Raw genomic sequence first — 288358 nt, 5'->3', positions numbered from 1 at the left:
GTTAGTGTAGAGATGGTCTTAAAGTGGTGGAGTCTTAATGCAGTGATAGTCTTAAAGTAGCAGCAGACCATTCGTAGTATGGGACCCTCAATCCTGCTTCAGGAGGGAGCAGAAGAGACCGTACTCTCAGATTATTATGTGCATCTGTTCTAACCTGTCTGGGGCTACCTGAAGGACTGACACAAGATGCTTATCTCTGTCTTAGCTAACCTGGAACACAGTCTGGAAAAGCAGCGGTCATTGCTGAAAATAAAGTGCAAGGTGAGCTAACAAAGCACAGATGGCTGGGGCAGAAGACTGTGCATTGAAATACAATAGACCACATAAGATGCAGGAGCAAAAGTTGGGGGAGATTCTTTGGGAACTTAGAACATACCAAAAGTACACATGTGTCCAGAGAAATTAAGAAAGCCGCATGCATACTCAAGATAAGATGCATGTTCTGAAAACACCAGAGGAGTCTCTAAGCTTTTACCATGGGCTGAGCCCTGAACTCAGTGCAGGTCAGTTAAATGTTGAAGGAGTGATCCAGCAATCTGCACAATGGGGAGAGGTGTGTGGTTTTGAGTGTGCATGTGGATGTGCTTGTGTATATTTGTTTCTGTTTGTCTTAGGTGCAGGAATTCAAGGACATCTCTGTCAAAACATTAGCTAAACATGAACTAAAGGAACAGAGACTTCAGTGCCTACATACGATAAGGAGTCATTGCAAAGCTATTTTGGAAAGTCAAAGTCGTTACAGTCATTGCAAAGCTAGTTTGGAAAGGTCCCTAAACAAACAGACTACTACAGCCTTCAACAATCAAAAGCCCAGAAAACCCTGGGAAAGTGGGAGAATCTGATTTCCATAGACACCACATGATAATATTTGAAAGCCAAATGTTCAACCAAAAAACTCACAAGGTATACAAAGACATGGAAAAGTATGGTCCATTTAAGAAAACAAATTAATTGATGAAACCATCCCTAAGGAAGCCCAGACTTTTCTCCATTGCATATTCTTGCCTCCTTTGTCATAGATTCATTGACCATAAGTGCATGGGTTTCTTTCTGGGCTCTCTATTCTGTTCCAGTGATGGATGTTTTTGTGCCGGTACCATACTGTTTTGATTACTGTAGGTTTGTAGCACAGTCTGAAGCCAGGGAGCATGATTCCTCCAGTTGTGTTCTTCTTTCTCAAGACTGTTTTAGCTATTCAGCATCTTTTGTGTTTCCATACAAACTTTAAAATTATTTGTTCTAGGTCTGTGGAAAATGCCCTTGATATGTTGATACAGACTGCATTGAATCCGTAGATTTCCTTGGGTATGATGGTCATTTTAACAATATTAATTCTTCCAATCCGTGACCATGGTATATCTTTCCAGCTGTTTGTGTCATCTTTCATTTCTTTTATGAGTGTCATATAGTTTCCTGGGTACAGGTCTTTTACCTCCTTAGGCAGGTTTATTCTTATGTATTTTATTCATTTTTGTGTGATTGTAAATGGGATTGTTTCCTTAATTTCTCTTTCTGATAGTTCACTGTGAGTGTATAGAAATACAAAATTTATATATAGAAATCTGTTGTATCCTGCAAATTTACCAAGTTCATGTTTGAGCTCGAATAGGTTTTTGATGGTGTCTTTCAGATTTTCTATGTATCATGCCATCTGCAAACAGTGACAGTTTTACTTTTTCCTTTCCATTTTGGAGCCCTTTTATTTATTTTTTCTTGTCTGATTGCTGTGGCTAGGACTTCCAAAACTCTGTTCAATAAAAGTGGTGAGAGTGGGCATCCTTGTCTTGTTCCTGGTCTTAGGGGAAATGCTTTCAGCTTTTCACCATTGAGTATGTTAGCTATGGGCTTGTCATATATGGCCTTTATTATGTTGAGGTATGTTCCCTCTATGCCCACTTTCTGGAGAGTTTTTACCATGAATGGATATTGAATTTTTTCAAAAGCTTTTTCTGCATCTGTTGAGGTGATCGTACGGTTTTTAGTCTTCAACTTGTTACTGTGATGATAAGAGACCTAAGACAGCTACAGAGGCTAAGTGACCTTTCCTTCCCTGAATGGGTAGGTATCCTTGTTCTGCCTTCTAATTGAGTTAGCATCTGAGTAAAGAACTGCCAGGTGTCATTTAGTTCACAATACACTGCTGTGGCAATATAGAAATGAATTTGCCTAAGTCATTTGGCTTTTCTCAATTATAGTAAATGAATATACTGAATGAATACTTCAACTTAAGGAAATGTTCTTAAAAATATGTTAATGTAGGCAACTTCAGTGGAGAACTGAAAACAAAACAAAACATTCAGGTAAAGGGTTGAAATAAAAGTACACTCAGTTGTATCCAGTTTCCTCTTGTAAATCTCTCTTTTTAATTTGAGTGGACAGTCACTTGAGAATATCTGACTTGGGGCTAAGGAAATCTAAGCCTTCTTGGCCACACTGTATTCTCTTATGTCATTTAATAAAGACACCAGTTGGGTTGCTGAAAAAAGCGTGGGAAAAATCAATCCCTCACATCCAAAGGGCGGCTCTTGAAAATATGTGGGTTGTTGTAGTTATTTTGCTCTTCTGGCCTCAGAAGTTCTAATCTTAACCTTAACCCCTCATGGAGAGAGACTTTGTAAACCAATTGCCACATTACTCATTATGTGACTGTTGAAAAAGAGAAACCCAGCTCTTTTCCTGTGCTTTCAACCAGTTATCTTCTTCAAAAATCTGTTTGGATTGTTATACCTTAATCTTGCCTGGCAAGGGACTTACGGGAAGGTGCTTATTGTTTGAAAGTTTGGTGCCAGTATCTGCAAAGAAAGAAGAAAGGTGTGTTTATCAAACATCCCAATAGTGAAGGTGTGTGAAAGCAACTTTTGAAAAAGTTAATCTGTCAGAGTTTAGCCGTATTATTACATTTTATTTTATTCATTGAAAATGAATAGTTATCAATGAATCCTTTCTAGATTTTCTAGTTTCCCAAAGTTCCCTGTATTCACATTCTAAGAGGAAAAAATGGTATTTTAAGTCACTGCTCTCCACCTTATATTATTTATAATCACTCCTCGTGACCTCTTCCTTCCAAGAAACGTGATCCTGAGAAGTGTCCTTTGTTTGTCTTTGTGGAATAAGTGATGAGGATGCATCCTGGAGACCTGTGAGATGTTCAACTTGTGGCATAATGAAAGTAGGATGGGGAGTTCTGGAAAGATCTGGAAAGGTGGCTGGTAGAGTGTGGCCAGATGTGGGAGAAGAGAGACGTACAGAGAGAGGGAGAGGAAATTTTCAGAGGGAGAAAATGAAACAAATAATTAAATAAGTTTTGTTGTGTGGTGTGGGATGCAAGCCTCTCTCTCCCCCTTTCCTTCACAATGCCTTTGTTAAAGACTGTGTTTTTCATTAGTTTTACTAAGATAGGATTTGCCGTTTTGTTTGGATACTGAGAATGGACCCATGGAAACAGTTACATTTGGGTTATCTCTGACTGTCTTTAATGAAGAACATAAATATTGGCCACACTATCTATGCACATGCTATCACCATGCCTTTTTTGTTCTCTGTTCATATATCTAAGTCCTCTTCTTTCTTTAAGGTCAATCTCAAATCTCATCTGAAATGTACATTTATTGATAGATTCAACCCATAATGAACTGTCCCTTCTTTGTCCTCCTTAGGCTCTGATTATTTATAAAAACTCATTTTTGAACTTAGAAACTGTCCAATGTGATATATTAGTTATTTCACCAGCATGTGTTATATCCTCAACACAATTATACGCTTTTGTGGGGCTGGGATCATACATTCTGTAATTTTTCTCAGTACTTACACTTACTTTGATAAAAAGCACATTCATTCATCTAAACATCATTTATTGGGTGTTAATTAAATATCTCAACTCAGTAAATATTGTTTGAATGAATGCATGCATGAATGAGGGAGTGTGCAATAGGTAGCCTAATGTACCGCCCAATGTGAGAAAACCAAAACCATAAACACAAAAGCAAGCCAAAAAGTGGACCAGGACTTTCTGTAAAATATCCTGCTTTTTGTTGGATGATGCCATGAAAATCAAGATGCTCCTGAAAGGTCTTAATAGCTGACCAAGAATAGTAAACAATTGAAATTCTCTCAGGCTTCTTCAACCCTATCACTGGACACATTTATACCTCTCAGGAATGATATTAAAAGAAGAGATTAATAAAGCTTTTATAGATGAGTTGATAAATCTCTAAAGATTTAAGTCTTCATTGCCTCCTAGGTTTTCTCTATTTTGGGTTTCCAAAAGATTTCAATAAACCACAGGATAATTAAAAATTAGACATTCTCTTTCTTACCTTGATGTTTTTTGATGGTAAACACCTTTTTATTGTCTCCATAGTGCTGCCCAATTTCCACCAGTACAGTACTTAAGTGAATTTTGCTCTGGATGGTGGGATATATAAGATGTAAACGAATTGTTTGTATATGTTTTAGAATTCTTCAAAAGGGCCTGGCCATGGAAATGCATTGAATATTACTTAAATAACTAAAGTAACTTCCTCAGAATTATTATTCTGTTCTGGTTAGGATACTATCTGCTCTGGTTTGTTAAAATTTCCCTTTAGAGTGGTTTTAATTTTGTTTCTGATAGGGTCCTAGGATTTATTGCCACACCCATCCTGCATCTGTTTTTCTTTGAATTACTCTCCTTGCAGTTTCTGATTCATACAGGGCCTTACAGGTTAGTGACAACCTGGCCATCACAACGCTGGGAAGGACAGGCCTACTTTTCAGAGGTGTTGATGTTTTCTGTACCTGAAGGTTTTCAGGAGATATCAATCTTCCTCACCACCGCCCTTGGCCCTCTTAATGGACTAAGCAGTTCCTCATGAAATTTCTGTAGGATATCTGTACCAACTTCTCAGTATTGTTCCATCCTGAGTCTAAATTCCTGGCCTCAAGGTAATGTTAGATTTCTAGCTCCAGCCCCTATTTACATAAGGCCTATACTAAGGAACGGAACCCACAGACATCAGTCCACTCTTCTTTCTCTGGATTTAATTTCTCTGTTACTTTCTGAAACATGCAGGTGTTCCTTTCTTTCTTTTAATCTCAGCTAGGTGCTTTTAACTTTTTCAAAATTGACCCAGAATTTACATGTGTCTCCAGTAAGAGTACATTAAATTGAGCTTAGTCTGCTATTCTACTGGCATGTTTGAGATCCAGATAATTTGCTACTTAACTGGATTCAATGACCTGTATATTTCAGGCATCTAAAACTCACCACGTTCCAAATTTCCCTCCTTATAGTTAGTAATTTTCTTGGGAATCTGGATGACATTAAATGGAATAAAGTTAGTGAGTGGCCCAGGAATGCCTGAAAGTTTGTTTGTCAGAGTGGCCAGGGAAAGTGAAGCAAGGAAGAAAAGCAAATGAAAAACAGAATCACATTATTATGGCTGAGTTTACTCCCAGGATTCCATGCAGAGCTCTCTGTAGACCTGGGTTGGGTTATAACTTATGCCAGAGCTCTACGTGGGGCTGACACCATCTCATGCCAAGCTCTCAGTTCTGGGCTCACGTCATCTCTGGTCCACTCTGTGGAGTGGAAACTTTGGAGGAATGGCCAGTGTGTTCCGCGGCATAGGAAGAGGGAAATTGTGAATGTGACTTTCTAAATTGTGGAGGAGCTAACCACTGTAAATGTGCCTTGAACTATGTTGTTTAATTTGACCAGTCAGATCAATGACTTTCCCCTTGAATGAAATGCTGCTACGTATATGAGCAGAAAAACAAAACTGGTATAAGGAAGAGATAGCTAGTGGGAAGCAGCCGCATAGCACAGGGAGATGCGCTCGGTGCTTTGTGACCACCCAGAGGGGTGGGATAGGGAGGGTGGGAGGGAGGGAGATGCAAGAGGGAGGAGATACGGGGACATATGTATAACTGATTTACTTTGTTATAAAGCAGAAACTAACACACCATTGTAAAGCAATTATACTCCAATAAAGATGTTAAAAAAAAAACTGGTATAAGGAGATGGAGAGACTGGGAGTCTTATTTTCCCACCAATTAACTCTGCCTCTGACCATGACCTTCCCTTTGAGTCTCCTAGACCTTGGGGATGATCGCAGCCCCTTGGGTTGGGTGATGGCAACCCCATCTTCACTAGAACCTCTATAGTTAACTTTGATTTTTCCCACTCCGTCTATCCATCCCATGTATGCAGTCAGACATTTGATCTTGGACTTTTCCTGACAAAATATGCTTGAATATAACCATTTCTTTTCACTCCCACTGCTACTGCTATTGTCACTGCCTTAACTAGGGCTTTATCTTTAAGTTCTTTATATAAATATATAAATATCTATATATAAATATAACATACAAATAAATAAAATATTAATTCTGATGATTTTGAAGTCTTTTCTTGATAAAGACTTTTCCTGATAAAGATACACAATATCTTATATAAATATTTTTGTATTATCTGTTCTTTTCTTAGAATTTTAGCCATATGATTCTATCTCTTGGTTTGTCTAGAACTTTTTGATTGAATGCTGGCTATTTTATTTGGCTTTTTTTGTTTTTCTCAGTGGAAACGTTGTTTTGCTTCAAAATATTTTATTCTACCTGGGAGTAGCAAGTCTTCAAATTACAATTTTTTAAATGCTTTCAAATATCAATACTATAGGTGTCACAAAATCTAGAAAAATGACATTTAAAAATTAACTACTGCCAGATGTGTCTCTATAAAACTTTTCCCCCACTCTTTTAGCTATATATTCTTTAACTGCCTCCTCATACGACAGTTTATGTGTTTTCGAAATAAAATTTTAAGAAATAAACTTTGTAGTTTTTAGACATAGATTTCTTGTAACATGGTTGATTAGAATTTGCTTCTAGTTATTAATAGTTTAGAAAAGTTTATTTCAGCTTCACAATTTATTATTGATAATGTCACATTAATTTTCATTGTTAACTTTGAGAAAACCTCTATGGATTACTTCCTCATAAGTATTTACTATTATAAATGCATTACTGATTTCAGTACTGCTATAGGTTTGTGCATTACAGGGATTCTGATAAAATGCTCACTCACACCATTCCATTACACACATTGTTGATGGCGTATATTCATTTATTTATTTATTTATTTATTTATTTATTTTTGGCTGTGTTGGGTCTTCGTTGCTGTGCGCAGGCTTTCTCTACTTGCAGGGACTGGGGGCCACTCTTCGTTGCGGTGCACAGGCTTCTCATTGCTGTGGCTTCTCTTGTTGCAGAGCACGGGCGCTAGGCACGGAGGCTTCAGTAGTTGTGGCTCGCAGGCTCAATAGTCGTGGCTCACGGGCTCTAGAGCACAGGTTCCGTAGTTGTGGCACACCGGCTTAGTTGCTCCGTGGCATGTGGGATCTTCCCGGACCAGGGCTCGAACCCTTGTCCCCTGCATTGGCAGGTGGCTTCTTAACCACTGCGCCATCAGGGAAGCCCCTGGAGTATATTCTTGACAGAAGAAAATTTCCGTTTTGACTAAGCATTGATGAGAACTGAATCTTTGACTTATCTTTCACATGCCTGATGATTGAAATAATTTTCCACAGAATAGCTTCTGGTTTTGTACTTTTCAGTTGTTTTTTTCTTCTTCAAACGCACATGCTTTGAGAGCTGTGAAGTGCAAGACATGGCTATATTGTAAGGTGGTTTTTGTCCTTATGCTTCTGTGTCTTGTGCTAGGTTAAGTCAGTAGAGTAGTCAGTATGAGTACTGGAAGTTATTCCTGTAATGGGATAGTATATAGTCAATTACATACAGCGGTGTCTGAAAATCACATAATAGCCTCACTTAAAACATCTCCTTAGGGCTTCCCTGGTGGCGCAGTGGTTGAGAGTCCACCTGCCGACGCAGGGGACACGGGTTCGTGTCCCGGTCCGGGAAGATCCCACATGCCGCGGAGCGGCTAGGCCCGTGAGCCATGGCCGCTGAGCCTGTGCGTCCAGAGCCTGTGCTCCACAACGGGAGAGGCCACAACAGTGAGAGGCCCGCGTACCACAGAAAAAAGAAAATCTCCTTAGCCAGATTTCAAAAAAGCCTGTGGCCATTCCAATATGATCCAACATAGCGGAATATGATAGAAGGAAAATTGGCAAAGAAAGAGACGCTGGTCTTACCTGATGGAAGTTAAAACATCTCGCTTTTGACAATTTTGCAAAAACTTATAATTCCATGAACTAATTTCTAGGGTTCTTCATAGGACCTAAAAAGGAACCATAGAGTTGTGGAACAACAATAGAAGCTGCTGTGATGAGAAGCCCGGGCACCGCAACAAGGAGTAGCCCCCGCTCGCCGCAACTAGAGAAAGTCTGCACGCAGCATTGAAGACCCAACGCAGCCAAAATAAAAATAAATAAAGATAAATAGATTTATTTTTTAAAAAGTAATACTCAGGTTTGAGGCATGAGAAATATGATGAGGAGAAATTAGCTAATCCTTTCAGAACTTTTAAAATATCAAACTCAGTCTCTAAGATTTTAGCATTATATACAACGTTGGTTACTTATTAGTGGTTTGGGAAGGCCAATTTAAAATTTTCTGATCTTACTGTATTGAAATACACGGCCCTAATGTTTTCCACATTGACTATATGAATGATGAAGTAAAGTCAATCATGTATTTCCTTTCCAACTGGACAGAAAACAAAAATTTTAAAAGTGTTTGGACTACTGACTTTTGATTTCTTCTAAGGCAAGTGTATAGGTAATTTTTATTCCCTGATTAGGAGAAAAATGGTGGAAGAGGGCAGGGTTAAGAATTAAGATTTCAAGAGCGTGAGAGGTAGATGGCCAACCAGAGTTCCTAAGGTTCGGTGCCTGTAACTGTTGCCGCCGCTTAAGCCTGCCAAAGCAGTGGTACGGCTGCTGCCCTCGTATTTGCTACCTCTAGAAACATTCTTGCCAGTAGTGGCGGCAGCGGGACTCAATTACCCCCTTTTCTCACTCTCTCCAGAAGCTCCAGATGGCGTCTTCTTTGGGCAACGTGGCCGACAGCACAGAACCAACGAAACGTATGCTTTCCTTCCAAGGGTTAGCTGAGTTGGCACATCGAGAATATCAGGCAGGAGATTTTGAGGCAGCTGAGAGACACTGCATGCAGCTGTGGAGACAAGAGCCAGACAATACTGGAGTACTTTTATTACTTTCATCTCTACACTTCCAGTGTCGAAGGCTGGACAGATCTGCCCACTTTAGTACTCTGGCAATTAAACAGAACCCTCTTCTGGCAGAAGCCTATTCGAATTTGGGGAATGTGTACAGGGAAAGAGGGCAGTTGCAGGAAGCAATGGAGCATTACCGGCATGCATTGCATCTCAAACCAGATTTCATCGATGGCTCTATTAACCTGGCAGCCGCTTTGGTAGCAGCAGGCGACATGCAAGGGGCAGTACAAGCTTACGTCTCTGCTCTTCAGTGCAATCCTGATTTGTACTGTGTTCGCAGTGACCTGGGGAACCTGCTCAAAGCCCTGGGTCGCTTGGAAGGAGCCAAGGCATGTTATTTGAAAGCAGTGGAGACGCAACCGAACTTTGCAGTAGCTTGGAGTAATCTTGGCTGTGTTTTCAATGCACAAGGGGAGATTTGGCTTGCAATTCATCACTTTGAAAAGGCTGTCACCCTTGACCCCAATTTTCTGGATGCTTATATCAATTTAGGAAATGTCTTGAAAGAGGCACGGATTTTTGACAGAGCTGTGGCAGCTTACCTTTGTGCCCTAAGCTTGAGCCCAAATCATGCAGTGGTACGTGCCAACCTGGCTTGTGTATACTATGAGCAAGGCCTGATGGATCTGGCAATAGACACCTACAGGCGAGCTATTGAATTGCAACCACATTTCCCTGATGCCTACTGCAACCTAGCCAACGCTCTGGAAGAGAAGGGCCGTGTTGCCGAAGCAGAAGATTGTTATAATACAGCTCTGCGGCTGTGCCCCACCCATGCAGACTCTCTGAATAACCTAGCCAATATCAAAGGAGACCAGGGAAACATTGAAGAGGCAGTTCGCTTGTATCGTAAAGCATTAGAAGTCTTCCCAGAGTTTGCTGTTGCCCATTCAAATTTAGCAAGTGTATTGGAGCAGCAGGGAAAACTGCAGGAAGCTCTGATGCATTATAAGGAGGCTGTTCGAATCAGTCCTACCTTTGCTGATGCCTACTGTAACATGGGAAACACTCTAAAGAAGATGCAGGATGTTCAGGGAGCCTTGCAGTGTTATACTCGTGCCATTCAGATTAACCCTGCACTTGCGGATGCCCACAGCAATCTGGCTTCCATTCACAAGTATTCAGGGAATATTCCAGAAGCAATTGCTTCTTATCGCACTGCTCTGAAGCTTGAACCTGACTTTCCTGACGCTTATTGTGATTTGGCTCATTGCCTGCAGATTGTGTGTGATTGGACAGACTATGATGAGCGAATGAAGAAGTTGGTCAGCATTGTGGCTGACCAGCTGGAGAAGAATAGGTTGCCTTCTGTGCAGCCTCATCATAGTATGCTCTATCCTCTTTCTCATGGCTTCAGGAAGGCTATTGCTGAGAGCCATGGGAACCTCTGCTTGGATGAGATCAGTGTCCTTCATAAACCACCGTACGAACATCCAAAAGACTTGAAGCTCAGTGATGGTCGACTGCGTGTAGGATACGTGAGTTCTGACTTTGGGAATCATCCTACTTCTCATCTTATGCAGTCTATTCCAGGCACGCACAATCCTGATAAATTTGAGGTATTCTGTTATGCCCTGAGCCCAGATGATGGCACAAACTTCCGAGCGAAGGTGATGGCAGAAGCCCATCATTTCGTTGATCTTTCTCAGATTCCATGCAACGGGAAAGCAGCTGATCGCATCCATCAAGATGGTATACACATCCTTGTAAATATGAATGGTTATACCAGGGGTGCTCGAAATGAACTCTTTGCTCTCAGGCCAGCTCCTATTCAGGCAATGTGGCTGGGCTACCCTGGGACCAGTGGCGTGCTTTTCATGGATTATATCATCACTGATCAGGAAACTTCACCTGCTGAAGTTGCTGAGCAGTATTCTGAGAAACTGGCTTATATGCCCCATACTTTCTTTATTGGTGATCATGCTAATATGTTCCCTCACCTGAAGAAGAAAGCGGTCATCGATTTTAAGTCCAATGGGCACATTTATGACAATCGGATTGTGCTGAATGGCATCGACCTCAAAGCATTTCTTGATAGTCTCCCAGATGTGCAAATTGTCAAGATGAAATGTCCTGAGGGAGGAGACACCACAGACAGCAGTAATACAGCTCTTAATATGCCTGTCATTCCTATGAATACTATTGCAGAGGCAGTTATTGACATGATTAACAGAGGACAAATTCAGATAACAATTAATGGATTCAGTCTTAGCAATGGACTGGCAACTACCCAGATCAACATTAAGGCTGCCACTGGAGAGGAGGTTCCCCGTACCATTATTGTAACCACACGTTCTCAGTACGGGTTACCGGAAGATGCCATTGTGTACTGTAACTTCAATCAGTTATATAAAATTGACCCATCTACTTTGCAGATGTGGGCAAACATTCTGAAGCGTGTTCCCAATAGTGTACTGTGGCTGTTGCGTTTTCCAGCAGTAGGAGAGCCTAATATTCAACAGTACGCACAAAATATGGGCCTTCCCCAGAACCGTATCATTTTTTCACCTGTTGCTCCTAAAGAGGAACATGTTCGGAGAGGCCAGCTGGCTGATGTCTGCTTGGACACTCCACTCTGTAATGGACACACCACAGGGATGGATGTCCTTTGGTCAGGGACACCCATGGTGACTATGCCAGGAGAGACTCTTGCTTCCCGAGTTGCAGCTTCCCAGCTCACTTGTTTAGGCTGTCTTGAGCTTATTGCTAAAAATAGTCAAGAATATGAAGACATAGCTGTGAAACTGGGAACTGATCTAGAATACCTGAAGAAAATTCGTGGCAAAGTCTGGAAGCAGAGAACATCTAGCCCTCTGTTCAATACCAAACAATACACAGTGGACCTAGAGCGGCTCTATCTACAGATGTGGGAGCATTACGCAGCTGGCAACAAACCTGATCACATGATTAAGCCTGTTGAAGTCACTGAGTCGGCCTAAATAATGACTGTGTGCACAGGAGAATTACCCTGTACCTGAGCCTCAACCTTCTGGGGGAAAGGGAACTACTTTCTCCTTATCCGTACAATACCATGTTGCAGATGGGTGACAGACAATGATAAGAAATAGCACAGCTAGACTTGCTTCCTGCATGATCATGATCGTGATAGGGAGAGACACAAGAGATGGGAAACTGCTGTTCCACAAGGAGTCTCCATAGAATTTTGCAGCATCCAGGTGTCTGGAAGGTCTGGAAGGTAAGTCTGGAAGGTCTGATCTCCCTTGGTCTTCCATGGGATGGATGGTTAGTGTGGAAGGGAGATAGAGATTGCCCAGCCATTTTGTGATTATCGTGGATTGATTGAGTCTTCTGGATTAATATTTTTCTTTATATTTTGGGTATTGGAGCTTTTAAAAATGTTTGGTTTCGTGTATTTTTATTCATGTGAAGTGTATGATTCTCTTGAGATAAGGTTTTAAGCTAAAGTATTCCTTGTTTTAGTTTCTGAACTCTACAGATAAATGGGGACTTTGCTGGTGTAGTCTTTTTATAGGTTTTATAAACCACTGGAGCCTATATCAGTCATTTTAGTTTGTGACATAATGTTTGGAACTATCAGTGCTTTGTTGGTTTATAGATGATGGCTTAAATTCTTTTCCTGGTCCGTTTCCTTCTTCCCTTCCCCCCACTTTAAAAATTCTCCTGTAACTTGGCGAACAAAAAACCAAGACTGATTCAAAACCTCCCAGAGTGTTTCTCTTAAACACATCATCTGATGCCAAATAAAGTTTCTTAGGAGCGATTATTAATTCTGAAGGGCACAGTTGTGGTACTGTCACTGATGATAATAATAATGGGTTTTTGGCCTAGAGTTTTGACCTATTTCACCAGTGTTTTACCGTTGACTGCCCCTCTATGCTGCTTCCAAAAGTGATAGTGTGTGTTAAGATTTTTACTTTCACTTCTAAAGTTTGGTTTTTTTTTTTAGTGAGTCCTGTTCTTCCTTTTTCTTTCAGCAGAAATGAAATCCCAGGTAAGTATAAGTATTCAAATATTTGATCAGTAAGTCACAGTTATCTCCAGTACATTAAATAAGTTTCATCAAAAAACATGTTATAGGTAAAAAGCTCTGAAGGACCAGCTATGTATATGATAATTATGTTTCAGACCTTCTAGGGTATTATATATAATAACTTGTCTTCTGGACGTGGTCTTGAAGTCTTTATGGATTCAGCCTCAGTAGTAGCGAACTGCACTGCTACTTGGTTTGGAGTACAAATTAGACTTTAGCCCTCCTGGAGGTTGAGTTGTTGGTATTGAAAACCATAGGAATGAAATTATTGTATTTCAACAAAGGATCGAGGGCTTGAGGCTTAAACAAGGCAACATATGTGTGGGAAGCAGTCAGCCTTGAGAGCAGGTAAGGACATGCCAGGCATGCGGCCGCTGCTCGAAGGAACTGTCCCTACTTGTTCCCCTCCTTGTTCCATTCCATGGGAGATAAATCACCAGGGCCCAGAGATCAGAAAGAATGTAAAATGAGACAAGCAAAGCTGTCTGCCCCCGGCACATGCAGGTTATTTTTGATGCTTCTGGGTTTATGGGTTTTCTCCCAGGGAAGTTAACCTTGAGCCGAGACAGTCTGTAGATAATGGAAACCACCATCTGGCAACCTTCCGATTTCTAGTCTATATAATCTGCAACTGTAGCATAATAAAATTTGCCTTGCAACCATCAGTTGTCTTGGTCCTTCTGACCCCATCCGTCGGTGCTACTTCAGTTCCTTACCCCTTCCCTTCTGACCCTGGACGGTGAGATCCTCTTTCTCCGGCTGGTCCGCGGCAAGTGGCACTCGAACAGGGACCTGAAGCGTGAAGGCAATTAAAAGAAAAAGAAAGTGCAGGTAAGAGAACCCTTATGCAAAATATGTGTGGCCACCAGTAAAAGTGCAACTAATAGAGGCATAAGGCAATAGTCAGAAGTAAAATAAGATGGGGCAAAAGGGCTCAAAGGAGTGTGAATTATTTGCTCAGGTTTTACTTTCGATGCTTAAAGCTCGGGGTGATAAAGTTTCTACCTCACAGTTGACTGAATTTTTACAGCATATCCATGGTGTATCTCCCTGGTTTCCTGATGGCGGCTCTGTTGACATAGAAATCTGGCAGAAATTTGGAGAAGATTTAAAAAATTATTATGAGTCTCGAGGGCCTACTCATACTCCTGTTGTTACATATAGTTTGTGGACTCTGATAAAAATATGTTTAGATTCTTCTCATGATAGTGTTGATTTGAATGTAAAGTCAGAAAAACATAAGCCTCTGACAGAAGGAGAGGCTGTATTATCAGCTACTGTGTCGCCACTTCCTAAACCGAAAGAGCTAATTAATTTAAATATTTTAGATGAAGAGGAACATTTTGACTTAACAGATGAGGCTTGTAAACATAAAAGAGAGAAATATCCTGAGGATGATTTTCTAATGGCTATGATAGATAAGTCAGTGAAAAAGCTGCAGGTTAATAAGGACTGTCTTCCTCAAAAATCTACATCTGTAAAAATGCTCAGTCCCTTGCAGCGCGCTGTACAAGGAGCAATAAAACGAGGAGAAGATCCTATTTTCTGTTGTCCCGTCATAGAAAGACCTGATCCTAGTAATCCTCAACAAGCTACTAGGGAGCATCAGGCTCTCCCTTTTAAAGTTTTGAAAGATTGAAAATCTGCCTGTGCTCAGTATGGGCCCACTGCTCCTTTTACTACTGTATGGTTGACAGGAGAAGCTATTGCAGGAGAAGCTCTTCCCCCCGCCGATTGGAAGTCTATTGCACGAGCTTGTTTAAATGGTGGAGATTATTTAATATGGAAGTTTGATTTTTATGAACGGGCTGCTGAACAAGCAGAAAAGAATGCTGCCCATAATGTTCCAGTTGATTATCATATGCTGATTGGGGAAGGACAATATCTTTCTTTACAAGATCAATTAACTTATCCCTTTGTTGCTTATCCTCAAATAAATCATTTGGCATTACAAGCCTGGAGGAAATGACCTTCTACACACAAAACTGAGGATCTTTCAACAATTAGACAGGGACCTGATGAACCATATGCTGATTTGGTAGATAGATTGTCACAGGCGGTGGGGAGACTCATTGTGGACGGACTCACTGGTACAATTGTAGTAGAGCAGCTTGCTTTTGAGAATGCTAATAATGCATGTCAGGCTGCGATTCGACCTTGGAGAAAACGGGGAACACTGGAGGATTATATTCGCCTTTGTGCAGACATTGGGCCTACTTACATACAGGGTGCTGCTGTGGCTGCAGCATTAACTAAAGTGGGGTTTAAAAACAATCAAAAGAAAACAAAGACTTGTTTTAAATGCGGAAAGGCAGGTCATTTTGCTAGAGAATGTAGATCTTTTAATTCTAACCCTAGTCCTTCCTTCCTTACTCAGAAACCTCCAGATGGTCAGAAAATCCCTGGTTTATGCCCTAAATGCAATAGGGGAAAACATTGGGCACAAGATGGTTGCTCAGTGGCCCACAAGGATGGGCCACCATTGTCGGGGAACTCCTCCCGGGGCCTTCCCCGGCCCCAACAAATAATAAGGGCAATGTCTGTGTATCCTCCTCAAATTATCAATCAGACATTAACCAAAAACAAAAATATACAATATCCTCGCTCTCCAGAGCAACACCGGGAAGCGCAGGACTGGAGCTCAGTACCTCCGCCCGATATGTATTAACTCCTGAAATGGGTCCTCAGGCCCTCTCTACGGGCATCTGTGGACCTTTACCCAAGGGTTTGATGGGACTATTATTGGGAAGAAGTAGTGTCACCATGAAAGGTTTAACTGTTATGCCAGGAGTCACAGATTCTGACTACGAAGGAGAAATAAAAGTCATGGCACAAACTATTAAAAATATAATAACTATTTCTCCTGGTGATAAAATTGCACAATTGCTACTTTTGCCCTTTGTACCTCATGGACAAATTTGACAACATCAAAAGAGAGAAACAAAGGCTTTTGGATCGTCTAATGCTGCCTACTGGATTCAGAATATAGGGAAAGAACGTCCAGAAATGAAATGAACCATTAATGGAAAGGTTTTTTCAGGTTTGTTAGACACTGGAGCTGATGTCTCTGTTATGACGCAGATACACTGGCCTAAACATTGGCCCATTAGTCCTACTATTACAGAACTTCACGTAATAGGACAAAGTTCTTCTCCTATGCAAAGTAGTCAGTTTTTATTATGGCAAGATAGTGAGGGCCATTCAGGATACTTCCAGCCTTATGTTTTGCCTGGGCTACCTTTAAACCTCTGGGGCCAAGATATATTAAAAGAAATGGGAGTATTACTTTATAGTCCAAACTCTCAAGTCTCTAATATGATGTTGGATCAAGGATTTCTTCCCACAAAAGGGCTGGGAACAAATCAACAAGGAACTGTCTATCCTATTGATGTGAAAATAAAAAAATGATAGACTAGGTTTGGGTTTTTCTTAGGGGCCTTGGATTCTCCTCCACTCACTGCTGATCCAATTACTTGGCTGACTGATGACCCTGTATGGGTGGACCAATGGCCCCTCACAAAGGAGAAGTTAGAAGCTGCAGAACAATTAGTACTGAAACAATTAGGGCATTTAGAAATTTCCAGTAGTCCTTGGAATACTCCTATTTTTATTATCAAGAAAAAATCTGGAAAATATAGGTTATTACAGGATCTAAGAGCTGTTAATAAAACTATGCTAATAATGGGAACTCTTCAACCAGGCCTACCCTCTCCAACAGCCATACCACACAATTATCATCTTTTAGTTATAGATTTAAAAGATTGTTTTTTCACTATTCCTTTGTTTCCTGAAGATAGAAAACATTTTGCTTTTAGCTTGCCTTCCTTAAATGTTAAGGAAGCCACGAGGAGATTTCAATGGAAAGTATTGCCTCAGGGCATGGCAAATAGTCCTACATTATGCCAAAAGTATGTGGCTCAGGCCTTGACTCCTGTGAGAAAAAGGTTTCCATCGTTATATCTCATACATTATATGGATGATATACTTTTAGCCACTGATAATATTTCTTTATTAGAGACTGCTTTTCAATTTTTACAACAGTCCTTACAATCATTTGGCTTGGTCGTTGCCTCAAAAAAAATTCAAAGACAATCTCCATTTTTATATTTGGGAAAATACATTGATAACACTACTATTAGGCCTCAAAGACTGCAAATTCGAGTTGATAATTTAAAAACATTAAATGGTTTTCAAAAATTAGTTGGAGATATTAATTGGCTAAGGCCTTCCTTAAAACTTACTACTGCTCAATTACAGCCTTTGTTTGATATTCTTAAAGGTGACTCAGATCCTTCTTCTTCACGCTCTATGACTCCAGAAGGATTTCAAGCTTTACAAATAGTCAATCAGTTCTGCACAATTAACTAGAATTCATACTCACCTTCCAATTTTCTTAATAATTTGTCCCACTCCTCATGTGCCTACTGCCGTCTTATGGCAAACTGTTGGAATTATTGAATAGATTCATATGAAAACTACACCCTCTAAAGTTATTAACCCTTATTATGAACTTATTAGTAATTTAATAATGCAAGGTAGAACTAGATGCTTACAACCTATAAGTATAGAACCTTCTCAAATTATTATCCCTTATTCAGTTAGTCAACAAAATTGGCTTTTTCAACATAGTAATGAATGGGGTCTTGCTCTTGCAGGATTTTCAGGTACCTTGGAATGCCATTACCCTGCTGATAAATTGATCCAATTCAGCAAACTTAACTCATATCTTTCCTTCTATAATTAGGCAACAGCCTGTTCCTCATGTACCTTTGGTTTTTACGGACGGTTCTTCTTCAGGAGTGGCTACTGTAATCATTGACGACGGAACAAACCTCATTAAAGAAACTTCCTTGACTTCAGCTCAACGTGTTGAACTGTATGCTGTCATTATGGCTTTTAAACATTTGCCTTCTATATCTTTTAATTTGTTTTCTGATAGTAAATATCTTATTAGCTTATGCTTTCTTCTGGAGACTGCGACCATAGGACATACTAATAACCCTGAATTATCATCCTCTTTTCGTTTGCTTCAACAGCTTATTCGTTCCCACGATGGTCCTGTTGCAGGTCTGTATATCCGTGCTCATTCTAACTTGCCTGGTCCATTGACTAAACTTAATGCGACTGCAGATGTTTTAACTCGATCTAAACGTGATCTTTATCCTGTACATTTTCCTCCCAAGAATAGAGTTGAAGTTACTCCTCCTCCTCAATCTCTTTTCCCTAAAGCAGGACATGTCCCAATTTACTGTACTCCTCCTTTCCGTTCGTCATGCTGTCAAGAATGGCTAATGTACTGCATTCATTATCTTCATGCTGTTGATACTCATGGTCCATGTCCTGGACACCCTCATATTACGGTAAGTTATGATCAAACTGCTTCACAAGCAGCACAGCCGTTGCACGCTCTACACCGTCAGTCGACGGCTACATTACACACACAATTCTCCCTTACTCGTGAAGCCGCCCGACAAATTGTTAAGCAATGCCCACAATGCTTACCTCACCTTCCTGTTCCACATTATGTTGTTAATCCTCGTGGATTATTACCTAGACATTTATGGCAAATGGATGTTACTCATATCCCGTCTTTTGGGAAATTACAGTTTGTTCATGTCACTATCAATACTTATTCTGATTTCCTCTGTGCTACAGCACAGACCGGAGGAGCTACTAAACATGTTATCACTCATTTATTACACTGTTTTGCTTTCATGAACCTTCCCAAAATTATTAAAACAGATAATGGGCCCGCTGCTTTTGCAACATTTTGTAATTCATTACAAAATTACCCATATTACAGGCATTCCATATAACCCTCAAGGACAAGGTATTATAGAACGTGCAAATAGATCTTTAAAGCTAACTATTGAAAAAATAAAAAGGGGGGAATTGTCTAGAACAACACCACATAACCTTATAAATCATGCTCTGTTTATTTTAAATGTTCTCACTGTTGACAAATTTGGCTGCTCTGCAGGGGGAAGGTTTGTGGCTGAGCCAAGATTGGCCTCTTAATCTCCGGAGGTCCTCTGGAAAGATCCGTTAACCAGCACTTGGCGTGGTCCTGATCCTGTGTTGATTTGGGGACGTGGTCACGTGTGTGTCTTATCCCAGATCAGCGCCTGGACCTTGCTGGCTTCCTGAGCGCTTAGTCAAGCAAATAGATGGCTCGCCGCAGCTCACCTAGTTCAGAAGATGAAGAAGCTCTGCACCTCTCCGGAAAATTTGACAGTCTTGATTCAGAAAAAGAAGAAGAAGAGGAGACCACTTGCCAGGACGACTCAAAGGAGTGATGTTCCAACTTGGGGACAAATTAAACAACTGGTTTCATGAGCTCAAGAGTCAGTGAAACAACAGAATAATCCTGTTACACCTGTAACTTTATTTTTGGTTATGTTGGCAACCATTTCATGTGTTCCCTCTGTTAATGCAGCAACTTACTAGGCCTATGTACCTGATCCTCCACTATTACAACCCATATCTTGGTCTGAAGCACAGTTTCCTGTATTTTACAATGATAACTGTTTATGGGCCTCTTATTGGGAATATAAAACAAATCAATATGTAAATTATACTAACTGGTTTAGTACCTATCCTGTCTGTCTTAGCCCATTGCATCTGGAAACTGGATGTGTAAAGGCTATTAGTTATGAGCATACAGATGTTTATGAGGGAACGGATCAATCAATGAGTTTGTCAGGCTCTCCAGGCATCCTTCGTTTTACAGGAACCAACATTACTCTTACATGCCCGGCTACCAGCCGACGAGAGGATCTTAAGGATACCATCATTTGGTATAAAATGGGCAAGCTATTAATATTAGAGGTCAAATCTCATACGCCTCACCACTTAGGGATTCCGCTATTACTATAGCCAAGGTTACAGGTGAAGATTCAGGAAATTATTTCTGTATGAAGCGTTTACTTGGAGGACAAGGGATACTTATAGCTGGACATAAGGTTACTATGCTTAACAGAAAATCAAAAAATCAATTGCCTCCTTTTATGACTGTTAACTTTCCTGGATCCAGTTTTGAACGTTGCAATGCATCTTGGAATAATAACCAAATATGGTGTACTATAGATTATACCAAGGTGTCAATTCTTATCTCTTCTTTTCCCATCATAGATAGGTTTATCACATTTCAAAAGAACAGGGATATATGGAAACTAGCTCTAACTTATTCCAGTACACCTGTTATAACTTGTGTTGCTCCTCCATATACACGTTTGTGTGGTTCTATTAACATTGGTAATTCTTCCAAAGGAGAATATAATATTAGCTGTGTTAATTGTATTTTTAGCAGTTGTATGTTCCCTTCTGCAGGAACGCAATCTGTGCTTATACTAAAGCAACCCATGTATGTTATGGTGCCTGTACATCTGAGAGAACCTTGGTGTGAAGATACTGGAGTACAGGCATGGGTGGAACTCTCTAAAGCCTTGCAGAGAAGGAGACGCTTTCTTGGGTGGCTAATAGTAAGTTTACTTGCCTCGGCTGCTCTGTCTGCTACCGTGGCTACTGCCAGTCTTGCTCTTTCACAGAGTATTCATCATGCTCACTTTGCTAATCAGTTATCTCAACATACCAGTCTTGCTTTATCTTTACAAAGTCACATAGATTTACAGATTAATAACAAGTTAGATGAATTTAAAAACGCAGTTTGGGGGATTGGAGATCAGATGGCAGCATTAAAATTGAGGATGCGTTTAGCTTGTCATGCAAAGTATACATGGATGTGTGTTACTCCTTAAAAGTTCAGTGACTGTATTTGGGAATGGGAAAAAGTAAAAATGCATCTGCTGAGTGTTTGGTCAGATAATAATATTAGTCTTAAGAAATTAAATGCTGAAATTCAGGATATACAAAGTACACATCTTGATGACGTTTCGCCAGAAGATGTAATTCAAACTTTACTGGATCATTTAAAGTGGTTAAACCCTCAGTCTTGGATTACTGGAAGGTTGTCAGGATTTATTACCCTGGCCATAATCTGCCTATTATTGATAGTAATCTTCTCATGTCTGTTTCGTATCCTCATGCAACAGTATACTACTCTCGGCACTAAACTTCATGGCATTATTTTGCAGCAAAAGTTAAAAAATAAAAAAGGGGGACCTGCGGGAAGCAGTCAGCCTTGAGAGCAGGTAAGGACATGCCAGGCATGCCGCCGCTGCTCGAAGGGACTGTCCCACTTGTTCCCCTCCTTCTTCCATTCCATGGGAGATAAATCACCAGGGCCCAGAGATCAGAAAGAATGTAAAATGAGACAAGCAAAGCTGTCTCCCCCCTGCACATGCAGGTTATTTTTGATGCTTCTGGGTTTATGGATTTTCTCCCAGGGAAGTTAACCTTGAGCCGAGACAGTCTGTAGATAATGTAAACCACCATCTGGCAGCCTTCCTTTTTCTAGTCTAGATAATCTGCAACTGTAGCATAATAAAATTTGCCTTGCAACCATCAGTTGTCTCGGTCCTTCTGACCCCATTCGTCGGTGCTACTTCAGTTCCTTACGCCTTCCCTTCTGAACCTGGGCGGTGAAATCCTCTCTCTCTGGCTGGTCCGCGGCACACATGAATATATGTTTTTGTCTTGCTGTACTGCACCTGTGCTGTCTAGTAACAGATATTTTGTCTGCTAGTAGTGTTCTGGATTATGTCTCTCCACAGCGCTGAGGCAGTGCACCTATTCTGTAGTTGCAGCTGATGCCGAATGTATCCTAGCTGACAAATTATTGATTAATAAGAACTTGAATTTCTGAAAGATTGGTACTGTTAACCAAAATCTGAGCAAGGAGTCTCAAATGTAATTCTTAGCCAGAATTACATGTTAATGAACCATTTAACAGTGTAAATCAAGGAACATCAGTGTAAGGATTTCTTTTAATTTATTTCTTACCTGCTTGAAATATCAGTTAAAGTTTGCCAGCTTGGTTGCAGATGAACGGACGTTTGAAGTTCACCAAACTACTTAATGTGGGATAGGATAATAGACTTCCAGCGCCCTCAAGGCTGTGACCTTGCAGCCATTTTACATAGCACATCCTCCTCCTATAGGGATGAACCTTTCCCTGGCCCGAAAAGTAGCAGCTCTGTTGAAGCTTTGCTTATTGTAACAGGCTTTTGTTTCCAGGTTACATGTCTGTGGAAGACTTAATTCTGAATAGAGATATAGATATTACTGGAAACTAAATGTATTTTCTATTATACTCTGCTTTATCAAAAAAGTAAAATATTTAAATTGTGCTACAGAAATTCAGAAGTTGTCTTGCAATCTTTAAACAATAAATGAATGAGTTGCCCTTAAAAAAAAAAAGAATTAAGCAGTTAGGCTTTGTGGACCATATACAGTTTCTGTAACTTCTCCTACCCTTTTTTCTTCGACAACCTTTCTAAACGTGAGACATTATTAGCTCACAGTCCCACAGATCCAGGCTGAGAGCCTGATTTGATTTGTGGCCATTATTTGCCGATTCCTGCTCTGCGTCCTTACTGAGGAGGGGGACCATGTTTGAGGAATCACTTCTTTGAATCAACTATTGGTCTTCTGGGGCTTGTCCTTACTCTCCTACAGTCTCTAATCAACATGGCGTCCAGAGAAATCTTGTTAAAACGTAAGTGAGATCATGTCACTTAAGTCTCTTCAGTGGCTCCTTCACAGGAAAAGCAAAGTCCTCAAAGTGCGTCCACAGCCCTAGAAATGTGGGCCCCTGTTTCCTGTCTGACTGTTTCCTCCTCCTCTCCACTTTGCTCCCTCTGTTTTCCACACACTGACATCCTTTCTGCTCCTTGGATACTCCAAGCCCACTCTTGCCTCATTGCCTTTCCATCTGACTGTTCCCTCTGCTTGTACTATTCACTTCCCAGATATGCACCTTGCTCCCTCTCACAACCTTAAGTTCCCTCTTATATTTTATCTTCCCCAGAAAGCCCTCATCGATCACTTAGTTTCAGATCGCAGCCTCCTCCTACCAGCTAACAATCTCCATCTCCCTTCCCTGCTTACTGTTTTTCTCCAACACTTACCTGATATACTATTCTATCCATTTATTTAGTTTTTATTTACATATTTATACTTTTTTTTTTTGCTGTATGCAGGCCTCTCACGGTTGTGACCTCTCCCATTGTGGAGCACACCCGGACGCAGAGGCTCAGCGGCCATGGCTCACGGGGCTAGCCGCTCCGCGGCATGTGGGATCTACCCGGACCGGGGCACGAACCCGTGTCCCCTGCATTGGCAGGGGGACTTTCAACCACTGCACTACCAGGGAAGCCCTATACTTATGATTTTATATTTGCTTATTTACTTTTGTCTCCCCCCTCAGCTCAAGAGAGACTATATTCATCTGTGTTAATCACTGCTGTGTTTCCTGAACATGTCTATAAATCATACTGAAGAATGGTGCCTGAACTTTGGTAAGGGATCAATCAATTTCCTTGGCTGGATGAAGAAATGTGTTCATAAATTAATGAACAGATCTTCGGGGCTTCTGACTTGAGGACTAATGGGAAGAGGATGGCAAATGGTTGGGACAGGGTACAGCAAGAAGTAGTATGTGGAGTACTCTGATAGCTATCCTAACAGATAAGATTGTGTTCATTTAAGTAGTTTTAATGAGAGAGCTGGGAACTAGGGACGCACAGCATTAAGGTTTTTATAATGCATTCTGTAGAGTTCTTTTTAAGTCTGTACAAATATCATTGAAAATATATGCATACATATACACCGCTGTTACTTTATTTAGTGCTTTACAAGAGTCCCTCAAGGAAGGGGTAGTAGCAACTCTCAGTATCCTTCCTTTATGATGAGCTTAATTTATTCAAAGTTACATCATAATTTATTTGTAACTGTGAAACTAGACTTAGTTATTGAATAGACCCTCCCTAGAAACGTATGACATTAATAAAGCCAACAAAACTTTGTTCAGTTTCCAATGATAGACACACTACAGACTCAATTATGGGCCATCCAGTTTAATGAAGAGAAGAAGTGATTGAACAAATATAGAGCAAACAGAATATGAAGTTTTATCCTCCATTAATATTAGTAACGGATAGTGTGGGCTCCAATGCCTTCAAGATAGCTTGAGACCATCATCTCTGTGTCATGGGCAGGGGGATGTTCAGCCAGGATGTCTTTCACTGTCACTGAGAAAAATTTCCATAATATATAATGATACCTACTGAAACTGATATGGGGTATTTGGGTAATAAGGAATCAATTAGCATATTTTTCCGGAAGCCCTGACTACAAAATGAAGACAGTAGATTTGGACACTTTCAGCCATGAAGAAGTTGTTTGGATATTCATCTTTATGCCTAATGAAATAAGCTTATTTCATCTCTGCAGCTTCCCATATACCATTTTCCCACCTCTGTTTTATGTTTGGAAAGACTTTTAGAAATTGAAAGTCAAGTTAAAAAGTGAGTGACAACTTAAATGATATATGGAATATTTTGCTGACTTACAAGAGCATGCAGAATTAAATATGACCCAGTTCCAATGTTTATTTTAACGTGTATGTTGAGGTGGAGTTTTCAAGGTGCCAGAAAACGAGAATTCACCTTCCAGTGTGTGCTACCAGTTCTGTTCATTGCACAGAATCATCCTCATAAAACATACTGTTTTCTATGTACCTGGTATATATCTCAATTAGTTTGAAGAATTTCTCAGATACCTCTTAATATGTAGTGCTCCAATTCCAATCTCGCCATGTCCTGTACCAGTGACACAGCACACAGGAGTTTTATTTCTCTTTATTTCTCTGGGTTGTTCAGAACCCAATGAAAGAACGATGGAATGGGATCAAAGAGATCAGGGTTCTTGTCCCAGATTTACCATAAAATAATTGTGTCCTCTTGGGAAAATTATAGTCATTCTAGGTCCCTTTTCTTTACTTTGACAGAGCTGCACTAGATGACCCCAAATAATATAGCACTCTTTCAGTAGTAGCTTAGATGTCATTGGTATTCTGAAACAAATGAAGACAATGACACATGGAGCTGTGCAACATCTCTGTAACTCTGTTGTCTTAGAGTTGCCTCCATTTTACAGATGATAAGATGACTCTGCATAGAAGTAGATGTTTGGAACCAGCGGTTCCAAAGTAAGTGGAGGTCAACCACAAATTTCCTTCCTTCCTGAAGCTCACTTAGCCAAAACATAGGCTTCTGAATAGTAAGCTGTAAAGCATATTATCAGTACATTTTAAAAGAAGCTATTCTTCTAGGATTTCCAATTAATAGCAGGAGGTTTTGAAATTCTTAAAAGATCATCTAATTTTGTGAGATTTACAGCTCTATTTTCCTGTCAAGCAAGTTGTATTAGTGCCAGACAGTCATCTGAGCTTCTGGATGCTTCTCTGAACCTCTTGAAGTTTTCTTCTTGCTATCTGAAATTCATGCCAGAGAAGCCTTTTTCTAGAGCGTATGTACAGACTTGTGTATTTTTATATAGGAAAGCGATGCAGTGAGTCAAGTCGGGGGTTAAGCCCTCATTCTCAGAGTGGTATTGAGCTCCTGGTGAAATATAATTATCATTTCCTCAGAATCGAAAAGCAGTTATCTCAGGTGTATAATCCCATTAACTATTTATACATTTACGTATGATACATGTATTCATCGTACCTATGAGGTGTGTTCTCTTTGGGAAGTACAAAGCTCTTAGAAACATAGGTTGTTCATTTTTTTGTTTTCCCACAAATACTGTGACCCTTTGAGCAGGAAGGTCTATATTTTACTAACATCTAGAACCAGCAGTTAACACGGTGTCTAAGATGTAGTCAATAAATATGAATTAGATAAATGAACACATTTTTATGTAAGGGCCAGGACATGGACAAATAGAAATTTTTCATTTTCAGTCACAAAGCAACAACAGACATAATAATGATACAGACAACAAGTGCTACGGTCATTCAAAGAAGGCATAGAATAGATAGAAGGATCTCCTCTGTGGCACAGGGAACTATACTCAATATTTTGTAATAACATCTGTATGGGGCACCTGCTCCACACCAGGCCCTATGACAGGCGCTTACATACTTTCCCTCTCCCCCATCCTATGGGGAAAGTACCTCTGCTATAGATTTAATATTTGCCTCCCCCATTAATAACTTTTTTAAACCTTATTCACATTGCATCAAAGGGATGCTTTGATGCAATGCTGAGGTCTTCTCAGCAAAGCTCATGGGAATTTGGTATATGAGGATCCATAATAGCGATACATTTCATCGGTGTCAATCTTTCTGGATAGTTTGGGTGGAAAGGACAATTCCTGAAGGTGCGATACCTTCACCGCATGTACTAGCATTGGGTCTTGCTTGTGTGTGTGTCACCGACTTCAGCCTTGCTGTAGCAATAATAGCTAAGATACTGTACAGCTGAGAGGCTATTTAAGTATTTATAGATATATACATAAGATAAAAGCACCTAACTTTTTTCTACCTATTGCTTACTTTCCACAGCAGTGTACACACCACACTTTAGGAAACAGTGATGTAGTCCAATTTGTCTTCTCATTTGAAGATGAGAAATGAAGGTCTGGAGACCTTTCATTGCTCAAGGTCATTCGAGTGTTTAAGGGCGGGGTGCTGGGGTTCCTGACTTCCAGGGAACCTAACTTTTCTCTGAAATTATACTGCCCCTTAATCTCTTAGCAGTACATAAAACAAATATTGGTGACCTCGTGACATGCCAGCCCTTGGGTGAAATGGATATCTGTGACTGGTTCTCAAACTTTGAAGAAATGGGAGTCTAGAAAAATAAACCCAAAACAGTCATGCAAAGACTCATTGGGCTGGAAGGGGAGCCCGTGGTCATCTAGCTCAGTGCTGGGCTGAACCCTGGATCGTCCAAGGAGGGTCTTGGAGGCCTCTCTGCAGGCCAAGTAGTCAAGGCATAAGGGGGAATCAGGCAGGTTTGCTTCTGTTTCTTCATGTTATTTTCATGTAAGATAGCACTGAAAACTTCAGAAGTAACACTGGAAATGTGCTGTGCTTGTCCATTTTCATCTTATAGGTAATGACATGAAGGCTCAAAGGGGGATCATGTTTTTCTAGTTGATAACAGACAACATTCCTCATCCAGCATTCCTATAGCTTAAAAAAGCAATAGAGGCAAGTGGGTCCATGAACGTGGGTTTTGTGGTCACGCAGATTTGAACTTGCATCCCAGCAGGGCTTGAATGGAGTTTTTCTCTCCAAATTAGGCAAATTGCTTCTCCAAGGCTCATGGGGTGGTCAGTGTTGTTATAGGGGAGTGAGGTAAAAGCATTTTCTTCACCATATCCTGCCCCAGACATGTTATCTGAAAGGAAGGAAGGAAAAATGGGAGGGATATATGGAGAAAGAGGGAGGAAACTAAGGTGGCAGAGAACATTCCTAAAAGTCCTCCATGTTACTTCTGCTGTGCTTCCACATGCTCCTTGGGACCTCGCTTGCCAACAGAAATGTTGATTAAGCACTCTGGTTCTTATGTACTTTCTGCATTGGGAACACTTATAGTTAGGTTTCAGGGCTCTGAACTCCCCAAACTGGGGAACTTGTCATTAAAAGGTCCTTTTAAAAAGCACAAGTGCCCCAAAGTTTAATGGCATTAGATTCTGGCAATGATTTCTTGAATATGACACTGAAGGCACAGGCAACAAAAGGAAAATAGAGAAATTGGACTTCATGAAAATTTTTAAAACTCTGCGCATCAAGACCCTATCAACAGAGGAAAAGGGCAATCACAGAATGAGAGGAGATGTTTGGAAATCATATATCTGATAAGGGATTAATATCTAGAGTGTACAGAGAACTCCTAAAACTCAGCCACAAAGCAAACAACCTGGCTAAAAAATGGGCAAAGGACTTGATTAGACATTTCTGCTAAGAAGATACATAAATGGCCCATAAACACCTCAAAAGATGCTCAGCATCACTGATCATTAGGAAAATGCAAGTCAAGACTACAGTGAGACACCACCTTACACACTTTAGGGTGGCTACTATGAAAACAAAAAATAAGGGTTGATGAGGATGTAGGAAATTGGAACCCTGTGCACTACTGGTGAGAATGTAAAATGGTACAGCCATTGTGCAAAATATCATGGTGGTTCCTCAAAATTAAAAGTAGGATTACCATATGGTCCAATTCCACTTCTGGGTATATACCCAACATAACTGAAAGCAGGTTTTCCAAGATACTTTGTATACCTCTGTTCATAGCAGCATTGTTCACAATAACTAAACTGTGGAAGCAACCCAACTGCCCACTGACAGATGAATAGATAAGCAAAACGGGGTGTATACACAACAGAATATTATTCAGCCTTAAAGAGGAAGTTCTGACACAGGCTACAACATGGATGAATCTTGAGGACATGATGCTAACCTACCAGTCACAGAAAGACAAATGCTCTCGATTCCACTTGTATGAGGCACCTAGAGTGGTCAAGTTCATACAGACAGAAAGTCGAATGGTGGGTGCCAGGGGCTGGGGGTAGCGGTTGCTGGAGGGCAGAGAGTTCCAGTTTTTCCAGAAGAAAAGAGTTCTGGAGTTTGGCTGCCGCACAACGTGAATCTCCTGAACGTGTCTAAACTCTACACTCATAAGTGATACGATGATACAATTTTATGTGCATTTCACTACAATTGAAAACCAAAAATGGACTTTCCTGGTGGCGCAATGGTTAAGAATCCACCTGCCAATGCAGGAGACACGGGTTTGAGCTCTGGTCCGGGAAGATCCCACATGCCGCGGAACAACTAAGCCCGTGCACCACAACTACTGAGCCTGCACTCTAGAGCCTGCGAGCCACAGCTACTGAAGCCCATGTGCCACAACTACTGAACTGCATGCACCTAGAGCCCGTGCTCCGCAACAAGAGAAGCCACCACTGTGAGAAGCCCACACACCGCAACAAGGAGTAGCCCCCGCTCGTCGCAACTAGAGAAAGCCCGCGCACAGCAACGAAGACCCAACGCAGCCAAAAATAATTAATTTTAAAATTAATTTAAAAAACTATTAAAAAAATAAAACACCAAACACAAGTGGCCCTCGGTGACACAGTAAATATTTTTGTCATTCACAGTTTAGAGCTGCCTCATTGTGAGGGTGTTAGTCTTCAGTCAACTAGCTGAGAACTGGTATGGAGGGGATGGGAACTTCCATGAAAGAGCTTCTGAAGCTAAGTAGCCTGGTCCATTTCCTAACTTCTTCAACGAATATCTGAGTGCTTGCTGGAGCCAGTCACTGTACTTGGCCCTCGAGATAGACAGCTGTGAAAACATTATACAGAGAGCCTTGCAATCTGGGAGTGAGAGGTGGGGTAGGGAAGGATCCGCAAATGAAAGCATGGACGTTTTTAGCATGTTACCAGATGATGCAGGTTACGGGAACAATAAAGCATCAAAGGGAAAGAGGGCTACCCTAATTAGAAGGGGACATGTGGACAGACCAGAGAGAGCAGCCCCTGTAGATACGGAGAGAAAGAACCTTCTAGGCAGAGAGAATAGTAAGTGCAGGAGGCTATGGGGAGGGAGCTGCTAGGAACAGCCAGGGACAGCATGCCAGTGTGTCTGGAAGGGCTTGAGGGAAGGGGAGGGATGGTGTGTGTGTGTGTGTGTGCGCGCGCGCGTGCGTGCATGTGTGTGTGTGTGAGAGACAGAGACAGAGAGCGGGGATGGGGAGGGGGAGAGAGGGAGAAGACTGCTTTTATTCGAACCCAGATGGGAGCCTCTGAAGGGTTTTGAGCTCCGAGCAACACGATCTGACTTGGGACTTACCAGGATCACCGTGACCACTGTACCTAGAACGGATTGAATGGGAGGGGGCAAAGCAGAAAAACGCATTTGAAAGGGGTGCACAGAAGGGGGGAGCAGGGCTGGTGGGACCTGAGGGGAGAGGTTTTCTGTCTCTTGCAGGGTGCCGGCTAGGGTTTAGTCTGGGAGTGGCCGCCCCGCTCCCCATCTGCAGCACTCTGCCCTCCTCACCTCCTGTAAACGGAGGCCAAGTGCATCCTTGAGGCTCTCCCAGAGAGTTGATGGCCTGCCTGGGACAGTCCTGAGTCACAGCCCCTTGGCTGTCACCAGCTCCGGGGATGCTCCTGTCCTGAGCATTAACCTCCCTCAGGGGGAGTCCTCATTCTCCAGGGAGGAAATGGATATCTCACTGCTGCGGGCTCTTAACTCCTGTAAAGCTGCAGGACAAATGACTTCGCTGAACATGCTTCATGCAGGGAAGAATGGGTAATCTCAGAGAAGGGAATAAAACTTCTCAAAACTCCGAACCAGGGGATTGTAGAGAAGCTCGCTGTCTTCCCTCTTGGGTGCGTGTGTGTGAATTGGGTCTCGATTCGCCCCCGCGGACCATTCTTCCAGGGCAAGTTTTTCTTAGCGTCACTCGATTTCCTGAAGTGGGAGAATGAATACCCAGTGTAGAAAAGGGGGAAGAAAAGCGTGTTAGTTAGCATGAAATATGGTCATCTGATGACTTGTCCATTATGTATTTGAGGAAGCGAAGATTCTGAAGACCTTCACCTACTCAAAGAGAGGAAATTGCCTCTCTCTACACCAGGACCTCTTACTTTTGCCACTGGTGACATTTTGTGTCCGATAATTCTTTGCTGTGGGCTGTCCTGGGCATTGCGGGATACTCCTACAGTATCCCTGGCCTCTGCCCAGCGGACTCCAGCAGTCCTTCCCCAGCTGTGACAGCAGAAATGCCTCCTGAACTTGTCAATTGTCCGGGGGGCGGGGAGCTGGGGGGAGGGGGGCAGAATTGCTCTGGGTTGAGAGCCCCTGACCCAGGCTCAGCAGGCACATGGGTGAAGTCAGGACTGTGTATGTCATGTCCTCTCTGGCTAACAATAATCGATGGAGTTAAAACTAATAGCGGCTTCTGCTCGGTCACTGGGACAGCAGAGCATTCACTGTTCTGCCTTGAGAGAACAATTTTCCTGTGTTTTAACTAATAAGGCCCTTGTGATGGCTGGATTCTGGGCACTCCAAATAATAAGCGTGCCTATAAGGCAAAGAAACCAAAACCAACGTCCTCTCTGATTGCCAGGGAGGGGGCATGTTTTCTTTCCCCTCCCTCTCCTGGATCCATGCAGTAATTAGCCAAAGTAAAATGAATATTAGCTCATGCTTAATTGCCTTTACAGTGTACTCGCCAGCACTGATGCAGTAGTGCTAAAGCAATGTTTTTTAATAAATTGTTTTAAATTTATTTTTATTTTTGGCTACCTTAGGTCTTTGTTGCTGCGCGTGGGCTTTCTCTAGTTGTGGTGAGCAGGGGTTACTCTTCGTTGCGGTTCACGGGCTTCTCACTGGGTGACTTCTCTTGTTGCAGAGCACGGGCTTTAGGCGCGTGGGCTTCAGTAGTTGTGGCACGCAGTCTCCGTAGTTGTGGCACATGGGCTTAGTTGCTCCACGGCATGTGGGATCTTCCCGGACCAGGGCTCGAACTCGTGTTCCCTGCACTGGCAGGAGGATTCTTAACCACTGCACCACCAGGGAAGTCCCTAAAGCAATTATTTTTTTAACTTTATGGCTTTAAATAATCCTTGGCTCTGAAATTCCCTGTACCCCTCAGCTACGTAACCACAGGCCCCTCTGCCCTAAATCCTTTTCTTACACTTTGTAGCTTTTTAAGCAACGCCCCTCTTTAGGAAGACATAATCCCTTCTCTGTAGAAAACATGAAAGACCTGAACAAATCAAGATTTCTCCATGGAGAATTCAGCTAGTCCTGTGCTTAGCTCCGAACAAGGAAATCCATCTCTACACCAAGCACGCCATTACCCGGACTAATGCCTGACTTGAATAACAAGCAAATTATTGTGCTTTTAATTGTACCTTCCTCGGTCACAAAGTACGTGTGAGAGAGGAATGTGCCCACTTCTCCAGGAGAAACAGGTCAGGCCTCTAATCCTCCTTTTCTGTCACCTTCCCCTCCCCCTTTCCAATCCTTTCTCTTCTCAGCAGAGCAGAGGGACAAAAAAGAGACAACTAAATTATGTTTAAAATGGAAGAGTCTAAAAGAAGAAAAATGGCGGTCAGTACTGACTTGGGAGAGGATGCATTATCTATCCACAGCCTCTGCAGTGTGGGCCGAGGACTATCAGTGTTCTAACCGGCTTGCTGGAGGGCGATATCTGCGAGCCTAAACCAGGCTTTCTCAGCCTCAGCACGACTGCTGGGTGGGGTTGGATGCTTCTTTGCTGTGGGCCTGTCCTGTGATGGAAGAACTTTTAGCCTCCCCTAAGCTGTGACCATCCAAAGTGTCCCAAGACACTTACAAATGTCTCCTGGGTGCAAAATTGCCCCTGGTTGAGAACCACGGCCCCAAGCCCTTCCATATTGGGATGTACTTGCTCTCTCTCCCGTTCTCTCCACCCCCCCATACACAAAACCCAAGAAAATCATGGTTCCTGTGTTAAAACTGGGGACATCAATGTGCTCTTCATGTAGGTAGAATGAGCGGAAAGGAAAAAGACACTGACTTGTGTGTAGTCAGGGGACAGAGTGGGAACCCCCTCAACGCCAAGACTGAAAAGAGTCTTAGGATGTGGGTGTGTTTCTGGCTCCCTCTGGGAAGTGGCAATGCCCCTGGTTGAACAAGCCAACTTTCGAACGCCTCTACCCTGTGCACTTTGGAATCGGGCTTGCTGTGGGCGAGATGAGGAGTGATGGCGAGGCTGCAGAGATGAAGGCGTCTGTGAAGGTGCTGACTGTCTCCTCCCACACTACTTGGGACAGGGGAGAACTACCCAGCTTCGGAGAGATACCCATTGCTCAGACAATGACGATCCTGTCTTGGACCTAAACATCGGGATGAAAGAGGGCTACTGACAAGACAGACGTTGTGCAAGCATGGGGTTGCACTTTCATTCCAGACATTGAGGCAAACATTTCACTCCTGGTGATATAAGACCTCCCCTATTTTTAGGAACTTACAAGAAGCATTATTGCTTGTTCTTACCGGCCAGAAGGAAAGGCTGGAGAACGAGCACACTGCAGTGAGCCCCCATCTCCACTAGATGGCGGTGTACACCTTCCTCAGAAGCCAGGCGGGCAGCGCTCCGGGCAGCTCGTTGGCCTAAGCAAGACAAGGGCCACTCTTCTTTCGGGAGACAGGCGTCTCCTGTCATTGTCGGCACAAACAGCCCCAAACAATTGCACTGACCACACAGCTGGGCACTGCCGTCTGTTCAGGAGTGAATGCTGGGAAAATGAACCACGCTGCTAATTTGCTTGATTGGGCGGAAAATAAGATCTCAAGTGACAGTGGGTGTAATTTATTTTTCCAACAAGAATAGGGGCAAAGCCATTTCACCCCCCCCCCAAGTGCTACCATAAATGAAAGCAATCACCTAATTAGTCCTGAATTACTAACTGGCAGGGTAAAGATCTGCTGGAAGTCAAGCTGAAGTGGGGAGTCTGGAGAAAGGGATGTGATTTCTGCAGGGGAGGAGGGGAGGGGTAGGGCGGGGTGGGAGGGGCGGGAGGGGAGGGGAAGGCCTGAAGCCCATTGTGAGGTCCTGCGCCCCTGTGGTCTGGGGGCCGTGCTGGCCCTGACCCTGGGAGAAAAAGAGGCTCAGTGATGTCTTCAGGCCGTTTATTTTGTGCAGGAGAATGACTTTATAAAGTGAAGGAAAAAGAACCTGTTGGAGAAAACCTATCCGAGAGTTTCTCTGAAAATGCTACAGATGGAGATGAACTGGCTTGGGAAGGAGAGCACAGCCCTGTGACGCCTGGCCACCCCGCTGCTGGTGGACCCCCCAGGAAGGTTCTGTCACGGAAACGACAGGCAGATCTGAAACCAAGTTGGGCTTTACGTCATTAAGAAATCCCCCAAAGGAATGGAATAAAGGCCTCCTTTCACACTTTGGGTTTTGCATGTGTCCTGAGGAAGCGCCTCTTCCCCAGCTGAGACAGCGCGCTGTCCCCGCGACCCAGTGAGCGGCCCTCGTCCTGCGGGGAAAGCAAAACAGCAGCGGGGTGGGTGCGCGCCCAGAGCTGCCCCTCTCCCAATTGATCTGTTCAGGGATGACTTCTTGCGTTCTAGTTAGATGTGACTTTAATCGAAGTGCTTTCCTAAGGAGATTTATCACAACTGTGAACCGTCAGTTTGCACAGCTGCTGCTCTTTTAGGGAAACGCACAGGCTCGGGAGACGGAGGGGCCGGCGCGGGCTCCCCTCTTTCCCACGGACCGGCCCGCGTGCCCCTCGCCCACCAGAAATATGTGCGCCGCGTCCTCAGAGGCCGCCGCTTCTGTGCTCGGGCTCCTCTGCTGTTTCTGGCTGCTGAACAGCCATCTCCTCTCTCCTGGGAGGGACAGCTGGTTTCCTTTTGGGGCGCTCCCCTTCTCCCCGTCTCAGCTCCTGCAGCGGAGACGAGGCTGCCTCTCTCTCCCTGCACGCTGTGGGCTGGGTGTGCAACCCGGCTCGGGCCACAGTCCCCCACCGTCCCCTCCGACCCCGCTCGGCACCCACCACAGCCGGCAAAGCCCACACGGGGCGCCCAGTTAAAGGTGAACCGCAGATGAAAACCACGACTTTTTAGGGTGTCTTCAACATTGCATGCAACATACTTCTACTAAAAAAATTACTGTTTATCTGAAGTTCAGCTTTAACGAGGCGGGCATCCTGTATTTTGTCTGGCAGCCTTCTTGGTTCTAAAGAAAATGTTTGTCCAGAGCAGGTCAAATTGCAATCAGCCTAGGACTTTTAACTGGAGCTTTGGGGAAAAAATACTTAAAAGGTATCTGTTGGGACTGCTAGGCTGGTAGGATTCATGCTTGCAACTGCTGGGAGCCAGCTTTGCTATCATGTGGGGAGAGCTGCTTGAACTAGAAGCCAACACCACAGAGAGCAGACCTGTTTCATTTGAACAGGTGGATCCAGCTGTTCTTGAAGCTGGCCCGGTGGGTGGTAGAGGTCAGGGTGCTGATGGCCAGGAGGGATAATAATTTCCTACCCCTCAAATCTGGGAAGTGAAAACAGCAGGGCTGAATGTGCCCACGGGGCATGGCTTCTGTTCAACTGGAAGAGTGGTGAATGGCTATTGGGTGACAAAAACAGTCGGTCTACTATATTCTTACTTTGTTTGCTAATTGTTTTGCTGCATGTAAACTCTTTGTTGCATTAGCTCTTGTTCATGACATCATGTCTGGAGACAGGGTCTGATAGACTTACATGTGGAATTGGAGACTTAAATTTCAAATCTGCCTCTGCCTGGTTGAGTGGTTTTAGGGTCCTCGTAACCTCTACAAAGTTGAGTTTCTGGGTCTGAAACCTAAGGACAGAGGTTATCGTAATCCATTTGGGCTGCTATAACAAAATACCAGAGCCTGGGTAGCTTATGAACAACAGAAATTTATTTCTCATAGTTCTGGAGGTTGGAAGTCTAAGGTCAGGGTGTGAGCAAATTCACAGTCCGGTGAGTATGCTCTACCTGGGTCACAGCTGGCGTGTTTTCTCTGTAACCCCCCATGGCAGAAAAGTCGAGGGACCTCTGTGGGGTCTCTTTTATGAGGGCACTAATTTTGTTCATGAGGGCTCTACCCTCATGACCTTATCACCTCCCAAATGCCACACCTCCTGATACCATCACTTTGGGGGTTAGGATTTCAACATATGAATTTTGGGGAAGGCAAATGTTAAATCTATAGCAGAGTACTTTCCCCATAGGATGGGGGAGAGGGAAAGTATGTAAGCACCTGTCATAGGGCCTGGTGTGGAGCAGGTGCCCCATACAGATGTTATTACAAAATATTGAGTATAGTTCCCTGTGCCACAGAGGAGATCCTTCTATCTATTCTATGCCTTCTTTGAATGACCATAGCACTTGTTGTCTGTATCATTATTATGTCTGTTGTTGCTTTGTGACTGAAAATGAAAAATTTCTATTTGTCCATGTCCTGGCCCTTACATAAAAATGTGTTCATCTATCTAATTCATATTTATTGACTACATCTTAGACACCGTGTTAGCTGCTTGTTCTAGATGTTAGTAAAACATAGACCTTCCTGCTCAAAGGGTCACAGTATTTGTGGGAAAACAAAAAAATGAACAACTTACGTCTCAAATAGCTTTGTACTTCCCAAAGAGAGCACACCTCGTAGGTACAATAAATATATGTATTATACATAAATGTATAAAGAGTTAATGGCATTAAAAACGTGAGATAACTGCTTTTCTATTCTGAGGAAATGAGGATTACATTTCACCAGGAGCTCAATACCACTCTGAGAATGAGGGCTTAACCCCCGACTTGACTCACTGCATCGCTTTCCTATATAAAAATACACAAGTCTGTACATACGCTCTAGAAAAAGGCTTCTCTGGCATGAATTTCAGATAGCAAGAAGAAAACTTCAAGAGGTTCAGAGAAGCATCCAGAAGCTCAGATGACTGTCTGGCACTAATACAACTTGCTTGACAGGAAAATAGAGCTGTAAATCTCACAAAATTAGATGATCTTTTAAGAATTTCAAAACCTCCTGCTATTAATTGGAAATCCTAGAAGAATAGCTTCTTTTAAAATGTACTGATAATATGCTTTACAGCTTACTATTCAGAAGCCTATGTTTTGGCTAAGTGAGCTTCAGGAAGGAAGGAAATTTGTGGTTGACCTCCACTTACTTTGGAACCGCTGGTTCCAAACATCTACTTCTATGCAGAGTCATCTTATCATCTGTAAAATGGAGGCAACTCTAAGACAACAGAGTTACAGAGATGTTGCACAGCTCCATGTGTCATTGTCTTCATTTGTTTCAGAATACCAATGACATCTAAGCTACTACTGAAAGAGTGCTATATTATTTGGGGTCATCTAGTGCAGCTCTGTCAAAGTAAAGAAAAGGGACCTAGAATGACTATAATTTTCCCAAGAGGACACAATTATTTTATGGTAAATCTGGGACAAGAACCCTGATCTCTTTGATCCCATTCCATCGTTCTTTCATTGGGTTCTGAACAACCCAGAGAAATAAAGAGAAATAAAACTCCTGTGTGCTGTGTCACTGGTACAGGACATGGCAAGATTGAAATTGGAGCACTACATATTAAGAGGTATCTGAGAAATTCTTCAAACTAATTGAGATATATACCAGGTACATAGCAAACCGTATGTTTTATGAAGATGATTCTGTGCAATGAACAGAACTGGTAACACACACTGGAAGGTGAATTCTCATTTTCTGGCACCTTGAAAACTCCACCTCAACAGACACGTTAAAATAAACATTGGAACTGGGTCATATTTAATTCTGCATGCTCTTGTAAGTCAGCAAAATATTCCATATATCATTTAAGTTGTCACTCACTTTTTAACTTGACTTTCAATTTCTAAAAGTCTTTCCAAACATAAAACAGAGGTAGGAAAATGGTATATGGGAAGCTGCAGAGATGAAATAAGCTTATTTCATTAGGCATAAAGATGAATATCCAAACAACTTCTTCATGGCCGAAAGTGTCCAAATCCACTATCTTCGTTTTGTAGTCAAGGCTTCCGGAAAAATATGCTAATGGATTCCTAATTACCCAAATGCCCCATATCAGTTTCAGTAGGTATCATTATATATTATGGAAATTTTTCTCAGTGACAGTGAAAGACATCCTGGCTGAACATCCCCCTGCCCATGACACAGAGATGATGGTCTCAAGCTATCTTGAAGGCGTTGCAGCCCACACTATCCGTTACTAATATTAGTGGAGGATAAAACTTCATATTCTGTTTGCTCTGTATTTGTTCAATCACTTCTTCCCTTCATTAAACTGGATGGCCCATAATTGAGTCTGTAGTGTGTCTATCATTGGAAACTGAACAAAGTTTTGTTGGTTTTATTAATGTCATACGTTTCTAGGGAGGGTCTATTCAATAACTAAGTCTAGTTTCACAGTTACAAATAAATTATGATGTAACTTTGAATAAATTAAGCTCATCATAAAGGAAGGATACTGAGAGTTGCTACTATCCCTTCCTTGAGGGGCTCTTGTAAAGCACTAAGTAAAGTAACAGAGGTGTATATGTATGCATATATTTTCAATGATATTTGTACAGACTTAAAAAGAACTCTACAGAATGCATTATAAAAACCTTAATGCTGTGTGTCCCTAGTTCCCAGCTCTCTCATTAAAACTACTTAAATGAACACAATCTTATCTGTTAGGATAGCTATCAGAGTACTCCACATACTACTTCTTGCAGTACCCTGTCCCAACCATTTGCCATCCTCTTCCCATTAGTCCTCAAGTCAGAAGCCCCGAAGATCTGTTCATTAATTTATGAACACATTTCTTCATCCAGCCAAGAAAATTGATGGATCCCTTACCAAATTTCAGGCACCATTCTTCAGTATGATTTATAGGCATGTTCAGGAAACACAGCAGTGATTAACACAGATGAATATAGTCTCTCTTGAGCTGAGGGGGGAGACAAAAGTAAATAAGCAAATATAAAATCATAAGTATAGTGCTTCCGTGGTGGCGCAGTGGTTGAAAGTCCCCCTGCCAATGCAGGGGACACGGGTTTGTGCCCCAGTCCGGGAAGATGCCACATGCCGCGGAGCGGCTGGGCCCGTGAGCCATGGCCGCTGAGCCTGCGCGTCCGGAGCCTGTGCTCCGCGTCGGGAGAGGCCACAACAGTGAGAGGCCCGCGTACCGCCAAAAAAAAAAAAAAGCTATGAAAACAAAACCTATGGATGGAGACCTACATGAAAGATGGAAGCGTATAATAATGGCCAGAGTACATTACTGTGGCAGAAGCAGCAGCCCTTAAGGAGGACAACTTTATAAATTATAAATTGGATTTAAATAGACAGGGAATTGAAAGTGGAGACATTATTTTCTGCAGAAGATGATGGACAGGGGAGAACAAAGAAAATAAAACTGAGATTGTTAACAAAATACAATGCTAAGCATATAAGTTAGGACTGAGTCCTTAACTTTCAGTTTTATTAATGAGTGGCTGAGTACAGATTACTGACTACACAGAACCAAGCCTGGGAACACATTTTATATTTATGATCTTTGTGCCTAAAACTAGATTCTCCTGCAATTTAATATGACACTAGGACAATGACTGGCCAAGTTTTAGATTAATCACTCTTACACAAAGATTTTTCATTCATATAATCTCAAACAAATACTGCGTCACCGATTAAGTTCCAGATCCTATGCACTCTGGCTGAAGATATAAATATCTTGCAAGCCCAGCGTCACTTTCCTCTTTCTCTGGTAATAAATCACACTTTCTATTATGACAATGGCCCCAGTTATCGGCCCAGGAATAAACACTTGACTCAGGAAGAGCCAATTAAAGCCTTCCTTTAGAGTTGATCGAGAGCTTTAAGGTTAGAGTATTTCAATCTTATGAAATTTTTGTAAAACAAAATTATTTCAAAATCTACTAATTATTCTTTAAGTTCTAGAAACTGCATTCTGTGACTAAGAGGACAATTTATTTGCCGTCGTTTCTGCTCTGCCCACTTTATGTTTCTGTTATTGTGAGATAAAGGCAGTGGGGAATGGCAAACCATTTCTGATTCATTCAACACATGAGTGCTTCTTAGGTACAAAACACCATTCTGAACATTGTCCGAGGTAAAAAGATAAATAATACCTAGCCGCTTACCCTCAAGGATCTTCCAGCTTAGCAAGGGAAATAAAATATGCACACAGATGACTGCAACAAAAAGAAGATAACGATTGCTGCCAGATGTTTGGGGAGAATGAGTAGAGCAAAGAGAGAACACAGAATAAGGCAACATTCAACAGTCAGCCAAGAACTATTTGTTGAGCAATTGCAAGCTGTGACCTGGAAATGGAAGAGGAGAACATAGATCTTCACGTGGGCAGGTGAAAAATCAAGTGTTATTACTTGTAACACAGCTCTTCAAATATATTTTTTGGCACCAAGTGCCTACTAAACAGCCTTAAATTAAAAACTAAATAAGGATACAGTCTCTATCAAATATAGCCTGAGGTACTGATGCCTAAATACTAGGATCACAGTATTTGTGTTCCCAAGGATGCCTTTCTATTGCTTTGCTTCTTTCCCCCTTTCCAAATTAGCTAATGCTGCCTTAACAGGATATCTATTTCACTTGTTCCAGCCTTTTTGATCCAATGTATTGAATAGCAGAATAGGTGAGTTACAAGAGGATATTTTGACTTCAAACAACAGAAATAAAATACTATATAATTGAAAAAAAAGAGGCAATCTTTCAGGCACATGTGGATCCAGGAGTTCACATGTTTTAACCAGGTCCCTTTCTCTCTTCCCCACCCCTTCTTCTCTCTGCCTTTTCTCCTCTCTGGTATCTCTCATTATGGGATTCAAATATTTCCCTGTTTATGTGGGAGCTTCTGGCACAGCTGCGGGCTTATACGCTCGCAGCTCCAGGGCTGGCTGGAAGGGGCGGGCGCATCACAGCATAAGGTTGCACGAGGTGTGCACTTATATAGCAGGGCATCACATCTATGAGTGATGGATGATCACATTGTATACAGGGGTAGCTTCGCATAGCTTTTACATCACTTTTCTTGAAGATGGCAGTAAAATGGTATGTGTTTACAAAATCAAATAGTGTAACATTGTCCAAAGATATACATAAAGCATTTAGAGGAAGGAGGCTCCTTTTTCTTTTAACTCCGGCACGGATTGTCTATTGGACAGTGGTAAGCCTATGTCATCAACCTCGTTACTCCAGCAGAAGTCCAGGGATTAGCCCTGCCTAGCTCTTGTTAGCCTCTATTCCCTTCCTTGAACACTGTAGCCAGAAGGTTTTTTTCCTCCTCAAACCTTAAGTATTGAAACCTGGAGGAGGGGCATGTCTGAAAAGAAAATGATGGACTGGACTCTCCCTAGAAGGAAGATAAATGGGTGGTCAACAAGAAAAAAAAAAAATCCTCTGTACCAGGAAATGTTTGAAGTGTTGTTTGGGTATCAAAAAACGGGTGCCCTACACATAAAGCAACAAAGGATATTGGTCTAAAAAGAACACCATGGCCAAAGGTGCATGGCCTATTTCAACAGAGGATTTGAAAGTTAAAAGTTAACCTGTAAAACATTCAATTCAATTTCATCATTTTACAGATGGGCAAAGTAAAACTCAGGCACAGGAACTGAAGTGCCAAGGTCATACAGGTGGTTGGTGGAAGAGACAACCAACTTCCCAACTTCTGACGTTTTAGGTGTGTGTGTGTGTGTTGTTTTGTTTACGTGCAAGGACATTTTTCTTTAGTACACTAACATTACAACAGAAAGTATAGTCTTGTTTTGGTTTTCTCTGCGCCCTCAATTCTGTATAAGACAGTTTCGCTGCACTCCAACAGAAAGGCTCAGCAAGAGTAGAGACCACCATAAGCAGTACACGTGGGCACCAAGGGCAGATACATTGCCCTTCCTTGTGTAGGAACTAGGGCCACTTGTTGCTTTAATGGGCCAAGTTTGGGCTGGACCTGCAGGAGGGGACACCTTTGAAAAACAGCTTCCTAACTGCACTACAACCTGCTCTGGCATCCTGATTCCACTCCCCAACCCCCCCCAAATCTTCAGCCAGAAAAAAAAAAAAAGAATGGATCACTGGATCGATGGGGAGATTTCTGTCTGCTCCTCCTACTGTCACCTCTTTCTTGCTATTTCCTGCCCGAGGAAACCTGACATCAGCCCAAAAGCACCTCTGGAAATGGGTAGGAGGGAGCCTTACACCTGTCAGCGCCAGAGAAGAAAGTGCGCTCTGCAGAGTTCTCAGTTGTTCCATCTCTTGCGATGAAAGGAAGAAAAGGAGCGAATCCGCCACAGATTTACTGGAGACCAGGGTTACTTCATACGGCTCCGGCCACAGTAACCCCTGAAGACCAAAGATGCATTTCCATTCCCAGCATTTCTTGTTGGCGTCTTTCCCTACAGGCTAGCCCTGTGCCTGGCCCCGGAGAAGTCTCTGCGTAAAGGTTCTTTAGGTCATAGATCAGGCTCCTGTGTGTATGTGTGTTTTTCTTAGGAAAAACTGGCACAGACGAATTAGCAGTAGAGACTGGGGTCTCCCTACTACCCTTCATGCTTGGCGGCATCACCTTCGACTACCTCGCATTCTCCCGGCGCTGACAGCCCCGGCTCCGGACCTCAGGGTTGGAAGCAGTCAGCCCCAGCTAGAACCGCCCTGTCCGGGGCTGATGCCACCCTGTGCCTAGAATGTGCGTGTGGGTGCAGGCGGGCGAGCGAGCGGCTTCTACAGTGAGACCGAAGCAGGAGCTCAGCCTTCGACTGCGACCTGCAATCCCCAGATTCCCTGGGGACCTCGAAACTCCCAATCGGAGTTACTACCCCCCCACACAGCCGCCCACCCTTTCCCTCCCCCTTTACCTCAGCACGCAGCCCCTCCCTGCGTGATGATGCAAAACCGTGGGAAGGGTGGGCGCTGGGAAGGGTGGGGAGAGCCTGAGAGCGAGCGAGGGTGGGAGGGAGTGGGCCGAGGAGGAGAGGGAGCCGAACGCGCGTTTAAAGCGATAGCCATCCTCGCTCTCTCCCCAGTGCTGGGCTGTTGGAGAGCTCGAGCTGCAAGCCACCGAGCGCGAGCTTGAGCGCGGCGCGCTGGCCGGGGAACCCAAGAGCGCACGGCGCCCCAAGCTGGCAGGCGCCGCGGGGCCCCCCACCCTCGCCGGCTGCCCTTCCCCGGGTGCCCCTACCCTCCTCGCCCGCAGGAGACCCTGGGCTTCCCCGGAGGAGCTCACCCCAAGGGGCCAGGACTCCGGCGAGCCCGCCACCGTCCCCTCGAGTGCCGCCGCCACCACCGCAGCCGCGGGAGCAGCATGGTCCAGCTGGGGAAGCTGCTCCGCGCCCTGACTTTGATGAACTTTCCCTGCTGCGCGCTGGAGGTGCTTCTGTGCGCGCTGGCGGCGGCGGCGCGCGGCCAGGAGATGTACGCCCCGCACTCCATTCGGATCGAGGGGGACGTCACCCTCGGGGGGGCTGTTCACGGTGCACGCGAAGGGTCCCAGCGGAGTGCCCTGTGGCGACATCAAGAGGGAGAACGGGATCCACAGGCTGGAAGCGATGCTCTACGCCCTGGACCAGATCAACAGCGATCCCAACCTGCTGCCCAACGTGACGCTGGGAGCGCGGATCCTGGACACTTGTTCCAGGGACACTTATGCGCTCGAACAGTCGCTCACTTTCGTCCAGGCGCTCATCCAGAAGGACACCTCCGAAGTGCGCTGCACCAACGGCGAGCCTCCGGTTTTCGTCAAGCCCGAGAAAGTAGTTGGAGTGATTGGGGCTTCGGGGAGTTCGGTCTCCATCATGGTAGCCAACATCCTGAGGCTTTTCCAGGTAGGGGGGCGCTCCCTCCGGGGCAGAGCGCGCCGTAGCTCCCCGCGCTCTTTTTCCTGAAGGCTGGCTTGGACTCCAGGGGTGCGGGGTCTGGTCAGCCTTCGCTCATTTCCACCCTGGAGATCCTGCCGAATCCCTCCCACCTCACCCGAGGAGGTACTTTCCCTGTTTGATTCATTTCCCTTCCACCTCTCCCCTGTCCGCGCTCCACTCCATCCGGCTTGACTTTCTGGATTTATGGCCCCATTGACAAGAAACAGTCTCCGAAAAACAAGGGGATGATTTAAATGGGTTTGCATTAGAGTGAAATATGGTTCCAAAACAGGCTGGTAAAAGTGCCGGACTCCTATGAGAGCCACTTAGGCGCAAGGAATATGAAAGATGAGAAGACGCCTAGAAACTAGGCATTTCTCAACTCCCCAGCTTCCCTGCCCCAAGCCGCCCGACAAGCTGCAGCTCCCTTGGAAAATTTCGAGAAGAGCTTAGGGAGGCAGTTCTTAAACCGAAGGCTAGTTCTTCACCTACATTTGGACGTGAATTGCCCATTTCGCTCGGGTTGGATTTCCCGACCTGTAACCTGTCTCTGCGAGGGCATGGGGCGGAAGGCGTGGGGACTGTCCTCAAGCGGGGAGAAGCCACCCGCAGACGTGCCCCCAGGTGATTTGCTCTGGGCAGTTGTTTGCACCGTCTAAACTGCCTTTGCGATCCGGCCACTGGCAGGAGCCGGGCGATCAGCTTTCTACTCCTGCCAGCTCAGAGCCCGGAGGTGAGCTCATGCTAACTGCGAAACACAGTCGCTTTTTCTGCACCCACCCTGTGCCCATCCTTTCCCACGACCTCCCTAACGCAGCCCCCAACCCCAGTCCTGGGTTTTGAGGGCGATTCTCAGAGCCAGACAAGAAGGCGCCTGGAAGGAGGCAGTAGGGTGCGCTGAGCAAGGCCGGGCGGTCCTCTAGCTCCGGGTGCAGGCGGGCAACGGCGGCGGAAGATGCGAGGTCGGCGGATCGAGCCAGCTGAGCCGTGGGCGGTGCTGCAGTGCTCTCTCACCGCCTGCTCCCGCAGCCTCGGCCCCACGGCTCCTGTGCCGCCCTGGGCATAGATGGATGGCTTCTGTATGAAGAAATTGAGTTTCAGGGTATGCGTGACTATGGGTTCTCTTGTTTCTCTGTCTTTCTTCCTGTGTGTCTCTCTCCTTGTGTCTCTTTCTCCCTGCTTTTTTTTTTTTTTTTCTCTCTGTTTTTATGTTCTCCCTTTCAATTTCTGCCTCTCTTTTCCTTCTCTACCCCTATCTCCAAGTTTTTTGTTCATCTCTGTCTTGAAGTGATCCTTTCCTAATGCACAGCTCTCTCCCTGCCTGGTAGGACCCAAGCTCAGTTAGTCCCTTCTCCAGATGTTCTGGCTGACCCTTATGCTCCCCGTAGCTAAAAAGTTGGCTCCCTCTCAAGTGCCTTTCCTGAAGCATGTTGGGTTTCTGGAGGGGACTCCTTGTGAGATTCAAGCTGTCACTACATCAGCACCCAGGGGTATGAAGTTTGTGTTTGTGCCAGAAGGAGGGGTGTCTGTCTAAAGCTGCAGCCTGGTATGGCCCCTCTGAGCCTCTGAGCATCCCTAGCACCTGTTGAGTATGTCACCTCTAGATGTTTGCAAGGCCAAAAGTGCTTCTGGGCAGCCTTCACTTTGAGGTAATGCTTTCAGGAAGAGCCTGGGTTGTTGTAAGCAAAACCCAGAAGCACTTCCTTTACCTCTGAGCTTAACCTAGAGAACCTGAGGAGGCAGCGCTGCAGGGAGGATGAGGCCAGAAGTCACCTGAGAACCACAGGCGCAACTCACCGTGTTTTTACTGGAGCTCTGGGGGTTGAAGGCACATTTGCTGTTTGACATTTTAAAAATTATTTTGGTGCCTTCACTTGGAGCTTGGGAGCTTGCAGATGGGCCTGCCTGTCGAAAAAAGAGTGAAATCTTAAAGTCAAGAGAGAGCTTGCAGACTAGGCTGAAGGATTGTGTTTGCTGAAAAAGATTCCAGGGGGAGCTGATTCCTTCTCTGGTGTGTGGATCTGAGGCACTTGCAAGAAAAGAGAACGCTTGCCTTATGCTTAGTTCCCCCGTTCCCTGGGCTGGGAAGGAAAGGAACTGAATGCCAGCATTAGCAGTGTGGGTTGGGACCAAAACCATTCAGAGAAAACTCTGTCATTTTCCTCTAATTTGCAAATTGCAGCTATTCATGTTGGATTGAACAGCTGAGGGAAAAGAGCCCCCAGTTTTCACCTGCATTTATTGAGAAGAGGCTGGTAGTAGGAGGGATGCACCAACTTGTAGCTTGTGCTGCAAGCTGGATATAAGCTTGGTGTGAGCATCCTGGTTAACCACTGCCCATGTTCAAATATACAGAGATAGATTCCAACAATCTCTTCCCGCAGCCTTATTTTTGCGTGTGATCTTAGAAGCTCCTGGCATGTAAGTCCAGTCCCCAGTTTCCCAGCCTCTGTAAACCTGCAAAATGAATAGAGAGAATAGTGGAACACAGACCCATTGTTCAAAGAAACAGTCACTTTAGGGAAAGAGGAAAAGAACGGGTAGGTGAATCTTCTCTGGGATTGCAGGGTTCAGCTCAATGAAGACGGTCCTGTATAAAAGAAACTTCTCTAAATGGTTGAATTCTTAGCTCTCCAGAGATCTGAGTTTTCTTTTCCCCAGTCCCTGTGGGTTGCTGTGGGGAATGTGCCAAACCTATCATTTGAGATAAAAATTTATGGTGAGGTAAGCTTCTAGGCTGGGGGAAGGAAGACTTAGTGACTGAAATGGGGGATGCTAAGCACTGGGGGGCAGGAAGGAAGAAGGAGCTAGTAATGGATGTAACAAATGCTGCAGCTGCCGGCAAAGCCTGGATTGAAGTTCCTTCCTGAAAATGAGGACCCGGGCAAGAACAACCACTCAGATGTAAACAGTGTCTCTGACTGGGAATTCTCATCTGCCTGCCGGTGGGCCAGAGCTGAGCAAGTCCTTTCTCTCCTCTGTATGCACACTGAATTGGTTAGTAAGTGACGTGTCAGAGGACAGGAATCATATTCAGTGGATCTTTCAAATCCAGGAGTTTGAGGCTAATGAAATTAGTGTGTGGCCAGGGCTCTGCCAACTAGAATTAAGTCACTGCAGCCACACTGCAATGCATTTTCAGCCTGAAGGGAGCATCAGGGAGGAATTTCGGGAGATTTGTTTCTGAGCCTGTACAAAATAATACTCATAATGCTAAGAAAGATTAAATGTAAATTAATATTGACTACGAGTAACATATTTAAAAAATAATCGCCGAGTGGGGGATGGCTTAAAGTGGAGAGATTATATAATATGGTGTCCAAAGAATAAATCTCCCCTGACCACTGTTTCATGGGCTATAAGTAAGATATATTACAATGGAAAGTAATGGGAACGTTTTTAGTCAAGGCTTCTCTGCTATTGACTTGAGAGCAAATACTCTGAGAGTATAAATTACTCTTGCTATGTGCTGACTCTGAATGAACAATATTTCGTGTGCAGTGACATGGTCTAAGCTATAGACTTGGAATTGAATGGCATCTGTTTCAATTGTTTTGTTCTCTCAAGAGCAACTAGATAGAAAAAAGTGGTCAATTTGACCCTTGTGGGAGCGTGTTGCAAATCTAAACCTGTGTCCCTCATACCATAAATGAAATACATTTGTAAATTTGTAAGTGTTTTCTTTCTGTTCATTGATGCTTGAGTATAATCTCAAACTTTGGGAGCAACATTTTATACATAAGTAGTTGGTTTTCTTCCTTTCTTCTTTCTCTTTCTCCTCTCTCTCCCTCTCTCTGTTTCTATCTCTCTCTCTTTCTCCATCTTATGTAATTGGATAGAACTGGGCACCTAGGATGATGTGGTGTTACTATAGTGGGATTTTTTTTTTTTAAAAAAACAACTCTAACTTACCCTTTTAAAAATTTCATAAATACAGGTGTCAGTGCCATTTGGAATAGTCTCTATAACAATTTCTGTCTCCACATTTACTGTGTTTCAGCAAATTTACCTAATAGATGGTGAGTGAGCAATTTTTAAAGGGGCATTTTTTAGAAGAGCGGAGAGGGAAGGAATAGAGACAGGCACATACTGTATTTGAAGTTACCTCCACGTGTATTTTATGTATGTATACCCATACAATTAAGAAGTCTTTGGATGTTTTATCTTCAAGAATAATTCAGATAATGGATTACTTGAATATCATAAACATTTAGGGTTTAACAGATTTGTTACATATAGACATTGTATCATGGATTTAAAAGACCATAGCCAGCGGGCAGCGGCGGGCGGAGCGACCGAGGGGCGGCGCGGGCTGGGCGGCGGGTGCGGGGGTCCGTGCTTCCTCGCGGTGGAGGGCTGGGGTTCGCCGAAGACGCCGGGTTGCGCCGCGTTGCCAGGTTACCGAGCGCGTGCCCCGCGCCCGCTCTTCCGCCCGGGCCGCCCTCGGCGCCGCCTTAGCCGCGGTGCGGGCTGCGCGGGGCGCCGGTTCCGCGGAAGCCTGGGTCGGGCGCTGCGTGCGGGACTCTCGTCGCTCGTGGACGGGGCGCGAGCGCGCGGGGGACGTAGGGCGCCGACCTGGGCCTCCCCGGCGCTCCGGCTCCGCTCAGGGCGCCCGCTCAGGGGCCTCCGCCGCGAGGCCCCCTTTGTGGTCAAGATGGCGGCGCCCAGGTGGGCGGCGCCGAGGTGAGCTGGAGCCGGGCCCGGAGAGGGGCGAGTCTGCCACGCCCAGGACTTGGACCCCGGGCAGGTCTCCCGTCTCCCGCGGAGCGGCAGGTGAGTGGGCGCGGCCGCGCGTAGGTCCCTCTCGTGGGGTGGTCAGCTCTCCGTGCGTCCGCAGACTTCTGTCGTCTGATAGTCAGATCTGGGGTGGCCCAGGTTGGAGGCGAGGGTGCTTGATTGGGGAAACCTGAGGGGTTTAAGGACTCTATTGGGATCGTTTCAGACCCCAGCAAGAAGCTGAGCAAGTTTTCTCCTGACTCTCTTCCCGGCTAAGTTTTCTCCCTTCTCTGAAGGCGCCAGCTTTTCTGAATCACCTTGTTACCCGGGGGGATACAGTTGGTGGTTCTGACCGTGGAACGGAGGACCTGGCGCGGGGAAGCCTGAGCTGGCTCTAGTTACTTTGTTTGCAAAGCAGTTGTTTTGTCTTTGGAATCTTTGTGTATGTAACCAACGTTGGGAAGAGCCAGCGTTTTCTCCTCCAAAACACTGTGAGGGGTAACTTTATACGTAAGAAACAAGATAGCGTTCACATCCGTCTCTTTTCCAACCACTGAGTTTTGGTTGTGTTTCCTTTCTTTAAGTTTGTCTCGTTCTGAAGTGATAACAAACAAACAAACAAAAAGACCATAGCCAATTACACAAAGTATACTCTAGTCTCAGTCCTGCCATTAATTAGCTTAAGTCATTTAATTTTTCTAGGCCTCATTTTTCTCGTGTGATGTTTTTTCTTTGAAAAAGTATAGTTTCTAGAAGTCTCTAATCTCTGTGTCATAGTTCAGCTTGGAGAAAACCTGTTCTTATCCAAACTCCATGACATTGTATTTCCAGCTCCAACTTTGGACTTTGAGTGAGTTGGGGGCAACTTTTTCAGGATATTTTCACACAGCTTTTTTAGTTAATACCAGTCTAGCTGACTTGTCATACTCAGACTTTCTTCCATATTCTTTTACCAGTGTGTTCCTTAGTCATATATATAAAGACTGTTGTGGGCAGAATGACCTCCTGGGTCAGCTTACTGCATGGTCATCGACACAGGGCAGGGAGTAAGATTCTGTGGATTTTACAGAAGCAGATACAGGTTTCATTATCCATGTCCTCTCCCCTTTCATCTTACAAAAACAGCAGGCTTTTCTTGGAGAACTGCCAGATAATGCCATCCTGCCTCCTCACGGGCCCCGGGGATGAACTCCAGTAAAGCAGGTGATTGGCTCATGGGTAGGCATCTGACCTCGGCTGAGTCTATCAGACTCCTCCCCAGGACTTTTCTCTCAGAGAAAAATGGAAGAATTGTCTTTTCTCTCTGGAATTTCTAAGCTGGGGAGATATGACTCTGGGACTCCCAGTGACCATCCAGCACAAGAAGAGACTTTCTGTAAAATAAAGTCTTGCAGAGGTAAGCAGGGCTGAGCGATGGAGAGAGAGCTGGAACCCTGCTGATACTCTGGAACTTGCAGATCCAACTGTATCTGAATATGGCTGCATCCCTGAATTTCTAGTACTTGTTTGTTGAGGTGGTTGTTGTTGTTTGGTTTTTGTTTTTAAATTTCCTTTGACTATTTTGAATTTGTTTTCAGTAATGTGCATTTGAAAGCATCATAGCTAAAAGAGCTAATTTCCTACATTAATGTCAGGTTTGCTGAGTGGCATTCCTTAAGTGAAAAATAATATCCGCTATTTTCTTTAAATAAAATCCTTCTAGCTCAGGTTTGAGATATTCAAAACTCTGCCTCCTACCCCCCTCTTTTCCAACATTTACTATATCACCTTGAAGCATTTGTGACCACATCTTTCCCATCTAGACGCAGTTGAGAGAGAGAGCAAAGACTTGTGATATAAACTGCAACCTATATGCCTCCTACCTGGAAGCTTTAGAACATACTTGATTCTTGTCATTAAAGCAAATCTTTTGTTGTTGTCTCCAGGGCACAGAAGCATTTTCATGGCATAATGGAGTACAAAGTACATTAAGCCTAACTCTACTTCTCACCCTCTTTTACTTTAAATAGGCAGAAAAGAACAATCTCAAACACATTTTCCCAACAAATAAAATACATATACGATTATGTTTAGAAGACGTTTATGCAACACATAGTTAGACTGATTAATTAATGGACCTTTCGCCAATTGGCACAGTAAATATATATGTTCAATGTGCTTAATTAAAAAGAAGACAATAACATATTTTTACAGGTTAATTATCTGAGAAGAGTATTGTGCCAGCACACTTGATGCTACAGTATTTCATGTTTGACAGGTAATCTTCTTTCAATTATATTTACTGCTAAATGTTTCTTGGATCAAGCTATTAAATTATAAGGTCAAAAGTAAAATGATACGAAATTACAATGATAAAGGGACACATATCCCACTTTATGAGAATAGAAGTTCTAATTTCTTTTCAATACTACTAGTAGTGACCACAGTACTAATTTGAGCCCTTACTATGAGCCACTGTGCCCATATGCATTTAGTTCTTACAGTAGTTCTGCAAAGGGCATATAATAATCCACACTGCAAAGCTGAAGAAAGTGATTCTCATAGCTGAAAGTCACATAGCTGGTGAGTGGCAAAGTCTAGATTCAAACTTAGAGTCGTCTGACAATGCCCAGGTTGTTGACCACTATGTACACTGCTCAATTGTTGCACCAATAAAGAAGTGCTTGAAATAATTATAGATTTGCCTACCCTGAAACTGCAGTGATTTAAAGACATCAAAGTTGCCAGTTGCTTAACCACATCTACTTACAGTAAGAAATTACATTTTATTTCATTTCTAAAACAAGATTAATTCTGCAGGCCCATAGAAACTTGAGCACACAAATCCTACCTCCAAATGAAAGATGCTTGTTTTCCACTATTCAACAGATGGCCCTGTACAGAGGCAATAAATATATAGTAGAATTTTCATTCAAATAAATGAGAAGAGAGGTTTCTTCTTGTCCTGATTCAGTGCCCATCATTATGGATTATGATGGCTCTTCCCAAACTTTACTTCATTCACTCCACTCTTTCTACAAAACTCCAGTAATGGAATCCATCATTCAGATATATGTGCAAAGCGAAAGGACTGTATTAATACAGTTGCTGAAAGTCAAGTTGATAGAGCACAGGAAATACATCCTAATAAATGCAACATTAATGTTTGTGTGGGCCTTGGAGTTAGCGGTAGAAAAATTTTCAGTTTAATGGAATATTTTGCCTCTTGCTATGGAAGTGTGGCTTAATAGTCTTGTAATTGGTCATTTACAGAATCCTCCATCTCTGGGTTTCATGCTTTCTTTACTCTGCAGCTGTTGATTCCTTCTCTTGTTCTGGATGGAAGATAGCAACGAAGCCACTTCAAAGGTCTCAGCCTGCCTTTTTGTGTTATTGTTTAGATGAAGATATTTCCATTTATTAAAGCACACTATTTAAACATTTTTATCATGTTTCAAAGTTGACTGTGTTCTGAAGGTATGAGCACAGGCAGACATAATGGGGGATGTTTTCCAGGAGAGAACATACCCTTATCAAAGGAATTATCAGAATTTTCATGTATGGATTGAGAATCAAATTCTGGAGTTAGACCTGAATTTAAATTCATACTCACAACTTATTACCAGTCTCATCTTGATCAAACGGTTACCACACTTCTCATCAATTTCCTTATCTTTGAAAGCGGAATAAGAGAAGTATGCCTGGTGGAGTTACACATAAAGCTCATCTGATAGAATATTCATAAGGATTTTGCACAAAATATACATGGATATATTTTAGCACCGAGTTTAGCATGCGATTCGTCTTCAATACATTTAAGAGCTATTATTTTATTATTATTATGCTATCGTTAAATATCACTATTACTTAAATGTCATTATTGCTAAAATTGCTGTAAAACTACCGCAATAACCCATGATGAATTCCCCTCTTCTGTTTCCTTTGTTTAAATGGAAAATATATATATAAATCTAGACAGAGAACACTTTAGTGATCCTGTTCAGTGGAGTGAGAATTTCCATGGCACTGATTAAAACAAATCCTGAATTGCATGGACTTAAGATAGCAGAGAGGGGCTTCCCTGGTGGCGCAGTGGTTGAGAGTTTGTGACCCGATCCGGGAAGATCCCACATGCTGCGGAGCGGCTGGGCCTGTGAGCCATGGCTGCTGAGCCTGCGCGTCCGGAGCCTGTGCTCCGCAACGGGAGAGGCTGCAACAGTGAGAGGCCCGCGTACCGCAAAGAAGAAAAAAAAAAAGATAGCAGAGAGGCTAAGAGATTTGAAGTTAGACATCCCCAGGTGTGAATTCTACTGTGACCCTCTTCTAGCTCTAGAACCTTGAGGAAGTTACTTAAACTTTCTGAGCTTCACTACTAGTTTCCTCATCTGTATCTTTTTCAGGACTATTTATCAAGCATCTTCCTGTTCTCTATGCTTGGACGTATCAATGAATAAATCAGACAAGAGCCTTTGCCTGCGTGCTCCTTCTTGCATGCTTTCTCCCTCCTTACACTCTCGTGTGGAAACGGATGTTATAAATAAATTCTGTGCTTTGTCACAAGTTGACGGGCGCTACGGGGTAAGGAAAAGGATGTGAAGCTCACTGAAGAGGCTTGGGTTGGGAGTGCTGGAGGAGTGTACAGGTAGGTTCCGATTTTAAATAGGGTAGTCAGGGTGGATTTTATAAGTTGACATTTGAGCAAAGACTTGAAGTGAGGGAGTTGTCAGAATGTATGATGGGGAGACCACTCCCTGGGAGCAAGAATAACCAGTCCCCAAACTCTAAGGCAGAAATATGCCGGGCAGCTTGGAGGAATATCAAGGAGGCCACCCTGGCTGACTTAGTCAGTGGGGAGGAAGAGACAGCAGGAGGGCTGGAGGTCGGATATGTGATGGGTTGGATTGGGTAAGTCCTGGGAGGCCATCACATGCATTGTGTCTTTTACTCTAAATGTAGGCAGCCAGGGGCAGGATTTTAGCCGAGGTGTGGCATGAACTGTCTCTTGTTTGAAAAGCATAACTCTATCTGTGGCCTTGAGGATGTGGGGAGAGAGTGGAGTCAGGGAGAATCTCGGGAGGCAACTACAGGATCCTCGAGGTCTATGCTGGTGGCCTGCACCAGGCTGCTAGCGGCTGGTAATTCTCAGAAGTGGCACATTGGGAAGGTTGTGACAGCATTTCGTGGTAGATTGAATGCAAGAATGGAAAGGAAGAGGGAGTCAAGGGTGAATTCGAGATTTAGGGCCTGGGAAACTGGAAAGGTGTGGTTACTGTCACCCAAGATGGAAAAAGTTTGGGGTAGAGCATGTTTGGGGGATTAAAGACCAGTTTTGGAGGTATAAGATTTGAGATGTTTTCGTGACGTCCAAGCAGAGATGCTGAGTACACAGTTGGATACACAAGTCTGCAGTTCTGAAGAAAGGTCTGAACTAGAGATACACTTTAATACAATGGAGATATTAAGAATAATGACATGGAAGCGCTATTTTAAAGATAAAATGAAGTCATGCAATTAGCACTCTGTCTTCTCAAAACATTGAATAACTGTTAGCTAAAATAATTACCTGAAATGAAAAAATACCTATAGCTTGTTTTGTTGTTTGCAGTAAAAGTGAATAAAATGTCACAATTATTTTAATAGTATTTGTGACACAGTAGTTTTAGTTAAGACACCATGACTACAAACATTTACAATAAACCTTTCCGTCTCCTACTTTTCACTCTGATAGGGTACTTGGAACCATATTTTGTAAGGTTTAAGTTAGTTGCCATAGGGTACCTCTTTAATTAGAAGTAATTCTGAACTGTCTAGTTCCATGCAGTTTTATATACATATATGTATAATTATTATTTTATGATTTATCAAACTCAGTTGAAAATTTGCATCACTGATATACATTAGAATTTAAGCATTTACCCAGGTATTCAAGGGAAAAAATGTACTTGTCTTGTAATTTCCATAGGGGAAATTACACATCTTCCCTTCACTTTGCAATTGAATTTGCAATTGAATGCAGGGGAAATACTATCTTACTGGTCTTTGAGTTCCCCTTAGCTATCTGCAAGTCCTTAAACAGCCTTTGTGGCTTAACCAAAATTCTCTTCCATCTTCATTCCGCTAACAGATATTGGTCTAAGCATGTACTTATACTAAAAAATGCATGACCACGTTGTCTCTACACATCTATAATTTTATGTTAACACTATCATTATGTAAGCTATACTTGAATTGTAATTATAACAGATTTTATGTCAACACACATCCATTTCTAGTGTTCATCTGGTGTTCAAGGGGAGAGCAGCATGTCGTAAATTTTATCAAAATATAACATCTGAAGAATAGAACAGAGGGTAATTGTGTAATTCTGTATTCACTCTAATTAAGTTCAGTGGAGTTGGCATAATAGAATTAAGATGAAAAAAAAAAAGACATTGAGGTACCATGGCTCCCTCTCCTAACACACCCTTTTTATATCCGAGAGCAGAGACTCAGCACCTTTCTGTACAGAAATGGAGACAGGAAGAGGCCAGAGGATGAATGACAGGCACGAATGAGGTGGAACTTTGAAGAGCAACATGGAAATGAAATAATTCTTTTGTATTTGGTAGGTGGGGAAAATGTACCAGCGTGTATGCCTACTGGGACCACGTTTTTCCAGAACAGTTAAGCCCAGTGTCAACTATGCTGTCCCACCTTCCTCGTAAGTAGGAACATACTGTTACTTGAATCTTTGCTTCCTGTTTCTTGATACCTGGTTGAGAAGATTATCACAAGAACTGCATCTTGTTAGCAAATACACTGTTTTGAAATGATTGACACTCACTGAAGAGTGGCAGCTCCAAGCTTGCTCTCTCTTGATCTTGGAGTATTTAAGTCTGGAGTGCAGGAGTGGGTTATGGGGAAAGACCATTGGAATTCTTATGTCTTCAGCATAATGGTTATAGCATAATGGTTAGGAGTGTAGGTGCTGGTTCCAATCTCTGCTTTCCACTTGCTAACCATATGAGCTTGGGCAATTTACCTGATTACCTGAACCTCAATACTCCTGCCTATAAAATGATGTTAATAATATTTCATCCCCATAGACTTGTTTTCAATGTTAAAATGAAGTCACTTACACCAAGCACTTAATACAATGCCTAGAGCATAGTAAAGTCTATTATTATTACTATTACTACTACTACTATTATTATTATTACTATCACGATGCCAGGTGCTATTTTTCCTATGCCTTATTCCATTATCTTCTGCCCTGTTCCCCCATTTCTGTCTTGTTTCTGTACAAGGGTAGGTTTGTCACAGAGCATTTTCTTTCCCTAGTGTCTGACTCTTAGTCATCAAGGTGACTGGTCCATGACCCCGGCATTCATTGCTGCTCGTTGAAGCAACCCATTTTGAGAAGGGGAGTTGGATATTGATGCCAAGTTGGGTCAAGGAGAGAGAATTTTCTCTCTTCTGCACTCAGAGAGCTAAGTGAAATATTCAGGCCTCAGAAGGAGAATCAGGCAAAGGGCAACATGCTTAATTTCATACCTTAGTGATTAAGAACAAGTCAGACAGGCTGGATTTGAACTCATTTCCGTCATGTACTGACAACGGGATCTTAGGTGCTTTTGTAACCCGTCTGAGGCTCATTCAACACCTGAAAGAGACGAATAACATTATCAGAACCTAGTGTATAGCCTCGTTGTAATAAGTGAGTAAATCCTTTTAAAACGTTCAGCACGTTGTTTGGCATATAAACACTTAATAAAATTTAGCTTCTTTGACTACTACCGCTGCTAATATTATTAAGTAGCTGAGCAGATCCGAGGCCCATTTTTTTCTTAGATTGCACATAATCATTTGGACAACCAGCTCACATTGATCAACCGTTGCTTATATATAAACCCCCATGAACCCAAAGGTGCTTTAACTCTCTCCCAGTCAGAGCCTGTTCTGGGGGCAGAAGCAACACCGGCACTACCCCCGTCATCTTTGCCTTTATTGTCACTACACTCGCCTGCCGTACTGAGCACTTTCTGTTTGCCAGGCACCAAATTTAGCCCTGCGTATGCACTATATCATGTAGTTCTCACACTCCACTCAGGTGGGAGACATTATCATCATCCCCAGTTTTCAGGTAAAGACGCTGAGGTGTTGGAAAGGTAAGAAACTTGACCCACAGCAAGAGATGGAGCCGGAGTATTCAAACCCTTCTCTCTGACCTCAAGAACCCTTAAATATTAGCATACTACTACATCCTGGTAAGAAAATCTGCTTCCAGCCACTCTGGTGAGAGTAGAAATGATTCTCAGTCCCCACATTCCTCTATTGCCCATGCCACCCTAGCCTCAGGACTAGGGGGGAAAGGAAGTGATCTCTTCAAAGAGCAGCCAAAGGGAACCTACTCCCTTCTGCCTTTTCGTAATCAACTAACCAATATTTTATTTCCTTCTTAAGAGTCCCCACATGTTCCTTTTGGTACTTAGCTTGGCCTTTTAGAATTCTGACATTCTGTACGTGACTCATCCACTGTATTTCATGTTAATTTATTGAGGTCAAGTATAGGGTCTTACTCATCCTGAAGTCCAGTTATCCCCTGTCACATCTAACTCTGTTCTCTTCTTCTTGTAGGACATCTGCAGGTATTTATTTGAATTTTGTTGAATTGTTCTCATCAATAGTACATTAAAAGTTATACAGAAAGTGCTTTCTTATAAGGAAAACCATCTAAATAGATTTCTAGCTCTTTACTTTTTATAGCACTATTGTAGAGATTTTAGATCTCCAGGTAATACTTTTTAGATTGAGTTCTTCATATCATCTTATTTTTACATATAATGATAAATCTGAATTTTCTCTATCAAACCTCCGAGACTTCACTGGCTTGTAACTTAGCTTGTTGATTATGTGTTGTTGACTTTTCCATTTACAATGATATTTGATCCTGGTAAGGATGGGGCTGGGTGGGAAGGTACATCTTAGGGCCATAAATTGGTTTTGTAGAGAACTAACATAAAGATCTAAAGCCTCATCATATTTCTGCAGAACTCATGAATCATTTTATTATAATTCCATTCATTCAGGGAGTATAAAACCATTTTCCAATTGTTATTCCTAATTTGTTCATCTTCTCTTCCTTAGTCTTAGTGAGAAGAGAGCAGGCTGAATGGAAGAAAGTCATTATGACCACTGGGGCCCCTAGGGTAGGCATCAGTCCCAGAGTTTTGTTTTCATCTCTCCGCTATTAATATTGGCTAATGTCTTGAGTGCTTACTTGGTGCAAATTACTTAGCCGACCATGGCAAATGGATTGTGTCATTTCATCCCCTGATAGTCATACAATTAATGTATGTATTATTATGATATCCCATAATGCATACATGGAACAGAGCCTCAGAAGTAGTTATTTGCTCACCAAAATATGGTAGATGTGGAATTTGGACTCAGGTCTGATAGACTCCTAAATCACTCCTAGTGATTTTTACCACTAAATTAAAGTTGTATACCTCTGGAGAGTAGATAGTTTCTAAAATTTCCTCAGCTCTAACGTTTTATAATTAAATTTTTGTCTGATGGCAAGCTTAACAGTTAAGATGGGTAGGAAGGAATGCCAGCCTGTTGAATGGAATTTCCCTGAAATAAGCCTGTTTTATGACACCAGTTCACTCATTCATTCACTCAGCATGTATTGAATGTTTGCTCTGTGCAAAGGCATTTTAGGCATCACAGTGGAGTGAGCGCCCCTTCCATAGACTCTCCTGCAGCACTCAGAGAAGTCTTGGACTGGTTTGCCTGTTATGGAATGGGGCTTGGTGATAGAAGCCTGGTTTGTCCTCCACTGATATAACTAAGACATACTCATATGAGTTTATAGGCATCTTGAAGCCGTGGGATAGTAACACACATGAATCTTACCATTTTTGCCTGGGATTAATGATATAAAGGCTTTGGATTTGGGTATGGAAAATGGGTGCAATTATGGGCGTGTTGGTTCTACATATATATGGACATCACGTGTCATCAGCCTGCAGCTACCTGCCATTCCTCACTACTTCTTTTCACAAACCAAACAAGTACCTTCTTATCTCTCCTGTGGATAAGCTCTTGACAGTGGCACTAGGGCCTCCCTCAATAAGTACATCATTGGCTAAACCAGTGCTTTCTCAGATATGCTCATTGAACAGCCCTTAAGGTGGATTGACATTCCACTGCCTAGAATAGAATATGGTGTTCTTTAGAAATCGGGGGGAAAAAATAGGCCACCAGATGTACTTTCTTTACTTTAAATTGTTTTTATATATATATATATATATATATATATATATATATATATACGAACAATTGTTATATATGTGTATGTATACTTGTTCATATATATGAATGATTTAAAATTGAAGAGAGATATATATATACACACATATATATATGTATATTTAAATTTTGGCTTCTGTTAGCAAGTAGTAAATTAAATGATTAGCAGATCCATACTGCAGGGAAATAACCAATCAGATTTCATTCAATAGCTTGCTTTTTTGTAGATTTATGGTTGTGATTTTATATCTGCAGGTATGTTTGCTGAAGAAAATATTTCTACCACTTTACGCAAAATTAAATTCATTTAATACCAATGCGGCATGTCTCAAATGTCTTAATACAGTTTTAATCTTTAATCGCATCAGAAGTATGGAATTAGAAACATACCCCAAAATCATTTGAAGATATAATTACTTTCATTTCCCTTATACTTTTGAGACTTTTGAAAAATAAGTATTTAGTTGTACTTATCTGTTTCTGTCTCTCTAAGGATAGCAAACACTGAAACACAATTATTTTTAAAAGTCAATATTAAAAGTATATTTTCCAAGATGATCAAAACTAAGGAAGTGGCAAAGAAATTCAAAAATTTAAACTTTCAAAGGGTGCTTTTTTTGTGAATGTGTAGTACTTGTTCTTCTGAAGGAATTAATCTTTTTAAAAATTTAATTAACTTATTTTTTATTGAAGTATACTTGGTTTACAGCATTGTGTTAATTACTGCTGTCCAGCAAAGTGACTCTGTTATACATATGTATATACATTCTTTTTCATATTCTTTTCCATTATGGTTTATCACAGGATATTGAATATAGTTCCCTGTGCTATATAGTAGGACCTTGTTGTTTAGCCAATCTATATATACCAGTTTGTATCTGCTAATCCCAAACTCCCAGTTCATCCCTCTCCCACCTGCTTCCCCCTTGGCAGCCACCAGTCTATTCTCTATGTCTCTGATTCTGTTTCTGTTTCATAGATAGGTTCATTTGTGTCATATTTTAGATTCCACATATAAGTGGTATCATGGCATTTGTCTTTCTCTTTCTGACTTACTTTGCTTAGTATGATAATCTCTAGTTGCATCCATGTTGCTGCTGCAAATGGCGTTATTTCATTCTTTTTTTTATGGCTGAGTAGTATTTCATTGTATATATGTACCACATCGTCTTTATCCATTCATCTGTTGATGGACATTTAGGTTGTTTCCATGTCTTGGCTATTGTGAATATTGCTGCTGTGAAGATCAGGGTGAATGTGTCTTTTTGAATTATAGTTTGGTCTGGATATACGCCCAGGAGTGGGATTGCTGGATCATGTGGTAGGTCTATTTTTAGTTTTCTGAGGAACCTCCATACTGTTTTCCACAGTGGCTGCACCAACTTACATTCCCACCAACAGTGTTGTAGGAGGGTTCCCTTTTCTCCACACCCTCTCCAGCATATGTTATTTGTAGACTTTTTAATGATGGCCATTCTGAGTGGTGTGAGGTGGTACCTCATGGTAGTTTTGATTTGCATTTCTTTAATAATTGGCAGTGTTGAGCATCTTTTCATGTGCCTATTGGCCATCTGTATTTCTTCTTTGGAGAAATGTCTCTTTAAGTCTTCTGCCTATTTTTTTGATTAGGTTGTTTGCTTCTGTTGTCATCAAGTTGTATGAGCTGTTTGTGTATTTTGGAAATTAAGCCCTTGCTGGTCGCATCATTTGCAAATATTTTCTCCCATTCTGTAGGTAGTCTTTTCATTTTGTTTATGGTTTCCTTTGCTGTGCAAAAGCTTGTAAGTTTGATTCTGTCCCCTTTGTTTATTTTCATTTTTATTTCTATTGTCTTGGGAGACTGACCTAAGAAAACATCGGTATGATTTATGTCAGAGAATATTTTGCCTGTGTTCTCTTCTAGAAGTTTTATGGTGTCATGTCTTATGTTTAAGTCTTTAAGACATTTTGAGTTTATTTTCGTGTGTAGATAGGTTCATTTGTGAAAGGATGTGTTCTAACTTCACTGGTTTATATAAGGCTGTCCAACTTTACCAACACCACTTGCGGAAGAGACTGTCTCTTTCCCATTATATATTCTTGCCTCCTTTGTCAAAGATTAAGTGAGGTGTGTGGGTTTATTTCTGGGCTCTGTATTCTGTTCCATTGATCCATATGTCTGTTTTTGTGCCAATACCACGCTGTTTTGATTACTGTGACTTTGGAGTACTGTCTGAGTCTGGGGTGGCTATGCCTCCAACGTTGTTCTTTTTCTTCAGGATTGCTTTGGCAATTCTGGGTCTTTTATGGTTCTGTATGAATTTTAGGATTATTTGTTCTAATTGTGTGAAAAATGTCATGGGTAATTTGATAGGGATCGCGTTAAATCTGTAGATTGCTTTGGGTAGTATGAGCATTTTAACAATATTAGTTCCTCCAACCCAAGAACATGAGATGTCTTTCCATTTCTTTGAATCATCTTCACTTTCCTTTATTAATGTCTTACAGTTCTCAGCGTATAAGTCTTTTGCCTTCTTGGTGAGGTTTATTCCTAAGTATTTATTTTGGGGGTTGTGATTTTAAAAGGCATTGTTTTTTTACGTTCCCTTTCCGATATTTCATTGTTGCCATAAAGAAATGCCACCAGTTTCTGTATGTTAATCTTGTATTCTGCTACCTTGCTGAATTCGTTTATCAGTTGTAGTAGTTTTCATGTAGAGTCTTTAGGGTTCTCTATATATAGAATCATATCATCTGCATCTAATGACAATTTTACCTCTTCCTGAAGGAATTAATCTTGAAGTTCTACTAAGACTTTTGGGATACCTGTTTTAATGAGCCATTACTTCCTGCCTGAGATTGCACTATGCACCAGAGATTCTAGAATTAGCATAATAAAACTAATAATGCAAACAACAGCAACAAATCTTCACGAACCTTCCTTGCAAGGAGGTAAAGTCCACTGGAAAAACAGACAAGTGAAACACACATTCAAAATGGCAGTGATTCTCAAACATTTATGTGCTGAAAAATCATGACAAGCATGATAACCAGGGCAATTACTAGACCCCTTCTCCAGCTGGTCAGGTGTAAGGTCCTGTAACTCAATTTTTGGTGAATGCCTCCAGGAGAGTCTGAGACAGATGTTCTCAGTTGTCGTCAACCTTTAGTGTGCATCAGTGTGCATATCTAACTTTTCTTGGTTGACACTGGGGTCACCCTTCTCCCTGCCAGCCTGTAGCTCTCACTTCAAGGAGCTCAGCTGGTGGTCCACTCTATTGCAGGCTATTCTACAAGTTCCGGACGCCAAGGGAGATTGTCCTCTTGCTGACCCTTCTTCATGGCCCTCCAACCCAGACTTACTTATCCAAGAGCCATATTTAACTCCTTTCAGCAGCCACTCTTCCAAGAAAAGGAGCAGCAAAAGTCCACAGTTCCCAGGCAGAGACCTGTGAGGAGAAGACTTGAAGGTAGGGGAGGGGCAGAGGGGTGAAGATAGAGGATATTCCCCTTGAACTCCTGCAAGTCATGACTAAAGTAGCTCTTTGTGGCATTGGATTTGCTTTAAACAATTAAAAATCAGACTATTGACTAGCACACAAATATTTATAAAATATACAAATAAAACTATTGATATCTTTGAAGCCCATTTTTAAACAAAAGGAACATTTTTAAATGTGCCAGGATATAAATTATGGGTACCTCAGGATTATTATAACTTTTCTATAACATTTTATTAGATCTTTATGGTGTTTTTAAAAATGTTGGCCACTGATATTTGAAATTTGATAGGTATTTATAAAGTTTCCTCAAAGGATTCTTATGACAGCTAAATTTTTTGACTATTTAGACAGACACTTTTGGCTGGCTACTCGGTAAAGTACCACGTGCTGTGATTATTACTTTTTGTGCTTTCCAAGTCAACACCCAGATGCCTGTGAACCTGACCTGCACAGAGTAGTTATTTTGGTTCTTTAAACTGCCTGCCAGACGGTTGCAGTAGCTTTTTCATATGGGCAGATGGCCACTCCAGAACAAATCAAAATATAATATTTGGTCTCTGAACTTACTTCTGAATTCAAATCTTTGAATATGAATGCTAACTCAGATTGAATTTTGGGTTTGACTAATTGTTTTGATGTTCTTAGGCAGTTTTCATGAAACATATTTGATCAAATAACTTAATATGGACTTCACTTCTTATTAGTTGTATAATGTCCCTTCTGGTGTGTTAAATGCAATAAAAATTTGAGCATATATACTAATATGTAGCTCCTACCCAGCATATGATGAACAAAATATGTATTAACAAGAGACATCAATCCATTTCTGAGGTTATGCACGTAGTTTACTGCTGAAATGCGGTAAAACTTTAAAATTTGTAATTTCTGGTCAGAGTTTATGAGAAACATGAATATGAGCAAAATAGGTAAATTTAGTGTTTTTTTAACAAGGTAGGTATGGCACAGACTTCAAACTATAACACAGATTTCAAGCAAACAAGGGTAATTACATTGATTTAAGCAGTTCTTTCCCATTTATTCATATATTTTTTTGTCTTAATTCAGACCTAGCTTAATTCACCCCTCCCTCCCTCCCTCCCTCCCTCCTTTCCTCCCTCTCTCCCTTCCTTCCTTCCTTCCTTCCTTCCTTCCTTCCATCTTTCCTTCCCTTTCTTCTGTTCTGCCTTTCTTTCTCCTATCTCTTTAAACTGCAGTCCTGAGTAAAATGGATGGTTTCAGATTAACCTAATTAATTACAACTAAATAGCCACTTATGTCATTAACCCAGGATACTTCCCTGGGCTACTCAGATCGAAATGTAGGTTTCATATTTTCAATGGAACAATGTTTGTTAGAAAATATATTTCATATTATAATCTTTATAATGAGAAAAATGCTAATTAAAACCAAAACCATTAGTCACCTGTAAGATTTGAAATATATGAAAAGTTTGATAACACTCTGTTGGTGAGGCTAAGGAGGAAAAAGCAGTCTAATATTTTGTTTTTCAAAATGTAAAATGGGACAACATCCATGGAGAAGATTTTATCAATATCTAACAAAATCATAGCTGTATTTGGCCTTTGATCTATCAATCCCTCTTCCAGGAATCTGTTCCAAAGATCCAAAAGTACACTGACATTAGTTTGAAATGACATGTATCAAATGTTCTTCAATGTAACATTATTGGTACTAGTAACAAAATTGAAATCACCCTCAAAATCCAAAATTCTAACACTAAAATCCAACAGTTATATAAACTGCAATATATCTACACAGTGGATTACTATGTGCTTGCGCAAAGCAGTTGGGAAGATCTCTACAAAATGGATTAAATGGATTATATATTGTATATTTTGGAGTATAAATTGTTAAGTGATAAAAGGAAGTTGCAGAAAACTGTGTATGTAGTATGTCACCTTTTGTGTAAGATACCCTCCCTTCCTTCCTTCCTTCTTTCCATCCTTCCTTCCACCCCTTTCTCCCTCTTTCATCTCTGTTTCTTTTCTTTATTATTTCACAGTTTGTGCTTTTTTTTTATATTTGCAAAAATAAATAAGGAAAGGAGAGAAGAAAAACTCATAAAAATTGTTCCCTATAAGGTAACTGTCTCTCCATTCTTAAAAGTGAGACGTTGAAATCGTCTACTATTATTGCACTTCTGTCTATTTTTCTAGTCAATTCTGTCAGTGTTTGTTTTATATATTTAGGTGCTCTGATGTTGCATGAATATATATTTGTAATTGTTATATCTTCCTGGTGATTTGACCTTTTATCATTATATAATGTCCTACTTTGTTTTTGTGATAGTTTTTTGTTCAAATTGACAATAAATTTTAAGCATAATTAACTGTCATTAGCACAAATTCATGAACTGTACCTTCGCTTTTCTCATTTTTTGAAACCTTATATTTATAATCATAGTTATTTATATTTGATAAATAAAATTATTTATAAAGAATTCAAGTTATAAGTAAATGGAAATGTATCATTCAATTTTTGTTTTCTTGCTAGTGGAGGACATTAAGCAAAACTAAGATTTTTAATTCATAAATATGGTAATAAAATTGAACATGTATTTAAAGTATTGAAATAGTATAACTGAAGAATAAAAGAAACATTATAATAAATGCTTTATTATCATTAATGTTAAATTCTTTTGATTACTGATTTTAATTGAAGATTTTAAAAATACACTATAAAAAATAAAAATACATTATAAATATATTTGCATTATAAATCTATATTTAAAACTTGTAAATGTTGATAGAACTAATTGTCCTGTTGAATAATGGAACAGAGTTCCTCATCTAATTATTTAATTTTTATGATCCTTGTGAAATAACAGTTAACTATTTGAAACGTGCTATTCATTTTTGTATGTGTTTTACAGAAAGAAATTGTATTCTGTCATAGCTTACATTTCTAAATTCAAAAAGGCAAATATTTCAAGACCTTTATTATCTTGATCATTTTGACACATTTAAAAATCATCCAATTTTAACAAAGATGTCCTTACCAGGAAATGGTAAGTTCTACTGACAAGTTAAAACAAATGATCAATTATTATTTTTAATTATATTTGTTGCTGGGAAAAAGAAATTGTAGAAAACTAGTCAGAGAAGAAGGATTATATCCTTTAATTTGTAATAAATTGATTTGTAAAGACGGGTGATGTGATGCCTAGCTGTGAAAATAAGTAACATGACAAGTAAATATTAAAGCCATGGAAGTGATCTAAAAATACCTGGATAATTATTGCAGATTATATAAATGTGGGTTTCTGGGGTAGGATTGGAGGTACCAGCCACTTTCCACTGGAAACAAAGCTTCAGTGACTTATATTCTATTGCCAGAAGAACTGGGGAATTTAAACATAGAAATAGAGTAATTGGATGATTTATTTCATAAGCATACATTTTTAAATGTTGCTGATGACTTTTCTTGAAAGTAAAGCCAGAAGGATTTTAAGATTCTTAACTGTAAATATTAGAAATGATTATTATAATACTTTCCATGATAAAATTATTTGAAACTTACTCTTGTATATTCCCAATGAAAGGTGATTCTTATTTTTTATTGTGGCTAATTTAATGAAATAATATTTTATACAAAACACAATTTTCCTAACTTGGAAATTATAATTAAGAACACATTTGAGTTTTGAGTGTTGTCATTTAGACTGTGGGCATTATCAGGGCACAATAATCCACTTGGTGAAAATTTAGTCTAGTTGAAGGCCAATTATTTTACTTCCTTGTAATTCACATGATATGTCCTTGCAAATAGAAGCAGCCGCTAGCCAAGTAACTAGGGAGAAACGAAGAGCCTTGGGTGGGTGATATTTCAAATTCAACAGTATAAAGCAAAGAAAAATAACACATTTTAACACATAAAAAATGCTAGAAAAAATGTTTACATGCATGATTCTAGTTTGGTAATTGCTTCTATTCTAAATTTTTTCATATCAATTCAACAATAAGCACCTTCGTATCATATAAATCACTATCACTTATAAGTAAGTAGGGTTGTAGTTTTAAAGTATTTGGTTTTATCAAGTAATATATGCTCATTAAAAAAATCACATGTTAAAGAATGTTTTATATTAAATATCAACAGAGTCAGATCACTTCTTCACTTCTAAGTCTACTCTCCAGACAAGTTCTTCACAATTGTTTATATTTTGGTTATTTCCCTTCTCAAACAATATATATTTTCTGAATTTATTAATATCAGATAACATTTATTATTCCCCCAATATCAAATATAAATATTTAACTCACTCAGGTCCTCTTCTCCAACTGTTTTAGTCAATTATGTTATTCTTTTGGTTTTTCTGTCAATTATCTTTAGTATAAACAATGTAATTAAACTCATTTTTCTATAGTCCTTTAATTCAGTTTTCATACTTTATATGACAATTTTAATGCCCTTGTTTCTCTACCCAATATTCTTCACAATCTGCTTTGTGTAAGTTACATTTTTATCATAGCTCTTGGATTTTCATTCCATCCTTAAACATAGCATCTTCTTTCCGTGGCCTGAAGATTGACTCAAAATTGAAAGTAAATAAACAATATTTTCATCATTATGGTTGCAATTGAGCAATAAAATACCAATTATCTTCCCATCTTTAGGAGTTCAAATCCAAATGCCCCTTGAGGGAGAATGTTAGGCTGAAAGGATTTCCTCAGTTGGTAAAAAATCATTTAAAATTATATTTGGAAAATAATTTCCATCCTCAGTTTCTGTCATTTTTGGAGGTTATATTGGCCATTTAAAAATTGCATGTACTGCTTTTATTCTCAACATTTTTCAGTTCTAAATCATGCTTATCATTATGTTCTACTACCTTTATTTCTAAAAAGTACCTGTAATGATCTCCACTGGAATTTTATTACCTTCTCTGTTGGGTTTTCTCTTTGTTCTTCTTTTATCATAACTTTCTTTTGCTTAATTTACATATTAGTTTCTTTTCTTCCCTTAAGCTCATAATGAAAGATCTTCATAAACTCTGAAGTTAGCAAATAACATTCTGAGTCCTAAGCACTATAGTTTTGATTTTATAGCTTAGGAATTTCTTTAATCTCCTAAAAATGAAATATTTACATATATATAGACAGTATGTGTTCCCCCAGCTGATTGGTAAATAGGACTCTCTTCTATTTAGGTCTGAACTCAAGTGGGGTATTATAGGATGAGAGGCTACACACAGTAATCTCTTTTTTTCACCTGATCATAGCAGTCTGCCTTGCTGTTGATAGCACAAGCACCAAACTGACAAAGGCTTTACTATGAATCAACATTCAGACTATTGATCTTATTTAGGATTTAAATGTTTTATTTAAATTTTTAAAAAAGTTTCATTTTGAAGTAATTGTAGATTCATTAGCAGTAATAAGAAATAATGCAGAGGGGTCTCATGTACTCATTTCCCAGTTTCTCTCAATGGCGACATCTTAGATTATAGTACAATATCACAACCAGAATACTAATTTTTATGTAAGATGTGTGACAAGTCAAGGCCCAGTTTTTTTTAACCTATCAGATTACTCTAGTACCATTGGTTTAAAAGGCTATCTTTTCTCCATTGAATTGTTCCTTTCACTTTTGTCAAAACTCATTTGGGCATATTTGTGAGTTTATTTCTGAATTTTCTGTTCTCTTCTATTGGCCTATGTGTCTATTCCTCCACTCACACCACACAGTCTTGATTACTAAATATAGTATAAGGATGAATTGGGAGATTGGGATTGACATATATACACTATTGATACTACATATAAAATGGATAACTAATGAGAACCTACTGTATAGCACAGGGAACTCTACTCAGTGCTCTGTGGTGACCTAAATGGGAAGGAAATCCAAAAAAGAGAGGATATATGTATACGTATAGCTGATTCACTTTGCTGTACAGTAGAAACTAACAAAATATTGTAAAGTGACTATACTCCAAAATAAATAAATAAAGCAGTAATTTAAAAAAGATAAAGATAAAAAATAAGGCTTAAAATTGGGTAGACTGGCTTCTTCTACTATATTCTTCATTTTCCAAATTCTTTTTGTTCTTTTCCATATATATATATATATATATTTTTTTTTTTTTTTTTTTTTTTTTTTTTTTTGCGGTATGCGGGCCTCTCACTGTTGTGGCCTCTCCCGTTGGCGGAGCACAGGCTCCAGACGCGCAGGCTCAGCGGCCATGGTGCACAAGCCCAGCCGCTCCGCGGCATGTGGGACCTTCCCAGACCGGGGCACGAACCCGTGTCCCCTGCATCGGCAGGCGGACTCCCAACCACTGCGCCACCAGGGAAACCCCATATATATTTTTAAATAATCTGGTCTATACAAAAATTCTTGCTGATGTTTTGATGAGAATAGTTTTAAAGTTATATATCAATTTTGGCATAATTGAAATCCTTACTGTTATGAGCTAAATTGACTCTCCCCAAAATTTATGTGTAGAAGTCTTAACCCCCCAGACTTAACAATATGATAATGTGACTATATTTGGGATATGGTCTTTAAAGAGGTATTTAAATTAAAATGAGGTAATTAAGATGGGCTCTAATCCAACCTGATTTGCAATTAGGACAGACACACATAGAGGAAGACTCTGAAGGTACAGAGAAGAGATGGCCATTTAGGAGAAAAGAAGAGAAGCCTTAGGCAAAATAAAACCCTGCTGACATCTTGATCATGGACTTTAATAAGCCTCCAGGATTGTGAGAAAATATATTTATTTTATTTATGCTACCCAGCCTTTGATATTTTGTTATGATGGCCCTTGCAAAACTAACAGTTACCAAGCTGAAGCTTCCAATCTATAAACACTGAATGTCTTCCATTTATTTAGAACCTCTTTGATTTTTTTCATGAGCATTTTATAGTTTTTGATGACAAGTCTTGTAAATATTTGATTATTTGGATATATTTCTATATTTCATTTTTGAGTGATTATAAAAATCTCACTGCCCATAGTTAATTCCTAGCAAATAGGTTTACAATTAATATTTTATGTTTGTTCTATATCCTGTATCCTTGCTTAACTTATTAATTCTAAAAGGGTATTTTTTGAGTATATGTGTATTCCTAGACTTCAGTTTGTATATAATCATATCATCTGCGAATAGAGACAATTTTATTTCTTTCTTACCTACATATCTGTCTTTTAATTGTTTTTCTTGCCTTACTGAACTTGCTAGAACACCTCATACTATGTGAAATGAGTGCGGTGAGAGTGAATATCCTTGCCTTGTTCCTGATCTTGAGGAGGGAAATAATTCAGTCTTTCATCATTAAGTATAAGTTAACTTTGGGATTTTTGGTTTTGGTTTTCTTTTTGTTTTTGATTTCCATAGGTGCTGTTTATCAAGTGGAAGAAGTTATTCTCTATTCCTATTTTTCTGAGAGCTTTTTGTTCGTTTGTTGTTTTTACAACATGAATGGTTGTGAAATTTGTCAAACCCTTTTTCTGCATTGAATTATATGACCATGCAATTTTTTTTTCTTTAGGATTGGGTAAATTACATTGATAATTCTTGAATATTGAACAGGCTTTACATGCTGAGAATGAATATCAATTGGTAATGGTGTATAATTATTTTTATATATTGCTAATTCTATTATTAATATTTTGCTAAGGATTTCTACATTTATTTTATGATGGAAATTGGTGTGTAGTTTTCTTTTTGTGTATTGTGTTTTTCTTGTTTTGGTATTACTATAATAATACCGTCATAGCAATAGAAATAAAAATCCAGTATTTTACTTCAAAAACTGTGATCCTCATGAACAAGATCTGTGATTTCTGTCATTAAAGATGGGGGGATAGGGAACTAACAAGCCATTATTTTTAAGTTTAACACTTGTAATTTATTCTCTGGAATCATATGATCATTTATCATATGTGATTGCCAATAGGTGAATTTTACAACTACAGTAAGGGGTGGTGGGGAAGTACAAAGAGATTCTTCTAATACCAGACACAAAACTGAATTTCTGTGTAATTTAGAACAAATTGATTTAACCTAATGGAATTGAAATCTCTATGCTGTAAAATGGGAATTATGATGCCAACTATTAACAGTATTGGGGAAATCAAATGAAATAATATAAGTAACATCTTGTAAGAACATAGATTTTTTAATAAGCTCGGTGAGAAATTAACTGTATCTCTATTCTCTATCTATCATCTATAGAAATAGAAAAAAATAGAAAGATCGGTGTGGGCTGGGGATAAACAGGATTTCCACTTCCAACATCCATCATGTCCTTAAAAGAGAATGTAGACTAGGCTTTGGTGGGTTTGACAGGAAAGTCAGAATCCAAGTTGCTCATAAATATTTCACAGGAAGGACATAGATGCTGCTTAAAGTTCTTTCTGAATGGTGTTAGGTGACTTGATTCTGAAAAAGCTTTGAGCTTAGAAAAAATGAGCTTTGCGTATTGACAAGAGTCCTCACATGGGAACAGAGTCAAAATTAACAGACTCTGCAACCCAAAGGAGGCTGGCTGAATATTCCCGCTACCTTTGCTCTGATCATGTGACCATCTCACGCTTCTGTCACTTTCATTAAATAAAAATTAATCTTAACATATTTGGGCAGGAGTGGGGGTGGGTTGGCATGGGTGTCTACTCTGTCAATTTAAAAAATATCCTTTAGTTCTCATCACCTAATCAGTTGATTTCAGCTCCATTTTCTCCCTTTTCTTTCTTTATCACTGCCTAACCTTGTCCCCTAGGAGTTTCAGACCTTGTTATTCATAAATGGCATAACTTCGTGCACCCTTTTCCTTTTTACTCAAAAGTTTTCTTTAAAATCAAAGGATTACCTGGCTGATTATAAAATTCTTGCATCACATATTCTTCCTCTTAGTATATTTTAGATACTGATCAAACTGTCTCCTTGCATGAATATTACTGTGAAGATGTCGAATCCATCTTGATATTTCACACTAGTAGGGGGCGTGATTTTTTCCCCTCCTACTCCTAGGATTCTTTCTTTGTACCTGAATTTTAACATCCTTACCAGAATATGCTTTGATTTGGAATGGTAGGTATGAATGTTAGGTTTCATTATTTCTTGGAAATCTATGAGCCCCTTCAGTCTACACATTCAACTTGTTTTTATTTCAGAAAAATGTTGAAAAAATTATACTTTAGACTCTTTCTATATTTTCATTTGCTTAGTTCTTCTTAAAAATATCAATAATGCATGTTAGATATACCTTTTTAAAGTCTAGCGTTCCATCTGTGATCATGTTTACATTCCCCTTTCTCTCTCCCTGCTCCACCTCCCTCCCTCCCGCTCTTTCTTTCTCTCGGAGTCACCCTCATAACTACTTATAAACATCTAACTTTTTCCACCTATAACGGGCATTATTCTCTACACTGGCTTTTCATTTTTTGTCATATTGTGACATTTTGCAACTCAATTCTATATTCTTTGGGCATCCTATAAAGTCTCTTTGGAATACTTTTTTCTCATTGTTCAAATTTCACTTATTACTTATAAAGATGGTATTATCTATACATTCTGTGAGAATAATGAGAAGCATTTCTTTCATTCCTTTGTTTTACTGTAACCATCTTTTTATCAGAAATGACCGTTTACTGATTTAAAGAAAAATGTTTTGTGCATAGAGCACATATCATTTCCTTTCTAAGTATGATCCATCTTTGAATTATTTTTGCTGCTTGCCAGAGATGTTGACAACTGTGGTAACTGGGACTATCTGGGGCGTGGATTCAGAGGTGTTGACTCCAAACTTTTCTTCAACAAATTGCTTGGGTGACAGAAAAATCTTCTTTGGTATTCAGCGTACATTTGGCAGATGTGAAAACCATTCAGTATTTAAGGATGGGGAAATTTATAGCTGATCACGGGTGACTAGAGTGATGGAATGGCTAAAGGTGTTAAGGGAAGAGGAGGGTTGTTCTTCATAGATCAAGAAACTGTCACTGCCTTAGGCTACAGCTCTTGTGACCATTTTCGCCCCAGAGCTGCTGACAGTATGAGGGGTAAGCTCTCTGCCTGTGTCTGCTACTGTTAGAAATGTATTTTGCTATTAAGCAAAAACTCTACCATTGCTGCTAAATTACTCTCAAAGTTGCTGACATTCACTGCTGCCTAAAATCACCTTTAAAAAAACGGCTTTATAAAATATAGGTTAAATATTATAAAATTCACCCATTTCGCGAGCATTTAATTCAATAAATTTTTGTATATTGTAGAGCTGGTCTGCCTTTCTTTGCCTCCACCCCTGCATGCTCTTCTCCTAGAATGGAGGTTCCATGCCAAGAAGACCATGAGCAAGATGCCTTCTTTTGTCATTATGGTCCTGCTACTGTCACAGCCCCTAGGTGCTGAAAGAAACTGAAATAGCAAAGTAATATTCTGTTTCTTCTTTCTTCCTTCTAAATTCCATCTAGTGCCTCCAATTGGCAGAAACCAGAAAGCTAGGTTGTCTGAAATATGTGGCTTGCATGTTTATCCCTCAAAAGTACAGAAGAAAGTGCAGAAAGGAAAGTGTAATATTGAGAGCCCATCATGTTGAAAGCTAGAGTATCCAGAGCACCCCTCAACTTATAAAATCATGGATTGCCTCCTCTATTCCTGTCTTAGCCCATTCAGGCTGCTATAACAAATTACCGTAGACTGGGTGACTTATAAACAACAGAAACTTATTTCTCACACTTCTGGAGGCTGGGAAATTCAAGATCAGGTGCCAGCAGGTTTGGTGTCATTCATTCATGAGGGATCTGCCCTTATGACCTGATCACCAACCAAAGGCCCCACCTTCAAATGACATCCCACTGTAAATTAAGTTTTAACATATGAATGGGGGCACTAACATTTAGTCTATGGCAATGCTTTTCCTTCTCTCCTCTATTCAGCTCTCAGTGAAGTAACTTTCAGGCTAGGAAAGAAAGTGTACAGATGGTTTTATTTATTTTTATTATTTATTTGTTTTTTATTTGCCAGGTATCTGCTTTTCTGTCGCAAATATCTGGGTCCCAACAGGATATATTCCACAGTACCCAGAGCCTTCCTATAACTCTTGATGTCTTAACTGTCATTTTGTAGAGATTATGCAGAATAAGATACTTAATTTCTTTTTTGGAAATGTACAAATATCTTGGAGACTGAGGAAGTTTGTGAAAATAAATATCATGCACTCTTGTTTAGGTTAATATTTCACATTTTTTAGCTAGTATAATTCTATTTGTATATTGAAGGTTTTTTTTCTATTATATTAAATCTTGAATTTTCTACTATTCTTTTGTTCTTTTAGGCATTTGACAGGGGTCGAAAAGATGAGATTGAAATAAAATGCTTTTATTCCACTGATTTTTAACAGAAAATTTGCATTCTCTACTTCCAGCCTGTCTGAAACCAGTTTCTAATTGTCTCTCAGGAGAAACAATACTGTTCTTTCACCCAGTACTTTTTGTTTGTTGTTGTTGTTCCAAAGTTAATATCATGGGTCTGTCACATAAACAAAATTATAAATTGCAAGTCATTAAGGTATGGTGAATGCCCATCTGTGTAAGAACATGTCAAAGAAATGTTTACCCAGTTGGAATATCACTGGCCAATCTACTATCTACTACTGTATATAGTATGTGTATTAATATCCTAGCGCTGCTATAGCAAAATACTACAAGTATATGACTTAAAGCAACAGAAATTTATTTTCTCACAGTTCTGGTGGCTAGAAGTCTGGAATTGATGTGTCAGCAGTGCCAGGCTCCCTCTGGAGACTCTTGGGAAGAATCCTTCATTGCATCTCCCTAACTTCTGATGATCATTGGCAAATACTTGGCATGCCTTGACTCGAAGTTTCATCCCTCCAACCTCTGTCTCCACCATCATATGGCCCTTTACCCTGCGTGTCTACCTCTCTGTGTCTCTTTCTCCTTATAAGGACACTAGTCATTGGACTTAGGGCCCACCTCAGTCCAATATGACCTTACCTTAAGTTGGTTAAATCGCAGAGACCCCGTTTCCAAATAAGGTCACATTCACAGGTGCCTGGGTTCAGGACTTCAATATATCTTTTGGGGGGACACAATTCAGCTCACAACAGTACTAGATATTATTAGTAGCATGGAGCTGGAAGATCTGGTAGATTTTTAGACCAATGGCAGCCAACATATAGTATATTGATATTTATATCAAACTGACTAAAATTACCTTAAAATTTCCAAAAATGAATAAATCTTCAACTTTGAAACTACTCACCTGCTTATTCCATTTTCTATTCAAAATAAATATACAAAGTATGATGTGTGTGTGTGTGTGTGCACATGCTATATGTATCTACATGGATTTATGTGTAGGACTTTTCAGAATCCTCATTTCTAATTTACAATTGTAAAACTGAATTCTGAAGCTTAGACTAGACAGAAATCAGGGCTTCACGTTGAGGTGGTAAAGTTACACATACATCAATTCTGATAACTAAATTATTCAACCAATTACTTTTTTTTCTTTTTTAAATTGAGATACTATTGACATATAACACTGTGTAATTTTAAGGTGTACAATGTGTTGATTTGATGCATTTATATATTGCAATATGATTACCACCATAGTGTTACCTAATACTTTTAATGTGTCATATAATTATCACTTCTTTCTTTGTGATGAGAAGAATGAAGATCTAGTCTCTTGGTAAATTTGAAGTTCATAATACAGTATTGGTGACTATAATTACTATGCTCTACATTAGAACTTCAGGATTTATTTATCTACTAGTTTTAAGTTTGTATCCTTAAATAACATCTCTCCAATCCCCCAACCTTCAGCCCCTGGTAATCACTATTCTACTCTCTGTTTTTACAAGTTTATCTTTGTTAGAATCCACAAATAAGTAATATCATACAGCATTTAATCTTCCTCTGTCTGACTTAGCTCATTTAGCATAATAAATCAGGGTCCATCCATGTTGTTGTAAATGGCAGAATTTCATTTTTTTTATGGCTGAATTATATATATATATTATAATATTAATTATAATATAATATAAATATATATATACATACATATATATTTTACATCTTATTTATTCATCCATTGATGGACACTTCAGTTTTTTCATATCTTGGTTATTCTGAGTAAAGTTGCAATAATGACAGAAGTGCTGATACCTCTTTGATACCTTATTTTGCTGGGAAAAGAATACTCTCTTCGACAAATGGTGTCTGGAAAACTGGATAACCACATGGAGAAAAATGAAATTGTACCTCTATCTTATACTCCTCATAAAAATTAACTCAAAATGGATTAAACACTTCAACATATGACCTGACTATAAAACGTCTGGAAGAAAACATGTAGGGAAAGCTCCTTAACATTGATCTTGGCAATGATTTTTTGGATTTGACACCAAAAACACAAGCAACAAAAGCAGAAATCAACAAGTGGGACTATATCAAACTAAAAAGCTTCTTCACAGCTAAAGAAACAATCAACAAAATGAAAAGGCTACCTACAGAATGGGAGAAAATTTTTGCAAACCATATACAGAGTAAAGGGTTAATGTCCAAAATATATAAGGAACTCATACAACTCAATACAAAATAATCCAACTAAAAAATGGGTAGAAGAACTAAGTAGACATTTTCCTAAGAAGACACCCAAGTGGCCAACAGGTACATGAAAAGATGCTCAACATTCAATCTGGAACAATTCTTGAGTGTACAAATCCTTCACCTCCTTGAACAAACTTATTACCAAGTATTTTATTCTTTTTAATGCAATTGTAAATGAGATCGTTTTCTTAATTTCTCTTTCTGATAGGTATTATTAGTGTATAGAAACACAACTGACCTTTGTATATTGATTTTGTTATCTTGCAACTTTACTGAAACTGTTTATTAGTTATAACAGTCTTTTGGTGAAGTCTATTATAAATATTATATCATATCATCTGCAAGCAGAGACAATTTAAATTATTATTTTCTGATTTGAATGCTTTTTATTTCTTTTTCTTGACTAATTGCTCTGACTAGGACTGCCAGTACTGTGTTAAATAATAGTGAGAACAGGCATTCTTGTCATGTTCCTGATCTTAGAGCAATAGCTTTCGGCTTTTCATCACTGATTGTGATGTTAGCTGTGGGCTTGTTATATAGGGCCTTTATTATGTTGAGATAAATTTCTTCTATATCCACTTTGTTAAGAGTTTTTTATTAGGAAAAGATGTTGAATTTGTCAAATGCTTTTTCTGCATCTATTAAGATAATCACAGGATTTTATCCTTTATTTTGTAATGTGGTGAATCACATTGATTAATTTGCAAGTGTTGACCCATCCTTGCATCCCAGAAGCAAAGCCCACTTCATCATGGTGTATGATCCTTTTAATGTACTGTTGAATTTGATTTACTAATATTTTATTGGGTAATTTTGCATTTATGTTCATCACATATATTGACCTGTAATTTAATTTTTTTGTATATCCTTGTCTGGCTTTGGTATCAGGTAATGATGGCCTTGTAAGATGAATTTCAAAGTGTTCTTTCCTCATCTATGTTTTGGAGAAGTTTGAGAGGGAATGGTATGACTTCTTATAATATCTGGTAGAATTCACCAGTGAAACCATCTGGTCCTATAACCAAAGATAGGAAATCTGAGAGGAATGAAATATTATGATAAAACATCATAGCCTAATTGAAGTTGGGGGACAAAGTCTTGGTTGCTGTGACAGTAAATTACTCTTAGTTTGAGTAAGAGCTTCTCACATACCACTATGTTCTATTTAAACATGACTAGGATTTCGGGTGATCCTATGACCAGAGCTACTCATCATCAACTGGGCATAATCATATCATTAAGCCATAAAGTCACAGCAGAAGTTGACTATATAATGAAAATGATACCTTCAGGATTAGGCCAAACAGTTTGAATTTGACTTCCTATCTTCTAACTGTATTTTTTTTTTCTTTTCTGTCATTATCCAAGATAATTTTCTTTCTCATGAGTAGTCCTAAATGGTTTCTTTACAAATCTATCATGGTAGTTTTGATATTAATTTGGGGGATGGAAATAGCAATAATAATAAATGTATGTAGGGCATTCCAGTGACTTCTGGAGAGACATGTTCTCCTGATCTGAAAGGCAACAGGAAAAGGAGAGAGAGGGCACAGCCTCTGAATGTTTTTATGCTTTTGCAGAAATGCGGTTACCACAGAAATTCAATGCAGAGTCATGTTAAGGGGTTAAAATATACAAGCAACCCATCTTAAACATACTACATAAGGAAAAATCTGAATTTTGTTATATCTAGTGTAACACATTTAAATTAACATTACTATCAAACACTCAGTAATTTGGCATTGTAAATCTCTTAAAAACAAAATTATCATCAACTTCAAACAAATAAGTCTCTCACAGCTTAAAAACAAACAAACAAACAAAAATGGGGCCTCACATTAAGATTCAATGTGACTTTTTTCAATTTTGAAAAACTTATGAGTTTAATAGGAGTTAAGAAGAGGAAGGACAGGGGAGAGATTGCTAAAGGATTTCTTCCTGGGGTGATGCAAATATTCCAAAATGAGATAGTGGCGATGCTTGCAGAACTCTGTGAATATACCAAACAATGAACACTTAAGCACTAATGCTAAACATTGCACACTTTAAAGTGGTAAAATGTATGGTAAGTAAACTATATTTCCATAAAGCTGTTACTTTGAGAAAAAACAACTTATAATAGGCAGTCTCTTCCTGGGTGCTGGCATTGTATATAAAGATCGTATATTACCTAGTTCCTGAAATGTGACCACTTTTCTCTCTAATCAAACTCAGGAGTATATTTTTTCTCTTTGAGTAAAATTAAAACAAAATTTTAAAAAGTAAATGATTCAAAACACAATTTAATTTATACCAGAACATGAATTTTATTAATTTGTAATTAATTTAAAAAACTGATTAAGACTGTAACTCTTAAATTTTTACCTATATTTACTTATTCTGTTTCCTTATCCATAAAATGGGGGCATTTATCATATAATAAAAAAAATGGAAAGCAATTAGAACTTTTCCTAGTGCCTAGAAGGTGCTTTGTAAATATTTATTATTATTAATAAGTAATGCACAGGCCATATTCACTTCTCCAATAGAATATTTTTATACTTTACCAAATAAATTTCTTATTTTCCAGTAAGTATTATTTTTTCCTCAATTTTTTTCACAAGCTGTCCACTCGAGAACACAAGAATTTTAAACACCAATCTTCAGCTCAATTAGTTTATAAAGTAGGTGTGAAGTCACAAAACTTCAAGATATTGTTTATTTTTTTCAGAAGTCACAGGTCTTTTCAAGAATTAGGAGGTTCCCATCACATATGAAAACAAAGTAACATTGTTAAAAGAATACCATTCAACTGGCATAAACATTGAAACATTCTTCAGTTTTATAATTTAGTGAATTCTAAGCTCCTATTTACCATTTCCACACCTAAAATCTTGATATTAATCCAATTCCTCATGCTCAGTTCAGTAATGATTATGCATTCTCATTATGAAATTTGGAACTTACCCAGTTGTACCTGTGAGTGGATGGATGCAGCAACCCCAGCCAGACAGAGGGGTGATTACAAGGTCTCAGTCCCTTTAGAAATTTAAGTTTGGGCCACAACAGGGCCAGATTCATGGGCATTTGACCTGGGCAGTCCCACAGGTCAAATGAAGGGCCCCATACTTAAAAGAACCTCATGCTTGGTCTATTGCTCTGCTGTCACTGTTTTGAAATTCTTAGTAATTTTTGAACAAGGAGGCCTACATTTCATTTTGCACTGAACACAGAAAATTATATAGCTAATCCTGGGTCATAAAGCCAGGTAAGCTACCAAATCCTGTGGTAATAATTAAGGGTAGGAGGAAGTTAGTATAGGTGTTTGAGGAGGGAGAGGATGAGTATTAATGGTACCCTGAACATACCTGCAGCAATGGTGTCTGTACCTCTTCTCACTAACCTCTCATAAGTTTCTCCTCAGAAACACGGACAAGAACTACGGAGGAGGGACTTCCCTGGTGGCACAGTGGTTAAGAATCTGCCAGCCAATGCAGGGTAAACGGGTTTGAGCCCTGGTCCGGAAAGATCCCACGTGCCGCGGAGCAACTAAGCCCGTGTGCCACAACTACTGAGCCTGCACTCTAGAGCCCGTGAGTGACAGCTACTGAGCCCTCATGCCTCAACTACTGAAGTCCGTGTGCCTAGAGTCTGTGCTCCACAACAAGAGAAGCCACTGCAATGAGAAGCCCGCTCATCACAATGAAGAGCAGCCCCCACTCGCCGCATCTAGAGAAAGCCTGCACACAGCAACAAAGACTGGACACGGCCAAAAATTTAAAAAAAATTAATTAAAAAAATGATTCTGGTTCAAAAGAAAAATGCATATACAAAGCTTAAAAAGAAAATGATGAAGGAGCTGTTTTCCAAACCTCATGCACAGAGAAGAGAATCTGTATGAAGCAAGGGATGGATGGGAGGTGTCTTGCTTACATCTCTATTCAAGGAAGACTTCTGCAGGAAGGATAGCTGGTTGACAGCCTCCAGCTGCCCCAAGATTGGCCAATGTGTTCTTGCCAGACTGCTTCCCCAGTGACTAAGCACTATGACGTACTAGAATCACTATATTCCTGCCCACCCCTAGATTCCTAGAATCCCTGTAATGGTAGACTTTGCTTAGGGAGTCTGATTACCTAGTCAGTTACCTAGCATCCTCTCTCTCTCTCTTTCAAATATATATATAATCGCTATTGGGATCATGGGTAAATTTTTATTTCTTTCACCCTGCTTTGCTTATGTGTATATTATTTTTTTCTGCAAATACATGTGCTACTTCAAGGACTTATAATATTGTTGGAAATCATCAAGAATAACACATTTTGTGATCTGTTTGAAAGGAATAAATGATTTCACCCACCTACATTTACTGACTACTCATGAAATGTAAAGCTTCACCTTACTTTACCGTATCATCAGAAAAATGATTCCAGTTTTGGTACAAAAGGATACTTCCAAGTATCCTTTCTGCAAGGTTGTAGAAAAGCAGCCTCATGTATATTACATGATAGCTTTTACATGAATTACTGCTGCTGCAAATCAATGGGCAATGTATGTGGACAAATACTCAATGTTTTAATGTTTTTTTAAGTATAGGTTGCACTTTTGCATTTCATGGTGCCTTTTAGAATTAACTATATCTTTTTTATTTTTTCTTTAATGTCACAAACTATGTTTTGAAATATTCAAACACATGAGAAAAAGGCTTATTGAAGTAAATATTCTGCAATTAGTATTTCTCATGCCACTTATACCATGATTACATGAAATGTAAAATCACTGCTTTTGAGTATTAGGAAAAAAATAGAAGGAATCATAATTATAGGCAAGTTTTATTAGGAAATGTTTAGGTTAACTCTGAAATTCAAGTATAAATAAGATTTTTTTAAATCTCAGTTTATAGTTATCACAAGTATGTGTGATAAGTTTTGCTAACCAGTAAATTGGGGTGGTCCTTGAATCTTCCTTTGGCAGTTCCTCCCCTTCATTTCAAATCAATCAGAAAGCCTTACAGACTCTACGTCCTAAACCTATCTTGAAGCCCTCTCCTCCACCCTATTTCTGCTGGCATTGGGCTCATGCTCATTTTTTCTTCATTTGAGTGCTCACATTCTGGCCTCCCTTCTGACTCTCCACATTGTTGCCAGTGTGATTGTTCTGAAATGGAAATATGGTCATTCCTCTGCAATTCACATCTGTCATTGAGTTCCCAGAGCCTAGCTTGAAGTCAAATAATTGTTGGCAATATATTTGAGAACTTTTTTGATCTTACTCCTGCTTGCTTCTCAGACTCATCCCTGTCTGCCTACAAGACCTCTCTGCTCTGGCTCTGAATTCCCTGTCATCATTCAAAAGTTCCATGAGTTTTCACAGCCCTGCAAGTTGCATCTTCCGTTGCCACTGCCTGGAATATATTCCCCTCAGCCCAATCCTGAAAAATATAACTCATTTCTCTTTTTTCACCTATATTTTTTCTTAAGTTCATGATTAACATTGCCATTTTACAAAACCTCAATGCAAAGAATTTAATTTGCACACCATAAAATAATTTAATATTTCTGTATAAAATATTCTTTTATTTCCCATTTCAGAATAACTAAACCATAATATCACATGACAGTTTTTCTCAGCTATTTCACTGATTTTCCCCCAGCAGATAAACAACTTACCTTGAGTTAAACACTTTCTCCTCTGCCCTTTGCTGCATGCCGAATAAAGCTCTAATAAACATCTTCAGGTATTGCATGTGGCAAACATTCTAACATGTCCAGGAAATTCTTAAAGCCAGAGACTCTCTTTGCTCGTTTCCATTCCCTAAATGTCTTGGATACTTGCTACATGGCAAGTACTCATGTAATATTTGTTTAGAGAATGAAAGATAGCAAATAATTGAGAATAAAACTTGATTTTTTAGTGTTATTTTGAAATTTTTTATCAAAATGACAGAACATAGCTATTCAGTTATACATTTATCCTTGGTCATGTTCTTGCTTAAATAGTGTAACTATTAACATACAGTTCACTCCAACAGCATTTTTATTTTCCTACGTATTAGGTATTTTGTTGTTTGCTTGGGAAACTCAGATAAATACAACGCTGACTCTCTATTCAATGTTTTCTTATTATAAGTGAGTGATGAAATAATAGTTGGTACTATTCACTGTACTCTGTGCCACCTACTATTTAATCACCTAATAAGATACTTCGAGGTGAAATTTAATCATCAGCAGTCTTATTTTGTGTACGTGTGTAAAATAATTTAAATGCATTCAAAATATGCATTGTGTTGTGGCAATGTAGGTAAATTTATGTATAAAAATCATTGGATATAATGGTTATTCAATTAATATTTTGGATTGATTGAATATATCACTAACATGAATGAGTAATTCATATTACTATAATCCTTTCATTTCAGTTGAGCTCTCTATATTTTTTTCTTTTCTGAAGAGAATGGCACTTCAGTATAATCACAAAAAGAGTGAATAGATGGGATTGCATAGTCTCAATCAACCTACTTTTTACATGCAAAAAATTTAAAAACACATAATTATAAATTTCCTATATTTCACAGTAAACATTATTGTTCAAATCTTAGAGTTACAACAATATAAAATGTTAGTAAAATCAATGTTTTGTTGAAATTATAGTAATTCATGTAAGATTTTTTAGAAACTGACACTAGTGAAAACTCTGAAGTAGTGTAGTTTTTTGGCATTTATTTTTCAAACTTCCAATTGGAAGCTCAATCACAAAGGACCATCCACAGAGCCACACACTATCTACCCTGATTGCATCTCATGATCCTTACTTCCCTGCCTCCACTAAAACACTGAGTTCTTAGTAGTAATTTTTCAGGGTTTTGATCTCTGATCTGTGCCTTATAATTTGATGAAAGTAATTTTTGAAAGGTTAATATGTCAAGACATTTTTTGCAAATGTTCTAAACAGGTTCTCTTGTATTACTATGATTATTAGTTTCATAATGTTGCCATAACAAATTGCCACAAATTCAGAGACTTAACACAGGCATTATCTCACAGTGCCTTCACAGTCTGAAGTCTAGCTTCCTTGGGTCTCAGAAGGCTAAAATCAAGGTGTCTACATGGCTGTGTTCCTTTCTTGATGCTTTAAGGCAGACTCCACATCCTGGCTTGTGTGAGTGATTGGCAGGATTCACTTCCTTGTGGTTGTAGGGCTAAGGTCCCTGTTTTCTTGCTGGTATTGCCGGTTGGCTAGACATCAGGGATCTTTCTCAGCTTCTAGAGGCTGCTAGCCTTCCTTGGCTCCTGGCCCCATTCCTCCATCTTCAAACCAACAAGAGTGGGTCAAGTCCCTTTCATGCCTCAAGTCACTCAAGCTTCATCTCTTTGACTGATGATTCTGTCTTCCTCTTTAGCTTTTAAGGGCTCATATGATTACATTAGGTCCACTCAGGTAATCCAGGATAACCTTCCTAATAGAAAGCAACTGATTAGTAACCTTAATTCCATGTGAAAGACTCTTCTCAGCAGTATCTGTATCAGTGCTTTACTGAACAGCTAGGAAACAAAAAATCTTGGGGAGATATTTTTACAGTTCTGTCAACCACTTCATGTAATGATTTTTTTTTTCCTTCTGGAAAGCATATTGAATAAGTTAACTAAGTAAATATTGAGCATTTTTTTAGCACTTTATCCTATGATGGTTTTCTTTTTCAAAGAAAGAGTACAAACAAGGGAGAAAAACATAAAAGAACATTCTTCATTCTAAGTCTCTCTCTCTCTCTCTCTCTCTCTCTCTCATTCTCTCTCATCCTCCTCTTCTCTCTTAGTTGTTTTGTTGCTGTTATAAGTTTTTCTTAAACATGCAGCTTCTGACCAATGCCATTGAAGGCCCAGGTACATTCTATCTTCCTGCTTCGCCATTTTTAGCATGTGGATTCCATTCTCCCATTCATAGTATGGTTGATAATCTTCTAACAACCTGCCATTATTCCAAGCATAAAGAAGAAGAAAGGGTGGAAAAAACATAAAGTGCCTAAGGGCAAAAGCATAACTGCCTGCCTATGGAGCCTCACCATTCTTCAAAACATTCCCAAAAGCTCAACTCAGTGACTTGTTTCCATCTAATTGTTGGAACCATGCTACATTGCTTTCCTTAGATGAAAGAAGACTAGGAAAACAGTGGGGCTGAATAGACTGGGTTGATGAACACCATTGTATCTGACACACTATCATCAGACAGAAGATAGCATGGTTTATATTTGAATATTTCTTGTCTAACATTGAACAGAGAAAATAAGGAAATTTCTGCTCATCTGACTGAACTGTGCCTTGGTGTCCTGAAATTAATTTTATGTGGATTGAAGAAATCAATAATCACTAAATTTCAGAATGGAATTTCAATTTTCATTTAGTAAATCCTAAACCATATGTAATATTTGTTTAAATTGTTAATCTTTCTCAAAAACTATTGAAGTTTTTAATGTTAACTTTATGGGATTAAGCCAAAGATATCAAGAGTGTTAGAAATTCCATGCCCTATATATTGTGAAGTGTGGAATGGTATGAATATATGATCTTTTGTCTTATCACAAATTATAATAAATAAGCTTTTAACTTGACTATCTGTTAAGTTCTGTAGCTTTTCTAAAATTAGGATTAAGTTAAATTTGAGCTAATATATTCTAATCCATGTAAAATTTACATATCTGGCTTTGTGACTTTTTGTGACTATCCTTCAAATCAGCATTTCTATAGCAGAGCCTATCTACCAGAAACAACAAAATTTAAGGCATGTTATTTTGTACTTTCAGTGATCTTAGTCCTTGCACTTAAAAAAACTCCATATCAATATACGTTAATGGGAAGACTTTGTAATGTAACAAAATAATCAACAATGTTTTTTTACTTCACTGTTCTCTTGTCTGGGTGGCATAGTGTAGATGATGGGTAATAAAAAAAAAACGAGATTCAAAGCAATTATTTTCCAAACTGCTGGCATTGAAAAAATTGTAGTCATTTGGAAACATTTAGGGCTCTGAGCCAAATGAACTTACTATTATATAAAATGCAAGAGTCAAAATACATAACAGTAACCCCTGAATGTCAAGGGCAAATCACTTAGCTATAATAATTTTAAGTCCTGAGCATTTATTATAAAGCATACTGACAATGTGAATATACACCTGGCTATATATCTCCCAATAACACATTGATTTTCAGCTATTTCAATAATGGAATAGATCTCAGCATAGGACTGTTCTATGATAGAAGCAATCATTCTAAGTAAGGTATGTATTTAAGGTTATGTCAAGTTGTGAGAAACTTACTAAGTACTTCTGTTTAAAAAGTTCCCTGTTTAATATGTTAAAACTTTGTTTACAATATTCCAAGGGTATTTTATTCCAAAGGTCTTTCATCATAAAATATTTTCAGTGTAACATTTACTATTATGTGACAATTCAAGCAGGTAATAAATACATACTTAAGAATTTACAGTTTGTCAGAGTCAGATGTGAAGTTGTCTTTCTTAGAAAGTGACATCTAAGAGAAGACTAATGTTCCAAATAATACAATAGTACTGCTATATACAGAAAAAAACACGTTCTTAAAACAACACAAAACAAAACAGAATTGGTAGGATGCTAGAAGAGCAGACACTTGAAGAAGGATGATTGCAGGCTGGCAATGCCATGTGAAACAACACTGCACTGAAGAAACTGGAGGAGTCTGCATGCCCTGAAGGACTCTTTCATGAACCCCATTGGCCTCTCACAGCAAAGGGTCTGAAAAATCTACTAAGAAGTGCCTATGGTGATACAGACTGGAGAGGGGAACACAGTCATGTGGGTGGGACAAGTATATGCATCCTGATGCTTCCTCCTTATTTCCACCACAAGACAAAAGCTTTAATCAGAAAGAACAGTGACACTACTGGCCTTAGGGTATATTAAGGCCAGTTTTAACGAGCTTATATGATAGGTGAAACAATCATTTGAGGGTACAACCTGATTAATTAAAGGTATATTCATTAAAAATATAACAATGTATATTTTAAATTAGCAGGAAATTACTACAAACTTTATAAGAGATGTATAAGTAATAAGTCAATAGTGGAGGTAAAATGATATACTATATAATGTTTATTTAATGCAAAAGAAGGCAAAGCAAGAGTATATAATAAATAAATACAAAACAGCTAGCAATTTAGTAAAGTTTTTATCCAACGATATCCATAATCACGTTACTTATGAATGGCTTAAATATAACTTTCTTAAGAATGCAATTGTCAGATTGGATCAGACAGCAAGATCCAATTCTACTGTGTCTATTAGAAATGCAGTTAATATATACTGATAAAGATAAGTTAAAAGTAAAAAGATGGAGAAAGATATGCCATGAAAATATCCCCCAAAACCTTGAATAGCTATGTTAATATCAGAAAAAGCCAGCTTCGGAACAAGGAATACTATCCAGAATAAAATGGGACAGTATATCATCATTAAGGGTCAATTCTCCAATAAGACATAATGACCATAAATATATATATATATTACTGATAACAGAGCATCAAAATAAATGAGACAAAAATGGAAGTTAGTAAAACAAGTTGGCAGTTCTAAAATTATAATTGAGACATCAAAAATCCTTTCCCAGTAATTGATAGAACAAATAGGCAGAAAGACAGTAAGAGTATAGAAGATTTGAACACTATCAACCAAATAGTCCTAATTGACATTTATAGAATTCACCCAACAGTAGAATACACATTATTTTCAAAGACATATGAATATTCAACAAGATAGACCATATAATAAGCCAATAAAAATATCTCAAACAATTTAAAAGAGTAGAAATCATAGCTACATTTTAATAGCATAATAGAATTTAGCTATAAGTCAAACAGGAATAAATCTAAAAAATTCTCAAATCTTTAGATATTAAACATCCCATTTCTAAATAACCCAGGGTTAAAGGGGAAGTCTAAAACCAATGAAAAAATAGTCTGTATGAAATACAGATAAAAATACAACACATCAAAATATGAGGGATACAGCTATAGCAGTGCTTTCAGGGTCATTTATAGTATTGAATACTTATATTAGGAAATAAGAAATGACTCAGATCAATAATTTAATTTTTCATCTTAAGAAATTTTTTGTGTGTGTGTCTGTGTTACGTGGGCCTCTCACTGTTGTGGCCTCTCGCGTTGCGGAGCACAGGCTCTGGACGCGCAGGCTCAGTGGCCATGGCTCACGGGCCCAGCCGCTCCACGGCATGTGGGATCTTCCCGGACCGGGGCACGAACCCGTGTCCCCTGCATCGGCAGGCAGACTCTCAACCACTGCGCCACCAGGGAAGCCCCATCTTAAGAAATTTTTAAAGAAAAATAGAGAAAACTAAACCCAAAGCAAGTAGAAAGAAGTAATAAAGAATGGAGAAGAAATTAATGAAATTGAAAATAGAAAAATTAAAAAAAATCAATGCAAATAAAAGCATATTCTTTGAAAAGTTCAATAAAATCGACAAACTTCTAGTTACAGTGACCAAGAAAAAAGGGAGAAGAGCTTCCTATAAGAATGAAAAATTTCAATATCAAGAATGGAAAATAAAGGGACATTGTTACTGGCAACATCGGCTCTAAGAGGAGTCCGGTAGATAGCCTGTGACCTCAGTGTTATCACAGAGTTGGATTTCAGAGTGGTGGATTTGGAGCCCTTAGTCAAGTTCATTCCTGGTATTTGGAAGTAAGTGAAGAAAATTCTCAGTCACAACTGTGAAAACGTCGTTATAAAAATAAAAGGAATATGGGTTGTTCTAGATGACCAGAAAATTCAATATGTGATCTTTTATTAGATCTTGGATCAGAACTAAGAAATAAAAACAACTAGAAAAATATTCAGTGGCATATTTGGAGAAAATTGTTATATTGAACACATGACATAAATATTAAAGAACATTTTGTATATCAGGCTTAAATTTTCTGGATGTGATAATTACATTACAATTAGATAAAATATCTCAAAAAAAATGAAATACAAGCTAAAATATTTGTGTGAAGTATCAGAAACTTAGTTTTAAATAATTGATAAATATGTAATCAAAATGTGTATTGTTGTGAGTGTATGTTTAGGTAGACCGAGGGTGAGAGATAAAGGATATATAGCAAATAATGAAACCTGGAAACTCTAGGTAAGGGATATAGGAATGCAAACTTCTAATTTTTGAAGGTCACATATTTTTATACTAAAATTTGGGTTAAAAATAACAACGGTTTACAGTACATTCTTATGGTTAGCAGTTTATAAAAAGCCAACCCACTTCACAGTTCTTATAATTATTTTTTGCTGTCATACTGCTCAAGTGCCTTAGCCATTATAAATCTGAACTCTTCACCTTCCACCTATATCTCATCCAAATGACACATAAAATCTTTAGTGATTGTGCTGTTACATGGTGTTCTTATTGCTTTCAGTTGAGGGTAAAATTCAGTTCCGAAATTCCACCTTGAAGATTAGCATTCTAAGTACACACTGGTAGCTTAGTCTTCCCAGAAAGCTGAGCCTGAGGCAGAGGAGTTATGTTCATTTCTAGGGAGCAGAAGTGAAAGACAAAGTGGCAAGGAGGAAGGGAGAGATGATACAAGTATAGATTATTGAACTGCCTACCACTAAGTAAGACAAATTGCAGAGTACCATGATTACTCTCAAAAATCCATACTAGCTTCATTTTGGGTCCTTCTATTGGAAGGGATAAATAGGACTGAATTTACCCACAAATTACTGAATCCTACTGTTCAAAGTTTATCCCTTGGGACATTAACTCCCACATACTTTCAGGTTGTGCAAAGGAATGTGCCAAAAGAGGTCCTGTAACGGCTCAAAGAAGTCGTCAGACAGGGAGTAAGAGGGGCACAGTATGGGCGTTTTGCAAAGCACTGTCAGCTTGTGCGTACGTGAAGATTTTTATGGTTCAGCCACAGCTTATGGTCACCCTGGGAACATAGACAGTGAGATGGAGAAGATCGGAAGGATGGAGTGTGCATGTGTGTGTGTGGTGGTGTGGGTCGCGGAGGGAGGGGCTGTGGGTGGTGGAGGCTGGACTTATGGAGTCCTTTGTAACATAGAATAGCAGAAGGGGTGACTTGTCATTTCCAAGATTAGGCTGTAAAAAGACTGGCTTCCATCTTGGCTGCTTTCTCTCATGCTTTCTTGGATTTGATCACCATGTTAGGCCACCTTGTCGAGCAGCCCTGTAGGAGGCTCATGTGTCGAGGGACAGAGACTTGCCAACAACCACATGAATGGACTTGTAACTGGATTTATCCCTCCTCACTTTGAGTCTATAGGTGTGACCAGAGCCCCAGGTGGCCTATGGACTATAATTTCAGTATTGATCTTAGACAAAGGCACTTAACTAAGTCACACTCTGATCCCTGACTCCCAAAAACTGTTAGAAAATACATTTTTATTGTTAGAAACCATTAAAATTAGGTAATTTCTTACACAGCAGTAGATAATACACTCTCCTATCTCATTCCCCTTTGTGGTCTCTGCCTCAGTCACCAGGCCTTAGGCTCTCCACTGTGCCCTGTTTTCCCTCATGCCTGGAGCTTTCAAATAGTGCCACCCATGTAAAACAATATTCCGTAACACTTCTCGTTAACTGCAGCATTTCTCTAAAATCTGAACTGCTAATCACATGCCCCGTGGCATACATTAAAAGCTTTCTGTATTTTCTTGGGCTTCCCTGGTGGCGCAGTGGTTAAGAGTCTGCCTGCCAATACAGGGGACACGGGTTTGAGCCCTGGTTCGGGAAGATCCCACATGCGGAGCAAATAAACCTGTGGACCACAACTACTGAGCCTGCGTTCTAGAGCCCGCAAGCCACAACTACTGAAGCCCGTGTTCCTAGAGCCTGTGCTCCACAACAAGAGAAGCCACTGCAATGAGAAGCCCTCGCACCGCAACAAAGAGTAGTCCCCGCTCGCCACAACTACAGAAAGCCTGCGTGCAACTAGAGAAAGCCTGTGTGCAGCAACGAATACCCAATGCAGCCAAAAATAAATAAATAAAATAATAAATTTATTGAAAAAAAATCTTTCTGTATTTTCTTAATGGAACCTATCCAATTTGGAATTATATTTCTGTATGATTATTTGGCAAATGCCTGAGATTACCAGTAAATTGTAAGTTTAATGAAGCAAGGTTTTGCTTTTTGTTTTTTTCACTCCAACACTCAATGCAGTGCTTGACACAGCTCTTGATTAATATACATTTTTTCAATTATCATATGATTATATGAGAGGCATAAGTGGTATAAAATTTTAACAATTTACAGATACATTACCTAGAAAATTTTAGTAATGTAACAAAAAATTAAAATAAGCAATGTGTTAAATTGGTGATCTAATCATATACCAAAATTACTTCTCCTAATAAAAATTGATAAGAAACATCATAGAAAGAAAAAAAAAAACTCTGTTGCAATAGAACAAAAATTTACATATTTAGAAATAACTCATTCAATACATTTTAGAAATTCAATAGATAAAATAGTGAAGCATTATGGAGAGTCTTCAAAAAAGATATGACTAATGGAAGTAAATACCTTGTTCTTGTATGGGAAGAATCAACATCAGAAAGGTGTCTTTCTATTAGTCATGTGATACATTAACATGGTACATAGTAATTATATAAATATATGTTGTTTTCAACTTGCACTATTAAAATTATGATTTTAAATAGAAGTGTCTAGCAGGGAGGATTATGGGAGAAGTCTCTGCTGTCAGAGAGTGCTGATGCTTGCTACTTACAGGACATAGACAAATAGCTTCTCTTTTCTTAGACTAAATTCTTTATCAGAAGTATAAACTTAATTTGTAGGAACTCAGGTTTTTATAAGGATTAGTGGAAACCATTAAAAGAAAGTTCATAGCAGACTGACACCTATAAAGCTATTAATTTGTTTGCTCTTGTAATTGTTATTATTACTATTACTCTCATAGTTAGCATTGCTGCAGCATTATCAAATCTGATTAACTATTTCTGTTGAGCTCTTTTATTGAGTGGTAAAATGAGTACATACTCTCTTGGAACAGTGTCTCTCATTAGAATTACCTGGGGATTCTTGTTAGGAATTTAGTTTCTTGTGAATCTCATTAGGATATTTGGAAATGAGGACCAGGAATGCACACTTTAAAAAGGATCCGAGGGCTTCCCTGGTGGCGCAGTGGTTGAGAGCCCGCCTGCCAATGCAGGGGACACAGGTTCGTGCCCCGGTCCGGGAAGATCCCACATGCCGCGGAGCTGCTGGGCCCGTGAGCCATGGCCGCTGAGCCTGCACGTCCAGAGCCTGTGCTCCACAACGGGAGAGGCCACAACAGTGAGAGGCCCGTGTACCGCAAAAAAAGAACAAAAACAAAAAAAGAAACTGAGGTGATTTTCCACCCACACTCAAGTTATGATTTGTAAAACTCACTGTATTACCTTTTGAATTAAAGTTACATTCTCTGTGGAATTTCTATTCTACACCCAATCTAAATCTAGGATATGTCTATTTCTAATTATTTCAAACCAATTAACTTTCCTTATTTACTAATAAAATTCACATTTACTTTATTAGTGTATTTTTTTCTTGCTTAATTTTTAAAAACACTTTTAATGTGGATGCATTAATCATACCTTTCATTTTAATTAATGATAAACTGGATTCCAGAAAACTGTATGTAATTTTATTAAAATTAATCATAATGAAGTTAAAATAATCACATTTAAGAATGTGCATTTCCTTCTAATAGGGATTAGATTTCAACTGCTGTTTATATGTCCATGTATAACTCATAGAACCGTACTCTGTATTAAACTCTGATTGTTAACTGTTTTTTCTGTTCCCTCACTGTGATAATATTACCTAAAAAAAAAGAGAGACTTGGGGTTTCAAAATGGCTGACTAAGGCCATGTTTTAATCTCTTCTTCCTTCAAAAATCCCATTGAGATTATAGAAATCACAAAATATAGTAAATAAACAGTTAAAGACTTGGAGGTCCTGAAAAACCAAGAGAAGTCCCTAGTAAGAATCAATTATTCAGTTATTTCTGAAGGATACAGAGCCAATAAGATCAGATTGCCTTGAGAGGATAAACCTAATCTGAAACTTCCACAACCCAATATAAGCAAAATTAAGACACTTCAAAATAATGTGATTTCAAACGTCCTTAAATGCATCAGGTCAAGAAATATATGGGAAACTAGAGAAGACTGTCTTGTAGCCAAGTATGAAAGCTGTTAATTCTGTGCCAGTTACCTCTTAACATTTGCTGTATCTAGAGGATTTGTCCCAGAATACCTCTCCAAAGAGATCAAGTATGGCAGGTTCCCAGAGTGTTGAAGCTGGAAGGAGAAGCTGAGAGGTGTGCTGAGGAAAACTTCTGGTCATCACCATAGAAAAGGCTATTTCTTCCTGTTCAACAGAAAAACCAGACCAGACTCAAGTTCATAATTACAACCACAGCTAGAAATCACATAAAGTAAAAGTGCATCTGCTGTTTGGAAAAGAAAAATATTTAGTGTTGTGCTGAGTGAATAAAAAGAAGCCACTTAAACAACTACTATTGATCAATGCTAACTACTGTTATAAATTTACACAGAAAAATCCATAATGACCAAATATCTGAGGGGAACATAGAAGAGGAACACTGGCTGGAGCTAATGAAAGAACTATCTATTAAGGAAAGAAATTAATGGAAAAATAAACACAAATAACTTAATAAATATGCTTAGTAATGTTTGAGAAGGTAGCATTCCTGCAAAATATGAAACTTTTCTTTAAGGGAGCTTAGGAATTTAAAATAAATGCGTATGCAACCTCAGTAACATATATCCTACTAAGGGATAGAGAGAATATAAGAGCAAAAGGTATTTAGATAAATAAATAGTACAACGTATCACTGAATTAAAAACAACCCCAAAAACCCTGTTAAGATTGATGGTGCTTTCATCTGAAACATTCAGACAAAATTAATGAACAAACAAAATAATAATAAATTGCTACAAACTCCTAGGGAAAAGGAATATTTACACTTTAAAACAGTCACATTTTCTTTATTATCTGATGAGGTAATAAAACATGTATTGAGAGATGAGCCCATTCTCCAAAACAATATAGCGACGTGTGCAAGTGTGGTCAAAAAAAAGATATTGCAAAAACAACTCTGTAACTAATTATGCAAGTATAAAAAAACAAATATATTGAAGAAATATAAAAATTTAAAAATAAAGTACATACATTTTTTTTCAGAAAAAGAAAATTAATCACATAGATAAGGTCAGTAAAACTGATAATAAATTTATATATAAAAAAACTATATATGTATGTACATATATATGTAAATAGCAAAACACAGCTTATGCTAAATTGTGATAGATAATTTTATGTGTCAACTTGCTTGACCGGGCTGAGGGATGCCCAGATACCTTGTGAAACATTATTTCTGGGTATGTCTGTGAGGGTGTTTCTGGAAGAGATTAGCATCTGAATCAGTAGACTGAGTCAAGAAGATGGCCCTCACCAATGGAGGGGGGCATCACGCAATCCACTGAGGGCCTGAATAGAACAAGAAGGCAGAGGAAGGGTGAATTTACTCTCTGTTGGAGCCAGGAGGTCCCTCTTCTGCCCTTAGATATCAATGATTTCGGTTCTCAGGCCTTCAGACTCAGACTGGGACCTACGCCATTGGCTCCCCTCCACTTAGCCTTTGGGTTTGAAGAGGAACTACGTCACCAGTGTTCTGGGCCTCCAGCAAGCCAACTGCAGATCGCGGAACTTCTCAGCCTCCATAATCACGTCACCTTCATAAAAAAATTCTCTCTGCATATCTTTATATCTGCTGCAGGCTCTGTTTTTCTGGAGAAAACTGACTAAAACATAAATACTTTTTGACAACACTACTTTGGAATGTAATGCAATTTAAGTACTAAATATTTGTATTGCAAAATAATACAAGTTCAATGCAATCACAGAAATAAAACATTTTCTAGCTCCTTCAAGCAATGAGTTTTTTTTTATATATATATATATAACTTATTACATCTTTCCTCATGAATTTAAAAAGATACTGAAACCCAGCAGGACCCTATGGGGCTCCTGGGCACAAAAGCCTTTCTGTATCCCCTTCTCTGAGTTCCAAAGGCCAGGTTCAAACAGTTGCTAATCAGGAGAGGGGGTGGGGGATGCAGAGACAAGGGAGGAGCAGTCTAGAAACAATAGTACAGCCTTGAGGGCAGGGTCCTGGTCCCCCCCCACCCCCACCCCACCCCCGCAAAGGATATTCATAACAATACCTTTGAGCTCTTCTGCAGAACTAAAACCCTCACCAAATGGAAGATGTTAACTACTTGAGGAAGCACTCTTCATTCCAGAGAAGGTAACAGTTTGCCCATCACCACCTGACGCCAGATGATATTTGGATTGAAGGAATGCACAGCCCGATCCTTATCAGCAACCCTGCCCCCTTGACTATAAGACTCTTCACAACCCCCCCTCCCTTTTTGGACACACAGTTTTGAGGACATTATACCGCTGTGTCCCCCTTTGCCTGGCAAAGTAATAAAGCTATTCTTTTCTACTTCACCCAAAACTCTGTCTCTGAGATTCAATTCGGTGTCAGGGTACAGAGGCTGGATTCGGCTTCAATACCATGCACCCATACGAAAACATACATACACACAAACACATATGTAGATGTGTTTGCTGTTTACTTCTATAAAGAACGGAAGCAAACTATGCACAGTACTCTGAAACCCGCATTTCCCACTTAAACATCAATCAAGATATCATGTGAGGACGGACATACAAGTCACATATAAAAACGGTAATATTTCTGTATTTATATGTACTATCATTTATTCAGCATTTTTACCATTTAAGAACGTTCATGTTGTTTGCTGTTTTTGTTTGTATATATAAAAACTTATAAACAAGAAGAGATATTTTAGATGGTAGGACCAACCCTTGGGTTTAGAGGTAGGGAGGGGAGAAGGATCAAGAAATTCCATGCAAAATGTATTGCTATGTTATAGAAGAAGTTATGCATAGTGATATTTTTGTTATTTGTTTGTTTTACCAGGGATATATACATAGTTGTTTATGCTGCAGTTAAAGTTGTTTTACATTTAGATACGGTCATTTCAGTTACCTGTGATGTCGAAAGCTCAGCTTCTCTGTACACCAGTGCCGAATCGAACCTCGGAGACAGAGCTTTGGATGAGATAGAAGAGGATAGCTTTATAACTTTGCCAGGCAAAGGGGGACACAGGGGGCTTCTGCCTCAAAAAACTGTGTGTCCCCACCCAGGAGGATTTGATAAGGAGTTTTATAACAATGCTTCCCAAGGGTGGGGTTGCTGACAAGATTAGGGTGTGTGCAGGGTCTCAGTGGCGGGTCTCCTAATCTAGATGAGCTTCTCTGCTCCCTTTAATCTTGCCTCAAGTGGTTTTTTGCCTCCTCCTTCCTTGATTAGCAACTGTTTGAATCTGCCCTTTGGAACTCAGGGAAGGTCAAGGAGGCTGGAATCTCGCCGACAAGAAACAGGGGACAAAAAAGAGACCTCCGTGCCCGGGAGCCTCAAAAGGGCCCTGCTCGGTTTCACATGTACCATTTATAAAGAGAGGATAGACATTTTTAAGTGTTAGAGAAAAATAAGAACCACAAATATAAAATACAAACTATTTCTAGAAAAGTTTTTAAATTGGAATACAAGAAAATGCAGAAACAAGGGAAAAAGCAAAAGAATTTCAATGAAAACCAGATATAAGAGGAAGTATATTATGGATCATAATAATTGTGAATTGATATAAAGCTTGCATTAAAAGACAAATTTTCCTAGACTGACTACTTAAAATTCTATCACTATATTATTTATAGTAGACAAATCAAAACCAAAATTTAAGACATTTAAAAGTATCTCCATTTATAGACCTGGAAACTTTAAGCAAGATTAAAACAAGATTTTCAATGTAAATCTCAGTCAAAATAGAATTTACGGTAAAAATGCTTTAAAAATCAAGGGGTTTGCTTTATATCAGTAAAAATTATGATAAACAAGAACAGAGAAACATCACAAGTGTGTAAAACTTGCACAATATAACACACATGTGAATGAGGGAAATACTCTAAAAAGTGGAATAAGAAATAGAAAATTCTAGCAGTTAAGACATACTTAAGAATTTACAATTTGTTAGAGTCAGATGTGATGCTGTCTTTCTTAGAAAATGACATCTAAGAGGTAACTAATGTTCCAAATAATGCAATAGTGTTACCGAGTCCAAGCTCACTCTGCTCGCCGCACGACAGGCCAATAAATCGGGACAGCAAGTGGTGAGGCAAGGGTTCCCAAAAAAACATCTTATCGGGGTCTGGATGCCAGTTTCTTTTACAGAACAGAGAGGGAGAGAAGGTGAAGAAGTAAAGTAAACAAGGCCATTTATCTTGCAAAATAGGAGGAGATGTGTTAATTTCTTCTTAACTGCAGCCATTCACAAGTGGGCAGGGTCAGATCGGCTCCCTGTGAGCTGAACCAAGGCAGTTTAGTTTAACATTCAGGCAGAGGGGCAGTGTTCCTTGAGGCAGGCCATTATGTATGATATAATAATAAAAGCAATGAAAAGCAAAGGTTAAATTCAAAGAAACAGATCTAACCTGCAGTCCAATTTAGCTCTTCACTGTTACAATAGTACTGTTACATACAGATAAAACAAGTTCTTAAAACAACACAAAAGTAAACAAAATTGGTAGACACAGCAGGAAGCTGGTAAGAAGAATTTAGTTAGAAGGACAGACATTTGAGGAAGGTTAATTGCAGGCTGGGAATGCCATGTGAAACAACCCTGCACTGAAGAAACTGGGGGAGTCTGCATGTCCTGGAGGACTCTTTCTTCATTAAATCCATTGGTCTCTCACAGTAAAGGTCTGAAAGATCAACTAGAAATGCTTATTAGTGATGCAGATTGGAGAGGGGAACACAGCCATGTGGGTGGGACAAGTATATGCATCCTGATGCTTCCCCTTTATTTCCACCACAAGAGAAAAGTCTTTAGCTAAAAAAACAGTGACAATGTTGGCCTTAGGGCATTTTAAGGCCAGTTTTAAAGACCTTATATGACAGGTGAAACAACATATCACCTATAGGTAGAAACTGGTTAACTAAAGGTCTACTAATTAAAGATATAACAATGTATATTTTAAATTCACAGGAAGTCATTACAAACTGTATGACGTGTAAGTAATAAGTCAATAGGAAACAGTTTTGTTCAAATATAGCAAAGCAAGCAAAAAACTAAGAGGAAAAAACAAAGAAGGGATTATATCATAATAAAACTTGTTTTACTTGATATTATAAAGTATCTATCCATAGCCCTCTATATATTAACCTATAATATATGTGTCTACGATATGAATAACATTCAATCTATTCAAACATCGATAATGTTTTACAGACATAGAATATGGGCACTAAGAAAAATCTCACTAAATGTGCTTAAATGGCAACCATATGGACTATGGGCTGATGAATATATAATATGATAAAAATAGTTCTCAGAAAGACATTGATGTTTCAAGAATTAACTAAAAACCAAGAAATAAATTAGCTAAGCCCTCAATCAAGAAGATAACATAAGAATAATTTTTCCAAGTCATAAAAAGTTTCTGTAACAATTCAGCAGATACTTGGCTTAAAACAAGCAAAATGTGTTCCATTTATTCTCTCACAGTTCTGTCAGTATTACTTAATCTGAGTCATAGTGGCGGCAGGGCCATGGCCCCCCCAGAGGCTCTTAGGAGAATTTTTTCCTTGACTTTTCCAGTTTCTGGTGGCTGCAGGCATCCCGTCAAATGTGGCCCCATCATTCCAGTGTCTTTAAGTATCTCTCTGCTCCATCTTCACGTTGCCTTCTCCCCCATCTGTGTAAAATCTGAGTCCCTTTTATAGGGATACATGTGATGGCATTTAGGATAATCCAACATAATTTTCTGTCTTAAGATCTCAATTTAATCACATCTGCAAATACCCCTGTTTTTTTGCAATATAAGGTAACATTCACAGGCTCCAGGGATTAGGTTGTGACTATTTTGGGGGGAGACATATTTCAGCTTACTACGATGCAATTACAATATTAATAGATACACAGAGATATAATACTTTAATTTTAACTGGTATTGAAAATATTTAATATTTACTTTCAAAATATTTTTAATGACCATAGGAAAGGATTAGAAAAATGTTTCCTTCAACTGAGAATGTGTATTTATAGAAACCATCACCATCATTCTTCACTCAGGCACTGTGATAAGACAGATGATGCAAATGAATGAACTCTAAATCTCTGAACAAATAATAAATGTTGCTAAAAATCTACTGATTCTACTAGAGAGTCAAGGATGTCAAAATATCATCAGGATAGTATTGGTCATATTTTAAAGTCTACATGTTACCCTGAATCAGGCCTGAGGAACTAGAATTCACTGGTTATGGAGCAGAATTCCATGAGTAGTGGTCATAAATAAGTAAACAAATAAGTTTTTCAAATATCAAACTAAGCTTTCACACTGTTCATTAATCTCACTGAACTAGCATCTGATCCTCAGAGAAATGGTCTCAATCTCATTAAGTTGAGGCAGCTGCCATTCCAAAGAAAATAAACAGAGAGGAAGAATATATTCTATCTATAGGAGTATTTTAAAAGAATGCCCATCAGAAGCTCTGTGGTTTGAACAAGTACAAAAATACATCTATTACATTTAACTGGAATAGGGCAGAGTGAATCAGTTTCCCAGTTCTGAAATGTTAAAGGGCAGACATTTCATTTTATTTCTTCCTGGCTTCTCTACATTAAAAAAAAGATTCCATTCTTGACAGACGGCAGCAGTAGAAGGCCTTGTTACAATGCACGGTCATTCTGGTGAATGACTTTGATTACCCCGGGTCCTGGTGCTATGAAAATCTGGTAAAACATATAAGAATAGTTTCTTTTTAGTAAAAAAAGGAAAATGCCAGGAAATTCTCTCTTGAAAGAAGAAATATCCCTTCCTATGGAAGTGAGAGAAAAAGCTGAAGCACCCTTATTTTACACAAGGTAAATGCTTTAATGAGAAATGGATAATTTTGTTTTTGAAATTTGAAAGATATACTTTCTCTCTCTTGTTTTTTTTTTCTTAACTTAAATCAACCTGAAATTTTATATGAGTATATAATTTATCTTTAATTCTTTGAATTGAGTCTGTTTTAGAAACAACAACAAAAGTTCTTTACAAAAGACTTTTTAATATAATTAAGATTTATAAGACTGAGCTCCATGAGTTTAGGACTGATGTCTTTTGGAAAGTTACAGAAATTCCATAGCTTGGAGAAGGACCTGCCCCTAAATCAGTGCTCCATAAATATTGTTGAATGAATTAATGATAATTTATATTTAGTTTGGACTAAATGACCCTTAAGTAAATGAAAATTAATAAAATAGGTTGTTTTATTGCTAGCTCAAGTCTGTTTCACAGTGAGCCCAGTGAATATTAGATAATATATATTCTGCAACTATTGTGATGCATTTCTAAGTGGTATCCTATTTCTCAATAAAGGATGTCCTTGTGGTTAAGTGGCTTTCGTTGCTTTAAACAACAAAATCCAGTATGTAAAAATGATCGGTGTTGAATTAGTTCATGGTACACCATTATTAGAAACATTTGGGCTTCCCTGGTGGCGCAGTGGTTAAGAATCTTCCTGCCAATGCAGGAGACACGGGTTCATGCCCTGGTCCGGGAAGATCCCACATGCCGTGGAGCAACTAAGCCCGTGGCCACAACTACTGAGCCTGTGCTGTAGAGACCACGAGCCACGACTACTGAAGCTCGCGTGCCTAGAGCCCGTGCTCCGCAACAAGAGAAGCCACCACAATGAGAAGCCCGCGCACCACAAGGAAGAGTAGTCCCCGCTCCTCAAAACTGGAGAAAGCCCGCGCACGGTAACGAAGACCCAATGCAGCCAAAAATAAATAAATTAAATAAATAAAATTTAAAAAAAAAAGAAAGAAACATTCAAAAATATGCTGAAGTTCATAGGCTAAAAACCTAACTTGGAAAATAAAAAGTTAGATTGTTTCAGGAAATATACCAGGACTAACATTTATTTGGTGAAGGGAAATTCTTCTTTCAAAACTGCAATACTGGCAGTACTTTGAGCTATCGGCTATTCACTTAAAAGTGAATGCATGTTGTATTTTGTTTATTAACAAAATGCACATAAAATATTGCCCCCCACACCTAATCACTTATTAATAAGATTTTATTATGATCGTATCTAAAATATTAATTTTATTGATTGTAGCTTTTGAATATGTCTGTTACCCAGTGGAATAATTTTCAAGTCACTGCTAATGTGAAAATGGGCCCAGTCTCATGGTTATCCAAAAATAAGCCCCCAAACCCTTAAAGTATAACACCAGTGACCTTAATTCTTGCATTCAAACTGAAGTATACAAAAGTCTGAAAAATGAGACCCATATTAGAGAGACACATCACGCCATTTTAATTATTTCCAAATAAAAATCTAAAACTTTTTCAAATACACACACTTATACAGATGGAGGTGGGGATAAGGTGGTACCAGAGAACCTCTTTAAAGGGATAGATCATGAGATTGAAATCATTTCATTGAAATTTTTCTATAAATAAAGAAGACTCACATTGAACTCGCTGCTGCTTTTACATTTTTACTATATATAATATTGCCAACTTTTTCCATAAAATGAGGCATATGATTATATGTATGTTGAAAATGGTATATAGTAAATATATAAGATTTTTTGATAGTTGCTGATTTTAAGAATTTCTTTTTCTCTTTCATTTCATGTATACCTATTTCTTACATCTTATAGTTGCAGTTATTTTAACTTTCTCTTGAGATTAACTTAGAAATAAATAACTATATTTCAAATTTTTAAAAATCCTATAAGATTTTTTAAGATAAAATCATTAAAAAACATTTGTGTATGAGAGTCTCTTCCACTGAATATCAGAATGTATGAAAAACCCACTCTGGTACAATTATTTGGAAAAACAGAAAGTAACTTCTTAAAAATAAAATAAAGAGAAAAGGCATAAAAGGCAAAATTTTTCAGCCCCAAAGTAACATATTTGTTAACAAAATTATTGCACAAAACAAAAAAGTATAAGGAGAAATAATCACATGTAATAGCACTAGAAATAGTCAGTGTTAAGCTTTTGTTTGCCGTCAAATAGATGCATTAGTAAAGTTCTTAAATTGTGTGATAAATAGTAGGAACTATAGGAATGTTTGTCTTTGCTATTGTTTTTGTTATTATGTATTTTATCTAAATTATAAGGTTTTTTAGATTTATCTTGTGTTTAAGACCCAAAGGTTTAGAATATATCATATAGTTATATAATTAGAGAGGTTTTACTAGTTTGTATGACATTTTTATTATTCACTATTATCCATTTTCAGAAGGTTTGTAAATTATTCAAATAGAAAACTAATTGGACAGTATACTTCTTGAAATATATTCTTGTTAAACTAAGTTACAGCAACTTAGTCATATTAATGCAATACCCAATGTTTGTAATATTATGGATGAGCACTATGTGAGAAAAATACATTTTAAAATATTGTAAAACCACTAGTAAATACAGAGGAAAAGTACTACCTTTTCTTAAAGTTAAAATTAGAAAACAGAGCAAAGGCAAATGTTTATATAGATACCCACAAATAAAAGCATTTGGAAAATAATTGAATCTTAATTCTAACTATACATTACATAAGGTATTACATATACATATAAAGTATTAAGTTACATTGAATATTCTAAAGTCATTACTTTTATAACTTAAAAATTACCTATGAAATAACAAAGAAAAAGCTCAAGTTATACATGTGATGGAGAATGATTCAACTCAAAGCTCATAGATAAGTTATTTAAGATCTGGATGAGGATGAAAAAATGTCAAAGCAGAATACAATCTTTGCTACAACCGAGGTGATAATTATTATGGGACTTAAGGTGGAGAGATGATCATTTATATCAGGGGATTTAGTTGGGCTTTAGGATGAAGGAGGGAATGTCTGAAATGAAATTTGAGAGGACAATATCATCAGGGAGAAATTTCGGTAAAGTAGGTTAAACAACTATAGAATGTAGATCAATCAAGGGGGAAACACATACATACGGAAAGCATGTTGCGGAAGTGAAAATAATTGTGTTGAGAACTTTTTTGTTTTTATTGTGGTTTCTAGTTGTTATAAAATGCCCCTAGGAAATTAAATGTGAAATGAAAATTTTTATCACTGGATAGGAAAATAGACTAAATATAATCACTAACACACAGTACTTTAATGTAGATAAGGCTGCATTTGAAGTGTTTCTCGTGTATTTATTTATTCTTGACAACAGATATGAATATATTATCTCCATTTTACAGATGAAGAACAAAGACCCAGAGACATTAAATAGCTTGCTCAAGTAAACACAGCCAATAAAAGGCAGATGTATTTATTTTACCCAAATAGTCTGACCTCAAATCTGTGCTCTTAACAATTACACTAAATACTGTTTCTCAAATTTTTAAGAGTAATGTCCTTGAACAAATATAACAACACTTCAAATTCTCATTGTTCTTCCACTTATGAATTCAAGCTATGCCATTTGGTATAAAAATTTATTTTTCCAAGAGTATCAAACTTACTAGAAATCTTATAAATATTCTTAAATATTTATTCTCAGTACCCTCTCTGTTGTGTTCTTAAACCTGAATACGTAACATGAGTGGAAAAATGACAAACTCCTTTATTTGAAGAGTAGGGAACTTGCAGATAAATAAGATTATATTTAGAAATTCATCATTCCTTCTCCTATTGAATGGAAAATAATTATTGATAAAGAGCAGAGTGGTTGTTGCAAGAATTCAGTGAAATAAAATAAAACAAAATATATGAGTAAGAATAAACAATCTGAACTATATATACTATACATGCCAGGTACTAAAGAATATATGGATTTGATTCAAATCATGCTTTATTCTTTCTATTTTTATCTTGGACTATTTTTGTTCATTTACATTGAAAATAAATAATTTTCCAATTATTTATTGAAAAAGTACATGAGTGTACTCAGCAGACAAATTCAGAAAACTTGACAAAATCTGTAAACATTGATTTAAATAAAAATATCACCCAAGAGTTCTTTGAAGAGAGTCACAACAAATGTTTGGGCTCTGAGTCAGCCTTTGGTATTTGTTTTCTTTGACCACCCTGAGATCACTGATTTTAACTATCTTCTGAGGTCTGGAGAGTGAATATTTCTCAGCTGCCCAATTTGTTCTGAAAAAGTTAGCTCTCAGGAGAAAGCTTCATCTTTCAGACCTCTTTTTCACATTACCCTCTAGCTGCCAATGCCACGGTATATATACTCCTAAGAGATGACCCAAAGTTTCTAAGATGTCTTCTAAGTAGCTAGAAGGGAATATCAGAGATAGTCTCTCTCTCTCAATCACACACACACACACACACACACACACACACACACACACACGCTTCCACAAACACAGAGCTTGTAGTCAGTAAATTGTAGATTGGTGTGGTATTTGCAACACTGCTTATCTGATTTCTTCCTAAAGATGTTAACCTTTACAGAGTATCAATCCTATGCAAAGTTGTGAAATAATCAAACCATGCCTTTAGTGCCTTTGGTCTGACACAGAGTATTGTTCCTTTTTGAAAGGCAGCTTATTCTAACTCTTCTGTTACTCCATGTCCTTCATGTGCTTCTCCTCCTACGAATCCCTCCAGCCTGCCGCATTGACACCTACATAAAGGTCTGAAAAGCTCACTCCCGAAAATGTATGTTAATATCTTACCAGCTTCAAAGTAGTTCCTATTTTATGTGTGTTTTGCATTTTCCTATCTTCCATCATCACATGTGCTAGAGCATCATCTTTTGCTCCCTGAACAATCTCAGCATTTTTGACCATATATGTATGAGTTTATATCTAGACTCCCTATTCTGTTTGTTTATCCTTATGCTAATACTACACTATTTTAATTATAGTAGCTTTATAATAAATCTTGAAATTATGTAGGGTATGTTCTTTTCCAAAATGGTTTTAGCTAACTTAGATCTTTTGTATTTATATATAAATTTTAGAATCAGTTTGATTATTTCTTTGTAAAAAGACTACATTAAGTCTATAGAGCAACTTGGAGATAACTTCATAATATTGTTTCTCCATTTATTTTAGTTTTCTCTAGTTTATCTCAGCAATGTTTTATAATTTCTAGTCCTCAGCACTTACATATATTTTATCAAATGTATCACAAAGTATTCATGTTTGTTGATGCTACTCTAAATGGTATTTTTAAAATGTTCAATCTCTAATTTTTCCTTGCTAGTATATAGAAAAACAATTGACTTTTGTATATTAATATTGTACTCTGTTTCCTTGCTAAACAAATTTGCAAGCTCTAGTAGCTTTTTAAATCGATTCCTTAAGGTATTCAATGTACACAAACAGGTCAGCTGTGAATGAAGAGTTGTATTTCTTTCTATCCAATCTACACAGTCTTTATTTCTTTCCCTTGCCTAATTCCACCAACTAGTATTTCTAGTTTATTTTTGAATAGAATTAGTGAGAGTGGAAAAACCTTCCTGTGCCCAAACATAAGAGTAAATTTTATAATTTCACCATTACATAAAATATTAGCAGTAGCTTATCCAGTTTAGAAAGTTACTTGTTATTCCTAGTGTTTACTGTTTAGGTCTATGATCCATTCTGAACTAATTTTCTGTTTGATTAAGGTAAAAGTTGAGGTTATTTACCTATTGTTTCATATGGATATCTACTTGTTCCAAAAGGATTTGTTCTAAAAGCATCCCTTTCTCCACTGGCATTTTTGTTGAAATTAATTAACCATGTATGAGTGTATCTATTTCTTGATATTCTGTTACATTAATCTATGTTTCTATACTTACACCAATACCATACCAATGTGATAAAGTATGTTTAGAGTAAATCTCTGAATCAGGTAGTACATGTGTTCCAACTTTTTTTTTCTCTTTGAAAGTCATTTGGGCTTTTCCAGGTCCTCTGCATTTTCATAAAATATATAAAATCACTTGTCAATTGCTACAAAAATAATAAATATTTTTCTGCAGTATTAATTTAGATTGTGTTAAATCTAGATTGATTTATTAATGATGACATTTGGAAAAGTCCATTTAATAAAAAAATTATCATGCCTTCTTATAATCATTATCAACTTCACATAATGTATATAACAAATAAAACATATACAACAAAAGAGCCTATAGTCATTGGTATAAAATATTATGATCCATCAAATGACAGTGAGGTGTTTCTAGAATTTGGATCAGATGATGACTCAAGGGTTTGTTTGCTGGCCTTAGAAATTATGTGGATAATTGAGGACATACACACACACACACACACACACACAATTTGGAAATGTAACATAAAATATCGTCTTTTAGAGCAATCTAATAAGGAAAGATACATTCATATCAAATTAAACAAACTAAAAGATTAGGCCAGCAGAAGAAGTCATCACTTTCATAGGGAAAAAATAAGCATGTATAGATGACAAGGGATAAGTAAGAGGAATATTGCAATTGTAGTTCTCATTATAATGTGGGAGCTGTAGGCAAGAAGTATTTCATAGAAACAATGAGCTTCCTGGATTACATACTATGAGTTAACTTTGTCATAGCACAATAGTTTAAAAATCCTAATTCAAACTCATAGTCTTTTGATAGTGTTGAAAATTCATTTGGTGGGAGTATGGATAAATTGACTTTCAATTAATGAAATTACTATAACAATTCCTTTATAAATACTTAAGAGATTTAAGTGTATCCTAGCATTTTTGCTTATTTGGTACTGCTTATAATTTTGCACTTATCCATTATTAATACATGGAACGCATGAGTCAGAAAACACCCATACTCATTAAAGTTAGAGGTAACGTACATAGGCAAGGTTCCAAATTTTATTCTACTGGTAAGTTTGAAACTTTGCTTTTGCCATTTTTCTTTTCTTTTGTAATTGTAATTGGACTTACCTCAGTAGGAAAATGTTTTAAACTTGACTGCAGTTTCCATATTCTCTTAATTTTTCTTTGCATTTTATTTGATATATTTTTCTCAAAAAACATAGTAATGGTTTAAATGTAAATAATTAAATATACCATTCATTCTTGTTAAACATGTTTGGGAATTAAAAATGACTGTGCCCATTGGCTCCTCTTTTCTGTTAGTGGCTGGTGTAGGAATCAGGCTCTGCATGACTATGCAGATTGAGACTGGGAAATGTGAAAGGCCAACAGAAGAAATAGGAGTTAGCAAAGAACATTAATTGTTTTTAATGACGTGCTCTGTTTAGGTTAGAGTGGGCCTAAATTACAGTTTGTCATTTTTATAAGAGTAAAGCAGTTCACTGATATCACATTAGATTATTTTATTTATATTACAGGGCTCCTTACTAGTTGGTAACCCCTGAATGTCATCTGGCTCATCTATTTCCGTATCACACTCTAACATGGCCAAGAGTTCAAACTGAGTTGCCCCTACCTACCTTTCCATCCAGAAAAGACTTAACACCACATATCTCATTGATTCCAGGTCTTTTACCCCAAAGTCTATAAGGCTATTTCTTAAAAATTCCCTGACTCATTGGTTAAAATATCTATGAATTGAGTCAACTATGCTAGAGACAGGACTGTGGGTTGGAACAAGGCTTTAATTCTGAAATTGGGGACTTCCCTGGTTGTCTAGTGGTTGAGACTCCACACTTCTACTACAGGGGGCACAAGTTTGATCCCTGGTTGGGGAAGATCCCATATGCTATGCGGTGTGGCAAAAAAAAAAAAAAAAAAAAAAAATTCTGAAGTTTAAGAGGCTGGGAGCAGAAAGGTATAAGCACCCTTTACATCGTTGCACAATTCCTTTACCTTCCAGAAGTAACTGGCTACTTGATCAAGAGCCTTGAACCTGGTGCGACATAAAGGAGGTTTAGTAGCTCAAACAGGTGGCTTTGGAGCCTCTAACCTTGTCAGAGAACTTGAGGGAAACATGTCTGGAGCTTTAGCATAGATATACAGGTATCCAGTTGCTGACTATGTGTAATGCAGGTATTCTCTTGAAAGAGAGATCATTTTGGTGATCCTCTGCTAAAGCATTAACAAGAAAGAGTCTCTGATATACATCTACTCTTTAATTTAGCATAAAAGAACCTCTTTTATTGCCCCTTTTCATTAGTACTGGTACATAAACTTCAATGTAATATAAGGTTGCCTTTAAGTAGGCATGAACTTTTCACTGTTTCATATATTTTTCATTTTAACACTGTCTTCTTCGCATTCATTCTAACAGTAGTACAGGCCTCTTGAACTTAGGTCTGCATGTTGCCGAACATTGTGTAAAAACCTAGTTTATATACAGACGAGAGCAGCAAGATTCTCACACACATGTTTCTTTTCTGGATGTGAAAAATAATTAATTGTCCATTAAACACTCTCAGTGTCCATTACTCCTGGCATGTGATTGTACTGAACAACTCTGTATTTTTCTGCTTATTGTTTTATCAATTCTCACGGGTGGGTAGGGTTGAAATACAATTTATGTGCAGCTATACTTTATCACTTTTTCACCATTATGAGATTAAAAGGTCAATACCATTCTAAAGGTCATAACTGACAGGTTATTTGCAATATTTTTATAGATTTACAAGAAGAAAAATTAATTTGTTGCATCTGTTCACACTAGAAAAACTGTTTTTGGAAAAGTCTTTCCTGTAGTAAAGATTCATAGTTCTGCTGTTTTAGGTATGGCCTATAGTTTCAATAATATTGTGGGGCTTGGAATGTAAGTGTAACTAAAGGCACAAATTCTGTGCCTCAGATAATCATAGGATTATAAAATAGTTTCTACTTTGCCCTCAATTTTATCTTACCTACCTGTCTGATAAGCATCATGTTTTAGCCTTGGTTTCCTAGAAATCAGGACATGAGGAAAATCTTACATATTCAATTATTGTTGGAGGAGTGGTGATCAACTGAAAGCAAAAGTGTAGAAAAAGAGGGATAGGGAATAAAATGTCATGTTTTATCAAACTGAACATAGTTTCAAAAAAAAGTACGATTGCTCAGTTATGGAACATCTCCATGAGATTACACAGCACCACATAGAGCAGTTCCTTGAAGGAAGAAAGGAAAGACATTTCTGTTAGTTGCTTTCCACCTCCTGTCTCTTGTAATCAAAATCTTTGTGAGGCATTAATTCACCTAAACTGGGCCACTAGGAAGGCAGGAATTTTCAGTTGGACATGAGTCCAGCTCAGGTGGACTGGATGCTGGAGCTGCTGGAGCTCATGCCTTGGAGGGCACACAGGTGGTCATGTCTAATATCCATCCCTGGTCCTTTGGCACCCTGGGACAACTTACGGTGTTCAGAGATGAGAGGCAGTCACTGGAGCCAGGATTTTAAAATCATTGCCTTCACTCTGGAAGTGAGGGAAATGAATGAGACCCAAGTAACTATGAGTGGTGTATTGACTCGGTCTCTAACAGTTTACCCTTCATGCCAATTAAATAGCATACACTCTTATGATATACAAATCTGTTACTAGTAAAAGAGGCCCTGAATTCTATCTCAAGAAAGAAGGAGCAACTACAATCCCTCAGAGTAGAGGTCAATGTCAATATCCTTCAATATAGTCCTTGATGTTACAGGTGATCCTAGAATCAAAGTTGATATTTATCTTATACTTCCTTTACCATTCATTCTAGATTTCAGTCACCTTTGGACAACATTTTTATTCTCACTCATTTGTCTGATGGAGTGATGAGAATTTCATCTCTTGAGGCATAAGACTGTTGATAAGAATTTTCCTACTTCTACCACTCAGTTTTCAAACCTTTAACTTTCACCAGACCCTGTTAAGTCTCTTGCTCTGTAGTTCACTAGGACCTAGACCATTTTGATGTTCCAGAAAACAACATGCTGATTCACTATATTAGTGATATACTCATTAGACCAGGGAAGCAGTAAGTAGCATGTGGTCTTATCTACTAAGACACAGGCAAACCAGAGGGTGAGAGATAAAGTTTCAAAGATTCATCCATCTGCAGTTATTTGTGACGTTTTTGTGAGTCTAGGGCTCTGTGACATTAGAGGAAATTCTCCTAATTTATAATACTTGTTACACTTTGAACTTCCAGCCTATAAAAAATGAGGTGTGGTTTTTAGTGGACCACTTGAATTTTAGAGGGCTTGTGGTTACTGTTCTGGTGTTTTTATGTGGTATTTTAGAAGATAACTTGATTTGAGTGAAGCATAGAGAGGGTGCTACATGATATTGCAGCCTACCACTTAGGTATATAATCCAGCAGATCTGATGGTAATAAATATATCTGAGGTAGGTAAGGATGCTAGGCAGAGTTTTAAGGGATTCTCTACAACCAGAAGTTGTATAGATAGAGGTGGAAAAGACAAAGGCCTGGTTGAAAGTTTGGCATGGTGTAGCGCCACTATGGAAAATTAACTACTATCTCATTGCAGTGCCCCCTCTCTCCCTGGGATGACCAGGGTTTTGGTGATGGGAAATATTCCGAATAGGCAAAGATACAAGCAATACACTTAGTTATCCAATATGTATGTCTGATGTGTGGAAATACTCTAAATTCTGTGCTGTGGTAGAGAACTCTGCCATGAGGTCGATGGCCTGAAAAGAATAATGCAAGAAGCTTAGGGCTAAGGAGTTCTAGGGAAAATACATATGGATTATTTAGAACACTTTAGTAAGGGCTGGGTTGGAGACTACAGAAAGAGTAAATCATGATTATTCTCCCTACCATGGGAAAGAGGAAGCCATGGAGATGGATGGTTATTCTTACTGATTCAAGCAGCCAGCATTATAGTAGAGAAAGATAGAATCTTCCATTCTAAGCAATTCTGAATATTAAATTTGCTCTGGATATAGATTTGGGCTCTCCTGTTCTCAATTCACACTTTTTTCCAAGAACTAAGTAAACTATACCACCTATACACTGAAGACCCCCAAATTCAGTATTTGGGATCATTGGAAAGGCGGCCATATTTTCATAGAAGATAGTGATGGAGCAGACAAGGATGTAGGAGGACTGTGAAAAAAATGTACAAACTTGGAGGCCAGTCAAGAAATGTGAGTATTTTAAAAAGGAAAAAGAGTTCAACTGTATTGAATGTTGTTGCTAGATCAAATAAATTTAGATATCAGATCTTAACAAAGCAAAGTCATTTGAAGTGTTAGGTGCAAAGCACACATAGAGGTTGGTTAAAAAGTGAGTAGGTATGTAGGTGAAGGCATCCTGAATCCACTAAGAATTTTACAAACAATTTTCCATTTTCTAGCAATTTTTTTTTTACATTTTACACATTGACATCAAGCATAATTTTGCCATATCTTAAATGATGACTGCTAATCTACTTCTTTTTTGTTTTACTAAAACCATTTACCCTTTTATCTCCTTCACTCCTTACTTCACTGACTTTTGATCTAAAAAAATAAAAGTGAATATATCATGAGGCTTGACCTATTGCCATTTTCCTACTCTATTAATCTCTCTACTTTCTTATCCTGTCACTATAGATCCACTGACTAACCAAAAAAAAAAAAAAAATGCAAGTAACTAATTAAGATAGTGTGTCTATCATTTTACCTCTTATTATTTCTTTGTATCTTCATAGTAATCCTATAGGAATATCATTTCTTTTACTCTCATTTTACAGATGAATAACCTGACACTCAAAGTCACAAAATACGGAAGTGGTAGAAGTGGGTTTGAAACCCATTCATCTGATTCGATACTTGTTTTTTGATCACAGCTCTCTATTAAACCCTCACCAATCATTTGAACTACCCTTCTGTTCAAATTCCTCATACCTTAAAGCTTCCCATGAATTAGCTATTGAAAGATGTCATTAATATAGAGTAACCTCTATGTCACTTCTATCCTCTTTCTCAGCTCTTGACCTTGCCTTGTACTTCACTAGAATTATTAGGGTCAGAAGACACAAGATAGGTATTTTCTTTGTCAATCACATAGTATTTTTTATTCAGAAACTCAACTACATGCTTCCTTTTCCTCAGTTCCAAAGGCTGGGTGCTCATTTCTTTTGCAAGGTTATATCAACTGTCTCTGCATTGGATTCTATCTTCTTCCATCTGTTTCAGTACTGAAATATTGCCCTATATTTAGGACTTTCTCTCTTCTACATTTTTAGTTCTCTTATCAGTTGCTCTTTTCTCTGTATGTATAAAAATACTTAAGTATTTCCCATAGTGGTTAAAAAATAAATCAACAACAACAACAAAAATATTCTCAAACCTGTGTACTCCTGTAACTATTTATTGAAATAAAGAAATATCTAAAGCTGCCTAGTAAATGTAGTCATAATCAATGCCAAGATATATCCAAAGTGAAATTATTAGACCTTTTGAATAAAGAAAGAGTCTTAGCATACTCAAGACAAAATAATAATAATAATTTATTGAACTACTATGTGTGTGTACCCAGTTTATTCCTTATCATTCCATTGTGTGACTGTAGCAAAATCTGTGTATTCATTCTATTACTGATGGACATTAGGGTTGTTTCCATTTTTTGGCTACATTATATGTAGTGTTGATACCAATAGTTTTGTTCAAAGTTTTAGGTAAATATGTATAGTAATTTCTATAAATAGGTTACTTATCTAACAGTGGAATTGTTGGGTAATATGGAATAATATTGTTCAGTTTTAGTACAATACTGACAGTTTTCCAAAATAGTTGGGTCAATGAACACTAGATGTTCAGTTGTTCCATAAAATTGCCAACACTTGATACTGTTTTTCTTTTCATTTTACCTGTTCTGTTGAGTGTGAAAGATTTCTTAAATTCAGAAACCAGTAAGCATAGACGAAAAAAATATACAAGTTTACCTACATAAAATAAAGATGTTCTACTTATCAAGAGACACCTTTAAGAGTCTAAAAAGGCAAGCTTCAGCATGGGAAAATATATTTGCAATTCATATATTTGTAAGATACACATAAATATTTACTAAGAAATTGAATAAATTTGAATTTATTCAAATAAATTTCTATGAATAAATCATAGAAAAAAATGAACAAAACACTTGAACAGGGCTTTTACAAACAAAGGTATCCAAATAACCAATACATATATGAAAAGGTGCTTAACTTCCCTAGATGTTGGGGAAAAGGCAAAATAACACTTTATACCAATCAGAATGGCTAATCTGGAATATATTTTCTTTTGTTTCTACTAAGTTTCTGGAGTGATACCAATTAGTCATATCTTTAACTTTTTGAGTTTGTATTTCCTTGACTCTATGAGTAACGTAAATTTAAAACCCAAATCCTACAAAAGAGCAGAATTACCGTATATGATTTTTCACGAGAGCTTGCCTTGCATTCTCCATCTAGCATTCAGGCCATTTTGGAAGATTTCTGTCATGTAAACACATGTACTTTTTATTTCCTGCTGATTTTTCCATAAAGGTATAACCCTTTCAAAGTCCCAGTTTCATCCAAAATATCGATTCCAGCTGACCATCTTGTGTCAGTACAAAATATTGTCTCCTATTCCCTCTAAGGCTATCCAACCTTGGGATCTGGGATAAATATACCATCATAGGCCTTCAGGGAAGCCTTGGTTTCAGGGGCAGTTTACTTGTCTGACTTTCCACTTATTTTCACTGTCAGCCTCCTACCTCCTGGTTTGGAACTAAAAATGTTAGCAGTTGGATTTGAGTCTGAGCTGAACGTTTCTGCATATCATACAGACTGAAAACATGTCTGAAGATCAAATTGCTGCATGAGAATATGTAGAATGAGGAGAGACTATAAGCTAGAAAAAAAAAATCTACTGGAATGTTCACATTTAAGAGGCAAATGGAGAAAAATTAACAAAGGTGAAAAAGAAAGAGTAGAAGAAATTTAAAGTAGGAAGTTTTCCCAAGATGTTTGTTAATGAAGAAAAGGAGAGAAACAGTATGATAATTCATGTGAGGTTTGCTAATAAGCAGGATTTTGGTTAATTTGATGAGACAAACATGAGCAACTGCTGACAAGGAGGATTCTTTTTGAAGGAGAAATATGGAGGAATTTCTGAAATATGGAGGAATAAATATTCCAAGATTGAGTCATTGTAAAATGTCTCTCTTTAAGGAATGATGTCGGATCTATATGATTGATATCTGACTGACATTTTACAACATTTCCATGTATGGAACAGTATGGATCATTGACCAAATAAGTTGTTCCAACTTTAAACAGAAAGTTTTCTTAGTCCTACCAGTTCATAGAGATCATATTACTCATCTCTACTCCACTGAAGAAAGCCATTGCCAATATTTGCATATCTAAAGGATTATTTGACCATATGCCTCTCTTATAACCCTAAGCTTGCTCTCCTCCAAAAAATGGCAAGATTATTTCTCCAATTAATTAATTGATAAATTTGTCAGCTTCTCTCTTTTTCTTCTCCTTTTGTTCTCTTCAATTCCCAAAACTGTGCCATCTGCTATGCACAAAAAATTTTGCTAATATTAGCTATCTACTACTGGTGGCTACTTATGCATAGCTACTCTCCAAAAATTTCATGCTAAGCCATGCCAAGGATACATTTATATATTTTTTTAATTTGCTTTGCAAGTGTATTCAATATGTCCTTATTGTTAAATAAAGTGGACATTTTTCAACCCTCATTTTCTTTGGACTCTGAAAATTTTTCATATCTATCGCATAACATTTTCATAGTTATATATGTACTTCCAATGCTGCCCATATTACTCAGTTTTGTGTTCTGGATTCTCCTTCCCTAACTGTATTCCAATGCTGAGGTTGCTCATCTAACCTTGAGACATCTCTTCTTAAGAAAGTCATACATTCCCAGATGTTTAGATGGTGATGATAGTGACGGCAATAATAGCTAACATTCGTGAATATGTATAAAACTCTAGACGTATGACAAGTGTCTTGCATATAATATCTCATTGAATTTCCACAATAATCCTCTAAGATCAATGTCAAGAGGTGCCACTGCAATCCCACTTTTGCAGGTGAAGAAACTGAGGTATAATCCTTTGATTAGGAAAATTGTTTGTAAATGGTCAAGCTTTTAAACCCAATTTATCTAGTACCTCTGCTTGTCTATAAGCCCATTGTACTCAGATACTTTCTTTATAGCCCAGAAATCTTATTTTTTCTACTTGGTAATATCTTGCAGACAATTGGACAGCTCCACTCAAATCTTACTTGTCCCAAACTTAACTTGTGATATTATTCCATCAAAATCTCTCCTATTCCTGAATCTCTTTCTTAGTAAATGGATTGACATTCCATTAATACAGTTATCGCGCAAGACACCTTTGCCCACCTGTCACAAAGCACCAAAAATTCTTTATTCTCCCTCCTACATTATTTATTTTCTCCATTTCTACTGTCACCTCTTTCCAGCTGCCACTGTCTTTCTGTTAACTGCTGAAATGACCCTTAACTTGTTGATCTGAATTCCTTTTTTTTTTCTTGCTTTCCAATCCAGTATTCAGACTGCAAAGGAAACAGTTTACAGAAACACGAACTCATCCTACTGTTATCACATGTAAGGTATCTCCACAATTTCTCTTTTCTACTTAATAAAACTGCAAACTAAGAATAATTTCAGGTTTTTTTTTTTTCTTGATATGATCTCTTCCTACTCTTTTAAGCTCATTCCATAGCAGTCTCTTCCTCTCTTTATATTCATGTTGAACTTTCTTTTTCAGGAGGCCTGGGCTCTAGAAAGTTTTTCATCTGTTAGGAAAGTCTTTGCTTGCTTCCAAATGCACCTTACCCTGTGTTGTGTTATACCTCCATATGGTATATTTTCTTGGCATATTTTGACTTTGCTTAGAAGAGAGTAGGAAATTTGCCACGTGTTCAAGACACAACTTGTTTCAGCCCAATCCTAGAAAATGTGCAATTTCCATGCGTATGTAAAGTAGGGAGGAAATACATGGCTAGCCTAAGGTAAATTGGACAAAACAATTACAAAGTAAACTGACAGAAAGAGGGCCGAACACTGATCTCCCCAGTTCTTTTTAGGGGGAGTGTATTTTTCTCTTGACCATATGTTTTCATAGATGTTAATGATGTGCTTTCCCTTGTTCTTCTTCTCTTCATCCTTCACCTCCTCTGTCTTCTCTTTCTTCTCCATTTCTTCTTATTTTCCATTTGAACTAATTTCTTTAAAAAATTCACGACATTTCTCTTCAATATATGTAGAGGAAATCTGAAATTCATTGAGAAAGAATTTAGGGACATTGAAATAGCTCCCACCACTCACACTGGAGGTCTCAATACAAAGAACTTATCTGATATCAATGGATTTTTAATGTTTTGTATGAAAATTAAAAACTTGATTCTCTCCATGCCCTTTTCCCTTTATCTGTCTTCAATTTCTACAGAAGAGTGAATCTATGAAGATTTCTCTTTAGTCTCTGATATTAGTTTCATTTCACTCACATTTGTGTTTGGCTATGCTCATCACTTTACAAATTATTGTCATTAATTAAATTTTATTTCATGTAAAATAATATACAATGATATTTTTATTTCTTTTACTTTAACTTTCCCACCTCCTCTTGCCGTACACTGTAAGATACTCTCTCATTCTACCCATTATGCCAACAATATATTCTTCCAAAGTCTTAATGGAAAAATGTATCATTAAAACACTTTATTACCGTTATGCAAAAAACACTGTAGGACCTTAAGCAACAAGCCACTATACGTAGTCTTCATACTGAATTAAGCTGCATTTTGACAGGAAAAAATAAAAGAAAAAGAATTTCCTTAAGATAGCGAGAGATGTCGTTCCCTTCAGACCTGCTCTACAGTTTTCAGTGGGGAAGGATTTTATTCTCCAGCATGGACTTTGACATTCTTTCTACACCAGCTTTTCAGTTGAGATGATAGTACTAGATGTTTGGGGAAGTAAGTTTACTGATGGGAAATACATTTATATGCAAACCTATGCCTCCCCCCAGCCCCGCCTCATTACATTAAAGAAAATCTCACTAAAAGGGGCTTTTTGGCAAAGAGTAAGGAAAATTCTGGTTTTTGATCATCAAACTTGATATATTGATCAATATTTGAAAAGACAGCTTAAATGATTCAAAATTTGCATATGTTTATACAGGATACGTACCTCACCTTTGGCACTCAAAGTGACAGTTAAGGAGATTAGCAAAGAATAAGTGCTTGGAATGCAGTTAAATGCAGCATAAATGGATCCTTTTCTATAACAGTTTTAATGGTTACTTAACCTACATATGACTCCATTTCTCCTACAGAAAAATAGGGATAATATTGATCATTCATAAAACTTTTTAATATGTTACCCCATTAATCTCCTATTGTTTTGTATAACCCAGAGAGAGAAGAGCTCTAGACAAAATACAGAGGCTGTGATGCTGGCACTCAATTTTAGATACAGAAACTGATATACCCAAAGGCTTGAGCTATTGCAATTTAAAGCTGTTACAGGAGTTGCAATCTTTCACAACAAGCTGAAACTAAATAACCTGGACTTTTGCCTCACTAAGTTACTTAAAAATATAATACATTAGTATATAAGGACACACCAAAGCAATCAATATTTTATGAAATTGCTGGACTGTAATATGGATTTTGAACAGTATTAATGTTAAATGCATTAACTTTAATGAGGAACTTAGAAATGGTCTCTTAATAACCTTATTGGGATATGACTACTTTTAAATGGCTTTTACTTTGTCCTTGGAATTCATATGATGCGTGTGACAGTGGCTTGTTTAGTGTTAACAGAGGATTAGATGAAGGAAATTAATTAAAGCTTCCTAGCAACGTTTTCCCCTTGAGCTATTCAGTATGCTAAAGTGGTGTGACAGGGTACCATCCTTTCTCTAAATCTACTCATTAAATAACTCAATTGAGTTTAAACACACATCCTTTTTTTAAAAAATTAGACCGTAATTTTTCTCCTTGTCTTTCTAACCTGACCCCTTCGAGCCGCTGCCACCTCTGTGATTTGTAATTACCTTTTAGCTTCTAATAATAGGATGGTCACAAAATGTGTCCATGTGTTTCAGAGTCCACCAATTCACTTCTTGAGACCTGTCTTCAATTGAGATGACAAATTTAAATAGGTTAGGGACATTTGTTTAACTAATCCCCTGGACAAATAAGTATCTAGAATGATTTCCTATATTAGATGAAATATAAGTCTATAAATCTTTTGAAACACTGCTCATGCCGCACTTGAATACTTGGAATAATAATCATTTTTCAATTTTATGTTTTAGAAATAAATAGATCTATTTTGGCTTTAAATTCTCACAAATTGTGATTTTCTCTGTTTTTAAGACATTGTTATAAATGTATTAATTCTTAGCTATTAAAAACAATTACTTATAATACAAAATAAAAATAATATTTACCAGTATTTATTGTTTGTGGATTTTTTGATGATAGCTATTTTGACTGGTGTGAGGTAACATCTCATTGTATCGATAGTTTTGATCTGCATTTCTCTAATAATTAGCAATGTTGAATATCTTTTCATGTGCCTCTTGGCCATCTGTATATCTTCTTTGGGGAAATATCTATTTAGGTCTTCTGCGCATTTTTTGTTTGGGTTGTTTGTTTTGATGATATTAAACCACATGGGTTGCTTGTAAATTTTGCAGACTAATCCCTTGTTGGTCACATCATTTGCAAATATTTTCTCCCATTCTGTGGGTTGTCTTTTCATTTTGTTTATGGTTTCCTTTGCTGTGCAAAAACTTTTGAATTTAATTAGGTCCCATTTCTTTATTTTTGTTTTTATTTCCATTACTCTGGGAGACGGATCGAAAAAGATATTGCTGCAATTTATGTCAGAGAGTGTTCTGCCTATGTTTTCCTTTAAGAGTTTTATAGTTTATGGTCTCACATTTAGGTCTTTAATCTATTTTGACCTTATTTTTGTGTATGACATTAAAGAATGTTCTAATTTCATTTTTTTACATGTAGCTGTCCAGTTTTCCTAGCACCATTTATTGAAGACACTGTGTTTCCCCCATTGTATAGTCTTGCCTCCTTTGTCGTAGATTAATTGACCATAGGTGTGTGGGTTTATTTCTGGGCTTTCTATCCTATTCCATTGTCCTATATTTCTATTTTTGTGCCAGTACCATACTGTTTTGATGACTATAGATTTGTAGTATAATCTGAAGTCAGGGAGCCTGATTCCTCCAGCACCGTTTTTCTTTCTCTAGATTGCTTTGGCTATTCAGGGTCTTTTGTGTCTCCATACAAATTTTAAAATCCACAAACAATAAATGCTGGAGAGGGTGTGGAGAGAAGGGAACCCTCCTACACTTTTGGTGGGAATGTGAATTGGTACAGCCACTATGGAAAACAGTATGAAGTTTCCTTAAAAAACTAAAAATAGAGCTACCATATGATCTTGCAATCTCACTCCTGGGCATACATCCAGAGAAGAACATGGTCTGAAAGGATATATGCACCCTAATGTTCATTGCAGCACTGTTTGCAATAGCCAAGACATGGAAACAACCTAAATGTCCATCGACAGAGGAATGGATAAAGAAGATGTTGTACGTATATACAATGGAATATTACTCAGCCATTAAAAAGAATGAAATCATGCCATTTGCAACAACATGGATGGACCTAGAGATTGTCATACTGAGTGAAGTAAGTCAGACAGAGAAAGAGAAATGTTGTATTATATACCTTATATGCGAAATCTAAAAACAAATGAGACAAATGAACTTATTTACAAAATAGAAACAGACTCACAGACTTAGAGAACAAACTTATGGCTACCGGGGGGAAGGGTGGGGGGAAGGAATGGTTAGGGAGTGTGGGATTGACATGTACACACTGCTGTATTTAAAATGGATAACCAACAAGGACCTACTGTATAGCACAGGGAAATCTGCTCAATATTATGTAACAACCTAAAAGGGAAAAGAATTTGAAAAAGAATAGATACATGTATATGTATAACTGAACCACTTTGCTGTACACCTGAAACTAACACAACATTGTTAATCAACTATACTCCAGGGAATTCTCTCATGGCCCAGTGGTTAGGGCTCTGCACTTTCACGACTAGGGCCTGGGTTCAATCCCTTGTCAGGGAACTAAAATCCCACAAGCCGCATGGTGTGGCAAAAAAACAAAACAAAACAAAAAACTATACTCCAATATTAAATGAAAAGTTAAAAAAAAATATTCACAAAGGAAAACTTTATCTTCTTGGAAAAAAGGGAACATTTGACTATAACAATGACATATGAAAAGTAAAGTAGAATATAATATATCTTTTGAGTTGTATTAAATTTGATGTTTTCAGGTAAACAAGTACAAAATCCAGAGTTCCTTATTTTCTAATCTCGGTCAAATAAAAAGCTCAAGCTTTAAAATGTTATGATACCTCCTCTTTTGATGTCAGGGATGAAGATAAAAAGCTATCCCTCTAAAATTAGGGTTAGACTGTGCAGTCTTTCTTCTTTTTCTCATCAAGATATTATTCTTCTACACACAATTTCGATGAGGAAAACCAACCTGGATAAAGGAACATGACTTCTGTTTAAAATAATTATTTAGGAAATCAGAAATAGATGGTCAATAGCATGGTTGAATTAATAACACTCTGTTCAAAATAGAAATAAAATGTGTTCACACAGATAAATATAACTGTATTTTAAATATCAATATTATAATTAAACATGTACTCTATGTGCACACAGGCATATGTGCACTTTCATACACACACACACACACACACACACACACACACACACACAAGGACTGTTTATCCAAATTGTTAACGTACTTTGCTGATTGCATTGTGGTAATAACTCTGAGAAAGCCAGTGTTATTATTCCTCATTAAATTGGACTATATCATCTGAAAGTAAAAAACATAAAGCTGATCACATTGACAAATTTTACTAATTTAAAACACTGATACACCAATATAAAAAGCCACTGTTTATATGGTTAGCACGTTTGTTAATCCATTATTTTAATCATTATAGGATTGACAGTTTCATTCTTCTGCAAGCCAGACACATTCGATTTTTGAATCAACCCTTCTAATAACTCAGATGTCTAAGATTAAACATTTAAAATAAGTTACAATGCAAATTTGACCAAGTGAAATGCATTTGGTGTGTTTCAGGATCATAACAATTAAGAGATGATAGCTATTGTTCTAAAATAAAATTCTATGAATGTAATATTTAATGAGATTCAGAAATATTATAACACATTCACGTAAAATTTTACTCCATCATTAGTGAGAAACATAGTAATTCAACTGTCTTAAAGCATGTACATAACATTTTATTGCTGAAAGGATCAGAAACTTTTAAATTCTCACTGTGCATTGTAATGAAAGTTGTATTTACCTAACTAAAAATGTGAACTGCAAAATTGCAAGATTTCCTGTAGGAAAATATAATACCAGTTTCTTTGTGGAGTTTTTGATACATTGGTAAAGAGTATAATTACAATTGCAAACAATTATTTTGCTTGGACATTAAAAATAAAATAGTTTACCTAAATAGCAAATAATAGGAGTTTTGTCTTAATTAAATCACCTAGAAGTTCTGTCCTTGTAGTGTCTTTTTTTTTTTTTTTTTTTTGTGGTACGCGGGCCTCTCACCGTTGTGGCCTCTCCCGTTGCGGAGCACAGGCTCCAGACGCGCAGGCTCAGCGGCCACGGCTCACGGGCCTAGCCGCCCCGCGGCATGTGAGATCTTCCCGCACCGGGGCACGAGCTCGTGTCCCCTGCATTGGCAAGCGGACTCTCAACCACTGCGCCACCAGGGAAGCCCTCCTTGTAGTGTCTTTTAAATAGAATGAATCTCAAAATAATTCCAATGAATAAAGATAATGTCTTATGACATTCAAGTGCACCATTTCTAGTAAAATTCAGGTAATACGTTGGCAGCTGGTAGGAAGCTCCAAACACAGAAGTATTTCCACAGGGTTTGTTTAGATTTAGGTGGATTTCCTACAGTCACTGCGATTTTAATTCATCAGTCCTCTACAGTGGGATTTCTGAATATATAATCTGTACAGCATTTTCATCAGAATCAGCAGGAGTGCTTATTTCAAATGTGAATTCCTAGGTCCCATCAGAGACCAAATGAATCAAAATCTAGGTGGCAGAGCATGCATTTGCATTTTAATGATTTGTCCAAGTGATCCTCATGCACATTAAGTTTGAGAACGCATGTGCACCCTTAAATCCAAGTAAAGAATGTATGAAATATATATCAAGTAGTTCACAGAGTTGTTCGGTGAGCAAATGCTGTAAAATAAAACAAATAGTTTATATAATCTGACAATTATAACCTATTTCACAAACTTTAAGTACAAATGAGGAAGATTAAAAGGCTCAGAGTGTGCCAAGGTCACAGACCTCTTAGCCTTGGTGATTTTCAAGCTTGCCTGAAGAGTCCCCAGGAGGACTACAGGTACACTATAGATAACAATGTCACAATACAATCTACTGAATGAGAATCTCTTGGGGCAGAGGTCTGATAATCATTACGTTTAGCTATCTAGTCTGGTGACATTTATCATTAAGGAAGTTTGGAATATACTTCCTTGAGCATTCCCAGGCTGACACTACAAAACACTCATAATAATCTGAATTGCTAGTGTGGCATTATAGCCTTAGTTAGCCCAATCACTTTAATTTATGTCTCTAATATCTATTAACACCCTATATGCCATTACTTTTTACTTCAAAGGATTGGCTTAATACCGACATCTTATTACTGTTTTTACCTAGGATTGTTTTTAATGAATTATCATTAATGTACTCAATATTTGTACAATCTAATCTGTGAGCTGTCTGATATAATTTTCCTACATGAATTTTCAAAAGTTTCACTGCATATACAAATGCATTAATAGCATTTGTATTGAGAGTAGTTAGGGGAAATTGTCATATCTTATAATTTGACGAGGTGTGATCAGTAGTGATTTTTTCTCTAAATATTCACTTCCATATATTTTTCTATATATTTTCTATAAATTCAATATCTTGAAATATGTGTATATATTATGGCATGAGACAAACAAGCTTAGAAATGACTACTCTTATCAACACTCACATAAGTATATTGATTCAAGGCTTATAATTTTAAAAACGTCATAATGAATACAAGTGAAAACAGAAAAAGTAAAATCAGTCATCTCTCAGTTAAGAAAACATTTATACAACTGTTTAAAAATAACTGTAAAATTCAGTTGTATATATTCATTACTATACATGTAAAACCAAAAACTCAGTTCCTTAAAAGATTCTCCTTCAAGAATAATCTGTAGTTTAGAGTGGCTTAAATGTCCAGCTTCCTTGCCTGTTCTTTGCCAGTGTTTTCTGTGCTGGGAAGCAGAGAATGCAAAGGGCAGCACCGTATTCTGGTCCTGCAAGAGAAACAGAATGGTAAGATTTGGGAGATACAAGGTGCACTAATTATGTCACAGAGACTAGAACAGCAGTGATTTTTCCCCCATTATTAGTATTTTATATCAGTAGAATCTATTTAATATATTCAATAATTCTATTATTTCTAAGACCTTCCACAAAAGGGCATTACAATCCTTTTAGTTTATTGCAAACATATATATTTTTTAAAGTGGATTCACTTTATTTATTTTTTGGCTGCGCTGCAGGATTTGTCAGAAGACAAACAGTAAGTTGTGAGCTCCATTTTGCCCAACTACTTTTTTCTTCACACCCTGGAGAATCTGGTGTCTGGAACTGTAGAGACATCATCATGTTACCACCCCTTCTCCTCTCAGGTTGAATCCACTGTGACAGAACACTCATGTCCTTAAGAGGCAAGGCCTAGCAAATAGCCTCTCACAAATCCACTGAACATCACAATGTCCTGTTTGATAAATTCTGTTGCTGCTTCAATTATATTGCTGATTTCAGGTGCTGCTTTATTTGCTCATTTCTGAATCAGGTCTTCCTGCTTTCTTTATATCTTTTATCAACTCTGTCTCAGTTGATTTGCACATAGTTACTTTGACTGGTAAATCTGAAGAAGATGGCCAGCAGCCTACTGTTGCTGTAAGTTTTCCAACTTTCTGGAACAAAAATCCTGCACAATGGCCAGTGCAATCTGGATGGCTACTGAGTATTGTTCTACCGGAAGTGCCAAACTATGGCCAAACATAGATTCTACCAGCGGTGTCTTCATGTATACTGAGTTAGGTCCAATATGAATCATCATCACTTTCATATTCAGGTGAGAGAGATCCCATCTAGACTGGCCTGGCCTTGGAATCCAGAACCAAGTGAAGAGGACTCAGCTGTCAAAGGGGGGCAAAGAGGGCCTGGGGTTGGAAGAAAGGGTCATAGACGCAGAAGTAAGCACTTCATGAAAACTAAGCAAATGGTATTTCTAGGTAAATCAGTCTTTCTGTGCTGGACTAATTAAAAGAACTTCACAGCTCTCTATCCCCAAGCTTTCTCACCCTCTGGAATTGAGGGCTTTTACTGCTTCCCCCATTATTTTTTTAATTAAGTAATGAATAGTATTTTATTATTATTATTATTATTGGCTGCATGGCATGGCATACATGATCTTTCCTCCCTGACCAGGGATTGAACCTGTGCTCCCTGAAGTAGAAGCATGGAGTCTTCACCACTGGACCCCCAAGTAAGTCCCTGAAGAGTATTTTATAGATAAGAAAACTTTAGCCTCAGCAGGATAAATTTGAGGACAGTTCCAACAGCTAGTTTCCCAGAGATGCACTTGAAGTGGTCCTTACAGTTTTTGCAAACTAGAATACCTGATAGTGTTTATCAGTGCAACACGTCAGGTGCAGTGTAAAGGTATGGGTACTGAAAAAGTAATATTGACCCTAACTATGCATTCACACACAGGCATTTACAGATTTTTACCCAGTCTTTGAATTAAAAGATAGATTCTCTGAGTCTGATCAATGTCAGCCTCTTGAGATGCACTAAAATGAAATTCAGAAAAAGTTGAATAACTTAAACTACTCTGGAGTTACAGATAACTGAAGTAGAAAGCCTCTTAAGCAATGTGAGAGAAGAAAAAAAGGGGCAAAAATCTACCTACTAGCTTGGTTTGTAGAACTCATGTTTTTAGGAGTTGGGAGAAAAGAAACTTTGGAGCAGGTGTTTCATGTGACAGATCATTAGATCTGTTATCTAGGTCTGTATTAGATCTGTATAGTATCTATTGAGATACTACAGATGAGGAAAGATGTTAAGTGTATTTGCTTTGTATCATCAATGGAGATTTTTTGCTGCCTCTGAAAGCTTGCTGTCAAGATTTAATTTAATATTTAATTAATTTCCTCTCTGCCGATCTGTGATTTCCCTTAATGCCATTTCCTTAATGCCATTTCCCTTAATGCCATTTCCTTTTCTAGAGAGATCACAGATTACTGTAAATTATTTGTGTTCAGTGAGGATGGGCATAACGGTAGTAATAATGAGAACAAGAATAGTGACTGGCCATTTATACATAAAATGAATTCTGTTAGAAACACCTATAAATATTGTACCAGCGTTATTAATTGGCTTAATAAGATCAATTGGCATAATAAGATCTAAGTTGTTTATTATAAATAAAATGAATAAAAATTCACTAGTCAGCAATAGATATTAGTATTTTTCTTTTTTAAAAATCTCTTCTTTGCTAGCCCTAAATGCTTTATTTCTTAGGGGTCTAATGTTGACTTCACTAGTCTTAGTGGAGTTACCAGCTTGTGGCTGAATCACGCTCACTCTAGTATTCAGACATGGTTTGACACATCTAAATTAGGGTGAGGAAGATTATTCCAGAATATCGAGGCTCTCTTTTGTCAGGAATTGGGGGATGGGGACTTATTCTGAATAAAGAGGAAGTGAAGACTGGAAAGGTTACTTGGTCAACAGAGAGAAAAGATTAGCCTGAAAATAGAAACTGTCATTCCCAACATTCTCAAGCTCAGACTGCATCAACATATGAATACTTGGCACTAAGTAAATGGTTATAAAAAAACACATCTAATTCCCAGTCTGTAATCTACCAGTGACATTAAAAAATAAGATACCACCACTGGTGATGATGTAAGTGTTGTTTTCGAGAAGGGCTGCTAGTACAGCTTATGATAGCATCTTAATAAACAAAATATTAGTTTTGAGTTGTAATGAGGATTAAAACTTAGATTGAGAATCAAGCTTCTCTGCATATATGTATGTATAAGGAGAATCTATTTTTCCTTAAAACACCTGCATTGTATCACTTTAGAGGTAAAGGATGGTTTTCTCCCTTCTTAAATCTCCTCTTGATAAATATATTTTCATTGGAAGATGTTTTAAGTAGTCCCTCATCTAAGTGGAAAGATTACAGGTACCATAACAGGGAATCTTCAAGAATATAAGGAAAATATTTTAGTCCGAATCAGTTCTTACATGAGATGATATCAAGTCACTAGTTAATTTCTAGAAAGAATAAATGCCATGGGCATAGAAAAATAGGAACTGATGAATAAGAAAGGCAATCTTCATCAAGGTTTGTTTCTTGGAATATGTATAGCTAGAGCCTGTATGACACTTTTCGTTTTATTTTAATTGCTAATACAATTTTTCTATATTTTAAAAATTGATATTGTTCATATTAAGAACATTTATTTGAAATGTCTTACAAAGCATTCTAACACATCCTGAAACAGTGTAGTTTTTCTTTAGCTGCTGTACTACCTCTCTACCCTCCCTCAATAAAACACACAAAACACCTTACTACAACCTTAATACTTTAAAATTTTTTTAAAAACTCTAAAATTACAGCTCAAATAATTATTTAACCAATAAAAATAACATTATTTTATGAGACTCATTTTAGGGAGTATTAGTTATTATCTTGTAATTCTACATTTTTTCTCATTCTTCCCTTCCATTTTATTTCCGCTCCTCTTTTAGCATACCTTCATACGTCTGTCATCCTTTTGCTCACGAGAAAAAAAGGTGACATTTTTAAATATCAAGTAATATGTGTTATAGCTTTGCTAAACATTTCACCACCAGTTTGTTGCAAGAGATTTATAAATCAGATTTTCATTAAAAAGGAGAAAGAATCAACACCATATGTTGTGCTAAATCCTATGCAGCTGCTGCTACAGCAGCTTAATAATGTGTGAACTAGAAGGCATTCAGTACTCTGTGTGATATACAGGACTGTAACTTCTTTCAAATGTTGTGATTTTTTTTTAATATTAAGATTAAAATCTAAGAAAACATGGTAAAATGGAATAACTTAGAAGTGTTAACATTTATTTTATAGAAAAGAGAGTTGCTAAATGGGTATCTATAACTGAAATTAAAATACCCAAGTACTCTTGAAATTGAAATAGAAAAGCAGGCTCAAACAAAAATGTTGTATATTAATGCAGCTCCTCTTGTAATCTGAACTTCATTGCAATGTACTTTTGCCTAAATATCCATCTAGTTGGCATTTTTATTACAATTCTGCAAATGGAAAGAGAGCAAATGAACCATTTACTGCCTTTATTTTCTAAGTATAATCATGTTTCTGTTTTCCATTCAATGATAGCCAACTCTTTTCCACTCCAACATAAAACATTCTTGAGTGTTAATGATCAGTTATGGTAAGAGGTTGATATCGTACCCCATGCTCATTTATATTACAATGTACAGAATGTCAGAATCAGTTATTTATAAACTTTAGTTGAGAGGTCAGGAAATAATACCCTAATGTAAAACTGTGCATATTTTAAATAATATTTATGGGCCAACCACATATGAGATATAAACACTACCCTACATATACATCTTAAATTTATTAGATTTGAAGTAACAACACTGAAGGAGGAAAATCATTTTTAAAAGCACCATAAAGCAAGACAGTAATTTTCTTCTTAAGTGTGCTTTTTTTAGATTTGTTTTTTATTGAGGTAATGTCAGTTTATGACATTATGTAAGTTCCATGTGTACAACATGGTATTATCTACTTCTGCATACTTTTCAACATGTTCACCACCAAAAATGTAGTTTCTGTCCATCACCATACAGCTGATCCCATTAAATGTGCATCTGCACATGGAAATTACATGCTTCTCTTTCATTGAAAAGAAACACCTCATGATAATGATGATTAATTTTCCTATGTTAATATAAATTTGCATTATTTCTGCATGTATCATGATAGAACAGAATGAGTTCATGAATTAGTGTGAAAAAATGTTTCCTTGCTATAGAAATAAGACAGGTGGCTATTTTCCATCTAGTATAAGGACATTATAAGAGCAATCTATAGACCAATATTCTTAATGAATATAGACAAAGAATGTTCAAAAAATACTCGGAAAAAATGCATCCAACAATATATAAAAAATGAATATATATATTCATTTATATATATAAAATGAATCCAAAAAATGAATATATATATTCATTTATATATATAAAATGAATCCAAATATATAAAAAATGAATCCAACAATATATAAAAATAAGTATATACGGCTAAATGGGCTTCATCCAGAGAATGCATTGGCAGTTTTATACGTAAAAACTATCGATATAATATACTCTATTTAAATGACACACAGCACATGATCATCTCTGATACTGATATAGTCGGATATTCACAGTATATTCTCTATTTAATGCCTACTAGGATGACTAAAGTCAAAAGGACAGATCATAAAACTAGCTGGCCAGGATGTTGAGAAATTGGTGGTAGGAATGTAAAATGATATAGACTCCATGGGAAATAGTTCAGCTGTTTCTCAAAATGTTAAAAATAGAGTTACCATATAATCCAGAAATTCCCCTCCTCGGTATTTTCATATGTATATACCTATGAATAATAAAAACATATATCTACCATAACTTCTCTTCACTTTTTCACAGCAGCATGGTTTATTAATAGACAAAAAGTAGAAATAATCTAAATGTCCATCAACTGATAAATGAGCAAATAAAATGTGTTATATCCATACAATGAAATATTATTCATTGTAAGAATTAAGTAATGATACATGCTACAATATAGAAAAACCTTGTAAATTTTATTCCAGATATAAAAAGACATCCACAAATACGACATATTGTATGAGTCCATTTATACAGCATAATTAAATTAGTAATTCACAAAAAGGGGCATATTAAAATATTCAAGTGTACAGTAACTAAACAATTCACTTACAAATAACACTTGGGACAAAAAAATACTCAGGAAAATAGAAAATATTTTAATGAGTAAATATGGAAACACAGTAGATCAAAATTTGTTCAATAGAGCTAAAACAGTCTTGAGATATGTGTCTTTAAGTATTTATATTAGAAAAAAAAGAATTATGAATACAATGACTTAAATTATTCCCTTAAGATGCTGGAAAAAGAAAATCAAATTAAACCCAAAGAAAGTAGAAGAGAGAAAATTAGAAAGGTAAGAGTTGAAATTAATAAAATAAGATAATTGTACCTATAATAATTAACAATAATAATTAGATTAAAATTTTAAAGAGAAAATGCAATAAAATAAAAATCTATGAACTCAAAATAAATTTCATTAATTGATTTCTATGATAGACTATTGATGGAGTTCTCATCTTCATTTGTGTTCTTCCATCTCTGATGTTTCACCTTCTTTTAAAAGCTTACATAATTAGGTCAGCCACACAAGAATAATCTCCCTTCTGCATAACACACAGTTAGCTTATTAGTAAACTAATCACAGAAGTGATATCCCATTATATTCCAGACTACACCCACAGTCAAGAGAAGGAGATTATATAAGTCATTTACACTACAGTGCAGGGATCTTAGGGGAATATCTTAGAATCTTCTCTATCACATGATTAGAATATACGGACATGAGGGAATTCCCTGGTGGTCCAGTGGTTAGGACTCTGGGCTTCCACTGCAGGGGGCCTGGGTTCAATCCCTGGTCAGGGAACTAAAATCCTGACAGTCGCATGGCACAGCCAAAAAAAAAACAAAAACAACAACAACAACAAAACAGGTATGAATTACCATGATTAGTTGTGTACTTATTTTGTGTGCTATTTCCATAGTTTACATTAATCATTAAAAAATTATTCTTAAGTATTCTTGAAGCATTAAAAATGAGCTACTGGGCTTCCCTGGTGGTGCAGTTGTTGAGAGTCCGCCTGCTGATGCAGGGGACGCGGGTTTGTGCCCCGGTCCGGGAAGATCCCACATGTCATGGAGCGGCTGGGCCCGTGAGCCATGGCCGCTGAGCCTGCGCGTCTGGAGCCTGTGCTCCACAACGGGAGAGGCCCCAGCAGTGAGAGGCCCGTGTACTGAAAAAAAAAAAAAAATGAGCTACTGTTCTAGGGGGTACACTAATTTTGTTAAACATTTTAGTCTAGAAGCCTTCTTCATCTTTGCTTCTAGTAGCAACTCCCAAAGGAAATCACTATCCTGATTTCTGACAATATAGATTATTTCTCTCAGGCAATTTTGAAAATCAGTTCTGGAATTAGTCTTTCCAGTTTTTATCTTTACATCTTTCCTTCTTTTCCATTGCTTCAAAATTGACATCTCATCCTCCTCCCACAAACAATAACAACAACAACAAAATATATATATTTCCTTAGAGAAACCGAATGATTCTTAGAATTAGGAGGGGAGCAATGTTATTTACCAGCAGAGTGTTACAACGATCTGCCCCAGCGCCCTTCCTTACCCCAGCATGCATTTCATTAAGAGTTTGCTATGTCAAATAAGTACAAAAATATTGAGAGTGCAGATAGCATGTGGAAGGTCATCGTTGTTGCTTGTTTTTCTGCACTTGTTGCCTTTTCTACTGATATAGAGAAACTGACAGAAAAATCTTGTCTCTAACACCATTTACATGTTTACAAATTTGATGATAAGCTTAATTTTATAATAAATATTATTTTTTCTTGAGTTTCCATCTACATGCCACTCAACAGCATTTGACCTTTACTTCATATTTTCAGAGGAGTCATTATTACTAAATTTTGTGGGTTTTAATATGTTCCTTTGACATCCATAAATCTAGCTTCAATAATAAACATTAGAAAGAGGCAGATGGAAAAAAACAAAAGAATAAATTTTAAAAATTGAAAAAGAGCAAAAAGTTGCAAAATAGGGAAAATAAGAAAGGTCTATACTGCCTGAAAAATATCAGTTGTATTTGAGTGTTATTAATGTCATAGTAGATATTTTACGTATTGATTAATTTAATTCATGACTAAAATTAATAATTTTTTATCTTCTCAAATATCCTGGTGTTCCACTGGGCTTACCAAAACCCAGTATTTATTTTACTATTCCTAAATCCAGGCATTAAAAATTACAAGTTAATTCTGTTAAAAATGTGTCCTTATATCTTGTTAATGGTTCTTTAGGAGGCTTTACAACATGAAATTTTATGTTAATACTAAAATAGATTTCTACTATGTGAAGATACCCAAATTTAGTGCAGTGCACAAAGTTTTATGAGATATTTCCTGTTATGCTCTGCCAATATATACAGTTTATGATTTTTAATTTATTTTTCATGATATTTATGATTTTTTATTCATTTAAAACATTTTTCCTTTTCAATTTGATTAGTTTTACAGCTATTCACTAGTCTCTTCTCAATCTTTCTCCCTTTCATTCATTCTTTCTTTCTTTCCTCTTTTTAATTTTCTGACTATGTCATTATTGCAATTTTTCATTTTGATCTTGTAGTCTATTTGGCCATACAAACTCTAGAGCTTCTCATAGGAGTGAATGAAACCTCTATTTCAACTACATCAAGGTTCAAACTCTCATTGTTTCCTTTCCTTTATGGCAATTGTGACTAAGAGCACCGTCTGATACATCTCATGCAAATAAATGTCTCCAATTTGGTTTCCAGAGGACCTCAATCCAGCATCGTTTTTAATACATCAACTCCTTTCTTCCTATCTAACCTCTATCTTCCTATCTAACCTTCCTATCTAGCACAGATCATTGCTGTTCCTGACAACCAAACTTGCACTCTCTACTTCACGCTTCACCAGTTCTCACTGACAATCATTACGAAATTGAAAATGGGTACAAGGACATCATGTCTTTGCAGAAAGAATGCACATACCTCCAGCAGATGTTCCACTTGGAGCAGAGAGAAGGCAGGAAAGTCACTGTGAAACCATCCTCCCTAGTTCATTTTCTACAAATGAACACGTAAGAGGCTTCCAACTGTTAAATGCTTAAATCTAGTGGTATGAAGCCAAAATGGTGCAAGAAGTAATGCCTGCATCCCACCCACGTCTTTAAAAAACACTAAAAAGCTGGAATGGATAATAAATTCACAAATTTAAATGATAAAAAACTTAAAGAGGTTCACTTTATATCACGCTTGTGTCATTTGGAAGCAGAGTGAAAATCTACAATGACATATTTGAACTCAGAGAATTTCTACAGAATCTGCTTTCATATATCCTCTTCTGAATTACATTTTGCATTTGGTTCCCATAGAAATCCTGAAATCTATAGTTTTATTACAATTGGTTTTTATGACCTTTACTATTCTATCTAACTGATTTATAAATAAGGAAACATTTTTAAACAAGTGCTATTGTGTTAAAATAATGTCAATGTATTTAATTAAAATTTAAATGAAAGAAAACATCCACCCTCTAGAAAATCCTTCTAGAATTTTTCCTTAAATTCCAGGTCACCATGCCTCACACAGTGGATGAGGTAGTAAAAAGAGAATATCAAGAATTGAAATATTTAAGCATAAGCAATTCAGAATTTGCAAGAAAATTCTTAAGCAACCTTTAGAGTAAAATATATGATTTGAATTAGTTGAGCATATTAGAAACGGTTACCCATGTGAGGCATAAAATGAGGAAAGGAATAGTTGCCGATATGAATAAAGTGTGTGTGTGTGTGTGTGTGTGTGTGTAGAAGGAGATACAAGGGGAGGAGTAGTATTGATAAAGATGACTTAACTAAAGGTGTTGGTTTGCATAGTTATAAGAAATAAGCATGACTCTGAAAAGAGCTCATTCTGCTAGTTACGGAAAAGTCTTAGATGCCTAAGGGATTTAGTTTGATGACAGAGGTACTACAAAATAAAGGCATTTTGTGAAACAAATTAAAGCAGGAACACAAGCCCAGAGTAGAGCAATGGAAGGTACTGGATGTAAGTGGACACTGAAGTAGAAATTGAAGACTTCAAGTCTGGGCAGAGGGCAGACTGGGCATGATCTACAGATGCAAAAGAAAAGTCTAGGGTAAGAAGAGGCACAAGAGCAATAGAAAGACAGCTTTTTGTTTATGACTATTAAATTTGTGTGGTTGGGAGAAAATGAAAGTGGAGATACCTTGAAGGTAGCTTTGAATAGATAATTAGAGAAACAAAAAATTAGAGCACTGGTTGTTAATATGAGGTTTGTGGCCACAAACGTGATAGTTAAAGCATAAAAGTAGATGAGCAACTTGGGAGAAGTATTCATTGAGGAGGATGGAGCTGTGAGCTTAGACTATCCTTTGGACAATAAACTCAGAAAAAAATGTCATATACACTACTGAACAGAAACTTGCTTACTAGTGAAAAATCTGTGCCATAGCAAACCTCCCCAAGTCTGCACTAAAGAAAATAAATGGTTTAAACACTTTTACTACTTGCCTGCCGTATGTTATTAATTGCACTGACTGAGTGAGTGACTACTTGTGCAACTGCTATAAAGTGAACTAAATTTCAGGAATAAAAAATATATGGCATTCATTGAGTCAAAAGTAAAGTTGACTATTAAATGAAATATGTTGAAAAGCATTCATTTTAAAATGCACTTTAACTTCTGGGGTTGAAAGTATTTTTCATATTTACAGCAAGATTCATTCAACTATATTTATCTTACAAGAGAATAAAACGAGAGGGATATAATTCAAAACTTGCAGAGGCTGGAAACTTTCTATTTGATAAATTTCTAGAATTTATTGATTAAAGATATCTGTCATAGATGTGATAATATTTTTATTTTATTTTTGTTCTTATTTAACACATAGTTTTCACACCCTTTTAAGTGAAAACTTTAGAGGATTTACTAATTATTATAAAAACATTATAAAAAGTATTTAATGACCTCCAACTATTAAAACTATAATCATGGCTAATTCAGGTTATGAAATAAATCTATTAACAGACTTAGCTTTGCAGGATAAATCATATACTAGATAAATAAAGAAAATAAGAACACATTTGACCAGTTTCTTATTTCTGATAGAAATACACCAGTAACTTATCTTAATATTAATGAAAAAATGAGTATTTTTGTATCATTGTAGAAAGACTTTGAAAACACTTTCATAAGCGCACATGGAAATTCACTCTGACGCTACTTCAAATAGGCAAATAGGAAAATGGTGAAGAATCATTTACATAATGGACAAATGTAAATTCATTCGAGTTGTAGAGAGAAGCTCCCTGCTGTCTTGATTATATTATGCTTTCCTGTCACTACATAAGCTCACACAAAACTGAAAAAAAATTAACATTGTGCAGTTATAAGTCTGAAGCAAAGGAACACCAGTGCAACTTTTCATTGGTTTCTTCACCCTTAAAATCTCAGCTCATGAATTATCCTTGCTACAGATATTTGACACACAAAATCATTTTCTTGGAAGATATGGAATGGCATATATGAGAATCCAGCTTTAACTGCTAACTTTAAAGAATTTAAGGTAAAGGAAATTACATTTTATTGTGGTTGCTCATGATTGTTTGTTCAATGAGTTGTCACAGAATCCAATTTCCACATTACCCATTTTCTGTGTAATAAATTGATTCTTTTGTTTCATTTATGGGGAAGTGATATTTCTACAGTCTTCTTAACTTATTACAAAATGTATTTCATAAATCACCAGTCTTATGGAGGATGAAACATCTGTTTACATAATAGTACTTGCTCAGTTTTAAACAGTTATAAGTACGTGACTTGGCAACCAGTTGACAGTATGAGAAATATATTTCTAGTGATATTTATTTCATGACACAATTCTGTCGCACATAAATAAAATGAAAAATAATCTTAAAAGGTAGGAAATACATACAAAATAAACACAAATATAGCATTCATAACCCACAGAAGCTCAGTGTTCTAGAATTACTCTATCAATTAATATAAATCAAAGGCTAAACTCCCTCTCCCCTCATTTCTGTAAATGGAGAGTATACTAGTGTAGGGGTGATTAGCTAAGTCTACCAACTCTGACTCTCTGCGACTTTCATTTGTAAGAAGTTTGATCTTTGGCAAGTTTCTTAAATTTTTGGTGACTCAAATTCTTCACTGAAAACAGAGGGAACAACAGTTTTACCTCATACATTATAGTGATATTTAAGTGATAATCCAGGTAAAGCACTTCAACAATACCTGAGTCAGATAGCGTGCATTAATGTTGGCAGTCATTATCATTGTTTATATTATTACAACTACCACTATTGTTGTTGGTTTTATTATTATAAATATACTTTAAAATTTTCCAAGGGAGCTCTATTCCAGCTCAATCTGAAATCACCAAAATTGAGGCTTATTTTTTGCAACTGCTGACATCCTACCACTAATGTGTCCTTTGCATTACTCTCCAAATTGTCAATAACAACTTTGATTGTATTCAGTAAACAAAATATGGGCATTAAGGAGGTGTTGGGTTGCACCCCACTGGCCTTCAAGGCCTGTAGTTGCCCAGCTTCAAGACAAAGAAAGAGCCCGGAGTCAGTGACAGAGACATCAATGGTTTAATGGATAGCGGGATCTTATACTTCTGAAGCAACACCCCACCATGTGCAGCAGATGGTGGGCAGCACATGGTGCCAGTCTTTGCTCCTGGGGGGAAGAGGAGATTGCCACTTATAGGGGGAATTGAAGTCAGGTTAGCTCATTGGTTATCAGGGAAACTAGCAGCGGGCATGCCCCTCACCTCCTCTTTGATAAGAACAATCTCTAGCTGGGGCCTGGGGACAGTATGTAGGAAGGTCAGTCATGTGAGTAGGGTGTAGCTAGACCCCAGGCACTGGTCTAGCTGGGGATGTACAGAGAGCAAGAGAACAGCAACTTCCAGTGACCTGACCACACAGGAGAGAACTCATAACCAAACACAAAACAGCAAATGACTTAACTGTGGAATCTTTGGCATCCTTATCTTCCTCAGTTTATCCATAGAACCCAATCATCCCCTTGTAGTTCATCACAGCCTTTTGCGTTCAAATCTTTCTTTTTTTCTTATTCCAAGTTACCACACATTCTAGGCTTATCATAAACTAAAGAAAATGTAAAAATCCCTTTAGAAGAAAGCTAATTTAATATTTATTATTTCAATTCAGACTTGCAGGAGATAAAGTGGAGTGCGAGAAGATGGTCACGTCCCAGGTCTCAGGCGAGTCCCTGGGACGGCTGCCAAGTGTGGATTCTTGGCTTCGCACAGGAAAGAGTTCAAGAGAGAGCTATAGTAAAGTGAAAGAAGGTTTATTCAGGGAGATACATACTCCACAGAGTGTGGGCCATCTCTGAAGGTAAGAGGCCCCAGGGTACAGGGTTGTCAGTTTTTATAGGGGTGAGTAATTTCATAGACTAATGAGTGGGAGGATTATTCCAACTATTTGGGGGAAGGGATGGGGATTTCCAGGAATTGGGCCACCGCCCACTTTTTGGTCTTTTATAGTCAGCCTCTTAACTGTCATGGTGCTGGTGGGTGTGTCATTTAGCATGCTAATGTATTACAATGAGCATATAATGAAGCCCAAGGTCCACTGGGAGTCAAATCTTCCGCCATCTTGGACCAGGTTGGTTCTAAACAGTTTTTGTCATGTCCTATGGCTATATCATTCTTTTAAAGGTTGTGCCCTGCCCCCTTCCCTCCTTATTCAAGACCATTTGTCGTTTATTGATTTACTTAAACAAAACAAATAAACCAATTTTTTTTTTTTTTCTGCACAGGGTCTGGTGCTGTCAGGCAGCAGGCTTTGTTGGGAAAGAACACAGCTCAGGAGCAGGGTATCTGGGAGGCAGAGCCTGCCTTGATTACAGCGGCTCCGAATTCTATTTTTTTTTTTTTTTTTCTGTACGCGGGCCTCTCACTGTTGTGGCCTCTCCCATTGCGGAGCACAGGCTCCGGACGCGCAGGCTCAGCGGCCATGGCTCACGGGCCCCAGGCGCTCCGCGGCATGTGGGATCTTCCCGGACCAGGGCACGAACCCGCGTCCCCTGCATCGGCAGTTGGACTGTCAACCACTGCGCCACCAGGGAAGCCCCCAATTCTTTAATCTTTGCTTCTCCTCTTTGAGGTGCTTGTCTTGCTCCCAAAATCATTTTTACTCCAACAGTAAATTCTGTAAGTTGCTTAAGACTTATATGCATTTGAATATAAAAATTATTTTCCTTTAACCAAAAAAAAAATTAAAGTATTGCAAAAGTCAGCCTCCATCCTGTATAGAACTTTGTAAATTTGAAGTTTTGTATCCATGTACTTTCTTAGCAGCAATTGATTTCCTTGAGATAAACCCAGTTCATGATGGGCGTCTCAGGCTTTATGATAACTGGCTGCCCTGTGTTAAATAAAGCACTTCATCTTTGCTAAGGCAAGGTATCAAAAAGAAGTGATGTCTCAGAAGGAAAGTTATATGTAGGAACTATTATAGCTTTCTCCAAAATTCCAAAACTCCATTCTGTGAACCATTTATACCAGCCTGCAAAAGGTTCAATACATTTGTTTTCTGCCATAAACACTTAAAACAAAATTGGATCCGTTGAGTCATATGGTCCAAGCAGAACAGCTTTCTTGGCAGATGGACATGTTGCAGAAACTTAGTCTCACTCAAAACTGGCAGCTTTTCAGGATACTAAATAAATGAGTAAGAATAATACAGCAAAGTGAGATATATGTGGCATTCCAAATCTAAAGAGACCCATAGACTGTTAAAACTTTTCTCAATAGTAGAGGGACAAGATGCAGCAATTTATCTCTCATCTTGGAAGGGATATTTCAACATTCCTATGAGATGGAACCCCTAGAAATGTCACCAAGGTGGCAAGTCCCTGAATTTTGTGGGATGCATTCCCAAATTCTAACATGCATGTCAAAGTCTCTAGAGTTGCTGATACTTCCTCTTCATCAGATGCAAAATCACCGCATCATAAATGTAATGTATAAACATGACATAAACATGAAGCAACACCCCACCATGTCATGCATGTCAAAGTCTCTAGAGTTGCTGATACTTCCTCTTCATCAGATGCAAAATCACCGCATCATAAATGTAATGTATAAACATGACATACTTTTGAATTGAGAGGTGTTTCAGGTCATTACAGACTAGACTATGACAGAACGCTTAACAGTTAATATACCCCTGAGCTAGAATAGTACAATTGTGTTTCTGGCTCTACCTGCTGAAAGCAAACTACCTCTTTGCTCAAAAGTTTAGAGAAGAAAAGCATTGTCCACATCTATCATTGCCTATCAGTTGACAGGAGATGTAATGATTTGCTCCAGCAATGAAACTACATCTAGATTAGCAGATGCAATTGGAATCACTGCATGATTATATTTTCAATAATTTCATTTCATAATGGTTATTTACATCTGTCCTCTGCACAAGCAAAATAGGTAAGTTGAATTAGCTGTGGTAGGAATAAACTCCAGCATTTTTAGTGGCTTGATAGTGATGTTAATCTCTGAAATCCCTCTTGGGATGTGATGTTGTTTCCGGTTTTATATTTTATGTGTAAAGGAAGATCTAGGGGTTTTCACTAGGCTTTCCCTACCATAACAAAGCCCTTTCCACGGGTTAAAGAACCAAGTCCGCTGATGAGCATGTGCTATCTGATTATGTATTTTGGAACTCAGAAGATAGTCACGGTGTGGGTTTAGGTGTCCACTGGGTCTACTATGAAATGGACACACTCCATTGATTATGTGACCTTCATAAGCCTCTCTTCTGACTAGTACATTACAGTTCTATTTTTATCTCCAGGCATCAGTGGGAGGTCAGAGTCAATGTCAAATGCCCTTGAAAAGTCTGATAATTTCACCTTCACCAGTTCATAGTAACCATGGTAAATATTTGCAGGTCTTTAGGGAAAAGCTAGGAGAAATATTAACAATATCCATTTTGGGCTATATAGCTAGGTCTTTCCTCAAGAGGACTCAGTCTTCTTTTCATTAAAATGACTCTGGTTACTGTAAACTGGTTGAGGGATGTCTGTGACTGTATTGTGTTCTAAAACAGATCACGGTTAACACATTTGGGAATTTTTACTTTTACAAATTTAACAGACTACTCATTTATTTTAGTTCTAGGTACATAATGATGAACTATTCAACACCAAAATCTTTGCAGCATAGACATTCTGATTCCTGCTTCAGCTCTGCTCTGCAGTGGAGTTACCATTACTATTTTATCTCTGGAGATTAAGTGCCTCTATTTGCCATCTGCCACCCTGGAATTCCATTATCCCCATTGATTTCTGGGAGCCCAGATCCATGGCAGTAGTTTCTGCTTATATTTCTGAACAATAGAAAGTAATCACAGGGACTTCCCTGGTGGTCCAGTGGTTAAGAATGCAGGGGACGCGAGTTCCATCCCTGGTTGGAGAACTAAGATCCCACATGCCACAGGGCAACTGAGCCGGTGTGTCGCAACTACTGAGCCCGTGCACTCCGGAGCCCGTGCACCACAACTAGATAGCCCACGTGCTGCAAACTACAGAGCCTGTGCACTGTGGAGACCATGAGCCACAACTAGAGAGAAGCCTGCACATCGCATCTACTGAGCCTGTGTGCTCTGGAGCCTGTGCACCACAACTAGAGAGAAGCCTGCTCGTCGTAATGAGGAGCTCATGCACCACAATGAAAGATCCCTCAGGTTGCAGCGAAGGTCCCACTTGCGCCACCCAAGACCTGATGTAGCTAAATAAGTAAATATATATTTAAAAAGAAAAAAATATGTAATCACAAAGGAGCTCATTAAGGACACTGTGGACTCCCCATGAATATATTTCTTCCAGACTTAATGAAGAGAGTGTATTCTGATCCACCTGAGGGGTGCATAAATAAACAAATATGACATCATAAATACATTCTACTGTTCCGATCTCACTAAGACTTTGGTTATATCCCTCAGTAATATGACAGGGAATTTCTAGCATTTAATTTAATTAAATGTAAGCACTTTTTGGTCCCAGATTTTAGTCATTTGCAAAGGAAAATGTTAAAGCTACTCCTATCTTCTTGATTTAACATATTGAATCCAGAATCTTGGCTAAGTGAGACTTTATTGCTCTCCTCAGCCTGAGCCAAATTTGTATTTCTTCTACCTTAATCTAAAAACCTTAGGATTAATTCTCACTTGTTTACCTAGGTTTTGGTAAATGTAGAATGTTAAAATCATATGTGAAAAATTTTTGGTATGTGTAATACTTTCCATGTCACACTTTGTACATTACCTTCTGGGCCCTGATGGAACTTGACTCTGGTTATAGATGTAGGAGCATTAAGAATTGTTGGAGATAGGATATGGAGAGGATTAGCAGTCTCTTCTTGCAAGAGAACTGTCTCAGTGGGGAGGAAATTATAGTTTCTTCAAATAAGAGGAAACTAACGTCTTTAAAACAAGAGGTTGAAGAGATAATTCTAAAAGAAAGGCAGTTTAGCAGAGTTTAAAAGTTCAACTTTCCAATCTTATTTGGAATTTTTCCATATGCCTCTATCCTAATATTTAGGACCCCAATCCTTCCCAATCAATACCCTAAATTTATCATAAAAAGCCTTGCAAGCTTGAGAATTCAATTCTGTAATCTTATAATTTAGGTATGATTTTTTATAGCTCTTTATTGGAGTATAATTGCTTCACAATACTGTGTTAGTTTCTGTTGTACAACAAAGTGAATCAGCCATATACATACATATATCCCCATATCTCCTCCCTCTTGAGCCTCCCTCCCATCCTCTCTATTCCACCCCTCTAGGTCATCACAAAGTACCGAGCTGATCTCCCTGTGCTATGCTGCTGCTTCCCACTAGCTAAATATTTACCATTTGGTAGTGTATATATGTCAATGCTACTCTTACTTCACCCCAGCTTGCCCCTCCACCCCGTGTCTTCAACTCCATTCCCTATATCTATATTCCTGCCCTGCCACTATGTTCATCAGTACCACATTCATATGGGAATACAAAAGACCCTGAATAGCCAAAATAATACTGCAAAGAAAAGTGGAGCTGGAGGAATCAGGCTCCCCAACTTCAAACGATACTACAAAGCTACAGTAATCAAGACAATATGGTGCTGGCACAAAAACAGAAATATAGATCAATGGAACAAGATAGAAAGACCAGAGATAGACCCACACACATATGGTTGCCTAATTTATGACAAAGGAGGCAAGAACATACAATGGAGAAAAGACAGCCTCTTCAATAAGTGGTGCTGGGAAAACTGGACAGCTACATGTAAAAGAATGAAATGAGAACACTACCTAACACCATACACAAAAATACACTCCAAATGGATTAAAGACCTAAATGTAAGACCAGACACTATAAAACTCATAGAGGAAAACATAGGAAAAACACTCTTTGACACAGGTATGACTTTATAAATATGAGCACTATGTCTATAGAAGATGAGGTTTTATTTTATGGTAGTCAGCTCCCTTATAAGAGATTTGGGCAGGAAAATTAGTGTTGTGAACTCATCATTTTTTTTGCTCCAAATTTCACAGCCCATTTGGAAGCCATAAAAGCAAAGAAACGGAAACAAACAAAAAACCTTCCTAATGTAAAATTAATGTGTCTGCTACATAGTTCTCCCTTCCAAATTTCTTGCAAAGTGCTTCATTTGGTCATGCTAACCTGTAATTATGTAGGAAAGAGAATTCTGTAAAAAGGCAGCATCAGTCTAGCTGTGTTGGCACAGTAGAAATCCTCTATGCAGTGGTCCATCTAGAAATATTATTTTGGGGGGGAGAATTTTTGTGGATGAGGATAGTGGCTTCAGTACTATTTAATTTGTTACTATGAGTAAAGGATTGTTTAAGTTTTCATTTTCTTCTTGTGTCAATTTTTGTAGGTTATGTATTTCCAGAAATTAAAAAACATTTTTTTTAACCTCAATTTTATTTACTGACCTAGAGCATTGGTTCTTAAATGAGGGCTAATTTGCCCTCAATGGGATTTTTTTTTTTTTTTTTTGGTCACAACAGGATTTTTTCTATTGACATTTAGTAGGTAGAAACTAGGATGCTGTGAACTATCCTGCAATATAGAGGACAACCTTCCCATCAACCAAACCTTATTTGATCCAAAATGTTAATAGTGCCAAGGTTGAGGAACCTTGGTCTAAAGTGTTTTGTGATATGTCTCAATATAATTTTAAAACTCTACTGCATATTTTGTATGTTATCTTTTTGTATGTTACCTCTGTGGCTTTCTTATTTTACTCAAATCTTGACCTGACAATTTTTGCTATTTTGACAATTTTTCAAATGTATATAACATTTTTGTTCTTGTTAGCAGCAGAACCTATCCTAAAACCTATCCAGCATTTTCTTCTAAATTGTATCATTTCTTTGTAGTAGTATCTCCATAATATGTCATATCTGGTTAAGAGAGAAGGTGAATGATAAGTTAATGGTAAGCTGAGGAGGAATGTAATCAAAAGAACAGCAATCTTTATCAAAATGTGAGATTCATAGGTAACATCTTGATTTTGCTTAATTAATATGTCATTCTTATTTGGACAGTAGTCGTGGACAGGTAAAAAAGAGAAGGAAAAACATTGATATCTCCTTGTAAAATGTAAATTTCCCCACATGTTTATTAGGAGGAATTTGCAATTAATAAATCTTTATTTTTTCTCCCTAATGAGAAGACAAATCTTGTTCTTAAATAATCTTTAATTGTTAGTTGAAAGAAATGAAGATGACTCCAAGTGAAAAAACAGGATATGGAAGAGAAACTCTGACAAACAATTCTGAAAGATTCAAGTGATAAATGCGTTAATTTTAGATTCTAAAATTTTATATGTAGAATGCATAAATTTTGAAATTTATGTATAAAATTACATAAAATTATATATATTTGATAAATAGTCCTGAATAAAAAACACCTATACATTGCATATACATTTTAATTTTCTTTGCTTTTCATGGCAAGTAACTAAAATTATTTCTGACATATTGTATTTTTATGTTTATGAATGGTTAAAAGATTTAGGTATCATCGCATTTAACAACAGTTCTACAACTTCGGTGTGCATTATACTTATCTGAGTAAGGTTGATGAATATGCAAATATCTGGTCCCTCTTTCAGAGATTTTGATTCAATTTTCAAATTAGACTGCTCTATCTATCTATGCATCCACACACTCCTTAGGGATATAATAAGGTTTGAGAGATGTGAGTAACTGTGTTTTAACCTAAATACCAAAATAGAGAAAAACAATATATCTAAATATTCTATGGCAAGTTTATACTTAATACATGACAGCAAAATTCAGTCATAGGAAAAATAATTATTAAGCACCTAAAATTTGAAAAATAACATTGCTCTTTTTTGGAACAATATATATGCAAAACAAACAAATAAACAAAAAATTGTGTACTCACATTGGTCAGCCTTAGCTAAGTTATGCTTAAGTTATAAACCACAAAGTTTCAGGGACACATACAAAAAAGGAAATAAAAATGATGCATTTCCTATTATTGTGACATGTTCATGATGGTTTGTCTGTGGATGTGCTTCTCATTTTTATTAAAGGAACTGAGCTAGATGACCAGTCCCAGTTAAATATATTTCTGTTTTCATGGGAAATGGAAAAGATAAAATGATGGAACCATCAAAGGTTCTTAAAGATTTTCCTTGGAAGTGCCTCATCCCTCTTCTGTTCATATTTTATTGGTCAAATTCAGTGTAAGTACAATAGTCAAGCCTGGAGTTAATGAGATAGGAATGTAAGTCCTCTCATAGTGAAGAGACAACAAATATTTTGTAAACTAATACAATCCTAAAATTGTAGGATTTTACAATCATAAATTTGTACAATACTGATTGAAGAAATTTTAAATATGATGTTTGTGAAATATGCTATCTAAAATTTATTTCCAAGTATTCTAGCAGAAATGCAATTAAAATTATAGATAAATCTCTTAGTGAATTTTAATCAACATGCAAGATGTATTACTTTTACGTGTCCTATTCAAGAATGAAAGCTGGATGTGAGTGTGGGGTGAGGGGCAGAGAGGAAGAGAGGAAAAGTGTCAGTTGTATCTATGCTTTAGAAATTCTAGATTTCCTAGATGAATATTAGAGATTTATTAATCAGAATAAAATTTTACAAGAAATACTTTTTTTACTTGTTTTAATAAGTGATGTTCAAGATATATTGATTTCTTAGAAATATTATAACAACATCTCTGACTGAATTTACAGAAAAACCTAATATAATACACACTTTTGAGTGGTGTTATTGTCCTAGGGCTTAGATTCAGAGGATTTTTCCACTTGAAATTAATTTCATCTTACACTAAAATAATTTTACTTCTGTCAGAAACAAACCCTACATAAGTTGTATGAAGGTGGATAAAGGCTAGAAAGCTAGGAATTTACTGGATCTTTAAGAAAAGATTGTACAAGTTTTTGTGCCTTTTTACTCATAAATATAGGTGTGTGTGGTGGTGGATTTTTTTCTCATACTTGCTTTAATTTTAGCATCCACCTGGTAATGTTTAGGGGAGAGAGGAAACCTACAGCTTTCATCCAACTATATCAGTGGTAACATCTACCACAAAGAACCTTGTTATTTGACCTGGTTCAGATCAGTGTGCACCAGGAAGGAAGGTGAGGTTTAGAAAAACATGCCAAAGATGATTACAGTATGAGGTAAAATGGCATAAATATATTTAAGGAAAGAGGGTATATTAATTTATAGTTGTCTACTATGAAAGCAATGGAACTAAATGATTACTACATGGGAGATGCATTTTAAACTGGGCCTCAAAAATTGTATCATGGTTGGAGACAGCCAGGTAGAACAGAACAGCGTGAAGGAGCAGATAATGAAAATTTATGAAAGCATCAGAGTATTCTCTTTGTGGGAGATTTCACAAACCCAAGCCTCCAATTATTTTTTTTTAGTAGAGTTATAGTCAGTTTAAAGCACACATATTCAGCAGTAAAACTTCAGATAGTGATATCATAGACAAATATCTACATTGTAACTTATGAGCTTACATCCTAATTTTAGTTAAAGTTCTGGTGAAACTCACTTTTACTCTATTTACTGTTGTTCTTTTTAATTAGCATGAATTGGCGTTAGTATTAGTATATGAATAGAAGTGAGGTGAAACCTTTCAAGAACTTACAGAAAAGTAAAAAATTCAAATATTTAGTCCAAAACCTTATACTTCCAGGTAATTGCACTGTTCTTATCTTAGGATAAATCTTAAATACATACTTTAAAATTTTCCTTTAATCAGGAAGACTAATTCTTGAAGAAAAATACTGTGCCCATTTTCTCTTTATTTAATTTTCTTTTTTTAACTTCCGCCTTCCCTTCCTTCCTTCCTTCCCTCCTTCCTCCTTCCCATCCCTTCCCATTCTTACCCTTCCCCTTCCCCTTTCTTTCTTTCTTTCTTTCTTTCTTTCTCTCTCCCTCTTCTCCCTCTCTCTTCACAATTTACTATGAACAGGAAGCACAAAACATGACAGAAGGAATGTACCCTTCTATCTTGGGAGCGATTTTCAAATCTCTTAGTTCAGCCTTGAGATTATTCTCCATCATTTGCATCTACAGCTCTACAGTTGGCTTCCAAAGTGTTATTCTGCTATTTAGCCCCTGACTCTCAACTCAAGTCGTTTCTCAAATTCTTTCTTCTATTTTCTTAGTTAGGTTTACGTCATTTCGAACAATTGACTATGTGCCATTTATCTCTGAGGGAATCTTAGAAAAAATTATATTAATGATTCATGGGTTTTTTTTAATGGCCTGGAAAGCAGCTCTGAACTCAGATATTTTTTGTTTTATCTAGAAACTTTATTGGAGCTTGGGTTAGATGTGAGGAATTATTCACAATTACTTTGACAATAACTAAATGCCCTTAATAGAGTGACAGACTTTATTTAGGAATTCAATGTCACCATCCAGGAATAAGATGATCAACCAAGGACACCATCCAAGACAGAAAAGACATAATTAATTGAACCCCATTTATAGAGCATCCTTGAAAATTTCTGGCTGGTGAAATCTATAAAGACCCATGAAGTAATCAATCACATGTCCATGTACAACTTTTTTTCCTCTAGAATTTTTCTTCATTTTTTTTGAGAATATTTTTGTAGTTTTAATATATGTATTAGGTAACATCATTCTCATTTTCAAACACTACAGTGAACTCCCATTGGAATTAGAACCCTATTAGAATTCTCGAAGAGATTAAATTTTAAACACGTCTTCCAAGGCCCAGTCCGACCTGGTTTACTTCTCTGTTCTCACTTTCATTTCCCCTTTTCCTATAGTCACTTGTCTTTTTATTATTCCACTTTAAAGATATATTTTCCCTTTCCTTCTTATGGAATATTCTGCCACCAGATCTTCTGAAGGCTGACTCCCTCATTTATGTATCTGTTCCTTTTCACCTTTCCAACACATCTTTTCTTTTCTTTCTTTTTTTTTTTTTTGCGGTACGCGGGCCTCTCACTGTTGTGGCCTCTCCCGTTGCAGAGCACAGGCTCCAGACGCACAGGCTCAGCAGCCAGGGCTCACGGGCCCAGCCGCTTCGCGGCATGTGGGATCTTCCCGGACCGGGACACGAATCTGTGTCCCCTGCATCGGCAGGCGGACTCTCAACCACTGCGCCACCAGGGGAGCCCTTTTTTTTTTTTTTTTAAGTGTGGTAAGGACACTTAACGTGAGATCTACCCACTTAACAAATTTTTAAGTGCACAAGAGAGTATTGCGAACTATAGGCAACTTGTTGTACAACACATCTCTAGAACTTATTCATCTTGCATGAATCAAACTATTCAGGCTTAAAAAAGAAGGAAATTCTGCCATATGTGACAGCATGAATGAACCTGGAGGACATTATGGTAAGTGAGGTAAGCTGGTCACAGAAGGACAAATACTGCATGATTCTACTTATATAAGGTACCTAAAATAGTCAAACTCATAAAAGTAGAGAGTAGAATTGTGGTTACCAAAGGCCAGGGGAAGGAGAAAATAGAGAATTGTTGTTCAGTTTTTCTTGACCATCGAACTCCTGATCCTTTATCACTCTCAGGAATATGTGCTATTTTGTTGCTTTCTTAGCATTTATGCCTTTCTAAAAGAATTCTGTCCATTTTATTTTTTGCACATGTTTTTCATAGTCTGTTTCCATGAGCCACATACTACAAAATTTAAAAATGCTTTTGAATTCCAGATATTTGAGAATTAGTATTTTTATAATTGTTATTGTAAATAGAATTTGTACCAGATATTTTAAGTTATAAGGCCAAAATCAATTTATAATGAAAGCAATAATCCCCTACTTCACCATTCCCTGAAAGTAGCCCAATTTCCTAGAGACAAATACTTTTAATAGTTTCTATTTTTACTTCTTCCTTCTTTTGGTGATTACTTAAATAATGTTCTGTATTTTGAAAAGTGAAAACTTGATAGTACTAAATTGAACCATGTGATTTTTGAGAAACTTAGTGAGGAGGGTAATTAAATTTTTAAAATATGAAGGGAATGGGAAATATATTAGGTACTTACTATGTATCTTTTCCTTACTCACTCAGTATAAAATTTGTATATAATATTTTTTTCCAAAGTAATAAAGGAAAATTTAATATCATGTAGCAAATATTTAAGCAAGTGATGAAATATTATTAGACTTTATCTCTAATATCCAGGTAAATCATGTTATGTGTCAAGAAAAGTAGCACTTAGGTGGAGATAAATTGGATTTAAAGAGATAAATCCAGTCAACAAAGGATTCTTGTAATAGATTGAAATGTCAGAACCTAATATGATGCATTAAAGAGACTAGTTTTGCAACTATAACAAAATTATCTCCTTCTAAAGTGTTTAGGATTTTTTGACATTTTACTCCAGCATCTAATTTAATACCTTATTGATGATTAAGAATAAGGAAATGAAAAAATGAAACCCTATATTTTAAGAATGTTGTAAAACAATGTCATTATAAATATAGCATATTAATGTCAAATGATATATACTATAGTATTGATAAAATAAAATGTAACTTAATAATACGTATATTCATAGCTACTATAGTATCTTTCCATTTTTTATTTTTAGGGAGGAGAACTTTTTTTGTTTATTTCTGTTACAGATTTGTGAATAAATTGTGGGAATTTATAGCTGGAATTAAGGTGTCCCAATTGGTAGTTTAATACTCCAGTCACTCTAATTTAGTATTAGAAGGAGCATAAAACATTGGGAATGCAGAAGTAAAACATTAATCCTTGTTATAAGTCTCAATTCAGTGAATTTTCAATCTAGATACTTTTCTATTCTTTGTCTAAGAAGAATGGAATTTTTATTGACATAATAAATTTGCATGTGATTTTACTCACAATTATTATTTACAAACATAAGTAATGAAACAATAGAAATTTAATTTAAATAATTTTATTTTAATAAAGATTATTGGTTATTTCCAGTAGCATGATTCATTTCAAATTAGAGCAAAACACAGAAAGCTCTTTAAATTAACTTCAGCAAGTTTAAGAATATGTAAATGATAGATCCATATTTATTTCAGAATATCAATTCAGATTTGTAATGACAGAAAAAAAAGATAGGTCTTTCAAATTCTAAATTTTCAATGTTACTCAAGACAATTTTCAAAAGAGAGTTCCTTAGTTTCTATAGATTATATTTTAGTAGGAATTCCAGTTCTAATTTTAGGTTTATTTGTGTGTTTACTTATTATCCAACAAATAATTATTAGCTATTTCCTGTTATCTGGTCAATGATTTCCAAAGTGCCTACTATTTGTCAATCACTGTTCTAGATAATGGAATTATGGTGATTAAAAAGCCAAAAAAAAAAATTCCTGCTCTCATTGAGCTCACAATTCTGGGAGAAAATAGGAAAAACAATATTAAAGGTAAGTAAATACAAATCATAATAAGTGCTTAGCAGAAGATTAAACAGCTATTACAAAGATCCAGTTATTAACAAAATAAGCAGATCCCTTTAGAGAAAGTTCTTATATTTTCCCATTTTTGAGTTTTTAAAATTCGTTTTACATTTTAAAATTTGCTTCATGAAAATTAAGGTTAAGCTTATGAAAGCACATGCCAATAAAATGATCTTATTAAGATTTTTTTTTAATATACAAAAGGTACAACTAGGTTTGTTGATCAAATTTAGTTTATGTGTGAATGGAAGGGAAGATTAAGAATTTTATGTGTTATATGTGCAAAAGAGAATGAAAGAGAGAGAGTTGAGAGAGAGATTGATTTAGAAGGGCTGGGATATAAAAGCTCCCAGCAGTAGTGCAGGAATGATATCTATCACCCAAGTAAGTTGACAGATGTTTGTACCCTGTTCATGTCACTTTAATAGACTTTATTGCGTAGAATTAGTGAATAATGTATAAGGTTAAATATAAATGTGTAATGAAAAAGTATAAAGCATTTCCAGTTTTGACTTGTTCCCAATATTCTTCAAGATAAATGAGATAGATGTAAAACAATTGGAGAGAAAATTCAAGCACTGTGAAAATACGTTTTTAAAAATAAACCCCTTTAAGAAAATAATACAGCTAAATCCATGAAGTATAATTTTTTGCAAAAGCTCATTCAGACAGACATGAATATATATTTAAGTAATTTATGATGTTCCTAACTTTCAATTCAAGTTATAAATAATTCAATATATTCATATGTATTTATGATTACATTCAATTAAAATATTTTCTTAATTTAATTTTTGGCTTTTTGGAAATAAAAAAATCATATAAATAAAGTCAAATCAATTAATGTCTTAATACTAAGTTCTAATAGTATACACGGTTTTAAATTTCCATGTCTTAGCTTTTGTTCCTTAAGTCCAAAATACCAATTTTTGTCTTGCATTAAATATTAAATGTTTATTTCATGTTCAGGTAATAAGATATAGAAACATGGAGAATAGAACATACATTAGTAGTTGAGCATGATTTTAAATGAATAATATTGTGTTTTATTTGACATTGAAATAATATTAAGATCATTATTATTACTATTATTATTTTAGTATTTTGTCACTATCAATATCTTTGAAAATCTTTAATTTGGTGAAAGAAAACTTTGTTAATGTTGGTATTTAAGCACTTAGCACAATTTCAGTGTTACAGAACAGTAAAAAATCATTAATTCTTTCCATTTGATTTTTTCTTAACACCTCTATCACCTTACTCAAAATAACACTGTATTTCTTCTTTTTGCATTCAGTATTTAATTTTCATCATTAGACTGTGATTTTTTTTATTAATCGGTGTACTAGATAGTAAATTCTTTTTATTTCAGAATTAACCTCAATATAGTTAAGTCAAGTGCTCCAAAAAAAATGTGGATTGGTAAATTTCATTAGCCTCCCTCTGTGTGATTTATAGTCTTGTCTCTTAAATAATGTAATTTGAGACAATAAGTAAGATCCTTCACAGCGAAGGTGCCTTTCTTCTCTTGCTACATATCACTTATTCCTTCTATGAATATTAAAACACTGCTTAAATTATAACAGCACCTTTCAGGGGTTATTGTTAGTACTTCAAGAACAAATTTAATATCTTTCATGGTAGATGATCACAATAAATGAGACAGTAACTAAAGAACTCAAATGAAAAATATAGGTCACATCCAATCTGTGACTTTTGACCCTAAATCAATTCTTTTGCTCAGCATGGTGAGAACTGATTCACAGGCTTATGGTGGAAAATTGATATATAAGACTGTCTTTTAACATTCCATAATGATTTGAGAAAATTTAGCAACAATATCTTCTCATTCCCATAAAACTTAGCTTCTGGAAACATAATCTAAACGATTTCAAGCCTTACTGCCACTTCCTATTAACTGTAATCCTGAACTTTTGACCTCTGTGACCCTCAGTTTCCCTATTTTAAAAAATTATAAGTAAAATAATTATCCTTTGGGTTTCTTTAATATTACATAAAGAATGAAACAATTAAATGTAGAGGACAATATATGTATTAATTATGAATTTCTAAAAGGATAGGGTAAATACTACTAATGTGCTGGCAGGTTCTCATTATGGGGAAGAGTTCCTTCCATAAAGTCTGAAACTTTGTAGAAAGACAGACCATTAGTGAGGAAATATTAGCCAAAACATCCCTAATGACTAATTAGAAGACACACTTTGGAACTATGTCTGCCATGTGCTTTTTTAATTTCCACATCAAAGTTTGTAATTATGATACTCTTTTTATCAGGAAAAGAATCTCACAATGGATTAAAGCTTTTTGAGAAGACTCTATTAATGACTGAAATTTTCAAAAGGTGAAACAGAAATGTGTGAAACTACATGCTATGTCTGAACAGACAGGCCGTTTTCTGATAATGAACTTGACTTGCTTAACTGTGTATTTCTCTTTGAACATAACTTTGAATTGGCATAACTACTTAAAGTTCTAGATCATCTGGCTACTCTTTAGTGTTCAAATATCGTTGTGGAAATACTCTTGATTATTTTCTTCATATTTTTAACATACTTAAGTCCACCCTTCTGCCAGCATTCATATAGCAAATTCTCTAGGAGACTATACACGATACCATTTCTATTATATAATATTATCTCCAAATTGATTATTAGCAACAAGATGAACAAATTTTATATCAATTGTTAGGGACAAGAATAAGGATTTATTGTTTTGATAATGAAGAAATCAGACTATTTCTTCGTTTTGAAAATTACATTTCTTCGGGGAAAAAATGAGTTTGTTTATAACAGTAGTTGCCTGAGATACATTTTCCACATATGTAAGTATTTACTTGTCTTATGAAAATCAAGGGGCAAAATACATATGGTAAAATGAATGAAGTGAACTAAATCTACAAATACAGCATGATGATGTTTACATGTGTATTCTCCCATGTAATCACAACCCAGAACAAGATACAGAACTGTTTCAGCACCCATGAAGGCACTTCCTTGCCCTTTCTCAGTCTAAACTAGCCCCTAGATTTAACTACTATTCTGAATTCTCTCCTCATCAATTAGATTTGATTATCCTAGAACTTGCCATAAATGGAATCATATAGCAGTTACTACTTTTGTCTTGAGTTGATTTCACTCAGTACTATGTCTGTTAGGTTTATTCATGTTGTATATATTCGAAGTGTATTCTTTTGTACTTCTCTGTAATATTCCTTCATAAGATTTACCACAATTTACCCATTCTCTATTGTTAAGCATATGGGTTTTTCCCAGATGCTTATTATTATGAATAAATATGTTATCAATATTTTTGTCTTTGTGTGGACTCACTTCTCTTGTGTATACATTTAGGAGTGGAAATAATGGAAATGGCCAGCTATCCTGAAGCAGTTTTATAATTTTACATCCCTACCAGCCATGTATTCAATTTTTCCACCTATTCCACACATTTGGTAGTTTCTTTCTTAGTTAATTATAGTTGTCCTAGTAGCTGTATTTATTTGTACTTTTAATTTGTATTTATGTAACAGTATTTCTTTGTATTTTTAATTTGTGTTTTCCTGATGAATAGTGATGTTGACTATATTTATTACGCTTATTAGCTATTTAAATATAATTTATATGAAAATTCTTTTCAAGGGACATTTCCCATTATTTTTATTTTTTTCCTTATTGATTTGGAGAAGTCTTTTCTATATTCTGAATATGAGTCCTACAGCACATACATATAACAAATATATATTTTCTTCTACTATTTCTTTGGTGTTTTCACTTTCTTCATGAGGTTTATTGGCAAAGGAAAAAATCTTTATTATAAAGCCAATTTTTAATTTTTTGTTTTAGGACTAGTTCTTCAGTGTTTTTGATTCCTATATTAGAGATCTTTACCTATTGCAGGGTCATATAGATATCCCTCTGTGTTTTCTTATAGAGACTTTAGATTTCTTTTCACAGTTATGCCTATGAACTAAGTTTTGTCAATTTCATTGAATGGTATAAGATAGTTGTCAAGTTTTATTTATTTTTTACCATTATAGAGATAAAATTACTTGATTCAATTATCTTTCATTAATTTATTGCTTCAACATAATTTCACCTCTTTAATCTTCGATATAAGTCAAGTGCCCAAATATATGGATCTATTTTAGTACTATTGATATTGTTTGTCTATTCTTATGCCAGTACACTATGATGCTAATAACTAGCTTTTTCAGTAATTTGTCAAATCTGGGATGTATGTCCTCCAATTTTATTCTTCCTCAAGAATATATTGACTACAGTAGGTTCTTTGCATTTCAAACTAAATCTTAGAATCACCTTCTCACTTTCTACAAAAGTTAAAAAAATCTTAGACATTTTCATTGAGATTTTAGTGACTATATAAGAATATGAGGAAAATTGATACTTTTACAATGTTTTCACAAATTTGGTATCTGTTCAATTATTTAGAACTTCTTTAATGTTTTTACAGCAATGTTTGTACCCTTTATTGTAGGTTTTAGAAATCTTCTGAAATGTATTCTGCTGATTTTATATTTTTGATGTTATTAATGGTATTTAAAATTTTACTTCTAAATTGTTTGATGCTACTATTCAGAAATATACTTAATTTAATCATATTGACTGTGCATCTGGCAACTTTTAAAGTTTACTTATTACCTGAAATACTTTGTTTAGTATTCAAAACCATGATTAGGTATTAATAACTTGATATAATATTAAGCTAAATACAAACTTATGGAAATTAATTGAACAATGATTCTTTTAAATAAAAGGCTCAAGATGGGTTGACCCCCAGACATCGATAATTAAAACAAAAAAACAAAAAAATACATATCAGATAGTAAGAAAGTAACAGAAAAGAATAAGTTAGTGCAAGTAAGGTTATTCACTGTGTAAGTCCTCTAAAGTTTACAGAAATCTAGTGGAGGTTATTACATTCTGGAGTTTGATTTGGTATAGATATCATTGTACCTATATTTAATAGGCAGGTCCTGGCTGGAAAAAAATCTCTCTGTCTATAAATTCACCTGTTTATATGTCTGTATATATATATAATTAGCATTTAGCAGTGGTTTATAGTTTTGAATTCCAATAATTGCTCCTATTATAAGGAATTCAGAAGTAGAAATAAGTAGGCCAATGATAGAATGACAAGAAAAGCTAAAATTTAAGAGGAAAGAAGTAAAAAAACTAATTTTATGCCCATTGTTTCTTTGTTGGAAACCTACTCATTATTCATAATTCACTTTAAATGTGTCTTCTTTGTGAAACAGTTAAAAAATAAATTCCTATCTTCGCTAAAATATTACCATGCATTCTTCTATCATAACATATAAAACAATTTATCTAAATACATATAATTATCCCAAACTGGACTGTAAGTTTTTTGAGAGAAGGCAAAGAATTGTATTTGTCACTAAGTGCCTGGCAGAAAACAGAATTCATCTGGAGATGAACTGAAGAGCCTCCTGGAAGATGGAGATGAACAGAGGTACCACAGCCAACAGTCAGTCTCAACTGCCAGACCTGTGAATCAGGCCATCTGAGACACTCCAATCCTAGTGAAGTCATCATGCGACTATGGCCATATGAGCAACATCAGGCATGACCCACAGAAGACCTATCCATACTGACAACCCACAGCATTATGAGAAATAGTAAATTGTTGTTCTAAGTCACTTCAGGCTGTGGAGATTTGTGATGCAGTAATAGGTAAAGGAAGCAATTGTCATTTTGTGTAAACTATTTTTGATAATAGCAGATGGAAAATGATTTATTTTGTGAAGTAGTATTTATCATAAAAATAAAACCAAAAATTATAAAAATGAAAACACCTATAAATACAGATGATGACATGTTGAGTGAAATATTAAATGAAATTCAGTGAATAGTTAAATTTATATCTATAACTACTAAGAAAATAGGCAATCTAGAATAAAACCTCATATTACATGAATGAAAAGTCATTCGATAAAAATTCAGCTCTTGTTTCTGATTTTAAAAATAATGCAAAGGGGGCTTCCCTGGTGGCGCAGTGGTTGAGAGTCCGCCTGCCGAGGCAGGGGACACGGGTTCGTGCCCCGGTGCGGGAAGATCCCACATGCCGCGGAGCGGCTGGGCCCGTGAGCCATGGCCGCTGAGCCTGCGCGTCTGGAGCCTGTGCTCCACAATGGGAGAGGCCACAACAGTGAGAGGCCCGCGTACCGCAAAAAAAAAAAGCAAAGGACATGGACATGTATACACACACATACCCACCTTGGCAAAACAGAAAACATTATAACCAAACTGTGTAAAATAATATCATTCTTATATTCCTATACATCTTTCCCATTTTATATGGATTATCACTCCCTAACTTTCCGAGTTCATTACTGTCCTTCTTTGTCCATTTCTTTATAATGTATTGTTATGATCTGAATTATGTCCCCCCCCCAAATTCATATGTTGAAACCCTAATCCCTAGTACCGTAGAATGTGAGACTATTTGGAATAGTGTCTTTAAAGAGGTAATTAAGGTTAAAAGAGATCATAAGGGTGGGGCCCTAATCTAATAAGACTATGTCCTTATTAGAAGAGGAAGAGACTCCAGGGGTACAGGCATACAAAGAAAAGGCTATGTGAGGACACAGCAAGGAGGTGGCTGTCTTCACGCCAAGGAGAGACACCAATGCTGTCAGCACCTTGACTGTGGTCTTTCAGCTTTCTGAACTCTGAGAAAATAAATTCCTGTTGTTTAAGCTACCATTCTGTGGTATTTTGTTATGGCAGCCCTAGCTGATGTAGGGGAGGAAAGACTTTCTTTCTACCCTCCTAGGTTCAACAGCTGTCTCTATGAAATAAACTGATAAGAGGCAGACTAACAGGAGAAAAGATACATAAGTTTATTAATTTTTAATATCACATGCACGAGGGCATTACAGAAGAAAAGTGAATACCCCAAAAAAGCAGAAACATGGGAGAGCTTACGTTCAAGAAGAAAACAAATATGTGGTATGTCGGTGGAATTATCTAAAGTTGACTCTGTCTTGAATAAAAGCAAGACTAGACTAGGAACAGTCTAAAATAGACATTGTGAAGAAAACAGGGAAAAGAATTATTTATTTTACATTCCTTTATTCTAATATTTTAATCTACTCTATACTATACTAAATTTTATAAGGTGTGAAAATAAATAAAAGACAACTTCATTTAAAACATTATCAGGAAGTTTAGAAGGGAAAGCTCTCATGCACATACCAGCCTGAATAATCAGAAGGAAGAAGGAAGAGAAGCAATTTTTAAAGGGTCTTTTTGTATAGAATTCTTTGTGTAACATTCTCTGGGTTTCAACTTTTTATCCATGATGTTAAGAACGTTGTTTTTCTTCTGGTATGAGGGAGGACATTTTTTACATGGGAATTTCATCTCCTGCTTTTAAGAAAAGAAATGAATGTCTATTTAGGTCTTCTGGCCATTTTTTAACTGGATTGATTGTTTTTATGATATTGAGCTCCATGAGCTGTTTGTATATATTGGAGATTAATCCTCTGTCCATTGTTTCATTTGCAAATATTTTCTCCCATCCTGAAGGTTGTCTTTTCATCTTGTTTATGGTTTCCTTTGCTGTGCAAAAGCTTTTAAGTTTCATTAAGTCCCATTTGCTTATTTTTATTTTCATTACTCTAGGAGGTGGGTCAAAAAAGATCTTGCTGTAGTTTATGTCAAAGAGTGTTTTTCCTGTGTTTTCCTCTAAGAGTTTTATAGTATCTGGTCTTACATTTAGGTCTTTAATCCATTTGGAGTTTATTTTTGTGTATGGTGTTAGGGAGTGTTCTCATTTCATTCTTTTACATGTAGCTGTCCAGTTTCCCCAGCACCACTTATTGAAGAGGCTATCTTTTCTCCACTGTATGTTCTTGCCTCCTTTGTCATAAATTATGTGACCATATGTGCATGGGTTGATCTCTGGGCTTTCTATCCTGTACCATTGATCTATATTTCTGTTTTTGTGCCAGTACCATACTGTCTTGATTATTGTAGATTTGTAGTATAGTTTGAAGTTGGGAAGGCTTATTCCTCTGGCCTGCTTTTCTTTCTCAAGATTACTTTGACTATTCAGTGTCTTTTGTGTTTCCATACGAATTGTAAAATTTTTTGTTCTAATTCTGTGAAGAATGCCAGTGGTAGTTTGATAGGGATTGCATTGAATCTGTAGCTTGCTTTGGGTAATATAGTCATTTTCACAATATTGATTCTTCCAATCCAAGAACATGGTATATTTCTCCATCTGTTTATGTCATCTTTGATTTCTTTCATCAATGTTTTATTGTTTGAGTACAAGTCTTTTGCCTCCTTAGGTAGGTTTATTCCTAGGTATTTTATTCTTTTTGTTGTGATGGTAAATGGGATTGTTTCCTTAATTTCTCTTTCTGAGCTTTTGTTGTTAATGTATAGGAATGCCAGAGATTTCTGTGCATTAATTTTGTATCCTGCAAGCAGAAGACCTAAATAGATATTTCACAAAAGAAGACATACAAATGGCCAAGAGACACATGAAAAGATGCTAAAAATCACTAATTATTACAGAAATGCAAGTCAAAACTACAATGAGGTATTACCTCACACCAGTCAGAATGGCTATTATCAAAAACTCTAGAAACAATAAATGCTGGAAAGGGTGTGGTGAAAAGGGTACACTCCTGCATTGTTGGTGGGAATGGAAATTGATACAGCCACTATGGAGAACAGTATGGAGGTTCCTTTAAAAACTAAAAATAGAACTACCATGTGACCAGCAATCCCACTACTGGGCATATACCCTGAGAAAACCATAATTCAAAAAGAGACATGTACCACAATGTTCATTGCAGCTCTATTTACAATAGCCAGGACATGGAAGCAACCTAAATGTCCACCAACAGATGAATGGATAAAGAAGATGTGGCACATATATACGAGGAACATTACTCAGCCATAAAAAGAAACGAAATTGAGTTATTTATAGTGAGGTGGATGGACCTAGAGACTGTCATACAGAGTGAAGTAAGTCAGAAAGAGAAAAACAAACACCATATGCTAACGCATATATATGGAATCTAAAAAAAAAAAATGGTACTGATGAATCTAGTGGCAGGGCAGGAATAAAGATGTAGACATAAAGAATGGACTTGAGGACACAGGGTGAGTGGGGAAGCTGGGGCAAAGTGAGAGTAGCATTGATATATATACACTACCAAATGTAAAATAGCTAGTGGGAAGCAGCTGCATAGCACAGGGAGATTGTGCTTTGCGACCTAGAGGGGTGGGATAGGGAGGGTGGGAGGGAGGCTCAAGAGGGAGGGGATATGGGGATATATGTATGCATATGGCTGATTCACTTTGTTGTCCAACAGAAGCTAACACACTATTGTGAATCAATTATATTCTAATAAAGATCTATTAAAAAAAGAAGCAGAAAAGGAAGATCCCTCCCTGCCCCAGCAACAATGCACTAACCACCAGTAAGAAACTGCCACAACCTCGAACTCCTGTTCTTCTCCAGTGAAATTTTATTCAAAACAACCTTCCCCAATTTCCTCCTAAAACCTAGTAGAAATTGACCTTCCTTTTATCTCTTCACACTTACCAATGATTCACTATAGCTTGCCTGCCCCAGAACTGCAGTTCCCTGCTTTCCAGATTACACCCATTTTGCTTGTAAAGTAACTGGCTATGTTACTTTTTGAGGTTGACATTAGTCACTTTCAAAGCCCTGCTACTTTCTGTGAGAAATAAAAACTTTTCATTTTACTGGGAAGTTATCTTATAGTATAAGATTGCAAATGATGATAAAGAGTAAATAGATCCAATATTCTCTCAGATATATGTGAAATAAGCAAGAAATAAAACAGAAAGGTAGATATGTTTACTCCTTGATAGTTTATATCTTAAAAATCTATTACCATAAGGTAGATGGACATAGAATCTACGATGATTAAAAACATATATGAATAAATTGCTTATCACAGCATTCTGATTTCAGATAAATAGAAATCAGGTGATAATTTCATATCAATCATTCTATTGTCTTTGATATTTTTAAAAAGAACAAATTGTTTGCCTTAATTTCACAGCATTTATGTTACCTATCATTTTAATTGGTTAGGTACTAGGTGATTTTTAAAGTTGTATATATGTGATATGTAGCACTAAAAATAAGTTTACTGTCCATCAGTAAGGGAATGCACTATTACATTTTGATGCAGTCATACACTAGAAACAATGAGAGTTACTTAAATGAAAATGAACAAAAGTAAAAATGAATGTTGAGTTAACAAAGAAAAGATAAATATCAAAATTAGAACAATAGTTTTTCACTGGTTATATAAAGAAAGGAAGGGCTTGTCGTATGAACCTGTTACACCTTCCACATTTATTTCTAAACAAAAACGACACTTGCAGCAACGATTGTGAAGTATTTATACCTGATAAATCTAGATAAATGGTGCTCTATATTTTATGTACTTTTATGCATGTTTGAAATATTATATGATTAAATTCTTTTAAAAATGACAATTTTGTATTTCAAAGTTTTCTTTAAAAATTTCCCGCTCAAATTGAATTTTAAAGAATCTAGTAATGATTTTTCAGTGTGAAAATGATTTTATACCAACTCCATTAGATAAACAATAGATATTCCTCGATACATCTGCACCAAGCCTTTCCTTTTATGTGTGCAGAGATTCTTGGCTAGCTTTATCTTTGTCTCTAGGGGATGTATAATATCATTCTAAATTAGAAAAAAATGTACCCATGTACAATGTATACGTCTTCCATATAGCACTATCTTAAAATGTGTTAATCGAAATACAATGTATATACAAAAATGGACAAAGTATAAGTATATAGTTCAATTAATTTGCACATAGTGAGAACACTTAAGTAACACCCACACGGGTCATAGAACAGCACTTCGAAAATGTTCTCCCGCCTCTCCTTCCAAATAACCATTACCTTTATTTCTAATAGCTTAGATAGTTTTGTCTGGTTGTGTGTGTGTGTATGCATTGTGCATGGTGGGGGTTGTTGTGTATGTTTGTGTGTGCGTGCAAGTATGTGAGGGTCTCCTTTAGCCCACTTATGGGTTGATGAGATTCATCAGGGATGTTGCTTATAGCAATAGTTCATTAATTTACTTTGATTTATAATTTCATGTTACAGGAATATATTACAATTGATTTATTCATTACATTGTTGATAGATATTTGATTTGCTTCCAGTTTAGAACAAGTACAGATAAAGCTCCCATGTGTATTTTTGTTTTGTCTCTTAATGAACATATTGATATTCTGCATTTCTATTTGGTACATATAATTGGATAAAATTGTTGGTGCATGGGTGTCAACAATAGATAGTGCCAGTTTTCCATTTTTACCTGCCACATTGTAGCTCCATCAGTGATATATTTTATTGTCAATCCTATTAATTGTAGCGACCTGGTGGGTGTGTAGTGTTATCTTGTTTATTTATTTTTCCTCATGGCAACTATGTCTTGTATTGCCCTTGTGATTAATGGGAATATTTTCATACAGTAATTGGCCATTCGGATGTCCTTTTTATTTAAGTGCCTCGTCAACCATCCTGTCGATTGCTTATGAGATTCTCTGTATTTTCTTATTGATTTGTGGGACTTTATATATTTTTCTAGAAATGAGTTTTTGTCAGTTATATGTTTTGCAAATATTGTTTCTCAGCTTGTGACTTGAATATTTACTCTAATATATATAGTATTATATTAACTAGTACATTATTATATATGTGTGTGTGTGTATGTTTAACAAATTGACAAAACACTATTTATTGAACAGGCCATCCTTTCCCTATTGTCATATATCAAGTGTCCATATATGTGTGAGTGTGTTTCTGGACTCCCAAATCTGTACCATTGATTTTTTTGCTTATCCTTAATCCAAAACATAGCTTCCTAATTTATTTTCCAATAAATGTGATCGTCATTAGAATAATCACCAACTCTTTAATTCTTTTTAATTAAATTGCTTTTGCATTACTTATACTTCATATTTTAATATGTATTTTACAATATCCACAAAAAAACCCGATTGTAATTTTGTTTGTGATTGTGTTGCATGTTTAGAATGATCTGAGCAGATTAACATTTAACAATACTGAATCATTGATTGCAGGAATAGGATATCATCCTGCATTTATTTGGTTCTTTTCAAATGTACATAAATAAGTTTTAAAGTCTTTAATGCAAAGGACTTGTACATTTAATATGGATATATTTCATGCTTTTTGATTTTGCTGTCGATGCTACCATTTTCTTTCCATATGGCTTATATCTGGTATATAGATATTCAATCAATTGTTGCACATTTGTCTTATATTCAGAAAACTTGATACATTTATTTTATAAATATAATGGTGTATCAGCAACTTACTGAATTATTCATCAATATTATATTTCTCAATAATAATAGCTTTATGCTTTCTTCTAATGTTTGCCTTATTCCAAGAGTTCTAAAAAATAAGTCTACTAGAGATAACAACAGGCTTCCTTGCCTTCTTCCTTTGTTCAGAGAGAAAACTTTAAAAACTTTTTTTCAATTTTATTGTAATTTTTTTGCTGGAGTTCGTAAATATACTTTATCAGGTTATGGAAATTCTTTTCTATTACTAGTTTATTAAGATTGGTAACTAATTTTACCTGATGCTTTCATTGGTATTTAATGTTACAATCACGTATGTTTTCTCCTGATTCAGTCATAATGGAATTATACTAACAGAGTTTTGAATTGCAAAGGACTCCTCATTCTTGGACAAAACTCAATGTGTTCATGATGAATTGTTGTTCATGTATATTGTTCAAAATATTTTATTTAGGATTTAGGCATACTCATTTAAGTGAGAGATTGACCTGACTTTAGCAAGTATTTCTTCTTTTTCTGACCTTGGCAGAGTTTGTGTAAGATTTATGTTCTATTTTTCACTGTAAGTTTCAAAGAATTCATCAGAGAAATTCATTGGTCTTCCTGTGGAAATTTAATCAGATATTCAATTTATTCATTGGTTATAGGACTATATAAAACCTCTGTTCTTTTTTTTAATGACTTTTAATGAGTTGTATGTTGCTTTTTTTTAAGGCTTTTCAATTTACTGAGATACCCTACTCAAAAGCTGCTTATCTTCTTTAGATCTGAATGTGACAAAATTGAAAGAGCAATAAAGTAGAGCTATATCCAGCGTTAATCCTAAGAAATCCTATTTTATCCAATTCCTTTAAAATTCTCCACAATTCGTTTTTTCTGTGTTGTTGTATTTATGCCTCATCATTTAAGTATGATTTAATGTGTGTAAAAATGCCTGTATAAATGATGATCATTATTTCTAGGTTATCAAGGCAAATTGCTAGTAATTTACAGGTATTGGACCTATGGTTTTGACTCCTGCTTTTACCTAAACTGATTAACACTTTGACAGAAAAAAAGTAAAATAATGATATATTTATTGCAAAAATAATATTTAAAATTAATTTTTCAATTAGTTGAAGTGATAATGCAGCTGTTTGCTTGCATATCACAGAAAACATGAGACGAAGGATGTCATCTGTACATTTTAGGTTAACATCAAAGAGGAATCCTATGAAATATTAACAAGAAAAGAATTAAAGTATGTATAGGTAATTTTTAAAGACTGTAATGTTCCCTGTAAAACTAATAATTGGATAGACATCAGCATTATTACTTCCCCAACATTAAAAGTTTTTAAATGATTCAAAATTTAAATACAGTAACTTATGAAGTAACCAGGTCCCATTATGACTGACCACTGAAGGGTAGATGGCATGAGGCACAATTACATGAGCCCAAGTGCCAGCTTATCCCCACTACTTCCCTCAAAGCAATTTTTACAGGGAATACTAGTTACACGTATAAGCTATTGATACATATTTTTCTTTTGACCGATCATTTAATTGTAGAGAAGGACACCATTAATCATCATTCTGATTATAATACAAAATAAAAGCAGAGTGAAAATCTAATATCTTTATTCAGAATATGGAAACAGCAATATTCCTTGAAATATTAAGGAAAATATAAAGTACACCTAGGTTTCACCACAATTACAAGTTGCATCAGTAAATGTAATTGCTCTGTATTACAGCAATTACTTTAAACTGTTTAGCCTTCTGTCCATAGGAGGGTTTTGTTTTTCTAATAGTATCAGGCCATTAAATGTGCTGACCAGTGTTATCATTGAATTTTCCTTTCCTCCTAAATCTCATGACAATGAAAGCATTTCTGCAGAGTCTATACAAAGTCACTAGGCTGGAGCTTGTCACCCAGTAATAGACTCTGTCATTTATGAGTTCCCACTTTATGTCACTCCTGAATGCTTTCACCTGAACCATTACTGAGCAACCTGAAATGTGGGGATAAATCTGCCACTGTGTTCTGCGTACAATGACAGATCATCTGAGGGTGAAAGAGTCTCAGTGAGAAGAGAGCCATTTCTATCACACCTCCCCTCTGCCTATGTATATGCATGCCTGAGCAGGACGAAACTCTGCTTTCTTACAGTGTTATTTATTGGAAGCTGTTACTCCATTGCATTTTTCACTCACAATTTGACACTTCCTCCTACAATGTAGTTGCTGCAGCGAACACATCTTTTCTGTTGTAACTGCTGTCAGTAAAGGAGAGTTAATTTCCTTCTTGCTGATTCTCAATTTGAGCATCGATGTGCCAGGCATTCTGCCTGCAGTTTGCATTCATTTCATTTAGTGCTCATGGCAGCCCTATGGAATGGATATTATTGCCTCCCTTTTAAAAAATGTCCAGGTCACAAACATAGTAAGTGGTGCAATAACTATTCAACCTTGATTTCCTCTGATTCCGAACTCTCTGCCTTTTGAATGGGCTGCGTCTCTAGTGTTTGTGCACATAATGTATTATTAGCATTGCATTTAAAAAATGTTTTTAAGTCATTAAATATACATACAACTGCTGCATATAACTTAGATGTACAATTAAATCATCATGATAAACCAAACAATATATTCAGAAGTCAGGGTAATACCTTAAAAGCCCCTGTTTGTTCCCTGTCAACTTCATTCCCTCGGGAGTAATAACCACTTATTCCAAGTTATGTGTTATTAAATCTCTCTTTTTCTTTAGAGTTTTACTATCCATGTAAGATATATAATACGTATGTATATATATTTAGTTAGTTCGTTCATTCATTTCTAGTGCATTTGTCAATTTATATAAATGAAATTAGTATATATTCTTTTGCAGCTTGCTATTCTCAGTTAATGTTATGCTTTTGAGATTCACCCAATTTGATTCATGCAGCTGCAGTCTATTCCATGGTTGATGGACATCTGGGTAGTTTTCAGTGTTTTACTCTTATGAACAGGGCTGCAAGGAAAATTCTGGTTTCATGTCTGCAGAAGCATATGTGTAGGATTGTCTCTAGGATGTATACCGAGTAGTGGGATTGCTGGGTCATAAAACATGCACTTGTCAACTGTATTAAATAACGCCAAATTATTTTCCAAAGTGGCTGCAGCAATTTGCTGTAAGACGAGCAGTTGCTAGGTAGTTAATGAATGTGCCCATTGCTCATATCTTTGCCAATAATTGGTTTTGTCCAACTTTGGAATGTTTTCCAAATTGGTCACTGTGGTTTTGATTCACATTTCTCTGCTCTCTAATGTCCCTTTATTATTCATGTTATATCTGTGAAATCTTTGTTCATATATTTTTACCATTTTAAAATTTTGTTAGTGGTCTTTCTCTTACACACACACACACACACAATTTACTCACTCACTTATACATCATAAATATTCTCTTAGAACACTAATTCTTTGTGAGTTATATTTGTGGAAAGTATTTTCCACTTTGGCTTACCATTTCTTTTCTCTAGACCAACAGAAGTTCTTAAATTTATAATGTTCTTCTTTTTAATAACTTGTGAATATTAAGAAATTATTCCCTACCCAAAGCCATAAAGTTATTCTCTTATAACATCTTCAAAAACTATATATAAATTTCACTTATGCATTTAAGCCAATGACATATCTGGAATCAACTGTTGTTTGTGTTGTAAGATAAGCATTCATCTCCTTTTTACATAATGATAATTATTTTTGTATACCCATTTATTTATTAGTCCCCCAAGAATGTATAAGCTCTGTGATAAATTTGATTACCACATATAAATGACCATATTTCTATTTGGGTTGAGATTTCAATTATATAAATACATAGATCAGTTTGGAAAGTATAATTGAAGAAACACACAAAAAATGTTAAGCTCCTAAAAATGAAAAGTAGTAAAGCAAAAATACAAAGACAGGGCTTCCCTGGTGGTGCAGTGGTTGGGTGTCTGCCTGTCGATGCGGGGGACGCGGGTTCGTTTCCTGGTCCGGGAGGATCCCGCGTGCCGCGGAGCGGCTGGGCCCGTGGGCCATAGCCGCTGGGCCTGCGCGTCCAGAGCCTGTGCTCCGCAACGGCAGAGGCCGCGGCGGTGAGAGGCCCGCTTACCGCAAAAAAAAAAAAAAATATATATATATATATATATATATATATATATATACAAAGACAATGCAAGAATATATATTAAAAGGTAATATATAATGAACCATTTGTTTTTTCCCCAGAAATTTGCAACCTTTAGCCAGTCTATAAAAATAATATTTCTATCAATTTTATAGGTCTTCTCTAAGGTTTAAAGTTTTATTTTTCCAGTAAAGACCATTTTGTGATATTTGATAAAATGTGCTTTATATATTACTTCTGGTATATGTCATTAAATTTTTTTGCACAGTCTCAATATTAAGCTAAAAGTTTACTTTCCTAATTTACTAAGACTTTCTAATCATAAGATGATATATAATTGTATTGCCCCTTTTTCTGCAGGTATTGTCACAACCATATAGCTTCCTTTCTTTAATTTGTTAATGTTTAAAAGCATATTGATCAGTTTTCTGTTGTTAACTTAATCTAGGGGCTACCCTGGTGGCACAGAGATTGAGAGCCCACCTGCCAATGCAGGGGATACCGGTTTGGGCCCTGCTCAGGGAAGATCCCACATGCCACAGAGCAGCTAAGCCCGTGCGCCACAACTGCTGAGTCTGTGCTCTGGAGCCCGGGAGCCACAACTGCTGAAGCCCACCAGCCACAACTACTGAAGCCCATGTGCCTAGAGCCCGTGCTCTGAAACAAGAGGCCACCCAGTTAGAAGCCCGGGCACCGCAACGGAGAGTAGCCCCTGCTCACTGTAACTAGAGAACGCCCGTGCGCAGCAACGAAGACTCAACACAGGCAAAAATAAATAAATAAATAAATAAAGAAAAATAAATTAAAAAAAAAATTAATCTAGAATTTCTGGGAAACAAACAAATGGTTCATTATGTATTATCTTTTAAGATATATTATTTTATTGTCTTTATATTTTTGCTTTTACTACTTTTCATTTTTAGGAGCTTAACACTTTTTTTGTTTCTTCAACTCTCTGCAAGTATATGTGTGAGACACGATTTATCTCTAAATGAATGTTTAGGGAAAAAAATCTATTCTAGGGGCTTCCCTGGTGGCGCAGTGGTTGAGAGTCCACCTGCTGATGCAGGGGACACGGGTTCGTGCCCCGGTCTGGGAAGATCCCACATGCCGCGGAGCGGCTGGGCCCGTGAGCCATGGCCGCTGAGCCTGCGCGTCCAGAGCCTGGCTCCGGGAGAGGCCACAGCAGTGAGAGTCCCGCGTACCGCAAAAAAAAAAAAAAAAATCTATTCTAAAGCTATTTGACTATTGTGTGGAAAATTCAGAATTTATTACTGATTCAGATTCTCTGAATCTGTTAAATTTCCATTTAAATTTTCTATTTCTTTACATCTTAGTCAAATTAAATTATTCAGGGAATTTATCCACTTAATAAGTTTTCAAAACTACTAGCACACAAATATTCAATTTTGGCACCTAATATTGAAGTTTTAATATCCTACTTTTGTACTTTTATTTACATCTTTATTCCTGTTACAGTTCATTTGTATATTCTCTTTATCTTTATTTATCTTGCCAAAGTTTGTCTATTTGTCTCAAACATAACCCAAGCACTCCTAAGTCAATATATCATTTTAAAATAATTAAAAAGCCACAGGTATTTAAAATTACTCAAACCAATAGATATAAAAAGAAAAAAGGCTGGAAAATAAATATTTAAATGATCACAGTTTCACATTTAAACAAAATAAACCAAAAATATTAAGTAATTATAGACTATGTCTCCTGTTATGATGTAATTTCATAAACAAAAAGTTCATCCTTCTAAAAATTGAGATATAAATAGATAGTAAAAATTAAAGATTTAGTTTAAAACAGTGAACACTCTTTTGCTATGGAAGGTGAAAATATTTTTACACGGTTTTGTTTTAGAGTGGTACCTCCATCTCAAGACCTACCCTTATTTTTCTAAGATATTATGATAAAAGGGAAATATTTATTAATCAGTATTCTTTTAAGCAGTAGAAACTCATCATGGTGGTGGAAAGTGTAACGTTTACTAACGGAAAATGTTATGCTTATTATAAAGCAAGTCATTTCCTCTCAAATTTAAGAGTAATAAATATTATACCAGTACATATAACCTTTTTATAACAATGTTTTTATATTATGCACCTTGGAGTAAAATTTTCAATCCCTTTTGAAGAAGGAAGAGGCATATCATTTCCATTTCTCTGAATTAGGATTTTATAAGTATACTTGCAGAAAGTAGTTACTGAATGATAATAAGTAATATGCTGTGGTGTATTAATGAATTCAGGAAATCATTTACTTCTTCAGGAAAGTACGAATGTCTTGAAATTTTTAAAAATATTAGTAGAATAGTGATGAGAGAGTAAAGATTGAATTGCTTTGAAATGGTAGAGAGAGCTAGTTACTTGACATTCATATGCAATAGGGTGAATATTTTAGTGTATTAAATAAATATTTTATCATCTGCAATCCTTATTTTAAAAATGTACATTGACCCCCAGTAAAAATTATACCATGGAGAAACTGAGATTATAGAGTTTTGTACATAAGGCAGAATTTTTCAATACCCCTTACATAATGTTTCCAATAACTCTTTAATATGTTTGCCACCTTAAGATGGAGGATATAGCGAGGAGAAAAGTGAGAAATTGAAGGAGAAAGAGAGTAAAGTATGAGAGCCCATTACTCATATTTCTGCTTCCTCACAATGAAACCATAAGGTGGGGTTTGGAGTTCTATGAGAGGCCTCAAACAAATGGAGAAACCTGAAGCTACACAATCAAGAGCCTGAAAAACAGTGTCCGGGAGGATAGATTCGGTGCAGAGAGATGTTAGGTTTGGCAAAGGGAAAGAATAGCCAGTTGACCTTGAAACAGCACTATTACATCCATGTGATCTGTACATTATTTAGTGGATCTAGCATTTTCTTTAATTCCTGTTTGTGGACAAAGTACCAGTGCACCATTGAAAGGCAAAGGCTAAAATCTCAGGACAAAACTGTCACTAGCAATGAAGTCTTTAATCTAACACAGTGAGCTAGATTAAAGTGGTTTTGGTGATAGCACGGCACAGTTTAAAAAGATGGGATTAATTATACCAGAAAGCTCTCCAATCAAGGGAAGACAAAGCACAGATTTGCATCAGAAAGCAGAGAGAATTTAGCGGGTACAGCTGGGATCTCAGGCGTCCTGCCCTCCACCCACAAAATGTAAATTTACATAAGCCACAGAGCCACAATCCCACTTATATTGGAACATTGTTAGAAATGATATTTATCTAATCAGAAAGAAAAAATAATTTCATTGAGCTAGATTTATCAATGTCAAAAGCAAACTAATAGCCCCCCCAAAGATATCCATGTCCCAATTCCCAGTACAGGTGGAAATGTTACATTACATGGCAAAGAGGAATTTAATTTGTAGCTGGAATTAGGGAGAATGGCTTGAATGAGCCAGGTGTGCCTAATGTAATTACAAGTGTTTTAAAAGTGGACGTGGGCGGCAGAAGAAAGACCAGGGTGATGTGAGGTGGGGACTCCACCAACCCTAAAAGTTCTCTCCCCTAGAATCTCCAGAAAGGAACACAGTCCCGCTAGTACCTTGGATTTAGCCCAGGAAAAGTCCAAGCTACAGAAAGGTAAGAAAGTTTGTGTTCTTTTAATCCACTAAATATGTGGTAATTTGTTACAGCAGCCCTAGAAAACTAGAACAGTGAGATTAAACCAAAATTTTGCTTTATGCTTTTATTTCTTTGCTTCTTTTTCTCTGTATTCAGTGAGGGGGTGTTTATGGGGGAAAAAAATCAACTCAATTATAGAGTACTAGAAAGAAATGTGTGAGTGTACTTGCAGCTCTGCCAAACAGTTCTCAAAGATGGAGAGATGACCAAATTTATGTTTCCTGATAAATCTTTTCAAGTGCCTAATGTAATTTCAGTTTTTTCTTATAACTTTAAAAAAATGATATATTTCATTTGTCCCCTTCAAAATCTACCCACTTTATAAGTTCTACTCCTGTTATCTTTTATCTCCAGGCTTTTTTTAAATTTTAAATCTGAAAAGCAATTTCTTACTGATCTTGGATATCTAACTGGTTTCTGAAACTAATTATCTCTGATACTGAGCAAATTGCATTCCCTTCCAACCTGTTTTGGCACCAATCCTTGTTAATAATGTCTTTGTTATTTACACAGCCGTTGAATTTAAAACTTTGAGGTTATCCTTTACTAATAACTTTCTTCTTCTATGTCCATCTGGTGTACAAGTCTCTTGAATCTGGCTTTATTCTTTCCTTTACCTTTGCCACAATCTTATTCTCATCATTTCTCGCCTGGACTATTGCAGTAACATTATAGTTGCTCTCTCTGTTACCATTCTATTTCCCATCCAGACATCTTCATGCTCTTGTGAAGCTTCCCTTACAAAATCCTGTTTTTGATATTAATTTGTTGGCAGTCATCACTTCATTTCTGCTCCCTATTGACCCTAAGCCACAGCCACTCCTCCTCTACAAGTCACATAGTCATGATCTACTCATGTTCTAGTCATGTTCTTACTGTAATGTCTAATAAAGAGCTTGGAAAACATGTGTCAAATAATATGTGTAAATAAATAAAGGTCAAAATAGTTGAAGCCAGCCCATGCGATAGTAATGGATCAGAGAGATTATATCATCTTTGCTGGTAGTCCACTGACAGAGGAGGAAAAGGAATCTTTTCCTCCTGCAGCTGAAATTGCTTTAATCACCATCACCTGCTTGGTTACTACATCCAAGGCATTTTGACAAACTCAAATTTGATCTATGTATTAAAAGACTGATAATTATTTTAAGAGGCTGTTGTTAATTAACCTAGGACAAAGGAGATTGAAATTAGTACATAAAAAATACACTTACTGTGCAACAACTTCCCTATATCTTTAGTCCAATAGATAATTTTTAGTATTTTTACTGAAAGCAATAGGTTCACCCAATCTATGAATGCAGATACTGATATGATCTACTAATCAGAACATTATCAAAATTCTTAAGCTGACGTTAACTCACCTTTAAAAGAGTGTTCCCTGGGGTGAAAAAGTAGGAAAAGTACAACAAAGCAGTTCACCATTTGTTTCTGTCCCTAAACATTGTTCCACACCTGATTATTCCAACAGGCCATTATTTTTTCTTGTCTAAGTTTAATTTTATTTTGTTTTCATTTGCATGGAACCTGGTCAAACTGGCACTCACCCGGACATTAAATGGATCCTTGTTTATTTTCCCTCAGCTCTTTGTGAGGGCTAGAAAAGCACAATGGTGTTATAAAATTGTTGCCTTGTTGTTATAAAACCTCTGCTCTTATAAACTATACTGTCCCAAGAAGTATTATACTATCTTTCATATTACTTTACTAAGCACCAACATTAATATAAAGTAGTATTAAAAAGGCACATGCTGATGGTAAAAAAGCTGAGGTTTATAATGGAAATGTAAGTTTTCTAAGCCACTCTGCGTATGCTCCCTTTAAAAAAAGGGAAAGAGAAAAAAAGTGTTTCTACTTAAGGAATTTGGAGATTCCATCCTCTGTGAGGTGGTTGTGAAGATGACAGAAGACATCTACATCTATACTGAGGTTGGGATGGTGTTACATATCAGTGAAATAAGCTAGTTTGGAGTGAAAATATATAGGCACTTTTAAGGTTCTGTACTTTGGGTAAAACTTAACACAATATGGTTTCCATGGAAAATGCTAATAAGTAGTAAATTCAGAAGTGAAGGGTTTGAAATTCCAGATTTTTCTCTCCTCGTAAGATAAACTGCTGCTGAGTGCTTAGTTCTGGTTGCGTGTTTTTGTTTGTTTTTAAGAAACTTTTTGCTATTGCTATCTTAACTTTAGAAATTCTTTTGATTGAGAAATAAGGTTTTTTATTTTATTTTACTTATCCCTAATATGAGCCAACCCCTCTCAAAATGTTAGGTCATTCAGTTGCCTGTGAAGATGTGGAAACTTAGAAACTTTATTGATTTACCCCAGCCCCCAAACCTAGGAAGCAGCAGAGTTGGTCTCCAAGACTAGCTTTCTCGGCTACAAATCGGTAATCTTGTCACTGCATGATATGATGTATTAGTTTCCCAGGGCTGCCGAAACAATATACTACCAACTGTGTGGCTTAAGCAAAAGAAATGTTTTCTTTCACAGTTCTGGAGGCTAGAAGCCCAAGATCAAGCTATAAACAGGGTTGGTTCCTTCTGAAGGCTGTGAGGGGAAATCTATTCCATTCCTCTCTCATAACTTGGTATGAGTAGTATGCTAGGAATTCTTCACATTCCTTGGCTTCTGAATCATTCAGATCTCTACCTTCATCTTCATGTGACATTCTCTTGGTGAGCATGTCTGCCTCCGTGCCCAACTTTCCCCCTTTTTAAAGATTCTAATTAAATTGGATTAGAGCTGTTAAATTAAAACTGCACCAGACAAGATGAACAGCCAAAGAAAATTTTATTCAAGGATATTGCAAGAGATGTCTAGACTATTATAATAAGGAGATTGAACTCAACTCTGCTGAGACAAATGACAAGAGAATTTTTAAGCTCTAGGGTGAGCTAGTGGAAAAGTACTGAAGGGGATGTTAGTGGAGTAGACCGGCTACCTGTGTTTGCTAATTGAGGCTTATTGAAGTCAGGTTCCTGCCCTCCCAACAGACTAGGAGATAGGGCCTCTGTCTTTCTTAATGATTACATTTCAAGGGGATGGCTCCCAGGTCTTTGAGAAAGACATTCTTGGTTATAAAGCAAGGTTATATCAAGGTTAAAAAGCCCGGCTAGTGGCTGAGAGAGGATTTACATCTTAATGAGGCAGAGAAAGAACTTACAATTGCAAGCTTTTTTAATGTCTAAAAAGAGAGAGGTCAGGGGCCAAATGTCAGGAAGAAACCTGTCTGAAGTTTAGTCAAGCTAAGCAGAACTGTTATGTCCCTCTTAAGTGAAAGCCCACCCTAGAGACAACATTTTAAATTTAGTCCCCACATTAAAGATCCTCTTTCCAAATACCCTCACATTCTGAGTTACTAAAGTTAGAACTTCCACATATTTGGGGGTAACACAGTTCAGCTCAAAACACATGGATGTGTAACTCACTAATAACTGAAAAGGGAGACAAATATTTCTAAAATATTTTTGATAATTGAAATATGATTAATAGGTCAAACTGAAGAAGTTTTATAATAGAAGAGTATAAATTCCACTGTAAAACTGAAAGCTATTTTTGATGCCTTATAATGTATATAAGTGGAATTTTATGAAAGGAGTAATAACTGTAAGGTAAGGGCAAGTGAGTAAAGTGTTTTACCCATTATAACTTAGATGACAAAAAACTATAAAAACAATTTATGAAAATCATAAAATGTTGGGTTTTATTAAAGTAATATAAAAATATCCTTCTACAATAAACTTAGCCAAACTTTTCAAGATGAACAAATATAAGCAAAACAAACATAAATTGTATTTCATATATTTGTATAATTGTAAAAGAAAATCAACTAAATTATATTTTAAAAGGTCAGGTTTTGCCCCTTAGAAATTCCAATTCAGAAGTTATGTGTAGAAGATATGTAATTTGTATGTAATCATATCTCATGAGATTATTATTAGGGAATTTTGAACAAAAGAAAACCCATAGTCCTTTAAAAAAAAACAAATGAAAAAGGAATATTCTATTTTTAAATGGTAAGAAAATGGGTCAACTTTGGGAGAAGTTTATTTATGCAAAACACATCATGAACTTGTTCATGTCAAATATTGCTAAAGCTAACTGGGAAATTTGAAAAATGTCTATTTCATGCAATAGGAAATTAGGAGATTTTCTAAAGAATGATGGTCTTTGGGACTGAATAGTGTAACTTCTGAATAATCCTTTCCATCCAACACATGTATAATATTAAGTACTTAAAATATGTTAAACACTAAAGCCGAAATACTGTCACCTCTTCCTATAAATGGTCTTCTGCATTGCTTGGTAGATAATTTAGAAACTGGCAACTTTTCCATATATAGAAGCAGAAGGTATGAGTAATAACTTATGTCATATGTCTGTGCATAATTCTAGTTTAATGGCTGTTATAATTGTGTGACATATATTTGTGGACTTATTTTGGAGCATATGTAGAAGATAAAAAAATCCTCTGAAGTTGATCATTCCATGGGTCAAACCCAAGGGGTGGTCCATATCTCTCAGCTCAGAAAATGAACTTGAGTTGGTGGTCCCTAACTTGGAAACAATATGAGATAATCTCTTGAAATGGGTGGTTTTATTTCTTGGAGGCTAGTTCCACTGTGGAGGTAAAAAGATGGAGATGGACATATAGAGATGTATTGAAAACTAGGAAATAAGCAAAACAAGAAGCTTGCAAAATTGTACCACTCTTAAGGCCTCAGGAGGTTAATCATATTTTTTCCTGGACTTTCAAAGCATAAAATAGCATTGCAGACACAATCCAAGTTATAAGCATACCATTTTCTATAATAAAGGCATGTTACCATAAATTGAGCATTACCTAGTGCAATCCATGAAACGATAAAAAAAAAATACAAAGGATATTGAGGGAAAATTACTGTAATATCAGTGAAAGCCTAATGAAATCATGTAATATTTAAAGTAAATACATAAGCCTCATTTTCATTACCTCCACACTTAAATTTTTGCTTAACATACTGAACTCTTAAACATCTAATAATATTTATAATGCCTTTGTCATGTCTTTCCCTCATTTTTATTCTAAAAATTATGTTAGAAATTTCATCAAATGTTGTGGTCTTACTTAACTTATTCTCAATAATAACAGCAAATTTTATTGAATGTTTATTGTGTAAAAGCATCACTCTAAAGATTTTCCCTGTATTACCTTGTTTAATTCTTACCATTTTATATAGATCCTCACAAACGAAGAAAATGACACATGGAGAATCTGAATGTCTTTCTCAAGGTCAAATATGTAGTGAAATGTCATAAGATTCACAGCCAGGTGATCTATGTTTTGTTATGTCAGAGATCCTTAAACTCATGATGTTTTAATGTTCACAAGTATAACACACATATATATTATATACATGTATATACTTATTTTGAAAAACACCCCAAATTTCAGGCAGGTAGATCAGTAGTACAAAATTTTTTAATCTTGACCATTCTTAATAGTATATCAGCTCATTACTGGCTGTGACAAAACAGCCTCTAAAGCTGCCCTAATGTAATTATGAGTTTACTAGTTGCCACTCTGTCTTTCCTTCAATAAGAAGTAGTATATATAAAGTATAATAGTAGTATACTAGAAGTACATGAGGGAGGCAGTATTATAGAGATAACTATACATCACCTGAAAGTTATATTGAAATAGAAATTATTTGCCATACTGTACAGGATATATTTAGTGCCCCTAAAAACAATTCCCCATCCTATATGGAATTCATCAGTGAGACTGGCTCTGTTATCCTATGGCAGTTTTTCTAGGTTTGACCAATGGGAAGCAGCAGATGCCTATAGGAGGGAACAAGAATGGTAAGTCTGGTTATTTATCTACTTGACTTACTACCTATGGAGTTACCACAGGCTGATTACTGCCTGGATCCAAGAGCACAGCTTCTGTCAGTCAGTTGTTTTGATACAGTTCGTGACTGTGTTCCAGTCATGGCCCCCCTACTTGTCTCTTGAGAACCAGGGGTGTTAACAGAGCCCTGCTTTTGCCAGCTCCAAACTACTGCACTATTTCTGTGGGTTTTCTTCACCCTGGCTTTATCTTGTAAATTTTTCCTTTATTAAACTCTTCTAAATTACAAAATTTCCCCATGCCATCTGTTTCCTGTAGGAACCCTACCTGATACCCACACTGTAATTGAAAATAACTTAATTATGGAATCACTTTGACTTTCCTTCAGAAAAACATTTAAAGCTATTCCATATTCTAGTCCAGTATTATCCATCACTATATACTTTCATGCATTCCAGTGTATAATGGATTATTACTCAGTAAATAGTCACTCTCCTTCCCCACAGCAATAATACCTCTTTGGACAATGTATACCTCCATGCATAGTGTATAGCCCACTATCTGGGTTTAATCACACAGCAAGATAGAGCAAAAGAAGGGTCAGCACCTGTGATGAAACCAGAGCTTTTAAATATCCTAGTGTGTTTACTTATTCTCTTGTGCTTCTGTTATCTATGGACGCTAAGACAATGTCTTGGGTAGATGCTGCTCCCAGGGGAATGAGGAGACACAGGGAGCATACCTGGACCCAATTCACAGGGTCTTAAGAGAGGTATATGCAGTAAGACTGTATGGGATTAGCATAGTGACTTTAAAGACTCAGTAATTGCTAGTTGTAATTATTACCACCTGATTCGAACATGCACTTCTATAAATGTTTTCACTTAATTTTTTCCATTTGTTTGTGATAAAAGCCAACTGCAAAGTCACACTTGAATCTAAGTTTCTACAAGGATAACCTGTGATTTTTTTACTTGGGGGGTGGGGGGAAGTCAGCATACCTCACAAATTTAATATTAAGATTCTTGCCTATGCCTCAAGGATGTCACTAGGAAATATTAACTACCTAAAGAACTTAATGCATTCCACTCTTCAAGCTGAAGGGAATAACTAATTAGAAAACTGAAAATGGCATACTCGTATCTTACCTTAAATGTTTGTCAACAGCCTCTAATAATCATGGCATACCTGACACCTTCCCCCTTTTCCCACTCCTCTACCTGCCCTTGAGTCTCTGCCAAAACACAAGTGATCATGGCTGACTCCCTGGCTATAGCAAGCTCTGAATAAAGTCTTCGCATTTCTCAAAAAAAAAAGTTTAAGGTAATTTGAATACTACCTAGTACTTATCAAATTAGTTTAGCAACATAAAATGTTTATTATGTGAGCATTTCCTAAGAGTGTTTATTACTATGGTTTTTGATCTATAAAGAAGACTAGTCTATAAAGAAGACTAGAAAATGGTCTCTGCTTTGGAGGGAAATCCAATCCATTCTGGAAGACAGTTACATGAGTAGATTGTTATTATGCAGTGTAACAGATTTAGTAAATGAATGTGAATTATAAAAGCAGAGAACAATGCTGTAATCCCTTAATATTGGCACAGTATTAGTTAATCTGATTTCAAAGGCATGTATTCTTGTTGGACTCAACTTTGCATTGCTTATATCTGCTTTAAAAATTAAATTACATTACCTTTGCAACTTCTCAACCTTCCTCAACAGGTTTATGTATTCTAAGTTACAGTGAAAACAGTGCAGTCAGCTTTGAAATGCCTAACATATAAGAAGACCAATCACAATCCCTAATTATCCGAACTCTCCCCATCCTGGTCTTGACTTTTAGTGAAAGAAGTGTATTAATATCCATTTATTTTATGGTCCTTAGCCCTTTGTTTATATTTCTTTACAAAGCTTACATAAATTTCTTCAAGTATTTATTGCCACTACCATGTTAGACAACAAGTATATAAAAGTTTACAAGATAGATATAATGCAGTCTATATTCTAGTAGGGGAAACCAACATTAAAATACAATCTTTTGACTACATTTGTGAAAATTGCCATAGAAACACACAGGATATTTTCTACCAGTTTACTTTTCACATTTCTTTATTTGATCTTCATTGTATACATGGTTCCATTTCTTCACTATACAAATATGTCATAAGGAAACCATTCATTTACCTCAAAGGAAAAGAAATGACTCTTTAGTTACTTCCCGATCTCCCTGCTTCCCTTCAAACCACCATCAGATTTGCTGATTCTCTGAACACCTTCAATGCCTAATTCATTGGACCTCTTTTTTTCTCCAGCACTCCCTGGAAGTCACTCTTACTAAAGCAACAATGCCCTATGATTTTCTCAGTCAGTGAGCACTGATCTTTAGGATTTAGGTTACATATAAATTCCCATGTATTAAATACAATTCAATCTTTTTGTCTATAACTCAAATCTCAGTAGATTCAAAGTACATGAGAGAAGGTCATAACAGCTCCAATCAGCTCTAGATTATACATGAAGATGAAGTTACTTGCAAAAGTACAGTAGAAAAGCAATGACTTAAGGGGGAAAATGTATTACCCTTTGCCAAATATTCAGAACACTTTGTGAAATAATATAATCTCCCTTTTGAATTCTACTTTATTGTTAAAACATCTGACCAGGGCTTCCCTGGTGGCGCAGTGGTTGAGAGTCCGCCTGCCGATGCAGGGGACGTGGGTTCGTGCCCCGGTCTGGGAAGATCCCACATGCCGCGGAGTGGCTAGGCCCGTGAGACATGGCCGTTGAGCCTGCGCGTCCCAAGCCTGTGCTCCGAAACGGGAGAGGCCACAGCAGTGAGAGGCCCGCGTACTGCAAAAAAAAAAAAAAAAAAAATCTGACCATTAACTTCTGGAAAATGGTTCTTGCCCTTGGGGTGGGTGCGTGTGTGTTGTGTACCATGGTAGCTTTCATCTTTAATAGTGAATAGGTGCATAAACTTTGATTGTATATTCCATAATAGCATAGCTACAAATTTACTAAGAATGTTTAAGAATTAATGTTTTACCTGAGAATGGAAATTAAAGTTTATGTAAATCCCTCTATTAGAGTGTGGCTAAGAATAAGCTCTCAAAAAATGGTGATTTGTATTTCATACAATGGTTAGGTTTTTTTTAAATAAGAATATTTTGAAATACCTCTAAACTGATGTTTTTCTCTGGGAATATTTTGTTTTTATTTCTCTGAGAGCTTTGCCCTCATTTAGAACTTTTATCTTAGTGTTCCAGGGAAAATTATGCCAGTTGCACCTCAAATAAAAGGAAGAAAATTAACCTTTTTTTTTTTTTTAAGTAGGGAATGAAATTGAGAACTGAGGAGAAGGTAAATCTTATTTCCCTTGAGGAAACTAATGCCCACCTACTAAGGATAAGCCCCAGGGAGAAGGAAGTGGTCAAATACAGATACAGTCAACCCTTCATACCTGTGGGCTCTGCACCCATGAATTCAAGCAACCACTGATTGAAAATATTTTTTAAAATTCTAGAAAGTTCCAAAAAGCAAAATTTGAATTTGCTGCACACTGGACCATTTACCTAGCATTTACATTGTATTAGGTATTATAAATAACCTAGAGAAACCATTTTATACAAGGGACTAGAGCATCTGTGGATTTTGATATCTGGTGTGGGGGGTCCTAGAACAAATCCCTCCTGGATATCGAGGGATCATAGTACATGATGTAGACTAAGGTAAAATTTCAAAAGAGTGAATGCTTCCCCTACTAGACCTTTAAAACTCTTCAGGGAAATGATGAACCAATATATGTATGTTATGTTGATAATAAAAACTAAAAATGATGGCAAAGCATGTGTAGAAGTAAATCACTTGAACTGGCTGTATGTCATGTTTAGAAAGTGACCTAGTATGTTTAGGGAGATAAGCAATCAGAAATAAGAACCTTCTACCCTCCCCAAACTCACCCTATTTTTTTAATATTTTAATATTTTAAATTTCAAATTAAGTTATAAATGACATAACATTACATTTTATGTGTACAATATAATGATTCAATATTTGTATACACTTTGATATGATCACTAAGGCCAGGTAACATCACCTTACATAGTTACACTTTTTTTCTTGTGATGAGAACTTTAAGATCAACTTTCTTAGCAACTTTCAAATATGCACTATGGTATTATTAACTGTAGTCACCATATTGTACATTATATTCCCATGACATTTTATGACTGGAAGTTTGTACCTTTTGACCCCCTTCACCCATTTCTTCTACCCCCATCCCTTTCCAATCACCAAGCTGTTCTCAGTATCTATGAGCTTGGTTGTTTTGTTTTTGTTTTATATTCTACATATAACTGAGATCATTTGGTATTTGTCTTTCTGACTTATTTTACATAGCATAATACCTTTGCGGTCCATCCGTGTTGCCACAAATGGCAAGATTTCATTCTTTTTTTATGACTGAATGTATTCCATTGCATATATATATCCATTCATCTGTAGATGAACACAGGTTGCTTCCATAACTTGGCTATTGTAAATAAAGCCACAATAAACATTTGCATGTGCATATCTTTTTGAATTAATGTTTTTGTCTTCTTGGGGTAAATACCCATAAGTGAAATTGCTAGATTATATGTTAGGTCTATTTTTAGTTTTTTTGAGGAAACACCTTACTGTTTTTTATAGTGGCTGCACCAATTTACAATACCACAAACAGTATGTGATGGTACCTTTTTCTATACCTCCTTGCCAACACTTGTTGGACGTGCAGGCTCAGCGGCCATTGCTCACGGGCCCAGCTGCTCTGTGGCATGTGGGATCTTCCCGGACCGGGGCACGAACCCGTGTCCCCTGCATCGGCAGGCAGACTCTCAACCACTGTGCCACCAGGGAAGCCCTCTCATTGTGGTTTTGATTTACATTTCCTTGATAATTAGTGATGTTGAGCATGTTTTTCATGTTGCTGTTGGACATCCGTATGTTATCTTTAGAAAACTGTTCACGTCTCCTGCCATTTTTTTTAATCCTTTTATTTGTATAAGTTCTTTGTATATTTTGGGTATTAACCCCTTATAGAATATATTGTTCACAAATATCTTCTATTCAGTAGGGGGCCTTTTAATTTTGTTCAGTTTCCTTTACTGTACAAAAGCTTCCTAGTTTGACATGGCCCATGTCTTTATTTTTGCTTTTGTCCCTTGGCAGAGGAGACAAATCCAAAAAAAATTATTGCTAAGATCAGTGTCAAAGAGCATACTGCCTAGGTTTTCTACAGGAGTTTTATGGTTTCAGGTCTTACATTTATCTTTTTAATCTATTTTGAGTTTATTTTTGTAAACGCTGTGAGAAACTAGCTTGATTATTTTGCATGTAGCTGTTCATTTTCCCAGCACCATTAATTGAAATGTCTGTCTTTTCCCCATTGTATAATCTTGCCTCCTTTGTTGTAAATTAATTGACCATAAAAGTATGGGCTTATTTCTAAACCCTCTATTCTGTTCCTTTTTTGTCACTACCCTACTGTTTTGATTACTGGAGATTTTTAATATAGTTTGAAATTGGGGAGCAGATTTGTTCTTAAGATTGCTTTGGCTTTTTGGGGTCTCCTGTGTTTGTATATAAATCTTAGAATTCTAGTTCTGTGAGAAATGCCTTTGGTATTTTGATAGGGATTGCACTGAATTTGTAGATTGCCTTGAGGAGTATGGTCATCTTACCCGTATTCTTTTAATCCATGAGTACAGTATATCTTTACATTTGTTTGTGTCATCTCTAATTTCTTTCACCAGTATCAGTTTTCCAAGTACAAGTATTTTACCTCTTTGGTTAGATTTATTCCTAGGTATTTTATTCTTCTTGATGCAATTGTAAATGGGATTGTTTTCTCAATTTCTCTGATAGTTTGTTGTTAGTATATAAAATGCAACAGATTTTTGCATTATTAACTTTGTACTCTGCAACTTTACTGAATTTGAGTTCTAGCAGTTTTGGGATGGAGACTTTAGGGTTTTCTATATATATAAAATCATGTTGTTCACAGATTACAGTTTTACTTCCCTTTTCCAATTTTTATTTCTTTCTCCTAGGATGCATTTTATGTCTTTTCCTTGCCGAGTTGCTCTGGCTAAGACTTCCAATACTATGTTGAATAAAAGTGGCAAGAATGGCCGTCCTTGTCTTGTTCCTGACCTTAGAGAAAATGCTTTCAGGTTTTCACTGTTGAATGTGATGTGAGCTGTGAGAATGACATATGTGGCTTTTGTTATGCTGAGGTGTGTTTCCTCTACACCCACCTTGTTGAGAGTTCTTACCATAAATGAAGTATTTTTTCAAACTTTTTCTGCATCTATTGAGATGATCATATAAATTTTATTCAGTTTGTGAATGTGGTATATCACGTTGATTTGCACATATTGAACCTTCCTTGTCTCTCTGGGATAAATTCTACTTGAACATGGTGTGGATGATCCTTTTAATGTATTGTTGAATTCAGTTTACTAATATTTTGTTGAAGATTTTTGCATCTCTGTTCATCAGAGATATTGGCGTGTAATTTGTGTGGGTGGGTGGTTCTGGTTTTGGGATGAGCATTATGCTGTCCTAGTAGAATGAGTTTGGAAGGATTCCTTCTTAGATTATTTTGGAATAGTTTGAGAGAGACAGGTATTAACGTTTCCTTAAATGTTTTGTAGAATTCACCTGTGAAGTCATCTGGTCCTGGACTTTGGTTTGGGAGTTTTTTTGTTTGTTTGTTTTAACTGGTTCAATTTCATTACTGGTAAATTTGTTTATATTTACTATTTCTTCCTGATTCACTTTTGGGAGATTTTATGTTTCTAGGAATGTATCTATTTCTTCTAGGTTGTTCATTTAATTAGCATATAATTGTTCTTAGTAATCTCTTATCATTTGTTTTTCTGTAGTGTTGTAACTTATTTCTGATTTTAGTTAAACCTCTTTTTTCTTAATGGGTTTTGATAAAGCTTTATTAATTTTCCCAAAGTAACAGTTCTTAGTTTTAATTTTTTCTCTATTTTATTAAGTCTCTTATTTCCACTCTGATATTTCTTTCCTTCTTCTAACATTGGGTTTTATTTGTCTTTTTTCTAGTTTCTTTAGAGGTAAAATAGTTTCAGATTTTTGTTTCCTGAGGTATGCTTGTATCACTATAAACCTCCCTCTTAGAACTGCTTTTGCTGTGTCCCATAGGTTTTGGATTGTTGTGGTTTTTTCTTCATTTGTCTCCAGGTATTTATTAATTTTTGTTTCTTCAGTGACCCATTGGTTCTTTGGTAGCATGTTGTTTAGATACCATATGTTTGTGTTCTTTGCAGTTTTTATCCATGTAGTTAATATGTAATCTAATACTGTTGTGGTTAGAAGATATGCTTGACATTTCAATCTTCTTAAATTTATTGAGACATATTTTGTAGCCTAACATATGATCTATCCTGAATAATGTTCCATGTGCACTTGAACATAATGTGTATTCTCCTGTCTTTGGTGAAATATATGTATTAATTTTACCTATTAATTGTATATTTATATCTGACCTACTACCTCATTTAAGGCCAATGTTTCCTCACTGATTTCTTTTTTGTCTGCATGATCTGTCCATTGATGTAAGTAAGATGTTAAAACCCCTTACTATCACTGTATTGTCAATTTCTCCCTTTATGTTCATATTTGCTTTATGTATGTAGATGTTCCTATGTGGGTGCATTACATATTTATAATTGTCATATCTTCTTGTTGTATTGATCCTTTATCATTATGTAATATCCTTTGTCCTTTATGAGCCTTTGTTTTAAAGAATATTTTTATAGAAGTTTTGCTACCCAGTTTTCATTTCCTTTGGCATGCAATACCTCTTTTTATCCACTCTCTTTCAGTCTGTGCGTCTTTAGATCTGAAGTGATTCTCTTAAGGCAGCATATATATGGGTCTTTTTTATTCAGCCAGTCACTATCCTTTGATTAGACTTAATCCATTTATGTTTATTTATTGAGAGTATATACTTATTGCCATTTTGTTCATTATTTTCTGAGGGGTTTTTGTAGGTTTTGTTTCTTCTTTTGTTCTTGTGATTTAATGGCTACCTTTAGTGTTACATTTGGATTCCTTTCTCTTGTTGTGTGTACGTATCTATTATAGGTTTTGGATGGTGGTTATCATGAGGTATGTGTACAAAAAAATAGATATGATTATTTTAAGTTAATGATTTCAAGTTTGAACACATTCTAACCACCTTACATTTTTACTCCTCCCAAGTCTGTTTTTTGATGTCGTATTTTACATCTTTTTGTGTATGTGCATTCCTTATGTACTCAGTGGAAATATAGATAATTGTAATACTTTTGTCCTTTAACCTTCCTATTAGTTTTATAATTAGTTGGTCTTCCACCTTTACTGCATGTTTGTCTTTACCAGTGAGATTGCTTTTTATAACTTTCATATTTCTAGATGTAAATTTTTTCCACTTAGAGAAATCCTTTTATCATTTCTTGTAAGGCCATTTTAGTAGTGCTAAACTCTTTTAGCCTTTGCTTATCCATAAAACTGTTTATCTCTACTTCAAATCTGAATAATAACCTTGGTGGGTAGAATATTCTTGGTTGTAGCATTTTCCCTTTCATCACTTTGAATATATTGTGCCACCCCTTTCTGACCTGCAAAGTTTCTGCTGAAAAGTCAGCTAGTAGCCTTATGGGAGTTCCCTTATATTTAACTGATTATTTTACTCTTGCTTTTAAGATTCTAATTTTTGGCATTTTAATTACAATGTGTCTTGGTGTGGCCTAATTTGGATTCGTGTTGTTTGGGACTCTCTGCTTCTTGGACTTGGATGTCTTTTTCTTCAGGTTTGGGAATTTTTCAGCTATTATTTCTTCAGATAAGTTCTCTGCCCCTTTCTCTCTCTCTTCTCTTTCCTCCTATAATACAAATGCTATTAGGCTTGATGTTGTCCCAGATGTCTCTTAAACTATCTTCATTTTTTAAAGTTCTTTTCTGTTCTGCTTGAGTGAACAAGCTGAGTGAACAGATTGTGTCTTCCAGATCACTAACCAGTTTCTCTGTATCATCTAATCTACCACTGATTCCTCTTAGTGTATTTTTTATTTCAGTTCTTCAGCTCTGTTTGGCAGTTCTTTATATTTTCTAACTCTGTTAAAAATTCTCACTGTTTTCACCCATTCTTCTCCTGAGTTCAGTGAGCATCTTTGTGATGATTACCCTGAACTCTTTATCAGATAGATTGCTTTCCTCCACTTAATTCGTTACCTGAGGTTTTATCTTTTCCTTAATTTGGAACATTGTTTGCTCATTTTGCCTAATTCTCTGTATTTATTTGTATATGTTAAGTAGATTGGTTACATTTCCCAATCTTGGAGAATTGGCCTTATGTAGGAGATGTCCAAAGGGCCCAGCAGCACACTCCCCTCTGGTCACCAGAGCCGTTTGCTCTAGGGATGCCCCATATGTGGGCTTGTGCACCCCTCAGTTGTGGTGGACTGACTACTGTGGGTGAACTGGTAGGCAGAACTGGTTCCAAGCCCAGATGGCTGTAAGTCTGTGCCTTGTGTGGTGGCAGAGAGCCCTCTGGGAGTGCAGGGTAGGCTTCTCACATGGCTGGCTGTACATTACAGGGAGTCCCGGGGTGGCTGCTGGCCCACTGGAGGGCAGAGCCAGATCCCTGTTTAGCTGGCTACACAGCCCAGGTGGCTCAAGGCTGGTGCCAGCCTGCTGATGTCAGGTCCTTGTGTGGCTGTCTGCATGGCTCAGGAGTTTTAGGGCTGATACCAACACTAGTGATGAATGAGCCTCCAGAGCTAAGAAAGTAGAGGGAGGATTCCAGAATGGCACTTACCAGAACCACTGTTATAGTAGTAGAATGAGTTTCTCAAAATGGCTGCCACTAGTATCTCTGTTCCCAGAGGGATTCCCAGTTGCCTCCTGCCTCTCCAGGAGGCCCTCCAAGATGAAATGAATCTAACCTAGGCTCATTTTAAACTACTCCATCTCTGCCAGGACACAGAGTGTATGAGATTTTGTGCATATCCTTTAAAAGCAGTCTCTCTCTTTCCTATTGCCTGCCTGCTCTCCCAAACATAAGCTCCACTGGTTTTCAAAGCCAGACTTTCTGAGAGCACATCTTCCCAGAACAGGGCGAGCCTGATGTGGAACTCGGACACCTCACTCTTTGAGGAGGACCTCTACAATTGTGATATTCCTCCTCTCTGTGGGTTGCTTACCCTGGGGTTGTAGGACCTGACTATATTGTGTCTCTGCCCCTTACCCATATCACTGTGGTTCCTTCTTCATGTATGATTGTGAAAGGTCTTTTCTGTTAGTCTTCAGGTTATTATCATAGATAATTGCTTTGTAAGTAGTTGTAATTTTGATGTGTCTGTGGGAGGAGATGAGTTCAGTGTCTTTCTCCACCATTTTGGCTACCACCTGTCTTTACTGAATTATTTTATTAGTTATGAGTCTTTTGATGGAGTCTTTAGAGTTTTCTATATATAATATCATCTGCAAATAGTGAGTTTTACTTCTTCCTTTCCAATTTGGATGCCTTTTACTTGCCTAGTTGCACTGCCTAACACTTCTTAATACTATGTTGAATAGAAGTGATGAAACTCACTCTTTGTCGTATGGTTTAGAAAGAATTCAGAAAACTTGCATAAACCCAGTGTATGTTGTAGCAGGTATCTGGATTGGAGGTCAGCTAACCTGGTTGCACAAATGTGAGAAAGAGTAACATACTCTACTAGTATAAATGGCAAGTGAAAGCCTAAGCCAAGGGCCAGAATAGAGACTCAAATTATTAGTAGTGCTAATGGGATCTAAGTTCAGATAAAGTTCAGATCCTAGTGGTTTCTTTTTTAATGACTAAGATACCTTTTCATGAGGTGCACCAACTCTGGATACTTCAGAAATCAGTGTATTGGATACAGGGGCTGATGTTTAAAGTTAATATCTCAAAAGGTTTTTCAATTAAAAGATAGCATAAAGAGGCAATATATACAAGGGGAACCCAGGACCAGTGCAATGAGAATATGTAATTTTATCCTTGTATCCTTGGCATAAGAAATGGCCTGAACACCATTCAGTGTTGATGAACAGTCTTTTTATAGAGACAGATTAGATTTTAAATTGATTAAAGTGGTATTTATTTATAAATATACGGTGTTATTTTAGTTGGATGATAGTGAATTAACTTTAAGCCTATTTTCCCCCACCAGCAGTGGGAATGAACTTTGGGGAAAAATTGCTTAGTTTTAAATAAATACGTTACCCAAGGTTATATGTATTTTCTCAATCTACTTTAGAGACCTCTTCTCTGGTCTTTACTTCTCCTCATACTATATACCCATCTGGTTAAGATTTACCCCTACTCTATGTACTACCAGCATTGAGATAGTCATCTGCCCTACATTCCTTCACTGAATCTTATACCACTATCATAAAACTTTTAAAATGTTACATAGTTAAGCTGATTTATATAATGAAGTAGTGAGAGATTCAACAAATTCTCTGCTTACCAAGTAAATAAGGCAAATGAAGCAAATGCCAAAATCAGGAATTGAGGGGTGGGGGGTATCAGTACTAATGTTACATAAATTGGAGGATTTTTGTCAATAACATTTTGCCAAAAAATTAGATGAAAGAAAGTAGATGAAAGAAATATAGAACAATGCAAATTACAAAACTGATGAAAGAACTTAAATAGACCTATTAAAAGTAAAAAGAATCAATTTTTTGTTTTTGTTTATTTTTTGTTTTTTTTTTTACAGAAGGCTGAAAGCAGATGGTCTTTCTGTTGAGTTCTACCAAAAGCACAAACAGAATCCTTCACATATTCTTTAGAAAATTGAGGAGGAAAATGTTTTCCAATTCATTCCTCAAAGCCAGTATTAATCTGATACCAAAAACTAGACAAAGATATTACACAAATTATTAATCAGTATCTCATGAGCATGGACACAAGTATTCTCAAAGTAAGAACAAATAATTCAGTAATATATAAAAGGTTAAACAGCATGATCAAACAGTTTAGTCCAGGAATGCAAATTAACATCTGAAAATTAATGCAATACTTTACATTAATAGGATAAACATAAAAACCACACAATCATTTCAATAGATGCAACAAAAGAAATTGACAAAATCCACATCCATTAATGATAAACATTCTCACCAAATGAAGACTAGAAATCAACTCCCTAAACCCAATAAAGAAAAAAACCTACCATAAACATACAGTTTACATGAAACTTAATGGTAAAAACTTGAATGCGTTTTCTTGAAGACTTTTCACTACTTCTGAGAAACTCTACAGTGTCCTAGAAATTTGATCAAATGAAATAAGGAAGGAAATCAAAAAGAGAGAAATTAAGAAAGAAATTAATGTTACCTGCTTGAGAAAATAAGTAATCCTGTCTTTATTGTCAAACTGCATGATTCTTGATGTAGGAAATCCAAAGGAATTCACAACAAAACTAAGAACTGAAACAATTTGAGGAATGTTTCATGGTGAAAATCAATACAAAATTGTTTCTACATGCTAGCAATAAACAACCTGAAAAGAAAATTAAAACAGTTTCATTCACCATAGCATTGAGAGAATAAATGAACTTCCTATAGATATGTTGTAAGGTTCAGTCTCATCAATTCCATAACTCCTTTACATAAAGCAAATAGTGTCTGGTACCTATACTAGCAATAATGGTTGAATCTGTAAAAATACCTTCTCATGAACATGATCAACCTAAATATTACGAGCTTGAGGTTCTGTGAGTGAGGGTTATAGGATTTTTCTTCATCTGGAATCTGATGTGTGGGCAGCCTGTCTGAACGTTATGAGGAAGCCTTCAAGCTTATACTCCTTCCCATTCATCCAGGATAGAGTTCAATTATAGTAAAAAAAAAGAAAAAAAAAAGAGAGATGCTATCGATTATAATTGACTAATCTGATGTAGAAATATTTAGGGTTACCAGAACAAAGGAAGAATGAAGACAATACAAACATACACACACAAAATGATCCTAAAGGAACCAATTAATTTATAGAGAAAAGGTAATAAAAAACTATGATTATATATTCTAGTTTTTTTACACTTTAGTAGAAGCTGTATCTGTGAGAATTTCACCTGTGTTATGAACTTGCTCTGCTTACTCAATTTAGGGATCTGGAGCCGATGGTTCTGGAAGTAATTTAATTTAGTTTTTTCCCCAAGGTTCCACTGTCCATATCCCATTTTCACTGAGTATGCATAGATAAGTGTTCACACACACATGCTAGCACACATACATAACTTAAACTCATACTGTTGTAAGACAGCAAAAGAGAATTACAATTATTTACTTTCCATTCCAAAATTGGGAATATTGTAGAAATTCACAATTGTTTTCCATGTGCATGTTTAGATATGTAAATTAGTTATTCTTGGAAATAGTGCAACAATAACCAGGAACGAAAACCCTGTTTTTTTCTTTGCTCACTAAATTTGAAGCTTAACATGATTTTTTTTTTTTTTCCTCTGCGGTACGTGGGCCTCCCACCGTTGTGGCCTCTCCTGTTGCGGAGCACAGGCTCCGGACGTGCAGGCTCAGCGGCCATGGCTCACGGGCCTAGCTGCTCCGCGGCATGTGGGATCCTTCCCGACCGGGACACGAACCCGTGTCCCCCGCGTCGGCAGGCGGACTCTCAACCACTGCGCCACCAGGGAAACCCTTAACATGATATTTATTGATTGACCACTGGTGTACACTTTGTCCAATGATGACCCTACTGACTTTTTAATACCTAATTTTAGAAGGATATGCTGTAACCTAATTCACTCTGAACTATGTACTTGCAACACATTTCCAGAAGTGCTACCCAGGACATCTTAATAAAAATTACAAAGAATTCAGAATAAAATAACAATTTAAATAAGACAGCTAGCAAAGACAGAAAATACCAATACAGTATAAGGATTTGGGGTACTGACAAATTGTAGAAGTAATATATTAGGAATCAGGAAGGATTAAACCCTAAGCTGCTAGAAGTATTTGCCTCTAATGAAGAAACATTTTCATTTACAGTGGGAAATAGCACTTTCTATAACAAAAAAAATTAATTGAGGTCTAAAAACTCTGACATATAGAGCTAATTTTTTGACCTTTAAAGAAAAAGAAATTGTAGAGACATCCCAGCTGGAGGAAAAAAAAAATCTCAAACACTAGATTTGGGCTTCTCATATATACCATTCAAAGCACAGAGAAAATGAACCCAGTTTTACAGCTGTTGAAAGAATAAATGTGTTGCCTACAAAAAACAAGTCATTTTTGCTCAAATACTGACACAACGTTTAGAAATTCTAAAACTGCAGAAACTAAGTACAGCAGCATTTTTTGTTCTCCTTAGCAGAATGCAGACAATCTAAGATAAAGTCAGGAATGCATGAACTTTGAAACAGTGGTGTAAATACCATATTCATTTAATTATAGAAAAATCAAAGTTATATTTTAAAAATATAAACATTATAGGCATAATAATACAAAATATGAAACAACACTAACAGATTTGCAGATAAGTGGTAGTGAATTATTATATTTCTAATTGTCCCATTTTTCATATTAAAGAATTAAGTATCTGATTAAATTTTAAATATAATTCAAAACCATAATAAAAGAGAACTCTATTTTTCATATTTTGATATTTTAGAAGAGACTAATGATGCCAAGAAAAAAATGTTACTTAATTTTACTCTTTTTTTAGTTGATTTTGTTTGGTAGTTAAATTCTCCTTTTGATTTTTATCAAATCTGGATATATATGTTGGGAAATCTATTGACCTACACATACTTTAAGAAATATTTAACATTACTATTCTGTCTTCTAGGCCCCTGTGGAATTTCCTCTATGAAAGAAGTAATCCTGCTTTTGTCTACTCTATTAATTATGCTAGTTTATATTATAGGACAGCCACTTTTTACACTGGAATGTTTCAGACACATTGGCCCTGGAGTAAAAAGATGAGCTATAGGCTTCCTTCTCCCTTCTGGGAAAGGCATCTGTCATCGATAAAATTTAAGTACTTTCTTCAAAGGCTATAAATTTAAGCTTTTACTGAGGTCTGCTGATAAAATAATTTTCTCTGTTTAAAAAAAAACTGCTCATAAGATTTTAAATTTTATTTTAAGACATTTTTCTTTTCAGTTGAGGTTTTTGGTCTAGGCCTCAGAAGACATGTTGTTCTTGGCATGTTTTTACTACTTACTAACTTTGTAATAATGGATATGTCTAACCTTTCTGAATCTCAAGTATTTACCCAATAGGTAAAAATAAAATAGTTATCTATTCTCTCATCCAGAGTGGCTGTAAGGGTGAAATGAATATTGAAACACTGGGATACAAAATGCTTTTGATTTTTCTCATATCTCACTGAGATTTTATTCTCATCCTTCCCTGATAAGCCCTTCCCATCTTTAAGACACCCCCCACCTATTAAGTTCAGCATCTCCCAGAATTCAGTCCGCACCTCCTTTCTCTTCTCTCCTTTCTCCATTTAAGGCCCTTGTTGCAATATCTCCTCAGTCTACCCCAGATATGTTGCTATCCCTCAAACATCTAATGTGGAAGTCTCCTCCCTGCACTCCCTGCAATCATACATCTAACTGTCTTGGATGTTGAAGAGACATCATGAACTTAACCTGTATGTACTTTCCCAGTGTTTCCTAACTCAGTAAATGGCACTGTCATTTTTCAAGCTGCTCACACCTCAAAACTTGGAGTTATTGTCATCTTTTTCTCATGTCTTAGCATAGCCTATTAGCAAATCTTGTTTCATTAAATTTTACAATAAATTTTAAATCTAATTCTTTCTCCACATGTCATATCCTACCAACCTAGCCACCCAAAGCATCTCATGCAGGCTTGAGCAATAACCTTTTAATTGATCTCCATGCTCCCACTTCAGTTCTTTACAATCAATCAGTTTTTCACACAACCAGAATGCATCTTTTCAAATGTCAATTAGATCATGTTATTCTTCTCCTTAGTCCTGCCTCCCAAACTTCCAGCACACTGGGAATAAAAAGTCCTTCCTATTGACTACTGCACCCTACGTAATCTAGTTTCTCATCCTTTAACTCTCCCACTGGGTTACTTTTCTCCAGACTAACCAGCCATCTTGCAGCTCCGTAAACAGACAAGGCATGCCCTGTCATTAGAGTCGTTGCATTTGTTCTTCAGAGTGCTGAAAATAGTCTACTCTAGGACACTCCCATAGTATTCCTCCTTAGTTACATGTCTCTTAACCTCTCACCTCTTCAGAGAGATCTTCCCTTTATCACCTCACCTAAAAATATACCCTTCTGTATAACCTTATCCTGCTTAGTAGATAAAACTTTAATAACTAGTGTTCACTCTTCCATGTTTGCAATATCTTTATCTTGAGAGAGATTATGGATGGGAAGAGAGGGAGAGGAACTAAAAGAAAATGTGGGAATAAAACCGGGATATTGGGACTGCATCTTGTACAGAGGACAAATCAACCAGGAGTCGGATCAGAGGATTTTCATAGTTTCCTTGCATAAATTCTGTTTAAAGCTACAGTTATATAACCTTTTGCATTGATGAAAGAGTTGACAATGTTTACTGGCATACATACAATGTTTCAAAAGACAGTGATAATGCTAAACAGTTACTTTATTAGACACATAGGCTGCTGAATTGGTATAACTTCTATGGTTATATTACAAAGTACAAGTTATATTTATTGAAAATATGTATTATATTTCATTTGCAGTTTGTTTTTGGTCTTGGTCATAAACTCTTTAGTTTCTGGGGAAAAACATGAATAAAAAAATTTTTTACATTATACTATGCCAACAGACCCAATTTTCAAAAAACAGGATTATCATAGTATCTAATCACAAATCAAAGCAATTAGTATAGTATATATAGTGGTATAATAGTATACTATATAATATATAGTATATATATGTAATATAGTATATTACAGGATACATAAATTAGAATCATTAAGATATTGAAATAGCATGTGCAATTACTGTTATGATAAGTACATGAAAAATCATTCTCAGATAAAATAGCTTACTGCATACTCATGGCATAGTCCATGAGTTGACTAATTGACTTAAATAGCCATGTGCCTAAACACGCAAAATCACAATGACCACAATCTAACATGGTCAAAAGCATTAGTTTATTTTTGTTTTCAGATTTTTTTGGTTTATAACATTATATAAGTTTCATGTGCACGATATTATATTTTAACCTCTGTATAAATTACAATGTGCTCACCACCAACGATTTAGTCTCCATCCCTTCCCATACAGTTGACCCCCTTTACCCATTCACCTTCCCCCTACCACCTTTTCCTCTGGTAACCACTACTTTGTTCTCGGTATCTGTTTTTGTTTTGGTTTGTTTTTTTTTTTTAAGAACAAATTTCACTTATGAGTGAAATCATGTGGTATTTATCTTTCTTCATCTGACTTACTTCATTTAGCCTGAGGCCTATCCATGTTGTCACAAATGGCAAGATTTCATCTTTCTTATGGCTGAGTAGTGTTACATTGTGTATATATACCACATCTATTTTATCCATTCATCTGTCACCCACTTAGGTTGTTTTCACATCTTGGCTATTGTAAATAGTGCTGCAATGAACGTAAGAGTGCATATTTTTTTTGAATTTGTGTTCTTGTGTTATTTGGATAAATAACCAGAAGTGAAAGAGCTGGGTAACATGGTGGCTCTAAATTTTGTGAGGAAACTCCACAGTGTTTTTATAGAGGCTGCACCAATTTACATTCCCACCAGCAGTGTATGAGGATTAACTTTTCTCCACATCTTCTCCAACACTGTTATTTCTGGCCTTTTTGATAATAGTCATTCTAAAGGGGGTAAGGGGATATTTCATTGTGGTTTTTTTTGTTTTTTTTTTGTTTTTTTTTTTTTTTGCGGTACGCGGGCCTCTCACTGCCGTGGCCCCTCCCGTTGCGGAGCACAGGCTCCGGACGCACAGGCTCAGCGGCCATGGCTCACGGGCCCAGCCGCTCCGCGGCATGTAGGATCTTCCCAGACCGGGACATGAACCCGCGTCCCCTGCATCGGCAGGCGGACTCTCAACCACTGCGCCACCAGGGAAGCCCTCATTGTGGTTTTGATTTGAGTTTCCCTAAAAATTTGTGATGTCCAGCATCTGTAGGGTTGGCCACCTGTATGTCTTCTTTGGAAAAATATCTATGCAGTTTCTCTACCCATTAAAAAAAATGTTTTTGGTATGTGTTATTTATATATTTAGGCTATCAAGTCCCTTTCAGATATGATTTGCAAATATTTTCCCAAATATCTTTTAATTAGGTTGTCGATTCATTTTGTTGATGGTTTTCTTTGCTGTGCACAAGCTTTTCAGTTTGTAGTCCCATTTATTTATTTTTGCTTTTGTTTTACTTGCCAGAGAAGACATACCCAGAATGATATTGCTAGATCAATGTCATAGTGTACTGCCTAAGTTTTCTTCTAGGAGCTTTATGGTTACAGGTCTTACATTCAAGTCTTTGATTCACTTTGAGTTAAATTTTTTGTGTAGTATGGGATAGTGGTCCATTTCCATTCTTTTGAACATGGCTGTCCAGCTTTCCCAATCATTTATTAAAGAGACTATCGTTTCTCCTTGTGTGTATTTTGCTCCTTTGTTATAAGTTGTTCATATATATATCTAGGTTTATTTCTGGGCCCTCAATTCTGTTTCACTGATCTATGTGTCTGCCAATACCATGCTCTTTTGATTAGTATAACTCTGTAATATAATTTGAAATCAGGGTGTGTTATGCCTCTGGCTTTTTTTCCCTCAGGATTGCTTTGACTATTTGGGTTCTCTTGTGGTTCCACATAAATTTTAAGTTTTTTTGTTCTGGTTCTGTGAAAGTTGTCTTTGAAATTTGATAGGGATTGTATTGAATCTATATATTGCTTTAGGTAATATGAACATTTTAACAATATTCTTCTAATCCATGAGCATGATATATCTTTACATTTCTTTGTGTCATCTTCAGTTTCTTTCAGCAATGTCTTATAGTTTTCTGTGTACAGGTCTTTTACCTCCTTGGTTATATTTACTCCAAGGTATTCTTTTTGTTGCAATTGTAAATGGGATTGTTAACTTCCTTCTGCTGGTTTATTAGTGTATAGAAATGAAACAGGTATTAGTATATTGGTTTCTTTACCCTGAAACTTTACTGTATTTGTTTATTATTTCTGATAGTATTTTTGGTGGAGTCTTTAAAGTTTTCTATATATAAAATCATGTCACTTGCAAATAGTGACAGTTCAACTTTCTGACTGAAATGCCCTTTATTTTTCTTGCCTAATTGCTCTGGTTAGGACTTCCAATACTATGTTTAATGAAAGTGGCAAGAGTGGGCATTCTTGTCTTGTTCCTGATCTTGGATGGATAGCTTTCAGTTTTGCACTAAGTGTGATGTTGGCTGTGTGTTTTTCATATATGACCTTTATTATGTTAAGTTCCTTTTATACCCATTTTATTGAGTATCATAAATGGGCATTTGAATCTGGTCAAATGCTTTTTCTGCATCGGTTGAAGTGATATTGTTTTTATCCTTAATTTTGTTAACATGGTGTAACATGTTGATTGACTTTGCAGATGTTGAACTATCCTTGCATCCCTGGGATAAATCCCATTTGATCATGGTGTATGATCCTTTTAATGTATTGCTGAATTCTGTTTTCCTATACTTTACTGAGGATGTTTATACCTATGTCATACAAGCTATTGGCCTGCAATGTGTGTGCGTGTGTGTGTGTTCAATTGCACTCTGATCTCTATTATTTCCTTCCTTCTACTGACTTTGGGCTTCATTTGTTCTTCTCTTTCTAGTTCCTTTAGGTGTAAGGTAAGATTGTTTGAGATTTTTCTTATTTCTTGAGGTTGGTCTGTATTACAATAAACTTCCATCTTAGTACTGCTGTTGATGCATCCTATAGATTTTGATGTCATATTTTCATTTGTCTTCAGGTATTTTTTTGTTTCTCCTTTGATTTTTTTCTTAACCCAATAGTTGTTCAGTCTCCACCTATTTGTGACTTTTCCAGTTTTCTTCCTGTAGGTGATTTTTAGTTTCATTTCATTATGATCTGAAAACATGCTTTATATAATTTGTCTTCTTTGTTTTGTGTTCCAGCATATGATCTATCCTTGATAATGTTCCATGTGCACTTGAGAAGAATGTGTATTCTATTACATTTGGATGAAATTTTCTGTATAAATCTCTTAAAACTATCTGATCTAATCTTTCATTTAAGGCCACTGTTTTCTGTGGACCTTCCATCTGGATGATCCATCCATTGATGTAAGTGGGTTGCAAAAAGTCCCCTACAATTAGTGTGTCACTGTCAATTTCTCCCTTTATTTCTGTTAATAATTGCTTTATATATTTTAGTGCTTTTGTGTTTGGTGCATATATATTAACTGTTATATCTTCTTGATGAATTGTCTCCTTTCTTATTATATAATGTTTATCTTTGTCTCTTGTTACCTTGTTTGGCTTGAAGTCTATTTTGTCTAATGAGTATGGCTACACTCACTTTATTTTGACTGCCATTTGCTTGGAGTGCTATCTTTCATCCATTAAATGTGAGCCTATGTTTTTCTTTAGAGCTGGTGTGAGTCTCTTGGAAGCAACATATAATTGGGTCTTTTTTTAATCCATTCAGTCACTCTGTGTCTTTTGATTGGCTAATTCACTCCCTTTACATTTCGGGTGATTATTGATAGATGAGGTCGTAGTACTTCATTTTATCTTCTGGTTGCTCTATATCTGCATTGTCCATTTTTCCTTGTGTTTGTCTGCCATTTAGTTTGATGGTTTTCTATGATTTTTCTCAGTTTTTTTCAACTGATTTTTCTGTTTCCTCTTATGTTTCATGTCTCTTCTCTAGATTTATGTTTTGTGGTTACCATGAGATTTGTATAAAACCTCTCATAGACAAGATGGTATCAGCAGAAAATAACTATTTTATCTTCATTTGCCATAACAATTCCCATGTTTTTCCTCTTCCTTTATAGTTTTATCAAATTATCAAACTATTAAACTATTTCTTTAAATATACTGTTACTTTCTCCCTCTCTTTTCCTTCTGGCTATCCATTATTCTAATATTGCTCTTCCTAACAGAGTAGGATAGTTTTCATAGAGCTCACAAATTTTCTCTTCTATATGGTCTGCTTTATTTCCAGTGCTTTTTAATGCATTCTTCCATCTCATTGAGTTCTCCAGCTCCAGAATTTATTTGGTTATTTTTAGAGTTTCAATATCTTTAGTAAAGTATTTCTTCTGTTCATTAATTTTATTCCTGAGCTCATTGAACTGCCTTTCTGAGTTTTCTTGTAGCTCTTTGAGTTTCCATATGACAGCTATTTTGAATTCTTGGTTAGTTAGATCATCATATTCCATGACTTTGTTTGGTTTCTGGAGAATTGTCATTTTCCTTTTGTAATACCATGTTATTGTGGCTCTTCCTGCTTGATGAGTTGTTCCTCTGCTGGCACATTTGAAGTAGCAATCACCTTTCTTCTTAGGGTAAACCTTTTTTTTTTTTTTTTTTTTGGTGCGGTACGCGGGCCTCTCACTGTTGTGGTCTCTCCCGTTGTGGAGCACAGGCTCCGGACATGCAGGCTCAGTGGCCATGGCTCACGGGCCTAGCCGCTCCACAGCATGTGGGATCTTCCTGGACCAGGGCACGAACCTGTATCCCCTGCATCAGCAGGCAGACTCTCAACCACTGTGCCACCAGGGAAGCCCTTTTTTTTTTTTAATTCTAAGAATTTATCATGCTAGTAATTAGAGGTCTTTCTTTTGTTTTTCAGTAGGCAGCAGTATAGCACAAATTAAGTTTGTCTTACCTGAGTTGCCTCTGGCCATATTTCAGAATGGGTACTTTCCACCACCTACCATCTTTGTCAGAGGTGTTGTCTGGAACCCTTGTCACTGCTTATACCTCTGAAATCGTATTGTCTTGCTGCTGCTAGTGTTACTGGTGTTGCCACCTGGGGCACCGGGATGGTGGACACCTTCACTCCATCTTGGGTCTCCTGGGTAACAGGCTCCACCACTGCAAGAAAAGGGAGAATGTGGAGGGAAAGCCAGGGTAGGGGTGTCTCTGCTTTGACCAAGGTTGTCAGGTTTGTGGGCGCCACCACTGCAGATGGGGGAGGTTGGATTTGCAGGTGCCTCAAGGGATGAGACTGCAGATCCCACTGCCATCTGGTTCCCTGTGACCACAAATACCCCTGCAGCCAGGAGGCCAGTGTTGTGTATGCTCCCTCCCCTGATGCTTCCTGGTTCTCTGGAGCTGTAGGTTCAGCTGCTGCAAATGGGGGTCCAAGATTACAGGCACTGCATCTGTTGTTTCCCTGGTTTTGCCTCCTATCTTCTAGTCCACCCACATTTTAGGTGTACAGATATATGGAATTCTCTGCTGCCCATGCATGTTGGACAAAGACACATTTGAGTTATGGCTGTTTTACCATTTGTAGATGGAAGGGAAAAGACAAAGGGAACATCTCACATTGTCTTGATGCTGATGTCACCCTTGAAAAGCATTTATTAAAGAGTCTTATACACAGCATTTTCTAAATCAAAAAATTTTTGCCTTTAGTAGTTTAACTCCAGATAGTCACTTACTCTTTTTGTTATTGTCTTCTTATCCCTCTTTTTGAGGTAACTGCATTGAAATAGGCTTTGGACTGAAGAACATATTCATGGGAAATAAAATATATTTAATATATTCCCTTTATGAATATTTAAAAATATGCCTTTTAATATTACAACTAACAGTGCAGGGATGATGATCAGGGTTGGGATGTTTCAGAGGTAGAATACAGTGATGGATTTCAGGGAAAGAAATTTTCAGTTACACTGTACCAACCCCCCACCATCCATCATTCCATCTTCATAGGTCAGAGATGGTATGTAGACTATGATGGGATAACATTCATAATGTCCCTTGTGGACTTTATTTCATAATTTAAAAAATCATAATGAAAATAACAAGTTCAAAACAATTATTCCAAAAGATTCTGCCTTGTCTCATTCAGACTGCCCTCCTCTCTTTATTCTACCGCTAAATAATTTTGTGATTACCTGCTCTCATTGCATCTTCTCTCTCTTTTCTCTTAAGCCTAAACATCACTCTTACTTCTAACCATGCCACCCCTCTATTTAAAAGCCACCAGTGACTGTTCATTTCCTACAGAGTGAATTCTAAACCACTTAGATTTTCAAAACCATTTGCATTCTGACCCCAGGCTGCTTATATAGTTGATTCCCTATTAGGAGTTCTCTTCCTCAACAGCACTGAACAAATAGCTATTCTTTTAGCCCAGTCTATGCTTTTCTGGGTCTATGGTTCTATTTCTATTTTCCTTCCTAATGGCATGCAGTGCCTTCACTAAATCTGTAAAAGTAAGTGCTATTTACTATGCTACATCCATATCATATGCAATGGCTTGTCTGTGAACTTTTTAAAGTCACCCTAACATTCAATTTCTTCAATTTCATATAGTCTGTTTTTATATCGTTTTTGTTATGGACCTACACATCAAATGCTTACAGTGATGGGTAGGTCATTTGTTCCCTTTCACTGGAAATATGTAGGAATAGAACAGATATTTGATGGAACAGCTGTAGGAGGAATTACAACATTGCCTCTTGCCTAGGGATTTAGATTAAAAGAATAACAATGTGTCTTTTGATTCATTCAGCCCTCTCTTAGGTGATTTCACATATTCTCTGACAGAGTTACCAGCTATTAATCCAGTATCTGACCACTTCCCTCCTGGATTTAATCGTGCTTTCTGGAATGTTGACTTAAAATAAAGCAAATAAAAAATATGTAAAAAAATAAATCTAGACAAGTAATCACATAAAAATGTTCTTTCTCCAAAATCTGCTCTTCATTAATTCTGCCTGACAAAGCTGCCTCTGATTGCTAAGCATAAACCTGGTGCTCTCTGATGGATACTGCTTCCCCAGCAGTCTTATAGAGTTTCATAGCTGACATTGTTACATTAAAAGTAACTGGGGTTGTGGAGGCAAAGCCTGTATTTCTATCAATTCTCTAATGTTATTTGTAGAGCTATATAATACTGATGTCACATATACTCGAAGCCCCAAAGTATCTATTTTTCTGTGTGATTTGGAGGGTGATGATAACCTTCTCTTTGTAGTATTCCTCCCATTACTCCTGTCCCTTTATTCACATCATAGCATCTAGTCACATGATCTCTTCTTACCCTGATTTTCTAATTCTTTCTGGCCTTCATTTCCTTTTATGATACAAATTAGTCAATTATTTTATTGCTAGCAAACCCTAAACCTGATCAGTCTGTGTGCTATCCTGGTACAAATTTCTAGATTCTCTGGTAGTAGTACAAACTGTCGGTATCGGGTCCATGCTTTACAGGAGGAAGGCAGCCTATTGAAAAATACCTGTAATCCTTTTCTAAAGGTGTTTGTTTTTTTTTTCCCCTGGGCTGAGAAGTACACTGGTCCAAATTCAAGGCAAACCAGAGTGATAGAGCATAAGTCCCCCAGAAGAGACCCTCATCCAACGACATTAGTAATTTGGTGGATAAATACCACATAATTCTTGTTCCTTAGTTGGGAGAACTGAGGCATATATTTGATTGTCCCTAGACTACCACAGAGAAACTGACCTTTCAGTGCACACAGTGGTAACTGGTTCGATAATGCATACTTTATTTCTCCATTTTTTTCCCTTCCCATTGTTATTTCCTGCTACCCTACCAATATTTTATTGTATCACTTTCTAAAGAAACAACACTCAGATCCTTGTTGTCTCGGGTCTGCTTGCAGGAGAACCCAAATCAAGTAAGTTGGAAACAGAAGAGGTCTTAGGAAGTAAACTCTGAGGATAGGGTTGGGGGAAATCTTATCACTTGCTGGCCAGATGAAAGTAAACACTGCATTATTGATAGTAAAATGAGGTATTGAAAACCCCTGGCTTACTGAAGTACTCCACTTTCTAAGACTTTATAAACAGTGTGATTTATGATATTGGTGGAAAGGTATCAACTAGCTTCATAAATAATGTAAGCACTTAAGAGATGTAAGGAATGCTCTTAGATGGATCATGGAGTTGTCTGGCTACCATAAGAGTAATCAAACCTTAGTCACAAGATTTGCTTTCTGCTGCAGGTAGTGTGATTAACTAGAAAAATTCAGTGCAACTTCTAGCACATGGCATGTTGCTATTGATTTGCAAATACATTCCTTCCAATCCCTATTGAGAAGGAGAAGCAGGGGTATTTTGCATTCATCTGACATCGGTAGTTTAGGTTTATGATAGTGCCCCCATGGACATATTTACTCTGTATAGTACAAATGGACCTTCATTGTAGACATCCCACAGATGAACACATTAATCCACTCTATTGATGATATGATATGAATTGGACCTGGTAAGCAAGAAGTGACAAATTGTCTGGATGTCCTCATACAATACCTGTACATGAGAAGATGGGAAATAAATCTTACAAAGATTCAGAGGGCTATCATTTTGGGTAATTTGGGGGAGAGGGTTTATTTGGGGCATGCTGAAACATCCAAGGTAAAGATATTGTGCTTTGTACCTTCTACAAACAAAGAACAACACTTAAGCCTACTAAGTTTTGGAGAGAGCTCATAGTAAATTTTGGAATATAGATTGGACCCATTCAGCAAGTGATTTGGTTACTTCTCAGTTTTAAATGGAACCAGAACAAAAGAGGGGTATGCAGCACATTAATGCCTCAGTATACATGACCCTCACCGTTTGATTACTTAAGTCACTATAGTCAGTGGTGCTGGAAGTATCTAAGACAGATAAAAATGTAGTGTAGAGTCTCTCATAGCCTTAATAAAGCTACCTAGGGTTCTGGAGTGAGATCCTGCCATCTGCAGTGATAATTACTCCCTGTAAAGCAGCTTTAAGCCTGCCACAAGGCCCAAGTAAAAACTAAAGACTTGATAATATGACTGAAAATTATTATACGACCAGAGGTTCCATTATGAACTGTATAGTCAGACCCAAGTCATGAGATTGATTAAAAATAGTACCAATCCATTATAAAATGGAAATGGTACATTTGGGATAGGCCTGAAAAAGGTCCAGGGGATATCAGTAAGTTGTTCCAAAGAGCATTAACTAGAGTCAGATGGGCTATTGAAGAAAACAAGCATATAGACTGTCTATATCACTACTGCAGTATATTGGACCTGATAGCATCAGAGAGAGCCTTAGCCAGTACTTCCAGCTTAGGACTCAGAAAGCATCCAACTAACATCATGACATCCTGCATAATATTACCTCAGACTAAGGGTGCATGAGACATGACACTGACACATGTCCATGGGATACTCTGGTCCTGCTGTATACTTTATTGCCTAGAAGCTGACAGATTAATAGAACACTGGAATTACCCTAAGACACAACCAAGGTATTATGAAGACACCCTGAAAGTTTTGACTGCTGTTCTCAAGATGAGGAATAAACTTTTAACTGTTGGCCGTCACATGGTCCTGTGACCACAGTACCTTTAAAAAAAAAAGTTTAGGAACTAAAGGCTACAGTAGGAGTAGCTGATCCCACCATCACACCATTGAGTAACATGGGAAATTTGTACTTCCATCCTTGTTACTGTGCTGGTGGACTAGAGATTCTGATTCCCAAGAGTAGATGTTTCTAGTAGGAAATAGTTACTTCTAACCTTCTAGTTACCTCCTACTTTCTGGTCATATTTTAAGTACTCATACCAGTAGATGAGCTGTTATCCTTATGAGAAAATACACTCTTATTATCATGAAAAAATATATTTGCTGCTACTAATTTGCACTAGAAAGGGAGAATTATATGAAAATTCAAAGATTTTACCAGAGTGTCTCATGGTGCTTCATGCCCAGTAATAACATAAAAGGACAGTTGCAACCATGATCTGACAAGAACAAGATAACTCAAATTTACCACAGAGATAATGATTATATTGTTAATTATAATGTAAGAAAATAGTAAAATACTCTTTCAAACAAAATTAAGTCAACTCAATGGAATGTATATAATTTAATGCTTTTCTCCCCAACTTTACCCTTTGTGGATTATTTTCCAACTTATAGAGATAATGCATGTAAACATTTTTATAAAAGAGTGACATGGAAGCACAGTATGAAAGATAACTTTTCTCCTGTACCCTTTACACCATTGGTGAGAAATAGCTGCCTTCAGCTCCCCTCCTAGTGCTTCTAGAAAGTATCATTTTAATTTTATAAAGTCTATCTGCATAAAAAAATTGTTTAAAATCTTATTTAGATTAGATCCATCATTTACCATTATAAATTATGAAGAATTCTCATAATTCAGTACCAGTCACTGTATTTTTAAAATATTTAATGAAATAAAAGAATCTATTTCTTAGAGCTTGATGCATGCATGGCTAAAGGGTAGATAGGGAGTGGATGAGTGGATAGGTGAGTGGGTAGATGGGCAGATTCTTTTGACTTCTTAAGAAACCTTTTATTTCAAAAGGGAGACATGTCAGGTATATTATCGGGCCCTCACTTGGAATTAGATTCAGGATTGAATCTAAATACTGCTTTAAGACTTCCCCATCTTATTTAAGTTTCTCAAAAATCAGTCCACTTCAAATCCTATCAAATCTATATTCTTGACCTCCTAATGTTCAGCTTCTGAATTTCATTATGTCTATTACTCAGCTATCACTGGAATAATTAATGACCAAATCCAGCATTTGCTTGTGAATTCTTATTTAATCTTTTTTCAGCATTTGACATAGGAAATTGATCTAACCTTTAAAAAATGCTCTCCACCTTAGCTTCCAGGAGGAAAATAAACATGCCCTCCTTGATCAACTATCTTTATTTAGACTCTGTTAACTCTGTTGCTATACCTGCAATTAGTGTTCCTTGGGCTGGCACAATTCTATCTCTTTTGACCATCTGAATAGTCATCTTGTACAAATTTATTTACTCCAAAAATTTATATCACTGACTAAAAGCTGATGAATCTTAACTCTGTGTATACTTGTGCGTATAATTGTATCTTATAGGCATAGTTTAATAAATGGCCCCCACCACTTCCAAGATTCCTATCCCTTGGTTATTCAGTTAAACACTAATCTAGGTACTGCTGTGACGGTATTTTACAGGTATAATTAAATTCCAAAGTCAATCTTAAAATACAGATTAACTGGTTTGGTCTGGTCTAATAACATGAGCCCATAAAAGCAGAGGCTTTTCTCTGGCTTGTAGCAGAAAAGGAAGTTAGATGCAGTAGCAACCGCAGAACTTAAGGAGATTTGAAACACGAGATGGACTTGGTACATATTGCTGCCTTTGAATATGCGGATGACACATGAAAAGGAGTACAGGCAGCATCTGAGCATAGAGAAGCTCTCACCCAATAGCAATGAGACAGGTACCTAAGAACTACAGTCACAAGAAACAGAATTAAATCAGCAGGAGGAATGAGCTTGTAATCTGATTCTTCCTCAGATCCTTCAGGTAAGAGCTCAGCTGGGTACACCTTAATTTGGGGACATATAAGACCCAATCCAGCCACTTGGGCCTAGACTTCTAAACCACTTAACAATGCACTTGAACAATGCAGGAGTTAGTGAGGTGCAAAGAGGGTCCACTCTAAATTAAATCCATGTTTAACTTAGTGTGGACCCCTCCATATGTGTGATTCCTCCCTAGCTACAGTTCTGTATTAGCAGATTTAATCAACCAGGGATTGTGTAGTACTGCAGTATTTACTATTGAAAAACATCAGCATAGAAGTGGACCAGCTCCATTCAAACCCCTGTTGTTCATGGGTTAGCTGTGAGGTAATAGATTTGTTTAAGCCACTGTTTAAGTTAATTTGCTGTGCAGCAATAGAAAACTAATACACTTGGCATTTCCATGTCCTTCTATCAATATATTATCCCCCCTTTCTCTGACAAAAGGAGATCATTTTTAAAAGTAAATAAGATAATGGTTAACAACCTGCATTTCAGATTTATAAAGACTGAAGCTCGAATATTTATAGCCTCTGAAACTTGACATCAGTAAATTACCATTAATATTAGTAGGAATACTCAGTTAATTATAATATCATATGCTCACTCATTCAAATTAGAAACTAGTCTCTCCAGATAAAGTTGAATTTACCAATTTAACTTAATAAAAATATGTACACATACATATATAGTTTTATTCATTTCTCACTGTCTTTATCCTTATTCTGAATTCAGGTAATATTGTCTCTTATTTATAGTATTATAAAAATCCCAAGTGAGGTACTAACTTACCAAATGCAGCCACAACATCTACGAGAAAGTTCAGCCTAATAACTCTGCCATTCTTTTAACGGAAATCCTTATATTCCTTTCTGGTGTCTACAGTAAAAGCCTGGCCTCTAAATATTTAAAACAAATTCCTCTTGCTCTTCTTTCTCAGCTTCATCTCTGGGAACTCTCCACTTTCCTCCACCACCATGATGCTGCAATACTTATATTGTAAAGTTTCATGTTTGTATTTTTTTCTTCACACTATTCCCCACATCTGGTTAGAAATTCTTATTTCCTTCAACTGGCTAAATTTTATTTCTCACCCAAGCTATACTTCCAAATGATCTGAGATGAGGTGCTTCTAAAAATACTCATGCATGTGACACACCCCAAAATAAATAACCAAATTGTTTAGAGATGAAGCACTGGTTTTGGGGTTTTCATTTCTACTTCTCTCTAGGTGATTCTCATATGTGCAGGGTTGGAAAATACTAGTATAACTAAACTGAAATAGACCTAGGCATTACTCAGCTCCATAGGGGTCACTCATTGCTTTCAGTCTGTATACTAGATTCACTGGATTTGCTTTTTCCCACCAAATTACAGAAAACCTAGGAGCAGGGATAAAAAAAAAATCACTTCTTGTTTTTGAAATATGAATCATCTCATCAGTATATTCTGTAATTTCATCTGTCCACTTCACTGATCCTCTGACTTTATTGCTTCTTGTATAGGTGGAACCTCATACTACAGTCATTTATTTATACATTAAGTTTTAAATGCCTGCTATGTGCCCAGAGGGTTCTAGGCATTGGGCCTGGAACTGGCAATATACTATGGGGAAAAATAGAAATATGTACTTAATTGTGCTTTAGCGGACCATGATAAGTATATTTATTTGATCCTTTTTATATGCAGTTAGCCTCAGAAGTTCTAGTGATTTTGACATCTTGATATTACTCATTATTATGTGATTAACTTAGCCCTGGTAACAAGTAATGAGCATGACTTTGATATTTAAGGATTAACTAAATTGAAACGTTCTAATTAGGGACACAGGTGGTGTTAACATTGTTATAACTCAGTAAACCATATGTTTCCCAGAAGAATTTTGTCAATAATCTTACAATGACATGGGCAGAATATTTATAGACCAAATTGCAATAGGACATATTTTCCTTATTATGGTCATATTACTTACATGAAGCTTGAATTCAGTCTACATGATCTTCTACACAGTTAAGGTGTCAAAATTGTTTTCTTAAAGCTCTTTCCATAGTTTCTTTATTGGGGCATGCTTAAATAAGGGTAACATTAATTTTCTTCTTTTGATTTAAAGATTTTTGTAATCTCTTCCAAATTCAACTTTTTTCTAGTTTACATTTTCCTTTTTTCTATTCTTGGTTATTAGCATGATCACAAAAAAATTGGGTAAAGAGGGAAATGACTCTCAAAACCTTAAGGTAGCTAATTTTATTTATTTTGACTTATTTATAATTATTCCTGGAAATAAAGATTGGCCAGTAACAGAATTAAATAATGCTTTCAAAGAATATAGTAAAGGCTATATTTTCTTTTCCTTGCTCTTACAAGGATGAGATTTTCCACAAAGTTCAAGAGAGACTATATTTGTCATGACCTGTGGATTGTAAGTTGGGTCACCGCAACCAGATGAATAGTGTTTATTCTACAGAGTAGATATAATAATTTTATTTTCCCCATCTAATCAAGATATTGAGAAAATAAAGTTCAGTAACTGATAATACATTTTCTCTCTATCTCTACCACCCAAATTGATAGATAGCTATCTCTCTCCAGAGATACAGATATACAGATATCTCTCTATACATCTACATAGATAATCTCTATGTCTTGATCTCTCTATATATACATTTATGTATGGATATATTGATCTCTGTCTTTATATATGTAGGTGGATATAGATAGATAGGTACTGACATTGGTGGGTAAATAGGGAGATAAAATTATATAGATACTATTTGTAAACCTATTATCAATAATTAAGAGCCTATAAATACTTATATATCCATAGTGTCCAGAAGAGAACCTTGTTGCTAAAATATAAAGGTGTATTTTCAAAGCTTCCACCTGCTGCTGCTTTAAGTGGGTAGTATTACTAGATGTGTTTTCTATTGATAGCATGTAGATCTAATTGAATACCACTGTTTGTCATGGAAAATATTAGCCTTAATATTATCAAAGAATATCCACTTTCTTAAAATATGTATCAGCTATATTTTCATATTTGGTATAGAAAGTTTTTTCTTAATACCATCTTTAAAAAATACTTGCCTCTATCTAACTTTATCTGTATGACTTGTATTAAACTTATGCAATATTAATCATTACATTTATAAAGCTACTGATCATTCCATTAGGCAACACTTGGGATCTTAATGTGTAGCTGCCATTTAAAAAGATATATATTTACATGGACGAACTCATTCAATTACCTCAACAAGCCAAATTTATAGACCAGGGATCTAAGTACAAATAAATGAGGTCATACACATAGAAAGTGGTAAGAGTTGGAACTGATTACTCCCAGCAAATTACTTTCCAAGGCAGGATTGTTGCTATCAATTTAGAGTACCCATAAAGGCTAGACCATTTTTCTTGATTAAAATATTGTAACAGTTTACTACTATCAAGAAAATCTTAATTAAGCAAGAAAAAAGTTGAATATGAACATGTTTTTACTATAGAATTTTCAAAATATGTACATCTCTACATTTTATTAGTTTAGAAATCTGACATAGGCCAAATAGATTCAACAAATCTGAAGTGTTTTACACACATTATAAAGCAACATTTTATAGAACAATGTATGCATCTTTTCTCAATTTTAACATGAAAATCCCTAAATATCTATGTGACAAAAGTGTTTCAACATTTTTGAAAGCAAAATTGGCAGAATTAAGAGGTAAAACAGATCAAGACGATGGTTTAAGGTTTTAAAAGTACTTCTTACAGTAACTGATAAAACTGATAAATGAATATCAGTAACAATATAGACAATGTGAGCAGAACTGTCAACCAAACTGGCCAAATTGACATTCATGGAACAGTATAAGCAACTGTCAAAGAGTATATTTTTTGTTTCTACAGACTGATATTCACCAAGGTAGACTAGCTGCTGGGCCAAATAATAATCAAATAACAAATCAATAACTCCATTAAACTTTAAATGATTGAAATATAACAGTCCATGCTCTGATTACTATCTAGTTAAATTGCATATCAATAGTGATAATATATTAGTATATCATTGAATTTTTCAATTAATCAACACACATATACGAACAGTGAATCAAAAAATAAAACACCAGAGAAATTTTAAAACATTTCAAGTTGAGTAATGAAAATACAGACTATCTGAATTTGTGAGACCAGATTAAGCATTGCTTAGATGAAAATTTTTACTACAAAATCCCCATATTGGAAAAAGAAAATGTTTAAAAGCAATGATAGATGTTTCTACATTAAGAAAGTTTTTAAAAGAGCAACTTACCCCATAGTAAATGCAAGGAAAGAAATAATAATGATGAAAGCAGTCATAAAGAGAATAGAAGGAAGAATCTTTTTAAGTGAAAACAAAGGCAAATGGTTGTTATTTGGAAAGGGAAATAAAGTTGGTAAATTCTTTACAAGACTACTAGGTAAACAAGTGATAACACACACAAGTTATCAATAGCAGGAATAAATGAGAGAACATCATTAGACAGATGTACAGACATTAAAACAGATCCTTCAGACATTAAAAGGAGAATAATGGGGATTTCTGAACAGCATTAAATCAATAAAATAGATAACATATTTAATGGATGAATTTATAAAATTTGAGAAATAATTTCAAAAGCTTTAGAAAAACAATGTCCCAAAACTGATTCAAAAAACTAGAATTTCTGATTAAACTTATACCTATTAGACATTTAATTTTTATCCATAAACCTTTCTACAAAGAGTATATTAAAATGACTTTACAGATTTAATTCTAAATGAGAGAATACTTAACTCATTTTTGAGGACAGCACATCTCTGACACCCAAGTCTGACATAGATGTTGCAAGAAAATTACAGACCAATATCGCATTTGAAGACAAATACAAAGATCCTCCACAAAACAGCATCATATACGGCAATGTATCATTGTTCAGTTAAATGTATACCCAGGAATACAATATTTCTTCAGTATTTGAGAAGCAGCATGATTCACCACAGTAACAGAATAAAGGAAAAGTAACTCACAAAGCCATCTCAATAGGTGCAAAGAAAGCATTTGCAATACTAAAAACATATACATGAGTTTCTGAAAACATATTCATGAGTTTTAAAAATCAGTCAACTATGAATAGAACAACTACTTTTTAAAAAAATTTTATTGAAGTATAGTTGATTTACAATGTTGTGTTTAATTTCTGCTGTATAGCAAAGTGACTCAGTTATACATATATATATTCTTTTTTATATTCTTTTCCATTATGTTTTATCACAGGATATTGAATATAGTTTCCTGTGCTATACAATAGGACCTTGTTGTTTCTCCATCCTATATATAATAATTTGCATCTGCTAATTCCAAACTCCCAGTTCTTCCCTCCCTTACCCCCACCTTGGCAACCACAAGTCTGTTGTCTATATCTATGAGTCTGTTTTTGTTTCGTAGATATGTTCATTTGTGTCATATTTTAGATTCCACATATAAGGGATATGATATGGCATTTGTCTTTCTTTTTCTGACTGACTTTGCTTAGTATGATAAACTCTAGGTCCATCCATGTTGCTGAAAGTGGCATTATTTCATTCTTTATAATGGCTGAGTAATATTCCTTTGTAAGTATATAACGCATCATCTTTATCCATTCATCTGTTGATGGATATTTAGCTTGTTTCCATGTCTTGGCTATCGTAAATAGTGCTGCAATGAACATAGGGGTGCATGTATCTTTTCAAACTATACTTTTGTCTGGGTATATGCCCAGGAGTGGAATTTCTGGATCATGTGGCAACTCTATTTTTACTTTTTTGAGGAACCTCCATACCGTTCTCCATAGAGGATGCACCAATTTACATTCCTACCAACACTCTAGGAGGTTTACCTTTTCTCCACACCCTCTCCAGCATTTATTATTTGTAGACTTTTTAGTAATGGCCATTCTGATTGATGTGAAGTGGTGCCTCGTTGTAGTTTTGATTTGCATTTCTATAATAATTAGCAATGATGAACATCTTTTCATGTGCCTATAAGCCATCTGTATGCCTTCTTTGGAGAAATGTCTATTTAGGTCTTCTGCCCATTTTTCGACTGGGCTGTTTGGGTTTTTTTGTTACTGAATTGTAGGAGCTGTTTGAACATTTTGGAAATTAAACCCTTGTTGGTCACATCATTTGCAAATATTTTCTCCCAGTCCATAGGTTGTATTTTCATTTTGTTTATGGTTTTCTTCACTGTGCAAAAGCTTGTAAGTTTGATTAGGTCCCCTTTCTTTATGTATGATTTTATTTCTATTGCCTTGGAAGACTGACCTAAGAAAACATTGGTATGATTTATTTCAGAGAATGTTTTGCCTGTGATGTCTTCTAGGAGATTTATGGTGTCATGTCTTATATTTAAGTCTTTAAGCCATGTTGAGTTTATCTTTGTGTATGGTGTGAGGGAGTGTTCTAGCTTCATTGATGTACATGCAGCTGTCTGACATTCTCCACACCACTTGCTGAAGAGACTGTCTTTTCTCCTTTGTATATTCTTGCCTTCTTTGTTGAAGATTAATTGTCCATAGGTGTATGGGTTTATCTCTGGACTCTATTCTATTGCATTGATGCATATGTCTGTTTTTGTGCCAGGACCATGCTGTTTTGATTACTATAGTTTTGTAGTATTGTCTGAAGTCTGGGAGGGTTATGCCTTCTGCTTTCTTTTTCCTCAGGATTGCTTTGACAATTCTGGGTCTTTTATGGTTCCATATAAATATTAAGATTATTCTAGTTCTGTGAAAAATGTCATGAGTATTTTGATAGGTATTGCATTAAATCTGTAGATTTCTTTGGGTAGTATGGCCATTTTAACAATACTAATTCTTCCAATTCAAGAGCATGGGATATCTTTCCATTTCTTTGTGGCATCTTCAATTTCCTTTATTAATGTTTTGTAGTTCTCAGCATATAAGTCTTTCACCTCCTTGGTGAGATTTACTCCTAAATAATCTTTTTTTGTGTGATTTTATGTTCCCTTTCTGATATTTCATTGTTAGTGTAAAGAAATGCAACTTACTTCTGTATGTTAATCTTGTATCCTGCTACCTTGCTGAATTCATTTATCAATTCTAGTAGTTTGTGTTGAGTTTTTGGGGTTTTCTATATAGAGTATCAGGTCATCTGCATATAATGACAAGTTTACCTCTTCCCTGCCAATTTGAATACAGTTTATTTCTTTTTCTTGTCTGATTGCTGTGCTTAGGACTTCCAATACTATGTTGAAGAGAAGTGGTGAGAGTGGGCATCCTTGTCTTGTTCCAGATGTTAGCAAGAAGGTTTTCAGCTTTTCAGCATTGAGTATTATATTGGCTGTGGGTTTATCATAAATAGCTTTTATTATGTTGAGATATGTTCCCTCTATATCTACTTTCATAAGGGTTTTTATCATGAACTGATGTTGAATTTTATCAAATGATTTTTCTGCATCTATTGAGATGATCATATGGTTTTTATCTTTTCATGATGTGGTGTATCACATTGTTTGATTTGCATATGTTGAACCATCCTTGTGACCCTGGGGTAAATCCAGCTTGGTTGCAGTATATGATCATTTTTATGTGTTGTTGGATTTGGTTTGCTAATATTCAGTTGAAAATATTTGCATCTATATTCATCAAAGTTATTGGCCTGTAATTTTGTTTTTTGGTAGTGTCTTTGGTTTTGGTATCAGGGTGATGATGGCTTCAAAGAATGTCTTTGGGAGTGTTCCTTCCTCTTTAATATTTTGGAAGAGTTTCAGAAGGATCAGCATAAGTTCTTCTTTGTATGTTTCGTAGAATTTACCTATGACTCCATCTGGCCCTGGACTTTTATTTGTAGGGATTTTTTTTTTTTTTTTACCGTACACGGGCCTCTCACTGTTGTGGCCTCTCCTGTTGCAGAGCACAGGCTCCGGATGCACAGGCTCAGCGGCCATGGCTCACGGGCCCAGCCACTCCGCGGCATGTGGGATCTTCCCGGACCAGGGCACGAACCCGTGTCCCCTGCATCGGCAGGCGGACTCTCAACCACTGCGCCACCAGGGAAGCCCGGGATTTTTTTTTTTTAAATCACAGATTCTATTTCACTTCTAGTGATCTGTCTGTTCAAATTATCTATTTCTTCTTGATTCTGTTTTGGTGGGCTCTATATTTCTCAAAAGTTGTCCATTTCTTCTAGGTTGTCAAATATGTTGGCATACAATTGTTCATAGTGTTCTCTTATGGCTTTTGGTATTTCTGTGATATCAGTTGTGATTTCTCCTCTTTCATTTCTTATTTTGTTTATTTGGGACTTCTCTCTTCTTGGTGAGACTGACCAGAGGTTTGTCAATTTTGTTTACCCTTTCAAAGAACCAGCTCTTGCTTTCATTGATTTTTTCTATTTTTTAATCTTTATTTTATTTTTTCCTCTCTTATTATCTCCTTCCTTCTGTTGACTTTAGGTTTTGTTTGTTCTACTTTTTCTACTGCTTTTAAGTGGTAGGTTAGATTGTTTGAGATTTTTCTTGTTTCTTAAAGAAGGTCTGTATTGCTATGAACGTCCCTCTATGCAGTGCTTTTGCTGCATCCTATAGATTTTGCATGATTATGTTTTCATTGTCATTTGCCTCAAGGTGGTTTTTTTTACTTTTTTCTTTGATTTCATTGTTGACCCACTGTTTTTTTAGTAGCATGTTGTTTAGTGGTTTAATTTCCATATAATTGGTTTTTTTCTCATTTCTTTTTCTGTGGTTGACTTCTAGTTTCATGCCATTTTGGTCAGAAAAGATGGTTGAAATGATTTCTATACTCTTAAATTTGTTGAGGCTTGTTTCTCTGCCCTAGTATGTGGTGAATCCTAGACAATGTTCCATGTGCACTTGAAAAGAATGTATATTCTTTTTTTGGATGTAATGTCCTGAAATTTCAATTACATTACTGTTCTATTGTATCATTTATGTTCTCTGTTGCCTTACTGATTTTCTGTCTCAAAAATCTGTCCATTGATGTGAGTGGGGTGTTAAAGTATCCTACTATTATTGTATTCCTGTCAGTTTCTCCCTTTATGTCTGTTAGTATTTGTTTTATGTATTTTGGTGCTCCTATATTGGGTGTATATATGTTGATGAGTGTAATATCCTCTCCTTGTATTGATCCTTTGGGCATTATAGTGTCCTTTATCTTTCTTTATAGCCTTTGTTTTAATGCCTGTTTTGTTTGATATGAGTATTATGACTCCCACTTTCTTTTCATTTCTGTTTGCATGAAATATCTTTCTCCATTCCCTCACTTTCAGTCTATGTGTGTCCTTTGCCCTAAAGTGGGTCTCTTGTAGGGAGTATATTGTAGGCTCTTGTTTTTTTATCCACTCTGCCACTCTGTGTCTTTTGATTGGAGCATTGATTCTATTGGCATTTAAGGTAATTATTGATAGATATATATTTATTTCCCCTTTAATCTTGTTTTTCCATTGATTTTATATTTCTTCTTTGCCCCTTCTTGTTTTTCCTTTTGTGCTTCAATTTGTATTATAATTATGTTCTCTTCTTTTTGGTTTCTGTAAATCTATTGTATGTTTTTGATTTGTGCTTACCCTATTTTTCAAGTATAGTATTCCCTTCCTACATCTACTTGCCTTAGACTGGTAGTCATATAGACTCAAACATATTCTAGAAAAAAAATCTATATTTTATTACTCTTCTCCCCCACACTTTATAATTTTGATGTCTTCTTTTACATCTTCTTGTATATCCTTTTGCTGTTCATTGTGGTTATCATTGCTTTCACAGAATTTTTTTGATATTTTTTAATCTGTGTACTGGCTTATTTAAGTTACTTACTTTTCAATTGTGATTTTCTCTTTCCTATAGATTCCTACTTCTTTTCTATTTAGAGAAGACCTTTCAATATTTCCTTTAGGATAGGTTTAATATTGCTGTATTCTTTTACTTTTTGCTTGTCTGAAAAATTCTTTATCTCTCCTTCTATTCTAAATGATAATCTTGCTGGGTAGAACATCCTAGGTTGCAGATTTTTCCCTTTCAGTACTTTGAATATATCTTGCCACTCCCTTCTGGCCTGCAACATTTCTGTAGAGAAATCAGCTGATAGCTTTATGGTTCTCTTGTAATTAACTCTTTTTCTCTTGCTGCCTTAGAATCCTCTTTAAATTTTGCCATTTTTATTATAATATGTCTTGGTGTAGGTCTGTTTGGGTTTACCTTGTATGGGACCCTCTGTGCTTCCTGTACTTGGATAGCTGTTTCCTTCTTTAGGTTTGGGAAGTTTTCAGCCATAATTTCTTCAAATACATTTTCAATCCCCTTTTCTCTTTCTTCTCCTTCTGGGATCCCTATTATCAGTAGAGTGTCCTGCTTTATATTATCCCAAAAGTCTCTTATATTGCTTTCATTTTTTATCATTTGGCTTTCTGTCTGCTGTTCTGATTGGGTGATTTCCATTATTCTATCTTCCAGGTCACTTATTCCTTCTTCTGCATTATTCATTCTGCATTCATTGCCTTTAGTTCAGCTTTCATCTCTGGAAATAAATTTTCTAACTTTTCTTGACTCGTCCTTATAGTTTATAGTTCCTTTTTACAGTAATTTGCATTTCTGTTAATAGCCTTTCTAAATTCCTTCAGTATTTTTATTATCTCCTTTTTGAAATCAATGTCTATTAGACTGAAGAGGTCTGTTTCATTGTTTATTTTTTCAAGAGAATTCTCTTGATGTTTTAATTGAGAATCGTTCCTCTGATTCTTCATTTTACTTTTTTTCTCTTGCTCTATGAGTTTAGGAGAAACAGTTATCTACTGTGATCTTGGGGGACTATTTTTATGTGGGAACATCCCTGTGTCACCTGCATGGGTTTAATATATTTGGTGTGAAGGCCGTTTTTAATATAGATGCCTTGCCACCTCTTTCCTCAGTATATGCTGGCCATTATCCCCTTGATAGGAGGTGTGACTGGTGTTGTGGTGACCAGGTCCTGCACTGGAGGTTGAGCAGGTCCTCCCCTTAGCTCTGTGGTTGTCACTGCCTTGTCAGGCGCAGGATCTGTTCCCAAGGTGTTGGAGTAGAAACCCCAGATCTGTTTCTGAGCTGTGTTTGTGAGCTGCAGTGTGAGGTAGGCAGGATTGGATCACACAATGCCTCATGTCTCTCAGGCACTGTTTCCACAAGGCCACCAGTGCAATGCGCTGAAGTCAGGTCCATGGACTGCAGTAGTTACGAACCTGGACCCACTCTGGGAGCTATGGAGGCAACTCAGACCCAGGCCCAGGCCAGCCCCCCGTGTGCATGCACCCACAAAGCCCACAGCTGCTAAGGCCAGATCTGTCCCAGCTGCAGGAGCACCCATTGTCTATTTGGTTGTCCCACAGGTGATGAATTTACAAAGCCAGAGGCAGAGGTGTAAATCCATAGTGCACGCAGCCATGTTGAGAGATTTCAGCCCTGCTTCCTGAGTCACACAGCCCCTGGGGCTCAGCTGTGGTTTCAACCCCACCTCTGTGAGTGGGCAACCCACTGATGCCTGCTCCCAGGGCCCGCTGAGGTGGTGGTTGGAACAGGAACCCTCCTAGGAGGCAGCTGGGGTGCACAGGGCAGTGACACGTGCATCCACGTAGGTCTCTCTCTTTTCTGCCTGCCATAGATAGTGGGCTGCATTCTGCAGAAGGAGCAAAAGGAGCCTCTGAAGCTCCTTTTCTGTCCTGGCTGATCTCCCTGCCAGTGAGGGGGCTTCCCAGAGTGTGGTAACCTTCCCTCTTTTTCAGCTCCCTCCCAAGTGTGCAGGTCCCGCCCTGCTTCCTCTTTTTTTTCCTGTCATCCTACCTGGTTACGTAGAGATCTTTCTTGTCCTTTCAGGTATTTGAGGTCTTCTGCTGGTGTTCAGTAGGTGTTCTGTGAGAATTGTTCCATTTGTAGGTGTATTTTTGATGTATCTGTGGGAGGAGGTGAGTTCCACGTCCTACGAGTCCACTGTCTTGAGTGGAGCACTACCTTTCAATTTGATAAGTCATTTATGAAAAACCTAGAACTAGTATATATTTAATGTTGAAGGACTGAACAATTTCATTCTAAGTTTTGCAACAGGGCAAAGATGCCCCACTCTAAAACTGTCTTCAAACCATATGATAATCTTTGTAAAAAAAAAAAAACCAAAATCAAACTGAAAGAAATCTAAATATATACAATAAAGTAAAGTGATCATGGCAAGATTCAAAATAAAAGAGCAATAGATATTTTTTAATCGCAGTTTTAGACACCATGGACAAAATATTTCAATATAAAATTAACATAATGACATCATTTACAGTAGTATCAAAATCAAAATACTTAGGAATGAATTTGACAAAATAACTAAACTATAAATTACAGCTAGCTATGAACTACTTACTACTCAATAGACGAGTAACCTTGAAAAATTAAAATTTAAATAAACAGATTATTGAACTACATACATAGCTTGGAAGACTTTATAGCTTCGTTTCAATCCCAGTCATAATCTCAGCAAGAAATTTTGTAAACTTGACAAACTTTACAATTTATTGGAAATGCCATTTACCTAGAATAGCCAGAAGTATTTTGAAAAATAATTTAAAGGTGGTCAGACACTTACCTTTTCACTTTCAAGACTTACTATAAAACTGTAGTAATCATGGCATTGGCATGAGAGCATTTTATTGTATTTGACTTATATTAAAATATTTAATTAAAAATCTAAAGAATATGGGCTTCCCTGGTGGCGCAGTGGTTGAGAGTCCACCTGCCAATGCAGGGGACACGGGTTCGTGCCCCGGTCCGGGAAGATCCCACATGCCGCGGAGCAGCTGGGCCCGTGAGCCATGGCCGCTGAGCCTGTGCGTCCGGAGCCCGTGCTCCACAACGGGAGAGGCCACAACAGTGAGAGGCTCGCGTACCTCAAAAAAAAAAAATCTAAAGAATAGTGATGTGTAATTACAGTGACAGCTTCTCTCTCCTATAATCTAGCAAAGTATCATTCCTTACATTTAAAACATGTCAGAAATATTATGTTTCATCTGAAAGGCATATTCTTGCTGGGATGGGTAAATTTTGCTGTTTCCCTTTAATAACTATTTTCCCACCATTGTATTGTGCTTCTCGAATAACACTAAAAATGAGGCTGACAGAGACTCTTGCCTTCCTGTCCTCCAAACATTCATTTGCAGTTCATACTTCCTTGTGTCCTCATCCACCAATGATATACCGGTTGGACAAAGAATTAATGATCCTCAGCACTACAAGCTGTAAGCAGCATATGGAGACTGAAGAGAGCAAAAGATTTTGATAACAGGGCGACTTAAAGAACGTGCTGAAACTGTGGCCAGAGCAATAACCAACTCTTTTCTCTGTAGCCCGAGGGGGGGAAAAATTCACTTTTTAAAGTAAAATTTTAAATTTTACTGTAACTTGTATGTTATATCAAGATGAAGTAGAAACAGCCAACCTCTCAGGCCATAGAAGATGATTTAATCAGGAAAAGACTGAATTGTGAAATGAGTCTACTTTCAGTTCTTATCTAACTCATGTACTTTGTGAGGTTTTTCTCCCATACCCTTAGACCCGGTCTCTCAGGTTTCCAAATGTTGCTGCTACCAGATTGCTACAGAGACTGTTTTTTTGCCCCAGGTCCCTTCATACTGTCCTCATTCCACAGCTGCAGGTTCTGACCATCTGGCAGGCTCCTTCTCAATAGTATCAGTGTGTCATCTGTCACATCTCACATCCCCTGAGGATATCTTGAACAGTTGCTCATCCTAAGCAATAATCACACCTCTTAAGGCCAAGAACAAGTTGTTTATATATCTGCACTGCCCCCAGCATTATCTAGGCATTTAAATTGAAAACTTAAATAAGCATTCTACAGCTAGCTATTAACTGCTACTCAATAGACCAGTAACCTCTAGGTGTGTCGGCCAGATAATATTAATGCAAACTACAAGAAACCATCCCAGGTTATTTTGTTCTGGTGGGCATTAATCAAGAAACGTGATATATCGCTTCGGGTACAGAGATGAATTATGTGGAAATGTTAGGACATCTTTGTATAACAGGCTTCCCCTTCAAGTGACGTCTTCTTTTGAGCAATGAAAGTGTTGAGTAATGAGCACAGATTTCATGGAATTTTAAGAGAGAAAATTAAACTTAGAAGCCAATCGTGTCCAAATGTCCTCACCTAGTTCTCTCCTGTATAATCGAGCAAACCATTAAATCTGACCTCGTGTGACCTTCTAAGAACTTTATAAATATAATATTGTATTGAGAATGAAAAGGTGTTCTAGCAAACCTATGAATAAAGAGAATAAGTTCTTAAACACCCCCAGATAATACTGATGACATTTTGCACAGGGTTGATATGGAAGCAGAGGTGTGAGGTTTGAGAAACCACTGGTGATAGCAGTAAAGCATCTAACCTAAAAGCTCTGACCCCCTTGGTAGAATGAATGTCGTATCAGAACAGAAAAAGTAAATATGTGTGTACATATATGATTACATATGTCTACATGTTGTGCTTTAACAGAAATGATACTTTTCAACAATGGATTCTTTTCCACCAGAATTACTCATATTTGATTTTAAAACTAAATGCCAACAATTTGCTACTTGGTTTGCATCCCCTTGCCAAATTCATTGCCTATAAAATGAGTTGCAGGCTGCACAGAGGGGGCGCTTTCCAGTTGTGTCTTCCTTTGCCACAGCCACAGCCATCACACACATACACACAGGCCCACACCAATGTATCTTCCATCTCCCTAGCCGACAAAACCTTCTTCAGGGTAGATTCTCCAATTGCTGAGTCTGAATTGAGCACGGTAGAGACAGTGGTGCAGGCGGTGGAAATGTCTTCATCATGAGATGACAGGAGTAAAAATATTTTCTGTGTATAAAACGCTTTTTTAAACAGAAGGCAGAATATCTATAATTGTAATCCATTTACTCATTATAAAATATTTTGTAATTAGGAATTGAGTAACAAAATATTTTTAATTTTGCCAATGAATGTAGGTATCATTAGCCGGATTATGGGAAAGGAGAATTACATGTCGAAGCTATTTTGCAGCATTAAAATCCTCCCTTTGGAGGTCAATCCTTAATTTCATGAATATTATACTTGATTTTATAACTCCCCATCAGTGATATGATCCGAGGTCTTGGTGATAGCATTAGGCAATATGGCTTTGTGTGTAGCCACATTACCACAATTATGCAAAGACTACATTGTCTAATCTTCCAGTTTCCTAAGTCAGTTCATCTTGAGTGATCTTTTATGTAGCTATGAGTGTGGTCACTTTAGTCACTGAAAAATGTCTCCTATTTTCAGGAACTTTGTTGAAATATTATTTGCAATATTATTCAGACTTGATGATATAAAACACAAGTAAATTATTCATAAAAAATAACAAAAACAAAAAAGCAACACTATCCATATGCATATGTCTGCAATCAGTTTGACCTATGAAAGTAGAGGTCAGAAAACTGAAAGTAGAGTTGGCTGTCATTCACATAAAGTGTTGTACTATTTGGACTCTTGGAGCCACTCTTTTATTTATTAGATAGAATCCATAGATAGAAGAAAGAAATGGTGGAATACAGTTCTAGTAAAGAATATGTGTATTTACTGGAAGATAGAATAGAAATAAAAAAAATAAAGAAATGAGGGAAATAGTTTTCAGAAGAAATAGAAGAGGGGTCAATCATAAACCTAGGCAGGTAAGCATTTAAAAAAAAAAACCAAAAGTATATGGTTCATGGGGTGGAATACCAGGTTGAAAGTGAAGTGATAGGACTTGAAAAATGTCATTATCGTTGGTGTCTGTTTTCAGTTGTCCTTCATAAACCATAGAATAAATTCACCACTGAACGTTAATAACACCTTACCATCTACCTTCTGGTAACACCAAACACAAATCTAGGTAATCGCATTTCCTTAACGGTGCACTTATTGGTTTTTCAATGTCATGTTCTTAAGTGCTATACTATGTTGGAATTTCCTGTTGAACAGAGCTATAGCCTTTTGAAACAAATTGTTTCATGAGAGCAGAGACGTAGACTGGAACCAAAATAACAGTTTACTGATGGTGATAAAAATTGAAAACAGGTTGCAAGAAATAAATTTGGACACCTAAAGATATATTTCTATACTCTTACCCAAATCCTCATAATGAAACTGGAAAACATGGGGCAAATACACATTATTTCCTATGGAGAATAAAGAATTATTTTACATACATACCTGTGTACATACACAAATATGAAAATATATATACATAGTATAAATTGAAAATGTCATAAATATATTAATTTTATAAACATAATGAGGGATCTTAAGGACAAGGCAAATGGAAAAAGCTATTCACTAATTCATAATAAAATATTATTAAATATTGTATCCTTCTGCAATATTAATTACATAATCCCTCAATTGTAAGATGCATATTTTCCCATATCTTTATGTATCTGTAGGTAGGACACATCTTAAGTTCAATGGCATATTAAAATTGTCATTGGCAGGTGATAGCCACAATGACACCAGTGTCACAGCCTGCATATGGGGGAAACCTTACTATTTTTGTTAGTGTGACTAGACACCCTCAGCCATTTGAAATTTCAATCAACAATAATTTAAGGATTATTTGAAGAGAAACCATGAGTCTTGCCTACTGTCCTGCAAACATTTCATTGTCACATTTAGAGGAGGTAAAAAATCAGGATCTCAAAAATTGGGGGACAGATATAAATGTATTGGGGAGAAAAAATCTCAGCTATTATAAAACATTTTTTTTAATGCCATACCACTAACAGTACTGACAGCACAGAGGAGGATATGGAATGGAAAACAGACGTTAAAAACTTTAGGAGAAAAATTATTTGGAAGAGTTGGATTCTATAAGTGAAAAAATATATGAGTTGATTATATTATAGAAATCTGTCTAAATATAAATGAGTTATTTTGTAAATAAGTCATAAGAAAGCACCATGTTATAGATAATTGTCATTTTTGTCCCTTTTTTCAATAATCTTAGCCCTACATAAAATAATTGTGTATTTTAAAATGATGGTATCTAAGATTTGATAAAACGTGTCTAACAGCCTAGAATTTTTCACTCAGGACAAAATGGTGTTTTAAACTCATAAGTACAAATGTAGTAGTCAAAAAGCAAGAAGAAGAGTATCAACTGAAGAGAAAACACAACCTAAAAGTTGCATATTAAGTTTTATTTGGATGTCTTACTGAATACTATAGCCTGGGAGACAGGCCTCTCAGGTATCTCTTTGGAGCAGTTCCTTAGAGTTAAGGGAGGAGTCAGGAGTTTTTTGCTGGGGGGAAAAAAACATGTAGTTGAAGATCAAAAGATTACTGCTAATCACAAAGAACAGACATCTCAAGTTAATAATTTTAGTGCTTTTCTATGTAGAGGAAGATGCAAGATTCTGGATTCATTGGAACTATTCCTTAGATATGAAGCTTAACTATCTAGAGCCAGTATCCAAAGTCCAGAATGCTTCCTGTTTGTCTCCATCCTGAATTCCTTTCAGGGCATACCATGGGTGGAAGGGAGCAGCTGTAGTGGCTGATGGCTTGATCCTTGTAGAAGAAAGATAGGCAACATTCTTTCTTTACTGGAATGGCAGGTAACAATCCCTGTCTGCAAGAGAAGTCAGAAAACTATTATCCTGCACTAAAATGTTTCCAGTTTTTAACTAAAGTTAAAAGTTGTGAAGTTTGAAATGGATAACATTTTATGTTGTATTTTAAACAGTTATATTGTAATATGGGTATGAGAATTTCTTGTACTAATTATATTGAATTATGGTTATTTTCATCAATTACCTATTTTTCAGGGGCATTGGGAGACTACCTGTTAAAAAATTTAATTTTTGTTACACCACCTGAAGTTTAATTACAGCTAGCCGCTCAATAACCTGTTGTTTTATTACAATGTTTGCAAATTTCATTTTAAGAAATTAATACATCCGAGTCTCAGAATCAGCAAATAGTATTGCAATACAATTCACATGTTAATGTAATATTTATATAGTAATATAAGAACAGATTTAACATAATTTATAGATATAACTCCAAGAAGCTAATGATATTTGAATCATCTAAAATAATTATATATGCACATGTATGTCTTCAGGTGGAACTTCTTTTTATTTTGTCATTTTAACTAATATTTTTAAAGTTTTTTACTGGTTCATATTTAATCCCAGTTAATTAATGTTTATTTTTAAATCACTGTAAGAAGAAACACTGCTTTTTGCATATAGTTTAAGTCTAACACCTGCCAATTATTTATATATATACACTTAATTTTAGCTCCAATTATGCCAACTTCTTGAGAAAATTGCTTGTAAAAGGTATCACTGGCACTTGAAAATCAAGGGAAGACTCAACCCTAAAATATTCATTAACCCACTGGTTAAATTTCAGAGAATAGTTTGAAAACTTTTACTAGATCAATTTGTTATTTTCAGAATAACCTAGGTAATTACTATAGCGGAGAAAATTTGGCACCCCAAAATGTCTGTTTGGCATGTGAATTATTTTGAGCTGAAAACAAGGCCAAACAGACTCAGGAAGAGACTTTGACCTTTCCCCTAACTGCCTAAAGAATGTAGATAGAGGACTTGTTCCAGGAAGGGAGCTAACACCGTACATAAGTATAGGATGAGCTAGGTGTTTAGACAGGGAAGAGTCTATCAAAATTTATTTAAAATTCCTATGTCCCATTGTCTTTGTATGGCCCACCAAACGCTTATTTACGGAACACTTGCTTATGAAATATTTGCTTTTCCATCTCCTTGTGAATTCCCTTCCTTCCCAAACCACTGCCCCCAACATCTTTTGTCTTTAGCTCAAGATGGTATTTAAGGTATTTCAGTCATTTTGGTGAGTTACTCTGGAATTTTTCTGGGTCTCTCCAAAGTATGTATGTTATTAAGCTTTTGTTTGACTTTCTCCTGTTAAACTCTGTCACATCAATTTAAGTCTTAGACCTGCCAGAAGAATCCAGAAGGGTAAAAGAAAATTTCTTTCTCCCCAACATTACCTTTCTAGAAATTTTTGAAGGATTTTGAAGGGCAAGACTAACGGCAGGTCAAGCTGAAAGTAATCGGAGTTCCCTGTCTGTGTTTCTGTTACCGAACTCAGGTTCAGCTGCTCACTGCTTGAAAGCCAATATTCGGAAAGACAAGTGTTGGTTGGAAACAAAAGTTTGCTTTCTTCAGGAGGCTGGCAACCTGGAGAGAAGGCAGACTCATGTCCAAAAATCAACTCCATGAGCTGTTTGTAAATTTTGGAGACTAATCCCTTGTCAGATCATTTGCAAATATTTTCTCCCAATCTGTGGGTTGTCTTTTCATTTTGTTCATGGTCTCCTTTTGGCCATGCAAAAGCTTTTGAGTTTAATTAGGTCCCATTTGTTTATTTTTGCTTTTATTTCTATTATTCTGGGAAATGGATCAAAAAAGATATTGTTGTGATTCATGTCAGAGAGTGTTCTGCCTATGTTTTCCTCTAGGAGTTTTATAGTGTCCAATCTCACATTTAGGTCTTTAAACCATTTTGAGCTTATTTTTGTGTATGGTGTTAAAGGATGATCTAATTTCATTTTTTTAGATGTAGCTGTCCAGTTTTCCCAAAACAATTTGTTGAAGAGACTTTCCTTCTACCACTGTGTAGTCTTGTCTCCTTTGTTGTAGATTAATTTACCATAGGTGCATGGGTTTATTTCTGGGCTTTCTATCCTGTTCCAGTGATCTATATTTCTATTTTTGTGCCAGCACCATACTGTTTTTATGACTATAGCTTTGTAGTATACTCTGAAGTCAGGGAGCCTGATTCCTCCAGCTCCATTTTTCTTAAGATTGCTTTAGCTCTTTGGAGTTTTTTGTGTCTCCATACAAATTTTAAGATATTTTTGTTCTAGTTCTATGAAAAATGCCATTGGTAAGAGGCTTAATATCATCAAAACAAACAACCCAATCAACAACTGGGCAGAAGACCTAAATAGACATTTCTCCAAAGAAGACATGCAGATGGCCAAGAGACACATGAAAAGATGTTCAACGTCACTAATTATTAGAGATGTGCAAATCAAAACTACAATGAGGTATCACCTTAACCAGTCAAAATGGCTATCATCAAAAAATTCACAAACAATAAATGCTGGAGAGTGTGTAGACAGAAGGGAACCCTCCTACACTGTTGGTGGGAATGTACATTGGTACAGCCACTATGGAGAACAGTATAGGGGTTCCTTAAGAAACTAAAAATAGAGCTACCATATGACACTGCAATCCCACTCCTGGGCATATACCTGGAGAAAAACATGGTCTGAAAGGATATATGCACCCCAGTGTTCATTGCAGCACTTTTTACAAATAGCCAAGACATGGAAGCAACCTAAATGTCCATCAACAGAGGAATGGATAAAGAAGATGAAGATGTGGTACATACATATAATGGACTATTACTCAGCCATTAAAAAGAATGAAATGCCATTTGCAGCTACATGGATGGACCTAGAGACTGTTATACTGACTGAAGTAAGTCAGAGAAAGAGAAATATTGTATGATATCCCTTATATGTGGAATCTAAAAAGAAATGATACTAAGGAATTTACTTACAAACAGAAACAGACTCACAGACTTAGAGAACAAACTTATGGTTACTGGGGGGATGGAGTGGGGGAAAGCATAGTTAGGGAGTTTGGGATCGACTGCTGTGTTTAAAGTGGATAGCCAACAAGGACCTACTGTATAGCACAGGGAATTCTGCTCGATGTTATGTGGCAGCCTGGATGGGAGCCGAGTTTGGAGGAGAATGGATACATGTATATGTATGGCTGAGTCGCTTTGCTGTGCACCTGAAACTATCACAACTTTATTAATAGGCTGTACTCCAACATAAAATAAAAGGTTAAAAACAAACTAAAAAACAAAAATCAACTCCAAAGATTCTGCTGAACCATGAATGTTTTTACAGGGAGAATCATTTGCGGAGGGAATCAGAGTCTTCCTTATCTTCCACTGTTTGCAGACTTTCTTTTGATTGGTTTGTGGTGAGGTAAGAGGGCAGTGCTCCAGGAATCTTGTGCTCAGTCTGAAGTTATCATCCTCCACCTGGGCTGGGACCTTTGTTCCCACAGAAGAACTTAAAGATATTGTTATGTATATTCCTTGAAGAGGAACCAGGACCCTGCCCCATGACTGAACTATTGTTTCTTTACTGCTGCTACTTTGTTTCTGCATTCCTGCCCTTCCCTGATAAGCAACTATTTGAATATTCCCTTTGGAACTCAAGGAAGGTCAAGGAGGGTGAAGCCTTTTCTCTACAGACAAGAAAATGGGGGACCTGGAAAGGATTTGTACCCAGGAGGGCCCCATATGGTCCTGCTCCATTTCATTTCTTCAACAACTTCAGAGCTTTTCTTTCTCTCTTTTAGAGTATTCACGGATTGGATAGGACTAAATTTTAGGAGACCACACACCTAGTGATTTATCTTTTGTTTGCAACATGTGTATTCCCAGCCCTGGTGAGGAAGAAAGTAAAGCCAGGTATTTGTCAAATTGACTTGATTCACCTGATTGTTTTTTCCTACTTTTCCTAGGTGTTGACCATTCTTAAAGTTAGGTAGGTAATATAGTATAGGTAACCAGTAAGTAAAAGCTTTCCAGAAGCTAATTTTTCAATGTCAATTCAAATTCCTCTGTTGGAAGATTTAGGCAGTGATTGTATATCCCACATCTGCTATTATTTCTTCGCTTCCCTGTCTTTTATTTTCCACTTTGTACCTTTCTCCGCTAATGAATCATGTAAACAAAATGAAAGCAACAAGAATTTGTTTTGTTCCAGTTTCCCAGGTTGGCCATTCATTTCAATTCAGTGAATGAGTAGGTCAAGTCAGTAAAAAATACCTAATTTTACTAAAAGACTGTCTTAGAAATCACCGTATAAAAACACACTTCAGGGCTTCCCTGGTGGCGCAGTGGTTGAGAATCCGCCTGCTGATGCAGGGGACACGGGTTCGTGCCCGGTCCGGGAAGATACCACATGCCGCGGAGCGGCTAGGCCCGTGAGCCATGGCCGTTGAGCCTGCGCTGCGGAGCCTGTGCTCCGCAACAGGAGAGTCCACAACAGTGAGAGGCCCACATACCGAAAAAAACAAGCAAGAAAAACCACTTCAAAAAGAATAATGGATGCTTAATCCACTAGTTTGAGTGTCAGAGCTATTGGACCATAGTGTACAAGAAAGTTTATATTAGGGTATTTCTGTTACAGCATCACTGGAGAGAAAATATTTACATAAAGAAACACTTAAGTGAATATGGACTTATGCATTCTGTAATTCTGTTTAAAGGTGTTCAAATTCTTTGAATCCATATAAATTGGCATGTCTACTGTTTAAATTTTACTACCAGAACATGCAAAGCCCTTTACAAACTCCTGTTTTTTCCAAGCTGACCCCACCTTATACTTTATGAAATATTACTTATCTTTCAAGACATAGCTCAGGTATCACATCCTCCAGCACATCTTCTGCAAGCTAGAATGGATTGTCAATCTTTACATTTAATCTGTGACCCATTTGAATTCATCTCCCTTCTCTCATACTCTTTAAATGCTTTATAAATATGTCTTTTCCTACTATACAGCCTTTAAGGTATTGCATCCTAACCTTTATCTAGTCATGGGTTTATTTGAGATAGCCATCCTTGAAGTGGATGCCTCTTTGAAGTGGATGCCTTAGCAATCAAAGCATAAGTCAGGCACTTGCATTACCCCAAAAAACCCCCCAAAACAACCTGCCAAGGCGTACACTACAACCATGCACTACTCCTTTAAAAACACTGAATGAGGGCTTCCCTGGTGGTGCAGTGGTTGAGAGTCCGCCTGCCAATGCAGGGGATACGGGTTCGTGTCCCAGTACGGGAAGATCCCACATGCCGTGGAGCGGCTGGGCCCGTGAGCCATGGCCGCTGAGCCTGCGGATCCGGAGCCTGTGCTCCGCAACGGGAGAGGCCACAGCAGTGAGAGGCCCGCGTACCACAAAAAAAAAAACAAACAAACACACTGAATGATAAAGAATCCCAGGGGCAACACACATTATTTCTCTAAATATTGGAAAAAGAAGTTTTGATTTCCAATAACTGACATTTCAAGAACACTATGGTCAGTACATAAGCAAGATGATCTGAAAAGTTAATATAGACTATTTGATTGCTTCAGTTTTACCTTTTATGTAAAAAGCTTTTTCAGGAAATGCAACAAACCGAGAGGAACTGGTAATCTACTCTTTATAGCCTGGCTAATACCTTCTTCATAATCTCAGTTTTAGAGTTCAGCAAGGCAGAGTAAATATCGCTATAAAATGGAAATCAGTATACATTTACTCTTTTGCCACAAAATTATTTGAATTTGCCAACATTCAGCCATGATTTAGTGATGTATGCTTTGAACTTACTAGTTATTAAGCAGACTTATGAGAACAATGAGAATCTCATCCTTTTGAAGGTGAAAGAACCCAGAAGAAAAATTGTTCACATTCTAACAGTGAGAAACAGTCAGTTAATCTACAGAATCATGTTTCCTTGAACCTGTAGAGAACTGATATTTCAAGGCAAACAAGTAAAATAAATTCCAGAGGGTGTTGAGTCTCCTCAAAGATAAGGCACATAAGCTTTTTCACTTTGGTAGATAATGAGCCTGCCTAAGGCTGGAGAAAGAAAACCAAGAAACTACTCCTGTCTCACCATGAGCCTTCAGTTAATAAGAAGAAACCATTATCTACTGTTGGCTCAGGTAGAAGAATGCAAGAGAATCACTTTCTGGTGCATGTGTGTTAGACCTGCTGAAAGCTGAGGGTAGGAAAGGAAAAGTGAGAAAAATGCTCTGGATCTCTAAAACTCCACAAAATGCAATATAAAGTGGAATTTTTAAATAGCAGTAATCTCAAAGCAATTGTAGCTCATGCCATCTCCCCCCAAATAAGAAGCTTAATTGACTATATTGACCTTGCACTTCACGAAAAAGTTCCATCAAAGGAGAGATGGGTGTGCACATTACCAAGTATAATATTTTTCTCAGCCTCTCTAATTTGATACACATTTTTGGCATTTATTCAAAAATTGAAACACTGAAAAAGAAAACAGCATCAAAACTGACTTATTAAGACATAAAGCCATTAATAGCTCTAGAGCCATAGAAGAAAAAGATTTTGGAAGTAACAGACAAGAAAATTAAAATAACTCTGAACTATGTTAAAGTGCCAAGTGGGAATGATAGGAGAAAAAAGAGATGAGGAATTTTAAGACAAATGGAAATTGTAGATAAAGAATAAAATGAAAACACAATTTTTTAAAAGCACTATTTCAGAGGTGAATTCCTACCATGGACTACTTTGGATACCTCAGAGAAAATCTGTATACTTGAAAACAGGACAACAGAAATTACAAAAACAAACACAAAGCAAAAGAGAGGGAAAAGACAAAAAAATAAATAAAGAGCATCCAAGAGCTGTGGAACAATATCAAATAATCTAACATATAGTTGAAGTCCAGGAAGATGATGGTTAGGAATCCAAGCTGACTAAGACAGTTTGCAAATATTTATTTTTGTAGAAACTACCCAACTATCTTCAAAATTGGCTGTGCCATTTTGCATTTCCACTAGCAGTGAATGAGAGAGAATTCCTGGTGCTCCAAATCCTTGCCAGCATTTGATGTCAGTGTTCTGGATTTGGGCCATCTAATAGGTGTGTAGTGGTATCTCATTGTTTTAATTTGCATTTCTGTAATGACGTATGATGTGGAGTATCTTTCAATGTGCTTATTTTCCATCTGTATATCTTCTTTGGTGAGGTGCCTGTTAAAGTATTGGGCCCATTTTTAAATGCGGCAGTTTGTTTTCCTATCGTTGGTTTTAAGAGTTCTTTGTATATTTGGAATAAGAGTCCATAAGATGTGCTGCACATATTTTTGCCCAGTCTGTGGCTTGTCTTGACATTTTCTTTACATTGTATTTTATAGAACAGAAGCTTTTAATCATAATGAAGTTTAGTTTATCCTTTCTTTCATAGATTGTACTTCTGGTGTCATATCTAAAAAGTCATCTCCATACCCAAGGTTCTCTAGATTTTCTAAGTTACCTTCAGGAGTTTTATAGTTGTGCATTTTACTTTGAGGTCCATGACCCATTTTGAGTTAATTTTTGGGACAGTCTTAAGTTCTGTATCTAGATCCATTTTTTGGATGTCGATGTCATGTTGTTTCAGCACCATTGTTGGAAAATTCTTTGAACCATTGTGTTGCCTTTTTTTCCTTTGTCAAAGATAAGTTAACTATATTAATAGGGGTTTATTTCTGGGCTCTCTATTTTGTTCAGTTGATCTGTTTGTATATTCTTTTGCCAACACCACACTTGTCTTGGTGAGTCTTGAATATGGGTACTATCGGCCTTCTAACTTTGTTGTTTTCCTTAGTCTATTCTGGGTCTCTTGCTTTTCCATATAAACTTTAGTATCAATTTATGAATATTAACAAAATAACTTGATGGCATTTTGATTGAGATATATTGAAGCTATAGGTCAACTTCAGAAGAGCTGACATCTTGGCAGTATTGAGTCATCATATTCATAAACATAGAGTATCTCTCCATTTATTTAGTTCTTTTCATTTATTTCAGTAGTTTTGCAGTTTTCCTCAAATAGATCTTGTATCTATATTGTTAGATTTTTATATAAGTATTTCATTTGAGAGGGCTGCTAATACAACTGGTATCATGTTTTTAACTTCAAACTCCACTTGTTTATGTCTCATATATAGGTAGGTCATTGAGTTTTATAAATTAACCTTGTGTCTTGCAACCTTGCTATAATTGCTTATTAGTTCCAGAAGTTGTTTGTTGATTCTTTCAAATTTTCTACATAGCTAATCAAGTCATTTGTGAACAAAGACAACTTCATTTCGTCCCAATATGTATAACTTTTATTTCCTTTTCTTGTCTTTCTGCATTAGCTAGTTATTCCAGTATGATGTTGAAGGACAGTAATGAGAGGGGATATCCTTGTCTTGTTCCTGATATTAGTGGGAAAGCTTGAAATTTTTCATCACTAAGTAGGATTTTAGCTGTAAGTTTTGGCAGATGTTTTGTCAAGTTAAGGATGTTTACTAAGAGTTTTTGTGAATGAGTGTTGGATTTTCTCAAATTCTGTTTCTCCATCTGTTGATATGATCATGTGATTTTTCTTCTTTAGTGTGTTGATATGATGGATTACATTAATTCATTTTCAAACATTAAACCAGTCTTGCATACCTGGAATAAACCCCACTTGTTTGTAGTGTATAATTCTTTTTACATATTGTTGGATTTAATTTGCTAAAATTTTGTTGAGGATTTTTTGCATCTGTGTTAATTTCATTATCATATCTTTGTCTAGTTTAAGTATTAGTGTAATGCTGACCTCATCAAATGAGTCAGTATTTTTTCTGCTTCTATCTTTTTAAAGAGGTAAGAGAACTGGTATCATTTCTTCCTTAAGTGTTTGGTGGAATTCATCAGTGAATCCATCTGGACCTGGTGCTTTCTGTTTTGGAAGTTTATTAATTATTGACTCAATTTCTTTAATGTTATAGGCCTATTCATATTGTCTAATTTTATGTGAGTTTGTCAGATTATCTTTCAAGAAATTAATCCACTTCATCAAGGTTATTAAATTTTTTCACTGAATTGTTCATAATATTACTTTATTATCCTTTAATGTCCATGGAATCTGTAGTGATGTCCCCTTTCATTTCTGATATTAATAAGTTGTGTCCTCTCCCTTTTTTTCTTAGTTACTTGGCTGGAGGCTTATTGATTTTCTTCATCTTTTCAGAGAACCAGCTTTTGGTTTCATTGATCTTTCTCAACTGGTTTCCTGTTTTTAATTTTATTCATTTCTGCTCTAATTTTACTAATTCTTCTGCTTACTTTGGAGTTAATTGCTCTTCATTTTTCAGTTGCCTTAGGTAGAAGCTTAGATTATTAATTTCATTTCTTTCTTCTTCTCCAATATGTGTATTCAATGCTTTAAATTCCCAATTAAGTACTGACTTTGCCACATCTCATGTTTCTTTGATTTTTAACAAATGATTTGTCATTCTTCGTGACATAATTCTAAATTCTAAATTTTTTTTTCAGTTTATATACTTGAAAATAAATTTGTTTTTCAGAAATAGCCATTCCTTTTTCTCAGTTATGTTTTTTTTTTTTTTTTTTTTTTTTTGCGGTACGTGGGCCTCTCACTGTTGTGGCCTCTACCGTTGCGGAGCACAGGCTCCAGACGCTCAGGCTTAGCGACCATGGCTCACGGGCCTAGCCATTCCGTGGCATGTGGGATCTCCCTGGACTGGGGCACGAACCTGTGTCCCCTGCATCGGCAGGCAGACTCTCAACCACTGCGTCACCAGGGAAGCCCTCAGTTATGTTTTTATTTGAAATTTGGAAATACATTTTTTTTTTTTAGTTCTGGGTGTTTGCTTTTGTTTTTGCTCTAATTGTATTTTCTTGATAATTCTTTATTTCATTTTTCTGTCTCTTTAATTATTTCATTTTGGCCTTTCTCCATTAGGTTACAATAGATAAGATTTTTCTCTACTTACTCAGGATGACATGGTTTCCTAATACCTGTAGAACTCAATTTGTTGACATTATGGAGCAATAGCCAAGCAGCAGGAGTAAGAGGAATAGAAGCTTCTGCTCTTATAGGCTGGGAAAAAATTAACCAGTGTATTGTATTCCTCCAGCATGTTCTCTTTTCTCAGGTTCATCCAGATGCAAAAGACAGTTCATTCAAAACTTAAACGTTTGTGAAGAATTTACATTACCAATGCAAGTTTTGGTTTATCCATGTTAGGCAGATTGAGTGCTTTCCCTTTCCCCACCCCCAACAAATCCTGTACACTTGATTAGAAAAAGGTTTCTTAAACCACCATGCATTCTATTACCTATCATGTCACCAAAATTTTGGTCCTGTGTCAGCTTTCTTACCCTTGAGTTCCTGGATATGTTGATTCTTGATGCCTTAGAAAGCCCACTCAATTTTCTGCCACTGTCCCCTTATTTATGGTATTACATCCATAAAGGTAATTGGCAGAAAAAGGGTGTCTTGACTGCACATTTAATCTCTTTTTCCAGAATGTTTTAAAAAATAAGTCCATTTGGTGTATTAGCTTATCTGCTGTCTTAATAAATTTTCACAAACTTAGTGTCTTAAAAAACACGAATTTATTATCTTACTGTTCCATAGGTAATAAGTCTGATATGAGTCTCACTGGGCTATAAACAAGGTGTCTGCGGGGCTGCATTCCTTCCTAGAGTTTCTGGGGACAAATCTGTTTCCCTGTCTTTTCTAGCTCCTAGAACCCCCATCTTCCATTTCTGAAACCAGAAATATTGCATCATTCTCTGCCTTTCTTCCATAGTCACTCTTCTGTTTCCCTCTTCCACTTTTAAACAACCTTGTAATTATATTATGTTTATCTGAATAATCTGCAAAAATCTCCCTATTTCAAGGTCAATTGATTATCGACCTTAATTTCATTTGAAGCCTGAATTATTTTGTAATGTAGCCTAAAGTATTCACAATTATAAGATTTAATATATAGGCCGTTTCAGGAGGCCATTATTTTCACTATCACATTTTAATTTTAAAATATATTTAATTTGTACACACACACATATATGTATATGACTTATATAATCATAACTTTGTGTTACGTAATTATAGTGAATTTAAATTGGTTAAAAAGATAGATTTAAAAATTGAGAATATAACAATCTATAAATTGATAACTAGTCAGTATTAATTTATGGGTTGGAAAATCATATTGTTATAAAAATATAACCAATAAAAAGTGTTCAAAAGCCTTTCTCTAATATCATAAAATTTCTCTATAGTTGAAATTAATCACTCATAATTTTAGTTTTGTATTTCTTTTCTGTTTTCAAATACAGTAAATTGATAAAATAATATTAAATAGAAATTATTGATAGTCAACTTAGCCTTAATGTAAATATAAGGTAATAGTTCATGGTATTTTAAATTTTCTAGGCATGTATTGCTAAAAGGCTTTCTTTACTCAAAGCTGATAATTTATAAAATAAAACACTGTGTACTCATTTTTATTGCTTGACACTTCCTAATTTATGGTAAGTGATAAGTCACAAGCCATGTTAAAACATAGCATCAACATTGCAGTCTATAACAAGATGACAAAGATATAAAGATAACATTATTTGGCATTGATGTTGTGCTTTCAGCATTTGTTTAGAAAATGTAATCTAAAAGCCCATTAATTACATTGTTAACAAAAGAGCAGGCTTAAAAAAAAAGTTTTTTTTAGGAGTGGCAAATGCAGATAATATATTGGAGAAAAGAATAGCATATATTGAAGAATAATTATGTTATCTTCATTAGCTCTTTGGAGTTACACTAATTATATCGACTAATTTTGTTGACTTTAAAAAAATAGACACATCAGTACTAATTAGATATTTTAAAGAATTCTAAGCCTAAAGGAGGTAAAGGCTATTACCTCCTCTACATTGCTATTTTCCTAAACACTTGACTTTCCTATGTTAACACTATATGATCACATGGAGAATTATAAGTTTGGTGAATAAAAAGGAAAATTCAATGTAACACCTCTCATATTATTTCAAAATATAAATCACAGTTTCAGGTTATTTATAGCTCTCATTTGATCTATAGGATTTGACATCATTTTGGCAGTAAGGAACTAAACTTCTCTCCCATCATGAATGGCCCTTCCAGGGAATTTCTGTGAACATCATTTTATGTCAGATGTACTAAAGTTATAAATGGGCATCCTGAAAGAAAGTGGCAGAGAGTAAATGTAATTATGTACCATAAAATATGAGAGAATAGACAGGGAATTTTTTATTACTCATCCAAATATTTATATATAATGTGGAATTATTATTTGAAAGTTTAACTTAAGCAAATGTTAGTTTGTAAATAATAATAAGGAATCATTTAACTAATGGGGTATATTTTATATTGTGTTATTATTTATTGACCTAAAATTTGATTAGGGAAAATGGTTCTAAAAAATAAATCTGGATTGCATGCAGAGGCACATTTTTAGTTGACTGTTATTATTTGGTATGTTGGAAGTTGAAGTAGCCATGAATGTTGTAGAATGTAATAATATATATATATATTTATAATATAATAATGTATGTAATAATATTACATGTATATGATAATATATATATATAATTGACATATACATGTTCCTGGTGTACAACATAATGATTCAATATTTGATATATTGTGTGAAGGATTATCACAATAAGTCTAGTTTATATCCATCACCATACATAGTTACAAAAGTCTTTTTCTTGAGATGAGGACATTTAAGATTTACAGTTAAGTCCCCTACATATGAACCTTCAAGTTGCGAACCTTCAAAGATGCAGACGTGTGTTCACATGTCCAATCATGTGAGTTCTATTTGTGGAGGCACCGTTAGTTTTTGAGGCACAGGACCTAAATGTAGAATGGTACACGAAGGCTGAAGCCACTGTTTGGAATGTAATACAGTGCTACCGTGTCATCTATGATGGGAAAAAAAGAGCCTAGTATTCAGACATCACTGGATTGTTTTTTCAAGAGGGTAGATAGAATTGAATCCAGCAAGGAACCAGAACCTGTGCCATCAACGTCAGGCGTGAGTGAAATTGCAGCTTGCCCTCTGTCTCCTATTGCTGACGATCCTTCAGCTCTACCATCTCCCACCTCCTCTCCTTCCTCCAGTCAGTAACTCTTCTTGCCTGTTCACTCAATGCCAGCCCCTGTATGCCAGCTGTTGTACTGTACTACTGTACTTTCCAAGGTACTGTACTGTAAGATTAAAAGTGTTTATATTTTGTGTTTGTTTTTTATGTATTATTTGTGTGAAAAGTATTATAAACCTATTACGGTACAGTACTGTATAGCCAATTGTGTTGTGTACCTAGGCTAACTTGGTGGACTTATGAACAAAATGGACTTATGAATGTGCTCTCGGAATGGAACTTGTTCGTATGTAGGGGACTTACTGTATGCTCTTAGCAATTTTCCAATATGCAATACAGTATTATTAACTATAGTCACCATGTTGTACATCCCCATGACTTATTTATTTTATAACTGGAAGTTTGTACCTTTGATCCCCTTCACTCATTTCACATATCTCCCACCCACTGTCTCTGGCAACCACCAATCTGTTCTCTGTATCTATGAGCTTGTTTTAATTGTTGTTTATTCATTCATTCGTTTTAAATTCCAGATATAACTGAGGTCACTTGGCATTGGTCTTTCTCTGTCATTTAGCATAATACCCTCAAAGACCATGTGTGTTATTGCAGATGGCAAGATTTCATTCTTTTTAATGGCTGAGTAGTATCTCGTGTGTGTGTGTGTGTGTGTGTATATATGTATGTATGTATACCACTTCTTCTTTAACCATTCATCCATTGATGGACATCTAGGTTGTTTCCATACCTTGGCTATTGTAAATAATGCTGCAATGAATACTGGGCTTGTATATCTTTCTGAGTTAATGTTTTCATTTTCACTGGATAGATACCCAGAAGTAGAATTGCTGACTCTATTTTCAGTTTTTCAAGGAACTGTTTTCCATATTGGCTGTACCAATTTATATTCCCACCAACAGTGCATGAGGGTTCCCTTTTTCCACATCCTGGCCAACACTTATTTCTTGTCATTTTGATAATAGCCATTCTAACAGGTGTGAGGTGACATCTCATAGTTTTGATTTGCATTTCCATGAAGATTAATATTTTGAGCATCTTTTCTTGTATATATTGGCACATCTGTGTTTCATCTTTGAAAAGTCTGTTTAGATCTGCCCAGTTTTTAAACAAATTGTTTGGGATTATTTCTATTGAGTTGTATGAGTTGTTTATATATTGTAGATATTAGCCCCTTACCAGATATAGGATTAGCAAATATTTTCTTCCTTTTAGTAGGTTGGCTTTTCATTTTGTTCATGGTTCCCTTTGCCTTGCAAAAGATTTTTAGTATGATATAGTCCATTTGTTTGTTTTTCCTTTTGGTTGTCAGATTGAAAAATCTTTACCAAGGCTTATGTCAAGTAGCTTACCATCTATGTTTTCTTCTACAAGTTCTATGGTTTCAGGTCTTACATTCAAATCTTTAATCCATTTTGAGTTAATCTCCATGTATAGTGTAAAGTAGTGGTCAAGTTTCATTCTTTTTCATGTTGTTTATCAATTTTCTCAACACCATTTATTGAAGAGATTGTCCTTTGCACATTGTATAATCTTGGCTCCTTTGTCATAAATTAATTGATCACATATGCATGGGTTTATTTCTGGGCTGTCCATTCTGTTCCATCTATCTATGTGTCTGTTTTTATGCCAATACCATACTGTTTTAATTACTATAGCTTTGTAATATAGTTTGAAATCAGGGAGCAAGATGCCTTCATCTTTGTGCCTCTTTCTCAAGATTTCTTTATCTCTTTGAGGTCTTTTGTGGTTTCTTACAAGTTTTAGGAATATATGTTCTGTTTCTCTGAAAAATGCCATTTGAGTTTTGATAGAAATTGCATTGAATCTGTAGATTGCTTTGGAGTACACATATTTTATCAATATTGATTCTTTCAATCCAAGAGCACAGAATATCTTTCCATTTATTTGTATCTTTTTCAATTTATTTCATTAAGGACTTGTTTTCAATATGCAAGTCTATTATCTCCTTGGTTAAATTTATTCCTAGGTATTTCATTCTTTTTGATGCAGTTGTAAATGGGATCATTTTCTTCATTTCTCTTTGATAGTTTGTTTTTAGTGTATAAAAATACAACAGATTTTTGGATATTGATTTTGTTCCCTGTGGCGTTAGTGAATTTGTTTATTCTAATAGTTTTTTTTGGTGAAGTCTTTATTATTTTGCTGTATATAAAATTATATTGTCTGCAGATAGTGACAGTATTACTCCCTTCTTTCTGATTTGGATGACTTTTATTTCTTTTTCTTGTCTAATTGCTCTGTCTTAGGACTTCTGATACTAAGTTGAATAAAAGTGGCAAGAGTGGACATTTTTGTTGGTTTCTGATCTTAGAGGAAAAGCATTCAGCGTTTCTTTGTTGAGTATGATGTTAGCTGTGTACTTGGCATTTATTGCCTTTATTATTGTTGAGTTATGTTTCTTCTATACCCACTTTGTTTAGAGGTTTTTTATCATAAATGAATGTCAAAGGCTTTTTCTTCATCTATTGAGATGATCATATGATTTTTACCTTTCATTTTGTTAATGTGGACTATCATCTTGATTTGTGGCTGTTGAACCATCCTTGTATCCCTGGAATAAATCCCACTTGATTTTGGTGTATGATCTTTTTAATGTATTGTTTTGGTTGCTAATATTTTTATTGAGGATTTTTACATCTATATTCATCAGCAGTATTTTCCTATAATCTTTTTTGTGTGTGGTGTCCTTGTCAAGTTTTGGTATTGTGGTAATGCTGGACCCATAAAATGAGTTTGGGAGCATTCCCACTACAATTTTTTGGGATTGTTTGTGAGGGATAGTTATTAACTCTTCTTTGAATATTTGGTAGAATTCACCTGTGAAACTGTTTGATCCTGGACTTTGTTTGATGGGGGTCTTTTTCTTACTGATTCAATCTCCTTACTAGTAACTGGTCTATTTAGATTTTCTGTTTCTTCAAAATTCAGTCTTGGAAGATTGTATGTTTTGGGAATTTATCTATTTCTTCTGCATTGTCCAATCTGTTGGTGTGTAATTATTCATGTTAGTCTCCTATGAGTCTTTGAATATTTTGGTTTTCAGTTATAATTTTTCCTTTTTCATTTCTAATTTTATCCTCTTTTTTTGTTTGTTTTAGTGAGTCTAGTTAAAGGTTTGTCAATTTTATCTTTCAGAGAATCAGCTCTTAATTTTAAAATTTTTTTCTACTCTTTAAGACTCTATTTCATTTATTTTCTCTTTTTATTATCTTCTTACCTTTATTATTTCCTTTCTTCTACTAACTCTGGCTTCATTTTTTCTTCCTTTTCTAGTTTCTTGGGTTGTAATGTTCAATTGTTTTTTTGAGACTTTTCTGGTCATTTGAGGTAGTCTGTATCACTATGAATGTCCCTCTTAGAATTGCTTTTGCTGCATCACATAGATTTTGGCATATGGTATTTTCATTTTTATTTCTCTCGAGTTATAGTTTGACTTCTCTTTGATTTCTTTGACTCATTGCTTTTTCAGTAGCATGTTGTTTAACCACATATTTATTATTTTTTTCAAGTTTTTTCTTGTTATTGATTTCTAGTTTATTACCTTTATGGATGGAAAAATGCTTGATATGATTTCAGTCATCTTAAATTTGCTGAGACTTTTTTTGTGGTCTAACATGTGATCTATCCTAAAGAATGTTCCATGTGTACGTGAAAAGAATGTGTATTCTGCTTTGGGATGGAATATTCTGTATATATCTATTAAGTCTCTCTAGTCTAATTTGTCATTTAAGGCCTGTGTTTCCTTGTTGACTTTTCAGTCTGGGTGTCCTATTTGCAGTCTGGGTGTCCTAAGATTTGCTGTCAATTTCTCCCTTTGTCTGTTAATATTAGCTTTATATATATGTACATCAATACTGGGTGCATGAAAATTTACAAATGTTATATTTCTCGTTGGATTGACCCCTTTATTATTATGTAATGCAAATCTTTGTTTTTAATGACAGTCTTTGTTTTAAAGTGAATTTTGTCTCTGATATAAATACAGCTATCCCAGATTTCTTTTAGTTTCAATTTGCATGAAACATCTTTTTCCATCTTTTCACTTTAAGTCTGTGTGTCCTTATATCTGAAGTAAGTCCCTTGTAGGCAGCTACAGATGGCTCTTTTTAAAATTCATTTAGCCACTGTATCTTTTGATTCAAGAATTATTCCATTTTTATTTAAAGTAGTTATTGTTAGTTATGTACTTATTGCCATTTTGTTAATTATTTTCTGGCTGTTTCATAATTCTTGTTTCTTTCTTCTCTTGCTCTCTTCCTTTTTGTTTGATGCCTTTTTTTAGTGTTGTGCTTAGATTTCTTTCTCATTATCTTTTTTGTTTCTACTATAGGTTTTTGCTTTGTGGATACCCTAAGGCTCACATAACAGCTTTCATTTAACAATCTATTTTAAATTGATAGCAAGTTAAGTATGAACACATTCTAAAACTTTACATTTTTACTCCCTATCCCTGTGTTTTATGTTTTTGATGTCATTTTTATATCTTTGTATTTTGTGTATCCCTTAACTAATTATTTAGTTACAGTTTTTTTTTTACTTTTGTCTTTGAACCTTCCTACTAGCTTTATAGTTAATCCACTATCTTTACTATAAATTTACCTTTACCAGTGAGATTTTTACTTTTCTTGTTGTTGTTACTAATTAGTGCTCTTTTTTTCCAGCTTAAAGAAGTCACTTTAACATTTCTTATTAAAGTCTTGTTTAGTGGTGATGAACTCCTTTAGCCTTTCCTTTATGGAAAGCTCTTTTCTCTCCAATTCTGAATAAGAAGTTTGCTGAGTAGAATATTCTTGGTTGGAAGGTTTTTCTTTCAGCATTTTGAATATATTGTGCCACTTCCTCTGATATACAAAGTTCTGCTGAAAAAATCTGCTCATAGGCTTATGGGAGTTTCCTTGTACATAACAAGAAGTTTTTCTCCTGTTGTTTTTAATATTCTCTCTTGTCTTTACCTTTTGACACTTTAATTATAATATGTCTTGGCTTGTGTCTCTTTGGGTTTATCTTATTTGGAACTTTCCAGTTCCTGGATATGAATGTTTGTCTTCTTTCCCCAGTTAGGGTAGTTTTCAGTCATTATTTCTCCAAATAATATTTCTACTCCTTTCCCTCTCTCTTCTCCTTCTGGGAGCCCTATGATGTGAATGGTAGTCTGTTTTAAGTGGTGCGATATGTCCTTTGAGCTATCTTTACTTTTTTAAAAAAATTCTTTTCTCTTTTTCTGCTCTGACAGGGTGAGTTCTACTGCCTTGTCTTGAGATGACTGGTGCTTTCTCCAGTTTCATCTAGTCTGCTCTTGAACCCTTTTAGTGTGTTTTTCAGTTTAGTTATTACATTTTTCAGCTCTGTGACTTCTGTTTGATACTTTCTTATATTTTCCATCTCTTTGTTCATGCTCTTACTATGTTCATCTATTCTGTCCATTCAGTGAGCATCTTTATGTCTATAACTTTGAATTCTTTATCAGATGAATTACTTATCTCTGTTTCATTAAGGTTTTTTTCTAGAGTTTTATCTGGTTCTTTCATCTGGAACATATTGCTTTGTTTCTTCATTTTGCTTTACTTTCTGTGTTTGTTTCTGTGTATTAGGTGGAAGAGCTACCTTTCCCAGACTTGAAGGAGTGGCTTTGTGTAGGAGATGAAACTTGTCATTCAACCTTGTTCTTACTCTTGGTTGTCTCTGAAATCTATGTGATTGTCCAAGCTTCCTGATTTATTCTTCATAGATTCCAGTAGTTAAGGATGTGCAACACCTGTCAGTGTTCAAAAAAAATTTTTTTTTTAGTCTGTACTTAATTTCAGTCTGTTTGGGAGCCAGTTTCTCAGGCAGCAGCTTCTAAATTATGCAAATATATACAGTCCTCTGGGACCTCAATTTTAAACCCTGCTGACCTCCAGACCAGTTGATCCAGAAGTGTTTCCTTGACAGTGGTTGCAAAAATCAGGGTTTTAGACAAGTGTAAAAGCTCGTTTCTGGGAGGTACCAGTGAGCTGTAGCAAGGCCAAGGGAGAGTGCGAAGATCATGTTCCCTGGGCTATGTTTCCTGAGACCTCTTCTGTAGCCTCTAGATGTGTGGTAAACCTGAAGCCTGCCCCTCAGGTTGAAGCTCCAGGACAAGTAAATAAATTCCTTTTTCATAGGAAGACTGGATTATGTCTCATTTTGCTTTCTGTGGTATGCCCTGTGGGGTGGTAGCCTGCCAAGAACTCTCTCTCCAATTGTTTCAGTCCTGTAGGGCTCAGAAACACTAACTCTGCTGGCTACTAGTGCCAGATGCTCAAGGGACATTCCCTGTGTGGACTGTGTGTGCCTGCCAGCTTTAGCAGTGACACAGGAGAATGTGGAGGTACAGCCTGCCTGCTGGTTTTGGCAAGGCTGCAAAAGAGTATGGGGGGAGGGCATGCCCCCTGGCTTAACAGGGCTGCAGGAGAGTATGGAGGCAGGGTGTGCCTGCTGCTGTTAACAAGGTAGAAGGAGAGTGCAAAACTGGTACCCACCACCACCTCCATCCCTAGAGAGAACCCCAACAGGCCCTTGCCCCTTCAGCACACACTTTAAGATTAGCAAATGAATCTCCTTTGCATACAGTCTAGGTGCTTTTCAAATTGTTGTTTTTGTGCTGGGTCCTGGGGTGAGTAAGCCTGCACACAAGCCCTTTAAGAGAGCAGGATCTCAATTCCATATAGCTCTTTGGGTCTCCTGGACATAAGCCCCACTGGTTTTCAAAGCCAGACAATTTGGGGGCTTATCTTTCCAGTGCAGGTCCCAAGGTTTGGAGTGCCTGACATGGGGAAAAAGTCCCTCACTCCTCAGGGAAAAGCTCTTTACTTGTGAGATTCCTCCTGATTGTAGGTCACTGTGCTGGGGGTGAGGTTTTGGCAATCTACCTCTCTTACCTGTCTCAATGTGGCTCTTTTTTCCTTTGTTCTGGAAAAACTATTCAGCTAGTTTTCAGGTCTTTTCAAAGGGAATTTTTCCATATGTAACTAGATTTGGTGTGTCCATGGGAGGAGTTCAGGATCTTCCTACACCCCTGTCTTGAACAGCTGCCTCTGAGTAAAAGTTTTAGAGGACAATGCATCGTTCACTCAGACATTATGGAGTATGTGTGCAGGTAGATCACAGTTCATTCTGGGTCTCTGGGTCCTCCAACCATTGCTGACCTTATATAGCATAAGTAAAGTGTAACTTTTTTGTGTTGCCACTGAGATTTGGGGGTGTTTATTATACTTCAGCCTACACTAGCCCATTCTGAGTGCTACAGTTGGTGATACAGGTTTGAAATAGTAAAGTTAAAATGTCTCCATATTTCAGAAGATAGAAGAATTTCATAGTGACAGACATCTGTTAGTAAGAGCTAACTCCTAGTGATAAAGTGAATGTAGACACCAAAGAGCCAGTAGAGTCACAGTAGTCTGAACCAGAAATATTTTGTTGGTCTTAATTGTGGAGTTTCCAGAATCAAAAGTTATGAATGGCCACTTAAGTTTCAACTTAGCTTATATAACCTCAAATTTCCATGTTTGTAAGGTATATCCTAAGCCACCACAACAGACCCTTGACCCCTAAGCCAATTTCTAGCTCTAGATAAGTTAATAGACCTAAAATCAATTGAGAAATGGAAGTTTAGACACACCTGAAGGAGACCACACAGTAACACTATAAATATATACTAAGGTTATTTCTCTTAATTATTACCAAGGGACTCTAGACAACTGTCAAAGTCATTGGATATGGAAAAAAAATTCAGCACTTTGAGGAAATATTAGACCTGAATCTGAGCTATTATAAATTCTTGTGAACTAAAGAAAATTTGTAGTTTATAACTAAGTTTGAGAGCATATGGGACTTAGGTGATAATTACAATTTTGAGAGAAATGCCTCAGTATGTTGTAAATCAACTATACTCTAATAAAAATTCAAAAAAAAAACCTGTAGCCATACCCATACACAACTATTCAGATTTTCCATTTTTATGATAATATTTCATCTGATTTAAGTGGAAACTATCAACTCTTTAGATTTTTCTATATACACTCAATTGTGTACTGAAATTTAAGAGCTAATTTTTTTTTTTTTTTTTGCGGTACACGGGCCTTTCACTGTTGTGGCCTCTCCCGTTGCAGAGCACAGGCTCCGGACGCACAGGCTCAGCGGGCATGGCTCATGGGCCTAGCTGCTCTGTGGCATGTGAGATCTTCCTGGACCGGGGCACAAACCCGTGTCCCCTGCATCGGCAGGTGGACTCTCAACCACTGCACCACCAGGGAAGCCCCAAGAGCTAATTTTTTTTTTTTTTAAGAGCTAATTTTTGATGCTTTAAAAACAAAAAAAAAAGAAGAAATGCCTCAGTATGTCCAAATATATCACCACATATATTCTCACTGTAATTTCTGGGACTTTGTAATTGTAAACATATATAAATATATAAATATAAATATATATAGCTTATTTTGGAATCTGTATTTTGGAAGAAGAGTCAGATGGAAATCCCTAGAGTTTACAGTCCATTTAAAAAAACAACAAACCAAAACAAACAACACACATACAACCCTCTACAAATGGATCATTCTTGGTGGAACTGCAGAGATCTGTCCATATTAAAACCTTGAAATACATGAAAATGATGATTGCTAACACAGTCTCATTAAATTATCCACTTCAATTGGCTCAATAGACAGATGGGAATTAGAGAATGACAGATAATCATCAGTTTAATTGGGTGATGAATCTGCTTACAGATGCTGTCCAGATGTAGTCTCCCTACTTGAGCAAATTAATAAAGCTACTTTTATCTTGTATTATATATCTATTGATGAGATTAGTTTTTTTCCCACCCTTGTGATAAGAATTAAGAGGAGGAAATGTTCTCAAAAGACAGTGACAAAAGTACATATTTCATTCTACTCTTAGGGAATGAATTACCCCTCTAGTTTTGTACCAAAATTGAGTCTCTAGGAAGGATAATTGCTCATCATCACAGATATTCTGTTCAACATGTTGATGACATCATCCCTCACGACCTGAAGGGCAAGTATCCGACCTTCTAAGAGAGCTATGATTAAGTCAATTGTCACAAAAGAGAGAGATGCTTTAGGGATAATTCAGTGGTCTGACACTTCTTTAAAGTTTCTTGTCCAACCAGTGGTGTAGACAGGGTAAAATATTACCTTATAATTGAAGGAAAAAGTTATACTCTATCCCTTCCAGCACTAAGAGGACTAAGTTTTAGTTGGACTGCCTTTGAGGAAAAATATATTCTATTTAGATATGCTATTTTTACCTATTTAGTAAGTAACTAAAGAAGTTTCCAGCTCTGAATGCATTCAGAAGGGTTTCCAGCTTTTCACACAGTGGTAGAAGCATTTGACTACGTGGACTATATGGACTAGTTGTGGAGACATGATTAATTCAGTGTCTAAGGCAAATTCTGTTGCAGCATGGGACCCATAGCAATCATACAACTGTGCTTTACTGTTTTTGGTCAATAAATCTTCTCATTTATTTTTAAATCTTATTTTTAAATCTTCTCATTTATATTAGGGCCAGTGGTTTTCCACTGGCCCTAATATAACATGAAGCCCAAGTGAACATGAAATCCAGGCTGCCTCTCCCAAACTTACTCTGACCCACCTAGCCGTTACATTAGGTAAATGTAATTAACAATGCCAATTAAAGTGTACAAAAGAGATTGGGCGCAAGCATGTCCTGAAGCCATATGTATACTGTGTAAGCAGATTCTTCACCTTCCCACAGTGACTTTTCCTGCTGAAATATCCTATACGTGTGCTGCAGTGGGGGTTATTTTTAACTAGTTGCCTGCTGAGGGTAAAAAACAATTGGAGTTTGGTAAACGGAGAGTTATTTAATTTATTCCCATCAGCCAGAGTGACCTGCTACAAATTTATATCCCGGCTCATTAGAATCTCTGAAGCACCACAAAGCTGTCAAATACAAAGATTTATCTTTAAACAGTACATCTCTACTCTGCTTAGAGTGTGAGCTCCTGTATATAAAGAACAAATGAATTCATAGGAAGGTGGAGTTTGGGGACATCTCAGAATAAGTTAAGGGTTTGCCCCTTAGGACTTCTATAGTGAAGATACCTTGAATAGAAAGGTTAGCAAAATGACTTACTGTCTGAATGTTAGTAAGCTTTTATCCCAGTTCTAGATAGTCTTGTCCAATGAGCTCATGATCAAGTTGTCATGATGGTAAAAATGAAAACTGAATAATATGCATGGGTTAAGTACATTTAACTTGTACTTAATTTTACTGCTAAATGTTTCATTTGCTGGCAGAAGGACAATTCATTGGTTTCTATACTTAATCATACTTTGGAAATGCCAGCCATTTACCTACCAGCAAATCGACAGTACCAAAATCCTCCCATCGTGAAATGGAGTATTATTTACTCTTACTGAAAGAGACACTTACTCTAAACTAAGGTGTGATTTCCATCTGTGCATTAATCTACCATCTGTGAGCATACTAAATATCACTAATACAAAATATATTTTCCTATATAACGTTTCCCTGACCAAAGATATGTAAAGCGTCCAATTAAAAAATTCCATTAATTGGTATCTTGGAGACAGTATTTCGTGAAGTTGAGATATACAAATGTATGCTATGCTCTGACCCAACACACAAGATTTCTTTTCTTCCATTATCAGAATATTTAGGTATGGAACAAAGAAACATAAATAGGGGGGAATCTCTTAAGATTACATCTAATGACCCACTTACAAAAAGTGCTTTCGTTTTCAGATACTCTGGGCTCTGATAGTTACAATATTTTATGTTTTAATAAATGCTTAATATTTTATTAAATAAATGCAAGCATTCAAGGAGAAAAATATTGCCAAGAGTCTAAGAACAGAGATGTGTGAAAATGTTTGCCCAGTTTAAAAATTTTAAAGTAGTTCAATATTGATAGATAATTTATAACCATTCAAAATATATATTGAATACATACTGAATGATAAATATTCTTAGATGTTTAGATGCTTAAAAATGACTACTGAACAAAAACATTCGAAGATCCACATCTGTTAGAATAATAAAATTGTTTTATACCAGAGTTTTGGGGTGGTTTATTATGTAGCATTAGATAATGAAGGTTTTTTTTTAAAGTTAATGAAAAGCCATCATTTTTCAAGACACATATTTTGTGTATAGGATAATAGTCAAATTGAATATGGCTGTGGTAGAAATCACTACTCTTGCATCTTTCAAGTCCTTGAAGGCAGCATTACTCTTTGGAGTCCCTCTATATTTGCCTTTAACTTACTACTTGTGTAGATAAAGGCATTTGGCCTTCCCTACAGTATAAATCATCATTCCATGGATCATAAAAACCAATGAGAAATTGCTGCCAGTTGTTTAGTATGTCTGTTGAAACAATACATTCTGGAACTGGGGAAATAACCACAGAGAGGTTTGAGGAAGACCTGAGCCAACTGTAAAATGAACCCCAGTTGAAACTCTATTGATTACCAGATATTCGTAAAGCTATTCTCTGACTGGTTGAATACAATGACAGTTTTGGTCTCCAGGTAGTAGTTTCAGTTTAAAGCCAGCATTTCATAAACTCTGTTTATTTCCCCTTCGCTAATGTACAATTACCCTTGTAAATTGTCCTCAGGTGCCTCTTTTGTTACTGTGGTAAGAACATGGGGTATGAAATCTATCCTATTAAAAAAAAAATTTAAGTGTATGATACAGTATTGTTAACTATAGGCACAATGTTGCACAGCAGATCTCTAAAACATTCACCTTGCATAGGAATTTTATATGTGTTGAATAGCAACTCTGTATTTTTACTTCCCTTAGCCCCTAACAACAACCATTCTACACTGTTTCTATTATTTTGATTACTTTAGATACCTCGTATAAATGAATTATGCAGTACTTTTCCTTCTGTGACTGGCTAATTTCTCTTAGCATAATGTCCTCAGGGTTCATCTGTGTTGCTATCTATGGCTGGATTTTCTTTTAAGGTCTACTAAAGGGAAAATTACAGGGTAACACATGGTTAAGTAGCAGGATACTTCTGTAAGAGGATATAACTTCACCTTTATTTAAAGTTCTTTGACTCTGTTAGCTGGCTCAAGTCTTGGAATTAAGTACTATAATTGTAACCAATATAGTGACTCTAGTCAATTCTGTTTAACAGATATGGATATTTCCTGCATATGCAAAACAAATATAACTTCTGTAGGCTGCCCATCTGTTTCCATTGTTGGGATCTTGGTCAACCAGCCACATCAAAAATCTCTGTGACCCAAACAATTCTAATTCTTTGACTCTGCTGCCCATTATGGTAACCATGCCATTTGGCCACAGCCACCACAGATTCTGTCATCTCCATTCATTTCAGTGAGCTCAGTTTCATGGCATCACTTCCACTGGCATTCTCTGCCTGCAGATAGTAGCCCCGTGTTGTTTGAAAATGCTGAGAAATCTCAATCACAGTCTTTATAAAGAACTCTTTTTTCCTTCTAGAGAAAATGGGTAGAGAATGATTAAACAAGTTTTGTATGACAGATCCACTTTAAATTTCTGATTTCTCTCACTCCCTCTTTTTCTCTTGACATCTTTTTCTACAGAATAACAAGGAAGTTCAGGAGTTTCAACTATATTTTGTTAAATCACCTTTGGGTTTGTGATTACATCAGCCAACCAAGAAAAACGCTAATCATTCCCAGGCACTTGAGTCAACACATGGAAACCAGAATTTCTCCTTGTTCTGCATAAATCAGCACATTTCAAGCTGATCCAACACTACATTCCTTAGATCCTGATACAACTCCTTTAAGACCTGTTCCTATATTTTTTCCACAGGCTTAGTATTAAAAACATATTCAGAAAAAGGTAAAATTTGAAATAAATTGTTAATTATAATTTTATGAATTTGGATGATATAAGCAAATGATAAGCAAATCCCAGGGAAGTAGAAAATCGAAAATAATTATATGACTAAAAATTAAAGAATTTGAAAAGAAGAATTAATAGAAAAAACAATCAAAAACATTAGAAATTCTTTAAAAATACCAATAAATTTGAAATAGGAATTAAAAATTAAACTAAAAAGGATTGTCAAAATACCAAACTCAGGAATGCAGGTTTTATTCCTCCAGATTCTACTGATACTAAAAAGATAAAAAATAATAATAAACGTGTGTAAGTTAATCAATTTAAAAATTAAATAAAATTACAAATCCAGAAAAAAAGAGAACTTAAAACCAACAAAATAATAAATTTAACACACACATGTGCATGTGTGCACACCCACACACATATATAATTCCAGACCAAAATTATTTAAATGATTTAAGGGTGAATTGTGTCAAACATTTAATAAGCAAATAACACAAAACAATGAAATATGGAAAATGAAGCATTTTCCAACAAATTTTATGAAAACCCAATAACTTTGCTAAAACTAAACAAATAAAATAAACAAAAGACAAACCTGAAAAAGGTAGATCATTTTGGTTAATAGCTCAATTTCTGTCATGAACATGATATAAAAATCCTAAGCAAAATATTAACATATCAAACTTATTGATACATAGGACACTATGCCATGGCAACTCTAGTTTCCAAGAACTTAAGGAACCTAAAAGAACCTCAGGAACCTAAATAAGACATTAGGAATAGCTAAGTAAATGGAATATATGAAGTTCATAAAGCTGAAGCTTTTAAATGGAAACAACTTTAATCTTCTTCAAACATGAATAATTACTTTAGTCCCAGTAAAAGTCTTAGCAGGTGTGTGTAAATTCACAATCCAAATTACATAACAAATTGCGAGCATCCCATGATAACCTAAACATGTTTGAAAGAACAAATTTGAGGGCTTAGGGTAGCTTTTTGAAAATTGTTAATATCTATTTAAGATAGTGTGGTTATTGTCACAGGAATAGCTAATTAGATCAAAGACACCAAATATAGAGATCAGTACACATAAGGTGGCACTACAATACATTGTGAAAGGGATGGTACTGATACATTCGATTTCCATATGGAAACAGTGAATGGTGTATCAAAGATTCTAGAAAGCAATAGTATAGCCTCTTCAAGTTCAGATGGACAAGTATTTCTTTAAAAGGACTCAAATTTCTTGCTGTAAAAAAAGATAAATGAATTCCATTAAAAAATTTTAAGAATTTTGGTGCATCAAAAGGCATACAGAAAAAAATAATAAAAAGGGCAAAGAATAAAAGTGGAAGAAATATATATGTAATGTTTTATATATATGTATAATGTATAAATGTATGTTATATATGTGTGCATATGTACACACACACATTGGGAAAAAATGGTTATTATTACTTTAATTTTTCTTCTCATCCCCACACTGTCCTCTGTTGCTTGGTCTGCAATCACACATATGTTGGACAAATGGAAATTTCCTCATGGATTACAGAGGCTCTGGTACTTTTTAAAAACTACTTCTATTTTATTATCTTGCTATGCCTTTACATTTACTGATACACTTTTGGGAAATTTTCTGCCTCTTGTCATATTTTGGTAGGATACTGGTCATGGTATTTTCTTGTTGAGTGACTGGATTTTGTTTTCTTTCTTAAAGAGTGCTGTAGTTTGTTTTGTCTGGCTGTTAAATTATTTGCAAGTCAATGTGATACTAGCTGTTGTAGAGAATATAAACTGTAACATTTACTCCAGGGATAGTTCAGCCCTATTACTAAGACATGAGTCTTCTGGTGTCTCCACTAAAGGGCCCAGGTGGTCACCAAAAACTATTCATTTGGCCTGTAAATACCTCCAATAGCTACTTGCCCTGCGTGATTAGTGAAGATAGTTTTAAGTTTACAATTTTTCACTTTTTCTTTTCCTGGGCTTTTAGAATTATTCTCCACACTTGCATAATTTCATATTCAGCAAATATCAATTGGGACACTAAGCATATTTCTGGATTTATTTTTCTTCGTAGTTCCCTTTTTCTAGAACCTAACTTTGTAAGTTTCAGCCATCTCAGCCTCTCCAGATTTCTAGTCTCTACCTCCTCATCTCAGTAAGGCTTTGGACTCTGCTTGGTTTCCCATACCTGATCTTAGAATAAAAAAAAAAACAATGTAATAGGCAGAAAACCTGAGTTAATATCAAAGATAACATTTGTTTTCTTTGTGTCTGTAATCAAAATCATACTTTAGTGTCTAGTGCCTGAAACATTCGTTTGTCTCTTGTCAAGCTTTTTTTGTTTGTTTTTACTATAGTTATTTTTAGGGCATAAGTATGTCTTGTTCTTGTTACTTAATCATGATGTAATTGGATAAATTACCTTAAATGTAGACAAATAAAATGAGAATTAAAAGTATGGTTTCACAGTATTTTATATTTTATAAATACAAGTGCAATGCAGTCATTATTCTCAACATAAATGTTATTAATTCTCCTAAAAGCTAGCATGACAGAATTTTGGCAATTGGCATGTCACCTAAGTAAATAAGTAATACCTGAGGCATATTAATTTTTTATGGTTTTTATTGTAACTAATGACAAACCTGTGAGTAACTTGGTGGAAAAAAAATTTTTTTAATGAAATATCACTGTTTTATGTGATCTTCATGTGAAGAGAAACTATATCATTTCCCATCACGTATTATATTTTAATAAAGTCAAGAAAAAATAAGCATAACATTGGTTAAAAAGTAATCATTCTTTTCAAAAATCTTCATGTTAATTCATATATTTTACACTGCAGTCAAACAGAAACATATATATATATATACATAAATATATGTATGTATAGTTGAAATGTCAGAATAACCCAGAACAGTACACAGTAGGCAAACTACATTATTCTTTATTGTTAAAATATTGGTTTCCTACTTAATAACATATTTAAGGTTCTTACTTAATCCCTCAAATAATTTTAAGTGAGTGTATTTATTTGTTCTGATGGTTTTATAAATATGATAATTTAAACCAATACATTTCTTCTTTTTGCATTAAAATGTCATTTATTTGTTAAATTTGTCTAACACGCTGGTAAAAGTAAGAAATCATTTTGTGTAGCATGCTGGTAAAAGTAAGAAAAGCTCAGTTTGAAAGAACTATGTTATTTCACATTAATGTTTTTAAGAAGCTAAGCCTTGCAACTATACTACTTGTGGCAGATTGACTCATCTTTCTTTAAAGAGCATAATTAGATATTACAAGCACTCCTTTTTTGTTTTTCCTTTTTTTAAACATTTTTATTGGAGTATAATTGCTTTACAATGGTGTGTTAGTTTCTGCTTTATAACAAAGTGAATCAGTTATACATATACATATATCCCCATATCTCTTCCCTCTTCTGTCTCCCTCCCTCCCACCCTCCCTATCCCGCCCTTCTAGCTGGTCACAAAGCACCGAGCGGATCTCCCTGTGCTATGTGACTGCTTCCCACTAGCTATGTATTTTACATTTGGTAGTGTATATGTCCATATATACGCTACCACTCTCTCACTTTGTCCCAGCTTACCCTTCCCCCTCCCCCTGTCCTCAAGTCCATTCTCTAGTAGGTCTGCGTCTTTATTCCCGTCTTGCCTCTAGGTTCTTCATGACATTTTATATATATGTGTTAGCATACGGTATTTGTTTTTCTCTTTCTGACTTACTTCACTCTATATGACAGACTCTAGGTCCATCCACCTCACTACAAATAACTCAGTTTCGTTTTTTTATGGCTGAGTAATATTCCATTGTATATATGTGCCACATCTTCTTTATCCATTCATCTGTTGATGGACACTTAGGTTGCTTCCATGACCTGGCTATTGTAAATAGAGCTGCGATGAACATTGTGGTACATGACTTTTTGAATTATGGTTTTCTCAGGGTATAGGCACAGTAGTGGGATTGCTGGGTCGTATGGTAGTTCTATTTGTAGTCTTGTTTTTGTTTTTGTTTTTTTGTGGTACGCAGGCCTCTCACTGTTGTGGCCTCTCCTGTTGCGGAGCACAGGCTCCGGATGCGCAGGCTCAGCGGCCATGGCTCATGGGCCTAGCCGCTCCACAGTATGTGGGATCTTCCCAGACCGGGGCACGAACCCGTGTCCCCTGCATTGGCAGGCAGACTCTCAACCACTGTGCCACCAGGGAAGCCCTAATCATTTGTTTTTATATGTAGTCTGGAACTTTTCCACAAGTAAATCATGTATATTAGAATATTTCTGTCCCCATTGGCATAAAGTAAAGGGAATCCTTTATGATATTTGGCTACCCTTTTCAGTGTTTCACAAAGGTATTGGAATCTATGATATCTTCTCTGTGTCTTGCATCCTTACAAATTTTAGGTGGATTCTGTCTGTCTGGATAACTATATAACAGTGATGGTGATGACAGCAGTTATGAATGCCAATCCTCTTAACAAACATAATTTACTTTTTCTCAATTTATTCATACTTTGCTTTCAGATTTATCCAATATGCATATAGGAAAGATAATAGCACATGGACAAATTAATATGAGCACAGTGCATTCCAGGTGGCTTACTCTGGGAGGAAAGAATTGTGACCAGAAATGAGTTTTCTCAAATCTGTACAAAAAGAGCATTTCAGAACAATACAATTTAATGTAATGTAATGGACATATATGGTTATAGAATTTTAAAATTAGTATTCGTATTAAAAAAGATTGATTTTAAAATTAGTATTCGTATTAAAAAAGATTGATTAAATAATGCAAGAAGGGCTTCCCTAGTGGCGCAGTGGTTGAGAGTCCGCCTGCTGATGCAGGGAATGCGGGTTCGTGCCCCGGTCCAGGAGGGTCCCGCCTGCCGCAGAGCGGCTGGGCCCGTGGGCTGTGGCCGCTGGGCCTTTGCATCTGGAGCCTGTGCTCTGCAATGGGAGAGGCCGCAGCAGTGAGAGGCCCAAGTACCGAAAAAATAAAAAATAAAAAAACATAATGCAAGAAAAGGACTCAATGAGTTAATTACTGACATTAAAAATAAATGTATATATGCAAGTCTTACTATACAAGGCATAAAAGAAAATACACTATAAAATTCTGATTATAAATATTCAGATATAAATCTAAATTCCATTTTCCCCAAAGGCTTGTGGTTTTGATGGCATTATTTTGGATAGCACATTAATTTTAATCAACATGTATGTCAGGTTTTAGCAAAGCTGGATGTAATTGTTATGAATTTGCTGAAATGAAGTGATAAATGAAAGAAATAGAGGAAGAGAGGATGAAGCAGAATGGAAGACAGGAGAGAGGGATGGAGAGAAATGTAGAAAGAAAGTTCCAGGCACTGTGGTAGGGAACTTAGCATGTATTAGTTTATAGAGACAGAGGGACAAATAACTTAAGTATTGATGGATATATATTAGATAAGTAGAGAGTAATGTGGAGGGTGTTAGTGGTGGGATGAGCATCATGATCAATATTTGGGAGTTGAAATGAGTACTGTAGAAAGATCAGCTCTCTAATCAGTGCACCTTTACTCCCAGAGCATGGGATTTTTCTAAGAGCAGTTGTTAAGCTTTGAGAATATTGTTGATTTAGTTCTGTCTTCCTGTTGAATATCAGCTTTCCGAAGGAGTAACACATTTATCTGAATTTCTATCTTCAGTGTGTAACATTTCAGTGTCTTGTAAAATCAGTGTCTGATGTATAGAATATCAATAGATTGATAGTGAGCAAATTAATGGGAGAGTCAACATAGGGAAGCAATGTTGAATAATTTTGAAATGCAAACTGACTTCTAGTTTTGGAAGCCTTTAATGTAACATTAAATGTTTAGCTCCATTAATCTATAACGATTGACCAGCTGACATATATTGAGACTCTGATGTGCCAAGCAGCTAGCTACTAGACAAAGTTAAAAGAGAAAACAAGATTCCTCCTAGAGTAGTGGGAAAAAAACATACAAATAGAAAAGTTCAATAAATTCCCATATGGGCTATGAATCATTTATGTAGTTGCCATATTAGGACACTCTTATGGGTTGAATTATGTTTCCCTAAAATTCATATGTTGAAGTCCTAAACTCCAGTATCTCAGAATGTGACTTGATCTGGAGATAGGATCTTTATAGACTTAATAAAATTAAAATGAGGTCATTAGGATGGGCCCTAATCCAATATAGAAGGGAAAAGTTGGACATACACACACAGAGGGAAGATAATGTGAAGAGACATAGGAAGAAGACAGCCATCTACAGGTCAAGGAGAAAGCTCTAGAACAGAAACTTCCCTCACAGCTCTCAGAAAGAACTAACCCTGCCGACACTTTGGTTTTGAAATTTTGGTCTTCAGAATGGTGAGAAAATAAATTTCTGTTGTTTAAGGCCATACAGTCTGTAATGCTTTGTAACAACAGCCCTAGACAATTAGTACAGGCACTCTGACAGATATTGTGTATTGGTTCCAAGTTCTGTTCCCATCCTCCTTAGCTCTCCACAGTTTCACAGGGGACCTAAAAACCACACTGCCTAGACTCCCTCAACAGCTGTTTTCTACTCAGTTGCTGTTATTGGGATTCCCTGATAGGAAATAAGGGAATATAAAAGAGAAAGTGTCATTTCTCACTCTGACTGCAGTAGAAGAATCAGCAGATTTGGGTACCTCCAGGAAACTGTGGGCTGCAACACAATTGGCAGTACAACAGGGGAGGCTCCAGATGAAAAGGTAGACTAGTGGGCTCCAGCTAGGATGGTAGCATCTTCCACATTTCTATGAAATCTTCATTTTTCCTTTTTGCAATTTTAGGCCATCTAAAATAATTTGTGACTAAATGTTTATGTGCTTGAAACATCCAGAAGATGTTTTAGTTCTCCTGTCTGTACACTGACTGATACAGAATAGGCTACAGAAATGAGTAGAAGAGAGAGAAATTCAGATGAAGAAACACCTTCAATGGGGAAATAGGATTACAGGCTAGAAGGTGTGAAAGTTTCCAACTGGTTGTGGTAACAGTACATAATATAATAAAATTACAATAGCCTACTTTGTTGAATAGAATGTGTTTGGAGGTGAGGATGGTAATATAGGGGTAGGCCAAATCAAAAAGAGCAGCACAGATAGATTAAGGAGGTTTGATTTCTCCATAGTAGTTTATATTTTCATATTTGTCAACAGCTTTGATGTTGTAAAATTTTTGTGAGGAAGGACAGGCAGGCATTATTATTTCCATGTTACAAAAAAGCAAATTACAGGTCAGTTGAAGTTAGCCAGTTGTATGGCTAATTTAATATTCGAGTTTTACTATTTTTTTTCACAATTTTTAAAAAAATTAACAAAAACATATTTTTGAGGCATTACAACTGTCTTATATTGATTTGGTTCTGAATATCATTCCCTGTAATGTTATCCAACATGTTTTAGCCTGTTTCTCAATATTATTTTTTAAGAAGATATTACAGCTTCTTTCTTATTCAACTACTTTAAAAAGTAGTTGAAACATGTTAATCTTAAATCTCAATTCTCTGTTTTCTTCAAATTTTATTTAAAAAATCTTATTTACACAGATGTTATAAAGTAAATTCAAATGCAAACTATCAGTAGAGAATATACAAGGGAAGGATGGAGAGTCTCTTTTATGCTAAAAATGAATGTCTAGATATTAGTCCGTTCAAGAAATATTTAACTCTATTACAAACTAATTTATGGTAGCATTCAAGAAATGATGTGGAAGCTGAAAGTCATTCTGCTTTACAAACTTCAATCCACATAAGTAAACTTACTTGAGACGATATAGTTTGACAAAGAACATCCTTGAATATCAGAGACCACAAACTATATACCTGGGGAAAAGCCAACCTCAAAAGAATTTCAGAGCATAAGAAGTGTATAAAAATGAGCAGGAATTAATTACATTTCTGTAATTGTGTGTCTGACTGCCAGCACAGACTGCCCTGCATTTGATCTCTTCTTTATAAATTATGTCAGTGTACATAAAAACACATTTGACATCCCGGGAAGCAATTAAATCAATAGAAAAGGTAATAATTATATTAGACTTAGGCTAATATTTTAAAACATTTAGGAAAATGGACATTGTGAAATGACACTAGCCACAGTAATAAATATTCTTAGGTTAACTGATATGTACACATGGGTTTTCATTTCTCAGTAATGAGAATGGGTGGGAGAAATTTGGGGATGTCAGTGGGCAATGAGCTCATTCTCTAGTGGAAGAAAATATTGAATTTATATTCTGGATAAGTCACTTACTAACTGGATAAACTTCAGTGAGACATTTATACTCTGTAAATTGAATTACTTATTTATAAAAATATGGGATAAAAAACCTCAAACATTTGTGATGACTGAGATCTTATTTAACATATTAAGATTTAGGAAGTGCTCAATAAATATTTGTTAATAGCCTATTTTCAAAATGCTTTCATCTTTTATGAAAGGAATTATATATGGTAAAAAACTGTTTGGAGGAGAAATAACAGTGAGCCTGATAATGGTAATAAAAATGTCAATTGTTAATGTTCATTATATTTAGTTTATTTTGTCGCTAAAATCAGCCTTAAAAAATTGGAAATTTCTACCTCAGTCTATCCTTAGCTTTGCAGTACAAATTCAAGTGTTTTCACTTATCACAATTTAGAATTCTTAGTAAATATTTCACAGTAAACTCGAGGAAAAGGCTGCCCATAAATTAAAGAGTGATTAAGATACATAAAATTTAACTTTTATTATTTCCTAAATTAATAATTTTATTTTCCTCTCTGTTTTTTTCTACATGACACCAAAATAAACTAAGTGCAACTAATTAGAGGGTGATAGGTTTATGGACAAAACCTATGGTGATAGGTTTTGTGTGGATCTATAGTGGTGTAAGGCCAGGGGAGGGGGATGTTGAAATTTTCGATAAAGGCAAGATAGATCTGAGTGAGAAGGCAACATTTGAGTGAAGTTATGTAATAAGAGTGTGATCCAAATGAATTTCTGGTACAGGAAAGCTCTAGTAGGAGGGAAGAGCCAGTGCAGGAGGAGGGCCTGATGCAGAATTATGCCTGGAATCTTTGGGGAATATCAAGTTCAGTTTGAACAAATGGGAAACTAAAAGGAGAATGAAGTAAGAGAAGTCAGTGGGAAGTAGGGAGAGAATGGGTGCAAACATTTAGGGCTTCTTAGGTACCTGCTACTGAGAGATAATATATTATCATGGCTGGAAGGGTAGACTCTGCAAAAAGACTTCCTGGCCTCAAATCATATACTACCATTATTAGCCAGAGAGTATGGGTCAAGAAAATGACCCTTTTGTGCTTTAGTTACTCCATTTGTAAAATTGTGATAATGCTGCCAACATAATAAGATTGTTCTTAGCTATTATTTTATACTAGAGACATAGGGAGTCATAGACTTTTTAGCAGAGCAGCAATATAATCTGACTTATTAAAAATTTACTCTGGTTCAAGTATTGATAATATGCAGTAGGAAGGAAGCATGAAAAAGTAAAACTAGGAACACTCAGGAAGCTATTACAATAATTCATGTGAGAGACAATTGAATATCTTGTGCTGATAGTGGGGGTATTGAGAAGTTTTAGATTTTAGACATATGTTGATGAAATGTAAACAGGAGTTAATGACTGATTGGATATGGAACTATGATAAACAAGAGTCAAGGAAAACTTCAGTATTTTTCACCTGAGCAACAGAAATGATGGGACCACCTGAAATGGAGAAGAGTGGTATAGAACAAAAAATGAGATATAAAGCCAGTAAGTTTTGAAAGTAGAAAATTTGAGCTTTCTATCACATACTGATTGGACAGTTGGATATAAATATTGACTAGACAGTTGGATTGTATGAGTGGAGAGGGAATAAGGCTTGAAATATAAATTCTTAAATGTCAGAATATTGATGATATTTAACCCATGAAACTATATGAATTCACGGAGTAAGTCGACATGCACACACATGCTATATATATATATATATATATATATATATATATATATATATATATATATGTAATTTCCTAAGGAGATATATACCCACACACTTTCTTGAACATAATTGATGAACTGATGTGTTTTATAATATACACCTGGAAGAAAACCCTTAACAATATAGTGACTTCTGTTATGAATCAGTCATTAAATTATACAAGTTTCTTCCTGGGCAAACTTGTCTTGTATATATTATTTGGCAAGTGGTAGATACTTGAAAAACAGAGAAAGCCAGTATCTATTTCTGAATCATGGCTTATAGCATGAAAGGACAAATTGAGTGAAGGGTCAATAGAGCAGAGCTGAGCACAAGATCTCTCCTGCTGTGAACACAGACTTGCCATGGATGTCACATTCAGCTTCTTGAGTAGCTTCAAAGTGTCACTATGAGCCATCCTCACCATCAACTGAAAAAGACAGCCTCACAAATCAACCAGACCTCTAATGCTGAATTCCTAAGGAGGTGCATGAAAGTAGGTAAAGCTAGAAATTGTTTCTCGGTTTATTACAGAGAATCCGCTAAAGGATAAGCTGGGAGCACAATGTCAAGCAAAAAGATATAACTTAAGACACATTAGAATATTTCCACCTGGTAGATGAGAAGATAGAAAAAAACAGAGTTTATTTTGAGGACTGAGAAAATCTTTGCCTAGTGCAGCAAACCAATAACCAATGTAAATATAGGTCTAAAGGATTGATTGAGATGTGAACAAATATAGTAGCACTAAAAGCTTAGAGATTTTCATAAAGGGTAATGAAAAAGGAAATACACCCCAGTCCTATTTAGTAAGTTCTTTATCTTGATGAACACATATCACTATTAAGAAATATAAATTATGGTTTCTTTATAACATTACTTAAATTGTGTGTTGGACTTCAGTAATAGAATTGCAATTATTTATTTTTATTCTGAAAAACTAGATTACAGATAAAATGATTTAAAAATTTATGCAATAGTTTGCAAAAAAAAAGGGGGGGGCATTCTAAATGCCAGAAGTGAAGAATGCACTGAGCACTAGACAGAGGTAAATAAGATGATACAGCAACAGTCCTGTGAAATTATTGAAATAGTGATGGTTTGAGTACTGTGCTTTCAGGCGTACAAAATTCCTATAGAGTAGATTCTGTCAAAGGCCTTTAGTATTAGTGGTAAGGGAACTAACTAAATCTGCCACCAGAGGAAATTAAGCTTGCCTTTGTCATAACTCTGTGTGGGGCAACAATTCTCACAAGAAATCAAAAGAGTAGCCCTGCAACTTTGATGTGTTTGAACATGAATTTACACTATGCTCATAATATGGGGATATCCTAAGCTGAGAAAGTAGCAATTAAAAAATGATCCTGGTGTCATGAAAATCCTAGGGAGTCTAGAAATCAAATGCAAAATTGTTCTGGAGGGACACATTGGTCCATGTAGGATTTATAAAGGGGAAAATCAAAAGAGGCCAGATTAAGATGAGCTCACAAGCTCAAAATCAGAAATTACAAAGTTCATAGTAAGTGAAAGTCATCAGTCACAAGCACCAGGAGAACTCAAGCTATTGGATTTAAAACCTCAAAGTAAAACCCAAGAGCATGAGATCATGGGATGACAGAAAAACTGCACACACATGTATACATACATATAGCCTAAATGTCTAAAAGGATTAAAGAGATAGCAGTGCCTTCTGCTTACATGCAGTAAGCTTGGGAAGACAGAACCTTAATTTAGCAGTGGGGAAATTTAAGAATGAAGTAAACCTATCCCCATAGAGCTTCCAGAAGCCATACTAATTGGTGGCAGTAAACTCTGAAAGGTAAAGGAAGGTGACCTTTACAGCAGGTGGACTGGTTGAAAGTCTAAGTGAGAAGAAATTATACCCAAGTATCCTCCCCCATTCCAAGCAGGCAGGAGATTGTAACTTCCCTACTTAAGAGAAGACTCAGAATTATACTCTAGAGTGTAAAATATAAATTTTCTTTCTTGAAGGAAAAGTTGAAGCTTGGGAGACGATCACATGAGGATTAAGGAACACCCAAGGGCTTTTTCTGCTACTTGGTATTCTAACTGGGACAAAGGTATTCACACTTAAGGCAGGAGACGGACATTATCTTCTCTACAATATATGGGAAGTCCAAGCAAATGAAAAAATAACTAAATAAAAAATATTATCACCAGGGATTTCTACACTAAGTGCCAGCAAGATCAGTCTACAGTAAGGATAGAGAGGCCAAGTATTCCCACACACCTGTTAGTTGACCTTGCTTTTTAGTATCCCTATCTTATACATAAGATGCTTGATCAAGATCACCAGGAAAGAAAATAATATGAAAACAAACCAAAGCAACTTGAGAGAATCAATTTATTTATGGGGAAGAAATACTGCTATTATCCTTAAAGATATGAGAGAATACTGCATCCTTCAAAAGTCAGATGTAATATACCTTTATATTAATATATAATACATATATATGGCATAAATATATATGTGTGTGTGTGTATATATATATATACACTTCTGATACAATGCTGAATAGAAAGCAGACAGTCTTGTTCCTGAGCTCAAGGGGAAAGTATTCGATCTTCCATCATAAGGAAGATATTTGTTGTAGCCTTATCAAAGATGCTCTATATCAGGATAAGGATGTCTCTGTGGCAGCCAAGGGAGTGCTCCACTCAGAACTCTCTTCAAGAGAGAATCTGTGTTGGAAAGAGTAAAGTTACTTGAGAGCCTCCAATTGCCATAACTTAAGGATCTTCCAGAACATTTTATCAAACCACACTCTTCCCAGACTACTCCCAGCCAATGACTGAACATGGTTCAGGTACTTGAGCTATGATACATATTCCTGCCTAATATGTGATTCCTTAAATGGGACATCTTTGTCCTGAGGCTCTGATCATCCTGGCCAATACTTTGTCAGAGCTGCATTACAGGCTGAAGCTCTTTCTATCCTTCCTTTTCTTCTCTCCCTGCATTTAGGTTTGAGGGTCCATTTTTCTCTATGCTCCATTTTTCCACTACTGCTCCATTTTTCTCTATGCTCCCCAGTGTAGAATTCTATACCTAGTTAAATATCATTTAAAATGGAAACAAAATAAATATTTTATAACATGAAATATGAGATAATTATCTCCAGGAGATCCATACTGAAAAATGTTAAATGTTGTTCTTCAGACAAAAAGAAAGTAACAACCAAATGGAAATAGGGATCAACACAAAAGAATAAAGAGTACTTGGAATAAACATGGGTCAGAAAATAGACTCTGCTTAAATTATACTAATATAGAGTTGTTTTTATGGTCCATCTTATTAATTACCTTAGTTAATTGTACTATGTACACTTGAGAGGAATATTTAAGCTTCAGTGGTAAGTTGTATTTGTCCTTTAGATGTCAGTTAGGTCAATTAGATCCACAGAACTTAAGTTGGTTGATAGTACTGATCAAATATCTGTATCTTTACTCATTTGTCTACACTTTCTCTATCAATTACTAAGAGAGTATTATTGAAATATTTAACATTTATTATGGATTTGTCTACTATTTTTAGCTTTGTCAATTTTTCTTCAAGTATCTTATAGCTCTGTTAGTGGGTAAACACTTAGGATTGTTAGATCTTCTTGAATAATTGATCCTCCTTTAATTATAAAATACCCTTTTTAACTCTGGTAATACATTTGACTTGAAATCTACCTTGTCAGGTATTATTATAGCCACTACAGCCTACTTTAGCTTAGTGTTTTCATAGTATGTAATTTTCAACATTTTAGTTTCAGCCACTATGTCTTTTTTTTTTAATGTGTTTCTTATAAGCAACATATAATGTGGTCTTACTTCATCATCTGGTCTGAAAATCCTTGCCTTTTCATGAAGAATCTTAATTCAAACATATAAAATTAATAATGGATTTGTCTGGGTTAAGACTCCTGTCTTGGTATTTGGTTTTAATTTATCCCATTTGTTTTTGTTTTTGATTTTTTTTTGTTCATCCTCTTGAACAATTTTATACAAGTTTCCTGGTTAAATATTTTATTCTTCTTCATTAACAATCTTGTCTCTTACTTTCCTGGCAATACCTTTTTTTTAAAAAAAATTTAATTTTTTATACAATTTTTAAAAGTTACTTTCCATTTACAGTTATTACAAAATATTGGCTATATTCCCTGTGTTGTACAATACCTCTTTGATCCTATCTTACACCCAATAGTTTGTACCTCCCACTCCCCTACCCCTGCATTACCCTTCACCTCTCCCACTGGTAACCACTAGTTTATTCTCTTTATCTGTGAGTCTGCTTATTTTTTTAATATTCACCAGTTTGTTGTATCTTTTAGATTCCACATATAAGTCATCTCATACCATATTTGTCTCTCTGTCTCACTTGTTTTACTTAGCATAATGCTCTCCAAGTCCATCCATGTTGCTGCAAATGACAAAATTCTGATCATTTTTATGGCTCAGTAGTATTCCATTGTGTGTATATATATACCATATCTTCTTTATCCATTCATCTGTTGATGGACACTTAGGCTGCTACCATATCTTGGCAATTGTAAATAATGCTGCTATGAACATTGGGGTACATGTATCTCTTCAAATTAGTGTTTTTGTTTTTATTTCTTTGGTTTTTGTCCTCTGCCTATTTGTGGTGAGTGTACCCTTTATTGACTTATTATCTATATATTTTTGAGTTTGCTATGCTAGAGATATTAATACATAATAATATGATATTTCATAATCATTTTACAAAACATCAAACCATATCACAGTAAAATATATTTACTTCCCTTCAAATATTTGTGGACATCTTATATTTTACTTCCTTCTGTATTATAAACCCTCTAACATATTTTACTCTAAAGAGTCACTAGGTTTTTAACAATTTAAAAAATATAAAAATACAAATACTAAAACAATGATGTTCTGTTATTTCCCTAGAGATATTCTTTTTCTGGGTCTTCATCACATATATAAATCTGGCTTTTTATCTGTTTTCCATTCCACTTGAAGAATTTAGTTTAACCATTTATTATAGTGCATTCACTAGATGCAAATACTTTCAGGCTTTGTCTGGAAATGTCCTTTAAAATCCATTAAAATTTAAGCAATATTTTTACTGAATATAAAATTGTAGCTAAAAATTAGTATTTATTTTCTATTTATTTATTTTTTATTTATTTATGTTTTCCCTGATGGGATGTTGACATCATTAGTCACTCGTTTTGTTGTTCTACTATATGTAATGAGTATTTTTAGCCTTGTCCCTTAAGATTTATCCTTTTTTGGTTTTAAATAATTAATTTATAACATGCTGGGTGTGGTTTCCTTTGTATATTATTTGCTTGGAGTTTTGCTGAATTTCTTGCACATATACAATAATATCTTTCATCAATCTGGAAATCCCCAACTCTTTATTTCTTCAGAAAGTTCTTCTGGTTTATCCTATCTTTCCTCTCCTTCTTGGATACTAGTTACATACAAGTTTTTCATTTGCTGATGTAACACATATCAGCCATGCTCTATTCTTCTTTGTTTCTCACTCTTTTTTCTCTTTCTGTTCCACTTTGACTAGTTATTTTCAACCTGTCTTCAAGTTTTCTGGCCTTCCTATTTCAAATCCAGTCTGAAGTTAAGGCTATCTAGTGGAAAATATTCAAAATGAAACACAGAGAGGAAAGAATAAGGCAGCACAGAAAGGAGCATTATAGACAAGTGCAAAGTGGTGAAAAAGTTTAGCCTGCATACAATTTGATTTATAGGGGAAAAGGAGAGAAGAAAATGGAGTAGAAGTAATATCTGAAGATATATTCACCATGAATTTTCTAAAACTGAAGAAAGATACCAAAACACAGATTCATAAAGCATTGTGAACACCAAGTAGTATAAATGAAAATAAAATGACATCTATAAACATCGTAGTAAAATATTTGGGAAAAACAGGGAAAATATTCAAGAAAACAATTTTTTAAAGACAGTATTTTAAATTAAGAACCAGTAAAACTGACATCTGACTTCTCAGCAAAATCAGTGGAATCCAGAAGACAGTGGAATTATATCATTAAAGCAGTGCAATAAATATAAAATTCTACAAATAGTAATCTTCAAAAATTAAGATATTTTATAATACTTTAAAACAAACAAAAATAAAAGTAATATTTCATCAGCATTCCTATACTACAACACAATTCTGTAGAGTGAAGGAAAAATGATCCCAGTCAGATATGGGGATTAAGGGGAAAAAAGTGTACTTGACAAGGAATTGAATGTCAGGGTAGACAAGTTTGAAATTTTTAAATTAATGTGCCAAGTAGATGAATGGATTGATAAAATGAATTTAAAGCAGACAAAGATAAATTAACAGAGAACTAATATACAAAGAAGATAGCTGTATAAAGGGAATAGAAACAATTATTCTACCACTTTATATTTTTAACTATCCCAACTTTAAAAAGTGATGAGATTATGTGAATTGAAAGGGACCATTCGTTTTCAGGGAAGTGAAATGTTGAGGAGCAATGTCCAGGCTGCCAGTATATTGTTCCAGGGAAAGTTAATGAAAAGTGAAGCAGGTTGAAACCAATCTTATTTTTTTGGTTTTTTGTTTAATTAAAGTGCATTTTAAATAGTTGATCATAAACAAGGGGAAGGGAAGCACAATAGCAAAATAAAAGCAAAACTATCATAGCTTTCTGAAAATCTTCTTCAAAATATTTCTGGTTTAGTACCTTCTGATTTACTCATATCCAAGATGAGAGATGGGTCTCAAAATTTCAAGTTTGTTTTCTTAAGTCCATTAGTGTCCATTTATTGGATTCTGTTGAAATGTGACACTAGTATTGCCCACCCTTACTTAATTGCACTCTCCATAACTACCAGCTGATCTACTTGACAATCTAAAATTGTCATCATTCTTACGATACTAAAGTTTTGACTGCATTTATCTCTACATTCAGTATTTCTCAGGTGGATCAACCTCCCAGAATGCAATGTTACATTATTGGCCCCTCTCACTCACATCCTGTCTTGTTTCTTAAAGTGTCACCACACAGGGACATAAAATAAAAGAGCTACTAATAAAGGATAGGTACAAAATCCATTTTTGAAGAAAAGTGTGGCTGCCATACAGCAGCAATTGCAAGAGAGGTGTGGCTATTTGGGTTTGTAACCAGCTTGAAGGCAGTAGAAAAGCTTTTTTTTTTTCAAGCAGCAAAATTTCTGTATAGATTAATTAGTCAATTGTATCCTTTATTTATTGCCTATAAAATGTATTTATCTATGAAACCTTGAAAAACTGTTTAACACTTTTCATTGTATCTGTGCCTTTGTGTGCCTTAATTTATCATTTTTCAAGTGTATTTAAAATATGTCTTTTATCTCATTTGATTCTTACTCAATGCTCTGAGATAAACTAAGTGTTACTAGCCACATTTTAAACATAAAGAAACTAGAGACTAGTGAGGTTTTAATAGCTTGCCCTGGTGAAAGAAAGAAAACGGGATTGCAGAGGTTGTTGTCATTTCTATTGGGTTGGCCAAAAAGTTCATTTGGGCTTTTCTGAAACATCTACTCCTGCCTCTCTGTCTTAAGAATAAAATGAGGCCAACTGCTTTTTTTGAAACATATTTGGATAAAATATAGATCCAGTTTTTAAAGTCTATACTTCTAATTGCATCTATTGATATTGTCATTTAATTTGCTTTTAGTAGGCTACAGTTTGAATGTATGGGAGACTTTTTGTGTATTCTTATGTTTCGATTATTTCCCCCAGGATTCCTTCCTTCCAGAGTATGATCTTATTTAATCAAAGAGAAATAGTCCATCATCTCAGTACTTAACCCTAATATAATGTGCATCCTCAGCAAACAATATATAAAACATGATGCCAATATAATACATACTGGTTTCTATCATGAGAATAATGTTATGGAAAAGTAGCAATGGCAATGTTTTACTGAGTGCTTACTATGTGTCAGAATATTTCTATGTCTTTTACATACATTAGATCATTTAATTCTAAAAAAAAAGAGCAAAATAAATTAGAAAGGTATTATTGATTGGTATCCATCCTCTAGAGATGAGGAGTCATTGGGAGGAAAGCAAATAATTTGCCCAAGGTCATCCAGCTAGTAAGGACAAGGTTAGGATCAAAACCTAGGCAGTCTGGTCCCTGCTCCTCTACCTTCACACTCATCCACATTTCCATGTCCAGCTCCCAAATCTGCTTCTCCCCAACTTGTCTTATAAGCAGATTGAAAAGGAATTCCTTGATACTCCTATAAAACTCAGCAGTTTCCTCTAGGTTGCAACAAGATGTGCTGTATTTCCTGTTTTTGGCTTCATCACACTAAGCTCCTTGACCTTATTTACACTTTGCAACCCAAGCACATCCCTAGGTAAGAATTCTTACTCAATAAACTATGGTTGAATAATAAATGATAGGATGAACACATTATCAAATTTTATTGAACACCTGCTATGTACTGGGCATGATCTAGATACAGTGAAAGCAGCATTAAACAAAAAACTAGCAAAATATTTTGTTGCCATGGAGATTATAATTGTTCCAAAGGTCTTAAACAGCTTCATATGATCCTGAAAGACTAAATCCTATTTCAAATTAGTTGAGTTTCCTGGCATCTGAGGCTGAAATAGACAATATTTACTAATTTCAAAATGATGCAAATGTCAGTTCATTTAATTTTTTTAAAAGTCTAAACCTGTGAACCAAGCTTGTCAAGATGGTGCAACATAAGTCTTTCTCCATACAGTTTAATTAGACTTTGTTAAGTAGAGTCATTTGTGCTTTTACTTACCACTTTTTTTAATCCCACATTAAATAGGGCTACTCTGCTGTCCTTATCTACTTTTTCTTTCTGTATTTTGTTTCCACTCTGTATAAACACCTAGTCTTTGACTATTTCAATTCAATCATAAATTTAGTTTAAAAAAATCTTCTTCTGCATGATCAAACCTATTTGAAGTGCAGGAATCAGAAATCATCCTGGTCGATCTTATAGTTTTTGTCAGAACTGAATTTACCTCTGAGAAGGGAGCTAAGTGATTCATTGAAATATTGTAGAGTTGTCTCCTAAAAACCTCAGTATACTTGTGTGATTCAACTCATCACAAAAATCATCTATTATTTAAAAAATATATGTACTTACCAAAGGAAATAATTTATTATATCATCTCTGAATAGATAAGTTCAGTTTTTACTACCTTTAATATCACTTGTATATATATGAACGTTTGCTAATTTATTTATAAAAATACATTTTAAAAAATGCTTTAATTTTTCTATGCTTTGTCATTTTACGTTCCATAGCAATAGGGTGCTACAAACTACGAGCTAAATTATGTGTCTGAATTTACTTAGCGTTTGTGTACTTTCTGTGATACCTTGTGTGTTCTTTCTTTTTAAAGTTATCTGGTTGATTCCCGTTGGTGTGTTGAAAGACTTACCATTTCTCAACCATATAATTTTAGGCCTTTTACTTAATATCGTAATGGCTTATTCCCTACTACCACCACTAATGTAGAGATAGTAATACTTGCCTCAAAAGGTTATGGAAAATGTCATAATATTAAACAACTAAATGTGTGAAGTATTGCCTAACATGTAGTTAAGTATTTATTAAATCTAGTTTTATTTTCATATCCTGATTTCATTCATTCATTCATGAAATCTTTTTGGATAACTTTTCATGCCAAGAACTGCATAATGGTTGGAAATTTTAAAAATACATATATATATAATAAAGCATTCTCTACTTCATGGTGCTCCCTGGGTATCATAGGCGTTTAAGATGATGACACAATACAATATGCTGAATGTCAGAAGTGGAATTATCTGCAGTCCCAAAGTAGGCCATTCCATGTGTATGGGCACACAAAGAAGGGGCATTGATCCCAGTTAGAGAACTAGAGGGAAAGGAAGGAGAGGAATTGGGATTGGTAGGAAAGAACAAGAAAAGCAGGTACGTAGGATGAAAATGTGGTGACCACTAAAATCGCTGATGTAAATAGAGAAATCTAGAAAGCAGTTGAGATACATGTCAGAATCTAGAGAATTATTCTAAGCATGAAGTATACTTGGAGATGTAATCAACATCTAGAGTGAATAATAGCATCAGGGGAGGAGGGCAAGTAGAGTGAAACAGCCAGTTAGTGGCTAGCGAAGGGAAAGCTAGGGAACCCTAGCCTTTAAGGAGCATGGAGAGGAACTCTTGAAGAGTGAGAGGAGGCAGCCAGAGCTGTCTCAAAACTACATGATGGGGCTTCCCTGGTGGCACAGTGGTTGAGAGTCTGCCTACGAATGCTGGGGACAGGGGTTTGTGCCCCGGTCTGGGAAGATCCCACATGCCGCGGAGCGGCTGCGCCCGTGAGCCATGGCCGCTGAGCCTGCGTGTCCGGAGCCTGTGTCCGCAATGGGAGAGGCCACAACAGTGAGAGGCCTGCGTACTGCAAAACAAAAAACAAAAAAAACAAAACAAAAAAACTACAAGATGGGTATAAAGTTTCCAAATACATAAGAACTGAGGAGCAAAAAATTTTGCAAAAAGGTCAGTTGATTTATATAAGGATTGAAAACCTTTTCAGATTTAGAATTAGAAGTTCCCCAGAGACTTCATTTTTTTTAGTAGTAATTTTTAAAAATTTTATTGGAGTATAGTTAATTTACAGTGTTGTGTTGGTTTCAGGTATACAGCAGATTGATTCAGTTATACGTATGTTCATTCTTTTTCAAATTCTTCTCTCATATAGGTTATCACAAAATATTGAGTAGAGTTCCTTGTGCTATACAGGAGGTCCTTGTTAGTTATCTATTTTATATTTAGTAGTGTGTGTATGATAATCCCAAGCTCCTGATTTATCCCCCCCCCATTTTTCCTCTTTGGTAAACATAAGTCTGTTTTCAATATCTGTAAGTCTGTTTCTGCTTTGTAAATAAGTTATTTTGTGTCATTTTTAAAAAATTAGATTCCTTATATAAGTGATATCACATGATATTCGTCTTTGTCTGACATACTTCACTTAGTATGATAATCTCTAGGTCCATCCATGTTGCTGCAAATGGCATTATTTTGTTCCTTTTTATAGCTGAGCAATATTCCATTGCATACATGTACCACATCTTCTTTATCCATTCCTCTGTCAATGGACATTTAAGTTGCTTCCCTGTCTTGACTAGTGTAAATAGTGCTGCAACGAACACTGAGGTGCATGTATCTTTTCGAATTATGGTTTTCTCCAGATATATGCCCAAGAGTGGGATTGCTGGCTCACACATTAGTTCTATTTTTAGTTTTTTAAGGAACTTCCATACTGTTCTCCATAGTAGTTGTACCAACTTACATTCCCACCAACAATGTAGGAGGATTCCCTTTTCTCCACACCCTCTTCAGCATTTATTGTTTGTAGACTTTTTGGTGATGACCATTGATTTCACATTTCTCTGATAATTAGTGATGTTGATCATCTTTTCATGTACTTTTTGGCCATCTATATGTCTTCTTTCGAGAAATTCCATAATGATGAATATAAAAGCATCAAATCTCTTTGGACAAAAAAGTGTAGAGACTGTGAATGGCCTGTGTAGTGGAAAATACAAAACAGTGGAGGAAAGTGTAAGATATGGCATTCACAAAAACTGATCTAATTATATGCATAGAAGGATGGTTTATTATTGCCAAGTAAAGGACCTGACAATTATCATCCTGTTTTTCTTTCTTTTTATCCTCTCTCCAGAGACTTTAAAATTTGAAAATTTCAGTAAGATTATTTTCTAGATTATTTCAGTAGAGTAAATGTAAACTACTCCCTCAAAACACAAGATAAAAAGAGAACATATAGGTAAATTTTTCCATTTGGATTATCAGTCAATATTATCACTAAATATTGACCACATGCAATTTAAAAGCCTGTTTCTATATTTTTTCTATTTAATGTTTCTAAATATGAATATGTAAATTGTAAATGTAAATTTTTAAAAATTGTTATTAAATCTAAATATTTTCTGAAAAGTGAAGATATTCCTTTTAAGTTCTTTGCTCAAACTCTCCTATTTGATAAATTCTCTAGTTGGATTTTAATGGAATTTTTCTTCCAAATTGTGCATTTTTCCTATATAAAATTCAGGTCATTATCATTCATTTCTGCATTAAATTTCTTAATCTTTGAAAATTTTTTCATTTAAAAATTAATAACCTATATTCTGTATAAAATTCATATTCAATTTTTCAGAATAAAGAAAAAATTGAGTATTAGGACTTCAAATTGTAAAAATTTACATATACATTTTAAAATGTTTATCTTTGCTATGATTTTTTCACAATCTATTGTTTTTTTCTTTACAGGTACCCACTTACTTCCTGACCTAGTAAGGCAGCTATTCTATTTCATATACAAATGAAGAGAGGAAGGACGAGCAAATCTGAAATGTTAATTGTATGTGCTTTAAAAAGTCAAACAAAAACCCTTAAATGATCTTGGTGCTTAGACTATAAATTCAGTGACCCTATTTTGGTCTTTTTGGTGGTTAGTTTCTTAAAGTCTGAATATCATGTATGCTGAGTTGATAGTTATGGATTTTTTAAAAATCATAAACCACTCAGGTGATTGTGGGCTTCTATACTTTTTCTGCACCTATTATTCCTATATTCTACCCTGTCTTAATTTTTTTTTAAGTTATAAAAGGAATTCTTTGTATCATCTTTTTGTATTCTCTCTCCCACGTCTGCCTCTAACTGTAACCCATTCTCTCTCTATTATCACTTAATTTTAGCCTCTAATTATGTCCCTGCTGTCTTTTTATTTCTCCCTCTTTGTCCATATTAGCCCTTTGAACCATAACTTTCTGAGAAGATGGAAATGCCCTCCATCTGCACTGTTCAATATGGTAATGAGTAGCCATGTGTAAATACTGAGCACCTGAAATGAGGCTAGCAAGTCTGAGGAAGTGAATTTTTAATTTTATTTAATTTTAATTAATTGAAATTTGAATAACTTCACATGGCTAATGGTTACCATATAGGACAGTGCAGCTTTATACCCCTTATTCGTTCTCATTTTCTCATTCTTTCTCCTCTGCCTTGGTATATATTTCTTCTTTGTCTCTGTCTCTAATTCTAACTGTAGTTATTTTTTTTTTTCAGAACTTAGGGTCACTTGCTTAACCCAAATGAAAGGCAGAAGCTATACTTCAAGTGCAACCACAAGGCAATGATCCTGTTCATAACATTAACTCCTCTTCCAGCACCTCCAGGGGCTGCTGACTGGAGCTGTTTGAATCTTTTGCTGGTTCAGTTGTGATAAACTCTGAGGGGGTTTATCATACACTACTTTTTTTTTTGGTTATTGTTCTTGAACTCCACAAAAATCAGAAGCCATTAGGACACTTTCAAGTTTATGATTCTTGAAGTTAGTTGAAGGCAAGGAAATGTTGCAAATGACTTTAAGCTTGAACAATGTAGGCCTTTACTCTCATGATCTTTTACTCTTTCCAACATTGTTCCTCACATTATTTGCCCTAACTCACTTATCGATCTTATACATTTTGCATCTCCTTTCAGATACTACTCTATTAAAATACATCTTCAGTCTATTCTTTCAATACTTAAGCCATGTCCAAAATTTGATATATCCCATATTTTAGAGATCAGGTGAAGCCTCAACTGAAGCAAAGACCATTCAGTTTTAACTTTTACAGCATTATTTCTAAAACCACTGTATTATAAAGCTGTTTAATTTTCAAATTCTTAGATCCATGGGAAATTTTATTTTTGCTTATATACATTGTAGGATTTACTGCTTCGTTTAAGAAAAGTTAACTTACTAATCAGGAAAATGAATCAAAAGCCTTTAAGTATTTTGTATAACACTAGTAAGAACAGGCTAAGGATTTTTTAAAAGGGCTGGCTAAGCTTGGTCCCAGAAAACTTGTGAGCACATTACAATTGCATGTTAAATTGTAATCTCTCAGTAAACTGATTCTGTCATTTTAAATTGTGTGAATCTGTGCCTTCCTAATGATTTTATTTTTCTTTGTGATAGAATGCCTCCTTTTCCCTTTCTGTCACATATACATGTGCAGACACACACACAAAGGTTTTCAAATTCTTGTGCTGGATTTGAAAAGCTCTGAAAGCCAACCAAACTAGTTTCACTCCCTTTGAAATAAAATAAGCAACCTGTCATCTACTGAGTTTAAAGCACTATTCCAAAAATATGTTCAATAAAATTTATATGTTTTAAAGTTTAACTTTGGATTTTTTTCTTTTTGTTTTGTTGCTTTTTAAAAATGGAGACATTCATATTTCATGACTATTTTTTTGGAAGAATTTTCAGAAACATTTTAAAGAAGAAACTTTAAATTTAATTCAAAATTAATTTATTTATACATTCACATTTATAGACAAGTTTTAAGATTCCTGAGAAGCCCCAGTTTCCCAAACAATACTAACGCATTTATTTTCACCACAAAACGAAATCGATCCAAAAAAATGACTTTTATGATTCTATAAAACCAATGCTTATCATCTTACCAACAATGACCAAAACTATATTTGCCTCTGAGAGGTGGGATAGGGAGGGTGGGAGGGAGGTGCAAGAGGGAGAAGATATAGGGATATATGTATATGTATAGCTGATTCACTTTGTTATACAGCAGAAACTAACACACCATTGTAAAGCAATCATACTCCAATAAAGATGTTAAAAATAATAAAAGCTAAAGTGATATACACAGTGTTTCACTGCTCCAACTTCAGGTAGTGGGTAAATAAGAACGACAGTAAAATACAGTGTGTGACAGGATGAAGTCAGGTAACAGGAATCCAGTAGATCTTACTGAAGTCACCATTCATCCTGCTTATACAGGTAACAAAGCTTGGCTGACATGCAGGTGATAGATGGCTGGCTCTATCCACTCACTGAGTGGAACATGTAGATGAATAATCGTGATTCAGATCTGTGCCTTAGTTATTCAACAAGTTACTCTGTATAGTGATTTTGGGGGGTATCTTGTGGGTATCACAAGAATAAACACAAAAGTAAAATCTGCCAATATTAAATATGTAAATTCTAATTTTTTCTTATCTGGACTATTGTCTCCTGTAAATAAGAAAATTTAAAAACTGTCAGTGTTGGCTAAGAGAGTTTCATATATACTGTATCCATACTTTTTGTGCTCTTATTGTTGTTTTAAGATTTTATGATTTTTCTTGTTTCTGTTAACTCAGGCCAATTAAAGCAATTCCTTTTGTGGGCATTTGGGTCATTGTTTTCAAGTTTATTGATTCAATCGCATTCTATAAATATTTGTGAAAAATCACTTCTTGTCATACTCCATGCCAGATGCTGGCAAAATAAAGATAAATGAGGCACAATTACTATGGTGAAGGAAGTAACTAGATACCATAGTAGATGATGGAGTTCTACAACTTGAGTATGGAAGAGGGCTGCAGTCTGTAGTACCTTATTACCCACAGAATTATGAAGACAGAACACATCAGTGTGGAGATTTTGGTGTGTATATTAGATGTCACCTCCAGAAAGAATTGCAGTCTTTTTTTCCAGTTTGCCTGGTGCTATTAAGAAAGTACAGATCCACTGAATTCTGAATACTAATCTTGTGACAAGTACTTTCAAATGTATGACAACTATAGGTTTCATGTTGTGGACAGCTTGGCTACAAAACACTAAATAAATGGAGAGCCTAAGTATAGTGACACTAGGTGGGAACACTTAGGCTTTCCTGAGAGTAGAGTAATGAGTATCCACACAGATCTGCATTGCTATCAAGGAGCAAGGCTAACAGTTTCATTGATGTCACTCCCCACTCCTTGATTGCAAGTCTGTTAAATAAAACAATGTAGGCTGTCTTGGACACATCATGCGCTATGTAAGATATTAAGTTTCAATTCCTTGTCCCATAAAGTTGACAAGTTCTTATATTATACCATAAAAAATCCTCTGTCTCTAGCAGAAACCAATCGACATATAGGAAAGAGAAGATACTTAATATTATAAAAAGAATGTAAAGTTAAAGGCAATGTAGTAAAGAATTATTGGCAAACAGTTGCTATTTGTGTTGATCTTTCCTTTCTTTCCAAGTTTTGATTTTAGATTTTAAGGATTTTTAGGTTAGCAACATCATATCTAGGTTTTCTCATATTTTTGTATATCAGCAAGATTTCACACTTCTTGACATGTTATGATTTTAGACGTTTGTGCTTTAAGAGTCCCCCCAAAATGTATCTTGGGTATTGAAATTCACAGAACAGGGACCATGTCTTATTTTTTTTTGTATCCCTCACAGATTGCTTTGTAAATAACTATTTATTTACTAAGATATAGGGTTTACTAAATAATATCTGAATGACAAGTCAAAAATAAGTAGTTTTTTTTTCTAATTTGTCCAGGCACTTAGGAAAAATTCTCGCTAACAATTTATAGCATAACACCAAATGTAACACGTAGGGAACATAATGCATATTTAAATGCTATGTAAGCGGGATTAGACATGAATTATCTGTGGAAAGATCATGTTTTCCTTAATTTACAATCCCTAGGTACATATTATTTATTATATGTGAAACATAGTGTTCTAACACACTGTTTTTCCAAATAGTCTGAGACTTGGTAGGTAAATTAAATTTCACTGGTGCTACTTTCCTAGTGATGGCTCACACTCTTGTTTCTTGAATTCAATGCTGCCCACAACCTGGGGTTATGCTTTTGTTATTTGATAAAGCAATGACCATGTTATTGAGGAATAAACATCTAAGTCCCTAAAATAAGCTCATATTTTTCTCCACTTACCCCAAACATAACTACCGTGTAATATAATAGATGCTGAAGAACTGAACATTTCCCACTGACCCTTGCTAAACACTAGACCCAACTATTCCTCACTACCCCTCTTTTTTGAAATTAATTTTTTATACTGGAGTATAGTTGATTTACAATGTTGCATTAGTCTCAGGTGTATACCTATTCAGTTATACAAATACATATATCCATTCTTTTTCAGATTCTTTTCCCATATAGGTTATTACAGAATATTGAGTAGAGTTCCCTGTGCTATACAGGAGGTCCTTGTTGGTTATCTATTTTATATATAGTAGTGTGTATATGTTAATCCCAAACTCCTAATTTATCCCTACCCCACCATGTTTCTCCTTTGGTAAGCATAAGTTTTCAAAGCCTGTGAGTCTGTTTCTGTTTTGTAAATAAGTTAATTTGTATCATTTTTTAAGATTCCACATATAAGTGATATCATATGATATTTGTCTTTATCTGACTGACTTCACTTAATATGATAATCTCTAGGTCCATCCATGTTGCTGCAAATGGCATAATTTTGTTCTATTCTATGGCTAATATTCCATTGTATATATATACCACATCTTTATCCATTCCTCTGTCAGTGGACATTTAAGTTGCTTCCATGTCTTGACTATTGTAAATAGTGCTGCAGTGAACACTGGGGTGCATGTATCTTTTCGAATTATGGTTTTCTCCAGATATATGCCCAGGAGTGGGATTGCTGGCTCACATGTTAGTTCTATTTTTAGTCTTTTAAGGAACTTCCATACTGTTCTCCATAGTGGTTGTACCAATTTACATTCCCACCAACAGTATAGGAGGATTCCCTTTTCCCCACACCCTCTCCAGCATTTATTTTTTGTTTGTAGAACTTTTGATGATGGCCATTCTGACCGGTGTGAGGTGATACCTCATTGTAGTTTTCATTTGACCACTCCTCTTGTTATACCCAAGTTGACTCACCAACAGAGGCTAAGCCTGGCTTCAGACATAATGTCTTTATATATGATCCTGTATTTGTCATAACCACATACAAATACTCAGAACAAACAAATCTGACTGATCATCTTCAATCTAAGGTATATAGATTTGGCTGAGAATCAGAGCATGGCCAAGGAAGACAGAAGGAGAAACCAGAAAGTAGTTAGCTGAAATACAGGGCAAAGCTGATGAAATTGGAAACTTGAATTTATGTGGTTTTCAAGGTCACATATAATCTTTATCAAAATTGTCTATATTGGTTGCTGAGAAGTTATTAACAAAGATTGAAATCAGATATATATATATATTAATCTATATTTATCCCCTTTTCTATAAGTTATTTACATGTTAAAATGACCAAAAATTTTTGTTATATAAAGGAATGATCAGGGTTGAATCTGGAAACAATTTTAACTTTTATCTTTTGCACCCTCCTATATAGTAATATACACATATGTATATCTTTATTTTACCGTGTATATGTTTATATACATATATGTACATATATAAAATATATCCATATGTGTGTCTATATACACACACATATATGCAAAGATGCACATTTTCTAGAAATATATCCCCAAATTTCTATCCCTGTGCTTCTCCTAAGTGTATAGTACCCCAAGTTAGTTTTCTTTGACTCTTAGAAGCATGTAATCTGTTGGAAGAGAAGATATTGCATTAATAAGTAATTTTTATCTTTAAATGTATAACTTCCTATGGATACTTACATTTGTATACTCAAAAATAGTTCAAGTCAACAAAACCCAGTAGCAAAAACTACAGTTGATGGCCAGATCTTGTTCCGTAATACCATTCTCCAAAATGCAACCAGTACTCTTTGGAGAAATGGCTGTTTCTAGGACTGGGACAGAAAATGTGTATGATGATTGTAGAGTATTTTGTAGTGCCAGAGAGTAAGGAAGTGACACACACACACACACACACACACACACACACAATGATGGAGAAATACAAAAGTGATACAGGGGCCAGCCAAAAGACCTGGCACAATTTGAGAAACAAAATAGAATACTTTTAGATTATAAGGTATAAAATATCCATGCATTCATGTTGATATAAAGAAATGGTTGAATAAATGAGAAATAATAGACAAATTTCCTGCACAGAAGAATTTAAAACCATTTATGTAGATATGCTACCCTTCAGAAGGTACAGATTAACTCCCCACACCTTAAGTGTGAGCTGTGCATAGTGACTGTTTTCAGGAGTACAGTATGGAAAGGGAAGAAAGTTACTTGACAGTGGAGAAACCTAATAAACACTACCTCAAGTTACATGAACAAGGTTAGCATCAAAAATGGTGTCATATTGACAGTATATACTCATGAAGCAATGTGCTAAGGATGGCATTTTACTTCTGAGATCTTCCTCCAAAAAATACACAACCCCAGTCTAATCATGGGACAAAAGTCAGACAAATCCCAATTGAGAGACATTCTACAAAATGGTGAACAGTAATCAAAACTGTTAAGATCATCAAAACCAAGGAATGTCTGAGAAACTGTCATAGACAAGAGGACTCTAAAGAAACAACACTATTAGATGCAAGATGGTATCCTGGATGAAATCCTGAAACTGAAATGGGGCATTAAGAAAAAAATGAGGAAATCATAATAAAGCATGAACTTCAGTTAATAAAATATATCAATATTAATTGTGACAAATGTATCATACTAATATAAGATTTTAATAATATGGGGGACTGGGCATGGGGTATATGGGAACTCTTTATCTTCACAATAATTCTGTAAATCTAAAATTGTTCTAAGTTTATTAACACAAATAACTCAATTTACCAGAAAAATTATATTTATATCAGTCCTTAAAGCATATTTTTGTGTATATGTATTAGTTCATAATGTTATTTGCTTTCACCCACTATTCCATATCCCTTGGGGTATAGTATGCTTTTCTTCTGCAGAGATTATGGATTTGCCTTTGACTTGGTTTGTTCAATGATCTGGAAGTGGTTTTGGTTCTTGTGTGGTTTGGCTTGAACTCTTTTACTCCTGGGTCAACCATGAAAGTAATATCCCTGGGTAGTGCTTGCCCACGGAGAATGCGAACACATGTGGAATATATCTGAACCCTACTCAAATCCCAGAGCCAAGTTGAGCTCACTGAAATATGATGCAGTGTCACCCAGTTGTTAAACAGACCATGAGTAGAAGAATAAATGCTTGCTAGATAGGCCACTGAATTTTCTGGTGGCCTGTTAGTTTATTGCAACAATAACAGAATAATTTAGTGTGTAACACAAATCTTCATGGAGATGACCATTGCTCTTTGCTGTAATGTATGTGCATCCCTATTAATTGTGTGTGTGTGTGTTCAGTATGAGCACAAGTCAAATTTCTAAAAAACTTGTTCTACTGGGAAAATGCCAGCTAAGTGTATAATACTATTATAACTAGTATTCAATAAATCAGTAAAACCGTATGTAACTGACATACTTTGATTATAGTCTTTTATTTAGGAAATAATTTTAGTTCATCATAGTTACGTGGTTTTTTTATTCAAGATTTTGTGAAGCAGACCCAGTCCAATTTCACAGTCATGCCATTTGTAAAATGGTGTAATCCAGTGAATTATGAATGTTGGAATGGACTCATATATTAGGGGCTCTCTCTCTCTGTGAATATTGAAATGTATTTTGCTGATATAAGTGATAATTGTTTAAAAAGAAATTTAACAGCATCAGCAGTAAATGAAGTACTATTTGAATATATGTATATGTCTTGATTTTTTAAATACATGGTGCATACTCACGATATGTTTTTGTGCATATATAACGTCATGCATTTAACACACAGAGATATATAAAATCTCATGTACGCCTCCCTCCAAATATGTATAAATGAGTAAATACCTAGGCAGTGAGCTAGATGGCGATATAGCATATAAAAATGTAATTTTACTTTAGAATCCATGGATTATGACCCCATAGGTCTAGGTCTTGAGAAACTCTAGCAACAATAGTCTGTATGAAATGCATTAAGTATTATTTTTCTCTTATTGAATAGAATTTAATTGTAAATATATGGAATATAATCTTCCTGAGTCACATAAAAATGGCACTGATAGTAAAGGAAAAAGTTTTAGCAAAGAGTATTTCTGTTATGCTCCTTATATGTTGAAACATTTTTCATAAGAGTTTATATAGTTAAATACTGAACTATCAAAATGTGTTATTTTTGGCAATGTACTTTGCTGATGAGATAAGCATATGTTTATTGTTTTAATTTATATATTTCACTTTTTATTTTTACAAGCTTCTTTCTTTGAATAATGAAAAATATTGGGGGCATAATATTTAACTTAATATATGATATTACGTTGAATGGCAAGTAAAGTGTTTAAAAGTTTTTCTTACTGTGGTTATTATATTAGCCATAATTTCAGGTTTCAGGGCCAAAAGAAGGATATCCTAAAAAGCACAGAATGTTTCATAGCTTTCCATCCTTCTTAACCTTCTACATTGTCCTCCTGGTAACACATCACCTGTCAGGAGATCATTAGGCAAATGCAGATAGTTGGCAATTTTGATTAAACGTGAAAAAAACTATTTTGTAAAGAAATAAAAACATGTATCATAGTGGACTAAGTGTCCCTAATAACTGTGAGTAGGTTGACACATATAGTAACTAGAAAATGACTCTAAAATAAGACATTCTGTACACACACAGACACACACCCATAATTCCATTGATTTTTAAGTTACATGTAGCATCCTGAAGGAAAACTAACAAGAATAGTAAGTCAATACTTTTACAAAGGTCTGAAAATTTAAGGGACAAACTTAACAGTAATATCCAACATCAAATGTATGTGTGCAAAGCATTTCCTGAACAGAAAGGAAAGAAAAGGCATGGTGAGAATAGGTTGAGGATGGAATAATAATATTTGTGGACAGGGAAATTATTTGTCCAGTACTGTTAGTTTTCTTAATATTGACTATAATTGTATCAAAACTCCTTTCATATTTATTTTCTAGCCATCTTTCAAATATGCCACTGAGAATTATTCTATTCCCAAAGTGATTTTCAATGTGTTTATTGAGATGTCAAATACCATAAAATTTGTGGCCCTTGTTTTCTAACAGTCACCATCGTGGAGGGTAAAAGTAGTTGGCTCTGTACTTTCATGATGCTGGATGTCAGCAGTGGAGGATTCCATGCTTTATAGTAGGAGATATGAACCTCCCTCCCCATTTTTAAAAAAATATTTATTTATTTATTTTTGGCTGCGTTGGGTCTTCATTGCTGCACGCAGGCTTTCTCTACTTGCGGCAAGAGGGGGCTACTGTTCGTTGCGGTGCACGGGCTTCTCATTGCGGTTGCTTCTCTTGTTGTGGAGCACAGGCTGTAGGTGCACAGGCTTCAGTAGTTGTGGCACGTGGGCTCAGTAGTTGTGGCTCGCCGGCTCTAGGGCGCAGGCGCTCAGCAGTTGTGGTGCACGGGCTTAGTTGCTCCGTGGCATGTGGGATCTTCCTGGACCAGGGCTTGAACCCGTGTCCCCTGCATTGGCAGGCGGATTCTTAACCACTGCGCCACCAGGGAAGCCCTCCCTCCCCATTGTTTTTACCCACTCTGTTATCTTATCACTCTTAGTCTTCAGTTGGCTCTATACTTAGGGCCACACGGAGACAATTCAGGTATCCCTTTTAAGTTGCACCCTATTAACAGAGCCTACTGAATTGAGAAGTAGGAGTGTAAGGCCAATTAATAATCAAATGCTTTTGCTTTTTGTTTTTGTTCATGTTTGATGTTTTTCTCTGTTGAGAATCTCAGGAGAAGGAGTGTTGTCTTATCTGGTAACAATCCAGTATTCAGTAGTCTTAGGATCATCATATCTTATATTACATTTTGCCTAAAATGTATAATTGTGGGCTCTAAAAATAAATCTAAGATTAAAATATGACTGAAGTAAAAAATATATATATAAACAACATTTTTGAATGCTGTCAGAGACAATTTTCTTAAATAATTTTCTCTAAAAGAGAATAATAATGGTGGTTGAAAATGTTGTTTCATGATCCAGGCAACGCAGGAAAGCAAAATTTTAGAATTGCTTAGAAAATAACACATTGATTAGAATTAAAAATTTTATTTTCTGCTTTTTAAAAAAATTTTGGGTTTTAGTGTCTTCACTCCTTTATGTCTTGCCTACTTTTGACTTTTTCTTTTTACCTGGATTCAGTTGTCATCTCCTAGATGAACCAATCTTGCTTACCTAAACAAGTTATACTTAATTAATTGTAATATTTGTACTAGTGTTATAAGCTGAACTGTGTTCCTCCAAATTCATATGTTCGAGTCCTAACCTCCAGTACCTCAGGAAATGACTATATATGGAGGTAGGGTCTTTAAAGAGGTAGTTAAGTTAAAAATGAGGCTGGTTTGGTGGGCCCTAATCTATTCTGACTTGTGTCTTTATAAAAAGAGGAGATTATAACATACAGAGAGACACCAGGGGCACATGTGCACAAAGGGAAGACCAGGTGAAGACACAGAGAGAAGGTGGCTATTTGCAAGCCAAGGAAAGAGATCTCAGAAGAAATAAGACCTGACCATATATTGATCATGGCTTCTAGCCTCCAGGATAGTGAAAAAATAAATTAGTCTTCTTTAAGCCACCTAGTCGGTGGTATGTTGTTATGGCAGCCCTTGCAAACTAATACAAATAGTAAGCATTAACCTTAACATTTTGGAATGTTGACTAATACTTTATGCATTTTACGAGTCAATGCTCATGTGAAAAGTAGTTTTTCAATCACATAGCACATTTCTCTTCTTAGGAAATAGTAAGATGGGCTGTTTTGCCCAAGAATCATGGTAGTTCAATATTACTGGCATGGTGCACATTTGATCATGCTCTTGAGTTTCCTCCAGTTAAATATTATGAAAATGTAGATGTCCAACATGACTAATGATATCACTAGTTTATTCCTTTTGTATGTCCTGAATTTACATTTTACAATTTGATTGTATTAATCAGTAAATATATATATATATATATACATTTAAAAAATTCTCTCTCTATATATAGATATAGATAGAGTTTTAATACTTTCAAAGCAAACGAAAACCCTGCCGCCCTCCACATAAAAGAGTTTGTTTCCTTATTGAACAATTTGTTTTCTGCTTTGTTTACTAAGTTCCTAAAATATCACAATAATATAAGGCAGGTCATAGAGGAATTAATTTCTAATATAGCAAAATTAACTTTAGTGTTAAATAAAACCCACCAATATTCATTCATTTATTCAAAAAAATACTCAGCACCTCTTAGGTACTAAGCACTGTGTTTTACATTGCAGATACAATTTTGAACCAGACAGAAATGGCCCCTAATCCCCTAGAGTACAAACCATATTGACTGAATAGAGTGTGATTTTCTTTTCCCGACACTGATAAGTAAAAAAGTTTTGAAACAGTGCCATTTATTAATAGTCTTTTATACCTAATGATTATCTAATTTATACGTATACCTCAGAAAATCAAACATTAATAATTTAACCTGTTATTATGATTTAATAGAAGAGATTGCAAAATTTGGAACGAAGACATTCCTTAGTTTACAACCTAGCTTTGCTGTGTCATAGTTTTATTATTTTGGGCAAATTACTTAAACTATTCAAACCTGTTTGCTTATGTGTAAGCCCTCATTATTAATATTTACTTTGAAGCTTGACTTAAAGTCAGAGATCATAAGAAGTACATGGTGGGCCTATAATAATTATTACCTTTATTTTTATATTAAAATTAATAGTATTAGGTTTAATCAGATAAAATTATGTCAGAACACATATGTCAGAATTACTTTCAAAGCAATCTTGGGTTCCAGATCAAGCTACTTGTTTTTTGATGGTCAGGCTTTTAACCATTGTGCATTTTACTTAGCAAATATATAAATTTTTTAAGAGACAAACAAAAAAACCTTTTATTATATTCACCAGAATTAAACACAGTATCCGATATGGCAATATGGTTCCAGTTTTTCATTTCCAAGTGTCATTCTAACAAGATTCAAATATAATATTTGTTAGTGAGGTTCTATATAAATTCACTAATGAGAACAGTTGTGTTGTTTTAGCTTAATTTTTTTTCTGCCTCACATTGTGCCTGAGAATTCTTTTTTATTCTTATGGTGTGTGTGTGTGTGTGTGTGTGTGTGTGTGTGTGTGTTCATGCATGCATGCATGTGTTTGTGTGTGTTTAGTGTCCTGTTCTGATTCTATTACCCTAGGGCTTGATTTTCTTTTGTGAGTTTTGAGATTCCGTAGAAAGAAGACTGCTTTCAACATGTAAATGCTTCTGCCACTTTACATTTAGTGAAGCAGGTCGTTTTAGCTTCCTTCCTGCAGTAAGATTCATTATTTTAGTGAGTTTTGACATAGGCTCTGATTGGTTAAAAAATCCATGTTCATCATTTGCAGTTTTACTTTTGTTTTGGTATTAGGAAGAATATAGAACATATTCAGCAGTAAAACCCTAGTCAAGTGATTTAATCTGTAAGAAAAATAAGCCTTACCTTGAAATGCTTTTAAATATGTTTTTTGTTTATTTAGGGGTTGGAGGAGGGAAAGGTCACTGTTAATAGAGAGCTTTAACCAATTCTGACAAATCTGTAAACTAAAATGATGGTTCATCATAAGATTATGAAAACTCCTAAAAAGGACACAATGAAATATTTAAACTTTCTACTTTAGGATAAATGGTATTAAATCATGACCCTCATAGTCATCCTACATAAAGTTATGCTGCGATCACTGATCTTTCCTCAATCTCCTCTGGAAAGTGGTATCAACAACATTGACACATTAAAAAAGGAAAGATAAACCCACTAGCATTTGATGAGTTAATGTGATAATAATTGGCATTATGCTATTCATTTAGAAGTATTTAGAAAAAGAGTAAAAACCTGCAGAAACCTATCACCTTTATATGAGGCTCCCAAGCTGTCTCTAAGCAGACTGGCTGTGCCTCAGTGGTCACATGAAGCCCCCTTTGTCATATGACTTTAGGGGCATGAACATATAACTACCCTCTTGAAAACTGTATCTGAATTTAAGTTTTAAATGATACTAATTAAAATGGTACTAATTAAACGTAAATGGTACAATTACTCTCACAAGAATAGGTACAAAATATTTTTGAAGTAATCTGCACTTCTCAAATTTAGGACTATGTTTCCAATTATTTTTGTATATTTTCTTGAACATTCTTGTTTTTCTTATCTTCCAAATGATGCGCCACTGGTTCTTTTTTTTTTTTTATCTTTATTTTTGGCTGCGTTGGGTCTTTGTTGTTGCGCGTGGGCTTTCTCTAGTTGCAGCGAGCGGAGGCTACTCTTTGTTGTGGTCCGCAGGCTTCTCATTGCGGTGGCTTCTCTTGTTGCAGACCATGGGCTCTAGGCATGCGGGCTTCAGTAATTGTGGCATGGGGGCTCAGTAGTTGTGGCACATGGGCTTAGTTGCTCCGTGGCATGGGAGATCTTCCCGGACCAGAGCTCAACCCCATGTCACCTGCATTGGCAGGCGGATTCTTAACCACTGTGCCACCAGGGAAGTCCCATTCCACTGGTTCTTGTTTTGGATTTTCATATTACCATTACTCGTTTTAGTGACTCTAATTCTTATTGAAAAAATTAAAAAGCTACATACCCATTCCTAACAAAAACAATTGGACTTCCCAAAAAACATAAATGGACTCCATAGATCAAGAATCCCAACTTTGACAACCTTTAATAAACTTAGAAAATGATAACCCATTTGTCTTAATATATTTATTCTAATATTTTCTACAATATACATTTTTGAGGCTGCTAAATACTGTGTGTGTGTGTGTGTGTGTATACACACACATACATATATATTTCTGAGATTAAATTTGACCAGCTCCTAAATCTGAGACTTGGAAGATTTGGATATACTTTTCTCTCTCTTTTTTTTTTTTTTTTTTGCGGTATGCGGGCCTCTCACTGTTGTGGCCTCTCCCGTTGCAGAGCACAGGCTCTGGACGTACAGGCTCAGCGGCCATGGCTCACGGGCCCAGCCGCTCCACGGCATGTGGGATCCTCCCGGACCAGGGCACAAACCCGTGTCGCCTGCATCGGCAGGCAGACTCTCAACCACTGCGCCACCAGGGAAGCCCCTACTTTTCTCTTTATGTTAGAAAATGAAAGTCCCTTTGCATGCCGTGGAAAAATACACAATTCCCAGGCTTTTAAAATACTATATCCCATATAGTAGTATTTATTGATTTATTACAATATAACACAATTTCCACTTCATTGAGTGGACATTTATTACTATCTAGCCTTCAAGTTAATTTCAGTGGTATTATTAGGTCAGTTTTAACTTTTTGCACAAAATGTGAGCCCATATCCATTATTGGATGTCATTAACGTATCTAAAGGTGTAATCTGGCCATTGAATGTGAAAATAGGTATGCTTTTCATCGCCTGTCAGTGCTATTAAACTACAGTATTTTTCACTTCCATAGTAATTTAACTGTATTTTTTTACTTGATGTTTCTACTATGATTTTTTTTAATTGAGCTTCATACTATGTCTGCCATCAAATTTCATCCAAAAACCTATCTCTGCCAGACTCAAATGGATACAACTATTTTCCTAGAAAAAATGTGAGCCTGGAATATGTCCACTTTGCTTCCGTTTGAACTAATCTAAGCTTTTATGATTTTAAAGTTCTCCATGGATATTCTTGGGCATGTCAGAGATCTTTTACCTTTGTTCATCAGTATATGTTGCTGTGAGTTGGTTCTGGTTTGTTAAGCACTTTAAAGAAATGGAAAACTTTAAATTCTACAGGGTTAAGAAAGGGAATCTTATAGAAGAAAATATGCTTTACTGTTATCCATGAATTTAATCTTTATCTTTTAAATATTTATTATTTATACTAAGTGAATTTAACAATATATGTGATCAATAATGAACTTTTAAATATAGAAAGATGTGTGGAGAACATGAACTGAACATTTTATGACTATTTGACCAATGTGAAACTATCCCTGGCTAAAGAAATTTCATTTTCTGGCTCCTAAATCTTGAAATAAAGAATGTTTAACATAAAAACATCTTTATAATTGGCTCTAATATAGGCAGAAGGAGACCGAACACACAATTAATACATAATCTCAATTTAGGAATGATTTCAGAAATTTCTGGAAAAACAAGTGATTTCACAAGAAAAATAATAGTTGTAGAGCATCTTGGTCTGATTTCTCTGAGCTTTATTTGCAAAGGAAAGAAGTTATGAACGACTGTTGAAAGAAGGTAAAGTCCTATCTGATCCAAAAAGACTAAGCTTCCTGAAACACTATTTTTTATAATACAGTCAGGCCACCATTCAGTATGGTGTTAAAATAACAATCTGAACTCTTTTATTTAACTGAATATTCGCAAATAATAGATTTTCCTGTGACCTCACCAAGCTCTACAATGTCAAGGCTACCTCCTTAAGAAAGGAGGCAGAATTAATGCCCAAGCATGCCTTCCAGTTATATCTCACTTTGGCTTTCCTGTGTCCAAGGAAATACATTTCTGTCTCTTGTACCCTGCTTTGAGTGGCATTAATTTCTATTGATTGATTATTCCATTTCTAATTATTTCCATAAATGATACAGGGAAAAACATTAAATACATTTTATCTTCTAATTTGTGTCTGTAAGATATTTCGAGTAATCCACCTATTTGTTATTTGTGTTAAAATTTGACAGGTCAATTTGCCCAAATAAGGGTAACCTGGATGCCTCAGGATCTGAAAATAATATCAAATGAAAAATGATTTAAGAGTTGGAAAAGGCATTTAATCAAAAATCATGTGACATATATGGACACCTTATCTTTGATAAGGGTGCCAGGAAAGTACAGTGGAGAAAGGACAGCCTCTTCAATAAGTGGTACTGGGAAAACTGGACAGGTACATGTAAAAGTATGAGATTAGAACACTCCCTAACACCATACACAAAAATAAGCTCAAAATGGATTAAAGACCTAAATGTAAGGCCAGAAACTATCAAACTCTTAGAGGGAAACATAGCCAGAACACTCTATGACATAAATCACAGCAAGATCCTTTCTGACCCACCTCCTAGAGTAATGGAAATAAAAACAAAAATAAACAAATGGGACCTAATGAAACTTAAAAGCTTTTGCACAGCAAAGGAAATGATAAACAAGACCAAAAGACAACCCTCAGAATGGGAGAAAATATTTGCAAATGAAGCAACTGACAAAGGATTAATCTCCAAAATTTACAAGCAGCTCATGGCAGCTCAATAACAAAAAAACAAACAACCCAATCCAAAAATGGGCAGAAGACCTAAATAGACATTTCTCCAAAGAAGATATACAGAATGCCAACAAACACATGAAAGAATGCTCAACATCATCAATCATTAGAGAAATGCAAATCAAAACTACAATGAGATATCATCTCACACCAGTCAGAGTGGCCATCATCAAAAAATCTAGAAACAATAAATGCTGGAGAGGGTGTGGAGAAAAGGGAACACTCTTGCACTGCTGGTGGGAATGTGAATTGGTTCAGCCACTATGGAGAACAGTATGGAGGTTCCTTAAAAAACTACAAATAGAATTACCATATGACCCAGCAATCCCACTACTGGGCATATACCCTGAGAAAACCAAAATTCAAAAAGAGTCATGTACCAAAATGTTCATTGCAGCTCTATTTACAATAGCCCGGAGATGGAAACAACCTAAGTGCCCATCATCGGATGAATGGATAAAGAAGATGTGGCACATATATACAATGGAATATTACTCAGCCTTAAAAAGAAACGAAATTGAGCTATTTGTAATGAGATGGATAGACCTAAAGTCTGTCATACAGAGTGAAGTAAGTCAGAAAGAAAAAGACAAATACCGTATGCTAACACATATATATGGAATTTAAGAAAAAAAAAAGGTCATGAAGAACCTAGGGGTAAGACAGGAATAAAGACACAGACCTACTGGAGAACGGACTTGAGGATATGGGGAGGGGGAAGGGTGAGCTTTGACAGGGCGAGAGAGAGTCATGGACATATACACACTAACAAACGTAGTAAGGTAGATAGCTAGTGGGAAGCAGCCGCATGGCACAGGGATATTAGCTCGGTGCTTTGTGACAGCCTGGAGGGGTGGGATACGGAGAGTGGGAGGGAGGGAGACGCAAGAGGCAAGACATATGGGAACATATGTATATGTATAACTGATTCACTTTGTTATAAAGCAGAAACTAACACACCATTGTAAAGCAATTATACCCCAATAAAGATGTTTAAAAAAATCATGTGACATAAAAACCATGACTTTTTATCATCTGGAATCCTAAATTCCTGCTTCCAGCTCCACTATCTAGAGCCAAACCTGGCTAGTTCAAATCAGACAGGTTTAATTTTTCCCATATTGTGGAAGAGATACTCATATGCCTAAGAAGTTCAGTAAAAGACTGATGCAAAATAAAATCTTACCACATGGTGAGGGACATGAATATATCCTGATAAATTGTGGGAAGAAGGCAGAGGTTAAGCAAACAGTAAAATAGTGACCCCGTCTGCTCATATTACCTATGTAACTTGGAAGAGAATTAAAAGTTATCAAATGCTTTACAGAACATTGTCTTTAATATCTTATTCAAAATCAGTGCTTCAACTTGTCTTAGTAACAGAATATCTATTCCCATTTCCCAAATCTATGTTATAGAAAGGCAGCAGGGCTCCATGCACTTAAACACAGCTGTACAATAATACTTATTGGTTTACTATTCAGTATTAGCCACCTGAATAATATTTGGGATTTCTTAGAAGCTCTATTTGGTTTTAGTATATATTACACTAAAGACACAAAGTTAAAATGTTGTATTCTAAAGTCATTTGAAATAATTATCTTTTGTGCATGTATGTTTAGGTCCCCAATATGATATATGGTTGGATTAATTTATTTTAGTTAGTTTTCAATTAGAGGAAATTGCTTTTGTAATTAATTTGGTTTTTATTTTTTTAATTGAAATACATTTAACATACATTGTTTAAGATGTATTACATGTTAAATATGTATTGTAATATGACTGACATTGTAGTGATAATTAGTAGCTCTTTCACATCACATAAGTATTTCTTTAGTTGGAATAATTAAGATAAGTTTGATGATTATAATACAGTATTGTTGTCTATATTGACTATACTGTGCACTAGATCTCTAGGGCTTATCTACTACTGGTTGCAAGTTTGTACCTTTCAACAACATCTATCCTATCCCTCCCACCTCCATTCTTAGCCCCATCCCCTGGTAACCACCATTTCACTCTCTGTTTTTACAAGTTTGGCTTTTTTAGATTCCACATATAAGTGATATCATATGGTATTTATCTTTGTCTGACTTGTTTCACTTAGCATAACATTCTCAAAGTCCATCCATGTCACACATGGCAGAATATTCTTATTTCTCATGGCTGAATAATATTATATATATATATATATATATATATATATATATATATATATATATATATACACACACCCCCACACCCCCACACACCACATCCTCTTTATTCATTCTTCCATCGATGGACACATAGGTAGTTTCTGTATCTTGGCTCTTGTGAATACTGCTGCAATAACATGGGAATGCATATATCTCTTCAATGTCATGTTTTTATTTGGGTATTTACCCAGGAGTGGAATTGCTGGATCATATGGTAGATCTATTTAATTTTTGGATAAACCTCCATATTGTTTTCCATAGTGGTTGAACCACTTTATATTCCCACCAACAGTGCAGAAGGGTTTCCTTTTCTCTATATCCTTGCCAACATTTGTTATCTCTTGTCATTTTGATGATAACCATTCTAACAGGTGTGAGGTGATATCTTATTGGGTTTTGATTTGCATTTCCCTGATGATTAGTGATGCTGAGCATACTTTCATGTACCTGTTGGTCATTTGGATGTCTTCTTTGGAAAATGTCTATTTAGTTCTTCAGGGCATTAAAATTTTTTTTGTTGTTATAGAGGTGTATGAGTTCTTTTTATATTTTGGATATTAATTCCTTATTGGATATACAGTTTACAAACATTTTCTTCCATTCTGTATGT

The 288358-nt window shown here is 36.2% G+C and overlaps 1 protein-coding gene across 32 annotated transcripts; it reads left to right on the top strand.

Annotated features, from left to right (window-relative positions):
* Positions 1-47777: 47777 nt before the first annotated feature.
* On the top strand, positions 47778-273043 carry LOC111171347 (uncharacterized). Of its 32 annotated transcripts, XM_089922990.1 has the most exons (6): positions 47838-48321; positions 50458-50521; positions 52644-52821; positions 54852-54943; positions 61803-61988; positions 79031-84208. In XM_089922990.1, exons 2-5 carry the CDS (start codon positions 50496-50498, stop codon positions 61900-61902), a joined length of 396 nt encoding a protein of 131 aa, XP_089779116.1. In that variant the 5' UTR covers positions 47838-48321; positions 50458-50495; the 3' UTR covers positions 61903-61988; positions 79031-84208. The 32 variants fall into 32 exon arrangements, with proteins under 32 accessions (XP_089779104.1, XP_089779106.1, XP_089779094.1 ...); XM_089922978.1 differs by lacking the exons at positions 61803-61988; positions 79031-84208 and adding exons at positions 268758-268848; positions 269556-273002 and having other exon boundaries at positions 47778-48321; positions 50458-52885; XM_089922980.1 differs by lacking the exons at positions 61803-61988; positions 79031-84208 and adding exons at positions 123372-135288; positions 135713-155062 and having other exon boundaries at positions 47778-48321; positions 50458-52885.
* Positions 273044-288358: the final 15315 nt, after the last annotated feature.

The sequence above is a fragment of the Delphinapterus leucas genome, chromosome 13, assembly GCF_059928025.1.
Source record: "Delphinapterus leucas isolate spDelLeu-1000000601 "Yukka" chromosome 13, BTC_Dleu_Yukka2, whole genome shotgun sequence".
Taxonomy (NCBI): Eukaryota; Metazoa; Chordata; class Mammalia; order Artiodactyla; family Monodontidae; genus Delphinapterus; species Delphinapterus leucas.
Note: the sequence above shows the minus strand (reverse complement) of the source record. Positions and strands in the feature narration are given on the sequence as shown.

Bases quoted from the DNA above. Each gene is read 5' to 3' on its own strand.
- LOC111171347 (XM_089922976.1), top strand. From the start codon at position 47,798: ATGGATTTAAAAGACCATAGCCAGCGGGCAGCGGCGGGCGGAGCGACC.